This window comes from Salvia miltiorrhiza, chromosome 2, assembly GCF_028751815.1.
Source record: "Salvia miltiorrhiza cultivar Shanhuang (shh) chromosome 2, IMPLAD_Smil_shh, whole genome shotgun sequence".
NCBI lineage: Eukaryota > Viridiplantae > Streptophyta > Magnoliopsida > Lamiales > Lamiaceae > Salvia > Salvia miltiorrhiza.
The window spans coordinates 65,412,531-65,692,779 of NC_080388.1; the positions used below are offsets into that span (position 1 = coordinate 65,412,531).

At 36.0% G+C, this 280,249-nt stretch overlaps 37 protein-coding genes, 3 long non-coding RNA genes and 1 pseudogene across 62 annotated transcripts; 26 read left to right on the plus strand and 15 right to left on the minus strand.

The window, feature by feature from the left end:
- The first annotated feature begins 7,166 nt into the window (after positions 1-7,166).
- LOC131013044 (uncharacterized) lies at positions 7,167-8,536 on the plus strand. The gene has a single exon (XM_057941037.1). It carries the CDS (start codon positions 7,425-7,427, stop codon positions 8,376-8,378), a length of 954 nt encoding a protein of 317 aa, XP_057797020.1. The 5' UTR covers positions 7,167-7,424; the 3' UTR covers positions 8,379-8,536.
- A 3,235-nt stretch (positions 8,537-11,771) lies between these two features.
- On the plus strand, positions 11,772-18,169 carry LOC131013045 (potassium transporter 10-like). 4 transcript variants are annotated; one of them, XM_057941038.1, is made up of 8 exons: positions 11,772-12,485; positions 12,996-13,221; positions 13,430-13,675; positions 15,163-15,213; positions 15,621-15,881; positions 16,106-16,273; positions 16,558-16,812; positions 16,943-18,169. In XM_057941038.1, exons 1-8 carry the CDS (start codon positions 12,357-12,359, stop codon positions 17,983-17,985), a joined length of 2,379 nt encoding a protein of 792 aa, XP_057797021.1. In that variant the 5' UTR covers positions 11,772-12,356; the 3' UTR covers positions 17,986-18,169. The 4 variants fall into 4 exon arrangements, with proteins under 4 accessions (XP_057797021.1, XP_057797022.1, XP_057797025.1 ...); XM_057941039.1 differs by having other exon boundaries at positions 16,666-16,812; XM_057941042.1 differs by lacking the exons at positions 11,772-12,485; positions 12,996-13,221 and adding an exon at positions 14,897-14,960 and having other exon boundaries at positions 13,545-13,675.
- A 665-nt stretch (positions 18,170-18,834) lies between these two features.
- LOC131013046 (protein CHROMATIN REMODELING 4-like) lies at positions 18,835-31,067 on the plus strand. The gene is given in 12 exon segments (XM_057941043.1): positions 18,835-19,686; positions 20,280-20,513; positions 20,928-21,029; positions 21,113-21,874; positions 22,634-22,726; positions 22,871-24,814; positions 24,816-25,628; positions 25,737-25,894; positions 26,367-26,481; positions 26,683-26,765; positions 28,143-28,770; positions 28,847-31,067. Coding segments are annotated over 11 exon segments (6,825 nt in total). The 5' UTR covers positions 18,835-19,686; positions 20,280-20,297; the 3' UTR covers positions 30,758-31,067.
- A 15-nt stretch (positions 31,068-31,082) lies between these two features.
- Positions 31,083-32,969, plus strand: LOC131013048 (urease accessory protein D). 6 transcript variants are annotated; one of them, XM_057941047.1, is made up of 8 exons: positions 31,083-31,397; positions 31,470-31,535; positions 31,604-31,678; positions 31,797-31,841; positions 31,965-32,198; positions 32,255-32,349; positions 32,422-32,545; positions 32,623-32,969. In XM_057941047.1, exons 1-8 carry the CDS (start codon positions 31,299-31,301, stop codon positions 32,734-32,736), a joined length of 852 nt encoding a protein of 283 aa, XP_057797030.1. In that variant the 5' UTR covers positions 31,083-31,298; the 3' UTR covers positions 32,737-32,969. The 6 variants fall into 6 exon arrangements, with proteins under 6 accessions (XP_057797030.1, XP_057797031.1, XP_057797033.1 ...); XM_057941048.1 differs by having other exon boundaries at positions 32,267-32,349; XM_057941050.1 differs by lacking the exon at positions 31,965-32,198.
- A 120-nt stretch (positions 32,970-33,089) lies between these two features.
- On the minus strand, positions 33,090-37,432 carry LOC131013047 (phenylalanine--tRNA ligase, chloroplastic/mitochondrial). Its single transcript, XM_057941044.1, is given in 11 exon segments — positions 33,090-33,371; positions 33,466-33,579; positions 34,053-34,157; positions 34,278-34,322; positions 34,402-34,581; positions 34,852-34,928; positions 35,571-35,688; positions 35,764-35,922; positions 35,924-35,971; positions 36,738-36,928; positions 37,147-37,432. Coding segments are annotated over 11 exon segments (1,305 nt in total). The 5' UTR covers positions 37,364-37,432; the 3' UTR covers positions 33,090-33,320.
- A 4,523-nt stretch (positions 37,433-41,955) lies between these two features.
- On the plus strand, positions 41,956-48,047 carry LOC131013050 (copper-transporting ATPase RAN1-like). Its single transcript, XM_057941051.1, has 9 exons — positions 41,956-42,853; positions 43,789-44,403; positions 44,841-45,270; positions 45,411-45,736; positions 46,073-46,131; positions 46,248-46,590; positions 46,744-46,929; positions 47,008-47,265; positions 47,342-48,047. The coding sequence occupies exons 1-9, from the start codon at positions 42,581-42,583 to the stop codon at positions 47,819-47,821; spliced, it is 2,970 nt and encodes a 989-aa protein (XP_057797034.1). The 5' UTR covers positions 41,956-42,580; the 3' UTR covers positions 47,822-48,047.
- Positions 48,048-49,048: 1,001 nt separating this feature from the next.
- On the plus strand, positions 49,049-52,855 carry LOC131013057 (small RNA-binding protein 11, chloroplastic). Its single transcript, XM_057941060.1, has 4 exons — positions 49,049-49,228; positions 52,153-52,221; positions 52,299-52,405; positions 52,491-52,855. The coding sequence occupies exons 1-4, from the start codon at positions 49,111-49,113 to the stop codon at positions 52,617-52,619; spliced, it is 423 nt and encodes a 140-aa protein (XP_057797043.1). The 5' UTR covers positions 49,049-49,110; the 3' UTR covers positions 52,620-52,855.
- Positions 52,856-53,236: 381 nt separating this feature from the next.
- On the minus strand, positions 53,237-55,596 carry LOC131013052 (pentatricopeptide repeat-containing protein At4g20090). Its single transcript, XM_057941053.1, has one exon. It carries the CDS (start codon positions 55,270-55,272, stop codon positions 53,377-53,379), a length of 1,896 nt encoding a protein of 631 aa, XP_057797036.1. The 5' UTR covers positions 55,273-55,596; the 3' UTR covers positions 53,237-53,376.
- Positions 55,597-55,681: 85 nt separating this feature from the next.
- Positions 55,682-57,091, minus strand: LOC131013053 (peroxidase 7). The gene is made up of 2 exons (XM_057941055.1): positions 56,675-57,091; positions 55,682-56,600 (listed from the first exon to the last, which is right to left on the minus strand). Exons 1-2 carry the CDS (start codon positions 56,903-56,905, stop codon positions 55,866-55,868), a joined length of 966 nt encoding a protein of 321 aa, XP_057797038.1. The 5' UTR covers positions 56,906-57,091; the 3' UTR covers positions 55,682-55,865.
- Positions 57,092-58,761: 1,670 nt separating this feature from the next.
- LOC131013054 (uncharacterized) lies at positions 58,762-60,162 on the plus strand. The gene is made up of 5 exons (XM_057941056.1): positions 58,762-59,080; positions 59,154-59,354; positions 59,442-59,530; positions 59,599-59,663; positions 59,751-60,162. Exons 1-5 carry the CDS (start codon positions 58,843-58,845, stop codon positions 60,100-60,102), a joined length of 945 nt encoding a protein of 314 aa, XP_057797039.1. The 5' UTR covers positions 58,762-58,842; the 3' UTR covers positions 60,103-60,162.
- Positions 60,163-61,863: 1,701 nt separating this feature from the next.
- On the plus strand, positions 61,864-62,176 carry LOC131013058 (40S ribosomal protein S28). Its single transcript, XM_057941061.1, has one exon. It carries the CDS (start codon positions 61,864-61,866, stop codon positions 62,059-62,061), a length of 198 nt encoding a protein of 65 aa, XP_057797044.1. The 3' UTR covers positions 62,062-62,176.
- Positions 62,177-63,159: 983 nt separating this feature from the next.
- Positions 63,160-65,076, minus strand: LOC131013056 (plasma membrane-associated cation-binding protein 1). Its single transcript, XM_057941059.1, has 5 exons — positions 64,330-65,076; positions 64,144-64,251; positions 63,949-64,038; positions 63,750-63,834; positions 63,160-63,675 (listed from the first exon to the last, which is right to left on the minus strand). The coding sequence occupies exons 2-5, from the start codon at positions 64,249-64,251 to the stop codon at positions 63,392-63,394; spliced, it is 567 nt and encodes a 188-aa protein (XP_057797042.1). The 5' UTR covers positions 64,330-65,076; the 3' UTR covers positions 63,160-63,391.
- Positions 65,077-67,827: 2,751 nt separating this feature from the next.
- LOC131013061 (methylthioribose-1-phosphate isomerase) lies at positions 67,828-71,472 on the minus strand. Its single transcript, XM_057941063.1, is given in 12 exon segments — positions 67,828-68,098; positions 68,219-68,487; positions 68,574-68,712; positions 68,869-68,974; positions 69,165-69,262; positions 69,264-69,308; positions 69,491-69,590; positions 69,715-69,873; positions 70,518-70,573; positions 70,750-70,876; positions 71,274-71,355; positions 71,454-71,472. Coding segments are annotated over 10 exon segments (1,128 nt in total). The 5' UTR covers positions 70,834-70,876; positions 71,274-71,355; positions 71,454-71,472; the 3' UTR covers positions 67,828-68,026.
- Positions 71,473-72,177: 705 nt separating this feature from the next.
- On the minus strand, positions 72,178-81,420 carry LOC131013060 (cleavage and polyadenylation specificity factor subunit 3-II). The gene is made up of 14 exons (XM_057941062.1): positions 81,089-81,420; positions 80,578-80,664; positions 80,243-80,493; positions 80,001-80,118; positions 78,566-78,639; positions 77,735-77,871; positions 77,322-77,385; positions 76,777-76,842; positions 76,626-76,695; positions 76,245-76,349; positions 74,586-74,727; positions 74,372-74,471; positions 72,794-73,075; positions 72,178-72,756 (listed from the first exon to the last, which is right to left on the minus strand). Exons 2-14 carry the CDS (start codon positions 80,600-80,602, stop codon positions 72,343-72,345), a joined length of 1,848 nt encoding a protein of 615 aa, XP_057797045.1. The 5' UTR covers positions 80,603-80,664; positions 81,089-81,420; the 3' UTR covers positions 72,178-72,342.
- A 5,978-nt stretch (positions 81,421-87,398) lies between these two features.
- LOC131013055 (N-alpha-acetyltransferase MAK3) lies at positions 87,399-90,216 on the plus strand. Of its 2 annotated transcripts, none has more exons than XM_057941058.1 (5): positions 87,399-87,674; positions 88,757-88,942; positions 89,028-89,148; positions 89,432-89,487; positions 89,669-90,216. In XM_057941058.1, exons 2-5 carry the CDS (start codon positions 88,781-88,783, stop codon positions 89,900-89,902), a joined length of 573 nt encoding a protein of 190 aa, XP_057797041.1. In that variant the 5' UTR covers positions 87,399-87,674; positions 88,757-88,780; the 3' UTR covers positions 89,903-90,216. The 2 variants fall into 2 exon arrangements, with proteins under 2 accessions (XP_057797041.1, XP_057797040.1); XM_057941057.1 differs by having other exon boundaries at positions 87,401-87,647.
- A 628-nt stretch (positions 90,217-90,844) lies between these two features.
- LOC131013051 (probable cellulose synthase A catalytic subunit 3 [UDP-forming]) lies at positions 90,845-94,826 on the plus strand. The gene is made up of 11 exons (XM_057941052.1): positions 90,845-91,225; positions 91,296-91,350; positions 91,443-91,623; positions 91,699-91,965; positions 92,030-92,372; positions 92,448-92,585; positions 92,655-92,780; positions 92,874-93,065; positions 93,149-93,365; positions 93,448-93,638; positions 93,724-94,826. The coding sequence occupies exons 1-11, from the start codon at positions 90,845-90,847 to the stop codon at positions 94,603-94,605; spliced, it is 2,973 nt and encodes a 990-aa protein (XP_057797035.1). The 3' UTR covers positions 94,606-94,826.
- A 647-nt stretch (positions 94,827-95,473) lies between these two features.
- On the plus strand, positions 95,474-98,036 carry LOC131013062 (pollen receptor-like kinase 4). Its single transcript, XM_057941064.1, has 3 exons — positions 95,474-96,295; positions 96,364-97,723; positions 97,794-98,036. Exons 1-2 carry the CDS (start codon positions 95,626-95,628, stop codon positions 97,704-97,706), a joined length of 2,013 nt encoding a protein of 670 aa, XP_057797047.1. The 5' UTR covers positions 95,474-95,625; the 3' UTR covers positions 97,707-97,723; positions 97,794-98,036.
- Positions 98,037-100,303: 2,267 nt separating this feature from the next.
- LOC131013063 (uncharacterized) lies at positions 100,304-102,428 on the plus strand. 3 transcript variants are annotated; one of them, XR_009097573.1, is made up of 3 exons: positions 100,304-100,754; positions 101,506-101,593; positions 101,692-102,428. It is a non-coding gene; the product is annotated as an uncharacterized LOC131013063 (long non-coding RNA). The 3 variants fall into 3 exon arrangements; XR_009097571.1 differs by having other exon boundaries at positions 100,380-100,754; positions 101,151-101,593; XR_009097572.1 differs by having other exon boundaries at positions 100,385-100,754; positions 101,366-101,593.
- Positions 102,429-104,804: 2,376 nt separating this feature from the next.
- Positions 104,805-110,882, plus strand: LOC131013065 (V-type proton ATPase catalytic subunit A). Its single transcript, XM_057941066.1, has 20 exons — positions 104,805-104,998; positions 105,553-105,679; positions 105,932-105,987; positions 106,065-106,121; positions 106,245-106,356; positions 106,472-106,509; positions 106,601-106,702; positions 106,805-106,861; positions 106,969-107,040; positions 107,145-107,246; positions 107,366-107,428; positions 107,498-107,630; positions 108,477-108,583; positions 108,910-109,104; positions 109,184-109,270; positions 109,392-109,496; positions 110,100-110,197; positions 110,296-110,374; positions 110,482-110,570; positions 110,648-110,882. Exons 1-20 carry the CDS (start codon positions 104,921-104,923, stop codon positions 110,760-110,762), a joined length of 1,872 nt encoding a protein of 623 aa, XP_057797049.1. The 5' UTR covers positions 104,805-104,920; the 3' UTR covers positions 110,763-110,882.
- Positions 110,883-111,583: 701 nt separating this feature from the next.
- Positions 111,584-114,042, plus strand: LOC131013064 (exocyst complex component EXO70I-like; annotated as a pseudogene).
- A 352-nt stretch (positions 114,043-114,394) lies between these two features.
- LOC131013066 (glutamyl-tRNA reductase-binding protein, chloroplastic) lies at positions 114,395-116,836 on the minus strand. The gene is made up of 5 exons (XM_057941067.1): positions 116,187-116,836; positions 116,028-116,108; positions 115,580-115,684; positions 115,338-115,487; positions 114,395-114,784 (listed from the first exon to the last, which is right to left on the minus strand). Exons 1-5 carry the CDS (start codon positions 116,586-116,588, stop codon positions 114,533-114,535), a joined length of 990 nt encoding a protein of 329 aa, XP_057797050.1. The 5' UTR covers positions 116,589-116,836; the 3' UTR covers positions 114,395-114,532.
- A 4,210-nt stretch (positions 116,837-121,046) lies between these two features.
- On the plus strand, positions 121,047-127,272 carry LOC131013067 (ribonuclease E/G-like protein, chloroplastic). Its single transcript, XM_057941068.1, is given in 14 exon segments — positions 121,047-121,205; positions 121,471-121,698; positions 121,786-122,720; positions 122,722-122,805; positions 122,807-123,049; positions 123,142-123,459; positions 123,596-123,637; positions 123,853-123,977; positions 124,643-124,790; positions 125,157-125,229; positions 125,859-125,971; positions 126,347-126,466; positions 126,739-126,894; positions 127,000-127,272. Coding segments are annotated over 13 exon segments (2,724 nt in total). The 5' UTR covers positions 121,047-121,205; positions 121,471-121,514; the 3' UTR covers positions 127,183-127,272.
- Positions 127,171-129,563, minus strand: LOC131013068 (D-3-phosphoglycerate dehydrogenase 2, chloroplastic-like). The gene is made up of 4 exons (XM_057941069.1): positions 128,858-129,563; positions 128,414-128,790; positions 128,141-128,347; positions 127,171-128,061 (listed from the first exon to the last, which is right to left on the minus strand). The coding sequence occupies exons 1-4, from the start codon at positions 129,378-129,380 to the stop codon at positions 127,390-127,392; spliced, it is 1,779 nt and encodes a 592-aa protein (XP_057797052.1). The 5' UTR covers positions 129,381-129,563; the 3' UTR covers positions 127,171-127,389.
- A 639-nt stretch (positions 129,564-130,202) lies between these two features.
- On the minus strand, positions 130,203-132,424 carry LOC131013069 ((R)-mandelonitrile lyase-like). The gene is made up of 3 exons (XM_057941070.1): positions 132,145-132,424; positions 130,565-132,065; positions 130,203-130,473 (listed from the first exon to the last, which is right to left on the minus strand). The coding sequence occupies exons 1-3, from the start codon at positions 132,236-132,238 to the stop codon at positions 130,437-130,439; spliced, it is 1,632 nt and encodes a 543-aa protein (XP_057797053.1). The 5' UTR covers positions 132,239-132,424; the 3' UTR covers positions 130,203-130,436.
- Positions 132,425-134,456: 2,032 nt separating this feature from the next.
- Positions 134,457-136,258, plus strand: LOC131013071 (mitogen-activated protein kinase kinase 5-like). The gene has a single exon (XM_057941071.1). It carries the CDS (start codon positions 135,015-135,017, stop codon positions 136,074-136,076), a length of 1,062 nt encoding a protein of 353 aa, XP_057797054.1. The 5' UTR covers positions 134,457-135,014; the 3' UTR covers positions 136,077-136,258.
- Positions 136,259-142,884: 6,626 nt separating this feature from the next.
- Positions 142,885-146,392, plus strand: LOC131013072 (vacuolar cation/proton exchanger 2-like). 3 transcript variants are annotated; one of them, XM_057941073.1, is made up of 13 exons: positions 142,885-143,203; positions 143,506-143,555; positions 143,628-143,872; positions 143,969-144,036; positions 144,151-144,179; positions 144,578-144,771; positions 144,858-145,070; positions 145,145-145,267; positions 145,352-145,468; positions 145,543-145,596; positions 145,673-145,789; positions 145,880-145,988; positions 146,078-146,392. In XM_057941073.1, exons 3-13 carry the CDS (start codon positions 143,630-143,632, stop codon positions 146,086-146,088), a joined length of 1,278 nt encoding a protein of 425 aa, XP_057797056.1. In that variant the 5' UTR covers positions 142,885-143,203; positions 143,506-143,555; positions 143,628-143,629; the 3' UTR covers positions 146,089-146,392. The 3 variants fall into 3 exon arrangements, with proteins under 3 accessions (XP_057797056.1, XP_057797057.1, XP_057797055.1); XM_057941074.1 differs by lacking the exon at positions 142,885-143,203 and adding an exon at positions 143,239-143,330; XM_057941072.1 differs by lacking the exon at positions 142,885-143,203 and adding an exon at positions 143,267-143,361.
- Positions 146,393-149,443: 3,051 nt separating this feature from the next.
- On the plus strand, positions 149,444-153,258 carry LOC131013073 (tyrosine-sulfated glycopeptide receptor 1-like). Its single transcript, XM_057941076.1, has one exon. It carries the CDS (start codon positions 150,005-150,007, stop codon positions 153,149-153,151), a length of 3,147 nt encoding a protein of 1,048 aa, XP_057797059.1. The 5' UTR covers positions 149,444-150,004; the 3' UTR covers positions 153,152-153,258.
- Positions 153,259-155,505: 2,247 nt separating this feature from the next.
- On the plus strand, positions 155,506-159,585 carry LOC131013074 (uncharacterized protein C630.12). The gene is made up of 13 exons (XM_057941077.1): positions 155,506-155,915; positions 156,319-156,378; positions 156,481-156,659; positions 157,142-157,277; positions 157,380-157,476; positions 157,876-157,935; positions 158,018-158,118; positions 158,225-158,259; positions 158,356-158,413; positions 158,491-158,565; positions 158,642-158,799; positions 158,909-159,163; positions 159,243-159,585. The coding sequence occupies exons 1-13, from the start codon at positions 155,784-155,786 to the stop codon at positions 159,457-159,459; spliced, it is 1,563 nt and encodes a 520-aa protein (XP_057797060.1). The 5' UTR covers positions 155,506-155,783; the 3' UTR covers positions 159,460-159,585.
- A 9,804-nt stretch (positions 159,586-169,389) lies between these two features.
- Positions 169,390-172,172, minus strand: LOC131013075 (triacylglycerol lipase OBL1). Its single transcript, XM_057941078.1, has 5 exons — positions 171,549-172,172; positions 170,762-170,988; positions 170,652-170,685; positions 169,929-170,566; positions 169,390-169,860 (listed from the first exon to the last, which is right to left on the minus strand). Exons 1-5 carry the CDS (start codon positions 171,901-171,903, stop codon positions 169,594-169,596), a joined length of 1,521 nt encoding a protein of 506 aa, XP_057797061.1. The 5' UTR covers positions 171,904-172,172; the 3' UTR covers positions 169,390-169,593.
- A 289-nt stretch (positions 172,173-172,461) lies between these two features.
- On the minus strand, positions 172,462-177,356 carry LOC131013076 (26S proteasome regulatory subunit 7). Its single transcript, XM_057941079.1, has 10 exons — positions 177,052-177,356; positions 176,342-176,423; positions 176,061-176,152; positions 175,894-175,971; positions 175,613-175,674; positions 175,050-175,194; positions 173,715-173,933; positions 173,441-173,622; positions 173,027-173,202; positions 172,462-172,868 (listed from the first exon to the last, which is right to left on the minus strand). The coding sequence occupies exons 1-10, from the start codon at positions 177,136-177,138 to the stop codon at positions 172,711-172,713; spliced, it is 1,281 nt and encodes a 426-aa protein (XP_057797062.1). The 5' UTR covers positions 177,139-177,356; the 3' UTR covers positions 172,462-172,710.
- Positions 177,357-178,258: 902 nt separating this feature from the next.
- Positions 178,259-179,879, plus strand: LOC131013077 (RING-H2 finger protein ATL60-like). The gene has a single exon (XM_057941080.1). The coding sequence runs from the start codon at positions 178,814-178,816 to the stop codon at positions 179,462-179,464; it is 651 nt and encodes a 216-aa protein (XP_057797063.1). The 5' UTR covers positions 178,259-178,813; the 3' UTR covers positions 179,465-179,879.
- Positions 179,880-181,010: 1,131 nt separating this feature from the next.
- On the minus strand, positions 181,011-182,901 carry LOC131013078 (uncharacterized). Of its 2 annotated transcripts, none has more exons than XR_009097575.1 (4): positions 182,516-182,901; positions 181,548-181,616; positions 181,359-181,409; positions 181,011-181,258 (listed from the first exon to the last, which is right to left on the minus strand). It is a non-coding gene; the product is annotated as an uncharacterized LOC131013078 (long non-coding RNA). The 2 variants fall into 2 exon arrangements; XR_009097574.1 differs by having other exon boundaries at positions 181,359-181,466.
- Positions 182,902-191,393: 8,492 nt separating this feature from the next.
- On the plus strand, positions 191,394-194,467 carry LOC131013079 (pectinesterase 1-like). The gene is made up of 2 exons (XM_057941081.1): positions 191,394-192,625; positions 193,652-194,467. The coding sequence occupies exons 1-2, from the start codon at positions 191,605-191,607 to the stop codon at positions 194,329-194,331; spliced, it is 1,701 nt and encodes a 566-aa protein (XP_057797064.1). The 5' UTR covers positions 191,394-191,604; the 3' UTR covers positions 194,332-194,467.
- Positions 194,468-196,742: 2,275 nt separating this feature from the next.
- LOC131013080 (alanine aminotransferase 2, mitochondrial-like) lies at positions 196,743-201,032 on the plus strand. The gene is made up of 15 exons (XM_057941082.1): positions 196,743-197,177; positions 197,669-197,719; positions 197,810-197,860; positions 197,974-198,039; positions 198,126-198,187; positions 198,881-198,959; positions 199,053-199,157; positions 199,242-199,352; positions 199,473-199,610; positions 199,728-199,802; positions 199,911-200,031; positions 200,101-200,255; positions 200,333-200,407; positions 200,489-200,692; positions 200,770-201,032. The coding sequence occupies exons 1-15, from the start codon at positions 197,136-197,138 to the stop codon at positions 200,884-200,886; spliced, it is 1,452 nt and encodes a 483-aa protein (XP_057797065.1). The 5' UTR covers positions 196,743-197,135; the 3' UTR covers positions 200,887-201,032.
- Positions 201,033-201,264: 232 nt separating this feature from the next.
- On the minus strand, positions 201,265-204,670 carry LOC131013081 (proteasome subunit alpha type-5). The gene is made up of 10 exons (XM_057941083.1): positions 204,488-204,670; positions 204,372-204,416; positions 204,198-204,279; positions 204,015-204,095; positions 203,482-203,595; positions 203,301-203,402; positions 202,825-202,883; positions 201,892-201,994; positions 201,704-201,769; positions 201,265-201,597 (listed from the first exon to the last, which is right to left on the minus strand). Exons 2-10 carry the CDS (start codon positions 204,383-204,385, stop codon positions 201,505-201,507), a joined length of 714 nt encoding a protein of 237 aa, XP_057797066.1. The 5' UTR covers positions 204,386-204,416; positions 204,488-204,670; the 3' UTR covers positions 201,265-201,504.
- A 1,454-nt stretch (positions 204,671-206,124) lies between these two features.
- On the plus strand, positions 206,125-207,198 carry LOC131013083 (uncharacterized). 2 transcript variants are annotated; one of them, XM_057941088.1, is made up of 3 exons: positions 206,125-206,581; positions 206,697-206,821; positions 206,991-207,198. In XM_057941088.1, the coding sequence occupies exons 1-3, from the start codon at positions 206,423-206,425 to the stop codon at positions 207,070-207,072; spliced, it is 366 nt and encodes a 121-aa protein (XP_057797071.1). In that variant the 5' UTR covers positions 206,125-206,422; the 3' UTR covers positions 207,073-207,198. The 2 variants fall into 2 exon arrangements, with proteins under 2 accessions (XP_057797071.1, XP_057797070.1); XM_057941087.1 differs by having other exon boundaries at positions 206,128-206,581; positions 206,988-207,198.
- Positions 207,199-207,386: 188 nt separating this feature from the next.
- Positions 207,387-217,610, minus strand: LOC131013082 (1-phosphatidylinositol-3-phosphate 5-kinase FAB1B-like). Of its 3 annotated transcripts, XM_057941086.1 has the most exons (12): positions 216,151-217,610; positions 215,464-215,521; positions 214,778-215,325; positions 213,930-214,083; positions 213,438-213,782; positions 212,309-213,166; positions 211,872-212,203; positions 210,994-211,117; positions 210,731-210,901; positions 208,795-210,276; positions 208,206-208,472; positions 207,387-208,093 (listed from the first exon to the last, which is right to left on the minus strand). In XM_057941086.1, the coding sequence occupies exons 1-12, from the start codon at positions 216,735-216,737 to the stop codon at positions 207,764-207,766; spliced, it is 5,256 nt and encodes a 1,751-aa protein (XP_057797069.1). In that variant the 5' UTR covers positions 216,738-217,610; the 3' UTR covers positions 207,387-207,763. The 3 variants fall into 3 exon arrangements, with proteins under 3 accessions (XP_057797069.1, XP_057797068.1, XP_057797067.1); XM_057941085.1 differs by lacking the exon at positions 215,464-215,521 and having other exon boundaries at positions 214,778-215,419; XM_057941084.1 differs by having other exon boundaries at positions 214,778-215,521.
- An 8,139-nt stretch (positions 217,611-225,749) lies between these two features.
- On the plus strand, positions 225,750-227,137 carry LOC131013085 (protein LURP-one-related 11-like). Its single transcript, XM_057941090.1, has 3 exons — positions 225,750-226,315; positions 226,391-226,633; positions 226,754-227,137. Exons 1-3 carry the CDS (start codon positions 226,094-226,096, stop codon positions 226,886-226,888), a joined length of 600 nt encoding a protein of 199 aa, XP_057797073.1. The 5' UTR covers positions 225,750-226,093; the 3' UTR covers positions 226,889-227,137.
- Positions 227,138-232,326: 5,189 nt separating this feature from the next.
- On the plus strand, positions 232,327-234,684 carry LOC131013084 (uncharacterized). Its single transcript, XM_057941089.1, has 5 exons — positions 232,327-232,783; positions 233,379-233,531; positions 233,647-233,788; positions 233,934-234,175; positions 234,305-234,684. The coding sequence occupies exons 1-5, from the start codon at positions 232,454-232,456 to the stop codon at positions 234,509-234,511; spliced, it is 1,074 nt and encodes a 357-aa protein (XP_057797072.1). The 5' UTR covers positions 232,327-232,453; the 3' UTR covers positions 234,512-234,684.
- Positions 234,685-257,317: 22,633 nt separating this feature from the next.
- On the minus strand, positions 257,318-259,870 carry LOC131013086 (uncharacterized). 5 transcript variants are annotated; one of them, XR_009097577.1, is made up of 8 exons: positions 259,455-259,870; positions 259,269-259,359; positions 258,632-258,717; positions 258,348-258,415; positions 258,121-258,203; positions 257,912-257,979; positions 257,673-257,826; positions 257,318-257,573 (listed from the first exon to the last, which is right to left on the minus strand). It is a non-coding gene; the product is annotated as an uncharacterized LOC131013086 (long non-coding RNA). The 5 variants fall into 5 exon arrangements; XR_009097576.1 differs by having other exon boundaries at positions 258,348-258,435; positions 259,455-259,614; XR_009097580.1 differs by having other exon boundaries at positions 257,912-258,197.
- Positions 259,871-262,350: 2,480 nt separating this feature from the next.
- LOC131013088 (ethylene-responsive transcription factor RAP2-12-like) lies at positions 262,351-265,618 on the plus strand. 2 transcript variants are annotated; one of them, XR_009097581.1, is made up of 4 exons: positions 262,475-262,899; positions 264,042-264,947; positions 265,049-265,141; positions 265,387-265,618. XR_009097581.1 is itself a non-coding variant. In XM_057941091.1 (3 exons), the coding sequence occupies exons 1-2, from the start codon at positions 262,617-262,619 to the stop codon at positions 264,899-264,901; spliced, it is 1,143 nt and encodes a 380-aa protein (XP_057797074.1). In that variant the 5' UTR covers positions 262,351-262,616; the 3' UTR covers positions 264,902-264,947; positions 265,049-265,338. The 2 variants fall into 2 exon arrangements, 1 of the variants encoding a protein (XP_057797074.1); XM_057941091.1 differs by lacking the exon at positions 265,387-265,618 and having other exon boundaries at positions 262,351-262,899; positions 265,049-265,338.
- The last annotated feature ends 14,631 nt before the right edge of the window (positions 265,619-280,249 follow it).

Genomic DNA, 280,249 nt, shown 5'->3' on the forward strand with positions numbered 1-280,249 from the left:
TCTTTTAAAAAAAAATCAAAAACAATATATAAATGAAAACAAATATAGGATTATTTTGAAGGGAGTCTTTAAAATTAGTAATAATAAAAATAATTAACATAAATTTCGCAACTTTTGCTTTTATTTCGGTTTTTTTTTTAAAAAAAAAAACTTCTTCCAATTTTATTTTTTTGTTATTGTATTTCGTTTTTTTTTAAAAAAATCATCTTCAATATGTTATTTTTTTTAAAATATTCGAATAAAATATATAAATGAAAACAAATCTAGAATTATTTTGAAAGGAATCTCTAAATTAGTAAAAATAAAAAAAAATAACATAACATTCGCAAAATAAATTATATGTGGAAATAAATCTAGGATTATTTTAGGAGAATATCTAAATTACTGGAATCAAATATAGGATTAATCTTTGGAGAATGAAAATCTAGGATTATTTTAGTATAATCTCTAAATATGTGGAAACAAATTAATAAAACATAATTTTGGAAAAAAAAAAAAACAATTTACTCTTAACACAACTAAAATATTAATTTCAAAAAAAAATTCAAAAAAAAAATGTAATTTCGAAAAATAAATATTAATAATAATAAAAATATCTGGAAACAAATCTATGATTATTTTTAAGAGAATCCCTAAATATTTGGAAACAAATTAATAAAACATAATTTTAGGGAAAAAATAATAATTTACTCTTAAAACAACTAAAATATTAATTTCGGAAAAAAATAAATTTCAAAAAAAAAATCGAAAAATAAATAATAATAATAATAATAATAATAATAATAATAATAATAATATCTGGAAACAAATTAATAAAACATAATTTTGGAAAAAAAAAAATTTACTCTTAAAACAACTAAAATATTAATTTCGGAAAAAAATAAAATTCGAAAAAAATATTTAATTTCGAAAAATAAATAAATAATAATAATAAATCTGGAAACAAATTAATAAAACATAATTTTGGAAAAAAATAAAAATTTACTCTTAAAACAACTAAAATATTAATTTCGAAAAAAATATAAATTTTAAAAGTAGTTGAGAAATTTAAGGAAATAATATTTTAAAAGAAAAATAATAAAACGACAAAAAAAATAAAAAAAAAACAATTTAAAAATAAAATATATTTTTTGAAAAAAACAATGGCAAAAAAAAAACGAAATTTAGGTAAAATAAAAATGTAAATAAAATATATTTAGGAAAATATTAAAAGTAGTTGAGAAGTTTAAGGAAAGAATATTTTAAAAGAAAATAAAAAAACGATAAAAAAATAAAAAAAACAATTTAAAAATTAAAAATATTTTTCGAAAAAAATGGCAAAAAAAACGAAATTTACAGAAAATAAAAATGTAAATAAAATATATTTAGGAAAAGATTAAAAGTAGTTGAGAAATTTAAGGAAAGGATATTTTAGTAAAACCATAAATTAGCAAAAAACCGGCTCAATCAAAAAACCTTAAAAAAACCGATTTTTCATGCAGTGTCCGGACACTGCAGTGTCCGAAAATCACTACTCTTAATTATATTCCATATTGCGTAACTGTTACAATAAAGGGCGAAAAACCCTATTTATAAGGATATTAACTGTTGATTGTGCTCATAGTCCGCGTCAGAAATATCAAATATGTCTCTCGATTCCTTGAAGCTTGCAGATGAACTTCAGCGCATAAATATCTTATTTAACGAGCTCACATTTCGGCTTTTCAATCTCCGCTTCTTGTGCAACAATAAGAAGTTCCATAACTTCTTGCTTCTCTTCAATGGAGCCCGAAATCTCAACTGAAACTCTCTTCTTCCATTCCTTAAGTCTCACATCAGTTTCATTTGTTATTTTCTAAAAATTAAAATAAAATAAAACGTATGTAAAAACTAATCAAATATAATTTCAAAAATTAGCACCTGAAATATACAATAATTTACTTTGTTGCAGAAATATTCGGTAACATGCAACCGTCAGAATTCTAATGCCTTGACATACCACTTTTCAAAAGTGTAATGATAGCTTGATGGACTCCCTACGTCCACTAATTCAAGACCTTCTTTCTTTTTTGGGACGTCCACCAACTCAAGGCCTATCCATTTTTAGTAAGTTTTTATTTATATTTAATTGGTGGGTCCCAAAACAATACACTTTTTCTCCACTCAACTAATAAACAATATATTAACTAGAACGATCTCCCGTGCGATGCACGGCGAGTATCGAAATTAAACGACATCAATTACTCAATAAAATTTTGGATTTAAAAACGTAAATTTTCAACTTTGTATAAAGTGTAATGACAATTATAGTTATTAAATAATTAATAATCATTTGATAATGAAAATTAGCATTATATTTTATTATAATTATAAAGTATGATGCATCATAATAAATAAATAATTCACAAATATAAAAAAAATTAAAATTATATTTTTTAATATATATACTAATTTCATCTACAAAGTTAAATTAACATTAATACAAAAAAAATATTTTAAAAAAAGAGTTATAAAATGAACCAATATATACTCCTTCACCTCTATTACATTTAAACTATTATAATTAAAAAAATATATGTAAACACAAACACATGATATTTACTTATTTTTATCTAAAAATACAAAAAAAAAATTAATTAATATAATAGAAAAAAGTAAACATGTCATTAAAGAGAAAATTAACACTCATTAAAGTAGAGAGGAAAGAACAAAATACTAATATTTTAAAACTTTAAATTATCATAACTTATTCTAAATTAGTTTTTTTATCAAAAGATGAAAGATAAAAGATAAATTTTATAGTAAAGAGAGAGAGAGAGAGAGAGAGAGAGAAAATAATATAATAACAACAATTATTAAATTACAATAAAACAATTTCGATATAATATTAATAACAACAATAATAATAGTGCAAAAAAAGGAAGAGATAAAAATATAAAAGCATAGAGAAAAAGAAATAGGAGAGAGAGAAATAATTACCATAATTTTTTTAATTACAATAACTTATTTGTTTCAAATTCATATTTTATGATTTTTATACCAAATTAAAGATCTTGTCATTATCTTTAATTTAAGATACATATAGAATATCTTTCTATATATCAATTTTATTTTTTTTTTAAGAAAATCACTAAAGTATGAAAAAGAGAGTAGAAGAGAGAGAAATTGTATGAAAAAAATAGTGAAAAAAACGTGTGATAGAGAGAGGAGAGAGAAAATGTGAAAAAATGCATAGTGAAAGGAAAGAGAAAAATTGGCGGGAACAAAAACTGGTGTTTCATATATATATAGATTGTGGGTCCTTTTCTCCACTCAACTAATAAAAATACACTTTTTCTTAAAACCCATGTTTTACTACTTAGGTCCTGAATTAGTGGACGGAGGGAGTACTTGTTAGCGCATTCCATAAAAAAAAAGAAAGATAAATGGTACAAAGACACATGTTGCGCATCTAATAATGAGAGTGCTGGACATAAGAGTGCGGCATAGAACTTACCTAAACAATAATGCTACGTCCACCTTTTTTATTTTGATTCTAATCTAAGAGATTCTTTAAGTGCTTGTTTGATTAAAGTAGAGGAATAAAAAGAGAATAAAATCAAATAAAGAAGTGAAGTGGTAACTGTAAACACAAATTTTATTGTATTCAATTTAATGAAATACAAAAATGTGTACAAATCCAAAATATATGGATTGAGATGAATTTGTTGCGGGTTGCGAATCTCCACTTGATCATCTGATTATCCTCTTCAAATGTTACTTGAAATCTTTGGAGGGAAGTACGTCTTCTTGATCTCCTTGGATTTGACTTGATGACTTGAACTTGAATTTGAATTTGATATGTTTCTTGAAATCTTTGGAGGGAAGTTCGCCTTCTTGATCTCCTTGGATTTGATTTGATGACTTGAACTTGAATTTGTATTTGATGACGTCAATCCAGAGGGCTTCCACCTTATTTCTGAATTAAACGTTGACTTTGATGAATTTGATGAAGAACGTGTTGACTTCCTTGTAGAACGCCTTGAACCTTGAGCTTTGGGCTTTATAATGTTGATGCAGAGGGCCTACGCATTATTTCTGGATCGAGCGTTGGATTTGACTTGAGCTTTTGGGTTGCTTCCACGAAGAATGTCTTGATTGTTGGAGATGACTTCGTTGTAGTGAATTACTCCTAAATGATTTGTGTGTGTTTAGAACTGATATGAGGAGTGAGGACCCCTATTTATAGTTGTAGGAAGAGTCAAGCTTTGGGCCAGAGCCCACATGATTATGGGCTTAGGGCTGACGTGGCACAATCATATTGGCTCTTGAAGATTGATATATATCAATATTAGATTTGACTTGCTGCCAAAGAAATTGATCTCTATCTTTGAAATATGGTAAGATCTTTATTAATAATATATCATATTTAATCTTGGATTTCATAAGATTCCAAAATAAATAAAGATATAAAATTAATAAAATATTTTTATTTTTGTTAAATTTGTGTGCCTACAGTAACAATAATTATTTTTTTATTGAGTATTTGATTTAATAATAAAAATAAATCACTAATAAAAAAAAATCATTTTTTTGTCTTCCTTCTATTTTAAAAGACACCAAATTAAATGATTAAATTACCATCAAATAAAAATAATAATTAATTCATTATCCAAATCAAACAACAATCAACTTCCTAAAACACCCCATCCAACATGTGCTAAGGCTACCCGGTATAAGTTTAATTAATTTAAAGAGAAAGTCATCAAATATTCATGACCCGGTATGTCAGCCAACTCCAATGTCATGGTGTAGCTTTTTATCCCCCCTCTTGCCATGTGTCAAAGTCTAATTGATGTATTAAATTTTATTTAAATAAAATTGTATTATAATTTTTCTTTGTAAAAAAAATATTAAAACTATATTAAATTTTTTATTATTTCCAGCTCTATAAATAGAACCTAATTTCTGTATATTTTCACAAACAAATCAAATTTCTCTATTTCTTCCCAATTTATCATTTTGTTTAATTTTTTCTTCAAGTATTGTACTTTGATTTATTTAATTTCAGTTATATGTTTAATTATTGTAATCTTCATTTGTGATTAAGTTAAGTATAAATTATAATATATGACAATGTTTAATTATAATATGATTACAATTTTTTTTAAATATTTATTTTATTTTGTTAAATATAATAAATAAATATTTAATTTTAATTTTAACTTTATTTTAGATATTAAATAATTAAAAATAAAGTGAAAAGAAAAAATATGTATGTTGGGTTGGTGTCATCATTGGGAGTAAAAATTGTATATTAGGTTGTGGGTTGTGTTGTGTTGGTGGATGAGAGATAAATGAATATTTTATTAAAAAGTTGAGTAATGTTGAATTGGATAAGTGAGCTTTTTTTTTTTTTTTTTTTTTTCGTATTATGCGCATAAATAAAATAAATTTAATTGGTATAATGTGGTTGGGTGGCGACTGGCGAGTCTCAGTCATCAGCGACGCGTTACTACCAAGTATAGCAGCTAGCAGCTACTCCTCTCTCCGCCCGCCGCCATCGCCGTCGCCGCCGCAAATGCCACCCACGTCTATTCTCCTTCCCCCTCTCTTTAATCCTTAGGATCTACCGCTTCAGCTGCTGATTAGATTGATTTCCATCAGTTTTCCCCAATTTTCCGCTCATAGTTTGTGAGATCATACAGATCCGAATTCGGGTGCCATGGATCTGGCGGCGGAAGAACTTCAATTCTTGAGCATCACCGACATCCTCAAAGAATCAATCGCTATCCCCAAACAGTCGCCTAAAATCGTGGACAATCGTGAGTCGTAGGAGAGATTTGCGGGGCATCTTCGGCGGAGTGGATTTAGCGTTGTCCGGCAGAGAGGCGGCGGGAGGCGGCGGCGATCTGAGTTTCGGGCGGAGATTCATTTGCGGCGGATGGCGCAACCATTACTGTTGCGTCGCGATCGGAATTCAAACAGTAGAGGAATCGCCGATCTGGATTATTGATTTTCCAGATGCCGGAGGTCTCAGATTCTGTCCCGTTCCAGAATTTTACAAGCCGCGCTACAAATATGGGATTCGAACCAAAGAGAGTTTTGATTTTTCGATATAAATTGGATAACAAAGTTCATAGGAGTATATTTATTTTTATTAAACAAAAATCTGGATGAGTTTTGATTAAATTGGATACCATGCTCACATTTATTATTTTAAAAATATTTTTTATAAAAACAAAATTTGAATGATAAAATTTTTAAAAAGTATATACTCCCTCTGTCCCACGAATCTTGACACGTTTTCCTTTTTGGGCCGTCCCACGAATCTTGACACGTTTCCTTTTTTGGTAATAATTATTACCTTCTCTCACCTACTTTATCACCTTTATTATATTATCTCTCCTACTTTATCACTTTTATTACATTATCTCTCATACTTTATCAATTTTATACTACTACTTTATTAATTACACACTTAAAACACTAATCTACAACTCCTTAGTTCTCGTGCCGAACCCAAACGTGTCAAGACTCGCGGGACGGAGGGAGTACCATAACTTTGAATTTATCAACCTATTATTAGCTAATAAAAATAAAATTAAATGATAAAAAATAATTATATATCTTAGATTAATGGAATAAACCCTAGTTAATAATCACAAAATTAAATTAAAACATATAATGTTGAAATCGAAGAAAAAAATAAATAAAATTAAAAAAAAATACAAAATAAAACATAAAGTATGATACACTGAAACCATTATTTTTTCAAATGAGTTATTATAAATTTAGAAAGTATATATAAGTGGCTTAAAATGGGAAATAGATGAATTAGAATGTTGAAAATTTGAAAAAACGTTCTCAAACTTTTTTTTTTTTTTGACGCGAAAAAACGTCAATGTTTAAGGATTACACAAATTGTACAAATTATACGATTAAAACATTTAAAATTATTCAATTCGTCAAAATATGAGTGTAAAAAATAGATACACCGATGTTTAAGTTTGAGAATTAGTGAATAGTAATAAATATTTTTGTAAAACTGAATATTGATAGGTTTTTAAGTAATCGTGTAAGAATCTAACCGTGAATTTCTCCTTCGAAAATAAAGCCTTTTTTTTAATTAATATTTGTCATCCTTTTTTCTCGACGGTAATCTAGGAGATTCTTTAATTTTTTCTGCATTATGCGTATAAATAAAACAAAATTAGTTGGTATAATGTGGTTGAGTCGAGTTATCAGAGACGCGTTACTCCCAAGAATAGCAGCTGGCAGCTACTCCTCTCCGCCCGCCGCCGCCGCCGTTGCCGCCGCAAATGCCACCCACGTCTATTCTCCTTCCCCCTCTCTTTAATCCTTAGGATCTACCGCTTCAGCTGCTGATTAGATTGATTTCCATCAGTTTTCCCCAATTTTCCGCTCATAGTTTGTGAGATCATACAGATCCGAATTCGGGTGCCATGGATCTGGCGGCGGAAGAACTTCAATTCTTGAGCATCACCGACATCCTCAAAGAATCAATCGCTATCCCCAAACAGTCGCCTAAAACCTTCTACCTCGTTACCCTAACCTTGATTTTCCCCCTCTCATTCGCCATCTTAGCTCACTCTCTCTTCACTCACCCTATTCTCTCTCAGCTTCAGTCCGATCCCTCCGCCGCCTCCTCCGACTGGACGAAGCTACTAATTTTCCAGTTCTTCTACCTTATCTTCCTCTTCGCCTTCTCCCTCCTCTCCACCGCCGCTGTGGTCTTCACCGTCGCTTCTCTCTACACCTCCAAGCCCGTCTCCTTCTCCTCCACCATCTCCGCCATTCCCAGCGTTTTTAAGCGCCTATTCGTCACTTTTCTGTGGGTTTCTCTCACTATGGTAGTGTATAATATTGTCTTCTTGTTGTTTATTGGGCTTCTTCTTGTCGCCGTTGACATGCAGAATGTTTTACTGTTCTTGTTCTCCTTGGTGGTTGTGTTCTTGATGTTCTTGGTCGTCCACGTTTACATTAGCGCATTGTGGCATCTTGCTAGCGTAGTGTCTGTTGTCGAGCCTGTCTATGGTTTTGCTGCAATGAAGAAGAGCTACGAGTTATTGAAGGGGAAGAGTGGCATGGGTTTTATTCTTGTTTTCAGTTACCTTGCTATTTGTGGGGTGATCAGTATGCTCTTTGGGTCGGTTGTGGTTCATGGCGGGGAGGATTACGGGGTGATGACCCGGATTATGGTGGGTGGATTCCTCGTTGGTTTGTTGGTGATCGTGAATCTCATGGGGCTGTTGGTGCAGAGTGTGTTTTACTACGTTTGCAAGAGCTATCATCATCAGGGCATTGATAAGAGTGCGTTATACGATCATCTTGGCGGATATCTTGGGGAGTATGTGCCTCTCAAGAGCAGCATTCAGATGGAAGATTTGGACGCTTGACGCATTAGGGATGCGTTTGGAAATGGTAAATTTCTCTTATTCATTTTACCTGTTGTAATGTAGATGGGGAAAAATGTGTAAAGAAGTACTGTTGAGAACTGTGTGTCTGGACACATCTGCTGTGTTGGAATAAAGAACTGAGGTGGCCCTTGATCTTATTCATTGTTATTAGTTGCCTTGTTTTCAACTCCTTGATCCTTGACGTATTCTGTTTTGTGTATTTAGAGGTCAACTGCTAAGTGATAAAGCTATTAATCCACTATGCAAAATTTGCAACTTAGTATTGGACTATTGGGGTTTAGGCTAGTTATTAGTAATGAAGTTTGATTAGTTGCCTTAACTTTGGGGTTTTGTTACTGTTTTGTCTGACATTCAACAGAATTATTCTTGACATTGTGTTTGTTTGGTTGCAAATCTAGTAATAGCTATATGAGCAACTTGTCAATTATTAAAAGTGGTAGGAGAAAAAGAGGGGAAATAGAACAATATAGATCATATCATTGTTCTGCCTGGTCGGAGGCTTTTTGTGGGACACTACAGCCCGCACATGTTGAGGAAAGATTTTTAAGATGATTTACACATCAATGATGGAATTGAATGTGATTCCTGTAATTATATTTGTGACGTTTAACCTTTTTAGTGGCATAAATTAAAAGTTTCCAGTGTTTATATGTAACTAGTTTGCTTCTTTATTTACTTTGTCATTCAAAAGAGGAATTAAAGAACTCCATTTTGTCAACCCTTGCTGCGTTCTTAGGTGTTAGGAAAAAACTAAGGGGTTATTTTCTTTCATAGCAAAGTCAACTATTCTCATCCATCATGGGTAAGGATAAATCAAATGCAAAGTCTTCTGTGATTAACTTGACAAAATTAGCAATATACAACTGGTTTTGGTTCAACTGAAGACTACTGCCCCGTGGCTGCTGCTGCTGCTGATTTCCGTATTGAATAACTGTGTGTTTATGTTGTATTGAACAATCTACGTTGTATTCAATCCAAGTTGATATTTGATTTAGTAGATTGGCTTACTGATTGACTTGGTATAGATAGACTAATTGAAATATCCCTCTTCTTTCCCGAAACGATGAGTCCTCTAATGCAAGGGAAGTTGATCATCTGATTGGAAATTGTTTATGTTCTTTAAATGGTGAAGTGAATGCTTTGTAAAAGTTTATCATAGCTAGAACATATTATGTCGTTGGCTGATGCTCCATTACATATTTGTTGAAGGGATTCATTCTCTAAGGGAAATTATAAATTTTTGAAATGAAATTTGTGGGTCGTTTATAATTTTTGGCTGAGAGTTTTATGTGCATCCTGTGCTTTTGTGAAATTGCTTTTCTTTGGTGGATCTTGGTTGTAATGTATCATGGGATACAATATGAGTTTTGAATGTTGCTTGCATTGTGAAATACAGCTCTGTAAATTTGAATGCAACAAAATTTGTTTAGCCTCCTTCCCAACTATTATGTGTTACTTTTCGGGGGTGTTTATTTTGCATGATTGATAAAATGGATGATTGAGTATTTTTATCCTTAATAGTAGGATTACTTCAATCTCACCCTTTTGATGGGATAAAAATTAAGCAAAACTAGCTTGGAGGATAAAAATAATCAAAGGCCTTGAGATATTCTAAAATTGCAATCCATCAAAGTAAACAAGGGATTAACCTTATCCACCAAAGTAAACACTCCCTTCATATTTCATTATTGTCCGCTGCTACTTGCAACAAATATCATGTTACAGTTCTAATTGAATGATGGTGGGGACGAGGGCAAAAATGCGAGTTCTAAATGAATATCGTCGTTTGTGTAATAATACTGTAAAGTGGAAAATGAATTTATTACTGTTAAAAAAGAGTGGTCCTCAATCCATTTTTTTTCTTTCTGAAAATGTCGAAACAAAGTTTTTAGTGTGCATGTTCCTTCAGATAATAATTCAGGCTCTTTCAATTTTATATCGATTCTCAAATTTTCTATGATTTTAGAATCATCTAGTATTATTTATTTTGTATGTATATGGATTTGTATATTTGAAACTGGATATTGTGCCTAGTATTTTCAATCAAACCAGTTTTTTAATGTACGATGGGCATATTAATTTTATAATGCTTGACGTCTTTTGTCCAAAAATGGTACTCCAGTGTACTATTAAAATAGTTCTATAAAAGAGAAACAACAATGATATCAGACTGGTTTCAATAATAATAATAATAAAAAAACAATGATATCAGACTTTCTCTAAATAAAAAAGAATGATATCAGACCACCCATTTAGTACGTGACCTAGTAGCCGGGTGATAACGCAGAAAGAAATAAAATTTAAAGGTTAAATAAATAAATAAATCATTTCAGATGACAGATGGTATAAATAATTGAATTAGTATTTTTTTTAACAATTTAAGTTGGTCTCCTTTTTGCACAATCGCACCCATTTGGTATGCCATATTGGACAAGGTGTGATATATTTGATTCAGATATTTTTTTATTATAAGTTATATTAATATTATGTTTGGTAGAATGCATAAAAATATCTATAAAATATAATATATTATTTGATGCGATATATTAAAATTATACAAAGTTAATAATAATTATAATTAATTTGGTATATTATTTATTTTGTATGTATATGGATTTGTATATTTGAAACTGGATATTGTGCCTAGTAGTTTAATCAAACCAATTTTTAAATATACGAGGGGCATATTAATTTTATAATGGTTGACGCCGTTTGTCCAAAAATGTTAAATTATACTACTATTAAAATAGTTATATAAAAGAGAAACAACAATGATATCAGACTTTCTCTAAAAAGAACATAAAATCTCCTGTACGTCCGGGTGTACCCGTACCCTGACCCGAATTCTAATTCGAATCTGATTCAATTGAACTATCTTATATGAATGTCAAGTAAAATAAAATGGGTGGTCTGATATCATTCTTTGTTGAGGTGATATCCTATACACGCGGGTGTACCGTACATTCAGGTTGTGCCCGATCGAATTCTGACCTAATAATGTCACCTAGGTGATAACACAAATAAAATATAGAGGTTAAATAAATAAACAAACCATTTCAGATGACAGATCACATATGCTATATAATTGAATTATTTTTCTAATAATTTAAGCTGGTCCCCTTTTCGCACTCGCACCCGACCGTACGATTACTGTAAAAAAAGTGATATTGTTATTATAGTAGTATGTGTTTTCTGTCACTTTAAATTTTTAAGATGAATAAAAGATTAAGCACGAGATATTTGCCATAAATATTGCACGATGGGAGCATTGAATCGCCATTTCCCCAGAGGTTGGCTGATTTAATTAGTCGATAAGTGCAATTAGTATTATAATAATGTAAAAGTGGACAAACTGAACTTTCTGGTTTGCCGAGTGAGATTTTTGTCTTTACAAGTTAATAAAGTAGTAATTTCTAACAGCACTTTTAATATGAGTGTTGAGTATTGGCTGATTCATGCCGAAAATTGACTATTGATGAACTTGCTTTCCATACATAAATCCTTATTTCTTTCGGTAAATAAGTCGTTCATCAATGAGAAAACTGAAGACTCTCTCTCTCTCTCTTGATTCAATGATAGAGGAGGAAGACGACAGACATTAGAGAGAGAAAGCTCTGACTGATTTTTACTTGCGGCCCCATGAAAGCCTGTTCACTCCAAAAGGAGCGGTCTGTTACCCAGTACTTCCTTCTCTCTTGCTGCTTATCTTAATTCGGAATCAGGATTTTGAATTTTGCTCGCTCAATTCTCAGTTCACTCATCTTATGAAGTGGTGAAATGTATAGTTTTCTCGATTTTATTGTGGTTTGTGGCTACTATTGATCTGACCCCACAATGGAAACTAATTTCCAGCTGGTTCGATAAGCAAATTCACTTATTTAGTTGGTCTTTTGTTAAGGAGTTTGGGGGTTTGAAAACCGCATAGGAAAGTCCGAATTTTTAATAAGAGTGAAGAGGATGGAATCTGGAGTTGATTCTGATGGAGGCAATGAAACTACTAAGGGAAGTATGTGGGTTTTGGAGCAGAAGCTTGATCAGCCCATGGATGAGGAGGCTGGAAGGATTAAAAATATGTACAGAGAAAAGGTAAAAACCACAATTTTTTTTGCTTCTAGCTTAAACGAAACATGAAATTCTTCTCAAGGCACTTGGGGGATATTCACGAGCAAGCTGTAAATTTCCATTTTATCACCTTTTCTTTGGGATCTTGAATTGATCCCATCGTTTTCTTCTTTCCTTCTTTGTTCTTTTATACCGTTTTTGCCCTGCTCCTGCCGATGTGCTGCAGTCCCACATGTTTGGTTTGCTTCGGCCGATAGCAGCTCTTGACTTGACATCACGAAATTGATGGTTTTGTTCTTGCTCAGTAGGATAATTATGTTGTTTCTATTCTAGGATCAGTTTATGCTTAACAAGATGACTGGCTGCTAAGTGCTACTATATTGATGGCGTTCATTGGACAGTTTATTGTACAATATATGATCTTAGGCAGCTGCTTTCTTTGTATATGAAGTTATTAACAATTTGGTTTTGCGGACTGCATTGTTGTTGAGGATAATTTGTTAACCATTTGTTGATCAACTTTTGCTTAAACAGAAATTCTCGGCATTTTTGCTCCTAAGGCTTGCATTCCAGAGTCTGGGAGTGGTATATGGAGACTTGGGAACATCTCCCTTATATGTGTTCTATAACACTTTTCCTCGGGGAATTGAAGATCCGGAGGATGTTGTTGGTGCACTTTCATTGATTATTTATTCCCTTACGCTGATACCTCTGCTTAAATATGTGTTCATTGTCTGTAGAGCAAATGACAATGGTCAAGGTAAGCTTGTATTTTAGCTACCAGTTTTAGTGTCTTATTAATGATCTTGTTTCTAGTTGTTGGAATTCAACAATGCTAGAGCCACTGTTCTTCTGGAACTCTGTCTTATATCTAATAGCTTCACAAATATCTCAAAAAGTTACTTTGGGTGGGGGGGGGGGGGGTAATAGATTTCTAAGCATTTAATGTGTATCTTATCCTTTGATAGGAGGAACACTTGCTCTTTATTCTTTACTTTGTCGACATGCTAAAGTCAAAACAATTCCCAACCAACATCGGACTGACGAGGAGCTCACAACATATAGTCGAAGCACATTCCATGAGCATTCACTTGCTGCAAAAACCAAGAGATGGCTGGAAGCCCACACATTTAGAAGGAAAGCCCTTCTTATTTTAGTACTTGTTGGGAACTGCATGGTGATTGGAGACGGGATTCTCACCCCTGCTATTTCTGGTAAGCATGCATTTTTGTATCTGCACTTCTATTTTTTGTTTCCTATTTTTTTCAAGGGTATGTTTTTCAAACATGGTTGATCTGTATACTTTTGTGCAAATTAACAAACTGATGATGCGCTGTTACAGTTTTAAGGAGACATGCTTCTTAGTTTGCTTCCTCACCTCCTCCCCCCAGAATCGGGGTATATATTTTATGCTACAGACCTTTAAAATGTAACAATTAGAGAACTTGTTTTTGACTTGTCTCTGATAGAGTAAAGGTGGAGTGAACGAGAACTGAACGGATAATATTATAAACGACAGAAACTAAAGGAAACTCCTCACCGAGGCCTACAGGAATAACTGTCCCTAAAACAATACTATAATCCACATGATGACTCCAACTATGTTACACCTATTAAATAGGGAACAAGGAAACCCTGACCCTAAAAGCCCATGCAAACGTTACAGGCCTTTAGCCCAAATTTCCTGACAAGAAATACTAAGAATAAATAACTGACTCAATTAAAAAGAAAAAGAAAAGAAATACAGAAGTGCCACGGTCTATCAGTCTCCATCTCTTAGAGTCTTACATAGAGGTTCATCTATTACTTTGTACATAATAAAGCGAATGATAATTTATTCATCTATGCACGAAATTAAAATGATTTTGCCTGCCTAAGTATTACAAAATGTTCCATGAGGTAGTTGATGGTTTGATTGGTTACGGCACAATGGAGAACTTGCGACATGCTTTTCACCTCAACGGACTATGCTCATGGGCTAGCTTTTCATTCTTTTGGATGAAGTGGAGAAGAGAAAGGTGACCACAAGAGAAAGTACTGTTATATCAAACAACTTAACCATTATACTAGTAAACTCGAATCCATGTTACTGACAAATTCTTTATTAGATTAGCAAGTGTCCTGCATAGATTTGATCTTATAGTTATATGCACTGAAAATGAAGTCGGGGTTTAGAATTATATTAACTGAATTCCTTTACTCAAAGGAAAAGGTGTGAAGTATTCAATTTAACTCATATTTTAGGATGTTTAGCATCTAGGCATTTAATAAAGCAAGTTCATTCCTAGTTCATTTTGGATTCAATTTCAATCTGCCTAGAGACTAGAACAATTTGGAAACATCAGGGATCAAAACATTAACTCTCATGACATTGGTGAAAATTTAACATGGACATTCATGATTCTCACCTGTCTGTGAGCATCTCTTTTTTACAGTGGTTGGCTTCAAAGATGTTAATATTCTTTTTCACTGATGCACCAGACAATGGTCCTATACAAGGTATTGTAAGAGCTATCGGTGCCCACTTTTTCTTCAAGATACTACGTAGTGAAACTTCTACTTGCTTATCAAGGCATTTTGTAGAAACTATATAAAGAACGCTAGCAATCAATTCTCATAATAAAAATTGCATCTTTATTGGCACACAATAATTAATTACTTACATTTTATAAATACTCATTGAGTAAATTGAATGTTGCAGTTCTTTCAGCTTCTGGTGGAATCAAGGTGGATCATCCGAAGATGAGCAGTGGTATTTACTCTATACGGAAAATATACTCTCTATCTTAATTATATGGTACAGTTTAGTTTTGCAGAAAGATTAAGAACAACTTCAGAACAGCAAAAAGGGTAACTAATAAGCAATTTATTGTTTACCATATTCCAATAAGATGATGGTGTACTAGCGAACAGTGGACTATATAATTTGAACGAAGGGAGTTACTTTCTTTACAAAAATTAGTACATGTTTTTGATACACCCATTTCTTCTGGAGTAATATTTTTTGAAATAGTATGTGTTTATTGATACGCCATTTTCTTCTCCTTCTTTAAAAAAAAAAAAATTACTTTTATATTTACTTTCCTACTTACATAGTCATCAATCAGAGTCATGTTTATGGCCTTCAGTAGAAAATTGAGCTGATGTTTATTGGTGCAGATGTGGTTGTACTTGTTTCGGTAGTCATATTAGTTTGCTTGTTCAGCGTGCAACACTATGGCACGGATAAAGTTGGCTGGCTTTTTGCTCCAATTGTACTGCTGTGGTTTCTCATGATTGGCGGCATTGGCATCTTCAATATATATAAGTATGACAGCTCAGTTTTGAGAGCCTTTTCGCCTGTGTACATATATCGCTACTTAAGAAGTGGAAGGGGAGAAGGTTGGACATCCCTTGGGGGGATTATGCTAAGTATCACAGGTTTTCATCTTTTATCTCTTTCTGTCTCTGTATCACCCTCTCTTTCCTTGTCTCATGTGCACATGCATGCAGGCAGGCATGTGCATGAGCATACGCACGTGCAAATACACACACAGCCATTTACATTCATCTTATGTTTTCAAGCATTCCAGTCTTCACATACTGTGTGTTATATCTGGAAGTCAGATGTAGAAATTAAGTACTAAAACTATTAATTATTGCAGGGACAGAAGCACTTTTTGCTGATCTTGCCCATTTTCCAGTTTCTGCTATACAGATTGCTTTTACGGTAATTGTGTTTCCTTGCCTTCTACTAGCTTACTCTGGACAAGCAGCATACCTCATGGAAAACAAAGAACATGTGATGGATGCCTTTTATCGGTCTATTCCAGGTAGGACTGAAGTTGAATCTACTTCCATTTAAGATGAAATTTGGAGATATTTATTGCTTTAGAAGCTCCTTTGATTGTAAATAGTCTTCAAATTTTGATAGTTGACCGAACTACCTAGTGCTAAATTGAAGCAATCTGAGAGTACAATAGCATAGGTTTTGTTGACTTGAGATTTGCAAGGACATTGTTTTGGCATGATTGTGTTTCTGTTCAACTTTGATCTGAAACTTTGTAATTAGACATTGTTTTGCTTAATATCTCACTTTTTAAAATTCTGGGTGCAGAAAGAATATACTGGCCAATGTTTATTATTGCAACTTTAGCTGCTATTGTTGCTAGTCAAGCTTCCATATCTGCTACTTTTTCAATAATAAAACAGGCCCTTGCATTAGGATGTTTCCCAAGGGTCAAAGTTGTACATACATCAAAAAAGTTCCTCGGGCAGATTTATGTTCCTGACATGAATTGGATCCTAATGCTTCTTTGTATTGCTGTTACTGCTGGATTCAGAAACCAAAGTCAAATTGGCAATGCTTACGGTGAGTTTTTTCCAGAATGCTGATGCTTTAATTACGCTGTTAATTCAAATCCTACCCTCAATAAGTATCCATAAGATGTTATATCTTTTTCTAGTAGTAACTGAAACATTTACACGTAATGTGGCAACAGGTACGGCAGTTGTGATTGTTATGCTGGTGACCACTCTCCTGATGATCCTTATAATGTTACTAGTTTGGCACTGCCACTGGATGCTGGTTCTACTGTTCACATTCCTTTCTTTACTCGTGGAGTGTACATATTTCTCAGCAGTGCTTCTCAAGGTCAATCAAGGTGGTTGGGTACCGCTTGTGATAGCTTCTGCCTTTCTAGTTATCATGTACGTCTGGCACTATGGTACTGTTAAAAGATACGAGTTTGAGATGCATAGCAAGGTATCCATGGCTTGGATATTGGGGCTCGGTCCTAGCTTAGGATTGGTCCGCGTACCTGGAATCGGACTTGTGTACACTGAACTAGCCAGTGGTGTGCCTCATATCTTCTCACACTTCATCACGAACCTCCCAGCTATACACTCAGTGGTAGTATTTGTGTGTGTGAAGTACCTTCCAGTGTACACAGTCCCAGAAGAAGAAAGATTTCTTGTGAAACGTATCGGGCCGAAAAACTTCCACATGTTCCGCTGTGTCGCAAGATATGGCTACAAGGACCTTCACAAGAAAGACGAAAATTTTGAGAAGAAGCTCTTTGACAATCTGTTCATGTTTGTTCGGCTGGAGTCCATGATGGAAGGCTGCTCCGACTCTGATGACTACAGCTTGTACGGACAGCAGACGAAACAGTCGAGAGACTTCCTATTAAAAGAGGAGACGCGTGCATCCACATCAGACTGTGACCTTACATTCTCATCAGTCGAGTCTATCGTCCCTGCCAGGTCACAGACGCAGATAAGCAACACGATGAATTCATCAGGAGCAGAGAGCAGCCATACAGAAATGGATGAATTGGAGTTTTTGAGCAAGTGTAGGGATGCAGGGGTGGTTCATATTATGGGGAACACTGTGGTTAAAGCAAGAAGGGAGTCTAGGATATACAAGAAAATTGCTATTGATTATATATATGCTTTCCTTAGAAAGATTTGCAGGGAGAATAGTGTCATTTTCAATGTACCTCATGAAAGCCTTTTGAATGTTGGCCAGATTTTCTTTGTATAGATAGAAACTATTGTTCTAGCTTTGCTGAGCTAAGAATAACAAGAGATCGCCTACCTGTTATCGCTCCTATATTTCATTTCATTAGATCTCAATCAAATGGGGGGAATTATTGATGTACGAATTTATGAAAAAAAGTATCTTCTTAAGTTCCATTTGAACCTATAATTTGTTATTTATGTTCAAACGTAGTTGCTCAATTACCATCTTGATTTTTAATGTCGTTGTTAACCAAATTTGAATTTCAATACTGCTAAATCTCAAAGTGAAATTGGAGCCAACTTTAAGTGGGAAGAGAGAGGCAGAATAGAAAGAATGAAAGGAAAGTCCCAACAACTATTGAAATCACAAATGCTCTCGCCTCGCCATTGAGTTATCGAAATGACAAATATGGGAAAATATAGCTCTGCTCTCGCAATTGACTTGTTGGGGCTAACTAACGCTAACCACGTTTATATACAATTATTTAGGATAATAAGATTGTGCTAGTATGAAAGTTTATTTACATAAAAAAAATTCAAATTAAATAGGACACTCTGAAAAGAATACCAATAAGTCAAATAAAACAAAGGAATATGATTTTATTATCTTTTGTACATTTACCATGAATTCCATCCAAAAAACATATGTTTTGATTAAAATTTATGGAGTATTTTTCAACCGTAAAAGCACTTACTTTATCAACCAAAATAACCTTAAATAAAAACACTAATATAAATATATTTGTGAATAAAAAATATACTTATATTTCATTATCACAATCTTTTTGCTTGCCTCGTATATATGCCCGGGAAAATCTTTCCACAAAAGGCCTCCCATAAAATTTAATTACCAAAAGCTTCAAAATGATGATGAATTTCAATCTCAGACTTTATTAATAGCAATATTCCTTATACTCCCACGCAATCTAATCTGACTTTCTCTATTAATACGAACTGGCAAGTAGCAAGTGGTGATTATTCCACAAAATCGAAGCAAGATTCCTTTTTTTCGGGCAATTAAATCTAAGCAAAGATCAAACAATAATTGCAGAGTTGGGCGCTAAATCCAGAAGCGAAAAAAGGAAAAGAAAGGGATTTTGAGGTGGAGCGAATAAGGACGATGAGGATTAGCATTTAGCAGCAGTAATTATGATCAAGGACTGCGCCAGCACTTGATGGCGGCTATTATTGCAACGACGCATGTGTCGCTGCTTCTAGAGAGAGAGAGAGAGAAGGCGCGCAGTGCAGGTGAAGATTGAAGAATGCGTTTGAAGAAGAGAATGGAAGTGCGAGAGAGGGGAGAGAAATGAGGAAAGTTGAAGGGGAGAGAGCCACGTGTCGAGATGGGAGTGGAGGAGGGAATGGGGCTCGGTTCCCACAGCATTACATGATGCCAGTTTGTGTGTAACCCCCAAAGTCCTATGACCCCGGCGAATCCTTATTTGTATTCTAGTCTATTGCTAATGTTACTCTCACACAACACAAACTCTCTTTCTCTCTCTACATCTCCCTTTCTCTCTCTATCTATTTTTATTTCAATTGTCTGCCCCTCTTTCTCTCTCTCTCCTTATTCTCGTTTCTCTCGTAGTCATATACCCTAACCCCCCTTTTTTTGCTTCACTCCACCGCTCCCGCAATTCCCATCACTTCATATTCGTCAAGGGGTAGGAAAGATTTGGTTTTTATAAGTTTCTGGGAGTTTTTGATCCACGCCCGAGGTTTGGTGAGTGCTTATTTCTTTCTGGGATACTGTTGTTTTCGAGTATTTCAAGCGGGTCTTGCAATATCAGCTCAATATTGTTTGTTTTGCATTATATTAACAGGGGCCGCTGCTTTAGCTTTTGCATGTCATGCTTTTAGGCTTTAATTGATTTCTAGTTACGATCAATTTTAGTATGTAGGTGATTCTTATTAGATAATGGGGGATTTGGTTTCTGCATTTAGATTAAACTTCATTAGTGTGGGAGGATGAGGCAGTTTTAATCTTCCATATATCAAATGCATTATTGAATATGTGGATCCTGGACGTAGATTACCTCATATGTTGTTTATTTTCTTGAAGATTGAACAACTTAAAAGTCTTTTTGTAGGATTATTTGGAAATGATGTTGATAAGTTACGATGAATTTTAGGTTGCATGAAAAGTTTCATGCTTCAAAGTTCCCTATATGCTCCTATTCAACTGTTAGAAGCTTCTGTTTTTGAATGAACCACATGTGGTTGTAAAATTAGAAGGGCTAGTCGTGTTTCTACGTTTAAACTTGCCGAGCCAATGCTTTCTATAAATGACCAACAACTGTGTTATTCCCGCTGCAGTTCATAAATGTATTGGCAATGAAGGAAAATGGTTCAGAGAATAGTACCATGCTTAATAGAAACTGGGTGTTGAAACGGAAGCGTAGGAAGCTTCCATCCGGCACAGATAAGTCTCGTGACAGAGGGAAAATATTCAGACCTGTAAAATTTTCATCCACTACTAGATTAAAGAATGACAAGGAAGAGGATGATAATCTAGAGCAAACTTCTGGGAAGAAAAAAGGCAACGATGGGGTGAGTTGAATTTTCATTCCTTTTTATCTTCTTTATTCGCATTGTTTCCATAAGCAACCCCTCAAACCTGATGTGAAGTGAAGGAGATAAGAATGTACTTAATAGTTGCAAAAATCTTTTCTTGGAATAATTGAGTTTGCAAAATGTTTTACTCCAGGTGGTTTGTTATGCCTTCAAATATTTTTCTATTGAATCTTATCTCTTAGATATAAAGGAATTTTATTTTTTATTAAGTTCAATGAAAAACAAGAACTGTTTTACTACCTTTTTTGTATTAGTGTTTCTGAGATTTATCGCCGAGCTAAATCCGCACTACATGCAAATCATTATGATATTACCCCAACTTGGATAGTACTGTTGTATTACACTTCTGAGCTAGATGTCACATGGATCTTTGTTTTTATTATCATACAGTATTATTACGAGTGTGTGGTCTGCGAACTTGGTGGAAAGTTGCTATGTTGTGATAGCTGTCCCCGTACATATCATCTTGAGTGTTTAGATCCTGCTTTGAAGGTATGTTATCGAATGGCATGTTTCCCAATATTTTTAAACTTTTACTTCTTTATTTGCTTCATTTATTACTTTGAATCCTGTAGCGCATTCCGACCGGTAAGTGGGAATGCCCAACCTGCATTCAGCAACATTCTTGTGTGGAGAGCGTGAATCATCTGGATCCTGTTTCAAAACGAGCACGAACAAAAATCATTATTCGTAGGTCAAAGACTGAGGCTGAATCATCTGCAACTGACAAGGTAACCGAGACATTTGATGCTCCCATTCTTCGGAAGAAAAGGAATTCAGATAAAGGAAAATCTCCCGCATCTCGCCGTAGCCGAACAATTGAGAAGTTGGATTCTTCCTCCAATGACTTTTGCCATAACGATCAATTAAATCCAGTTCAAGATGGCTCTGTGGATGCTAGTTCATCTCATGATGTTAATGAAAAAGAGCAAGTTTCTCATGCACTTGTACAAGCACAGAACATGAAGGCTCCAGTTAAAGGATCATTGTCAAAGAAAAAGAAATCAAAAATGAATGTAGGATCCACTGATTTAAATCCTGAGGCATCTCCTGAAAAGTTTTCACCCGTAAGGGAACCTGTTCTTGCATTGGAAGCTGCTAGCCCAGCAACCAGAAAGAGAAAGCAAAAATCGTATTCCTACAATAATGAAAAGAGGCTTAAGACAAATAAGGGCAAATCTGGTTCTGAACCTTCTAAAAAAGGACTGCTCAAAGCCGGTGTTCGACGATCAGGCACTTCAAAATCTAAGGGAAAATTTAAGATAGCTGGTGAAGATGCTTCCTCAACTAAGCAGGATATTAGTTCAGCTACGGCTGGTGTTCGTCCGAAGGATGAGGTCTTTTGCTTTCTTTTATCATGATTTGCTTTCACTAAAAATCTAGATATGGCATCCTTAATTCTTCACCATATTTTATGCTGAAACCTCTAATTTTAGAATGAGTACAGAACCATACGAATGTTATTTGAAAACCTTCTTGTCGTACTGTGCTTGAAAAATAAACGAAAAGCATGGAACGTTGAGCTCTCTTCTCAATACTCTCATCAAGTATCTATGTTCAAATTAAAGGTCCACCTTAAATGTTGGGATAGTGGTGGATAATCCCACATTTTGGTCTCTCCGTATTATATCTCTTAAAATTATGTCAGATGCTTGAAAAGATACATATCAATTAGTTGTTAAAAAGGAAAAAAGTTATTCTGATTTGAGAAATGTTAGGTTATAAATAACATGGTTGTTTTAGTTTACCCTAAGGAGCAAGGTCGAAAGATAACAGTTAATCAATTTTTTCCTTAACAGTTAAATTTGGGTTGGGAAGTCCGACGATTAGCAGTAAGCATACTCAGGCGACATACTTGCACTGCATATAAGGGGATTGTTCACAAAATCCCTTTCGCTCTGCATTTTATCTAGCCGTCAGCTTGGTGTTGTTGCTGCAGTCAATGTGTCTCTAGATATTGTGATGCATCTTGTTGTCTTGGATGTAAACATTTTCCTTTGATTTTACCCACAAGTATTATTATAGAGATGTGCTGCATGCATTTAGGGGCGCTTCATCATGAATGATTAATATATAACATGATTCTTTCGATGCAGGACATTACTGAAGAAGCAGCTCATGATTCACTTGAATCACAAGATGCTTTAAAAGTCAATGTTGAACAAGAGACTGCTACTGGAGTACATCAGGTTTGAATTTCGTGGACAAGAGTCATGAGTATTGTAACAAAAGGAATTGATATTTCTCAAATGCCTGTTTTATACTTATCCTAGTCCAACTATAATACTAACTGACATTTTATCTCCAAATTTTCTTATATTTTATAATACCAGGTTGATCGTGTTATTGGTTGTCGAGTTCGTGGTGATTGCATTGGTTCTGGTTGTAATGTGGTGGTCAATGCCAGTGAATCTCCTTTAACAGATTCTTTGGTTGCAGAAGATGTGAATAAATCGGAAGAAAATTTCAGCTGCCAAAGGCCTTTGGACGGAGGAAACTTAGCTGAGGATCTTCAGGATGCTGCTAATTGTTCTGATGGAGGGAGGAAGACAGAAAATAGTCTGAATAAAGATAAGCTGCAAGTATACAAAAGGTCAGCAACCAAAGAATGTAAAGAAAAAGATTTCATGGATTCCATGAGCGGAGAAATTGAAGGTTCTGATTCCTTGGTATCGAAAAACAAAAGTCAAGATGACAATATATCATGCACCAATGTAGCAGAAACTTCCAAGAAGGTTCCAGAAGTTGAGAAAACTGATATAGTCTTAGACACCTGTCCAAGTAATGATGATAAGAACTGTCCAAATCCTGGGATTTCAAAGAATTGTCAAACTGATCCCTCTGATGATAATGGTAGCAAAAAAGAGGTTGGAAAGCACATGAGAAAGAACTATGCTCCGAAAAGGAAACTTGTAGAGTCTTGTTCAACCGTCTCATATGAGTTTTTGGTCAAGTGGGTCGGCAAATCTCATGTCCACGACACTTGGATTCCTGAGTCCGAACTGAAAGTTCTAGCTAAGCGGAAACTGGAGAATTACAAGGCAAAGTATGGAACAGCTATGATGAACCTATGCAAGGAACAATGGAAGACACCACAGAGAGTAATTGCTACTAGGTCCTCGGCAGATGGTGCAACTGAAGCATATGTAAAGTGGACATGTCTTCCTTATGATGAATGCACTTGGGAAAGAATGGATGAACCTGTTATTGCAAAGTCAAGTCACTTGATTGATTTGTTCTTCAGGTTTGAAAGGAAAACATTGGAGAATGATGCTACAAAGCTTGACTCTATGCGAAGGAAGGGTGATCTACAAATAAATGAGGTCACTAATCTCACAGAACAGCCTAAAGAGTTGGTTGGAGGTTCTTTATTTCCACATCAGCTGGAAGCATTGAATTGGCTGCGCAAAAGTTGGCATAAATCAAGGAATGTGATACTTGCTGATGAAATGGGACTTGGGAAGACTGTGTCGGCCTGTGCTTTCTTATCATCATTGTATTTTGAGTTTAAAGCTACACTTCCTTGCCTGGTCTTGGTTCCTTTGTCTACAATGCCCAACTGGATGTCGGAATTTGCGCTTTGGGCGCCTGAGCTCAATGTTGTGGAATATCATGGTAACACAAAGGCAAGAGCCATAATACGCCAATATGAATGGCATGCTCGTAATCCTGCTGGATCGAATGAGAAATCATCTGCGTTCAAATTCAATGTTCTTTTGACTACTTATGAAATGGTTCTTTGTGATTCCTCTTATCTACGTGGAGTTCCTTGGGAAGTTCTTGTGGTTGATGAGGGTCACCGGCTGAAAAATTCTAGCAGTAAGCTGTTTGGCTTGCTGAATACGTTTTCCTTCCAGCATCGGGTACTGTTGACTGGTACTCCGCTTCAGAACAACATCGGAGAGATGTACAATCTGCTGAACTTTTTGCAGCAGGATGCATTTCCCTCACTTGCTTTATTTGAGGAGAAATTCAATGATCTAACAACTGCAGAAAAGGTGGAGGAATTGAAGAAACTTGTTGCTCCACATATGCTTCGGAGACTGAAAAAGGATGCTATGCAGAATATTCCCCCCAAGATAGAACGAGTGGTTCCTGTTGAGTTGTCATCTATTCAGGCAGAATATTATCGCGCTATGCTTACAAAGAACTACCAGATATTACGTAACATAGGGAAAGGCGCTCCTCAGCAATCAATGCTGAATATTGTGATGCAGTTAAGGAAGGTATGCAATCATCCTTATCTCATGCCAGGCACTGAACCTGAATCCGGATCCAGTGGAATTTCTTCATGAAATGAGAATAAAAGCATCTGCTAAGCTGACTCTGCTGCATTCTATGCTTAAATTATTGCACAAAGAAGGCCACAGAGTTCTTATCTTTTCGCAGATGACAAAATTACTTGATATACTTGAGGACTATTTGACTATAGAATTTGGACCTAGGACATATGAGAGGGTTGACGGCTCTGTTTCCGTGACTGAACGACAAGCTGCAATAGCACGTTTTAACCAAGACAGAAGTCGATTTGTGTTCCTGTTATCAACACGATCTTGTGGCCTTGGCATCAACTTGGCAACTGCTGATACTGTCGTTATATATGATTCAGACTTCAATCCACATGCAGATATCCAGGCTATGAATCGAGCACATAGAATAGGACAGTCGAAAAGACTTCTTGTTTACAGGCTTGTTGTGCGTGCAAGTGTTGAAGAGCGTATCTTGCAGCTTGCAAAGAAAAAGCTGATGCTTGACCAACTCTTCGTCAACAAATCTGGATCGCAGAAGGAGGTGGAAGACATCCTAAAGTGGGGCACAGAAGAACTTTTTAGTGATTCACCTTCCATGGCTGGAAAAGATGGTGAAAACAATGGTAATAAAGATGAAGCACCTGCAGAGATAGAACCAAGTAGTAAGAGGAGAACTGGTGGCCTAGGGGATGTATACAAAGACAAATGTGCCGATGGCAGTAACAAGATTGTGTGGGATGAAAATGCCATTCTGAAACTGCTGGACCGCTCAAACCTTCAGTCTGGTTCACCAGATAATGCTGAATCGGGATTAGAGAATGACATGCTCGGTTCAGTGAAGGTGTAAACTAGCTTCACATTCATGAACCCTTTCACAGAATTCTTCCCTTAGTCATTTCTATCTGCACTAGCTGTCTTTTCCCTCACACTTTCTATTTCTTTTCTTCAGTCACTAGAATGGAATGATGAGCTTATAGAAGAACAAGCTGGAATGTTATCAGCCCCTCCGGCAGTCAATGACACAAGTGACCAGAGTTTTGAAAAGAAAGTTGATAATTTGGTCATCATTAATGAAGAAAATGAATGGGACAAGCTTCTGCGAGTTAGGTAAGGAATTCAATCTTGTAGTATGTTTTTATTATTTAGCAATATGGTATCCACTCCTGCTACGTCCTGTGTCACATCTAGTACTTTACTAACTTGTTTATCTATGAGAAAGATTCGTGACAGAAGGACCTTAAAAGGTATTCAAAGTTAGCGGAATCTTATTAATGTAAATTTTCATGATATAAAATCATTAAATTGGACTTGAACTCATTTTAGATGTCTTATTTCTAATTTGTATATTATTAACAGGAAGAAGGTAGGCAGTCATGACAATAACAAAAAAAAAATGCTTCCTGCAAATTAACCCCTCGCTTATTAATTTTTTAATACCTTAGCACTGCAGATACCCTCTAACCCCCCCCCCCCCCCCCAAAAAAAAAGGAAAAAAGAAAAAACAATATAAGTTGAATTAGTCAATCTGCGGGATTAGATCTTTCAGCCTGTTGTAGATAATTGCTTACCGGTTTTGTAGATGGGAGAAATATCAAAATGAGGAGGAAGCAGCTCTTGGTCGTGGGAAACGCCAAAGAAAAGCTGTTTCTTACAGGGAGGCATATGTAGCTCATACTAGTGAAGCACCAAATGAAGTATTACCCCTTTCTCTCTCTGTCTCTTTGCTGCTTGCTGAACTTACTTTTATGTCCAGTGAATGGGCATGCGTACCGTACTTTCTTTATACTACAGCAGCTTGGTAGCTTGAAATATATTTTACTAGTTATGAATAGGAGTGTTAAATCTGTTACATTTAGAATAGTCTCCTTAATAATTGTTATTCTATGGTATGATAGAGTGGAGCTGAAGAGGAACCAGAGCGTGAACCAGATCCTGAACGTGAGTACACGCCAGCAGGACGGGCTCTAAAAGAAAAATTGTGAGTAACATTGCTAAGAAGTCTGTCTTTGTTTCTTATTATTGTTTATCCTATTGTTCGTGTTTTTGATGCTTTCATTGCTTTCATTATGTTTAAATATTGGGGTTCTTGGTTAATGCAAATAAGTTGTCTCTGTTTCCAAAACTGTGTTTCTTTGAGGAATGGGAAATAAGATAAATTTGGCAAGGACTAGGATTCTATGATTTGAAAATTACCGTTGTGTCATAGTAAAAAAATAATCTCAGGATCTCGAACTGCTGGCATTTTATTACAGGACTATTATGCATGATAAGAAAGCATCACAATAGATATAAATATCTAATGATTTTGATCATTTAATTGAAACCTCTTCTGAAGACATCCTGTAGTATATTTTTTTAGTATAACTAGTGCTTAAGATTGAATTCTATAGAATTGAGCAAATTTATGCGGGAGTTATTTCTCAATTTAAAATATGTTATCCTGATACTAAAAAATAATCATCTCGTTAAGGAAATAATTCAATGAATATTATATATATATTGATAATTCAATGTTCAGAAAGGTTGTGTATCAATAACTACAAGATATAAAATAATACTCCCTCCGTCCCCCAAATAACTTCCTATATTTTCTTTTTGGGACGTCCCCCAAATAACTTCATATCCATTTTGGGACATTACCCCACCACTAATAATACTTTATTATTCTTACTTTTCAACCTTTTAGCATTTCCAATACTAATTATAACACCTTTTCACCACTTTCAATACTAATTATAATATTTTTTCTCCACTACCAATACACTTAATTACTTTTCCTTAAAACTTGTGCCGTCCCCTACTAGGAAGTTATTTGGGGGACGGAGGGAGTATAACATAATATTATACATCAAATGAGTTCCACTTAGTATTTGCAAATGAATGTTCCAAACAAGTTGCCTCATTTGCTATAAATGGAGTGGCACGAGACAACCTCTAAAAGGTAGACCACCATTTTGATGTCTCTGTTTGTGTATCAATATGAGTGCAAGCATAAGAACAAAAAAGGGTTAAGACCAGTATTGTTGTTAAACTAGTCTCCAATGATGATCATTAATTTGATACAAACGATGCAACATTCATGCACTCTCAGTAAATTAGTGAGTAATGGAAATTCAACTCTAATTTTCTGACAACATAACAGACTATAGTGCTTGTTTGACTACCTGTATGGCTGTATTTGCACATGCAGAGCACAGGAATTGCACAAGGTCGAATCTTGCTATTTGTGATTAATTTCCTCTATGAATTCAATTACAAAATTCTTTTCTGAACTATCTTGATAAAAATTTGCATTCTTATTTTGCTCAAGGTCAGTGGAAAATTGTATAAATCTGATACGTTCATTGTTCAACAGTGCCAAACTTCGTGCGAGACAAAAGGAAAGATTAGCCAGAAGGGATGTGACTGAATATTCAACTCCAGTTCAGAGACCAGATGGTCTAGTCTTAATTCCTAATGTTCACGAGGACAATCAAACTGCAACTCGGTGTGCTGAAGAAAAACCTACTGTTGATGTGGAAGACAATAATCATAATCAAGCAGTAGGACGCAACAGCACGACTGACTCAGCCTTGAAGTTGGGAAGGATGTCAAAGCAGAAATTTAATTTTCCTCTGGATCTTCCCGCGATGTCTGCTGGACGACATCTTCCAGAACTTCCCCGGAATTACGATCAGATGCAGGGCACTAGCTCTATAGATGCTATGCGCAACAACTTGCTGCCAGTTATAGGACTATGTGCGCCTAATGCTCCAAACAAAATGGAGATGCTGCACCGGAAAGTCCCAAGACCTTACCGACAATTCAAGCAAGGGATTGGACTAGATTTTCCCTTACCCGCTTCCTGTTCTGCCTCTGGCCCGTCAAATGAAATCAGTGGCAAAGGTAACGAGGCAGCTCCGTACATGTTGCCCGATCTTTTACCTGGAACTTCTCAGGTGCAGAGCAAGAGTGATGTGCCAAAATATCCACCCTTTACTCCAGTAAGTAACTATCTATACATCTGTTATGTTTAGGTTTATTTATTCAAATTTAATCAGAGTTGTGTTTTTTCTGCAGCATTCTTTGAATATCCTTAAAGGTAAAGGAACTATGGAGAACTTGGGGAATGCTGGCGGTACATTTTCTGATTTTCAAGAAAAGATGCTACTGCCCAAACTGCCTTTTGATGAGAAGTTGCTGCCTAGATATTCATTTCCGGGTGCAAACTTGATGAGTGCAGCTCCTGATTTGTTTCCAAGCTTATCATTGGGATCAAGAGTTGCAGAGCCGTCTGAAGCTGCCCATAATCTTCCCATGCTCCCATTGTTACCCAATCTCAAATTCCTACCAGATCCGTCGAAGTATAACCAACAAGAACAGGAGATGCCTCCAGCATTAGGCCCAAGTCAGATGCCACCTCCATTCTCGTCTTTTCCTGAAAACCATAGGAAGGTTCTAGAAAACATCATTATGAGAACTGGAGCTGGATCGAACAGCCTGCTGAAAAAGAAATCTAAGTCAGATATCTGGTCCGAGGATGAGCTTGATTATCTTTGGATAGGCGTTCGCAGGCATGGAAGGGGCAATTGGGAGGCTATGATACAGGATCCAAGGTTGAGGTTTTCCAAGTACAAAACAGCTGAGGATCTGGCAGCAAGGTGGGAAGAAGAACAACTGAAGATCCTGGATGGGCCAGGGCTTCCTGCCCCGAAGCCGCCTGTACCTCCCAAATCTTCTAATCCTCTGCTTTCTGGTATTTCGGATGCAATGATGGCACGGGCACTGCACGGAGCTTGCTCAGATGGAATGGTAGCACGGGCATTGCACGGTACAAAATTTAATGGGTCAATGAAGTTCCATTCACACCTTACAGACATGAGACTGGGCCTTGCTGGTCCGTCATCCGCTGCACCGCATTTAGAACCATCTGATGCACCTTTTGTGAATTGGCCTACTGATAAGTTCCCGGCTATGTTTCCCCGTGAATTTTTCGCAGGAAACATTGAAAGACCATTTGGTTCCTCTGGTGCACCTATGGAGTCACCATTTCTGCTAAACTCACTAGGCACTAGTTGCTTGGATTCTCTTGCATTGCAGCAAAGGCTGAAGCAAAGGGATGCAGCTGGTTTGGGCATAGTGCCTGGCCTTAATAATGCGGGAAGCACTGAGCTTGCGTGTTCTAATCCCATTCTTGATCATAACAACATTCAAAACCTTTCCAAGTCTAAAGGAAAGGAAGAGGCTGCTGGATATAGATCTCCGAAAGGGAAACTGCCTCATTGGCTTCGAGAAGCAGTGAATGCTCCTGGTAAATCACCAGAGCCTGAGTTGCCTCCTACTTTATCCGCTATAGCACAATCTGTTCGTGTGTTGTATGGTGATGGCTCATCCCAGATTCCTCCATTTCTTATCCCCGGACCACCTCCACCTAAACCTATAGATCCTTTGCACGGATTGAAGAAGAAGAAAAAGAAGAAGAAGAAGAAGTCAAACGGCCCTAGAGAAGACGTTGGCTCAACCTCTACAGCTCAAGTGACCCTGCAGGCGAAATCAGGGACTTCAGCTTCGGGTTGCCCCATGATTGAGGTTGGTCCGGGCATGCCTGGTCTCAACTTGGAAACGAGTCAGCCATCTTCATCTGCACCAATTCCTCCCAAGACTTGTTTTGCAGGACTGTCACCTTCTCCTGAAGTTGTTGAATTGGTTGCTACCTGTCCGGCTCCTGGCCCGCCTCCCAGCACACACACAGACAGCATGGAACCAGAGGTCGATGCTGTTAGTGAAGACGAATCAGATCCTCCAGTTGCAGATGTGGAAGAGAAAGCAAAAGAGGGTTCACCTGGTTTGGAAGAGCCTGCAGGAAGTGGAGATTTGAACAAAACACGTTCAGATGATTCACAATCACAGCCTGACGACGACAGGGAGGAGGAGGATGTATCTTCAGAAGGGACAATATCAGATCATCCTGATAGCTGTGATGAAGCCTAGATGGCCCCTTGTCTAGATACTAACATTGTATAATGGGCTCATTTTTGCAGTGCAGATTCTGATTTACTGTATTTATAGAGAAATTTGGTGGTATTTCATGTAGAGTTTTCTTGTTAGATAGAAAGAAATGTAGATCGGTGGCGTTATAGTATTATTATATCCAAAAATCGAGATTGCTTAGATTCTGGTCATCATTAATCTAGCTAGTGCACTTATATTTCTTCATAATTTGTTCCCGCCACCTCTGATTTGATACTAATGTAGATTACAGAATACGTGGGGAAAAAATGGTTAAATTGTTATTGTTTCATTTGAATCGTGTGCCTTTTGCTACACATTTTCTTTTGTTAAGTGCCACCTGCAAATTCTTGTTCTTGGGAGTATTCCTATGCCTATCCTAGCATGTTCTGTGCAATTGGCAGATAATATTAATCAAAACTTAAATAATTTAGATAATTTTTTAGTATAAAATCCTCAAACAAGGCTATATGTGCTGAGAGAGTCGTCTTTCTACTTTCATATTGAAGAGAGAGAGAAAAGGATGGAGAGAGGAAAGTTGATTGTGGAGAGGGTGGAAGGGAAGTCGACGCTAACTCGCTGCTTTTCCAAGTACCCCTTCAAATTTATCGTCCCCAAAAAGGTGGCTTTTTCAATTTTGTTTAGATTGAAAATCGTATCTCCATTTTCAAATATCGTATCATTCCAACACCAGGTGGGCTCCTCCCAAACCGATGCTGTCTGGATTTACACCATCACCTACGGCGGCGGCATCGTCTCTGTAATTTTCCTCTCTCTCTCTCTCTCTCTCTGAATCCAATCGATGATACCAAGCGGTAATGAATGTAGGGGGATTCAATTGCTTTTGATGTTACGGTGGCGGATGGCTGCAATGCAGTTTTGACCACTCAATCTTCTACAAAGGTGCAATCTTCTCTCTCGTTTCTTCGCTTCTTAATCTCTGATTTTCAACTTCCTAAAATATGACGATTCAGTGCGAGGCTTTTACATTTAAAACTAGAAATATTGTTATACGATGCAGGTTTACAAGTCTATTGAGTCGAAATGTTCTGAGCAAGTGCTGGAGGTAATGAGGAGGCTCACTTAATTTTACACTTACATTTTTGCCCCATATATGGTTCTTGCTTGTTCATCAATTAGCTATCACGAATTCAGCACTAGGTTTTGTTTAATGGTGACTATTCAGTAGGCCAGCATTGGGCAAGATGCGCTTTTGGTGGTGATTCCCGATCCAGTAACTTGCTTTTCCACTGCAAGATATTCTCAGACACAAAATTTCAAACTTGTAACTGATTCGAGCTTGCTTTTAGTAGACTGGATAACTAGCGGCCGCCATGAAAGAGGAGAAAAATGGGCCTTTTCTCACTACAAAAGCACTAATCGCATTCTCTTACAACCCACTCAACCTCTATTTCTTGACACGGTACTTACTCAAAACTTACCCACCTCAACTCAAATTTTGTTTCTTCAATTGCTCAGCTTTTGATGCAGATATTATTAGAACAAGGAAGTCATGGAAGTATTGCTGACCGCATGAACGATTACCAAGCAATAGCCATGATTGTGCTTTTGGGGTAAAAACCTCATCATCTATTATTTATCTTTGGATCTCTCATGGGTTAGCACTTATTTTTACATTTTATTAGGCCTAAGTTGAAGCATATTCAGAATCAAATCGAGGAAGATGTGAGGAAGATAATGTCTCAGCGGCCTTCAATTAGTTCCTCTAAACCAAATTTTATTGCTTCTTGCAGTAGGTTTGGTCCAAAGGTGCGTCTTCTGGCGCTTATATATATATATGTGATAAACGTGTTTCCTGAGTTTGACTTTTGGCGTTGACATGACAGGGGATGGGAGTCGTGATTCGTGTTGCATCCACGACGACTGAAGCCATCTATAACTTCCTGCAACATCAGTTGGCTACTATGGAAGAGCTGCTCGGAGCTCCGCCATACCGCTAGAATTCTGTGATCGATGAGTTCAGTTGGCTGTTGAAGCTCGTATTCTGTCGAGTTGGCAAATGCTCTAATATGGGGATGACATTTATGATTATGAGCTCTTATCTTCAAAGTTTTCATCAAGAAAATTGTGTCGAACTTTGAACATGCTTAATTTTTGTGTTTCATGAATACACGAGAATCATTCTTGTACATCATTAGCAAGATTTTGACTAAGTAGATGATTATGTTGTTGAGAGTGGTGCTTAACTGTTCCAATATCATTCAATTTTAAGCACCAACTTGCAACCAGTTGACCAAATTAGGCCCTAAAACATCTAACTTCAATCACCAAAGTCATGTACAACGCAAAAACCTTTACAAGAAACACTTGAATACTGCTCAAAATTAACCCTCAACCTGATAGTCTGCTGTAGAAGTTTCTCATAACATTAAAATCCTTTTGGTATATGATAGAATAGAGCAGTTTGTAGCACAAATGCTAGTTAACAGAGAAGCTATATGAAAACTTATTGCCTTGTATAGCTGGTTCTGTCAGCCCAAGCTAAATGAGGCATATACAAGTACCTTAAAACAAAACAAAATACTCATCTAAGAACAACTTTCAACTTGGTCTCCACTTGCTCCCGCACTTTCCACTGCATCACAATTTTCACACACAATCACAATTCATAAGTGACAACTGGTATGGAATAAGATTTTAAGCAATTGTATTACAAAATGTTATCATACCTGCAAATCGTTGATCTCCTCATCAGTAAGTGACCGTTCCATTGACCTATAGGCTATCCTGTAGCAATGACTCGTCATTCCTTTCTTGTTGGTGAAGTTGTCTATCAATTTCACCTGCCAAACATGGACGCTCAGTATCGCCTCACCAATATTGCTTCGGAGCATTTTAATTGCACTGGATTTTGCTTCTCAAGAAACCTAAAAGTACTCGACAGGATATAACAGATGGGCTTGTCAAAGGAAACATGGAGTTTACAACACTAACAAACACTAAATAAAGCAAATGTCAGACAGCATTTTCCCTTAGTGCCTTCATACGTAGGATTGTTTGATTAGGATCCATGCTAAGGTAGCAACTTCAACAACATCTCAACCTTTTAATTATAAAATTCTCCCCGAGTGTCGTATTTTCTGACAAAGTTAGCAGGATTTCTGAAACCGGTTGAAGCTGCATTAGGAATCATGATTACACAAGAAGTCGACCCCAATTACTTGTTGACAATCTCAAACATGAGATGTTGTTTTACAGTGTCTTGAATTAAAGTTCCTCTAATCAGGTCTTCGGATCAAAATAAAACTGAACATACCTCCTCAACGAGATCTCCAGCAATACCTCTAACAACTTCACAGAGGTTGTTTTCAGTAAATGAATCACTGATCCAGAAACTCATATCCTTATAACATGGGGGAAACTGCAAAATTCGTTAGCCAATATTAAGAGAGTTGTGTATCAGTTATAACCTTTTTAATCATTGTAATAAGCTATGTGAATGTAAATTGATAAATATTTTTCAGTAATGCCAAAGGCATACCTTTGAAAATGGCTTAAACTTAACACCAAGCTGGCCTTTGGAGAACTACAAAATAAGAAACAGAGCTTTTAAGTATTGAATATATGATGATAACCAAGCGAAAACTATTTAAAAGATTATATACTTGTGAAGTAAACCGCTCATCAGTAGTCCAGAAAAGGCGGATATCTGGAATATCAAATAAAACCATAGCTAAGCGCTCCAGTCCAAGCCCGAAAGCCCAAGCAACATTGTCAGTCCTTCCATTTCTCTGCAATATGTCTTGCTCCATCACTCCACAACCCAACACTTCCAGCCATTTTTCCTAAATACTTTAAACAAAATCAGTAGAAATTCATTATAACGAAACCTGAAGAATTGATTCATATCTATAACTACCAAAAAGCAAACAAGACAGCCCACAGGTCAAAATCTATAGTATATGTTTTACGGACAAGAAGTATAAATAATTTGTCTTATCAGTAACATCCCTCAAAAGGCTAAAAAAGTTTCCTAAACAGATGAAGAAACACAAAATGTATCCAGGGGTTATATTGTTTTTTTACCAATATTTTTAATACAGAGGAAAGAATACCTGAAAGTATATTTCCAGTTCAAACGAGGGATTGGTGAAGGGAAAATATGTGTCAATCCAGCGCATTTCCACACCGCCTGACAAAAATCTTCAAAATCAATAGCTGGGATTCATTAATCAAATGACTCAGCAAACCATCAGTGTTTCTAAATAAGTTTCAACTTTGTTAGCTGGTGCACCAAAAATCTATTCATCAGATATGAAGGAATATCACCAACAACACTTTGCATGTAACTCTGGATCTCTAACAGCTAAAGACAGTTAATGCATATGTCCATTCAGTTTATGTTTCACGTGCACATGACAACCAGATCCTTCACATACATTTCCTCTTCTGTCTGTAATTCCCTCTGCAATGGGGCTTTTTGATAGTTACTTTCGTTCTTTTTCTTTGGGGGGGGGGGGGGAGTGGGAACTATTTTGTGTGCAAGAAATCAACGTGGTTCTAAACACAAAAACAAACTCATGTGAGACCATCTCACAGGTAAAGAGATCCATGGTACTAATATATGGATCCAACACAATATTTAGTGGCATATTTGTAATTTATAGGTGTTTGATTGTGTTAGGATCTGAGTATGGGTACTGCGTACAGATCTTGACCCACCCAAACAGTCTTATACAAGACTCCCCAATTCTAAATATTTTGCATGATCAGACTAATGTGATATCTTTCCTTGAGAAATGAAGATGAGGGATTTATTTCAATCCAACTGTACCAAATAAATGGCGTGCCAAACCCTCGAGACATTTCTTAAGATCCTCAGCTGCAAATAGTGTGCCATCTTTACCAGATCCCTCCCAGTCAGCAGGATTAAAAACCCGTACACCTTCCATCTGAATGTTAAACACAAAAAGCACCTTCACTACTGTACCGGATGCCAGAGTCACAAATTATCCACAAATGCAAACCTGATGGAATACAGGGTAGTGGGTAGCGTCTATTGAATCTCTGCGGTAAACATCTCCTATGACAAGGAAATGAGTGTGCCCTTCCCTCAGTAACTCAGCTTGATGTGCACTTGTATGGCACCTCAAGACAGTTTGAGAATCAACGTAATATGTGTCATTGTAAGCTCCTGCTTACATGATCAGCAGGCACCAACACATCATCAAAGTTCTGCAAGCACACAATAGTACATCCTTTAGATGCATCAAACAGGATTGGTGAAGGGAAAAGTCTAATTGCATCACACAACTTTCTGCGGAAGGCTGAATACAAGAATACGAAAATCCATAGGATTCAAGATGGTGAATTATCTGCCAATCTAAGAGAATCCCGAGTTATTGTCTTGATGTAGAGAATTACTTTTACATTTTCTCAATTGTTTGCTAGAATCAGCACTTGGAGGTAAGGTCAGCTAGCTAAGGTTCATACTAACAAAAAAGATTAGGATCTTGTGTCTACATCCCAAGTGGGTGAATCATTAAATATTTAAGGGAACGCTTTGATTGTCAAATCTGGCAACTTGGATCCAGTTTCCCATCAAATCAGTCCACCTCGTTTGACTACTGATAGGCTGATCATCTTGATGCTGTATGTGAGAACTAATCATATTTTTCCAACAGTTACAAGGTGCATGAAGATTTAGGCCTAATATTTCAATTCAACCTCATAGTATTGCACTTGGAAATATTTATACTTTGACGGCTATTTTTTGTCATAACTGAGCATCAACATATAGGCATAAATTTTTAGTTGATCATATGGGGAAGCACATGGAACTATATCATAGGAAGCACCTCAAAACAAATTCTTTGTCAACCAAAGGAAGCTTGCTAAGAGCATTAAGCTCGATCTTTTTCGTAGTGGATGTGTACAGACACGGCAGTTAAAATAGAGAGAAAAAAAAACTTGAAATCTGTTAATTAAGAAACCAACCTACCGCTTTCACAGAGACTATAGGACATAAATTGTCGAACTTGGCAAATTTGTTGGGGTAGTTGGTGTCAAAATAATCGAAGATTGCATTCTTGAGTATGCCGAGGGGATGATTATTCCTCCTATGCAGCTGCAATCCAAGCTTTGAGAAAATGGAATCAGGAACATTGTTCGTCGGATCATCCTTCACAATTTCTGCACATTTACAAGTCTAATCATCACCCTTGAATAAAAACATTACAATGCTGAGATCTCTAATTCGCGTAGTCGGTAGGATACCGTAGAATTATCTTAATACTCTGCTACCAATAATCAATAACATCCTCCCTAGTCAATCATTGCAAGTATTCAAAATTGAAGCTGAGATTGCGTGTGCGTGTGAAAAAAAAGAAAATGTAAGGTGTGGAGTTTACCATCCCTGCAAATTGGCACGCCGCCGAGTTCGAGAAGCGTGGCGGAAACTGGTTGCCTCGACTTCTTATGCGCGTAAAGTGTATCGGAAGAAAAAGCGGAGGATGAGGTGGAGAAAGGCGAGAGGTGGAGGGAAAAAGCTAAGGTTCTGGTGCGTCGAAAAAGGATAGAATTCTTCAATAAGGTGGCGGAGTGAACCAATGAAAATGAAGACGCCATGGAAGCTGTGTCTGCTCCCAGTTAAGCTTTCTCACACAACAGTGGCTGTGGTGAAGGACTCGATTTGTTTGGATAAGCAAATCATTAGTGGGCCGTTTACTTTAAAATTGGGCCGGCACAATCTTATCCACTGGGGTTTAATATTATTTGGGCCGAGATATATCACGACTTCTACTTCTAGGGATTATTCATGGTAAATTTTTTGCTTAATAATACAAAATATATCTAAATTCAGAATTTTTACACGAATTCTATTATTAAACAATTATTACCTCAAAATAAAATTAAACAATTATAATGCCCCTTTTTATTACAATTACAACGTCCTTAAATTTTTCACTGATAAAATTACATTGTTTCATGTATAAAATGTTATTTAAGGGTATACATTTGACAAACTTTTCTACAAAATATTGGGAATCTTGTAATCAGAAAAAATATAGATAGGTTATAATCATAACTTACAATTTATTTATTTTTGAGGGGGTAAAAGTTACAATTTTGATTATTTTTTCCGACAACTAACATTAAATAATTTAGACATCTTTTTTTAATCGGATTATAAAATAGTGGTAGATAAATCAAGAAACAATATATATTCTTTTTTTTTTTAAGCATGTTGGCGATGATAAATGAATGAATATTGTACTCGTGTACTAGTCCATTCTTAAGTCCACTATTTCTATCTTTGCCTACATCATTCCATCTTTTTCTTTTTTACTTTGAGAAATGGAACAATAAGGTTTGAATTTTGGAACTCACTGTGTTAATATAGGAATTAGGAGGTCATCATTTAATACAGAAGGTCGTCATTATTTGGATATCTCCGACAAAACTCCCATCTTTTCGTAAGTTTATTATTTGTCTCCTCGGTTCATAAAAATGGGACACATTATCTAAATGTATATTTTAATAAAAATATAGTTACTGAAGGAAGGATCCCATCATTATATAAAATGAGTGATTGAGATTGAATTAAATGTAATTTTTTTATAAATAAAGTATATTTATAAGGATAAAAATAAAAATAATGTGTGGATCATGTACTAAAAGAGAAAATGCCCCATTTTTTCATGAACGGATAGAGTATTAATCTTTAGCTTATCTACGTTATTTCATCCCTTTCTAAGTTCCCTATTTCTCATCTTTACATACATTATTCATCTCTTTTAAGAGTTGGAAGGTGTTTGGCTGAGTTTATAAGTTCTTTAAACAACTTGTAAGCTGATTAGCAGCCTATAAGTTCATTCAAAGTGTTTGACAAAAATAAGTTCCTAAACATCTTATAAGCTCCCCCAAAAAAAGTTATTATGTTTTAACTTATTTTTTAATAATCTCATATGCAACAATAATTTTATAAATATTATTCAACAATAATTTGTTATTTTCATCATATACCATTTCAAGTTCATCTATTTTTATTTTTCTCTCTTTAACAAATATTTTCTCTCTCTATAAAAAAAATCTCTTTTTAATTTATAAGTTAAATTATCCTGACACTTTCACAACTTATAAGTTCTTGAGAAATTATATTTTACAAAAATTTAAAATATCTTATAAGTTGTTGGAGCTTATAAACTTTCTAAAATAAGTTTAGCTCAACACCCTCCAAGTCTATCAGTATTTCTCTTCTCTACCTACATTATTCCATCTTATCTTTTTTTTAATAAAGCTAGAAATATACCTTACTCTTAGGAAAAATAGAGAAACTTTGGATAAATGTGCATTTCTCCAGCAACAACGCAGTTAGGCCTAACAGTAGTATATGCATTATTGCTCCTCCTAGGCAAATATATTGGAAGGATTACAAAAGTATCTACGGCATTTTCTACCTTTTAACGAGTGGAAACCAAGTCATATTTCCAATGAAAAAGTAGTATTCTCCATTTAATTATTTTGAGTTGATTTAATTTCTTTTTTCCTATTTGTGGAAACTAATAGCAATGCTTGTAAATGTAATCAGGGATTCAGAAGTGATAGTAAAATTAGGTATTTGGATATCTTTCAAAATCACCTAATTATACTTGTCCCCACTCGATTGGGAATGAAATTGCACGGTCTTAATAGTATTACTCTCTTCATCTCAACTTTTGGTATCAATTGAAAAGTAACACGAATTTTAATAAAGTGGTTAGATGTGTTGTGAGTGAAATAGATGTCTCATATTTCATGTGAATGTTAAAATATTTGAAGTGAAATAAAGGTCTTACCTATTTTTATTAAAAATAAAAATGAATACCAAAATATAAGACGAACTGAAATGAAAATATGAATACTAAAAATTGGAACGAAGGGAATAATAATACATAAAATCTAACATTCAAATAACAACAAAAGTCGTTTACATCATTATATTTATATTCATATTTTTTTATATAATATGTATGTACTTTCGATTACTCGTCTCTCTTCGTCCTATCAAAATAGTCCTCTTTCATTTTTTATATAGATTAAGAAAATGTATTTAATGTTATTTATTGTATGGAATTATTATTTTATCCTTATTTATTATTTCACATTATTTCACAAACGTTAAATAAAGTTATTTTGATAATTTTATTTAAAGCAATTTGAATTAAGAAAGTGGACCGCATCTTATCTATACTAGTAGAAAAAGAGTCTAAGGCATCTTAAGACACAATTTATGAATTGCATATTTTACCCGTATTATATATTTTATTTTAAAATTATTTTACATATTATATATTTATAAGAATATATTAATTCATTAAATATTACACTAAATCTATGTGATATATTTCTATAGCTATTGATAAGGATCATAAATAAATATATTCATCCAATAAATTATCTAATAAAAATAATAAATTAATAATTTTTTTAAAATAATAAATTATCAAATAAAATAACATTAATTACACGTTGTACGCTCTTTCTGCTAGTATATTTAAAAATGGATAAAGAATTAATTTAATGAGATAAAAATCACGAAATTAATACTTGTTTTTACAAGTTGGAGGTAGTATTTGCATTAGAGCTTCTATCATTTATTCACACTCACACTCCATCTAAGTTCAAACATGTATTAATTTTTTCTCAAACAAGTTTCGTAAAAAATATACTAGCGGGAAAATGACATCTTTAAATGTATTTACAGCTTACACGCAACAACCGTGACGAAACAAAAAAGGTAAACATAGTAGTGACCTTTGATTAAAAAAACAAAGGTTATCCTCCCTCACTCCCATTAAATTTACAAATATCCCATTATTTTTGGGTATCGAAATAAAAAATGTGTAGAAAGTAGATAAAATATATTGATAAAAATTATTTAAATATTAAGTACTCCCTCCGTCCCACTAAAAGTGGCCACATTTCCATTTTGGTTTGTCCCACTAAAAGTGGCCACTTTCCTAAAATGGAAATGTTTAGTATTTAATTAAGTTTAATTAATTAATTTAATTTTAAGTTTTAAGTAAATTTAAACCCTAACACACACAAATCACACACAAACACACACACACTGAGCGCCTCCCTCTAACACACCCTCTCCCTCTCCTCTCTTCTTCTCCGGCGGACGGCCGCCGCCCCGCCCGCCCTCTCGTCTGCACTCTCCGGCTAACGGCGCCGCCGCTGCGCCACTGCCCTCTCTCTTCCTCACTCTTCTCCCTTGGTGGATCTGTGCGCTGTAGGGTCGAGACATTCGGAGGGATTCAGGCGAAATCGACGAGAACTTGCTCACGCTCTCACCTCTCTCTCTTCGAAGGTATGCACTCGTCGGCGGCACCCCTGCAACCTCCGGCGGCGGCGACGACCCTTTCCCCTCACCGCGTGATTTTGGGGGCTAGGGCTCCGATTGGCGATTTTGGGGGTTAGGGCTCCGGCGACGTCCCCTGCAATCTCTGATTTGGGTGTCTGATTTTGGGGGCTAGGGCTCCGGTTGGCGATTTTGGGGGTTAGGGCTCCGGCGACGTCCCCTGCAATCTCTGATTTGGGTGTCTGATTTTGGGGGCTAGGCCACTCCGTCCGTCCGGCTATGCCACTGCTCTGCTCCGGCTATGCCACTCCGTCCGTCCCCTCACCCCCCTCTCACTCTCCCTCGTCTCTGCTCTCTCCATTTGCCTCTCTGATGTATTGATTTTGCGGTTTGATGAATCTGGATTGGGTGTTGAATTTCTTGGAGAATTGGTTTTGAGTTTGAAGAATTTCTGGCTATGCGATTTGATGAATCTGGATTGGGTGTTGGATTTGCGGTTTGATAGAGGAGCATGGGGCCACCGTCGTCGGCGCGGCGCCGGCGATCGGCATCACCGTCGTCGGAACAGATGCAGTGAGAATGTGACCAAACTTAATTAGTCATTTGATTTTGGTGGACCACATTAATTAAAACATAAGCAATTCTTTTCTTAATCTCCGTGCCGAAAAGAACGTGGCCGCTTTTAGCGGGACGGAGGGAGTATATATATAGAGAAAATATATTTCCAAAAAATAAATGAAATATTTATAATGGAACATTCTCTTGTGGAAAGTGAGACATTTGTAACAAGAAGAATGATGTATTTGAAGTTGACACGTTAATATTGTTTTGCAAGAAAACACAGTCTCTCGTTGAAAGACATAAAAGATTGGACTCGGTCAATTGCATCTAAAATCCCATTTGTAAATGTGAAAAGGGTTTAATAATACGATCAAAAGCTTTAAACTTTATTAATGGAAAAGAATGAAAACAAATCCGAAATGGATTTCAAGTGCAAGATTTGGAAAATTGGGGATGGGGAACGTAAAGATTGGATCTTTTGGGTCAATGTGGACCAAAATCCCAGCTGCTCACCTTTTCTTTTTTCGGTTGTTGTCCACAACAAGAAGAAATTCACGATTGTATAAAATGTATCAAGATCGGCAGCTTCATATATTGGATTACCTCTTTGGCTCGTCTTCTTAGCCTGTAATGACTCCAATGGCTAATTATTAAGTGGGAATGGGTAAAAGAAAACCAAATTTGGTATATTTGTGACAAATGAATGCAGTAGTATTTGTTGATTCCATCGGCTAGCCTATTTGGTTTTGCTCACCGAGAGACTTTCTCTTTCCTCCACCGTTCTTGCTTACAAATTCGCTGTCTCTCTTCTTCTCCTCTGCCTCCCTCACTCACCAAAGATTCTTCCTTCTCCTCCTGCATATAAATTGATAAATAAATCTACATCTCGAGCTACTACTCTTTTGATATCTTTCTCAATCACCGTCGGTGGTCGGTGAATGGCGCCGAGGACGAGGGACCTGCAGCTGACCGCCGTTGCCGGAAAAAGCTCGGACGACGACGCCGGTGAGGAGGATAGGTTGTTGGGCGCCTACGACGATGAGGGTTCTGACAACTTGCGCAGAATTCAGGTGGGGGTGACTGGGATGACGTGTGCAGCCTGCTCGAATTCTGTGGAATCGGCGCTCAGGAGCCTCGATGGCGTCGTCACGGCCTCCGTCGCCTTGCTGCAGAACAAGGCTGACGTTTCATTTAATTCGTCCCTGCTCAAGGTCTCTTAAACTTTTTCAACTTTCTTGGAATTCAATTAGTCCTTTGTATGTGTACGCATGTGGTGTTATGTAGTATTTGCTATCATTTTACAATCGGTTCTGAGCTGAACTTTGTATGTGCTTCGGTGGAGGATTGATTTCTCCTGATTGTGCTGTTGTTTGTTGGGGTTATTTATTACAATTAAGCTTCCTCAGATATTGGTGTACTGGATCGTGGGTTTTGCTTAATTATTTTTGGTGTAATTAGGAGTGGGTGAGATAATCGAAATGTGGTTGTTTTCATGAGTAGGAATCCTGGGGCGGGGAGGGGGCTTCAACAATTGACCAGATATTCTGTTATTGCCGCTAATGAGAATGGTGTGGCCTTCATCTCAAAATAAAAGAAAAAGAAAAGAATAACGTGGCCTTATAATCTGAGAACTGAATTTGAACTTATAGTTGAGCAGTTAGCTTCTCTTGGTAGGAAAAAAACAAAGTAATTAATGACATTGGTTTACAGTTGAGAATTGTGTATCGTACCTTTTTTGGGATGCCGTTGATTGTTTTATCATCTGAGGTACTTGTTATAACATACTAGCTGTCAAAATATAAGGTGTTAGCACTCTAATTGGCTGATCCAAACTGCTCAAACTAATCTATTTTGAGATTGTAGTATTCAATATCTTCTTGACTCCCTGTCAATCTTGTCTGAAATGCCGAATTAATCTATAAGTTATAAGTACCTTTAGTGCTTTCGATAGTACATTCTTGTTCAAGTTCTTTTCTGATATTAACTAATGATTTTGTGCGTTTGATTTTTATTATGAGGTTCCATTTGAATTTTTTGCAGTTCATTATGGTCCTCTTTCCATTTTTAGTACTTGGTATGTTGGCCTTCCAAGTGCAAGCATCTTTACAGCTCTATTGGACCCTTTTAATCCTGTTTCTTGTCTCAGGATGAAGACATTATAAATGCAATCGAAGATGCTGGGTTTGATGCTGAAATTCTACCAGATCCAAGTGCAACTCGATCTAATCTACGACGGACCTTGATAGGTCAGTTTACCATAGGAGGAATGACATGTGCAGCTTGTGTAAATTCTGTGGAAGGGATTCTAAGGAACGTACCAGGTGTGAAAAAAGCTGTAGTTGCCTTGGCTACTTCTTTAGGTGAGGTTGAATACGACCCAGCTTTTATTAGCAAAGAAGATATAGTCAATGCAATAGAAGATGCTGGTTTTGAAGCTTCATTTGTACAGAGTAATGAGCAGGATAAACTTTTGCTTGGGATTTCTGGAATTGCAAGTGAAACTGATGTACAGTTGTTAAAAGAAATACTTTGCAACTTAAAGGGTGTGAGGCAATTTTCTATTGACCAAACAACACAAGATTTGGAGATTCATTTTGATCCGGAGCTTCTTGGTTCCAGAAAATTAGTTGATGAGATTGAAAGTGCCAGCTCTGGAAAATTAAAATTGTCTGTAAAGAACCCTTATGCTAGAATGGCTTCTAAGGATCTAGAAGAGTCATCAAACGTGTTTCGGCTGTTTACTGCTAGCTTTATTCTCAGCGTGAGCATTCTATAATACTTCTGTTTAAATTCTTTATGCCTGAGCGTACAGAATTAGTGTTATTTGGTGTTATCTTATTACATTATCTGAGGTCTTAATCCAGAATTATGTGGATGATATTTATCCATTACTTATGCAGAATGTCATTGTTGGCTCACTACTTGGAGATTGTTTGGCTGAGCTTATAAGCTCCTTAAAACAACTTATAAGCTCTCGAGAAGTGTTTTGCAAAAGAAGCTCCTAACTAGCTTATAAGCTGCGAAAATAAATATATTGTTGCTCACAACTTAGATAGAGGTTTATGGAACTTAATTGATTGTTAAATTTAAAACCACTTGGTTACACTCAGAAAAACTTAATGACCAGATAAGTTCTTAACTATCTGCACATTTTTTTAATTAAAAACATTTTTTTAACTCCTGTTCAACTTGCTCCAGGTTCCCCTTCTTTTCATGAGAGTCGTCTGTCCACGCATACCTTTATTGTATTCTTTACTACTAAGGCGCTGTGGTCCCTTCCAAATGGGTGATTGGCTGAAGTTGGTTTTGGTAACTGTTGTTCAATTTGTTATTGGCAAGCGTTTCTATGTTGCAGCCGGCAGAGCACTTAGAAATGGTTCAACAAACATGGATGTCCTGATTGCATTGGGAACTTCTGCTTCATACTTTTATTCCGTATATGCATTACTCTATGGTGCAATGACTGGGTTCTGGTCTCCAAGGTACTTTGAAACAAGTGCTATGCTGATAACTTTTGTACTTCTTGGAAAGTACTTGGAAAGCCTTGCCAAGGGGAAGACATCAGATGCTATTAGAAAGCTTGTGGAGCTCTCTCCTGCAACTGCTACATTGCTTATCAAAGACGCGGGTAGGTGTTTATTAGTTTGTTGTACGCAAAGTTTCTGTTGAATTTACTTATTTTCATTCACCAAAAAAAATGGGGAGCATGTCTGATGTTGGAATGCGTCCTATATCTGATGATGTGAATGGGGACTTCTAACATTGCAGGTAGAAACGTTGTTGGAGAAAGGGAAATTGATGCTTTATTGATTGAGCCTGGTGACCTTTTGAAGGTACTTCCAGGGACAAAGGTGCCTGCTGATGGTTCTGTAGTATGGGGTTCAAGTTATGTGAATGAGAGTATGGTCACTGGTGAATCTGCTCCGGTTCTGAAAGAGATCAATTCACCAGTTATCGGGGGTACTATCAACTTGCATGGATCGCTTCACATAGAGGCCAACAAAGTGGGATCTAATACAGTTTTAAGCCAAATTATATCTCTGGTTGAGGCGGCACAGATGTCTAAAGCTCCCATTCAGAAGTTCGCTGATTTTGTGAGTTATCTTTGTTGATTTATCATATTGTTGTTTGTATGCACTTTTCAGTTTATGAGCTAGCTGGTCTTGGACAGACAAATGAGCATGTTGAGATATAATCCTTCACTTCCTTCAGAAAGAATGAGAAAAAATCCACATGCTGTTACTAGTCTATTTAGTATTTATAGTTTACATGTAAATGTAAAGGGCCAATATGAAAGCAGTATAGAGAACTGGTAGTTGGATGATTACATTGGTACCTCCTGTACTTATCAAAATTTTAACTGATAACTTTTACCACTTGTCCTGACTTATAAATCATTTCCTCACATTGGGCATTGGTGTCTGATACAGATTGCAAGCATCTTTGTGCCGTCAGTAATAACTTTGGCACTATTAACATTACTAGGATGGTAAGATTAAATTTTCATAAATTTATGGGCAAACTTGTTCTCATATATTTTCTTGAGTAGTTAACAATTAGTGGTGTTGAAGTAAAATTTTATTTTTATTGGACATCCATGTGCAGGTATGTTGCTGGGGTTGTTGGAGCCTACCCTAAGGAGTGGCTGCCAGAGAATGGCAATTATTTTGTATTTTCCCTTATGTTTGCAATATCAGTTGTTGTAATTGCTTGCCCATGTGCACTTGGGTTGGCCACCCCAACTGCGATCATGGTTGCAACGGGAGTAGGAGCTAAAAATGGTGTGCTGATAAAAGGAGGAGATGCACTGGAGAGGGCGCAAAAGATCAAGTATGTCATATTTGATAAGACTGGAACATTAACCCAAGGGAAAGCCACAGTGACAACTGCAAAAGTTTTTTCAGGAATGGATCGTGGCGATTTCCTTACGTTAGTAGCTTCAGCTGAGGTAAAATACCCAGAGTTTCTATTTTACCTTCTTTAGTCAAGTAGCTTCTAGTGGAATTGGCTTTACATAAGAGAATTTGAGTTGAGCACTGACAACTCGAGATAAATAAATGTCCTTTCTGAAGCATCTTAATTTTCTTTTGTTTTGGCACAGTCTAGCAGCGAACACCCATTGGCCAAGGCTATACTTGAATATGCACGCCATTTCCATTTCTTCGATGACCTTCCGGATACAAAGAATGGTAACAACAAGTCTTTTGAATGGCTTCTTGATGTAACTGATTTCTCTGCTTTGCCTGGACATGGTGTGCAGTGCTTTATTGATGGAAAAAAGATTTTGGTGAGTTTCTTTATTCAGACTATGCACATCTTAGTTTGAGATAGAAGAATCTTGTCTAAGGTTGTATTCGTTGAAAAGGTTGGCAACCGGAAGCTGATGGCTGAGAATGGCATCACTGTTGCAGAGCACGTGGAGAAGTTTGTCGTGGACTTGGAAGAAAGTGCCAAGACGGGGATACTGGTGGCCTATGATAATGATCTAATTGGTGTTGTGGGGATAGCAGATCCACTAAAGAGGGAAGCTGCTGTGGTCATCGAGGGCCTCAAGAAAATGGATGTGGTTCCTGTCATGGTCACCGGTGATAACTGGAGAACTGCTCAAGCTGTGGCCAAAGAGGTTTTGTTATCCTTGTTGTTGGCATTTTCTGTACACGAAAACTCATTGACACAGTTATCTGTTTGTATGGTTTCAGGTGGGCATTACAGACGTGAGGGCAGAAGTGATGCCGGCTGGAAAAGCTGATGTTGTGCGGTCACTACAAAAAGGGGGGAGTTTGGTAGCAATGGTGGGTGATGGGATCAACGACTCTCCTGCTCTGGCGGCGGCAGATGTAGGCATGGCGATAGGAGCAGGGACGGACATTGCAATAGAGGCAGCTGATTATGTGCTGATGAGGAGCAGCTTGGAAGATGTGATAACAGCTATAGATCTTTCGAGGAAGACCTTGCAGCGAATCCGACTGAATTATGTGTTTGCGATGGCGTACAACATAGTTGCCATCCCAGTAGCAGCCGGGCTTCTGTATCCCTCTCTAAAAATCAAGTTGCCGCCGTGGGTAGCCGGAGCCTGCATGGCTTTATCATCTGTAAGTGTTGTGTGCTCATCTCTGCTGCTCAGGAGATACAGAAGACCCAGGCTTACAACCTTATTGGAGATCACTGTAGAGGACTAGTACTAGCTGTTTTTCAAAATATTGTCTTTGAGTGAGAGAGAGAGAGAGGCAGAGTTGCCAGTTTTATCGGGTGATTTTGATCTCCCTATTCTTGTGTATTATTATTAAACAGGTAAATGTAAATGAGATGCATTGTCTTGTTCTTGTAGGATATAATACGAGATCTTCAAAGGGTGTTTTAACTCCACATTTTAAAGATTATATATAGTTATGATTATGAAACCAAGTACTAATAGTTTGTGGAAATTATGTCTACTAATCTCGATGTTTGATCATGTTAATACCAAATTGCAGCAAAGCTGTCGATTAACCAAACCAAATTACGAAAAAGAGATACAGAGATGTTAAATAGGTCATGCTATAAAACATGGAAAATTCACAAGCTTATACTCAATTTAATTGGCCTACCCAAGTCCTAGCCTCTTTTTTTCGCTAAAAGAATTGAATTATAAATACTTTATTGCGTTTTGAACATTAAAAGCTCAAAATTAATTTAAATAGGAATAAAATTTACATTTTGTGTGGAAAAAAAATAAAACAAATTACATTTTGTGTGAATGTTATTTTTTATTTTAATTTTGTACTCCCTCCCTACGTCCAACGAATTTTGAATCACTTTTCATTTTCGGCCGTCCCACGAATCTTGAGTCATTTCTTATACTAGTACTCCCTCCGTCCACTAATTCAAGACCTAGGAGGCAAAACACGGGTTTTAAGAAAAAATATAATCCCTCCGTCCATGAAAAAGAGTCTCATTTGGGGTTCGGCTCGGGTTTTAAGAAAGTTGTTAAAGTATGTGTAAGTGAGATAAAGGTATAATTTGTAAGGGTATTATTAGTACAAAAAGGTAGAATAAAAGTACATTTTTAGTTAAAAAGTGGAATAAAAGTATAATTTATAGTTAAATGTAAGAGAAAATGTATGATGTGATGGTTCAAAAAGTTAAATGGGACTCTTTTTCATGGACAAAAAAAATGGGGTAAGTAGGACTCTTTTTCATGGACGGAGGGAGTACTTTTATTAGTTGAGTGGAGAAAGGGACCCACAAAGTATATTATTTATTAGTTGAGTGGAGAAAAAATGTATTGTTTATTGGGACCCACCAATTAAAGTATGAATAAAAACTTATTAAAAATAGATAGGTCTTGAGTTGGTGGACGGACCAAAAAGGAAAGTAGGCCTTGAATTAGTGGACGGAGGGAGAATAATGAAATGTTTAAAGTTTAACTCGATTCATTGCGGTAGTAAAGGTGCAAGTTGATTGTTGAGAAGCCGATCGTTTGCAGGAAATGGCTAACAGCGTTTCTTTTCTTGCTTATTCTTCTTCTACTCCTTTCACCAATAAATCCCCAAACTCAAAGATTAATTGTGAGATTTACCCTCTCGCCAGCAAAATTATCGTCAAAAGTAAGTCATTTCACTTCGCTATCCGTTTGATTTCATCATTCTCCACCTAATTTATCTCAATTCTTCTCTTCTCTTGCTCATAACATATTAAATATAGCCTTTTTTCTTCAGCTTCTATGTTTTACTTCAGTTCTACGCTATTTTTATTTGTGTATTTTGTCTTTCGTAGGAAACAATTTTGAAAGGATGTTTCTTGATAAACACAGAATTAGACGCTTTAAGTCTTTCTTCCATTTATTGTTACTAAGGATTTTATTTTAATTTTTTCAAATTGAGTTGATTACTAAATTAGAAGGCATTTTGGCTTGTCCAGCTTCATGTTGTAGTTGCAGGGAAGTGCCAAAAATGACAAGATTTGTTAACTTTTGCTTAATAATTAAACCTCGACATATCTAAATTCAGCTCACATTTTTCTCACCAAAAGGAAAAAATGAATAAATAATTTGAATCTACTTTGCCCTTTTTATCTGTCTTCTCATCGCTGTTTGCTAATACCAATGCCATTGAACAATGGGTTTCCGTTCTGATTGGAAGGGAGTGACAGTAATGACGGAAAGATATTTCATAATGGCTGAGATATATACTTGAGCAAGCTATTGAATTGGAGAAGTATGGACTTGAGCTGCAAAATGATTTTTGTTTTTTTGCTTAGGCTAGCATAGCTATTTTGCAGTTAATATAAACCTTGGTTCATGCTCGTGATTAGGATTATTGTAGTTTCTCATTTATCTCATGGATCTTAAATCGGAATAATCAACTCTCACCATATTTACAGATATGACATGTTGTGTGCATCAAACTGTAAGCTCTGTGCTTAAGTTCACTTAGAATTATAGGGAGACAATGGTTGCTAGTATTGAAGTTGCCACTTTGGCAACTTCGTGTGATTTCATGGCTGCTTGCCAGTCTTGTAAAATAAGCCATTGGAATCAAAATTCAGAGGGTTTAATATAACATTTCTATTAATCTAGCTTCTCTATCTTGGCTAGCTGGCATTAGAATGAGTTCATTTGGAGACTGTCTTATTTCTTATAAAATGTAGACAATACTTTCTCATTGATTTAATGGATGAGGCTTAGAATTAATTTCTTTGACACAAACTCTGTACAAGTGCAAAAGTTTTGAATCCATTATTGGGATTATAATGTTATGCCTAGACATTCCTTATCACATTGGAGAGCTTTCTCTTGGTATAGCTTTTATAAGGAAATTGTGGTGTTCATTGTACCAGCAATTTGAGGCTTCTTTTTTTCTTTTTACTGATCGACTTTTTACCAGAATACCAATAGTATACACAAGTTCTCGGCATACCCGAGTGAGTGATGCTATAGATCCTTTGAAATTCATTGAGTAGACAGGACAAGCAACAAGTAGTTGAAATTCATTGAGATGACTCGCTTGCATCGGTGGACTCGCCTTCGGTCGTAGATATGGGGTACTTTACGAACAAATCATCCCATTTGTTTTCTTGCTCTCTTGCTTCGGCTAATGTATGATCTTCGTTCGTCGAGCATGTATCCTATTTCACTAAAAGCTTGCTCGACGACTACAGTTGATGCCGGGACGGAAAAGATCTCTTTCGCCATAATTGCAAGGATGGGGTATTGTCCTTGCTTAATTGATCACCAATTTAACACGTCCACGTCATTTGGTCATGAATTAAGTAATTCCCCACCCTTTGGCTCCCTAAGGTATTCTTCTAGTTCGGAAAAAATGTGATTGACTACTACTATGACCTTTGTTTGCGAATTTTTTTTGAAGCATATGACCCGCTTGAGTACTAGTGTCAAATCCATAAGAGGAAGACTCACTACTCCTAACAGTTTGTTTACGACTAACATTTGCACCATATTTTGAAGTATATTCTTGAAAAAGATATTGTAACTCACAATAAAGACTAGTTTTGACTTCCAAAAAAATTGGCAAGTCTAAAGCTTCATAAGTAAGACCCTCGTAATATTTTATATCTATAAAAAATTGATAATAAATTTCTAAAAGATTGCACACACCTTCGTATTTGAAAGACGGATCTAAGCATTTTACAATTAAAAAAACATTAGGAATATATTTAAAATATTTTAACCATTTAATAACCATGAGTGCAACGGATTTTTGTAAATTTTCTTTAGTACTATAATGTGCTAATTGAGCCAAAATCATAGTACAATCAACAAGAACATATGAGCAAGTAATAAAGAGGATGGGGATATGATAATAGAAGAAGAATGAGTAGTAGAGAGATGAGAGTGGTGTGGGAAAGAGTAGTATAGAGAAGAATGCTTATAGAATAATGGTTGTAGTAGAACTAGAAAGTCTAGAATGCAGAGAAAGAGTAGTAGAGAGATGAGAGATTGGTGTGGGTGTGGGAAATGGCGAGGAATTGGGGGGTATTTATAGAAAGAAATGAGGGGGGAGTGATTACACCTTCGTATTTGAAATTCAAATTTAAATTTTGAATTATGGAATCAAGAGGCATGGGGTTGGGAAGCTTTTTCTGCAACATTGAATGAATGAGTCCAAGCACGCAAATCAAGGCGGTTCGGACGGTTCCAGGCGGTTCCAGACAGTTCCTGGTTCACGGTTCCATATGGTTCTAGGGGCGGTTCCCGGTTCCGAACCGGGAACCGCCGGTTTCAGTTTTTTGGAACCGGAACCGAACCGACTGAACACGGTTTCGGTTTCGGTTCTGGTTCTGAACCGTCTAACACGGTTCCGGTTCCAGAACCATCCCGGACGGTCCGGTTTCACGGTTCGGTTCCCGGTTCCGGTTTTTTTGGCCACCTCTAGTTAGGACTTTTTGTGCTTCTTATTCTTCTTCTATCCCCTTCCTATATGGTTTTCATTATTTTCCTTTTACTTGAGCAAAGTGAACTGTTCATATATTTCAAAAGACTATTGTGGTTATTAATTGTACTTGAATGCAGATCTACCCTTTTCGGCAAGTGAAAGTCGTCTGCTGAAGGAATTTTCAAAGTTTGGGCAGATAGCGGAAGGTAGATTTGTTAGAATTTGTTCTTCTACTTAGTTGTATATATTTTGTTTATGGTGTTTTATCTACGTCAACTGGCAGTAAAAATTATCAAGGATGAAGCTAGACAGAAGTCTAAAGGATTCGCATTCATCCAATACACTTCACAAGAAGCAGCATTACTAGCTCTAGAAAGCATGGATTATCAGGTTCCATGCCATACAGTTGATTTGGTTCATTGACAAAAAATAACTTATGAAGAGTCTATTTATTTATTCTTCCTTTTCTGGTCAGTTGTTTGACGAGAGACAACTATTCGTTGAACTTGCAAAACCCCGGAAAAGTGATTTTGGTGGATATCCAAGAACCTCAGGTCCCCCTCAAGAACAAAGCTTGGCAACTCTAGATGATGTTGATGAGTGACAGAGCTTGCTGTTTATCTACATTTCACAAGGATTTTGACCTCATTCTGCTTCAGAAATGTATGATTTGTTTGCGTTTAGTATAGGATTTGACTATATTCGCTGGGGTCGACAAAAATCAGTGTATATTAATTAGTATTATTGATCAATCATTTTTGGCCTCTTGCATTTTCCACTGTTGATATTTCATTGATTGATGATGATACAATACTTGGAGATGTCCTGATTTTGAAATTACTAACTTGTTCTGCAAGGGCAAAAGATGTTTAAAAGCTCTATAGTTATAGCATATAATCAAGTCAAGTTTGGTGTAGGTTCCAAAATATTGTACTTACCTTGTTGTAATGATGACATCACCCACAAATACAAGGCCAATCTCTGAGATATCATATGCATGTTGTTGGATTTGTAGTTTCTTTCTAAGTATTTTTGTTGTGAAAAAAGCAGTAAAAAACACTGCTTTGTTCAGTTTGTGTTTGGATGCGTTGTATATAAAAAGGTGGGTTTGATGTTGTAACTTGAGAGAACAAATCTATTCAAATATCAGACATGGTACAATGTTCTGAAAAAAATCAAACATCAAACAGAAATCAGGAAGATGGTTTCTGAGAAGTACCAGGAGAAAACATTCAGATTTCCAATTTTTACCAGGAAGGTAGTGCAATTAAGGAAGCCAAAGATCTGTACTTTACAAATGAAGCTGAAAACCATGTGGAACAATATTACAGAAGTATCAAAAATAAGTTGAGTTGGCAGGATCAGAAGAATAAGTCACCCCAACATTTGTTAATGACTGCTTCTGTTCTCTTTGGTTTACAGATCCCTCGAACTACCTTATCCCAAGTGGAGGCCATTGGCTGAAGAAAATTTTGAAGCATCACTTGTATAATGTTAGAAGCTCCAATTATTCTGTCACGTTTTTGTAGCCTTAGAGCTAGCTCATCTAGGAACTCTCTACCATCTAGTGGTGGATCAAGCTTTTCCCTCAAAGCTGTCAAGAAAGATTTGCATGTAACTGAATCAGGATCACAACCTTCATTTAACATGCAATTCAATATATCCATTGCATGGGAAATGCTGCCCTGTCTGCACAAGGCATTGATGATTATATTGTAGGTGATTACATCAGGTTTGGAGTTAGATGCTTTGTATAGCATCTCATTAAATAAGCTCAAACCCTGTTCTACTAAGCCAACATTGCAGAGACCATGAATCATTGAACTATAAGCGACAACATCAGGTGTGAGTCCTTTAGCCAGCACCTGCTTCCATACCACCAGAGCATTTTCCAACTTCCCATTCTTGCAGAAACCATGAATAAGCACGCTGTAACAAACCTCATTATCCACGTAACCCTTCTCAACCACCTCTTTCCATAGAAGAACTGCCTTATCACAGTCGCCGACCTGAAAGAAGCCCTTCATCAGGGAGCTGTATGTGTGTGCATTTGGCAAGCAGCCTGCATCAATCATTTGGGAGAAAAACTCTTCAGCTTCATGGGGCTTTCCATCTTGACACAGACCATCTATAACAGCACTATACACAACTGTATTTGGTTCGCATCCCTTCTCTATCATCTTTCTCCACAATTTTAGTGCCTCATCTGATTTCCCCTCTCTAAACAACCCACCAATAATTGCTGAATAAGCATACCCATTTGGTGCGTACCCCCTTTCCTCCATTCCCAGTAACATGTGCAAAGCATCAGCAGCTGGTCCCTTCTTAACAAGTCCATTTATTATGGTCCCATAAGTGATATCATTTGGCCTGAGTTTATTTGACAACATTCTGCTCAAAAGATTGACTGCCTTGTCTAGCTTTCCTTTGAGGCACAGACCGTGTATGAGCGTGTTGTAAGTAACTTCATTCGGAACACAGCCTTTGAGGAACATGTTGTCAATTAGCTTAGCCGCCCGGGCCAAGTCACCCTTCTTGCAAAGTCCATTGATTAACACGTTGAATGTAGGTGGAGTTGGGTCACACCCTTCTATTTGCATCTCATCCAACAAAGCCACAGCATCATCAATCCTATCCTCCTTACACAATCCATCCATGAGAGTGCAGTAAGTATACGTATCAGGCTTGCAATTGGAAGCAGGCATTTCCCTAAACACGTCAACTGCCCTACCAACCAATCCCAACCGACAAAGCGACTTGATGACTAAATTAAACGTTAAACCATTGGGAGAAATATGTTTTTTATTGCTAAGAACATAGTCATAGAATTGCAAAGCATCACGATACAAGCCCTGCTGAATAATGACATTGAGAAGAGAGTTAAAGGACTTAACAGTTGGCACGCAGCTGTACTCATCCGCCATTTTATCGAACACTTCAACGGCTTTACGATGGAGACGTGCTTTGCCGTAAGCCTTGAAGACTAGGATGAAAATCTTCTCGGAAAAGGCTCTGTTTTCGCGCTTCATCCGTTGAAAGATAATCTCCAAGGCCTTGAAATCACCGGAGTGAGCATGGTGTTGAATAAGGGAGTAGAAGGTGGAGTCACCCCGCGTGTAGGATCCCGACTTGTGCGTGTTGCTGAATATTGAGTCGGAAATTGGGTCATTCAAGGACTTGGCAGCAGAGCATAAACGATGAGTTTGGAATCGGCGTTTTGTTAAGAGCTTCCAAGTAAACAACTTTCCGACGGGCATTCCGACTATTGCCGCCGGATTCTGATCACCCACATTTATCAATTAGGTTTGGTTTCTAATTTCAACTGCAAATTTCAAAAGTTTTTCAAATAGTAAGATATAATGGGTCAAAAGTGCGAATACGGAAAAGATTGTGGCTATTTTGAATTTTTGATAATAGAAATTAGAATGTGAAACTCACAACTCAAATTAAACTAGTGTGCCGCAAATCGCATTCACTAAAAATAATTACTATAAATTTTAATTGAATATAATGAACTCTAATTATAAATAAAATCAAATTAATACAGAAGAAATTGAGAACGATGAAAAAATAGGAGAAAAAAAAACACAAAACACAATTGATAGTGGCATAACCAAAAAGTGGATAAAGGATTGCAAGTGACGAGATGAAAAATAATACAGTACATAATTGAAAGTTTTTAATCTCCATATTATATATATTAGGGAAGGAGTGGATTAACTCAAATTACATTACATTAAATGCAATGAATGATCGTGAAGGGAAGCGCAAAACATACAAGTGAAAATTGATCAAAGTTATGGCATATATAGATGGCAATGGGTAATAGTAAGTTGAATGAAAAATGTAGTTAGGCATTGACGCAGCTGCATTTGTGGCGAATCTCAGCATCTTGGTCGGCAGAATAATCGATGATGTTTCCAAGCTTAATCATGGAGGCCGCGAACTGATGGTGGAATACCTCTGGTTGTGAAGCCAAGGCAGACACGATGGAAGCTGTTCGGGAGTCAGAATAGAGCATTTGGTCGGTGGACAGCAACCCCATTTTCTTCTCCAAATTCTTGTAGTACTGAACGTCCAGCTTCTTAGGGGTGACGGCGTCGAGCTCCACGCTCTCCGACGCCCATCGGCATTTTCGCCTCAAGAAATTGAGGTACCTGGGGTCGATGGAGGGGTCGGCCTTGTAGTTGAAGAGCCTGTGCTGGACTGCCGCGCAGCCGCTCCTGCCGATGCTGTGCGCCCCCGAGAGCACCACCAGGTCCAGCACGTTCAGCCCCTTGGACTGGAACAGCTCCACCAACTCGGTTATCCTCTCGCGCCCCTTGGGGAGGGACTCCGCTTCCTCCGCCAGGGACACCCGCCCGTCCTTTCTCCCGTACGGGACCGACCAGAAGGGGCCCCCCACGGCCCCCGTGGCGTCCCTGGCGGCCGAGGCCAGGATGTCCGCGCACGACACCGTCTTGGGGCACTTCTTCTCCACCTCGGACTTGATGTCGTCGATCACTTGGAATCCCCTCAGAGACATGCTGGCCTTGGCCGTTCTTTCGCTTCCCTCGTGCTCTAGGAGAATCGAAGCATCGCATCCCTGCATACAGACATATATATTAGTATATATCAATATCGGATGAATGTGGATTGGAGAAGAGTGATGATGCTTACTCTAACGGCGCAGTCACGGTAGTGGAGGTTGATGAGAGCAGGGGCGAGAGTGGAGTCGTTTTTGAGCCAGAGTTTGAGTTTTTTGTGGACGATCTGTTCCAGCTGAGGGCAGCTCTCACGGTAGTACGACAAACTTAGATCCTCGTCGTACTCGTAGCCGCTGCCCTCAACTGCAACTACCGCCACCACCAGCAGCAATGCGTAGCAGCAGCTTCTGCTGATGGACTCCATTAATTTTCTCTTCTTTTTTGTTTGTTCTTATGGGATACGATCTTACACAAGATTTTAATATTTTGAGTTGGATTTTAGTGTTGCTAATATATATAGATCCATGTGGTGGCGAAAGAGTATATGAACGTGAGCGCACAAAACCAATAATATTGAGTAGGTGACGTGAACCTTGCTACATTCTTTTTGTTTCTGCTGAATTAACAATTAGCGACGTGCATACATATACTACAACCTACCATCCGCCTTTTGTCACCTCTACTATTTTGGCAACGGATTTAATCAAATATTTTGTGACTTTTATTTTTTAGTTCGAGTTTTTTCCATTACATTTTCATCCGTCTTATATTAAATCCGTCAATATTCATTGTATATAAATCTTTATAATTATAATGATTTTAACACTGGTGAATTCGCTATGGAACATGAGATATGTAACATAAAAAGTATAATTGGGTAAATAAAACATCTAAGAGCAACGAAGGAAGAGAATTTTATCAAAGACAAATAAGAAAAATAAACTATGAAATTCGCTATATATATATATATTTAAATTAGAATTACAAGAGGTATTCAAATATGCAGACGAGACTCAAAGGTGAAAAAATGGAAAAACTACATGGCATGCAAGTGAAATTAAACCCAAACATCTCACAAAAAGAATATCTTTGGGTGTGCATCATCTTTGCCACTTGAGCTGAGCATCATTGGCAAAAAAAAAACATTACTACTAAGTTGGGATATAAATATAATGGAAAAGAAAGAAGGAAGAAGAAAGAAAAGAAGAGTATTGCAAAAATTAAGCATCAAAGTGGGCCGGAACAATGAAAGATACTTGGTCCAATAATATAGGCTGACTTGAGGGCTAAAGATGTGTATTGGGCTTATCATAGAAGAAGAAAGAGTAAGGCCCAGATACCTGTGACCCTAGCCTACACCTAACCAAGAGATGAATATCGGTACACGTAATTTGCGACAAGGATAGATATTCTCCAAAGAGATAAGCTAGGAACGTATTAAAAGAAAAGAACATGAAAAAATGAAGTACTCCCTCCGTCCCACGAATCTTGACATGTTTTTCTTTTTGTGCCGTCCACGAGTCTTGACACGTTTCCTTTTTGGGTAATTATTACATTCTCTCTCCTACTTTATCACCTTTATTATATTCTATCTCCTACTTTATCACTTTTATTACCTTCTCTCTCATACTTTATCAATTTTATACTTTATTAATTACACACTTAAAACACTAATCTACAACTCCTTAATTCTCGTGCCGAACCCAAACGTGTCAAGACTCGCGGGACGGAGGGAGTATATGAAAAAGATAAGGGAATTGAAGATGAGAAAAGCTGAAACGAATCATTATGAATATCCATCCGGCCGCCCTTAAATTTCTATGGTTCATTAATTCAGCCTATCTATTCTCTACAAAATTGAAAGGATACATACACAAAGTTACTAGTTTAATTTAGTTAAGTTTGTCGTAATTAATTATTCTTGCTTCCATAATGTGGATTGGAGCTAGGGAACAAAAGAAGAGATAAAGAAGAATAAAGCGAAGAATCTTTTGATGTTAAGTTGAACAAATATAAAATACGCTATCCATGTCTAGCTATATATTTCATGCGTTGCATAAGCATAATTATTTTAAGAGAGAACCTCCAAGTTTTAATAAAAGTAATTGAATATATTGTGAATAAATAAATATATGATCATTAGTATTATTAAAAATAATTATAATATATTATATTGTGAGTATACATCGCTTAATCTCTCATGTCCTAATTAGAGTTTAGTAATATATAAAAGGAATTATCATTTATTAATTATATATGATATGAAGGGCCCAATATTCATGTGAGTGTATAAATAGGGGCCGGGTAAGGAATGAAATTGAGTGGGGAAATTAAAGAAAAAGCAGTGTCTGGAGAGTGGAGATGGTAATTGCAGTGAAGGCAATATATGTGTACCCAATAAAATCATGCGGTGGAATATCTGTTGCGGAGGCTCCCATCTCCTCCACTGGATTCCGGTGGGATCGGCAGTGGGTGGTGGTCAACTCCAAAGGCAGGGCTGTAACACAAAGAGTGGAACCAAAGCTAGCTCTCGTTCAAACCCAACTCCCACATGAAGCATTTTCACTCGATTGCCACCCAAGCAACCACTCTTTTTTAGGCATGATCTGTTTCTTTACAATTCGTCGCTGAAAATATGTACTCATAAAATATGTGTCCACTTGTTTTGGTAGAGATAAAGGCCCCAGGCATGGAAGTTCTGAAGGTTGCATTGGTGAAATCATCATCATCATCATCAAGTGGTAGTGGTGAAAAGGTGGATGGCATCTCAGTGTGGGAATGGAGTGGATCCGCAGTTGATGAAGGAGCTGCTGCTGCACAATGGTTCTCTAATTATCTTGGAAAACCCTCCCGCCTAGTGCGTTTTAACCATGGTACATACAACTAACTTCCAAATATTAACAACTAATCGTGCATATTAATCTAATTAGCTAGTATGAATTGATTGCATGATGCAGTAGTATCAGGAGTAAGGAAGGTGGAGGCTGATTACGCCCCTGGATACAATGTTATGTTTGCTGATATGTATCCTTTCCTCTTGCTGTCTCAGGTACGTACGTAATAATTCATGTGAAATTTAAAATTGAATCAATCGATGTATATGTGTTGTGTTTGCAGGGATCAATGGATGCGTTGAATGCTCGTCTCAAGGAACCTGTGGCTGTCAACCGCTTCAGACCCAAGTATATATATATGATCATACATATTCGTAATAGTGAATGAAATTGATGTCAGTATTTGACTAATTTAATTTGTGCATATATATGAAGTATCCTGGTGGATGGATGCGAACCGTTTTGTGAAGATTTGTGGACGGAGATGAGGATTAAGAATGCAACATTTAAGGGTGTGAAACTATGCTCGCGGTGCAAGGTGCCGACTGTCAATCAGGAAACAGGAACAGCCGGCGGCTCAGAGCCCACCGACACTCTGCTCAGCTTCCGTTCCGATAAAGCCCTGCGACCAAACAACAAACACCAAAAAGGGAAAGTCTATTTCGGACAGAACTTGGTCTGCACCGACTCACTTGCTACTCAACCAGGAAACGGAAAGACCGTCAAACTCGGAGACACCCTCATCGTCCTTAAAACGGTGCCATCCGCCGACGCCGCCGCTGCCTAATTGCACCCCCCCCATCCTATGTATGCTACTTACTTCCAATAAATACTACATTTACCTGTTTTTTGGGGGGTAATGTTTACCTATATTGCAAAATACATGCTTAATTTAACCTAAATCATTTTCCCTCCTTCTCATGATAAAGTATTATTTTTTTCATTTTCACTCGTCGACCATAATAAAGTATCACTTTTATTTTGGGATATGATCTTACACATTATCTACAACACATTACGACTTTTTTTCTAAAATGTAATGAGTTCCTTTTCCCTTCAATATATTATGTATTAAATATTTCTTAAAACTCGTGTGTAACAGAGAGAATATTAGATATAAAAATATAAAAGCATATAAATAAATTTAATTAAAGAGTAAAATTATCAATTAAAACTTTGTAAATAAATTAAACATAAAATAGTGCATGGTACTCCATGTTTGCTATTTTTATGTTACAATTTCATAATACTCAATATTAAATAATTAAAATATCATCGTGAAATTCTCATAAGTCTTGAAATATTCACAAATAAAATTTTTGATGTACGACGCATCGCAATGCACAAAAAGTACACTAATAATGTATACTTAAATTTATTGATAATGTGTGAATTGTACTTTATGTGAATATTGAATTATATTTGTTTGAATGTTTAAATTAATTTATAATAATGTAATTATTATTTGATTAATTCAAGTATAACATATATTTATCTTAAATCTTAAAAAAAAAAATCTATCCAATAGTGAGCAATCACTTTCCTGCTCAAATGTTATATTTGCTGTGCTACTATTTAATAATTCTAACTTTTTTATAATTGGACCCCGTTTCAACATGATAACTCGATGAGGATGAGATTTTGTCAATTTACTCTACCTCTAATAACAAAATATATTTTTATATGCAGATTAATTATATCACTTAACTTGTAATTTTGAAAAGATTATAATAAATCAATATTTAATAGAAATAAGTAATTTCTTATAAATTTTAAAGAATAAATGAAGGAGGGCAACAATGTCATAAGACTCATAACAGTGTGAAAAGCCCTCATTTAAACTGAATCTCCTACTAGGGTTCTTTTAGCCGCGATCATAGCCGTCGTTCCCCATCTCTATTCTCGGTTCCAGCCTTCCAGGTATGTACTGATTCAAGCTTTTTTCTTTTTGTCGCACTATTTCGAGTTTCTTTTTAATTAAATTTGCAGTTGATTTGGTTTTAGTTGGAATTTACATTGTTGATTATATGTTTGCCAGGTTTGGGGATTTTTTATTTTATTTTGATTGTTCATGTTGGCTCGTTACTGCTTGCTTTCTATGAGATTGTGAATTGCTTCTTGTGATAGTATCGCTGTCTTTGTGGTGGTAATGGAAGTTCAATATCAATTCAAATTTATTGAAAGATTGAAGCAGATAATCATTAGGAGAATTCTTTTTTGTCTCGTCATCTATTTAGCTTGCTTAATGTAATCAGAGTATCATGTAGAGTATTACTATTGTGTGGGATGTGAGTGTTTCGACTGCTGCATTTGGGAAGGATGAATTGTTGTCCCAAAATTAGTGATTAACTCTGTAATTTTGAAGGCTTGAAGTTTTGGTAGGAGTTTTGGGTATAGGCTAGCTTTAAAATTTCAACAGCCATTACTGAAATGTGACCTTGAATGCTAGTTGAAATCTGTTTGATAGCTCAAGTTTTTCAAGTGCTTGGTTATGAAAATCTCTAGATGTGTGATTAGTTGGTTTGTGTTGGCAGAAGAGAAGAGAAGAATGGAATCACAAATCAAGCACGCAGTCGTGGTGAAAGTAATTGGTCGGACAGGATCCCGGGGGCAGGTGACTCAGGTGAGAGTGAAATTCCTCGATGATCAGAACCGTTTCATTATGAGAAATGTGAAGGGACCTGTTAGGGAGGGTGATATTCTTACCCTCCTCGAATCTGAGAGAGAGGCCAGAAGGTTGCGCTGATCTCATCCATCTCTTTTGCTGTTTTGAAATGTAGTTGAGAATTTTGATTCACCACCACTTGCTGTTTTTGTTTCCTCACTTCACATTGCCAATATACTTTGAAATGCTTCTTCAACTTGACTTTTGATCATTAGCTTTTGGTTTTTCTTCAAAAATCGTTCAATAGTGTTTCTGGTGGAACATGGATATGTCGTTTCCTTTATCTTACTTGGATATGAAACCTTTTATGGGTTGATCTTTTGATGTTGTTCAAAACACGAATTACTCATGAAAAGATTGTCTAATTCAATCCCGACGGAATTTGTATTTAATTTAATATTCTAGAATAATCTGATTGTTGCATTCAAGCTCTGGGAATTTAGTATTCCTTTTGTTCTGTGGGTTTTTTATTTTGTACATAGCTCTCACATATTTATTACTCCATATTTTAAATTTCATTCACATTTAATATTTTAAAATAATTCAATCGATTAACACAGTAATTTCAATGGATCTATTTTTTCACTCATCTTTGTGATTTTGTCTTTTTCACTCAAATATATCTACGATCAAAGTATTAAAACTGTAGATTTCACGTGATGGATGGAGTAATATTCATCATCGTGCGTGTACACGTTATTGTTGCATTTGCTATCGAGTATTTAATCTTCAATTGTGTGGGCCCGACCCAAGCAACTGTACAGACGGCTAACCTTTAAATGGGCCCAAATTTGATTTTTAGATAAACTCCATGTTGTTTTCATCCTGACATCATACTCTACATATATGCATTGGGTGAAAATCTTACCTACTTTCTAATGTATGATTCCCAAAAAGCCCATTTCTTCCTTATTTCACAAACTTGTTAGAGGCCTGACAGGGAAATCTGTGTGTTTTACCTTTTTTGTCAGTTAAATTATGTGTTGTAATTTCAAATTTAACTTGTCTTTTCCCGACATGATTGAAACTCATTGTTATCATTACTAAACATCATTGTGATGTATTTGGATTCATCTATAAGAGAAGCAACTTTTACTCAACCATGAATAACACCAGAAGTATGCATCATCCAAATAGACATGAGTTGTCTATAATACAGAAATCAATTAAGACAGCGTGTGGTATCGAATTCGAAATGGTATGAAATTCAACAAAGTTTTCGTGTACATCCCAAACTGTAGATACAATCTCAAGCAAACAATAGTACATGCAATAAAAAAGAGGTTTGAAGACTAGCTAGTTTGACACTTAAATAAAGAATAACAAATCATCACATATACAAACATCATATATGGCAGTTGCCAGTTGGTACAACACACGACGACGATGACGACGGGCCTTCTTTTCCCGGTCAAGGCTTCGGCGGCTCAGCTGCTGCTGGTTCTTCTGCTTTGGGCGGCTCTTCAGCTTTCTCCTCGGCCGCCGCCTCCACTGCGATCTCCTTCTCTTTAACCTCAGCGCCGCTGGTCTCGGGTTGGGCCTCAGCCGGCGGCGGAGCAGCCTCCTCCTTCTTCTCCTCCTCCGTCGTCACTACGAACGTAGAGACCTTCTCGAAAACAAACAAAACCGGACCGGACACATATGCTGGTCCAACCTTGGTAGCTGCTTCGCTCACTGTTTTTGAACCGGGAAATTCTGGCCCAACCAACAACATATATCAACACATGATATGATATATAGCTAGAGCTGGAAAAGGTAGGGACGCATACCGATCTTAGCAAGCTCGTCGAGGAATTTCTGGACTGCTGCCGAGTGCTTCTTCACACCTGAATCCGTTGGTTCCTTGATTAAAGCCTATGTATATATTCAAACATGTTATATATAATTAGAGAGAGCAGGCCAGCTAAGTACATAGCTTTACTTGAATCAACCATGTATAAAAATCGATGAACATATATACACATATACCTTAATCTCAGTAGATGAAGCTTGATAGATTTCGGTAACTTTGGGCTCAAGATCGCTCTTTTTCTCTTCACACTCTTTCGAATATTGCTCCTGCTCAGTTCAGTAATACACACATATATATATATCAACACTAACACCTGCAACGAAATGAATATATTAACAGAAAATTAAAGAAGCTAGCATATATATATGTACCTTAGATTCATCGAAGGTCTTGCAAGCTTCGAGACCGGCTGCCTTTTTGGGGTTCTCGAAAACCTTCTTGATCTTGGGAAGAAGCTTGGATTTCCAGTAGTTCACCATCTGAAGTTGAAAAACACAGATATGAATAAGATGGATGAAATAGTTGGGTTGATTAAGAAATTAAGTGAGGAGAAAAACCTTGTTAATTGATCCGATGAGGGCGGAGCAGAAGATAAGGTGTGGGGAGTTGAGAAACAATAATGATGATGAGAATGAAAGGTGCAAGTATATATTAGTATAAGAAATGTGAAGTTATAATGCGTGTGAGCAAGAACAACACAAGCGCATATATATTTAAAAACCAAAACTAAAGAGGCAAATATTGATAGGGTCAGAAATGTCATGTTAATTATTGATGTATACTGTATGATTATACGGTGGTGATGATTGCGGGAGACTGGAATTAATTAATTAATAAATGAAAAAAGAAAATCAATCATGTTGAAGAGAGGAGAGGAAGCAACAGCAACAGCAGGGGCAGCTAGCTGGCAATGAAGCTCATCCAGAGGAGCCAATATGACACAGGGGTCCCATTTCCCATCTGTGAGAGAGGTCCTACTACATTATATAATATACATTCATACATCTCTCTATCTCATTAATTGAGTAGTATTTTGTTGTCCAACTCGAAATCTTATTCCAACCCAACAACATGCATGTATCATCATCATCATCTCAATTGTATGTATTGTTGATCATCTTGTTGTTAAACGTGGCCTCGCTGGTTTTTACTTGTCAACAACACATGCTATTCTATTCGGACAAACAACACTTCAATCACTTTCACTTATATTAACTGCCTCGCTGCAACCATTATAACTACTCTACCAACCTTCACACCATCAAATTCCCTTCTTCTCAAAACTCAACACTACACTACACATATACCCAAATTATCATTTAATTCCATGTCTTTTATATATTTTCACATTACGCATTCATTCAACTCCAATTTTGAGACTATCATATTCCCTTCAATTCAAATTTTCATTAAAGACACAATCTTAATCTATGATATATTATATATCTTCAAATTAAATATACAGTTTGAAATGAGCATCAGAAATACATGTGTTGCGATTGATGAGGGGTGGGGTATTGGAGCTACAAAGAAGCCAACACATTTTCACCTATATTAGCAACACACATCATTTTCTCTTTATTCCCGTACAACACACAAGAGATCCGAGTTTAATATAGTTTACTTTAATGAATGCATTTCGAGGAAACGCTCAATTACGTTGTTTGAAACATATTAGCTATACTATGGATAATAAAATTTTGAATTAGATTGATGAAAAATGTAAATGTTGATTAGTACGAAATATCGAGTTGAATTGAAATATTAAAATGGGAAAAAATGACGATATATAACAGAGTACTAGTGAGAAGCCAACATACTAATTGGTGCTATAAAAGATCCATCGTATCATCCACCTTGAATAATCTATTCCAAAATAATTCCAACAATGAATTCATCCATCAAACGTGCAAGTGTATGAGGTGACATGCATAAAATCACGACAATAAAAGATGCTGCACTTCTAAATTTAAATATATATATATAGGGGGAGAATCGTACAGTTTCCTTTTTCTTCAGTAGTATTGTAAAAATCATCCTGAACTATTGATTTTAATTAAATATGTGATGTAACAAGTGTCAACAGTGTGAGATGAATACCGAAAGCAAATGCAAACCGTTGCTTCGATATAAGGAATATCGGACGAACACAAATATTTGATTCTTACCGATAAGGAACGAAATAAATCTCAAACTTTATTAATATTCCACCACCAAGCCATATGTATTATGTATGGGCTGCTAATGAAATTCTAAATAAAATATCTAATCCTATTAGAAAACTGATGCAACACTATTAAATTGTAAATAAAATAAAACAAGTAACTTAAGGAATCTATACTAATAGAAAAAGAGTCTAAGGCATCCTAAGGCACAACTTGTGGATTGCCTATTACATATTTTATATTAAGGTTATTTTACATATTATATATTTATAAGAATATATTAATTCATTAGATATTACACTTAATCTATGTGATATATATCTATAGTTATTAATAAGGCTTATAGATAAATATATACATTCAATAAATTATCTAATAAAAGTTCATGAATTAATAGATTTTTTAAAATAATAAATTATAAAATAAAATAACATTAATTACACAGTACAACATACCTTCTTTTTGCTAGTAAGATTTAAAAAGACTAATAAATTAAATAAACAAATGAATCTTATCTCCATCAATACGTATAATAAAAGGATGCGTAGTTCGTTTGATAATTAATGAGTCAAACAACAATATAAAATGATAGAGTGAGAGCGAAAAATAATAGGTTGTAAAAATTAAAAATATAAGCGTACGTAATTTGTCGCAATCAATGGGTGATAAAGCTATTTGGCGTCTGAGTTTAGAATTCTCTCTTGATTTTGACCCCGAATTGAATCCAACTTTTAATTACCGGCATACGAAATCATCCAACTTTTATATCCTAATCCTAATCTCTTAATTAGCTACTATAATCTCTTAGAAATTTCATCATCGTAATTAATATGGAAAATACGTTTAGTTGAATCCATGTATATAGGCTAGATACATGGATAATATTGAATTAGTAGTGAGAATAATTAATATCTCCATCAATATCAAACCCTTTTTGTAATGTTATTTCAATACGATACCCTAAATCCAAAATAAAAAATTTGTTAGCAAAGATACTGATAGCGCCGTGATTGGCTAGTCGTGGTTTTTTATTTTAATAAAAATAAAGAAATCATACGAGATTTGGACTTTTCAACAAATTGGATTTGAAATTCAGTGGTGATACTTTCATAAGCTTATGGCGATCCAATTATAAACTTCGTGCTATCATGTCATTTGGGAATGAGACTTACTTCAATTAAACTTATTGAGCTTATTATTTAATAACTCAATTAATTAAACAAACTAACTATTCAAAGATCCAATTATAACATGGCTACAATGCTCAAAATCTCACCAAAATAAATTTCAAGAATCTAACAAAATAACGTGAATTGAAAGTCTATACCAAGCATAATTCCTGAATCGAATAAGGATATAATCTTTTTTTTTCTTTATAAACAATAGTATGCGGCAGGCGATGTATTTAGAATGAATTGTACGATTCGGAGGCAATAAAATTGAAATGAGGTATCGAAATAAAATTGTGCATACTTGCAAAGAATGTGAAAGCTGCGACTCTCATAAATAGATATTTGGAATAATACAACTAATACAAGTCTGTCAAATACAACTCCCACCATTAATTAATTATAGACACTAGTACAAGTTTCTCTGACATATATATAGACCAAACTACTTCACTCAATTTGGACTCATCTTGGATCGCATATACTTATTTTAGTTGTTGATACCTTACACATCACTTTTATATCTATATTCACAAAATAATGGAGTACTACATATTTTTTTCTTAGTCAATAGGTTACTAAATAAATTTGAATCATGTACTGTGTACAAACGATTTATGAGACATAAGAGGGAAAAAAAATGATGCTAACATAGTTTAAATGTGAACGATTTATTGCACATGATGTGTAGCAATATTAGAAGAGTCATTTGTTGAGCATCTTTGTCTATGAGAACCCATCAAGGCCCATTTCCACTTGATAATTAATTAGAGAAAACCAAACCATGAGCATTTATGAATGTACACTAACACATATAATAAGGATAGAGATGATCAAATGTTAACCCATTATTTTCAAGTAAGTTGGGAGAAGGACATGACTCCTTGAGCATCATCATACCTCATCTAATTCAACATTCCTTACTTGCTTGCCAATTCTTCTGTGAAGCTTTTGATGTTGAAAGAATCCCTCCCATCTTTTGTGATGACTCCCTGAAAGGAACAAGGAGCGGGATGGGGATGGGGGTTAGCACGGAGAGAGTCAAAATGTGTGTGTGTGTGAGAGAGAGAGGGGACTTATACAAAACATATTAGGAGGTAGTAGTTAAGCACCTTCTCTGTAATAATGCCGGTGATGACAGTAGCTGGTGTAACATCAAAGGCAGGATTCCATACAGAAATTCCAGAAGCAGCCACTTGTTCTCCCAGTCCTCCACGGGCATGAAGTAGTTCTTTTGCTGACCTTTCTTCTATAACAATTTCTTCCCCAGAAGAAATGGACAAATCCACGGAAGTCAGAGGAGCAGCCACATAAAAGGGAATGCCGTGATGCTTTGCTGACAGGGCAAGACTGTATGTTCCGATCTTATTGGCAGTATCACCTAGAAGTACTCAAGGAACTCAACTACTTTAATTATCTACATCATAATGAAACTATCAACAGAATTATATGCAGTTTTGAAGATACCATTAGCAGCTACACGATCAGCCCCAACCACCACAGCATTCACCTGCCCAGCTTTCATCAATGCTGCTGCTGCAGAATCAGCTACTAGAGTAGCAGGAATATTGTCATGTACCAACTCAAAAGCTGTCAGTCTTGACCCCTGAGGTTGTTTACGGAAAACATAAATCCCCAAGCTCCATTGCTTACTCTAAACCCATAATTCTATAAATTCTACTAGTTCCATCTTCTTCACAAACCATAATATGCAAGCATAATTTCTTGATCATGTCAAAGGACTAAAACTTAATTTGCTCACTTGATTAAAAGGCCGTGTTTCCGTGCAGTAGGCCATTCCCAAAACTCCTTTCTCATGAAGAGCACGGATCACGCCTAGAGCAGTTCCATATCCAGCTGTTGCTAGACTGTTTAATTAATAAAACAACTCTAGCTGGGTCAACTTTCACATGATCAGATCGCATTCTATACAATAGCCAGAAGCATGAAAAGCTAACTAATCAACCATTAAGAATTCTTTTCTGTTTGTTTAATTCACACTGATGACATTTGTTAGAAAGTATTGGGTACAAATCAGTATGGTGCTCAAGGAAGTACCTGCCTGTGTTGCAGTGAGTCAACACAGAAAGACTAGTAGAAGCTGCCTGCTGCTTTTGAATTAAACTAGCTCCATGGTGTCCGATTGACTTATTGGACTGCAACATCATCAACAAGCATTTTTTCAGCAGCTTCAATGTAAGTCTGTATAACATTAAATCAACTATTACTTTCACCTCTGCCAGCAAGCGACATGAAATACTGTCGGGTTTGGTCTGACTACCCTTTAAACTGGCTTCCGGTGCAGTTTTTCATACAGCCCACAAAGCTGAGGGCCATTGGGATAGGGAATAGCCTGTATCCATACCAAGTATATCAGTACACACCTGATAGACTGTCTGTACATCAGCAGCAGTAGCTGTAGCCTTGTGTACAACTTCCTTAAGTTTTGTTGCAGCATCTGAAAGATTCACAGCTGTAGGGACGGCTGCAAACCGAAACCAGGTCTTTCCTCAGTTCAAATTACATCTGGAGTACCTTCATAATCAAAATAATACGCGCACACACACACACACACACACACACATATATATATATAGTGAATAACCACCTTGATACAAGATAGTCCAATTTATTGCTGAGAAACGATGCTGCATCATTAGGAGTCCCACTAAATGCCCCTAAATTGGAAACTTCCACAGCCAAGGAGAGAGCAGCAGCTATGGCAATGGCTGGTGCACCACGCACAACCATGTCCTTTATGGCAACCCTGAAAAGACAAATGTAACAGGCAAAGAGATGATGATATATAGCTTATAATTCCACTGGCATACATTTTCATTCATATGATGCGAAGTAAGGCTCTCAATTATCAGGCGAATAAAAGACAGACATGACACTGTAATGCGACGCTTAAAACTGTGTGTAACTCTACATTAGGCAACAATCAAGGTAAATGAAAATGAAAGATGAAATTATTAATTTTCATGCTGAATTTGGTCGATACATCTGAAACTAGCATTGAGAAAAGAGGCCTAAATTCACAGAGAACTATCCCCTCTTAAAACTGCCAGCTGATTTAAACATTCCTACCATGTTCATATATACATAACATTCTCCAAGTTCCTAAGGAGCAGATGGAGAGTGGGAAAAGATCCCAAATTGCTAGATTATGGACATAATTATATTCTACATATGAAGTATTTCAAGCATAGAGATTCATATGACCAGAACATAACCGGACAATTAGGAAGAGTGCCGAAGCATCAATCTGCTTCTAATTAACAATAATATGTTGCTCCAGTCTTACTCCTAAATCCTAATTCATCCACACACCCTCAATAAGGACCAAAATTTAAGATCATGAGCCCCAAAGAAAAACAAAATAGTAGTTAATACGGGAGAATTGGTCACCATCCGTCTTTTGAATCTCTGACATCCAGATATATGGTCTCAAGTGGAAGCTTTCTCTGCAGAAATGGCGAAAAAAGAGTTACTAAAATGACACCATCCTACAAATGAAAATAAAACAAGAAAAATGAAGATAATAGTAGTAATCAAGCAAAGATTTTTCAACCACCAAAATACACAGTATATATAATTATCACGTTGAAGAAAAGCAATAACCTTTAAAAAAAAAGGGTACCTGATCAAGCAATTGAAGCGATCCCCGTTTGTAGCATATCGACTGTAGGGAATTCTGCTGTTCTATCCCAACCTCATCAGCCATTGCTAACTTGGTTTTCTGCTTCTTTCAGTTTAATCTTGATCTGCTACAATTATGAAGTGAAATCAGGGGCTTAATTAACTGATTGTAAAAGGATCACTAAAAAAAAAGCGTAATCGTTTGGAGAAGCAAAGGAGAATCTAAAATCAAATGCCGTGTTAATGGGAATACGATGCCAGTTAATGGGGATAAAACATGTTTGAGATTACTATTATTTAAAAAGGCGGCATGACCCATCCCTTTAGCTCTACCCAACTTGGAACTTCTAATGTTTCCATTTTAATTGTTAGTCTCAAAAGTTCAGTTCAAACTCTAGCTCACCCCAACTCAAAAAAGGAAAAGAAAAAGAAAAAGATAGATTGAAAGAAAAGAAGAAGAAAATTAGCCATGTTTGAGTTACGTAATGCCTGGTTCACGCTAAGATTAGAGCGGCGAGAGCTTACGTGGTGAGGCGTTGCCGAGGAGAGGTGGCGGCGGCGGTGCAGAGAGGAAATTGCTGTCAGTCTGGGTATATGGAAGCTTTCTCTGCAGAAAGGGTATTAACAGAATGAGGAACCTTTTTACAATTGAAAATATACTAAGAAAATACGATTTTACAATTAAAAATATGATTAATATCATACTATCTATAGTAAACTTTAAACAACTTTGATTTTGCACGCCAATTTTAAAATTTATATTAAAATTATTCAGCTATTATCTTATTTTTTTTAATTTTTCGGAACACAGTGATGAAGTAGCCATCTAAAATCCGACAATTGCAAAGATAGCATTATTAAAGAGACATAGAGAGCGTGTTTGTGGTGGAAGTGGCGTTAGAAGGAAAGAGAAAGCAGAGGGAGGAGAGGAAGGAGCTCGTGAGCTGCTACACCCAATTGGACCATGAGGAAGCCTTTGTTTGAAATTTAAGTTTCTGTTAAAGTTATTCCCATTTCAATAGCATACATTGATCTTCAAGGAAATGAATGTTCTGCTTGATTTGGAATTTTTAATCATTCAGGAGAGTTTATTTAAGTTATGAAGAAAAATATAAATTAGAATGACCATGCTATTTTTTTTTTTTTTTTTTTTTTTTGATCGGTCAAAGTCATGTTAGATGTTAGTAATTAGTTCCCCATCCACTCCAAGAACCACCTTATCTCTCCATTCACCAAATCCACCTTATATCTCCAATCTCCAATTCGCTCCCAAGAGGGATCGAACCCGGGTCACTTCACTTAAGTGAGGACCCGGTGGCCAGTGGGCTAAGCCCCCTGGTTTAGAATGACCATGCTATTGCTAGCACAAGGGGTAAATTTATTTGTAGGTTCTCAAAATTCACTATATTTGCCATCCACCCACCTCAAGTAATGTGCAAAATAGACTGATTGGAATAGCTTTAAACTGGTGGAAGTAGAACAATCTTTGAAGTAAAAGGTTACATCTATTTTTTCTTTTTTGTCATTGTATCACGAACATAGGAGCAGCTTTGAATAATGTTTACACTAGAAATCCACCAAAGTGTAGAAAGAATCAAGTGAAGTCCCTGCTCAACTTGACATTCTTTACTAGTGAAATAACTGTCCAAGCAAGCTCCTCGTCAGTCGCGGACCAGGTGCAGCAAAAATGTAGTGCATCCTCGTTGCTGCTGGGACATTCTTCCCTTGAGCACAGAGACACAACAAACGACCCAACTTGAATGCTCTTTTGGGAATCAAGCATAATACAATCAGGAAAATCTCGGGAAACTATTCCAAATAATAGCTGCAGCAAAGAGTTTTTTTGAGATATTGAAGGCGACCAATCTGAATCATATGCTGCCGAACAACAATGAGCAAACTTCACTTGATGATTTTCTACTCCTAACACGTCCCTCAATTCATTTTGACTAAAAACTCTAGGATTCTGCAGGGTTAATATCCCTTGAGCCACTCGGTCATCATAAACCTGCAACAGAGGATGAGCTATTGTTCTCTCGTCCGACCCAACATTGGTTTTCAAAAATTTGAAATTGGGGGACCAGGCAACTCTGCAGAAATGCATCAGACGCACCAGCTTCTATGTGATGTGTTGAAGGAATGAGCACAGTTTCATTATTTGCCGGATAACAACATTCAATTGCCAATTCAGACTGGATTTTTTCTCTAAGTGCACCCATCTTAGGCTTTTCTCCATGTACAAGGATCACATGCTTAGGCGAGAGAAACTTAATAAGGTCCATGATTCCCTTGGCATCGGTATGTGGACTAAAAGATAATTGATGAATCTGCAAAGAGGATTGGGGAAGGCCAAATATGAATAAAATCCAACTATAACATGCACTTAAACAGAAAAGGGGGCATTTTTGTGCACGGATAAATACAAACAGAGCTCTCAGTTAGCAGAATACTTCAAAGGTCTTCAAATTTACATAATTAAATATGTATATTTTCAAAAACATAAACAATAATTTTAAATACATATCTATATATGCTCGGATATAGCTTCCATGGCAACCACCTACTTAGATGGAGAATAGAGACCACATCATGTCCGTTGGATGAATCTGAATCAAGGGACCATAAAATTCCATGATATTAAATTAATTTGGTATGTTTATGAAATACTCCATTCCTTTTCTGATGTGATACCATTCGTCAATGAACGTAATAGCTGAACATTAGTATGTTCATTTATTTTCCTACGAACATATCGTTGTTCATTTGTTTTTTTACGCATATATCATCGAACATTAGTATGTTCATTCATTTTTCTACGAACATAGCAACGAACATTAGTACGTTCATTAGTATTTTCTATGTGAACATTAGTATGTTCGTTTGTTTTTCTACGAACATTAGTATGTTCATTAGTATTTTCTACGAACATGTGGGAGAGAGAGAGAGAGCGTGAGTTTGGAGAGAGGGACGGATCAGTGAGGGAGATATTTGAGCATAAATAAAAGATTTGATTAGTTGTAATTAGGGAAATAAATAAATATGGTAAAATTACAATAATTAATGGACGAATGATCACCGTTAGATTAAGCAAGATCAACGCACAAGATTTGGTCTTCATTCTCTATATAAGAAGTGGTTTCCATAGAACTTCACCCTATATATATATATATATATATATATATATATATATATATATACATTCAAATATTCATCATTTCACCAGTTCCAATTAATCTACCAATATTATATGGGATGATTGGCATTTAAATCATAGATTTCGACCCAATTTGCAATTTCAACCTAACTTTTAAAGTGTTGCAAACAAGTACCAAGCCTTTCAATATTATGCAATCAACAGTAGTCAAAATTTGCAAATTAGGTCAAAATTTGTAATTTAAATGACTATGATCTCATATAATATTAAACACTAGTCAGTTTATTGAACATGTTATATCCATAACAAAACCCACCACCAAATCCCAATACAAACACACACCCTAAATCTAAAACAAACACATGCTAAGGAATTGAGCAAAGTACAACAAAGTTGCAAGCGTTCATCTTTCTGGGCAATCAAAGAAGAAAAAAATAATACTACTATATCATAAGAGGAGGGTAAGAACCTGGCATCGCACATCGATTTTGACATCCTCATCAAGCTTAATTTGTGTCGGTATCTTGGCTGACATCAACTTGTGTCCTATAGTTCCAGCCAAACAATATCTGAAGGAAACACCGAGAGAATTGAGATAAAAGTTGCAAAAGAAAAAAGAAGTAGAAGTGCAAAATGATGGTTGTGAAAGACATCACTTAAGTTGGACAAGACTAAAATAATACCCTGGCAGCGTGACAAGATTCTCTTCGTATGGAGCCCACTGCTTGAAAACTTCAAGAGAGAAGCCCCCACTAATCATTCCAGGTGTAGCAAAAAGGACACAAGGTCCCGGAGCATTTATCAAGGAACGATCAAAACTGATGACTGCAACATTTCACAATTTAGTATAGATTCGGTAGGGTACTTTTTACATATCTATTTACACAGGTTAAGCAAGTTTCAGATAGCACCAACAGGTAAATAGATGATGTCAATATATTCAACATGTTTCATTTGAAAAATCTCAAGGATGTTTAAGTCGGACCTGTCAATGGGGGAAGATGATGTCAAGATCAGAAAACGAAATTTAATCACCAACAGGTAAATAGATAAAAATATTCAACATATTCATTTAGTATTCAGCACATGTAGGCAGGCTGTCAAACCATCCCAACCCTGATGCTTACATTTGAAGTTCTTAAACATATTGGAGCAGTGGCGTACCTGGGCCTACTGGCTGCACCTTCCCGACAACTCTAGCTTACATCCATCTTTCAATGTTGCCTAACTTATGGCTGTGGTTGGGGAGTGTTCTGTAGAAGCCGAATCGCTGAAGCAGTTATGGGTGATGGATCCAAAATTTATATGAGATGCTTGATCATTGGATATGGCTAAGAGAGGAGAGGATTCAGTAGTTGTTGGTGCAGCTGAGAGGCAAGGAAAAAGATGAAGCAACATGGGTTGATGAGGCTAAATTCGCAAGGCAATTTCCAGATTTCAGTCTTGCGGACAGAGGACAAGACTGTTAGGAAGGAGGGAGGAGTTGTTGCAGACAAGGTTTAATCGAGCGGAGAAAGGCAAACGCGTAACCGTGCCTGATGCTCGGGCAGTGTATTCTGTTCATTTCTTCATTTGCTAATTATTTTAGCTAATTATTATTGGGATTGAGCTGCAAGCTCCTTTTGTGGGATTTGCTAGCCTAGAGAATATAAGAGTTCTTTATCCTTTCGGGAAGACTAGTCTAGGATTTGTCTTTCTTGAATTCAGTGCACGGTACAGATGCGCTTGGCCTGTTCTGATTGTTCATTTGTTCTTGGTTCTTCCTAGAGGCAGTTCATTCAGTTATCATTAATTCAAATTCCTCCTATTTTTTGTTGCTCTCCTAATATATATCAGCTACAACTTCGACAGACTTACTAAATCAATCTTACCACCATCTTCTCATTACTCAACAATTCTTAAAACCAACATTAATTATACAATTTGAATCAAAGCAATATCAAGCTGTCATATCCCCATGAAAGAATTTTATAGCCACTTGATGTTGTCTCCTAAATGCTCCACCTAACAAAAGATTTACCAAACTCAAAGAATAGACAAGGCTAAGATGCTCAGTGATGAATAAGTGCAAATAAGAATGCAAGGCTGGATGTGCAGCGGACGATTATCAAATTGATCACAAAACATTAATGTTCTATATACTATTTGTTCTATAATTCAAAGCAAAATTGAAAACTATGAAGATGAAAAGACTTAAGTATTTACATCCACACACAAAAACCACACATTTACTGGCCAAAAAGTACCTTAGAAGGACAAGAATCATCAAATTGCATTCAGCGGACAAAAAAGGCAGCATATCACTTAAGGTCATTGTTGGAAAAAGGCAGCATATCACTTACCGTTTTTGAAGTCAAATGCATTGTGTCTAGCATGAGTATCCTTGACCTTTTGGCTGGTCCAACTGATGAGGATCTTATAATACAGATTTGCTTGTATGGTCAAACCTGAGAATTAATGTACTCAACAACCGACCAACTTAAGAACATAGATGACAAAACATGAAGCGTGCTGACTGTCAACTATATCCTAGCAAACAAAAGCTGATAAAGTGATAATGCATTGAGAGAAAATAATTAATACTAAAATAACATCAACATTCATACAAAGAGTCCTGCCAAATATCTACTAATTCTTGGCCCGTGCAAGAACCTTATTCCGAGCAAGCCACTGTCAATCCCATTACCAATTTTTCTGAAACGATAATGGGAAATAGGGTATACCTGCAGAGAAGTATATTGGCACCTTAAGATTTGTCCTCTCCCAATAATCATCTAATAACATACACAGTTCCTGAAAATAATGTTATCAGGAGTGCAAGAAAAATTAACTACATTAATAAATCCACAATTATGTACTGTGAATAGTAAAGACCTGAGCCCTCCCAAGAGCAAATGTAGGAATTAGAACCTTTCCTCCACTAGCAACACATTTGTGAACCTGCAAGAAAATCAATTACATGTGGATTTAAGCACATCTAAATACACACCTCAAATACAAATCCATCAGATTAGAAGCACGATTCAGGAGGAAAACACACAACATATATACACCTAGACAAACATCCACCCTGCATCAAACAACTCACATGTGTATCTAGTAACTAAATGCTTATTATTAGGGCTGAGGAGACTTATGGATATATGGATATTGCATAGCAGGCGTAAAAAGAGAGGTAAGTATTCCAATCAACAAGTACCATTCATAACTGTGACCATGAATTAATTGGATTTTATTATTTAGTACTTAGGACTTCGGAGTATAATTGCTTCTGTTCAGGTATAAGAACGAAAAACGCAGAATACCAAAACTAGTAACTTGCAATCTGTTTTGGGTGATGATAAAGGATACATAAGAAAAGGTATGAAAAGAACAAAGTATATCAGGTTAACAAAAGTCAACTGACTGAAGATTCATACTGCTTTTAGAAATTCCCTCTCTCGAACATATTTTGAATCACGGTATGTTGTTGCATAAGTTGACCTGTTCAAAGAAAAAAATGAGGACATCTTAACAACTGTACAAATAGATCAGCCAACTGTGGCTATGTATTCAGTGAAGCATGCAGCTGGAGTGCATAGCAAGAAGCAGAAAATGATATAAATCTGTAACTACTAATACGTCGCCCCCATTTACTTACATGCAGCCACTTTGAAGTTCATCTAATTATCTGCTCGAAAAAAAAATCCTCTAATTATGAATTTATCTTCTAAATCCAGCTCATTCGTTCAAGTTATAAAATTTCCTAGAACATGCAAATGTCATATGCAACCCTAGCCAAGTTAGGATTTCTAGTTAGTATAAATTCACTAAGGTATAGAGTTTCCCTTACTCGGTTATAACAAGGTCTAGCTGCAGTCGGTCAATTTGAGCTGCTCCAAGATGTCTATCAGGCACCATGTTATAGTCACCTGTATACACTAAAGCAGCATCACCCACTTTGGCATAAAACATTGCAGCCCCAAGAACCTGAGAAAGATGTGTTTTAATTCTAAGCAAATTGGACAATACCCAAAGAAAAATATAAATTTGATAGAAGAAGCACCTAATAGGCAGACACCAAAAGTTCCAGAATGCAATTTTGTTAAATATTGTAGAACTTTATATCAGAATTAAACATGATGGACTAGAAGTGTCTAGTAATGAAATACATATTCATACATTGAGTTGCACCTTTTACAGATAGAGACAGCCAAATAACCCCAAATGGGCCAAATCATGATATCGTTTTATATGACCTAGTTATTACTACTGCTATCAAGTTTCTTTCAATTGTGCAACCAAGCTATATCATAGTGAAACCAACATGTATGAAGTTTTTTGACGAAACATTTGATACTTCACGAACCTCAGAATATAATCAAATATCAATCACAACTCCATTTCCCATATCTTTTCTTTCTTTCAGCATTTATTCCACGAGTTGAATTAAAGTATGAATTGCTTCAAATTCAAATTTTAGTATCTAGTGAACAGAAATATTAGGGATTCTTTCCACATCAATATATTTCTTGAGTAAAAGGCAGCATATTCAAAATTACAATATGTTAAACCTAATACAGATATCTTAGAGGTCATTTGTAGAAGTAGGATCAGTTTTTGATGTGTTTTGTGTGTAAGAGCTATTAGTAACATGTGTGGAGCAAGGAATGGAAGCCCTTACATGCCCTGCATAGTAGGCTCGAATCTGGAGGTCTTTATCAACGTGAACAGTCTGTTTTAGATCCACTGCAGTCACTATTTCGCATAGACCGTAGCACATGTAAAGGAGAGCAATAAGATGACTAAACAATAATATATATATATATATATAGGAGAGAGTTCTATGGAGAAGCAAATATTTGCAAAGAAAAGAGAAACAATCTCAGCCATTAATCTTATTTAATCTAACGGCTGAGATTGATTCGCGCCATGTTCAACGGAAATTTGTGTTGAACATGAACAGCCATCGAACCCTCCAGCCCCCAAAAGTTCATGACATGTTCAACTGCTTCTCTATTTTTCTACTGATATGTTCATGACATGTTCAATGCTTCTCTATTCTCTACTTTTGTTTGCTTCTCCATAGAAACTAACCCTATATATATATATACGTGTGTGTGTGTGTGTGTGCTCATACAGTCAAACAGCACATGCCAGGAGTCAACTATAACAGTATCTGAAAAGGCAACCATTTAGTGTTCCCATTGCCCTGAGCTCCACCAGAGTGCCTCTAGAAAATAGTTGATGACTTGATGGGAATGACTGAGCAATAAAATATCATCAAGGAAGCACCAAGCAAAAAAGAAAATGCTTCGTAGCACTGTGAAGTGTGAAGAGAAGAAAGAGGAGAGAAAAGGTTCTATGGCATTGCAAACCAAATTGAGAGTCATCAAGAACAAGAAGACCTAAAAAAAAAAGTTTTAAGCATGCAGTTAGGCATTTTAATGATGTAGGTAGTATTTGACATGAATGTTCTTAATTGCCAAACATTTCTGCTCCACTTCTAATAATTATGCCCACAGAGCTAAAGTACGCCCTTTGATATTCAAGTTTCAAGTAAAACCATCATACAAAAACAAAACCTATTTCAAGTGATACAAGTAAAAAGCAAAACGAACAGCCAACATGTTGAAAGGAAGTATATTTTTCTCATTTATAGTGCGTTCATTTTTTCTCTAATTGTTTGGTAAGAATAGATAAATTAAACTAAACATTTAACACAAGAATTAGTTCTCTATACTCTGGCTACATGTCTCCCTTGAATTGATTAACCTTGCACAATGTAGTGTGAGAGTCTTTTGTTCCTGCTAGGTGTCTCTTCGGTGTGCTAGTAGTGTCATGTGCTAGCTAGCGGTAGAGTGTTTTTGATATGCATAGTTAGCAATTCATTGTGTATGAGGTTTTGGGAAGTTACTAAGCGACATAAGGTGGAGTCCTTAATGTGTACTTTGTAACTTTACTTCATAATAGTGGATTGGTTCCTTGGGTGCGGTCCCCCTAACTTTTACTCTATAGATGCTAAACTACAGCTTGCTTGCATAAACTTTGACTCTGAACAAGTATATAACATACAACGGAGGCAAAAAAAAAGGTAGAGTGGTTGATAAAAGTTGAACCTTTTTTCATACATTCTGCAATATGTTCACAACTAAATTGCTCTTCCTCTCCTCTTCTATCAACCATCACTTTTCGATAATCCTCGAGCATCAGTGGAGCTAAGGCCTTCGTTGGATACTATAGCAGCAAAAATTGTCCAGGACACTTAGACAATTTTAAAAAGTCAAAGGTAAAACTGAGGAAAAAGGGCCTGCTATAGGAAAAATAACATAAAGAGAAAATATGAACATGGGTATGGTACCGTCATGTAAATGGGGCCATTGTAGCCACAAACTTGAGTAAAATACGGAAGGGCTCCAATGTGGTCCAAGTGGAAGTGTGTGATGATCACACAAGAGAGTGCACTGGTAAAGTCGCCAGAATCTGAAATCAAAGAAAACTCTGGGTATCGCCGATGATCTGTGTAGCCCATGTGCATCCCACAATCAAACATTATTCTCTTGCCATTTATTGTCACAACCACACAGCTCTTCCCCACCTCTTGCCCCGCGCCTGCCCAATTAGATGCACAATTCATTCACTTTAGTTTCTAGGCAAGTTTTTGAAAGTGTTTCCCTAATCAATACAAATAGTTACCAAGCACAAGGCATTCGATAGCCATCCCTAGGCAGTTGATGGGTGTAACGACCCGTTCTTCCAAATTCCGTTTTATACTTTTAATCTCTGCAACGGAAGAAATTAAATAAAGCATCGCAATAAAATTCTTAACGGAATATATTATGATTGTTGCAATATACAGAGTGTTAAACACTTGACTAGTTCAGGCAGAAAAATGAAATTTCAGCCACCTTCGTAACTGATATTTTTTTTCTTTTGCAACAATAAAATTGGTTGCAGCCTAACATCAAAATTCCAAGGATTATAAATTGCAGCCTAACATCAAATTTCCGTAATTCCATACCAAAAAAAGAATTCGAAGATTTCACCATTTTGTCAAATTTCTGGAGCATTGAGAACAAACTCTTCCTAGTTCAGTAATCGGTAGTAACTAACATCTGAGCAATGAGCATTGCCCATTTGCGATTTGCGAAAGTAAATAGGCTAATAGCAGAGAAAATTGAAGACAAAGGAGAAAATATTCACATACCTTACCTTAATAGGCTAATAGCAGAGATTCTGAAGCGCCTGGGCTGAGGTAGGAAATGCGTCGCGTAGAAGGGCGGCGGACCGAGAGCGAGAGGCGCGGCGCAGGGGGGGCCTAGAGCTGGAAGGGCACGGAGCAGGGCGGCGGGCTGTTTAATTAAGCCTTTAAGGAGGTGGAGTAGGGCGCTGAGGCGGAGGCCGGATGGGGGCCGGGGAGCGTCACCGACGCTGCGTCGGCGAACTGAGCGAGTGCGATAGAGAGACACAGGGAGCAGAGAGATACGTTGGCGCGAAGAGTTAGAGAGGAGAGAGATAGATTATCGATAATAAATAAAATTAGTACTCCCTCCGTCCACCAAAAAACTGCCAGTTGGGGTTCGGCACGGAGACTAAGAAAACTGAAAAAGATGGTGTAAAAGACTAAAAGGGTAGTATTTATGTATGGTGATTACTTTTACTAATCTTTCACTAGCTATTTAATAATAATAATAATGATAATAATAATAATAATAACAATAATAATAATAACGATAATAATAATAATAACGATAATAATATTAATAATAATAATAATAATAACGATGATAATAATAATAATAATAAGGATAATAATAATAATAATAATAATAATAACAACGATAATAATAACGATAATAATAATAATAATAATAACAATAATAATAACAATAATAATAGAAATAATAACAATAACAATAATAAGAATAATAACAATAACAATAATAATAATAATAATGATAATAATAATAATAATAATAATAATAACGATGATAATAATAATAATAATAATAATAACAAGGGTAGCACATTTAATGGTAAAGGGTAGTAAAACTAAAAAAGAAGGGAGGGTATAAATGTCTAAAAAGCAGAATAGGAGTTTTTTTGGTGGACAGAAATTTAAGGGCAAGTAGGAGTTTTTTTGGTGGACGGAGGGAGTATATATTACTCTCTCCGTCCCAAACGAAATGGCCTATTTTTTTGCGGCACGGAGATTAAGAAATATGTATAAAGTAGATAAAGTGGGTTGGTGGAAATTATTTAAATATTAAGTATAGAGAGAGTGTATTGCCAAAAAAGGAAACAGGACATTTCGTTTGGAAGAGCCCAAAAAGAAAAACAGGACATTTCGTTTGGGATGGAGGGAGTATATATTTTTATTTTTATTTTTTGCGGTAAATCAGACAAGCCATGAAACTCAGGAAAAGTGAATCAAAAGAGACTAGTGTATTACCCGTCGAAATTCGACGGGTACATATTTTCTTGTAATTTATATATTTTATGTTATTCTTATGATAATTATATAAAATAATTTTTATGTAAATTATTTATATAATTAATTAAATTAAATTAAATTAGTAATACATTTTAAATTATATTAATCTTGACAACTTTTAGCAATTAAATTATTAATTTTGTTGAGATCATAAAAATACCCATTAGTTTTCATATGAAATTTTATAAAAAGTTGACGCATAAGAAAAAAAAAAAAAAAAAAAAAAAAGAGTAGAAATACATATAAATTTGACATTGGTATGATGGAGGATTGATTTGTTGCATTTGTTGTTACAAGATTTATTAATTTTGTTTAATTTTTTTTTATTTTGCTATTTGACCATAATTTTACATGGAGTTTGAAAATCATAATTGAATTGTGAGTATCATATAATTCTGAACTTCTAAAAGCATAATTAATTATGAAAATAATATCGCCTGATATTTAAAAGACCATAACTAATTTATCGAACATCGTATCATTTGGAGTTTTAAGACTAACCAAGTTGTGGGCATCATCTCGTCGCAAACTTGACAGATCAAATCTCTAACTTCTGGGCATCATATTGTCTAAAACTTGAAAGAGAATTATCTCGTCTAAAACTGGAATGACAGTGAATTTACACTAAAATTTTACCCATTCGTCGACTACAATCATTTCTATGCCTTCTTTGCCTGACATGTCCTTTTGAATCCACAAGCGTAGGATTCTGACAGTTACAGTTTTATTTCTCATTTTATCGTCGAGGGCACTCAAGCGTATACATCCATTAGTCGTCGACATGTGGACAGCTATAAAAAAAGTCATAAACCAATTAATATTCGATGAAATGCAATCTATCAACAAATTCATCAGCAACACAATAAAAAACAACTATAAATATTTCAATCACCAAATTCATCAGCAACACAATCTAACACAAAATGTATAACAAACACCAACACAATATAACAATGCCAAACAAATCAAGTTTTGTAAAATCTCACTTATATTCTTAGGCATTTTATCAAACAACTGGTATGATATACATATATCATATATGTTTAAATAAAAGGAAAGATTTACATTTACATCTATAGTATATTCATAGTATATATTACTACACGCTATAATACCCATCCGATCCTTCCCCCGGATACGGTTGCTATGTTGAATCTGCGATAGAAAAATGCCCTAAGTGCCCCTCTGCGTTTTCATTCAAAATCGATTGTAGATGGGTTTATATGTTCTGCCTTCCCGACGCCACCGGAGAAGCCGGAGGTGAGGAAGACAGTGGTTTTTTTAGCGGGAAATGGGAGAAATTTGGGGGGACTGAATTGTTGGCGACTGAGGAAGAATTTTTGCCAGAAATTGAGGAAGAAATTTTACCAGTAAACATGATTTTGATTCCATTTTTACAATGATTCCTTCTATTTAAAAGTGCATCAGTTAATTGCTAATTGGAAATTTGGGGATATGATGTTTTGTGATTTAAATACTGTGGCAATTTCCTAAATCTAATTGTGTTGAAGAAGCAATTATGATTGTGTCATGGTAGACTGAATTTTGAATTTTCTGGGGAGAGAGGAGTGTTCAGTGGAGAAGGAAGATGGGAGTTTGTTTTGGTGGGGTGGGGAGGGGGGAGGGAGGGGGTGAGAGAGTGGAGGGGGGGTTCGACAGGATTATGAGAGGGAAGGATGAGATAGTGGAGTTCGAAATTCATAGGATCTCGGGGATTGGGAGTTGGAGCTGAAATTCATACCGAGCACATGCCGTTCACGGCGCTACTGCTACGGTCGGCAGGCGATGGTGGAAGAGGAAAAGCAGAGCGAGTTAGGCGGAGTTCATGAATAGAAATGGGGGTAAATCTGTAATTCCCTATGTAATCTATCTATGAGTACTACCTACCAAACATGAAATTACGTTTGCTGCACAGCGTATCAAACACAAATCAATCTTAATTAAACTCCTTTTATCTACAAAAGGTATCCTAATTTAATCTATCAAGGCACATCCCTACCAATATACCAAACACGCACTTATATTCTTAGGCATTTCATGGGAATGGTTGTGAATTATCACCTATGAAAGATGTTACAAAAACAACTATAAATATTTCAATCACCAAATTCATCAGCAACACAATGCCTCACAAAATGTATAACAAACACCAACACAATATAACAATGCCAAACAAATCAAGTTTTGTAAAATCTCACTTATATTCTTAGGCATTTTATCAAACAACTGGTGAGCAATACCATATTATATATAACAAACACCAACACAATATAACAATGTCGGATCAAATCAAGTTTTGTAAAATCTCACTTATATTCTTAGGCATTTTATCAAACAACTGGTGAGCAATACCATATCATATATGTTTAAATAAAAGGAAAGATTTACATTTACATAACTTTAAATCATGGGAATGGTTGTTCCTAACCTCTGTTCTGGCTGTTCATAACCTCTATTCTGACAACGGGACAACGCACCTTATAACGGGACAAAAGAGATAGCTTGGAAGTTTGAACCTAAAGGTAACTTTTCGGTGAAGACGGCGTATCTTGCCGAACGGGGTTACTATGAGCAACATGATAGCCGAAGCGCGGTGGATACGAAAATGTAGAATAAGCTTGTGTGGAGTTTGTCTATCCCGCCGAAGGTCATAATTTTTCTTTGGAGAGCATTTTCTAATCTTCTCCCTTCAAATGCCAACCTTAGGGTTCATCATGTACCTACGGATGGGATCTGTAGCCTCTGCCATGATCGATGGGGGACAACCGAGCACTCACTTTTGTTCTGTCCGCTGCTGCGAGAACCGTGGAAGAGCTCAAGATTCTAGCCTCTCCTAGCCAACGCATATTACTTGAAGCTTTGGGACATTGTCTGGATGATTTTTCATGAGAATGACAAAGAGGATTATGAGATTTGGGCACTGATGCTCTGGAAATCATGGTCCTTCTTCTGCGACCGTGTGCATGGGGATGATACAGGTAAAGCTCTAACTTTTGAACCTGCTGTGGTCGCTCTGTGGGAGTCATACCAGGCGGCGAAACCCACCTTCACGTCGGAAATGTTGATGGGAGTTAAGATGGGTGAGAAGAAATGGAGGCAACCAAGGAATGGGCTCTTCCGGGTTGATGTTGATGCTTTGTTTGACAGCGCGGCCAACAAATGCAGAGTCGGCGTTATCATTCGCGACAGCAAAGGGGAGATCAAAGTGGCTGTATCCAAGCCGATGGTTCCTAGCTCGAATGTGATTTTTGCTGAACTTATGGCTGTTATCCAAGGGCTGGCTGTGAGCATTGAACATGACCTTCTTCCTATCGAGATTCATACAGACTCACTCTTGGCTGCGAGAGTTATGGCGAACCCTGATGAGGAAAAGTTTTTGCTGCCGGAAGACATGGTCGAGATGCTGCAGTGCTCCAGGGAATGCATCTTGGTGGGTGTTTACCATGTTTTTAGATCGGCTAATAGGGCCGCCCATTGTCTCGCGCAATTTTCGCGTTGTCTTAGCCAACCCAAGGTGTGGGAATGTGATTTTCCCGGGTGGTTAGATGCTATTGTAACCGATGATTATTCTTGAATGAAATCCTGGTTACTGTAAAAAAAAAAAAAAAGCAAAGAAGATAAACAAGAACTTCTAATGAGTCGTAAATGAAATAGTGGAGTGAAAAATACAAGACTGGGCAGAACATCTAAATCCTTGACAGCAGTTTTGAAGCTTCATTTGCTTGCGAAGAACAACAATTAATTATTCTTCCAAAAGTTTATAGCCAGCTTAAGGTCTTTATCACATTTTATATAGCAAAAACTGATCAAAATTTATGGCACATTGTTTGCACATCAATAGAATTGGAAAGATTACGGTACTATCAGTCTACATAATGTCATGAGAACTTAAAACCCACGGCTTACATTCTGTTACACAAAGCAAATTATTAAATTATTAATCATTGGCTAAACAGATATATAATAATGCTATATGGTTCGTCCTAACAAGAAAACATATTCCACATATATCCATTTAATCTCCAAGACATATAAAACACGACAAAGTATGCCCATTTAGATTATTGCACGAGCAATCAGAATCTCACCGAAAAGTATAAAAATATCAAATATTCCCTCCGTCCACCAATTCGTGTTTAGGGGGAGGGGCACAGATCTTAAGAAAAAATATTTTGTTTATTTGTTGAGTGGAGAAAGAGACACGACTTTTAAGAAAAAATAATTTATTTATTAAAAATGTAATTACTAAAAATGGGTAGGACATAAATTAGTGGACGAACTAAAAATGAAAATTTGAACCCGAATCAGTGGACGGAAGAAGTACTAATACTTATTCCATGGCGCGATCTAAGTTAGGATGGAATAGGTCGAGGTGGACCCGTAGAACCCCTATATTTACACCATGTGAACGGATCACATATGCACATAAACTTTTCGCAAAAACTTGCATGCGGCCGACCGCATGCTATGCGGTCCGTTTGAAAGTATACATTTCTTCACAATAATGTTTACTTTTATTCATAAGAACTTTTATTTTTAGTTATTTTCACTCATTAATACTTATATTCTTAATTATTTGGTCAAGTAATCATTGTCGTACAAAAAGTAATTGTTGTTACAATAAAATGTAATATTTCTAAAGTATTACATATATTCACGACATGTGCTACTTTTATTCATGAAAACTTGTACACTATTATATAAGTATACATTTATGCGAACAAATGCATATCTTACGCTACTAAAAGTAACCGGCCGCATACTATGTGGCCGGCCACATTCAAGACCAACCCAAACTTTTTTTACGTGTTGTTAGTTTTTAATTTTGTTTAATTCATTTCTCACTAAAAGGATAGTGAGAATAAAATAATCAGTTAGATATATTATAAATCATAAAAAAATATTATCAAAAAGAAGAATAAATCATAAAAAATAAACCCCTTAATAATTTATTTTAATTTTTTTTTCTTGAGGGATTTTTTTTAATAATTTTATTAGTAAAACAAAAACAAATTATTACTAATTAATTTCTCCCCATACCTTACCTTGCGGGAAGAAATTACAATTTCTGCGAAACGGGAAGAAGAAGCCACCGCCGCCTCCGCCCTCGTGCTACCACCGCCTTAGCCCTCAGCCGCCATTTCTGACTGGAACAGACGAAGCCTCAGGCTCCGCCTCACTGCAGCTGCAGTCGCGTCGCCCGTCGCCCCACCTCCACCATTTTTCGGCCCGCCTTCGGCCTCCGTTTCATCCTTCACTCTTCAGTCTTCAAGTAACAGCTCAAACCCTCAGATTTTATGTATGCTCGAATTTAACCCTTGTGTTTCAGGGCAGATTGTTAATTCTTATGCTAGAATCAAATGATTGTGGCTAATGTGTGAATGAATAGAACAGATTCGTATGCTCGATTCTTATATGTTTCTATGTGAAACTGTGACTGGAATAGTTGTTTTTTTAAAAGGAATAGTTTATTCTTATTGTGAGTTGTAATGTGGCATTCGATTTTTTTAAAAAAACAATCTCGCTGTTGATCGGTTTGGTTACGAATAGCGGTAACTGAAATTCTGGCGTTCGCATAATCTTACCAGATCCCTTTCGGTGAGATTCTGATTGCTCGTGCAATAATCTAAATAATTTATGTGGGCATACTTTGCCGTGTTTATATGTCTTGGTAAATGGAAGGATGAGTATATATGTGGAATATGTTTTCTTGTTAGGACGAACCATATAGCATAATATATCTGTTTAGCCAATGATTAATAATTTGCTTTGTGCAACGGAATGTAACCAGTGGGTTTTAAGTTCTCATGACATTATGTAGACTGATAGTACCGTAATCTTTCCAATTCTATTGATGTGCAAACAATGTGCCATAAATTTTGAACAGTTTTTGCTATATAAAATGTGATTAAGACCTCAAGCTGGCTATAAACTTTTGGAAGAATAATTGTTGATGGCACTTGTTCTTCGCAAGCAAATGAAGCTTCAAAATTGCTGTGAAGGATTTTAGATGTTCTGCTCAGTCTTGTATTTTTCACTCCACTATTTCATTTTGCCGATTCATTTACGCCTCGTTAGAAGTACTTGTTTATCTTCTTTGCTTTTTGTTGCTCTCTCTTTTGATTCACTTTTCCTGGGCCTTTTTAGTTTTATGGATTGGCTTCTTCTATTACTCTTCTCGATTGGTGGGTTGTGTTTCTTCTTTGTGGTTTGGTTGCTTGTCTGTTTCACCATGCCTTCTATAACTGTTACATAACATTCAACTCCTTTAACTTGATTGGTCTGCATGAAATAGGCATATTTAATTGATCTCATATGCAACTTCGTTGCAATTTCTTTTCTTTTTTTGTATTTAACTCAGCGTGCCCTCTTTGCATGTAGCCGACCGACAAGAGTGGTGCTTTTATGGCGGCCGAGTTTGATACGTCAGAGATAGAGTATGTGAGCTACAGCGGCGAGCATCACCTGCCGCTGATTATGAATCTGGTGGATCAGGAGCTGAGCGAACCATATTCCATCTTTACCTACAGATACTTCGTCTATCTCTGGCCCAATCTCTCTTTCCTCGTGAGCCTCCTTTATGCACCCTTTCTCTCTCTTTGAGAATTAGGATTTTCAATTGATTGGTTGATTGGGCTTGACCTAATGGCAGGCATTCCATGAAGGAAAATGCGTGGGCACGGTGGTATGCAAGATGGGAGATCATCGCCATACTTTCAGAGGATACATCGCCATGCTCGTTGTTCTCAACCCTTACAGAGGCCGAGGCATTGGTAGTTCCCCACATTACTAGCTCCATTTTATCTTTTTAGCCGCTAAAGTGTATGTAACCTAGTTAGTGAAATTCTAACTCTGCCATACAGCCTTCTTTTATCTTACCTTAAATTTGATTTAATATCTGTGCCGAATATAAGCTATTCTGATTCTTTTTAAATAAGCAACAAACTACTAGTATGCATCTGGGGTTGAATATACTCGTTCAAAAGCATGCTTATTTAAAAAAACTTTGTCCTGTACTCAAATAATTGAGATCTGTTTGCTTGCTTTCCTTGGCAGCAACTGAACTTGTTAGTAGATCAATTAAAGTGATGATGGAATCAGGTTGTGAGGAGGTATGTTAGTTTGATACTCTCTCCATTAGCACTGCCTTTGTTTTTCTCAAGGTTAGAAGCATAACAACTATCTCCTTTGAGACTCTTGTGACAGCTGTAACTGACAACAGAATCCAAAAATGCAATTTATCTGGCATAATTCTATGTATTTTTCTGAAATTTCTTTTTGCTTATTTCAAAGGTAACACTAGAAGCAGAAGTGACCAATAAAGGAGCACTAGCACTGTATGGTCGTCTGGGGTTTATTAGAGCCAAGAGGCTTTTCCGATACTACTTGAATGGTGTGGATGCTTTCCGGCTCAAGCTATTGTTTCCTCGACCGGAACCAAACTACTCTGACTCAATTAAGTCGATTGTAGATGAGGGTGTGGAGCATGGGGATGGGATCTCCCCTGAAGAAAGAAATATGCAGTAATACAGCAGGTATCGAGGTAGACTATTGAAGATGATCACTATATCATACCTCAAGATCCACATTTATCGATGTAGGGAGTTGTTCTGATATGGCTGCTGAGCTCGAGTGATGCAGCTTTTGTTGTAGTGATCTAGTTTCATTTCTTTGCAACTTTATTCTTTGTAAAGCTTGGTTATCTAACTTGGGATACAAACTTGAGAAAGTGCATCAAATAGAGGAATATGTTGTATTTTATGTTTGAGTGTATTTTTCTTACAGGAATTGATGCATGTATTTTCGAACTTGTTCTGTTTCAAGTTGAATTAATTATTGCATCTTTGGTATATGAAATGTATCAGAATTAATTAATTAAGTATACTATTTACTAAAATGTACAAGTATGCTAAAAAGTATTTGAAAGAATTGAACCGCCGACACATATATACATCTTGGAATCAATCTCGTTTTGCAGAGTTTAGCTTCCTCATATTTGTAATCGGATTAGAATAAGTGCGTTTGATATTTTTGAGTTGTTTTATTCAACTTCAAGGGTGTAGAAGTTGTTTTATGCAATGGGTAGTAGAGGCACGACGTGCTTGTACAATAGTTGGGTGTCTTTTCGTGTATCTTATCGTGTGTTCCATGAGAGCATAGCCACCCTAGCTCTCTCTCTCTATGCTTGTCAGCAATTTCAGCTTCCTCTTTCTTTCGCCTGCAAATCCAGTCATCCAAAGTATAAATCAAAAACAGTCTAAATTTATTGAATAGAGATAGGAAAATGATAAATATATAAATCCTAGGATCATAATATTAATAAACAATATAAATGAAAGTAGATTGATGTATTTGGTTGTTGAGACAAGACAAAAAAATATTTTAATTGGGCGGATGTTCCGGAGAAGTTGTTTTGGACATTAGAAATGGAGACGGAGGGAAGCAAACGCTTAATGTAACTGAGAAGTTATGGAGGCTGCTAGGGGTCTAGTGGTGGGTTCTCACAACAGGAACGAAGTTGTAGTCATTTGTAACCATGGAGAATTATGGGAGAAACCAATATGTGAGCAGTTAAAGGGGCAAGTGTGCAGCTTATGTGGAGATGAGGTTGGAGAGACAGAGGAGGGAGAGGTGTTTGTGGCGTGCAACGAGTGCGCATTCCCTATCTGCCGGGCGTGCTATGAGTATGAGCGCAGGGAAGGAGCCCAGCTCTGCCCTCAATGCAAAACCAGGTTCAAACGCCTCAAGGGCTCTGCTAGAGTAGCTGGTGATGACGATGAGGATGGCCTCGATGACCTTCACAATGAGTTCGCTTTCACAGACCAACAACCTCTGCTCACTCCCCAAATGGTAAGACCCATGCCCAACTTAATTTTCAGTATTCAACTTTTTTCATACGTATCAATGTTTGCATGTGTAGCCACATTTTGAGCATACTCCTCCTCCACTTCCATGGACTGATTCAAGCCTTGTAGGTACTGTTCCAGCTTGCTCCTCTGACCTCTCCACTTTGTTTAATACAATTCCTAGCTCAAGATTCTATTGATAAATTTCCTAGCTTCTGCAGCTGAAACTAAATCCCCTGATCCTTCAGAGGATTTGGCGGTTTATGGGAATGGTAGAATAGCATGGAAGAAGCGGTTGGAGAGATGGAAATCGAGGCAACTTCATTTACATAGAACCAATGACAAGGGTGAAAGCGATGATGGCATTGGCAGCAGTGCAAAAGGAGTTGCAGATTCACCCTTGTAAGATAGCTGCCGACAGCTCATCAATTAATTTCTAAGTTATCATCTGATATTTTTCTTAATCTATACAACCAGGAGGGATGAAGGCAGACTTCCGTTATCAAGAAAATTGCCAATTTCAGCGAGTCAACTTAATCCTTATAGGATGATTATCATCATCCGCTGTATAGTTCTTGGATTCTTCTTCCATTACCGGATCTTGCATCCCGTAAATGATGCTTATACAGTGTGGCTTGTATCGGTTATCTGTGAAATTTGGTTTGCGATTTCATGGATTCTTGATCAGTTCCCAAAATGGCTGCCGGTCAACCGGGAAACCTTCCTGGACAGATTGTCCTTAAGGTTGGTTTAACTCTCTCTCTCTCTCCCTCTCAAATGCACCATAGATAACTAACATTTAATCCAGGTATGAGAATTCAAAGGAAGGTGAAGGTTCGGAACTGCCATCAGTTGATATATTTGTGAATAGGGTGGAAGAAGCCCCATTAGAGACGGCTAACACAATATTATCAATACTAGCTGTGGACTATCCAGTTGAGAAGGTATCATGCTATATTTCTGATGATGGAGCTTCCATGCTCACTTTCCAAGTCTTGTCAGAAACATGCCACTTTGCTCGCAAATGGGTTCCTTTCTGCAAGAAATTTAACATTGAGCCAAGGGCTCCTCACTCTTATTTCTCCGAGAAGATGGACTATTTAAAGGACAAGGTCTTCCCTGAATTTATTAAGGAAAGACGATCTATCAAGGTATTTGATGGTTTTGTTTATCTAACTAAGTTGATCATGATCATCATAATAATTAATGTTTTGATGGATGTATAGAGGGAGTACGAGGAATTCAAAGTTGGGATAAATGCTTTAGTTTCTAAATCACAAAAGGTTCCTGATGAAGGCTGGAAAATGCAAGATGGGACACCATGGCCTGGAAATAATGCCCGAGATCATCCTGGAATGATCCAGGTTTGTTCTCCAGTTAATCTTACTTTAAATTAATTAATTGATTAACTTATTTTGTGAGATGTAGTTCAGGTATTCCTAGGCGAAATTGGTGGAGATGGCATCAAGGGAAATAATTTACCATGTTTAGTATATGTGTCTAGGGAGAGAAGGCCTGACTTTGATCACCACAAAAGGGCAGGTGCAATGAATGCACTGGTGAGTGTATATCTATGTATCAATGACAATGTACATTGATGTAGCTAGCTAGCATCTTATATGACACTACATAATTGACTAAACTGCATGCAGCTTCGCGTCTCAGGTGTTCTGAGGAATGCCCCATACATCTTGAATCTGGATTGCGGTCATTACATAAACAATAGCAAGGTTCTTAGAGAAGCAATGTGTTTCATGATGACTGGTAAAAGAGTTTGCTATGTGCAATTTCCTCAGATGCTTGATGGACATGATTATTCCAATAGAGACACTGTGTTTTTTAACGTACGTACCTACTGCTTTTTCTTTGTGTTGAACTGAGATGTAGAAATATGACTTACTGACCGTTTCAATGGATGAATATATAGATCAACATGAAAGGGCTGGACGGGATACAAGGGCCGACGTACATGGGGAGTGGATGCGTGTTTAGGAGATTTGCATTTTACGGTTCCAAGAGGCATGGGACTTGCAACTGCTGGCCTCACAACTGGTACTGTCACACTTGTCTTTCTCCAAGAAAGAAAAACAAGCTTCAAATTTCAACTACCAAGAGGCCTGCATTTGAAGATGGAACGATTCAAGGTTAGATTGAGAAAATTTTATCATCCCCATCCACTACGGTGTTGCTTTTGAAATCTGTGTACAAATTTTGCTTAATATGCAGTGCTTGAAAGTGAGAGATCAATGGAGCATAAACTAGAGAACAAATTTGGGCAGTCTCCAATATTCATTGCATCAACACTTGTTGAAGAGGGAGGAACTGTAGAAAGTGTAGGAAGCTCTACATCTTTATTGAGTGAAGCCATTCATGTGATTGGATGTGGATATGAAGAGAAGACAGATTGGGGAAAAGAGGTAGCATTTGGTTATGTTTTTTCATGTTCAGTTCAATTCAAATACTATTAACTAATTACACTTAAATTTTGTCATGCTGCATAAGGTTGGATGGATGTATGGTTCTAGTAGAGCAAAAGATATGTTGACAGGATATAAAATGCAGTGCCGCGGATGGCGATCCATCTATTGTGTTCCTCGGAGACAAGCATTCAAAGGTCCGGTAGTAAGCAGTGGTCTGCATCAAGCATTGTGTCATGCATTTGGTTCAGTTGAGATCTTTTTAAGTAGGCAGTGTCCACTATGGTATGGGTATGGAGGTGGTCTCAAATGGCTCCAGCGCTTCTCCTATATCAATGCGACGATATACCCATTCACATCAATTCCATTACTGGCTTACTGCACTCTACCTGCCGTGTGCTTACTCACCGAGAAATTCATAACTCCCGAGGTCGACAATGTTGGGAGTATGCTGTTTTTGTCACTGTTTATGTGTGTTTTTGCAACATGCATGTTGGAGATGAGGTGGAGTGGAGTTGGGTTTGGCGAGTGGTGGAGGAATGAGCAGTTTTGGATGATGGGAGGTGTTTCTTGCCACCTCTTTGGTGTGTTTCAGGGATTGTTGAAAGTTGTGGCGGGAATAGAAATAGAGACGATTGGTGTTGATATGGTGCTGCTGATTCCCCCAACTACGCTTTTAGTAGTAAACGTGATTGGAGTTGTTGGTGGAATTTCGGTTGCTTTTAGCAAGAGTTACGAGTCGTTGGGGCCTGTGTTGGGGCGATTGGTGTTTGCTTTGTGGGTGATAGCGCATCTTTATCCTTTCCTCAAGGGGCGTGGGCGTGAGCGTGGACGTGTCAGCACCATCGTTCTACTATGGTCCATACTAGTAGGCTCTATATTCTCCTTGCTTTGGGTACGAATTGACCCATTCATGCCCAACCCAGATGCCCCTTCGCTCCAAGAATGTGGTTTGGACTGCGTTTGAATCTTACATTGCCTTCACATCCAAATTTTACTTGGCTCAATTTTATTAGGAACTTAATCACTAGAGTCTATGGGACTTCTTTTTTTGTGCAACTAAGTTTGCAGGCATGAATTTTACCAAAATCTTCACTATGACTACCTTTGTTAATCTCTGCAAAAGTTACCTTAAAATTTATCTTCATCCAAAATAAATTAAACGGCACATCAAAGCCTTCTTCTATCTCTTTGCCTCAACAATTTCATCTGGCTTCGCGTTTCATTCACCTTCCTCTTTCATTCATCTACAAGATCCAGTCATCCAAAGAATAAATCAAAATCTAGTCTGAATTTATTAAATTAAAATAAGAAAATGATAAATAATAAATATGTCTAACTTCAACTGAATATTATTATGAGTTCTATTCAAGCGTCCTACCATATTCACATACTAATGGACTAATTAACTAAATAGTCAAATATATATCAAATATTTATATTTTTCATAACAGAAATATTTATCGAGAAGGATTCATTTTTTTGTAAAATAGGGAGCAAGTTTTCCTCTTTTAATTCTTAAAATAGGGAGTATTATAAATCAATTCTTGTAATATGTTTAGGTTATGATGAAATTAAATTTTTGAATTGTTTCAAACTTTTGTGATATGATGAACATATATTATGGTACAACAAAGCATTTGTTACTATTTTTTGAAAAAACCTATGAGTTTGAGCAATAGATAAATGAAAAAGAATAGTGCTTATAAGCAAAATTAGGTGTTGTCTAATTAGAGTAAAAAATAAGAATGGTGAGCCTACAGTATCTCCCGAAACCTCGTGTCTCAGTTGCCACATCCCACCTCAACTGTATTGGTACTGCCAGCGCTGCACTCTCTCTCTCTCTAACTTTTTTCGTTACGTAGAAGAATCAGATGAGACTCATACAGAAACGGAAACGCCAAATCCATGACCATGTCTTGTGCGGGTTGAAGTCGACCTTACTTTCAAAGAAGCAATTGCATTTGCATAGTCGAGATTATGAATAATGCGGAAGCAAACTGGTGCTGCAATGAACATAATAGTGGTGATGGTGATGGTGGTGGCGGTGGCCCCGCACGTGTTGGGGCAGCCGCAAGAAAACGCAGCGGAGACTCTCATGAAATTCAAAACTGCTCTAACCAATTCGGATCCAGCGCTAGCCAATTGGAATCCATCCAAGCCACCGTGTACGGGGAACACAGGCAATTGGGCCGGCGTACTGTGCTACAACGGCTACGTGTGGGGCCTACAGCTCGACAATATGAGGCTGCAGGGCCAGATTAACGTCGATTCCCTCGCCACCCTGCCTTACCTCCGCTCCCTCAGCTTCATCAACAACAACTTTCAAGGCTCCATGCCTGACTGGCGGAAGCTCCCCACGCTCAAGTCCTTGTATTTGTCGGGCAACCACTTCTCCGGCCAGATCCCCAATGATGCTTTTGACGGCATGGACTCCTTGAAGAGGGTCTATTTGTCCAACAACCAATTCAGTGGCCCCATCCCTGCGTCTCTCACATCGTCTAGGATGGTGGAGGTCGGCCTTGACAACAACCAGTTCTCCGGCGCCATACCCACTGTCGACTCACAAAATCTCCAGGTCTTCAATGTCTCCAACAATCAGCTGCAGGGTCCCGTCCCGCCATCTCTGCTCAGGATGGATCCATCATCCTTCACAGGTACGTACGTATGATTGCATTCCCTGGGCAATAGGCATGATGGCTATCCATATTATTGATTTGTGCAGGCAACAAAGCGTTGTGTGGGGGCCCTGAGGGGCCATCGTGCGATCCTCCCAAGCCCCCACCGGACTTGGAGCCGCTTCTTCATGCTCCGCCCAATGCCCACGCCCCTCCTGTGAGGCCTAACCATAAAAAATCATCATCCGCCTCTCCCGCAAAGATAGCTATAATCGTACTCAGCATCCTGCTGGCTTTGTTTCTCCTCCTACTGCTTCTTCTGCTTTGTCGGACGAGCCTCGATGATGAGGATGATGAAACGCCCAAGCAACAACAACAACAAAAGCAACAACAGGGGATGAGATCAGAAACGACATCCCCTTATAGCGAGAGGAGTCCTCTGCCGGCGGGGGCGGTGGCTGTAACAATAGGTACCTCCCCTATAACAATAGGTACATCCCCTCGTGAACTGGGCGGGAGAGGCGAGCAGCAACAACAACCAAGCAAGCTATCGTTCGTGAGAGACGACAGACAGAAGTTTGACCTGCAGGACCTAATGAGAGCATCAGCAGAAGTGCTGGGATCTGGAAACTTCGGGGCATCATACAAAGCAGTGTTGGTGGACGGGGAGGCGCTGGTGGTCAAGAGATTCAAGCAAATGAATAACATTGCCAAGGAAGATTTCCACGACCACATGAGGAGACTCGGCAGGCTCAAACACCCCAATTTGTTGCCCTTAGTAGCATACTTGTATCGCAAAGAAGAGAAGCTACTGGTTTTCGACTTTGTCCCAAACAACAGCTTGGGGAAGCACCTTCACGATGATGGAAAACGCCCCGAGGGATGGCCAAAGCCGCTTAACTGGTCGTGCCGGTTAAAAGTCATCAAAGGAGTAGTGAGGGGGCTGGCTTACCTCTACACCGAGCTGCCCAGCCTAAATGCCCCTCACGGCCACTTGAAATCATCCAACGTCATGCTAGATAGAAACTACAATGCCTTGCTCATGGACTACACCCTCGGCCCCATTGTCAACCCCAACAAGATCAGCCAAGCCCTCGTGGCATACAAATGCCCCGAATTTGCCCAAACCAGCCGAACTTCCAAGAAATCTGATGTATGGTGTTTGGGGATTTTGATACTGGAGACTCTGACAGGCAAGCCCGTAGACAAGTACCTCGGTCAGGGGAGCAAACAGTATGGTGTAGACTTAGCCAGATGGGTGAAAGGTATCGTTGAGGAGGCAAATGCGAAAGGTGCACGGGTGTTCGACAAGAACATGGAGTTCAGTGAACGGTCGCTACTGGAGATGGAGATGCTTTTGCAGATTGGAATAGCCTGCTGCCAAGAGGACCTGGACAAGAGGTTAGGTTTGGCGGAGGCACTTAGAAAAATTGAGCAACTGCAGGAGTAATTTAGTCACGACATCAGGTATCTATTCTGTCATCACAAATAAATAATATCAAGAGGATTCTTACTTGCAGATCAACCTTTTTGGTAGGATTGACTTCCAAAGGTGAATGAAGCTTCAGGCAACACCACAAAAGAATGGAGAATAAACAATATGTGGAAGATACATGATATCATTCGCCTCAAATCTTTCAAATATAGTTAATTTTAATGGCAAAAACATCAATTTAAATTGTTTTGTGTTTAGAAACAATAGGGGAACCTTCACCATCTTTATGTAGTGTCATTTCACAAGTAATATAAAAATTGCTTATCGATGTGCTTCATCTCTTCATCAAGTTAGATTAATCAATATGAGAAAACAATCTGCTTGGCAAGCGCATAAAAACAATAGTTACATTTGTTTTTAATTACCTAAAAATGTAATGGGAGTAAAGATTTTAATCACAAAAATGATACATGCGAGCACAACCAACAATCAATGAGGCTCATGACTGCTAGGATCATAACTGAAAGTCACCAGTTTTGTAACTTGCGGGTGCTCCAACCCCATAAAACATACTCCCTCCGTCCATGAAAGAACTTTCTAGGAGGGAGTGACACAAGTTTTAATAAAATGTTGTATAGTGTATTGAGAGTGGAGAAAAAGTTGTAAAGTGTATTGGGAATTGTGAAAAAGTATTAATAATTTATTGTGTTGTTTTAATTAATGTTATTTGAGTGGTGGGAATTGTCTTAAAAGGGGAGTATTTTTTAAGTGGTGGGGTATTGTCCCAAAATAGGAAAAAGTAGGAAGTTCTTTCGTGGACGTCCCGAAATAGAAAAATAGGAAGTTCTTTCGTGGACGGAGGGAGTAGTAAAAAAAAAAACTGGAACAATGAAACATAATGACAAAACAGTTTAAGAAGCAACATATATGTATAGCGATCTATACGAAGATTGAAATGGAGCCACATAACATATCTATTCAAAAACCCTTTTTCAAAGGATAATAAACACACAAAGCGAACCAAGAAAACCAACTTGAACTAAAAATTATCCAGAATTGTGCAGAGACAGTATAAGCATAATCCTGCAGCAAGAGAGCAGTCAACCCTCACCTCGTAAGTATTTAATAGCTTGAATTAAAAGCCGTATGGATTGTCATTGGCGTAATAAAAAATTATACTAGTATCTACTAATTTTATTCGTTATATTTATGCATGGATTCTTTTAGTACAAATTTTAATACCCCTTCCATCCCAATTAAGTTGATCAATTTTTTTCGACACGAAATTTAAAAAATTAGTTTTTTAAGTGTATTTGGCAATAAAGTGAATAAGTGATTAAATGTTTCTTTTCTTATATTTATTCCACATAAAGAAATTGATGATCAACTTAGTTGTGACTCGGGATGTCAATCGAGCCAACCCACTGTGTTTCGGGTTAGCCCTATTGAGTTTTGAGTTGATCGGCTGCGGGCTAATCGGATTGAGGAGTTTGTAGGGTTATAAATTTTCAACCCTAACCCTAAATGTTCGGGTTTCGGGCTAGCCCATCAGGTTAATCGGATTAAAGGCGTAAAAATAAAATAATCATTTGTATTTGTTATTCTTAATATGGTCTAATATACACATGCATAAAACATACATAGAAATCAAATATATAAATTATATAGCAAGCATGAAATGCAAAAATATACTATTGAAGAAAAAAAATCAAGGTTACATAACATATAAAATAAGTTGGTAACAATAAAATGTTCAACTTTGTTAAAGAAAAAATAATAAAATATCCAACAATAATTTGAACTCATATAATCAAAGCATCTCAAAAATACAGAAAAGTGAAGTGATGAGACTTTATAATATTTTGTCATTTTTTAATTTTTATATCTACATATTTTATGTTAAGTATTCGGGTTTCGGGCTAGCCCATCGGGTTAGTCGGACCGACCCTATCGGGTGCCGGGCAATTCGGTTACGGGCTAATCGGGTTGTAATTTTTATCGGGTTGAAAATTTTCAACCCTAACCCTCTCGGATTGCGGGTTAATCGGGCCAGCATACGGGTTTCGGGTTGGATTGACATCCCTAGTTGTGACGGCTCTCCACTCCCCCAAAAAAAAAATATTGATCAAGTTAGTGAGACGAAGAGAGTAAAAATTATTGAGAAAACGCTCGAGTATATTAACAGTGGATAAAGATCCCACAATAAGGATAAAATCATCAAATTATATATACGATAGTCTGTAAAAATAAAAAAACTACATAAATTTGGGATGTATCAAAAAGAAAAAAAAACTAGTACATTAATTTTTAAGGGGTGGAGGGAGTAATATTTGTTACAATACATTAATAGAAAACAACTTACAAAATATGTTTTTCAAAATAAATTTAGGTGTTAAGATTTTTATTCTCTCCTAAAACTAAGATTTTGCTTTAAACAAAAAAAAGTATAGATTTTGCTTTTATTCAATACTAATAAAAAAGAAAAGAAAGAAAATGAACTTGCATGATTCAATATTTGTAATCTATATATATATAAAAGTAAAATAAGCTCTATCCTACGTGGCGTAATAGAATCACTCCATTTTAATTTTCCTTAATTCTCATTCATTCTTATTTTTTCTAAATTTTTAATCAACAAATTTCTATATATCTAATTTCGAACCTATCATCAACAAATTTCTATATCTAATTTCTATTCACATCACTTATTTTATTTTAAAAAACACAAAATCTAACATTTCTCTACCCCAATTCGGCAATTCCCAAAACCTAAAATCAATTCCCCTTCTCCCATCTCTCACATCCGATTCTCCCCTCCCCCGCCGCCGCAATCTGCCCCACTGCGCCCCGCCCCTCCACCGCCACGATCTGCTTCGCTGGACCACCTTCAAACCTGAAACCCTAATCTAGCGCGCCTCCACAATCTGCACACACTTGCGCCCCTCTGAGGCGCGACCAGACCCCGTCGCACCACCTTCGGCCGCCGTCGCGTCGCCGCGCTGCGCCGTCGCGACCAGAGCAGTCCGCCAGTTGCGCGCTTGGAGCAGGGGATGATACAGTCAGGTAGGATTCTAATTGTTAGATTTAATTGTTGGATTTATTTCAATGGCAGTGGGTAACTAATGGGGGCTGATTTTCGATTTAATTGCTGGATTTTCGAAAGATGGGTGTTAATGGGTCAGCCCCTTTTATGCTGTTTCTCCTTGCCCTCTAGCTGTTTGACGAAATGTCTGAATGACGATTGTGTTGATGATGCCTATTGGGTTATTGTGTTAATTAATCTATCTTTTTCTGTACAAGTTCAATTTGGTGGCTGCTCTAAGCGTTAGTATAACTCGTGTTTGAAGTGGCGATGCAATTTTTTTGTTTCTCACATAAATTTTGGAGTGTGGATAGGTTTGATTTATTAGTCTGTTCTGAGTAATTAACATACTCAAGGAAGTTCCGTATTACTGTTAGGTTTATGCTGAGTTGGCTTCAAAGTATCGTGTTCAAGTTTTCAAGACTTTGAAGCTCAAAGTGGGGAAGAACTTGACATCTGATATTGAAGTTCTTAAAGCTATACGCACAATCCATTCTGATTGTTTGTTAATTTTGGAGTGTGGAGAGGTTTGATTTTATTAGTCTGTTCTGAGTAATTAACATAACTCAAGGAAGTTCCGTATTACTGTTAGGTTTATGCTGAGTTGGCTTCAAAGTATCGTGTTCAAGTTTTGCAAGACTTTGAAGCTCAAAGTGGGGAAGAACTTGACATCTGATATTGAAGTTCTTAAAGCTATACGCACAGTCCATTCTGATTGTTTGTTCATTTTAGATGCTAATAAAGGTTATATCTTTGAGGAAGCCATTCAAGTTCTCCAAAAATTTCACGGCAGAGGATCCAGTTCTTGGGGGTTATGAAGGTACTTTTTGCCATCTATCTGGTTTTTCACATTGTCTGTTGTGTTCTATATCTTTCAAGGCCCTTACTTATGCATAATGACTCTTTGAATTTCATCAGGTTAAAATTGCCTTGATTCTCCAGCACGGGTCTTAACTTAACGTCAGCAGACACTGTTGTGTTCTTGGAGTTACCCACGAACCCTGCTGATATTCAACAGGTGCCTTTGATACCCTATTAATCTTTTGATCAGGTGGAGTCTGCAATTGATAAAATTGGAGAAGTGGGGGTGAGTTTGTGGAATAGCGCAGACCAAGTGATTGGAGCTATTACGTCCCTTACGGGTGCAGTGAAGCCCGTCGTAGATGCAGTGTGGCCTATATTAAAGCAAGCTGGATAGCACATTCAATCTTTTGAAGATAAAATATTTTGTTGCTGATTCTTTTAGATGTGGGTTTGGGGATCATCGGGTTCCACTTGCATTCAAGCTTGATCTCTTAAAGAAACTATTGCAAGGTATGGCATGGCAGGGAAGCATATTTCTCATTCTTGGGTTGATTTCTCAAGGTACACAGTGCATTCTTTTGGGATTTGGTGTAATGAAAAATTTACATGCTATGTGACAGTACGGGGTGACAAGGCAATGCAAATCATTCAGAGTGGACTGAAGGTGAAGGTGTATGAACTGTTGAGAAGAAACTTTAGTGAAATTAGTTGTTTTGGCTTTTAGTATTCAGGAGCATATTGCTCTTAGAATTAATTAAATCTCACTTGCTCTCTTGCGAAAGTTGTTGCTTGATACATCTCGTGCTGCCAAATGTTTTTGAAATATAAATTGAATTATATGCTTGATAATAGCTCAATCTTCATAATGTTGGTAAGCTGACTTAATCATGAAAATGTCTTAATTTTGGTGTTTCACAATGTTTTAATTGATTATAATCTAATTTTTATTAATTTGTCTAATTTTTTCGAATATTTATTTCGTTAAGTTATATTAGGTGGATGGATGTCTTCTTTAATATACATTTTCGTTTTAGTTTGACATGTATGTAGACCTTTTTACTATAATAATTTGACATATCATGTTAACATTTTTTTAAAATGAAAAATCTCTACAATTTATTAATATATAGTATGAACTAATTCCTAAATTTTTTTTTTATAAATTATAACATAAAATAATTCCCGTCGAAATTCGACGGGTTACCAATAATAGAACCCGTAAAGTAAACTTGAAAACCATTTTAAATCATGTCCTGTTTTATTCTTTGATCTTGCACCAAGTTTAAACATGCAAATTTACCTGGAATTTACATGAATTATGGATTTATAATATATAAAAAATATATTTTTGATATATTGTATCACGTTTTTTAAAAAATTGACGTATTTACGTCCTCTTATCGTATCATTTGCGTATTACGTATTCGTCCCCATGCTTCATAGAATTATTCTATTATTCAACTAATATTTATCGTTATTTTCAAGCCTCGGCGGGTATCCGACGTATAGTGGGTGGCGGGAATTCCACGGGTAATATATATAAAATATATTTTTGATATATTGTATCACGTTTTTTGAAAAAATGATGTATTTACGTCCTCTTATCGTATCATTTCCGTATTACGTATTCGTCCCCATGCTTCATAGAATTATTCTATTATTCAACTAATATTTATTGTTATTTTCAAGCCTCGGCGGGTATCCGACGTGTAGTGGGTGGCGGGAATTCCACGGGTAGTGGGTGCCGGGAATCCAACGGGTAACGGGTGGCCGGTGGCGAGAATCCAACGGGTAACGGGTGGCGGGTATCCGACGGGTAGCGGATGACTGATACCCGACGGGTGTGGTGGGTATCCGCGGGTCGCGGGTATGGGTGACAAATAGTAGTGGGTGGCAAATAATTTTTATGTTAAGGATGAAAATTCTCTTTAATTTATTTTTTCATGTTAGTTTGATGTGTAATGTACATCTATATCATATTAATAGTTTTTTAGTGAATAAGCTCCATAATTTATATATTGATATTAAGAAATTATTTTTACATTTTTTTTATATAAATTATAGCACCAAATGATACCCGTCGAAATTCGACGGGTTATGAGTCCATCAGATTTCACTAAATTTCCAATTCGGTTTTAGAGAAGGCAATTTCATGTGAGTGTTTGTTTTGCTATGACAATAAATAAAAGCCAGGGACAATCTCTTTCAAATGTAGGATTATACCTACCGAAACCAGTTTTTAGTCATGGACAACTCTACGTGGCAATCTCAAGAGTCACTAGAAAAAGAGGTTTAAAGATTTTAGTATGTGATGAGAGTGGTCATACGCAAGACACAACAACTAATGTTGTGTATGATGAAATTTTCGATAGATTATGAGGTAATTGCAAATTTAATATTTTATTCAAACTTTACAAATTTTAAGTCATTAACGATATTATTTAAAATATTTTTTTTCTTATATTTTGCTAGGTTGATTTGATATGTGCGTGCTGCTTGTGCTTGGAGGGAAGAAAGGTACAATAAATCCCATCATATTTTTCATGTTCATAGATAAAATATGTTATATAAGGATGGTTGAGCCGGGTCGGTTTGGGGACGATGGTTAGGCCGGAGTTCTTGAAATTGACCTTCCCGCTCTTCTTTCCTTTCCTTTTTGTTTTCGTTTTAGACGAGTATTATTTTTTCCTTCTACGGTTTTTCCTACCGGGTTTTCCGTAAAAGGGTTTTAATGAGGCTCCGCCCTTAATCTGTTTCTTTTGTACTTTCAAGGGTTTCTTAGGTTTTTCTTTTCTTTTATACATAATCGCATTACAATAATGTGTTATATGAGGATGAATATATTTCGTCTTTTACTGTATCATGTTTCGGCTTCAGACTTCGGTATTTGCTTCTTCTTTTTTTGTTTTTTTTGGAGGAGGAGACAGAAGTTGATTTTTAAGCATCGAAAAATTCTAAAATCATCATAATCAGATTGGATTGGTGAAAGTGTCTAAAATTAGTTTCTGAGTTGAGAGAATTGTTTGACTAATTATTAGTAAAAATATATTTAGTTAACATCTTTTACTTTAAAACAAACTTATTTAATGCTTTATTTTAGTGAAAAAAATCATCAAATAAAAAATGTATTGAATAATTACAAATATTTATATATTTTCATTTATTCCCGTCGATTTTCGACGGGTTATTAAATATTAATACTAATACTAGTAGTAATAAATTAGTATCTCGAGTTAGAAGTGTGGAGCATCATACCAATCACTCCTCTCCCACAATTGTATATTAGGATCGGAAGGCCACCGCTTAGATTAGATCTTGCGACGCTGATTAATACGATCTCAGAATGCCGTCAGTCTACGGAGGTCCCTTGACAACCTTCGAGGATGCGGAGAAGGAGAGCGAGTTCGGATACGTTCGCAAGGTTCTTCCTCTTCTTAATCTGCTCCTATCTTCTTTCTCGGAATTTACATCTCTATGTCTAAATTCGCTCCTTGCTTGATTTGCTGCTACTATACTGCTGTATGTTTTTCTTAGATTTGTTTTATTCCCATTCGGGTTTTTTGAGGATTGGATCCTATACTTGTGCTGTATCGTATCATTGGTTGCCTCCCCGCCTCCTGTGTATCAATTGAGTATCATTCTTCAAGTCGTTTACATTGGTGCTTTGCATTGGGTTTTTACTTATTCTGGATTTTCTACTCAATTACCTTGGAAGAAGGAGCTTTGTTATCAGGCTCCACTTGAGGATTGGTTTGGGACGAGACAAATATTATTTCCACCATTCTCAACTGTTTTAAAGTCTTCTCCATCTAGGGTATATAATTTATACCTACAAAAGTGTGCTATACCTTGTCCTGAGAGCTGGCTACGATGTTTATGAGATGTAGTGCATCAAGAGAGTAGAATCAAAGGCAATAAATTTCTTAACGGGACCTGTCTCTGCATAGTATTACATATTATTTGTCTTCTCCTCAGGTATCTGGGCCAGTGGTGGTTGCGGATGGAATGGCTGGCGCTGCTATGTATGAACTAGTTCGGGTTGGACATGACAACCTTATTGGGGAAATTATTCGGCTTGAAGGAGATTCCGCCACAATTCAAGGTTAGTGTTTTATTAACCCTTTAAAAGCTCTTTCTGTTCGCCGAGGTCCCCAGAAAGCACTTAGTCTTTTCTTTGAACATTTAGCCTTTTCATACTCCACCTCTTAGGTAATCGAACCCCACAAATCGCATCAAACCAAACTCTTACAAGAGAGTCAGTTATATTTCACCAATTCTCTTGATTCATTTTTCTAAAAGCGCAGACTCGATGAGAGCTTGTGATGGATGCTTGAGTTATTTTGAACTTTTGCAGTATATGAGGAAACAGCTGGGCTGATGGTGAATGATCCTGTTCTTCGTACACACAAGGTTATCATTTTATACCATAGCTGGTTCTTCTATGGGTTAAATACTGTTCGTGCACTCACTTGCCAACACTTTTACAGCCTTTATCCGTCGAATTGGGTCCTGGAATCTTGGGAAATATCTTTGATGGTATTCAGGTTTGTAAATATATCCAGTTCTCAGGATTTGACAGCTTTGCCATCTAAAGATACATTTTTTTTTGCTTGAGTCCTGTTAGTTTTGCTAATATTGGCTCTTTTGTTTGCTGGTATATGACACAGAGGCCTCTGAGAACAATTGCGATAAAATCTGGCGATGTCTATATTCCTCGTGGGGTATCTGTTCCGGCACTTGACAAAGATATTCTGTGGGAGTTTCAACCAAAGAAAATAGGTCACTGAGAACTATCCCATTTGAGTTATTAGATGTTCATTTGAATGTGTTGTGTTTGTTGAAATTCTAATTCTACTCGTGGCATCCTTTTAGTTTAAATGATTTCCAATGGCAGGAGAGGGAGATCTTTTGACTGGTGGTGACTTATATGCAGTAAGTTTGACTTGAAAATTTTCTTGGTGTAACGCTATCGCTCAATTTGGGTGAAGTCTTAAGTTTATTTTTCACCTGATTATTTGTGCAGACTGTATTTGAGAATAGTTTAATGCAACATCATGTTGCACTTCCTCCTGATGCTATGGGGAAGATAACCTACGTTGCACCAGCTGGCCAATATTCATTGAAGGTTTGTCTCTTTGCAATGGGGTACCTGCTCATATCATGTTGTAAATCCCCCTATAATTTTTCTGATGGCAGAAATAATGTTGAGGCACATTAAATTTTGCAGGACACTGTCCTTGAGCTTGAATTTCAAGGGGTCAAAAAACAATTTACTATGCTGCAGGTATTAGCGCTCCCAATAATATATACTTTTGTATATGGATGGCTGGTTAAAATTAATTGAACAGGAAAATAATTAACCTCAATTTAATATTCCTCCCTTGTCTGCAGACTTGGCCCGTGCGTACACCTAGGCCTGTAGCTTCAAAGCTTGCTGCTGATACCCCCCTCTTGACTGGGCAGGTGACTATATATGAGAAATTGATGTTTCCCAACTTTTGTCTTATTTATCTAGATAATGCTACTATATGAGATGTTGCATAAGCTGATCACTTTGTTCTATTCAGCGTGTTCTTGATGCTCTATTCCCCTCCGTGCTTGGTGGTACTTGTGCAATTCCTGGTGCATTTGGTTGTGGAAAAACAGTCATTAGTCAGGCCCTTTCCAAGGTGAGCGTCAATTACTTGCATTAGCTTCTATAGTTGTTTGTAATTTTGTGTGCCAGTGATTGCTTTTTGTTGTTAAACTCCTAGGTCCTAATCCATTATCCCATTTCTATGACGTGCAGTATTCTAATTCGGATACTGTAGTTTATGTTGGTTGTGGGGAAAGAGGAAATGAGATGGCAGAGGTACGTGAATGTAATATGCTTTATGATAATTTCAATATTTTCAAAAGCTTCAACCTAGATGTCAAACAGGTGCTTATGGATTTCCCTCAATTGACAATGACCTTGCCCGATGGTCGGGAGGAATCTGTCATGAAGCGTACTACCCTTGTAGCTAACACCTCTAACATGCCAGTCGCTGCTCGTGAGGCTTCAATTTACACAGGTAAACTGGCCTTCTCATCTAGTATACATCCTTAATGTCTGTTTTTATTAGTAAATGAATGTATTTTTATTAGTACATGTATGTATGGTTTAGACTGAGCTACAGGAGACAGAGATAACCCAATGAGAACTGTAATTGAGAAGAGAACTACCCTGAAATAAATGTGGTCCACAAGCATAACTTACCTCAGCCGAATTGTTAATCTTAAACAAAACAATAATTAAAACACACCACCCTAATCCGATAAGCCAAATATGTATATCTACTACAGCCCATCCAAGAGCCTTATTACTTAAGCAATTAAAATAACAGAACTCATAAATAATAGCCTATACACAAACAGCCTGCTAAACCTTGTGCTGCTGTTGCTTGCACAGGCTATACACCTGAATAGGTGTGCCACTATCATACAGATAAGGAAGGCTGGATCGCAAATGGTTTTTCAGGATTTATTTAGAATTGTTTTTTCTAATGATGTAGAACTATGCATATTGTCCAATACTCAATTGGCTGAAATCTGATAAAAAAAAACCTAAATGCACAAGAACAGATTTGGAAAAAGAAAAAAGGAGGTAGTTAAAGAAGAAGAAAATATATCCAATCTTATATTACATTTCATTTCGTAAAATGGTATCCCTACAACTAAAATATAAGATTCTAACAATCATGAGTAAGCGACTCCTGGCACTGCTTTGAATTTGCTTCTTATTCTTCAGTCCCTGCTCCCTAGTATAGCACCAGGTCGTGTTCCTGTTGCTCTAGTACTCTGGCTGGCTAATCAATGCAAGTATTGTTTTACATTGTGTCTATGATCTTAATCCTTACACTAGATTATGAAATGTCCAGGAATTACAATTGCCGAGTATTTTAGAGATATGGGCTACAATGTCAGTATGATGGCAGATTCCACATCTAGATGGGCAGAGGCATTGCGTGAAATTTCTGGCAGACTGGTATGTATCCTAAGACTATCTTATGATTCTGGTGATTGGCATGCCATCTCTTTTCTTTTAGTGACCTTTGTTTCTTTCAAAATCTTTGTGATTCTACATTTGTGGACTATTAGTAACTCATCCGTGCTGGGCCTGCTGGCAAATCTGTATTCTAATTTAACACACAGTAGCCTTTAGGCCTTAGTGGTCCTTAATTTTATGATGAAAATGGAACACATCTTAAACTTAGTAGTGAAGAATTCAGGTATTTGTGATTATTAGGAAAATATAATGGGTATATACTTTTTGCTGTGTTGACAATGACAAGTGCCATATCTTCTTTTCAGGCTGAGATGCCTGCAGATAGTGGATATCCAGCTTATCTGGCAGCACGTTTGGCATCTTTCTATGAGCGTGCTGGTAAAGTTAAATGCCTTGGTGGACCTGAAAGAACTGGTAGTGTCACTATTGTTGGTGCTGTTTCTCCTCCAGGTGGAGATTTCTCTGATCCTGTCACATCCGCAACACTCAGTATTGTTCAGGTAAAATTTCATAAAATAAACAGTTTGTGTGCACATCTTTTATGCACCGTGCTATACTCTGCATTATTTCATGTTTCAGGTTTTCTGGGGTCTAGACAAAAAATTGGCCCAGAGGAAACATTTCCCTTCTGTAAACTGGCTTATATCTTACTCAAAGTATTCAGGGGTACGGTTTAATTCTCCAAATTTATGCTCATTTTAAGTTTAAAGAATGTGCAGATTTGTGCCTATGTTATGCTTACTTGAGTTGTTATTTCAGCATAACCCCAATATACTGCTTTTTTCAGGCACTGGAATCTTTTTATGAGAAATTCGACTCTGATTTTATCAACATCAGGACAAAAGCTCGTGAAGTGCTGCAGAGAGAGGATGATTTGAATGAAATTGTGCAGGTTTGTGCTGCTTTGCAATTTTGAGTATTATGACCATTTTAGAGAGGAGAGACAAAAGGTTGCTCGCTGGGAGTAAGTTATCTTCTATGTTGCTGATAGGGGCAATCAAATCATTATTAGCTAAATATCAGTATCCTAGACTGGACAGATCTTCTCTAGAACAGTGATGATAGAGAGATTTGAAAAGAGATCATTAACATGTGATTTGTGGAGGCAATGTACTCTCTGTAGTTCCCCGTGTTTCTCATTGTTAGGAACTTTCCTTAATCTGAGCGGTTGAGGTCAATGGAAACTCTGAGCATTTCAAAAGGTTGCAACCGCCCAAGAGTTGTTAGGAATAGTCCCTTTATGTTGTAAAGGATTCGGTCTTGTTGGATGTTTAACACACGTTCTGATTGAAAAGACTCGAGAATTAACGCCCAGGACAGGAAGACCTTCCTTTTTCAATCGTCACCCAGTCTGTTCCAAACTGTTTCAGATGTATGAAATTGATTCATCCTTGTATTACACATTAGATACCCGTACGAAATAGGTGGAACTATAGATTTAAGGAAACTACACTCCTTATTGCACAGTTGTGATTGGTTATTTTGATGGTTGCAGCTAGTCGGGAAGGATGCATTGGCTGAGACAGATAAAATTATCTTGGAAACAGCAAAGCTCTTGAGAGAGGACTATCTCGCCCAGAATGCATTTACTCCGTCAGTGCTTGTCAATATTTCTTTTGAGGTTATTACGCCTGTATGATTTTATGTTGCATAGATATTTAATTTTTTTTCCTCCATTGGCAACACAACAGATATGACAAATTTTGCCCATTCTACAAGTCTGTTTGGATGATGCGGAATATTATTCATTTCTATAATTTGGCTAATCAGGTAAAGTAGTCGCCAGAAGTTGTTTCCTTATTTGTTATTTTGTTGAGTATTCCCTTCCCCATATCGTATGGGGAGTATTTTTATGTTCAACATAATTGCATGTGCAGGCTGTAGAGCGAGGAGCTGGCATGGACGGGCAGAAGATAAGTTACACCCTTATCAAGCATCGTTTGGGAGATTTGTTTTACCGTTTAGTGTAAGTGGAGCTATGAACTTTGCGTTACATGTCCATGTAAAGTGAACCCTTGTAATCGTTAACCTGTGATGATGCAGTTCCCAGAAATTTGAGGATCCAGCAGAAGGGGAAGAAGCCTTGGTTGCGAAATTCCAAAAGCTTCATGATGATCTCACTGCAGGTTTCCGCAATCTTGAGGATGAAACCCGATGAATGCTCTGTCCATTCATAGATTGGTTCGTGTGATATATAGTCTAATATTTATGTTTTCTCCGATCATTTGTTATTCGTTAGTATTATTTTGGTTGGTAATAAAAGATGATTCCGTTCCAATTGCTTTGAAATGCTCTTGAAGAGATTGTGTAAGATAATGTGAAGCATTGATAACTAGAAAATGGTAGCTACATAATCTCATTCTCATAGAGAGACTTATTTTCGAGTAGAATCTTGGCGGGACAGCTTATGTTTGAGGTTGTTGGCGGCAGACTTGGCAGAATCTTGTACTGGCTGCTCTGCTTTTTTCCAAGCTCTTCACCACCGCATCTTTAACGTTGCCATTTGCCTCTTCATTTCCCGAGCTGCTTGCCCGGAAACTGAAACACAGTCAAACATGAGTTCACAATTCTCTATCCCTACACACCAATAAAACATTGCTTACTCTAAATTTGGAGGGAGAAACCAGGAATCCGAAGCAGTGGGCAGAGAGCACAAACGCTTGGCTGCGTCTATTATATTTGTTCCAACTTCAAAGTCGAATGAGAGGAGGAGGAGGAATAGGAATGTGGCGGAGGCCACCTTAAGCTTGCTAAGTTTATCCATACCGGAAACTTGCTTTGCTTTCATCACTTTACTTGGTTAGTTTCAGTATGTATTAATCACAACTTGATATCAATGATTGACACGTTTCATTATAATTGTGAGTCGGCGCCGCCTCCTTCCTAATATGTCGGCTAAATTTATCCTCCAAAATAAACTCTATCCCTTTCACCTAACCTAACAAGCTAAGCTTTGTGTGAGTATATTTGTTTGCGTAATCTGGGATGAAACTTGTAACAGATAATGGATCGATTTAGTAAATATGTGACGATTTGGCATGAATTCTGGGTGAGGGTTAAGTATGAGACGAGTGTAAGGCAGGTAAGAATTGTGGATTATAAATAATATCAAGTGCGTCAGCAATTGTAGGGTAGTTTGGCGGATCTTGCACTCGCATTTCTTACATTGTCAGTAAAGTTTGGTCGGAATCTGGTACTCTCATTTTCAGTTTGGTGAAGCTACATACATCTATCATCCTAGTCTATTGCAAGAAAAAGAAACCTTTAACATAGCTTCCACTCTTTAATGCCATGTCCCAATAATGACAATTCAAACTCCCTCTACCAACTGGTACAACTAATCTGGTTTAGTTTTGAACATGGAAGAATCTCATGGACTTGATAATCTCCTTGCTGCTAGAGAAATTCTCAAGAGCAGCATCGAGAAATCAAGGAATATAGCCATTGCAGTTGATCAAAGTGGCTCTAGATTGAACCAGATCAGCCACAACTTGGCGTCTCTGCAGGGGAATATCAAAAACATTGCTAGCAAATGTGCTGTTTATGGGATCAGAGGGCATGTTGATCGAGCCATCGGGCCAGCTGCAGGTGTGTTGAAGGTGCTGGATCTTGTGTACGAGCTGCAGGATTCGCTACAGGTTGATCCTCCTCGTGCTGCTGCTTTATCCACTCGCCTTACGAGCATCAGACGCCTCCAAGAGGCGCTGAAGCTTCTTGCTGATAACTGCAGATTGCTGATCCTGTGGCTCCAAGATGTGGTCTGCATCCTCAAAAGCAATGCAGCTTCTGCCGATGATTGGTATCTTGTCCGCATCTCCAAAGTTGTCAATATACTGATGGAACTGCAGTTATTCTGCCAAGATGGAGGAGTTTTATCTTCTGCATTTGACAGCCTCGAGATTGAATACAGGCGTCTCTTGACTCAAACCGATTTCTCACATCCAACATTTCCAGAACCTGCTATTCAAGAATTGCATGGCCATTGCTCAAGTATTGGCCGCTAACAATCGCCTACACAGATGCACGTCTATTTATGCACAAGTTCGGTCTGCAAAAGCCCGAGCTGCTTTACAAGGCCTGCATGTGGATTATCTGGGCATTAAGTTATCTGAAATGGACAGTGTTCAAAATGTGGAGACATACATTTACCAGTGGGATAAGCACATGGAGTTTGCTCTCAGGACTCTGCTCCTGAATGAGTACGTGCTCTGCAAGAAAGTTGGAGATGATGATGATGATGTGTGGATGAATTGCTTTGCCAAGATTGCAACTGAATGTGGATTCATTGATATCTTTGATTTTGGAAGCTCAGTTTGTAACTGCAAGAAAGAAGCAATGAAGCTCTTGAGTCTGCTCAAGATTTTCTCCACTCTGGACAAACTTCGATTGCTATTCAACCAGATGTTTAGTGGGAAGTTCTGTATAGAGATTCAAAACAAGACGAGAGCTCTTGTTAAGAAAGTTGTTGATGGGGCTAGTGAGATTTTCTGGGAGCTGTTGGCGCAAGTGGAGCTGCAAAGGGAGTCTGATCCACCACCAGATGGCAACGTTCCAAGGCTCGTTCGTTTCGTTACTGACTACTGCAACCAACTTCTTGAGGAGGAGAACAGCTCGATTCTCACTCGAGTTCTTGAGATATCTCAGGTGTGGAACCAAGCAAATTTTGAACAAGGGCTTCTCTCCAATGAAATTCACAGCACAATGAAAGCACTAGAGACCAACTTGGAGAGTTGGGCTCAGAGTTACAACGACACCGCCCTTTCCTACCTTTTCATGATGAATAACCACTGGTACCTGTGCAACAGCGCAAGAGGAAACAAGCTTGGAGAATTAATGGGGAAATCTTGGGTGTGGGCATACGAGGAATCCGTAGAGTACTATGCAGCATTGTACCTTAGAGAGAGTTGGGAAAAGCTCACGGTGCTTCTGCAGGAAGAGGGATTGACCTTCTTCCCTGGAGGCAGAGCCATCAATAGGGAACTGGTGAAGAAGAGGATCACCATATTCTGCGAGGCTTTTGATGAAATGTACAAGAAGCAATCTAAATGGATACTGTGTGACAAAGCCTTGAGATGGAAGACATGCCAGCTAATAGTTGAAGCTGTTGTGCCACCTTACAAGAGCTATCTGCAAAGATTCATGCCTGGATTGTTAGATCACGAGCTGAAATACACAGGTGAGAGCTTGGAGAATTTAATTGCCTTATTGTTCCAACCCAAGTTTGGCAAGTATGATGGCACCAAATGCACAGATCTGATAGGCATCAAGAATGCTGCTGCTATCAGCCACTTCTCCTCCACCCCTGCTGCCGCTTGATTGCATCATCAAATCACTACCTATGTAAAATTATAGTTTCCCACATATCCACTTCGATTACATCACATCTGGAGTTGTAACTTTATCTCTTTAGATACATATATACTTGTATTTCTGGTCAAGGTTTCTGCATGTTTTTAGCACTGTGCAATTTGATGTTTACACTTTTGATGCCACACACATAGGGTCCATCCCTAATTACATATTGCTTTCCCGTACACAATTACATCCCTAAACAAATAGTTTTGGATAGATCTAATTATAATAGGAAACCAAATCCTTAACCAACTAGGATAAAAACAAACAGACTAGATTTTCATTGTTTCATCTGGATTTATCTGGATTACAAGCACATAAACCACAACAACATAAGATGAGTTAGTTAGTGTCATTCACTGCACACTCGGTTTTCCTAGCTCATGGAGATTCTCTATTTGTGCATGTTTCTTAAATAAACAAGGACATTGAATAAGATGAGACAACAAAAACGCTTTATATTTATGCAATCAAAAACCCCTTAAACATTGATATTGCAAATGCTAACATGATCAACTCTTCAAATACTGGGTGGGAGCTACTTGTGGTCATGTTACATCCCAAAACAACACTTCTCTACACATCAGACGTTTGAACTGAATTTCCAATTTTCTTTGCGTGTTTCACCTTCTTGAACTCAAAAGCATGGAAATTCTTTTCCACTTCCCATGCAAGCTGAGACATACCGTTGAAAGAAGATTTTGCACCTTTCTCATCTCCCACTTCTCTTGGAAAAGGTATTCGGACCTCATATACATCCTTTTGCACTGATGTCACGCGCACATCAAACCCTAGTCGATCAACCCACGCCATCTTCGCATCTACTACCTAACACAAAACATAATATACTAAATCAATTTCTGCACACAAAATCAATTAAATTATTCTGTTGAAGAACCCTATCAGCTAGAAGAGGAGATACAAGTTTCTTAAAATCTTAAGCTACTTGCCAAGCACCTCACCATATTCCAAAACACCCATATCAGTAAGAGAGGTTCTTGTAACCAATCTACCCCCTTCAATTGATTGAAAGGGATTAAAAAAGACATCAAGTACAGAAAGCATACTGGGAACAAGTAACAAAAATAATATCAACAGACAACAAAATACAGGATCTCCAAAATCACAAGCCATTTGTCTATAGCTCATTCTGGATTCAAGCAGCTATTTTCAAGTTGCAAACTAAGCATACGTGCAAACCACTTGCACTTGTGTTAAATTCTCAATCCTCCAGCATATTTTTCAAGTAATCTCTGACGTCCACAAGGTTGATAAGTAACACAAATAAAACATGCAGAACTTCAGTGAGGCACACAACATCAACAAGTTTCAAAGAGGACTGCAATACAAAAGTAAAAGATAGCCAGCAATGATGGTGCACCTGGAAATCTAAGTCCACATAAATGTTGCAGAAGCGAAGAACATCTTCTCTATTGTTAGTATTAATCTCATCTACAATCTTCTCTGCAGAGTTCCGAAGTGGATCTGGTTCAGCCAATGCATATTCCGATGAACTTACCCAAATGCCATCCTACAGTTTTACATTATTATCCAGTCATCCCATGAAGCTATCCGCATTTTCTTGGAGATTAAATATTCTTCTGCATTGAATATAAGCCATACCTCACCATAATCTTCTATCTGAAGTACTCGTTCAACATCAATGACATAGAGGTAGCTTTCTTCCACTTCCTCATTAAACCGCTTCTTCCACGCTGAACAGAGTTTCTGTTAAACAAGGAATTCGGAAAACCAAATGAGAGTTCAAATTATATGAAAAGTCTTGGGTTGACACTCTGATACCAATGATTAATCCTTTTCTGTAAAAATTTGAACTCAATGGAGGATAAAAACGTTCTCCCCAAGCAAGGGCATAAAGCAGCAGAATTAAACAAAAAGATGTGATACTGATATCTAAAATTAAAACCATGAAGCTGTGGATTTTGGCAACAAATTAACACGTTTTAACTAAACGAAACTCCTAATTTTACTCTTACCACAAAAAATAATCAACATCCTCCAATAACTAGACATAAAATTTCAAGAAATGGGGAAATCCTACTCTCCGTACCCTCAAAGCAATCCCATCAGCGGGTTTATTGAGGTTGCCAACAATTGTGCACTGAGGCGTCCGCACTCCGCATTGCTCCAACTGGTACACATCAATTCAAACCAATGAAGAATAGTAGATTGATAATCAAGATTAAATCCTTGCGCAAAACCCACGAACCTGAACATGAAGACTGCACCTCCTGCTCCTATCAGCAGAAACGCCATCTCTCAAACACAAGATGGGAGTTCCATTGAAGTCGAGAGCAAAGCGAACGCCGAAGCCCAAAGGCGAGCCGTCGTCTACACTAAGAGTGGAAAGAGTGCCCACGCTCGATAATTCCAGAATGGTTCTTGTAACCTCAGCTGGGAAAGGCCTGCGATTGTGGTCGCTCAACTCCAATTGCGGTGGCTCTGAAACTAAGCTAGCGGCTGAGCATTTCAACGCAGATCTGTTGATTTTAATTGACTTGATAAAGGAGGGTGGTGCGGACAGCGAAATGCGAGGTTTGAGAAAATGAGCTGTGGGAAGAATGAGAATTGGGGGCGGGGAGGTCAGCAATTGGGCGTGAGGAGGAATCATATTAGTATTAGTGCTTGAATGAAGATGATGAGACTTTCTGCGACCTCCATAGATGACGATGATAACGGAAGCCGTGCCCGTGGGATCAAGACTCGTGTTTTAGTTTTTAACTAAAAGCGCTGTAACACCTATACGTTATGAATGAAGACATTAATGACAAGTGTTTTGAGAAAGACATGTGAATTCTAGTTAGATAGTATTGTCAGCAAATTAAGTTCACATGTCAGACTTGAAAGCCTTTCCATCTCTCCCCTTCATTTACTGATTCATGAATCAATAAAAAAAAGTTACAACGAGTGATAGTAGCCTTTTTGGATAACAAAACAAATTTTATAGCCATCATCATAATACAATATTGTAGTTATTTTATATTTTTTCCTTGAATAAAAGATAAAGATCAACTCGTGGATTAGAGAGACATGTACTTCAAAAATATGAAATTTATGAGACCACTATCTAAATTGATTTAATACAATGTGTTTTGGTATTCATGCTTAGAGTATTTACAGTGGTAAGCCTCTTTGAAAGCTTTAAGAGCACCTCTAGCAGGATACGAGTGCAAGGCTCGTGTCGCCCATGTCGCACTACTATTTTTTGATCTCGGTGCAAAGGCAATATAATACGGCGTACGCCTCGTTCTTTAGAAGAAAAAAAATAGAAGAAGAAAGAAAGAAGAAATGAGGTAGGTCAGCTCAATTTTTAGAGAAGAAAGAAACAAAATGAAAGAAGGAAGAAATGGAGCGGATATTTTAATTTATTTTTTGACTCTTTTAATTCATATTTTCTTTTAATTTCAAATTTTGATTTTAAAATTATAAACCTTTTCAATTCTTTTATTTTTTTACCTAATTTTTAATTATTATATTTTATTTTAATTAGTGTAATGTTGATATTTTTAATTTGAATGAAATGAAAATGAAATTGAAACAAAAAAATTAGAGCCTCAATTAAAACTTGGTTGTAGAATGGAGACTCTAAGGAGGTGATTGGTATGGTGGAATGGAGGTGGGAATGGAATGGTGATTCCTACCTCCATTCCATTCCTATGCTTGGTATAGTTTTATTTTAGGAATCACCATTCTTAAGGGAATCACCATTCCTTTACATATAGGAATCATCATTCCTTCCCTCTAACATGGTATTACCCATTCCATTCCATTTCTAATTCCACCTAAATTTAGGTTTTGACAAAATTACTCTTATATATTTTGCACCCTCATCCCCAACCCCACCCCAGCCCCCTCTCCCCCCCCAAAAAAAAATATATTTTTTTTCTCGCCACCCCACCCCCCCACCCCCCACCCCCAATTTTTTTTTTTCTCGCCTCCACCACACCCCACCCACCCCTCCCTCCCCTCCAATTTTTTTTTCTCCCCACCCCACCTGCCACCCCCCCACCCCCAACATTTCATTTTTTTTTCTCGCCACCCCCTCCCAACCCACCCAAAAAAAAATTTAACATTTTTTTTAGTTTTCTCGCCACACCCCACCCCCAAAAATTTTATTTTATTTTTTTAAAATTTTTCTCCCCCCACCCCCAATTTTTTATTTATTTATTTTACTCGCCACCCCCACCCCACCCCCACCCATCCTTCATGATGCAGAAATGCGACAAAGATACATGCCCCATTGGTATTGCAACTCAAGAAGATCCAATTTTTAGGAAATTTGGTATAAAATCATAATAAATTTCTAAATTTTAGTTTTTCCCACAATCTTTCATTCTTGTTTCAAAATTCATGATAAATCATTTTTTTTGGAATTTCCCACGATGACATATTTTGATAAAAAATTTAAATAACGTGGCAATACAATGTAATTACATGAAAATTATGTGACATGACAATCGAATTGCCCCCTGCGTTTTAACGGTGATTGATCCCATTAGAGCAGCGCTTGGGGCGGCCTTTAAAACGTGGAGGCATTTTGCTTTAGTTTTGAAACGTTGAGGTAGGTAAACAACGTCAACCCTGACATTAGGGTGTTAAAGGTGACAGGGGTGTCAACGTTGAGGGGGAAAGTGGTACTTAACCCTTAAATATGCCACATCATTTAAGTTCGGCGCCACGTCATTTAAAAAATTCGCCGAAAAATCACACTATGGAAAATTTCAAAAAAAGTGATTTATTATGTATTTTGAAACAAGAATGAAAGTTTGTGGGAAAAACCAAAATTTGAAAATTTATTAATGTTCTAAACCAAATTTACCTTAAAAAAATTGGGAGGTACGGGGGGAGGGGGGGAGGGGGAGGGAGGTTAGTGGGAGGTGGGTGGGGGTGGCGAGATTTTTTTTAGAAAATAAAAAAATAAATTGAGGGTGGGGGGGGGGGGAGGGAGGGGAGGGGAGGTGTGGGGGTGGTGAGTAAAATAAACAAAAATTTGGGGGACGGGGGTTGGGGGTGGGTGGGGGGTGGGGTTGTGGGTGGCAAGAAAAATTTAATTTTTTTTTTCGGGTGCATGTTTCTGTGTAGTAGTAATATGCATGGAAAATAAGTCAATTTTTTTTAAAAAAAATTGATTAATATTCTTTTTTTTTTCTTTTCGATTTTACCCCAGTGCATATTTTGGATTGTCCCTACAAATATAACACAAAATAGAGGTGGAAGAGAGATGCAAAATAATGCCAATTTGATAAATTATGATGTAAATGTTAATTTAGCAAAACAAAATAATTTCATTCCATTCCATTCCTAAAATTTATTTTTAGATACCAATCATAGGAATGGAATCAAACAAGGAATTACAATTCCATTCCTTTTGTATTCCTTGTGCATACCAAGCAAAGGAATCACCAAGGTTTGTCATTCCTTTCCTCCCTTCATTCCATTCCTACCTCCATTCCATTCCACCCTCATTCCATTCCATCATACCAATCACCTCCTAAGGGGATGGCTACTCCCTTAACCCATTTGGAGCTAGCTCTAGGGTTGGAGAATGGAGATGCTCTAAGGGATAGTCCCCGCTTAAGAGTCACCACTTCACAACAAGAGGATTTAAAATGGGTTCTAAAATTTCATTTTCATTTAATTTAAATTATTCTCTTCAATTTTAAAATCAAATATTTTATTAAATTTAAAATTTAAACATTACATTGATTAAAATAAACTACAGTAATAAAAAAAATATTACAATAATTTAAGTATGACTGGATCGGACCAAATCGAGCCCAAATATGCTCGATTAAATCTGAGTTGAGGTGATTGTGCATTTGACGATCACAAAGGAAGAATTGTCGAGCAAAATACTAAATACCATCGAAATTTCGGTGGAACTCCGATGCCTCGTTGATGCCCTCATCTTCCCATTCTATTGCGTATTTTTCTTCGTCTTCGATTATTAAATCGTGCAAAATAATGCATGCAATGTTGCAAATATGATATTATTCAAATATTTCTTCTTATAAAACTGAGCAGGTAGTGCAATAATAGCCCAACGAATTTGAAGAACATCAAAAGCTTGTGATATTTACCTTTACCTTTAAAAATATGGGCGGAAACAAGTTGTACTGTATGGTTATGATTTTATATACTATAAGGGTGTGTTTGCTTTGAAGTATAAGGGAGAGATAAGCTACATTTATCACCTTATACTTCGTTTGATTCAGGCATGTTGTATAATTTTTCGGGCAACCTCTTATCCTTGGAAAAATGGATAATTTTATACTCCCTCCGTCCACGAAATGAGTACCCATTTGTGGACGGCACGGGTTTTAAGAAATGTATGGAGTGTAGTGTGAATATTTTAAGGGTTCCACTTTTTGAGTGTATTAATTAAAGAGATGTGTGGGGTACACTTGCCAAAAAGGGAAATGGGTACTCATTTCGTGGACGGAGGGAGTACCTAAGAGAGGGTGGTACAATTTTATACCACTTTATAATAAGTGGATAAATATATTATCCTTCAAACCAAATAAGATACTCCCTCCGTCCACGAAATGAGTACCCATTTCCTTTTTGGCAAGTGTACCACACACATCTCTTTAATTTTTTTTTGATCAATTAAAAATCTATTAAAAAACTGGGGCGGTACCAGGAGTACCAAAAACATCATACAAGTGGTGCGTACTCGACATCTCTTTAATTAATACACTCAAAAAGTGAGACCCTTAAACTATTTATAGTACACTCCATACATTTCTTAAAACTCGTGCCGTCCACAAATGGGTACTCATTTCGTGGACGGAGGGAGTATAATAAATGTGATTCCCATTTTAAATGATAAATTTATACCTCATTATATTATCCCTCCAAATGGAGGGATAAAAAGCAAACACACCCTAGATATATATAGATGTATAGATTGTGTGTAAATTAGAGAAAGATTGTTAAGTTGTAGATGTATAGATTGTGTGTAAATTAGAGAAAAATTGTTAAGTTGTGGTTGATAATGCGGAAAATGGAAATAAGAGGGGGCAAAGTGGAATTATTGTAAAGTATAAACATTTTGTAAGAAAGTAGCATGTTGAATGTAGATAAACCCCAACGCGACACAAGAGAAGAGATTGAGGAGGAGGTCGAGGTGAGCTGCTGCGTAGCTCCTGCTCCCTCATGTTGTAAATTGGAAAACCGTCGCCCATTTTGCACGTCTGTCAATGGATTTTCGACCAACTTCTCATAGGTGAACGCCTCTCCTTCGCATTACTTCGTCCCAACCCCTTTAATAAATGCCTTTTCTGCCCAACTTGTATTTACCTTCACGAATCCATCCTTCTATCTATCTGATTGCAATAGATTGATTAGTTGGTCTTCTCTGTATTGATTGTTGACGAGAGAGGCTAGGACATTCTTGAACTGAAGAATATAAAGCTTTAAAATTTGTATGATACTTGTTATGTGTTCTTACTTGGTGAACGATTTAATGTAAATTGATTTTCATGGTGAAGGCACCTTGAAGTGAATAAAGTCTAAGTCTTTTGCAAACCAAGACATGTGGACATCTTCTGATGTCTTGTGGGGAACCAGAGTCCAATATTCTGTGCTGCCATATTCGCCAAGCCAACAATGTAGAAAATGTACGGGAAAGCTCAAACCTCGTAATAGGAGAAAACCGGTATTTCAGTCATGGTTTGGGAAGAGAACTCAACGGTTCCTCCTTCCTGCTTTATCAAGAGGTATTGCTTGTATTCCTTGTAGTCATTAGAGTAAGATTTTGCTCCAATTTGTTGCTGAACACTCAAATGTGTCCAGTGATTTCACAGATGATGACAAGATTGCAAGATGTTGTGGAAGTTACTACTTGGCGTCCAACTTATTCTTCAGTGATTGCCAAGTTTCGTGTTCTCGTATTCCAAGGAATTCACACATTACTGAAGCTTTCCCAATAAGAGACCAGGTTGTTGAGGAACCTTGGCTATTGCAGCCATCCTTTGGGGCTCACCATTTTGCTGATATATATACTTCAAGTGATATTGATAATGAAAGAGAGATATTGAACTGCTCCAATGGTAGTCTTCAGAAATCAGAAATGTTAAATCAATCTAGCCATGGTGAGGATTTCAACCATAAGTCTAAGTATAATATGAATGAGATGGATATCTCCGAACATTCTGATTCTTTGTTAACGAATGATATGGTTGAGGAGCCTTGGATTTTCGAATCTGCGTGCTCTAGAGTCAAGGAGGTTCCAGGTGTGCTCAGGAATGAGTTGGTTAAAGATGAAGTTACTCAAAGTGCACTCAGTGAACCGCATCATCCCACACCTGAGAACCTGCTGCACGAGGAAGAAAATAGTAAAATGACAAAGGAGGACTCTGTTTCCACTGTCATATTGATCAATTCTTCCATATGTACTGTTCAAAGGATTGCTGTATTAGAAAATAATAAACTAGTTGAACTATTGTTCGAGCCTGTAAAAAACAATGTGCTATGTGATAGTGTATATCTAGGAGTAGTGACAAAGCTAGTTCCTCATATGGGTGGTGCATTCGTAAATATTGGCAGCCTAAGACCATCTTTCATGGATATAAAGCCCTATAAGGGACCATTTGTATTTCCTTCATTCCATGGCCCTATGGAGGAGACAGAGGTAAAAGACTCCATATCTGATAAACCTGGAGAACAGGCCGATTTTCCTGAAAATGGAGCCTTATCTACTGAAGGTGAAGAGCCAGATGAGGAGGAGTACGACCAAAGCTGATGATGAATTCATCAGTGACGAGTTTGAGCATCATGGGAATCAGACTAATTTTGATGTTTTAGATGTCATAAAGGAAAATCTAAAGTGGTAGCATTGTTGAGCATGGAGTTGACGATGAGAAACACAAGTATGTAGAGCATCTAAATGGAGAGGCTGACCAGCTGCAGAGTAGAAGCCAACCCCAGGATGCCAGCGTTAAGATTAAAGAGAAAAAATGGGAACAAGTTAAAAAGGGCTCTATGATAATTGTACAAGTTGTTAAGGAAGGATTGGGTACAAAAGGCCCCACATTAACGGCTTATCCAAAGCTGCGAAGCAGATTCTGGGTACCTAATACTTGGTGACCTCAACTTCTATGCTTAATGCTCCAGGATCTATATTTTCGAGCAAGTTGCTATAATTGTCTTTAATGCTGCAGGTACTGATGACTCGCTGTAAAACAATAGGAATTTCGAAGAAAATTTCTGGTGTTGAGCGAACACGATTACGACTTATAGCAAAAACTTTGCAACCACCCGGATTCGGGCTCACTGTAAGGACCGTTGCTTCTGGCCATTCATTGGAGGAATTGCAGAGAGATTTTGAAGGACTCCTATCAACATGGAAAAGTATAGTTGATCATGCAAAATCTGCTGCTCTTGCTGCAGACGAAGGTGTTGAAGGAGCTGTTCCTGTTATGTTGCATAGGGCAATGGGGCAAACACTTTCAGTAGTTCAAGATTATTTTAATGAGAAGGTGACTGCATTAAATCTGTCTCTCTCGATCAAAGTTTCATCTCCTTTATTGAGTTTTATGGTTTGCCTTACTTTTTGATTGTGAATCAAAGTCATAAGTCAATGCATCTGATCTCTTTAACTCTTTGTTTCTTTAGGTGGAAAGCATGGTAGTTGATTCTCCACGAACTTACCATGAGGTATGACAGCTGGTAGCTATTTGCATCATCCTAGTTACCAACCTAGTTGTGCATCTGAGAGGATGAGTATATGAAACTTCACCGATTAATTAGCCATACCATCTGAAAGGATAATTTACATGTTCCGACAAGTTATTATCTATTAAACCAGAAAGAAACTAATATGCTTCCTTTTATTCTGAATACAAGTTGTTGACTTCTTTGATATGTATCAGGTCACCAACTATCTTCAGGAGATAGCTCCAGACCTTTGTGACAGAGTTGAGTTATACAGCAAAAGGATTCCCCTTTTTGATGAATACAATATTGAGGAAGAAATCAATAGCATTCTCACTAAAAGGTTAGTCTTGTTCCTTTATTTGTTTGCCTTTGTGTACTTTGAACATTATGCTTTTAGTCAGGTTTAATTTTGTAAAATTACAATTGCATACTCTTACCCTAAAAAAGTCACTGTAGTATCCTCTTTCTCTCTCAATCTAATGGGGTTTCAGCACCAACAAATGGTTGAAATGTATAGCAACAAGAATGAAGCTTAAATTTTTACTGGGAAAAAGAAAAACACCACCGAATGATTTAACTGGGTCACAGTCTTCAAGAATGTGAAAGTGATGAGTTTAGTTAACTTTACTACCATAGTGGACATGCCTCGTTTTGGTTCAAATCGTAAGTCTTGAAAAATCCACTCTGCTTTCTTTCTTTCATTTATTTTCCTGGAATGTATCTCTCCCAAGCGGCTAGAAAATTTTCTAGCCAATAAAGACAGAAAAGTGATACTCATTCCAAGGTTCGATTCTATACAACAAAAACATCTCTCATATAACTGAGGTTACATATCTAATGTGTTAAGAGTTCTGCTAGGATCATTCATATTCTTCAGTGCCATCTTTTCAATTGAACTCAGTCACATTCATAGTCACTCAACTTGGTCTCATATTCGTAGTTAACTAGTTATTAATTTGCAAGTAAATTTATTCCTGCCTGAGAAGAACCTCGTTTACTTTTCAGGGTTCCTCTGGATAATGGTGGTTATCTAGTGATTGAACAAACTGAAGCATTGGTATCTATTGATGTAAATGGGGGCCATTGTATGCTAGGTCAAGGAACGTCACAAGAGAAAGCTATTCTTGAAGTGAACCTTGCAGCAGCCAAACAGGTACATTCAGATTCAATTAAATTTGCTTTCCCTGTTTATGTTCTATTATGTAGTCTGTAAGCAAGACCCTCTAGTGTGTTATATTTAGGAAATATGAATTGATGAGATTTTTTGTAGAGCCATCTGGGTTTCTACATGTAGATATGTGCTTTGCATGCACATGCTTGGTTTAGAACATCTTCATTTGTAAAAAAATGTTTGTTTCTTATGCTAATTACTAATTATAAGCTATGCGAAATTCTGTTTGCTGTGTTATAAGTAACACACTGGAGTGATCTTGTACATTAAATTTTTATGGTTAACTATGCTTGGTAGTGCTGTATAAATGAACTTATAATTTATGTTGGATATGTTTCTGGATTTCAGATTGCCAGAGAATCAAGGCTCAGAGATATTGGTGGAATTATTGTTGTAGATTTCATTGATATGGTGGATGATTGTAAGTATTAGAGTTACTTTCCTAATTCACTGGCATGCAGTACATAATTGCTTTTCCATCATGCCCATTAGTGACAAATTTCTTTTAATATAAGAAGAGATAGCTACAAGTTATAATAATGAGAGAGATGACAGATAATTTGTGCAACTACTTGTTGCTTTAGTGCTCAAGTAGTGTTTCATTCTCATATTGTACTTTTAGTGTTTTTGTGTTTCCTCGTATAAAATTGTTTAAGGTTTATTTAGTAAGACTTAGGCATGAGGCTTGGTATTTGGCAGTTAATTTCATTTTAGTTCTTAGATACGGATGTAATTCATTTGGAAGATGGATATTAGCCCACCCCTTTCCTCATTTCTTCTCTTTTCTGGACATAATACTTTTATGACTAAACTCATCTATTCTGCTTCCTCCTTTCTCCAGCTCTAAGCCAATTCTTTACCAACACAATCCTCCATACTACCTTATTAATAAAGACTCGAGATGATTGTAAATGGAAGGCTCATGAAGTATATCTATTTGAGAAAATGTAACAACCTAGTAAGGAGGAGCAGATTTCTATTAGAATTGGAGAAGTCTAATGTATGCAATATCCTTTTCCTCTATTCTAACATTTTCCTTTGATGGTGCAGCAAATAAGAGGCTCGTTTATGAAGAAGTTAAGAAGGCTGTTGAGAGGGACAGATCAACCGTGAAAGTATCTGAACTGTCCAGGAATGGGCTTATGGAAATAACTCGAAAACGGGTATGTTCATATTATCAAGATTTATTGACAAATAGATAGATTTACATTCACCTGTTAGCATTTAGCAGAGAAGGGAATTAGACAGTTGTATGTGGTAGTAAATGTCATGCTTTTTAGATTTTCATAGAATTATGGGCTTCTCCCTCTCTATTTGTTTGCTTTTGAGCATGTTAAACTGAAGAAGGTGTTAGTCTTTGTGAAATACTCTGACAAGTTACAACTCCTTGGTGCCGGTATATAACGTTTTCCTATCCTTAATAAATTCTGACGTGAGACTCTTATAATATAAAACCATGAGAACCTGGAAAGTCCTGCATCTCTTATTGCACACACTTTATTAGCTGCTGATAGCTTTTCTATGGTGATGTTTGATAGGTTCGACCCAGTGTTACATTTATGATCAGTGAACCATGCACCTGCTGCCAGGCAACTGGCAGAGTGGAAGCTTTGGAGACATCATTTTCCAAAATTGAGCATGAAATATGTCGACTTTTGGTGAGTGGTTTTCCTTGGGAATTGAGAAAGTTAGTTGTGCAATAATTTGATATGCTAAAAATTACAATAGCTTATATTGGAGAATTTAATTTGTGCTTGTCCTTTCATCTTTGTTTGAAAGAGCATGGATTATTCCATTTTGACTCGGTAATTTTCTGCTGGATTATAGTTAACTACTTTTTTGTTGGCAACACAAGTAAAGTGCCCACTTCACATTTTGATATGTCTTATGTTTTCACCATGCTCTAATGGTTGTCTTTTCATTTGGTCAGTCAACAATGGACCAGAAAGCAGATGCCGAAAACCCCAAATCTTGGCCACGATTTATCCTGAGGGTGGATCGGCATATGTGTAACTATCTGACCTCAGGAAAGAGGACAAGACTTGCAGTTTTAAGTAGTTCTCTCAAAGTCTGGATTCTCCTAAAGGTATGCGTATGCGAGGCAACATTCATATCTGGCCAAACTGGAAAATTCTGTATTTGATTTATGTCGTGTGTTTTCTTTTAAAAAGTGAAATCCATGTGTCTGCAGGTGGCTAGAGGGTTCAACAGAGGGGCATTTGAGCTGAAACTTCTGACAGATGAAAACCCAGACAAGGGCCAACACGACGGTGCTGCAATCTCAGTATTGCGACCTAAAGAAGTTTTACCTAATTCTCCTTCCCGAAGGGTAACTCTTTTTCCCATCAAAAACTGGAAAACAGGTAGGAAATGACTGCGCTCTACCATATCTGGATGAATAGCAGTTTTGTACATGTATTTTTTTTTTGACCTTTTATCATCAATCTAGAACATATTTTCTTCAGCTTGTGCATGTGATTAGCAGGCAGTTTGAGGCTGTCACATCACACATATATATATATATATATATATATATATGGAAACCCTGGCCTTGATAATGAAAATGCAGCAACACAACCCTTCAAAGATGAAGGAAGACAAACTCATCAATTGCAGGCACCTCCCCTATTTTCTTGAGGGTAGCCTTATCAGGTTCTTCATCCACCCCAATTGCCATTATTGCCTTGCCCTTCTTACCACTTCTTCCAACACTCATGAAGCTCACATTCACGTTATGCTCTCCAAGAATGTTTCCCACTTGTCCGATCATCCCCGGCTGGTCTACTTGGCGACACAGTATGACATTCCCCTCCAAGCTCACGCCCACGCTGAATGCTCCCACTTGGGTCAAATGAGGCGCCCCGAGCTTCACTCTCCCTTGGATGCTGATCCTCCCGTAATCCAACAACGCGCTCTCAAATCTCGACTCGACACCACTTATCTCTACTTGGATGGAGTCCACAGGTTGGTCCAGTGAAGAGTTTGTAGCCACCTTTTCCTCAGTAATCCTGAGGTGTTTCTGCTTGGCTATGAAGTCTGCGTTTATGAGGTTAACATGGGCATCGGAGATAGGCTCGATGATGCCTTTTGTGATCATAGCTCGAAGAATCCTAGTGTCTAAGTTGTCTGGATCTCGAGCTGAACCATACACCACCTTCACTGATTGGATTCCACTTCCTCCCACAACCAACTGCACAGCGATTCTTCCCAGCTTCTCAGCTAGGGCAACATAAGGACCCAACTCAGACAGAACCTGATAACAAGCAAGAAATTAATACGAACCATGAAGATGAGAAAGAAAGCACAAGCGCGCTGCTAATGCTAATCTCGACCTCAGGAGATATGATGGGAGCATTGATGGCAGTAGCAGAAAGCTCCCCTCTTAATGCACCAACAACAGCCTCTGCTATCTCCACCGCGACTTGTTCCTGCGCTTCCTTTGTGCTAGCTCCAAGGTGAGGAGTGGCTATCACATTCTCGTGTTGCGCCAATCTGGCATCTCTGAAGGGAGGCTCCTCTGCGAACACATCAAGGGCCGCCTACCAACAAATTTCGATCACTTTGTGTGAACAAGGTCAAGGTAGGGTTGAGAAAGAGAGGTTTACCTGAGCAACAATTCCAGTATCAAGGGCTCTAAGCAAAGCATCTTCATCCACAACGCCGCCGCGAGCAACGTTTATGAGGCGCACTCCCTTGTTCATTTTGGCGAAGGCTTCGTCATTGAATAGTCGGTGAGTTGAAGGGGTAAGAGGCATATGCAGAGACACAAAATGTGCAGAGGAAAGAGCTTCATCAAAAGAGACCAAATCCACACCAATGCCACGCGCTGTATCAGCGGGAGCGTAAGGGTCGTGAGCAATAACATGCATTCCAAGTCCTTTAGCACGCCTTGCAACCTCACTTCCAACTCTACCGAATCCTATCACCGCCAGAGTCTTCCCCTCCACACAAACACCAAAATGCTTACTACGTTCCCATTTTCCTATAAATCACAATCTTCAATTAGGGTCTAATTGATTAACAGCTAGAAGACATATGTGTATACGTACCAGCTTTCATGGAGGCGTCGGCCTGCGCGACATTCCTTGCCATGGCAGTGAGCAGAGCAATCCCATGCTCGGCGGCGGCGATGGTATTGGCGGTGGGGGCATTGACCACCAAACAGCCAAACTCGGTAGCCGCCTGCCTGTCGACATTGTCGATGCCGACGCCGGCTCGGCCCACCACCTTCAACCTCCCTTTGGCGGCTTCAAAGAGGCGGCGCGTGACCTTGGTGCCGCTCCGAACAACCAGCGCGTCGAACTCCCCGATCCTGCCACACAATTCCTCCAAGGATTGGTTGTAGAGGCATTCCACGTGACCAAATTTACGGAGCAAATCGAGTCCCGCTTCTCCGAGCTTCTCGGAGACTAAGATGGAGCAGGAGGAGGGCTTCTGGGATTCTGAATTTCCTGACTTCAAAGCGGTGCGTCTCTTGTTATTGCTGGAGACGCTCACTTTCGGAATAATGGGATAAGATTGCTTCTTGTTGCTCAGATTACAACTGGCACACCAAATGGAGATTGCGCCCATTTTTGTGTAACTGAAGAAGAAGTAGATCAATCCATCATATGACGAAGATCATTTAATTTTAATACCCAGAAACTAGTATTTTGGCTTCTGTTGACTCAGTTCATTTACTTGTAACAGTAACTATAATAACGGAAAATCAACAAAGCCATTTTTCTTATTTTTTATTTTTATTTTGGGGGGACAAAGCCAGTTTCGTGTGGAGAGAGAGCGCGCGCTTTATAGCCTTATCTTGCCAAGTTGGAACTTAAAATATTACTTAGAAAATGGTGGTGGAAACAAAAAACAAAACCCCTTATTTCATCACGTGTTATGTTTTAGTATAACTTTTTGAAACGACATTATGTTATGATTTTTCAGAATTCAAATTTGAAAATATATATGCTTCATCTTCTAATATTACGTGCACCCAATTTAAAAGGAGTTATTGAAGACAAGGGGAAAAAAAAGGATAATGAAACTTAGACGGTAAATCATTTACAACATTGCTTAATATGTATGCAATTCCCCATAGGATATATTATGTCAAGGTTCAAATTCAAATAACAGCTAAAATAGGAAATCAATTAACAATTTTTTTAATTTGGAATACTAGGTGAATACGAATTCGATACGTATATATTGATGAAATATTAAATATAAAGAAATTTATATATGTTTAAAGTACAATATGTAAGTTATGTCATATGTGTTGAAAAAACAACGCACAATCATTAATTTGTTAAATATTCAAAAAGAAAAATTGCATGTCAACATGCAACACAATTGGGAAGGCGGCCAGAACTTGCTTTGAGCTAACAATGTGAAAACAAAGAACCATCATCATCATCATCAATATCACAAAAGCAGATAAGTGATTGAACTCATTCAATTTCCCATTATCAGTTTGATCTTGAATCAATGAAGCACAACAAAAACTATCTGTGCCGCTCATCCTACTCCTACATATGATGCTACTACTGCACATAAAAGCTGTTATGCTCAAACTGCATAACATAACAAAACAAAGACTCTTCTTTTAAGACTGCATTTGCAGCCACTCTATCTAACCAGCTTCCTTCATGTTCTCTCTCTAAGCAGCTTCAAGCCAAAATGCCTGCAACACAAGACAATCAAACACTATATATGCATGCAACCTCACATAATCAATATCGCATATATAAAGAGATTAGATTGGATTAGATTACCTTCCCATCATGAGAAGAGTAGCCTGAGGGTTGGTGCCAGGCGACAACTTAAAGGTGGAGCCATCGACAACTCTAAGCCCTCGAACGCCAACCACTCTGAGGTTTCTGTCCACCACCTTCCCCATGAGGCAGCCACCATGGTAGTGCCATATTGTGCTCACAGTCCGCCTGCAGAACTCCCCCATGTCCTCGTCGTTGAGCTGATCACGCGGCAGTGGTGTTCCCACATACCTAAACTCTCTTCCTCCGAACCACTGATGCGCCTTGAATTCATCCATGGAACGTGTGTTGAGCACATCAGCAATCCTTCTTGTGCCATTTATGCACAGCTCAAGATCAGTGGGGTTGCTGAAGTAGTTGAAACGAACAAGGGGGTTGGTCCTAACATCTGTGGATGCCAATCTCAGAGACCCTGCGGAGAGGGGGCCGACTATCTTCTCCATTAGAGTGGCAACCGTGACATAAGATGAGCTAGCAGGCCTAATGAAGATGGGTCTTGCAGGGGAAAGGAAGGGCACAATGTTGGATGCTGCTTCAAGATAAGCACCAGAATTGGTGATGCCAACAACTTGAATCAGAGAATGGTCCAAGGGCACCGGTGGCACAATCGAGATCCCATTTCTTGGGTTATCATACAAGAAGCGCCCCACGTAGGGCGAGTGCAGCGCCACCGGAATCCCCCACGATGCAAGATAAGGCCGCGGCCCAATGCCGCTCAGCAGCAACAGCTGAGGGCTGCCCAGGGCCCCTGCGCACACCAACACTTCACCATTGTCACGCACCATTGCGTGGTGAAAACCCCCATTTCGATCGCGGAAAATCACACCAATCGCACTCTGCTTCGCGGCAGTAGGTGCCAGCAGAATTCTCTCGACGCTAGCATGCACCGCCACCTTAAGGTTGCGGGGATTGGCGTAGCTGAGAAGGTCCGCCGCACTGTGCCTAGTGCCGGAGCTGTCGAAGGTGGAGCCGCCGATCTTGGTGCCGACGATGTGATCCAAACTGAAGCCGTGGTAGGGATCGATCCCGGCCTCCAACAACGCATCACGAACGGCAGACTGCCAAATCCTTAACTCCGGCCTAAACACGATCGCCTTTTCAACCCATTCGTACGATTGATTCACCATTCTAAGATCCCAATCGATCCCCGATTTGTTGTAAAAATCTGGATCGGCTCTGCTGTAGAAACCGGCGTTAATCGCACTACTTCCGCCAAGAACTCTGCCTCTGGCGTTGGGAACTCCATCTTCGGATGTGAAGGATTGAGCAGGGGAGTCGTGGGCATCAACTTCCATTAATGTTGTGAGGAAACCGTCGCGACTCATCAGATTTCGGAACCCAAATGGAACTCCCCCCCTCTCCAGAACAAGAACCCTAAACCCTTCCGACAGCGTCGCCGCCAGTGGGCAGCCGGCTGTGCCGCCGCCTACAATTATGTAGTCATAGTAATCTTCCGCCGGAAATTCAGTGGCGTTCGACACCAGCCCCAGATACGCCGGACCTGCAACACACAACACCAAAAACGAACAATCAGAAAAACTACAGAATTGATCGAATAAATGGAAGGTGGAGATGGTTACTTTGTTGAGAATGTGATAGGGGTAGAGAGATCAGAGCGGCGATTGCGAAGAGAATAAGAAATCGCGCCGGAAGTGTGAAGAATCTTTCCGGCATTGCTGCAGGCAAGCTTGGATTTTCTTGGTTTTGGGCGAGATTTCTTTGAGAGATGGAGAAAAGAGAGAATGATGGCTGTGGTTTGCGGTTAAGCTGAAGAAGTAGAGAGGGTTTTGGTGGGAAAATCAGTTAGAATAATGGTTATGTCAAACTGTGCTCCCTATTTCTATATGGCGCCACCCATCATCATAATTCAACTCTTAATTTCTATTTTTAAATAATTGCACTTCTAATCAAATAAATTAAGCAACTAAACACAAATTATGAAACCTGTGTGCTCCAAGCTTCCTAGTAGTTATTTAAAGGACTTGATTATTCCAACCTAGTCACTAATAAATTAGAGCGATAGTGAAGTTAGAATATACTCCCCTAAATTTGGGTCTTTAGCCAACAACTCCTTTTATAATCTAACTGCAACTTACCTAACTCCAATTATTTTTGTGAACTTCTTTTTTTTTTTCTTTATACAATGTTTAATGTCAAAAACTTTAGTGGATTATTATTTGAGAAATGGAAAATTTTCTTCTCAAGTCACTTTTAAGTAAATTCAAATACAATTTAAAATTCGAGATTTCACCTTCAATCTTTTATTGATTTGATATTGAGATTTGAGATATTGTTTTGCTTCAATTTACGTTGTCTCAAAAACTACTGTCCGGTGTATCTACAGTGTCCATTTCGAGCTTGAGGATTTAATTTGGAGGAAATCGTTGACGGACTTAAATTAAAAAAAAAGGTTATGAATCCTCATAATAATAATAAAAAAAATAGATGTAAGCACTTTGGATTTATAGGCAATTAAGCCATGATTAAATTGGCAATGACCACTGTCTTTTTTATTTTTACATGCTTCTATACTTATTATATGTGTAGGGTATGCACGATACATGACATGATATTTGCATAACAAAAACATTTTTATCTTATATATTTGGACTCACAGTCTTGTGCATTATGGATATTTAGATTTTAAATATTTCAGTCGCAAATTTATTTACTTCCCTAATTAGATCATATCAATGTCATGATACATATGAGCGCTACAAAATCTTGATTGTTAGTTGCCTTTGTTATTTGTAATCGTCTATCAGTAAGGGTAATTTGGAATTATGTGGAAACTTTATTCTTAATTATTTCGATAAAATTCTTTTTTTAAAAAAACAATTATTTCGATAAAATACATGAAAACTAAATATATTAATTTCAAATTTTATTCATTTAAAGTAATTTATTACCGCAAGACCCTTGATTAAAGTCACTTGGCCTGTTTTTGCATTCAAAATGAAAACATTTCCTGATGCGGTTTGATAATAGTGGAAAATGCTGTGAAGCATTTATTTCCTTTTCGTTTGAGCATAAATAGGCAGGGGGTGTATTTAAAATTATTTAGTGGTGTGCCGTATTTATTATCTCAATTTGTTTCATCAAATTTATTAATGGGAAAAGCTGTTTGGCCATATTATGGCTAGGTAAAAAATTATAAAATTCATGTATTTAATTTTTTATGTTTAAAATAAAAATGATACTTTAATTAGTTTTATTTTTTTACACATTGCAGCTATTTTTTTTATAACTTTTTAATTTTTTAAAAATATATATAAATTTTAAAAAATGCAAAAAAATAAAAAAATAATTACAATGTGTACTTTTTTTTAGGGAATTACAATGTGTACTACATATAAGACTAGCAACATTATATTCTTTATTTTAAACAAAATATTTAAATATATTGAGTTTAAATTGGTCACTCGTATAATGGCCAAATAACATCACTTTTTATTGATTCTAAAAAAACATCACTCTTTATTAATATATTGCATTTATATGAGTTCGATCTTTGAAAATGGGGAAAGTAAAACATAAAGTCCATTGAATTACTAAAATAAAAATAAAAAGTACAAAGTCTATTTCTTGGATAATGACAAATCCAATTTATGATCCATTAATTTGCTTTTTACCCATACACTAGATTATCTCAACGGACATCTTTAGTTTGTTTTGTTTTTATTAACACAAGTCGTCTAGCGTAAACACAATTGTCTTGGTATAATCTGAAAATGACTACATACTAGTAGAGTAGTAGTTATTACACAAGCAGATTTATCGAAATTCATATAAGATCTGAATAAAAGCCACTAGTTAAACTTGTAAAAATGTGTCCAAATTTTCCCTTGCGTTTAAAATTCGATTTACTCTGAATTTTGAGAAATGAAAAAGACAAACACATTCCATATAAGTTGAAACACAAAATAACAATAAATGTAGGGTGTGTGGATACATATGCATACACACAATTATTAGTGTTTGGGTGCATTTACAAATAATAGACGTTGATTCGATGTATTTAATTAGGTAAAATATTTACGAAACTTAAGCAGCAAAAGCAAATGATATATACTTATAGATATATAAAGTGTGTGTGTGTGTGTGTTTTGAGTTTGATATATCTCTTTCTGAAATCCAGATATCAAAGTCCTCTTCCTTCCCCTGTTTCTGTTTGGGAGCTCTCCTCCTTCCAAGAACCTTCTTCGGCCTTGGGCTTTTCTCCCTCCTCTCTCTCTCTCTCTCTCTTCCTCCATTGCTGAATATCCATGGACTTGTCGTCTTCTTTCCACACCAACCCCTATACTACTCTCTCAATTTCTCTCTCTACAGACCAATCCCAAAACCTCCATGATTGATTCCTAGATTTCCTACTATTATAACTGGAGCATCAATTCTACTCAACTTGTATTCAGCTGAATCAGCTTTCTTCTCTCTCTCTCCTTCATCAATCATGAGGCCCCTACAGCCGCCGCCGGCCGCCGGATCCGCCGTAAATCGCGCTAGCCGGCAACGGCGGCGCCCAGACCTAACCCTGCCCATGCCCCAGCGCGACACCTCCCTGGCCGTCCCTCTCCCTCTGCCGCCGAGCTCCGCCCCCTCCTCAGTCTCGTCCTATCTCCAATTAGAGTACTCGGAGCTGGAGCGCGTCAGCCGCATCGGGAGCGGCGCCGGCGGCACCGTCTACAAGGTCCTTCACCGCCCCACCGGAAAAATCTACGCCCTCAAAGTGATATACGGCAACCACGAGGACGCCGTGCGCAATCAGATGCGCCGCGAAATCCAGATTCTCCGCGACGTGGATAACCCTAACGTGGTCCGCTGCCACAACCTCATCGATCACAACGGCGAAATTCAAGTCCTCCTCGAGTACATGGACAAGGGATCGCTCGAGGGCACGCACATCCCCAACGAACCCTCGCTCTCCGATCTCGCCCGCCAGATTCTCTGCGGATTGTACTACCTCCACCGCCGCAAAATCGTCCATCGCGATATCAAGCCCTCCAATTTACTCATCAATTCGCGAGGGGTGGTAAAAATAGCCGATTTTGGCGTGTCCCGAATTCTGGCTCAGACCATGGACAACTGCAACTCGTCGGTGGGGACGATTGCGTATATGAGCCCCGAGAGAATCAACACCGATCTCAATCACGGGAGATACGATGGATACGCCGGGGATATTTGGAGTTTGGGAGTCAGCATTCTTGAATTCTACTTGGGAAAATTCCCATTCGCCGTGGGGAGGCAGGGAGATTGGGCTAGTCTAATGTGCGCCATTTGTATGTCGCAGCCCCCGGAGGCGCCGGCGACGGCCAGCCGGGAGTTCAGGGATTTCATTGCTTGCTGCCTGCAAAGGGATCCGGCAAAGCGGTGGACGGCAGCTCAGCTGTTGAGGCATCCGTTCATCGCGCAGTATGCATCTCCGCCGCCTGGAAGCAACGGCAGCGGGAATAATCAGGTTCATCATCAGTCTCATCTATTACCCCCGCCTCGCCCGCATTCTTCAATTCCTTAGTTTCTGCTCTACTCAATAAGTTAAGTACCTCTTAATTCTATAGAATTGTGCCTGGGTTTAGGGTTGTGGGAGAAATGGTGGATATTTTATTACTTAGCATCGAGCCTCATGATCAACCATCTTAAGTTGAACGATGTTGTTAAACCCTTGAAAGGAATGAAAATCTATTTTCAGAGTCCCAATTTCATCTTTACCTATTCTTGTTTGATTCATACTATTGAATTGATGAGTTGCATTGCATTGCATCAACACCTGTCTTTGTCTATGCCAAAGAAGAGATGATAAGCTTGTGTGCACATATTCTTTTTGCCTGTCATCGAATCCTTATCCTTTGAGATTAATCCAACTTGGATCGCATCTCTCTCTCGTTTTCTTTTGCTATATTTGTGTGATGTTGTAGTTGCTCCAATCCACTAAATCTACGACCTTAATGGCGACTATCTTGGTTGGTTGTTTTGGATTTTGGAAGATGGTGTGTGTACATACATCTACTTTGGGCAAAATCCTATTGCCTTTCCAACTTGTTACTTTACCCCAATAATGAAAAAAAACATTTTGCTATGCACAACATGTGACCATATGCTTCTTCACTGCCTCTCCATATCTACTTTTATCTTCATCATATAATACACTCAACTTGTTTCAATCCCGCATTACATAAATGCTTTTCTGATTATGATATAGTGTTGTTTGTTTGTTTGTAATAACATACATACACACACACAAAGAAAAAAGAAAGAAAGATGTAGTGTAGTTTTCTTGAAATGGAATGTGACTTGCTGCATCAGTTTGATGTGTGCTGTAATAATAATGGTTTTAAATGTTGATGTATTATTGTGTAGCCATAAGAAAAGTAATATATGTATGATTGTACTTGTACCATCTCTTGGGACATTGCAAGACCTGTCTAGTTTTTGCTTTTCGGATTCCGGATTTTCTGTCTCTTTTTTCTTTTTTTAGATTTGGATGAATATTTAACTTGTTCTTATATATTCCGTTAAATCTTTTTTACTTTAATGTTGATGCTCGCACTGTCGGTAGTAAGTAGTAACTGATGTAGTTTGAATTTAAACATTTTTTGCGACATTTGTGCATTTATCTGTACTTTTTCACCATGTTGTATGCACAAATTGTTGGAAAAAGGAAAGGCATCTTTTACCCACTTGCCACTACAAAGAAAATTGTACTATAATTTAAAATAAATTTACAAAAATGAAAACCTGAAAGTGTGTTAATCTTATACTCTTTTACCCGAAACATTGGATTACGTATTAAAATGAGTCAAAGTGTTCCTACATTGCATCTAAAGGAGTTGAGCTCTCTATGAGTATTTTGAATCTTGATTCTAGGAAAATTCAGACAATCTCTTTGCGGTAACACATTAAGTCAAGTTTGAATAAGTTCAATATCCGATTTATAAGTTGACTATCCGTTTGTTATTTGAGATTTTTTATGTTTTAGTTATAAGAAGATAATGAATATTTAAATATTAAATATGTCATTACTAAGATCGACTAGATTCAATAAAATTCACGAACCTTAATATTTTTATAAATTAAGCTAAATGGATTACACACTCCTACTTGGATTATATAAATTTTATTACTCATTAGCCTATGATAAGCTAAGCATACCTCTTCAAATTTACTCGACACTATCAATGTACAATATTTTCACTTTCAGTTTAATTAATACATATATGATGCAAATGCTAAACCTAAAGATATGGGATACGGTTTACACAGACGATGAATTCAAATAGTTCAAACTCAGTGTAGAAGGCAAAACTCATCATGTGCAAAACTGCAACATTGCTGCTTCTATCTTCTTCTCTTTTTAATATAAAAGGGATTTTATATAAGCCCAATGAGTATACAGGCCCAATCCTCTATTGCGAGAGAAAATATATTTAGACCCACGAAACGATGCCACATAATACATGTATATTTCAATTAGCATATGATATTTGAACAATGAAATTAGCACTTCCGACTAATCCACACGCTCTATAAGTTCAGACATGAGAAATTATTTATCAACGTCGACAAAGCATGGACACTGATGCCAAGTTGATTTGTGATATTGATATATACATACAAATTTCCAATTTTTCAGCCCAAAATTTCGACAATATTGAATTAACATAATTGATTCTAAAATTTAATCAACGCAAAGTTTACGGATTAAATGCTTCCATGTCTACGTAATTAAGATAAATCCTTCTAAATATCGATTCAATGAATAAATAATTAAAAAATGGAGAATTTAGAAATTAAGAATAGAAAATCTGGAAAATGACACATGCATGAAGGATCAATGATTCAACACTAGTGTGTAGTCCGTCGAAATTCGACGGGAAACTACTTTATATTATAATTTATTGTACATTATTTTTTATTATAGCATATAAAATGATTTTTATCAAAATTATTTTTAAATTTTAATTTTATTTGACCAAATTAAATTACTGGTACAGTTCAAACTATAATAATCTCAACAATTTTTTTTTAGGTATATGTTAATTTTTTTGTTGAGAATTAAAATAGATTGTCGTTTTATATAAATTTTTATTTGATGAAATTTCATAAAAAGTTGATATGAAGTTGGAGATTTTAGAAAAATAAGAAGAAAAAGGTTTAGGCATAATTGACATAGGATATAATGAAGGATTGACATATCATATTTTTTGTTAATTGTATATAGGAAAAATTTACTAATTTTATAGGAGTGTGTGTAATTTTTATAAAGTGATGGACAAAATTTAAGACCACATCTGGTGTCGTTTATCGTTTTATTTAGTTTTAATTTAGGTGTTAATGTTAAACTCATCAGTGTGTGATTTTTATAAAGTGATGGACAAATTTTAAGAACATCATTTCATCCGAACCTTATAAGACTTTTGAACATCATCTTGTATGTAACTTGAAATATCACATTTGACTTTTGTACGTCAAACTTCTAATCATTATCTTTTTTGAAGCTTATTATATGAAATTTGATTTAGAAGTATCATCTCATCCGCAACTTGAAAGATAAAACCTGACTTGTGAGCAGCATCCCATTCGGAGCTCGTAAAACTATAATTGACTTGTGAGCATCATTTCGTGTGGAGCTTGAAAGATCGTAACTGACTTATGAGGATCATCTCGTCTATAGTTTGATAGATCAGAGTTGAGTTCTAAGCATCACCTATTTGGAGCTTGAAAGATCGGGGCTGAGTGCTAAGCATTATCTCATTCGAAGCTTCAAAGGCCGTAATTAAGTTATGCGCATCATTTAGTTTGGAGCCTGACAAACCACTACTAATTTGTGAGCATCACATTGTTTTGAGCCAAAATACTCGTAGACCATAACTGACTTGTGAGCATCATCTCGTGTGGAGCTTAAAAGACTATAACTGACTTGTAAGCATCATCTCGTCCGTAGTTTGATAGATCGGAGTTGAGTTCTAAGCATCAATCATTTGAAGCTTGAAAGACCGCAGATGAGTGCTAAGCATTATCTCATTTGAAGCTTAAAGGACCAGAATTTAGTTATAAGCATAATCTCATTTGGAGTTTGGCAAACCACTTCTAACTTATGAGCATCATATTGTTTGGAAGCAAAATTGAGTTTTGAGTACATCTCTTGTGAAGCTTCATAGACCACCTATGACTTTTTAACATTATATCGCCTGGAGTTTGAAAGATCAAAAGTGAATTTTGAGAATCATCTTGTTTAGAGCTATAAAAAAAACATATACCTAGCGGAAATGCTTACAAATCAATTGGTCAATTTGTATTGTCATTAATTCAATACAAAAGATAATTTTACCACGTTGAATAAATAAAAAACTTATGCAGATTGCAGACATATCAAGATGAATTACTTTTATATATATTAAACCAAATTTTACTTTATTTTAATTTATTTATATAAGTATTAGTGTTTAGAAAATTATCTTATGTTTAATAGACAATTAGAATTTTTAGCTTTCTTAATGTTAGTACTGTGGCAAACTCGTCATTTTTTCAAAATTGAATTAGATAACTAATATTTAGAATTTTCACATTTACACCAAACTGAATTTCCCTTGAACCTACATCCAATAATTGAATTTTTCAATTCGATTATTGGTTAATCCAATTAAACCAAGTAACATACGTAGTTTTGAAAAAATCAATAATAACTAATTCGTATTGTAGTTGGTTGATTTTATTTATAAGAAATAACAAAAACTAAATTATTTGATCTTTTTTAAATATAATTATTTATTGGGGTCACCTTATAGCACCTTCCACTGGAGATGCTCTACGAAAAATGATTTGCTTTAAACAAACTAATATACTATGTTATATCCTAATAGAATGACAAAAAATGATGTGAGATTCAAACTGTATCATTTTATTTAGACATTTAATTTGTGAAGGCTAATTAAAAATTGATGTGTAATTTAGAATCTGATTAGAAGATTACAAAATATATTATTCAATTTAGATTTTTAATTTGTAAAGCTTTATGAAAAAAGATTTGGGATTCAAAATTTGCTTAATAAAAATTGCAAAAAATATATACTTTTGTTTAGGTTATGAACTGAAAAAGTGTCATAAAATCAATATGAGATTCAAATAACAACATTTTATTTGTATAAATTTGTTTGGTATAGATTGTACATTTGCTAAAATATCGTAAAGCTAAGTATTAAATTATAAAATATAAACAATATAAGAAAAATCAAATTTATTAATTCATTATTTTAATATATGGATTCACATTATTCAATAATTTTATTTGTAAAACTTTATGAAAAAAGATTTGGGGTTCATGAAGTGCTGCATGGTGAAACTTCATTTTCGTATTATATACATATATAAGATATATTGTGCGCTTTTTTTGCTGCAGAAGTAAAAATCGATTTATTCAATCTAATTGTTTTTAATTGACTAATTATAGCACATAATCCACAAAATATGTTATATATTGGACTAAATTTAATTATAATCACAATATATAATTATGCGACTCGGATTGCGATTATAATCAATAGATGGTGATTAGGCAATTGTGGAATGGAACCCCAACGATAAGGTGTGATATTGTGTAAACATTTGACTTTTATATGATAAATTTGGAAAAATAATTATTGACATTAAACGTTAAGTGCCATGAAATGAAGGATTTAGAAAATTTGAAATATGAGCATTTTAGAGTGCCACCTAGAAAAGAGAATTATTATAGTGACTTCAATACATAATCCTATATATAATAGATAGATAGATAGATGGTGCCTCAATTGTGTAATCTATATCTATATATGAAAACACAGTTTGTGGTAATTTTGTAATAAAATCATCAATTGAAGGCCATGATAGAAATTAATAAAAATGGGAGAGGAGAGATAATATAACTAAATCCCACTATAGCCTAAATATAAGGATTAAGGAATAACCGAAAAAAGAGGGAGGAAAGAGAAAGGGGGAGAGAGGAGGAAGAATAAAAAGAAAATGTTTATAATTTATTTTTAATTATTTTTATCATAATTTTTAATTTAAAATGTATATTGAATATTGTTTTATGAATAAAAAAATATGTAATATAAAGATCATAACTTCCAAAAGAATGTTGTTTCACTCTTTATTTATTTATTAACAATAGTCAAATTTGCTTCATAAATTTTTTCAATATAAATCTTAATTAAAGCTTATGACAAAATATCTACTTTGAGAAAAAGATAATCGAAAATAGATTTGGAACAATTGATGATTATTTAAAGTTTCAGAGTAAATATTTTTTTAATCTCAATTTTCCTCTCTCATTAATGTTAAATATATACTATATTATTTTTTCTTTTATTTCTTTTTATAATAATTTTATTTTGAAATTTTAAATAATTATAACTTAATCGTTCATAATTTATTTTAAATTATTTTTACACCAAATTAGAGATTTTGTCATTGTATTTAATTTAAGATGTATATTGAATATTTTTTTATGAAAAGAAAAATATAGTATAATATAATTTTTTATATATATAGAACCAAATAAGATCATCTCCCAACAAAATATTATTTCACCATTAATAAGTTTTAAAGTAAATTTTTCTCTCTTCCTCTTCCATAAATGTTGAACATTGTGTTATTTATTTATTTAGTTTTTATATTAATTTTATTGTATTTTCTATATTTTGTTATATATCTATATATATAATACTCCCCCTGTCCCTCAAAATTTTGCCCTAAGAGAAGCGGCATGAGTTTTAAATGATTGTAATTATAAAATTGATGGTGAAACCATATGCAAAAATAGAAAGTAAAGATATTGTGGCAAACTTTTGAGGGGCACCTCAAAAAGAAAATTATGGCAAACTTTTCAGGGACGAAGAGAGTGGTTTTTAACGAAACTAAAGAGAAGGAAATCATTTTGATTTAATTTAGATATCTTTAATGTAAAAATGTCTGCTTAAAAGTTCAATTTGTATTAATTCTAAAATAAATTTGTAGATAAATAATTAATTGTCTGTATACGAATTTTAATATTTACTTATATACACATATTCTTTTTATTTTGTTTTTCTCAATTATATTATGTACAAATATAGATTTTCTTATATTTTATAACTATTTAACATTTATATTTATTTATTTATTTAAATATATCGTTTAATTTTAATACTCGCCGTGCATCGCACGGGTGAGCGTGTACTAGTTATACGTAGAATTGATAGATAAGAAGAATGACAGCCACAATTGAGTTTGTGCTATCCGATTACCTCATCCATACGGACCATACCTACATGATACATATAACAAGTGGGAGTGGGAGTGGCAATGGGATTTATAATAATAAATAAATAAGTGATGAGAAAATCTAGTGTAATCTTACTCAAAATATTTCATAATTACCCAATAATTGACATGCAATTGCAATATGGTATTGTCATGTGTGGCCACTGGCGCCATATATGCTCCATATTTTCCACTATCATCAAATATTTCAACCCAGTTTTGAACATACATCAACACAACTAGAAAGCTTACACCACTCTGGCTCTCTCTTTGTCTTCTTTCTCTCCCTTGAAGTGGAGTATTCACCTGAAACTGATGTTACTAAAGAATAGATTAACTTTTGTCTACTGAGAAAAAAAAAAGGCAAGAACTCAACTTCAGCAGCAACATTATTTATTTGCACCTTCAGATTGGTCTACTTAGAGAATATTGATCTGGGCTTGTGTTATTCTGTTGCTTGTGCACTGACAATTAGCACCTAACAGTTTAGGTTTAGTTCACATGCTCAGTGATTGTAGGCAGTGAGGCATTTAACACTTCTTGATTCTGCTTATATGTTCAAATCTACGTTGCTCTTTCTTTACCACAATCTTCTTGTTTGTTTTGTGTTTTCCTCCAAACTTTTGTCTTGAAGATGTGTAATAAAAAATTATCTTTCCTTGCAGTGTTTGATTTGCAGCCGCGTGCTTCACTTTCACGTGCTACATATATTGAGGTATGTGAATTTACACGCTAGCTTAGTCTTTGCATTGATCCAATCTAATGAAGTATTGGTTTTTGTTTTAAGAGATGGGATCCATAGAAGAAAAGTTAGGCTTTGAAGTTGAAGAGCATATCCCACTCAGTTCATCCGAGTCCATGAATAAAGTGCAGGCTTTGAATTGTGAAACACCGCGTTTCTTGCAATTTTCCGGTTTAAGTGGAGTTAGCATTTTGAGGAGTATATACACTGTTTTGATTCAACCCAAGATCAATGCTCTGCTACCCTTTGGTCCCCTGGCAATATTGCTGCACCATTTTACCAGTAAACAAGTAAGAATTGCATAAGGAAATATATAAGTTAGTGATCTGCTAATACTGAGTTTTGATTTTTTAGTGTCTTGGTTTGATCTTGATTCTGAATTCCAGGGATGGGTCTTCTTTTTCAGCTTAGTTGGTATAACTCCTTTAGCTGAGCGACTTGGTTATGCAACCGAGTAAGTTTCTGCTCCACGAAAGAGACGAACCCCTCCCCCTCCTCATTTTTTTTTCCTCCTCTCCCCATGAAGCAACAAATAAAGTCACATTGATTGGACTCAATTGTGTTGTAGGCAACTTGCATTTTATACCGGACCAACAGGTAGGTTTTCCTTATTATTCTCCTTTCACTTTGAAGCTAGTTATTCACTGTGCTCTTTTTGAGGTGATCAAGGAAAGGTAGTGGAACCAAATCATCACTGAGAAGAATATATATAGAAAAACTGAAGCAATATACATTTGGTTAGAAATGTACGAGGCAGGAAATTAATTCTGATGCTATTTGAAGATGTCTAGTGTTGTATCTAACCATCATCATGTCTCTTTTATTGTCAATTCACTCTACAAAACCATAATATTTTCCCAAATCTCTGTTTGAAAGCCTCATTCTTTGTATTTGTTTCTCCTCCAATATTATTTCATCACTCAATATATATAGTTCTCCATAAAACACTTGTAAGCTTAAACATACGGCTCACCTTTTTGTTGTTAAATCTGAAGTTGGGGGCCTTCTAAATGCTACATTTGGCAATGCTACTGAGATGATAATTTCTATGTATGCATTGAAGAGTGGGATGCTGAGGGTTGTTAAGCAATCTTTGTTGGGCTCTATCTTGTCGAACATGCTTCTGGTCCTTGGATGCTCCTTCTTCTGTGGTGGGATTGTTCATCAAAAACTCCAAAAGTTCAATAAGGTGCTGCAACATTTTATTGTGTCACCAATAACAAATGATTGACAAATTAGGAGTGAGAAAAACTAATGCGCGACAAATGTTTTCAGGCCACGGCCCTCGTGAACTCAGGGTTGTTACTGATGGCTGTTATGGGTTTACTGTTCCCCGCGTTGCTGCACTTCACACATACAGAAATACACCAGGGCAAGTCGGAGATTGCTCTTTCACGGTTTAGCAGCTGTGTAATGCTGGTTGCTTATGGATGCTATATTTTCTTTCAGCTCAAGAGTCAAAGTAATCTATATACTTCTCTTGGTGAGGTAATGATATTTCCCTCTGTTGATTTGTTTTTATGAAATTTAAGTAGGTAATATTCTTACCGTGTTATTGGTAGGAAGCGGAGAATGATGAGGAAGATGATGCCCCAGAGATTTCATATTGTGAATCAATAGTGTGGCTAGCTGTTTTGACTTTGTGGATATCTGTTTTATCTGGATATCTTGTTGATACAATACAGGTATGATATCTCATTCTTTGTCTATAAGAAAGTGTATAGCTTTGATTACACCAACAATAAGCTTGTTTGTCTGAATCTTTTCAGGGTGCATCTGATTCCATGAATATACCCATCGTATTTATTAGCGTTGTTTTGCTTCCGATTGTGGGGAATGCTACCGAACATGCTAGTGCTATCATGTTTGCCATGAAGGACAAACTTGTGAGTGTTTGTACAAATCTTGAAAGAAATCCATTTTGTGATTGTTTCTGTTCAATTAAGTGTTGCTATCACAGGATATTACCATTGGAGTTGCAATTGGATCATCTACTCAGATATCTATGTTTGTGGTAAGGCCCTTTTGCATTTATACTATTGGATCAAAATCACAATTCTTATAAAATTGATTGTGGTGTGCATGGGCAGATCCCATTCTGTGTAATATTCGGTTGGATCTTGGGAAAGCCTATGGATTTGAATTTTCAAGTGTTTGAAACTGCTACACTGTTTATGACAGTGTTGGTAGTAGCATTTATGCTTCAGGTTAGGTTTGTGGCATATCACTTCATCTCTCTATACACTTGGTTTGTGTGGGTGTATCTTATTAATGTTGGTGTGGTGAGATTGATGCAGGAAGGCCAATCAAACTATTTTAAAGGGTTGATGCTTATTCTGTGTTATGTCATTGTTGCTGCTAGTTTCTTTGTGCATGTTGATGTTGATGTTGCTGATGCATCAAATGGTGAGTCCAAACCTTATGACTCCAATATTTACACCTCAAAACTTGTGTTGACACTTTTAGTGAAAATAACCATATTCTACACATATTAGGTGATGGTTGAACATCCTCAGCAAGCCTCAGCAGCTATGTTAATAGTATGTCATTGTGGTTGAAGATGATTCTTGAATTTGGGGCAATGAAATTGAGTCAGCATTGTATGATATAAATTCTTGCTTATTGCAAGGTAGGTGCTTCTCAAAAATCTGCATTTGTGAATATTGGTATTTAAGATGCTGCCAAAATGCTGCTATTATTATCACGAGGATTATTCAAATAAATGATGTCATGCTTTTGGCCGGAAACCCTTGTACACTAACATTATTTCACTTTTATTCCCTAATATTAAAATGCTCTAGTTGCATCTATTTTGTATCTGTAGTTGACTGTAATTACTTAATTACTTTGGTATAATGAATAGTCTTTTTTAAAAGGGGTATAATAATTCATGAAATTCCTAATATTTTTTAGACCGATTATTCCCGTGTAGAGTACGGGTTTTCCCAAAACTTCTCATAAGACCATACGATAGAAAATAGATTAGTCCTACGTCGTATTATTATATTTAATTTGTTATTTTTAGTTATATAATTGGTGATGCCCACTAAAACTTTGGCGTGATTTTTTTTTTAAATATTTGAATTAAAAATCCACAAAAAGTATATCTCCATTTCCACATTATTTTTTTTATGAAATTTTCATCAAATACAAATTTATATGAAAAGAGGTATTTCTATTCTCCCACTTAGTAAGGGAACTAAGTTCATGCCTTAAATATTCAACAAATTTTCACTCATTTTATGGATTAAAAATAATGAATTAACTCAATTAAAATGTTGCTTTCGACATTAAAAAATGGTTCACATTCACTTTTATGATTCTACTCAAAAGCACATAATCGAAAAAGCTGATAATCAATACTCAAAAAAGATCGAATGATCCTATCACTTCAAGATCCCGATAGATAAATACTCCATTTGTTTACGATATCGTTTTTACTTTTGTCATTTTGGTATGTCTATAATACCATTTATAGTAGTAGGATCCATAAACTCCACTCACAACAATAGTGGGATTCAAATTCCACTCAGAACAATATCAACTACAATCAACTATTGTTGATCACTTTCTTAAAACTCATGTCGTCCACAAAATGAAAATGATATCGTGGATGAAGGGAGTATAAATTGTAGAGTATATTCATCGAATTTGCAATCAAATATTCCCTCCATCCCGCGAAACTTGAGTTGTTTCTTTTGTGCACAAGATTTAAGAAAGTAGTATTTTAATATGTTAAATATGGTAGGTGAAAAAGTGAAAAACTGAAAAAGTGAATAAAGGAAAAAAAAATTATCATATAAAAAAACGTAATAAATTTCGTGGAACGACCTAAAAAGAAATACGACTCATGTTTCATAAAATGGAAGGAATAGGAGTAATATTTTGTCTTAACTCCAAGATGCTTATATAAACAAATATTGCACTTACACCATTGTAAAAGACATCATTCCGTTCCTTCATATTTAATAACAATGTTCTTCCACTCCATTATCTACAACAATAAAATAAAAATAAAAATAAAATAATACAATTAAAATACAAATTACACAATTAATGTCCCACGAATCCTATTCAACAATGACTAACAAATCATGAAGCTGATACATTGCATTAAAATGTTGAAGTAACATGCATTAATCTTGAAACAAATTATAAGCAAAATATTATAACCAAAATTCGCATAATACAAATTAAAACAAACATGCGTAAAATAAATATTATACACAATATTTCAAGAGCATTACCACGGCACAAATACAAAAACATTATAATAAAAACATGAATAGCATCTCACAGAATTCACAAAATCACGTCTATTTCTTGCCAATCACAAGAGCATAAGTTTATTTTTGAAGCGCAATTATATTAACAAATCAGCCTCGGCTATAGGGTGCTAGACGTTAAGTCGAAGGGGCTAATTGCACGAAATTAAGGATTTCAGGGATTTAGTTGAACCAGCCTCGGCTATAGGGTGCTAGACGTGATAAGAGTCTCTATGTTAGAGTGTATTTGATACTTAACCCTTCAATTTAATAGGCACGTAATCTAAAATACGTGCATAATTCACTAATATAAATATTAAAAAAAAAAAATAGATGCAAGCGTATACTTTAAGAATACAATTTAATAAGTACATAATTCAAATTACTACGAGCATAATTCAATTTAATAGGCACCTAATATAAAATAGGAGCATAATTCACTAATATACTGGTACATATATAAAAGAATATACTTCCTCCGTCAGCCAAAATTATGTAAAATTGCTTGGGCACGAGATTTAATAAAATTGGTGATGATTTTGATGTAGTGGAGAAAGGGTTCCACCACTTTATGAGATGTGTGGTTGAGATTGAATTTTGAGTGGGTTTTTTGTAAATAAAGAGTGTTAGTAAGGATACAATATTAAAGAGGATGGTGGGACCATTGCCATAAAAGGAAAGTGACATAATCTTGGCGGACGCCAAATATAGTAATTTTTACATAATCTTGGCGGACGGAGGGAGTAATAATTTATAATTTTTAATAAATTCTATTAAAAGAAGATGAATTGGATCTCAAAAATACTCCCTCCGTCCCATAAAGCATGACACACTTTTTTTCGACACGGGAATTAAGAAATTTGTATTTTGTGTGTTAAGTGTGGTAGATGAAAAAGTGAAAATGTGAATAAAGGATAATTTTTTTGCCATTTTTAGAAACGTGTCATGCTTCGTGGGACAGACCAAAAAGAAAACTGTGTCATGCTTTGTGGGATGGAGGGAGTACTGTAATAATATATTAATTCATTAAATATAATTTTATCTTTCATCGCTACATTAATTAAAAATCTATCTTCAATTTTATATTAATCATGAAAAGAATATATAAAAATAAATTATATTAATTAATATTATCGTGAAATTTATTATAATTATTCAACTCTAACAATTTATTAATATAAAGTTCATAAATTGTGTGCAATACATATATTTTCTACTAGTACTTATAAAAATAATACTATGATTTTAGTTTTCTTTCCACTTTTTAACTAAAAATATACTTTTATTCTACTTTTTTGTACTAATAATACCCCTGCAAATTATACATTTATTTCATTTACACCTACTTTAACAATTTTCTTAAAACCCGAGCCGAACCCCAAATGAGACTCTTTTTCATGGACGGAGGGAGTATAAAATAATTAAAAATTAAGATGTAAAGTAATTTTTCATCAAATTTTGGGCGATTACGCGCTATTAAATTAATGGTAGAATTGACAAACGCGCAATTGACTCAGTCTGTTACTTTGATTTATTTTCTAATAAATAGTGTGTGGAAAAGAAGAAAAATAGTCAAGAGTCCACCAGCATGTAGGAAATTAATACTACTTTAATTAGTTTATATTCTTCTCCAGGTAACTTGCGCTAACAAGCAAGATTAAATACATTTGTTTGATGGAATTAAACATTATCAATGTGGACAAATTTTTTCAATAAAAGACAGAAAATGTGAGTCGCTCATCTTCAGATATACTCCACAACACAGCCCATTGTTTCTGCATCTCCTAAAAAGGAAAATAATTCTAGGTTAATACGTAACCTCTATTCAAGCAGCCGCCACTGTACAAATTCTAGCAGAATTATGCTTCCAGTTCCAGCCAGCCAAGATTTCTTCTTCAGAATGATGACACATACACACACTGATAGTCCATGCATGTTCCAAAAGTAATTAAACACTTTTTTTTTGTTTGTTTGTTTAGACCTCAAGTTTATAATATTGCTTCATGTCTATGTCATCAGCTCTCTTCCTCTTCTTCTTTGTCCCCCCCTCTCTCTCTCTCTCATAAACTCTGATCAAAAAGTGAAGATCGCGTCCTACTTATGTGAGAGAGAGAGAGAGAGTTGTAATAGTGATCAAAGATAACAATTGAAGCAGCCATGCACTTGAATTCCCACTTAGCCATACTTGTAGCAGCAATATCATATTTTGCAGGCACATCTGATGGGTCCTGCAATGAAGTCGACCGCCATTCTTTATCATCATTCAACCTCAGCATCAGCGCTGCGCCTCCCTTGAACTGGTCTCTCTCTGCAGATTGCTGCACTTGGGAAGGTGTCTCTTGCGACAATTCAAGCAGAGTTACCAGTCTATGGCTCCCATCAAGAGGCCTAGTTGGTAACATGTCGCCTTGGCTCATGAATCTCACCACTCTCAATCTCTCTCACAACACCCTCTCCGGCCCCCTCCCGGATGGATTCTTCACCTCCTCCTTCATCGTCATCGATTTGAGCATCAATCGTCTCTCCGGTGCGCTCTCACCGTCAAATAATCTGCCTCCTACCATCCAGAGCTTCAACCTGTCCTGCAATTCCTTTCACGGCACAATCCCGTCTTCATTTCTCGAGACAGCATCAAAGCTGCAAGCTTTTGATGTCAGCAATAACAGCTTCTCCGGATCAGTTCCTTCCTCCATCTGCAGCTATTCGCCCTCACTGGAGCGCCTTGATTTCTCCAACAATGATTTCTCAGACCAGATTCCTGCAGGTTTTGGAGAGTGCTCAAAGCTGCAGAGCCTAAGAGCAGGCTTCAACAACTTGTCTGGACAGATCCCACATGATATCTACAGTTTGTCGACGTTGCAACAGCTCTACCTACCTGGAAACAAGCTCTCTGGAGTGATGAATCAAAGTATAGCCAGCCTCATCAACCTCAAAATCCTCAATTTGTATGGCAATGAACTCACAGGCGCGATCCCTCAAGACATCGGGAGGCTGTCCAACTTGGAACACCTGCATCTCCACATAAACCATCTCACTGGAACCATCCCAACATCTCTTACAAACTGCACCAGCCTCATCACTCTGTATCTGAGGGTCAACTCTCTAGAAGGTGAACTTTCCTCTTTCGATTTCTCAAGATTTGTGCACCTCAAATCAGTTGATCTAGGCAACAATCTGTTCAGAGGAAGTTTGCCTGCAAGCCTCTTCAGCTGCAAGAAGCTGACAGCAATTCGGTTGGCTTCTAACAACCTCAGTGGACAGATTCTTCCCACCATACTGTCACTGCCATCCTTGTCTTTCCTCTCTCTCTCCAACAACAGCCTAACCAACATCACAGCTGCCCTTGGAATCTTAACAGGTTGCAAGAATCTCACCACATTAACACTCTCAACGAATTTTCACAACGAAAGACTGCCTAGTGATGGTGATGAGAGCTTGGTTGGCCTCGAGGGGCTTCATAATCTCCGAGTTCTCGCCCTTGGTGCCTGCGGATTCACCGGCTCTTTTCCACTCTGGCTGTCCAAGCTACCCAAGCTTGAGGTTGTAGACTTATCCTTCAATTTTCTTACAGGAACAATTCCGGGTTTCATTGGAAGTTTCAAGGAACTTTTCTACTTAGATTTGTCAAATAACCAGCTATCAGGAGTCTTCCCTATTGAACTCACAACAATGCAGAGGCTAGCAATTCAGCAGAGCTCTCATCAAATTGATAGCAGCTATTTAGAGCTGCCTGTCTTTGTCACTCCTGACAATGTTTCCAGCTATCAATACAATCAACTCTCAAGCTTACCAACAGCTATATACTTAGGAAATAATAGCATCAACGGCACCATCCCTTATGCGATTGGTCAGCTTAAGTTCATCAAAGCCCTTGATCTCACCGGCAATCATTTCTCCGGTGAAATCCCTGATGCACTCTCTAAACTCACCAACTTGGAGAAACTAGACCTCTCAAGAAACAATTTCTCCGGCCAAATCCCATCATCACTCCAAAATCTCAATTTCCTCTCCTCTTTCAGTGTTGCAGACAATAATCTTGAAGGTCCAATCCCCACAGGAGGGCAGTTTGACACTTTCCCCGTCTCAAGCTTCCAAGGAAATCCAGAGCTGTGCGGCCGTATCTTGCAGCGTTCTTGCTCAGCCGCCCCGACCAACATTTCGCCTCTGGCAAGAGGGAGGAGAAGGAAGAAGAGAGTCATGGTACTAATACTTGTGATCTGTTCATCCATCTTCACCATGTCTCTACTTTTATATTTCTTCTTGGAGAAGAGGTGGAGAAGGCTAGATCAGAAACCCGGGCTTGAGACAAGTGGCCTCGACATTGATCCTGAAGATGAAAGCACCACAAGAAGCCTAGTCACGTTGTTTCCAAACAACGACAAGATACATACTCTGTCCATGGCTGAAATCTTGCAAGCCACACACGATTTCAGCCAATCCAACATCATCGGGTGCGGAGGTTTCGGATTAGTATACAAAGCCGTTCTTGAAAATGGGACTAAACTTGCGATCAAGAAGTTCTCAGGGGACATGTGTGTGGTGGAGAGAGAATTCAAAGCAGAGGTGGAAGTTCTCTCCACAGCCCAACACCGGAATCTTGTATCTCTAAAAGGCTACTGCATGCACGACGGAGACAGATTGCTCATATATTCCTTGATGGAGAATGGCAGCCTAGACTACTGGCTGCACGAGAAGCCCGGCGGCGGCGCCCAGCTCAGCTGGCCAGCGCGCCTCAGAATCGCGGCGGGCGTGGCCAGCGGCGTCGCGTACATGCACGAGACATGCGAGCCGCACATAGTGCACCGTGACCTCAAATCCAGCAACATTCTTCTGGATCACAACCTGGAGGCCCACGTGGCGGATTTCGGGCTGGCTAGGCTGATTCTGCCGCACCGGACGCACGTCACGACGGAGCTGGTGGGGACGCTGGGGTACATTCCGCCCGAGTACGGGCAGTCGTGGGTGGCGACGTTGAGAGGAGATGTGTACAGTTTCGGGGTGGTGATGGTGGAGCTGGTGACGGGGAAGAGGCCTTTTATGGTGTTGAATCCCAAGGGGGAGAGAGAGTTGGTGAAGTGGGTGATGCAGATGAGGAGAGAGGGGAAGCTGGAGGAGGTGTTTGATCCGGCCATTAGAGACAAAGGCTTTCAAGGAGAGATGGTGAGAGTTGTTGAGATCGCCTCTTTGTGTCTCAATCAGAATCCATTGGAGAGGCCCACCATGATTCAAGTTGTTGATTGGCTCAAGGATGTCGGGCGAAGCAGAGGTTCACGCTCCGGATCCGACCATTATATTGCTTGTTGAAGATGATCAGTCTCTGCATTTTTTTATCCAGTTTTCTTTCTTTTTTTAGTGTTAGGACTCAAACCAACTAAACTACTTTGTTTCAATGTTTAGTAATTTCTTTCCTATTTTCTTAAGAATTTTGTGTCTGATGGATAAACTGAAGAATAGTTAAAATATTTAATTATAAAGAGCATATCTTAATTGAAAGATAAAAAATCTCATGTAGTTTTGTTGTGTGTGGTTATAAGTTATAACTTAGAAGGGTGCTCCTAGTGATCAGTAGTTGCTTTTTCCACCTTTTATTTTTTTTTGATAAGCTAGGTTTATACTATTGGAGATGTGATGAGTTGGCCAAATTGTAGAAGCTACTTCCCAAATTAGAAAATCAACTTCTAAGGCTACATCCAATACTTGGAATCAGTTTCACCTTTCAAACCTCCACTAACATCATTTAATTCTAAATATTATTGCAATTGAATTCGTTATTTTGACCGGCGTGAAAATGAAATGAATAAGAAAGGAAAAAGAATGTTGTAATATACCGTTGTAAAATGGGATAAGAATTATTTTATTGTGCATTTATGAAATTTGATTCTCATTTTTTTACAATAATTTTAGTTTTTATTATGTTAATTCAATCCTATATATATACATATGTATATATTACACAATTGTCCTTAAATTTAAATATAAAAGAAAAATATAATAGTCCTTTTTAATAAATTATTATATTTACGAATTAACCACTTTGTATATTACACTGAGAGGTGTCAAACGGGTCGGGTCGGGCCAGCCCGGCCCAGACCCACTGGGCTTTCAATTTTACCGGGTCGGGTCAGGCCAGCCCGAAATCAGATCGGGCTGCCAAATGCTAGGCCCAGCCCATGTCGGGCCATCGGACGGTCGGGCTAAACCCGCCCATTTTATATTTTTTATTTATCTCTTTCTTAAAATCTTATTATTAAAATGCATACATTACTTTTTGTATTATCATCCGTTGACTTTTTAGCTACAAAAGTGCATAACTTGAACTCTATGCATAAAATCACTCCACACTTAACTAGGCTCACAAGTCACGTTCAAGTAAATAGATGTGCCGAACATGCACTTCAATATTGCAATATTCAGTGTGCCAGAAAAAGGGGGCAAGAAAGCTCACATGAAGAAATTAATTTTAGAATTAGGTTCAGACGTGTAGTTACTTTTTAGATTTTATTTTATAATTTGATTTTTAAAATATAGTATAATTTAAATTTTAATTAATTAATTTCGGGGGGCTAAAAAGCCCGAAAATTCCAGGCTTTTTAGCCCGAAAGCCCGATCAGCCCAGCGGGCTTTTTAGGCCCGATTTTTAATGGGCCTTAACTTTTAGAGCCCAGCCCAGTCCTAAACTCGGACGGGCCAGGTCGATTTTGACAGTTCTAAATTTACACATTGTCTTTAAATTTAAATACAAAATGAAAATATAATAGACAAATTAATTTGTCCAACGAAGTTCTATAAATATATAAGTCGGAATGACTCACGGCATTTGCGACTTCTGACTTATCACTACAGTCGAAGTAAGTTGAGCTAGAATGGGACAACACTAAAAAAGCAATTTGAAATCTTAATAAAAAAAATTACTATAATTAATCAAGAGCTTGAATGATTTATCAATTTAAGCATTTATTATTTGAGCATTCTTAACTGGTTATATGCTTGTAAATAGAATGTCATAAATAAAATAAACAAAAACGGTACTAAACTAATTATACCAAAATAAATAGGGTAAATTCTATTTTTTCCAACAATCTATTTTTAACATTTAGGGGATTTTATTTGTATGATTGATAAGATGCATGATTGAATATTTTTATCCTCAATAATAGGATTTCTCCAAGCAAGCAAAATTAGGTTAAATAATAGAAATAATCAAGGGCAATGAGATATCCTAAACTTTCAATCCATTAAAGTAAACGTAAAATGTCCCCTTAGGATGTGCTCTATTTGATTGATAAATTAATCATAAAAAAAATAAGGGATAACAAAAATTTCTTCATTTAAATGTCTTTTTTCTTTTTTCTCATCTTTTATAAAAGAGAATATTATCATTTCTCATTCCTTAATTCCACTTCAAGAAATAATAATATTATCCCTTTGTTTTTTGTGTGATAATATTACCACTCCAGTAAAAAAGAAGAATGAGAAATGATGAAATTCTATTTTATAAAAAATAAGAAAAATAAAAAAGGAGATTTTTTTTTCATGATAAATTTATGGACCAATAACAAACTCTTACAAGTTAGAACAGCCTACTTTCTATCTAAAGCTTAATTACTAAATGAGTAGTAAATATTACTTCCAAAATACAATAGTTGAAGTCCTATATTCGTAATTACATTGTTTCCCAAAAAATAGTATTGACTTTTACTCGGTGGAAATTCAGATAGTCTCTTCTTTTAGAATTCCAAATAAAGTGATCATTATTTATTGTGATAAAATATGTGCAAATTCCAAGAAAATAAAGAATTTGGGCTTAGAGGAGACGACAAAGAGGTGAAGTGATTAAGGTAAGCTGCAATTAATCTACACTTTCCCACAACAACATGAGCTGAGGATATAACGAACTCTGAGATTAGGAAGAAATTGACCTCATCGAACAAAGAGGATGAAACTAACTGTGTTTCTGAGCTTGTTTTGGGCACTGAATTTACTGTATGGAGAGTGGTTTGCATATTTGTTGCCTTCGCATTGGACATGTTCTTGGCCTCATCTTCAACGCCCTTCAAATTCGTCACCGGTAAATCCCATTTCAATCTTTACTTCCTTTCTTTATATTTTGACTTTTAAATTCATGGATCAGTATATATACATGTCGATTTAATTTTAATTGTTTATGTAGCTCTGTCTATAATGTTGGTTTCTTTGTGGATTGAGCTGTAGATCTTGTATTCTGATGGAGCACTTTAATTTCCTTATTTGATTTGAACTAGTTATCACCTCTTCTTCCTCCCCACCAAACAAAATAAAGGAAGAATCAGAATTGTTTTCCCTATTTGTAGTCATAGTTGGGAATACTTTTGACAGTATAGGCTCTAATTCTGTTTGGTGTAGTGGTAGAATAATGCATTTGTGTTATGTGCTTATCAAGCATAAAAATCCAAAAAAATGTCTTCTGACTGAGCTATCTCTGAAAATCTCAGCTGAATGGAGTTGATTATTCTAGTGATTATGTGAAAATTGCTGTTGTTGCAGACCCTCAGGTAAACCCTTCATGGGAAAAAGGATTGTCTTTATCTTGGCATTGTTTCTGTTCCCTGCACTCGACTAAGTCCGAGTGTGTTTGACCATTTTTTTGTTGATAGCTCATGGATAAAACCTCCCTTCCTCTTTCTCCGAAATCACTTGCTCTGGAGGTTGTGCAGTTCTATACAGATTTATACATGCGCAGGGCGTTCCTCTCGTCTGTATTGCCCTTCAATCCGGATGTCATTCTGTTTTTGGGTGATTATTTTGATGGGAGCAGCAGTTTGTCTGATGAAGAGTAAGTTTGGTATCTTAAAATATCGAAACATTAATGTTATTATTATCCACTTGGAGATTCTTAAAGTGTTGATGTATAAGCTTCCATTAGTAAAGCTCCAGACAAACACATCAGATTTCACATTGGTCTTATTATGTAAATGTATGGCACCCCTGGTTAGAACCTGTGTTTTTATCTAGTTTCACTCTTGTTCTGTATCCACTTTGCTTGGTTTATGTACAGTCCTCGACAATTATGTATCTTTTCGTTAGGTGTCTCTACATTGTATGAAAGATTTTCCAAATATGATACTGAAGGGTGTGACTGTGTATAAGATTTTAGAAATAAGAGACGTAAACAACCTGAACCCTCTTTTCTTGTGTGATGGCTGGTGCTGCTTATCCCATTAGCTTTTGAACTATTAGGATGAATCATCTCATTTCTAGCTACTTTTTATCCTAACTCCTGTCCGAATGCGGTGTTTTGATTTGTTTTACCATTAGATGGCAGGAATCCTTAGGCCGTTTCAGGCATATTTTCAACCTGAATATGATTCAGAAAGCCTCAAACATAAAAATATACTACCTTTCCGGAAACCATGATATTGGGTACTCAGCTTTGTACTACCAAAAGCCAGAGGTACATCACTTTCTACTCCTCAAAAGTTGTCCCTGTAGAACTGTTGTCTATTTATGGCACTTGGTCTTTGATCCTGTATACCGTATCTTCTATGTTACTCAGATCATCAAACGCTACGAGAGTGAATTTGGTGCTAGGAACTTTAAAGTTACACTTGGAAACGTGGATTTCATTGCCATCGACGCGCAGACTTTGGATGGTAAAGGCTAATGTCTTTGATTCTGTATTCTTGGTTGTAGTTCACTTTGCCACTGCTTTGATCAGTTATTAGCTACAGCTTTCTGAGATCTGAAGTATATTCTAGCAAAATAATACTAATGTCGTCCTTCTTTTTAAATTTTGAGTTGATTTTTTATTGATGTTAACCTTTCTTGAGAATACAAATCTAGGCCCCAAAGTACTTGGAAAATAGGCTTATTTCTTTCACCTAGGCACAGAAGCTTCCAATTAATTCATGAAATGCAAAGTTCTGGAGGATTTCATTGGTTGCATTAGTCATAACTTGCCAATGTTTTCCATAAAAGAGAAAGAAATCCTTCTCTATTGACTGGCTTTAACATTTGCTTCTCTGTATTTATTTATCCTTCTCTTTCTGCAGGTCATCCACAAGGTAACTTCGCATCGGATACCTGGGACTTCATAAAAAATGCGTCTAAAGGTAATAGAAACCCAGTTCAAGTTATAGACATCATTTATGTTCAGGGAATATGCCCCACTTGACATTCTTTGAATTTTTGTAGATATATCTTCTACTCCAAGGGTTTTGTTGACTCACATCCCTTTATATCGGTCAGACTGGACTCCTTGTGGCCCCCACCGATCTTCCGCCATCATCAATCAAGTAAACATGTTAAGATTCTATCATGCATTTGTTTTCATGTATTGCTTGATTCCAATGTCATACAGATTCACATCCTAACTGTCTAATATGTGTGTGCATTATCCAGCGAGTTCACCGTGACGATCATGATCAAGAGATTATGTAAGCTACTTTAACTCTTCGTATACTGGATGCATTTGGGTTCCATTTTTACCCTGGATGCTAAAGTAATTATCCCGATTATTTTGTGTGGTGCAGGTATCAGAATTATATCACTGAAAAATCAACAAATTCCCTACTGGATCTAATCAGACCTGTATGTGTTACATTTCTTCATCAATGCACGCTGAAACAATACCGGAAACGGGTGGGAACTAATTTGTGCTTCTGCAGGCACTAGTCCTCACTGGCCATGATCATGATCAATGCACTGTTTCCCATATGTATAACAATGGTCACGCGACAGAGGTAAACTCCATTTTTTCTTGCCTTCATATAATCAATTCTGGGACCATGTTTGCATTTGATTCATGAAATTATGCAGCATACTGTAGGAACTGTAAGCTGGCAACAAGGAAACTTGTATCCTTCTTTTATGCTACTATCTGCCAAGAATTCGTCAGATTCGGATGGAATCACGACAGAAGACTCTGTTTTGACTAATCTCTGCTTTCTCCCCATGCAAACTCACATCTACATATGGTTCTATTCTCTTCTCAGTTCATTTATTTCGAATTGTTGGTGTTGTAGTATACTAACTCTATCTAATATTTCTTTTTCTGAAATTTAATTAATTTGATGGATGTCTCAGGTATTTATCTCTCTTTGCAATGACCCTTGTTGTTATCCTCCTTTGGCCAGCGAACGAAGTCCATATATCACGAAAGCTCGGTAATCTCATGGTTGCTATCAGAGATGTGTTTAAAAGCTTTAGAAGTGTTGTGAAAGAGAAAAACGAAGACGAAAATGTCGAGTATGAGGAGATATGGGATGCAGAAGGGTCAATGCACCTCATCAAGAAAACCAAAAAGGTGTTAGTCTTGAATGAGAGCAGCTCGATCGAGAGGTAAAATCTGACCTTGCATTGGATACATGAGATTCAGTTTCTTCCTTTCTTGTGCAGTAACTGAACTGCTAATCTGTAGGGGAAATGCTGTGATGCGATCAAAAGCTCGTAAACAGGATGCAGAGGCGACGAGTGAGGACGTGAGTATACATATCGGTACAGGTAGAACGAACAGATCGAAAGCCAAGATGATAATCTGGAGATTGTTGCGGGCGCTACGAGCTCTGATGATCATTGCTGCCTTTAATGTTCCTTTATACGTGCTGCTCGTGTTCAAAGATTGGATCGATAAATGATTTCAAACTCCTCCATTTTGATTTTGAGGCTATCGAAATGGTGTATTTGACCTCTGTTGTCACATAACATCACGTTTCTGTATTGAATTCCAGAAAATTATCCAAGTAAATTCGAGACTTTTCATAGGTCCAATCTGTTAAAACAAGAGTGAAGCCGGTTCGGTTCCTTTGTTGCATTTTCACATCATATGTTGTGTTTCACTTCTTCAATAATAGCGTGATATAATAAAATAACACGAAAGCATAATAAGAAATGTTATTTCAAAGTGACACCATTTAACAGAAAGCTCCTTTATTCCATAAATAAATTCAACATACATGTAAAGCTTCATACAGAAGTAGAACATACATATAAAAACATCTCCCTCGACTTTATTAATTCCCTAAACCTGCAATTCTGTAAATTGCATTATTTTTTAGCACACTTCTAAGTTAAGGAGGGAAAATTATTACACAAAATAGATAAGTACTAGTATTACATGTAGAGAGAACCCTTTATTACCTCAAATTATCCAGTCCTCAGCCTCCAACAATTCCAAGAAAAATCACATCATTTCTTCATCACGCATGAATAGCTCTCAATTTCGATCTCTGTCATAGCCCTCCACACATATATATAATTCTCTCCCTCAATTTGCCAACAAAAAACCCAATGGAATCTCACCATCTAGGTTAAAAAACATGAAAAAAGGAGTGGCATTTCTAGAGAGAGGCATATATATTGGAGAAGCTAGGACAAAAGAAGCAATTGCAGAAAAGCCTTCCACACCGATCATGCAGTTTCTGGCTCTTAAAAGTTTCTTGGAATTGTGATCATGCGAGAGGCTAATATATATTATAAACATAAAAGGGAAAATTAATTATATAGATATATGTATAGGGGGAAATGGAAGGTTGGTTATATATCATCTCCTTGAATATACCAGCAGAGAAGCATAGTGGCGCAGCGGCGGAGGATATAGATGCGAGCTCGTTGTTCTTTAACTAAAGAAGAGCATTTTCGTGTGAACCCATTGCTGCTCTTTTTCGATGTACTGTAGTTGTTCTTCACTTTACCCATTTTTGTTTTTTGTTTTTTTTTTTCTCGAGTCCCTTGATGAGAAAGGGGAAAATGGAAGGTTGGGTAAAAAGCTCACAAATGAATGGAGCTGGACCCTAATTAAAAAAAATGGAGTTACTGAGTTTGAAATATACATATAGACATAGGGTGGGAGGTGGAGTTGAATTTGAGGGGGTGAACATGGTCCAGTTTCTGGGATCTCTTGCATGGGAAAACGAAGCAATAAATTACTGCAACTAGAGAGAGAGAGAGAGAGAGAGAGAGAGAGAGAGAGAGAGAGGTGAATTGGGATTGAAGAATAAGGTGTAATTTAAGTGCAAACGGGATTAGAAAATTAAGGGGTAAAGGGAAATGAAACATGGAGGATTAATGCTTAATAATCTCAACATTAATTGTTAATATAGAATTAATGGAAAACAAGTAGCGTGTCGGATTTGCTGCACATAGTAATTGCGTATGAGGCTGCTCGGTCGGAAATCGGAATCCTTGGTCATTGGTTTTGCAAACACGGATTCACTCACTTTAATTTAAGGGAGAAAGACATATGTAACCAAAAGCATATAGTTTAAGACTTATATAGCCACCACTTTTAAACCATGACTTTGGGGGTCAAAATGCTAGTAAAAGACTATGCTACCCTTACTAAATAGTGAATAAAAATATAACAAAATTGAAATAGAAAATTTGTTTGACTTTAAGATTGAAAATTAAAAAAAAAAAACAGAAAATTCCGCAGCATAATTATATCTGATCGTTCGGTTAATAAAATCTGTGAATTTACGGCAACATATTAGGAAATTATACTTAAAATAAATAAAATCGAAACACTAATTTTCTCATTTATTATTCTTCTAAATTGGGGAAGGGGTTTGGGATCATATCATCATCTCTTACTTTTTGCTAAAACTTCATTTAACTTTTACTTGAATTTGGTTTTACACGAATTTTATAAATCGTTACTAAAATAACAAGTTTTTATTTTCAACAAAATAAACACATTAAAAAAATTAACAATTAAAAAATTCTAAATTCGATGATTTCTGTCAACGATACCCTAGTTTTCTCAAACAAATTTCATGTTAAAAAGAAGCATGCCCGATTCACTTATTAGTAAGCGGAATTTTTTTGAACATATTCTTTTTGTTATACATTGATAAGGAAAACGATTATATTAACAGTTTTGTTAAATTAGTATCCGCACACACAATGTGGAATGCACGAGAAATATTTTTATATTTCTATATTTATATATAATTATAATACTAATTTAATTATCATATTTATAATATAATAAAAAAATAATTCTAACTGAATATATTTAAATTGAATATTAAAAAATAAAAAACTAAAGAAAAATTCATGTTAATAAAAATTGATATTATAAAAGGAAAAAAAAAGTTAAAAATAAAAAATAAATTGAAAAACATATTTATTCAAAAAAAGATGAGAGATAATTTTTTTTAAATTTTAATATTTAAATAAATATAAATTTTACATTTTAAATCAAATATTTGCATAAAATAAGCTTTAATTTGATATGCATATTAACTATTTTATAATTAGTCGAATTTCAAAAGATTTAGAAATAAATAAAATAAAAAAGATAAAAATAAAAAGAAAAAGTATAATTTATAAATAAACCTTAAATTTTATTGTAATTACAAAATTACTATTCAATTTTAAAATCAATTTGAAATATTGGCCTTTTAATATAGTATAAATATGTTGAAAGCTTGACTAATTTTGGTGAAAGCTTGACTAATTTTGATTCAGGAATATTCAATTAAAATTAATTTTTTATAATAATTGAATTAGTATTAATTTTATATAAATATAAAAATTAAAAATATTTTTTCGTGAAATTCACGGGATGCAAATGCTAGTTATATGTAAATTAAGTAAAATTCAGTAACACGTTAGACATTACACACTCAAACGGGACATCTTTTAGTAATTGATATGCGTATAAGTGAAATTAATTATTCAAAATAAATGTTTAAACATTAGAGTCGATTTAAATGAGTTAATAGTGTTCATATCCATTACTCACTCAAACATATTGGGGATATATTACATGTAAGTTAAGTGTACTAAGAGCATACGTTAGTGTACATATAACAGCATCGTAGTAATTGAGACGTGTTTGATTAAAAACAAGTATTCGATTTGATGTGTTAACCCTTGAATTTAACATAGGAGATTAAAAATCCAAATTTCCGATGCCCGAAGTCCTTCAAATCTGGAAAATAGTAAGAGTTCTACGGTGCACAATGACAGTGCACAACTACGTACACAGTGAATCGGGGAATACACAGTCAACCACAAACGGGGCATGTTTTAGTAATTCATATGCAATTAAGTGAAATTAAGTATGCAATTTCAATTAATAGACATTATATTCAATAAAAATGAGTCAATAGTGTCCAATTCCATTACCCCCTCAAACACATTGGACATATATCGCATGAGAGTTAAGTATACTAAGAGTACGTGTTAGAGTGCATACAATAGCATCGTAGTAATTGAGACGTGTTTGATTAAAAACAAGTATTCGATTTGATGTGTTAACCCTTGAATTTAACACAGGAGATTAAAAATCCAAATTTTCGATGCCCGAAGTCCTTCAAATCGGAAAAGTAGTAAGAGTTCTACGGTGCACAATGACAATGCACAACCACGTACACAGTGAATCGGGGAATACACAGTCAACCACAAACGAGACATGTTTTAGTAATTCATATGCAATTAAGTGAAATTAAGTATGCAATTTCAATTAATAGACATTATATTAAATAAAAATGAGTCAATAGTGTTCAATTCCATTACCCCCTCAAACACATTGGACATATATCGCATGTGAGTTAAGTATACTAAGAGTACGTGTTAGAGTGCATACAATAGCATCGTAGTAATTGAGACGTGTTTGATTAAAAACAAGTATTCGATTTGATGTGTTAACCCTTGAATTTAACATAGGAGATTAAAAATCCAAATTTTCGATGCCCCATGTCCTTCAAATCGGGAAAATAGCAAGAGTTCTACGGTGCACGATGACAGTGCACAACTACGTACACAGTTTAACAACTACGTACACAGTCGGCCACAAACGGGGCATGTTTCAGTAATTCCTATGCAATTAAGTGAAATTAAGTATGCAATTTCAATTAATAGGCATTATATTCAATAAAAATGAGTCAATAGTGTTCAATTCCATTACCCCCTCAAACATATTGGACATATATCGCATGAGAGTTAAGTATACTAAGAGTACGTGTTAGAGTACATATGATAGCATCGTAGTAATTGATACGTGTTTGATAAAAAACAAGTATTCCATTTGATGTGTTAACCCTTGAATTTGACATAGGAGATTAAAAATCCAAATTTTCGATGCCCCATGTCCTTCAAATCGGGAAAATAGCAAGAGTTCTACGGTGCACGATGACAGTGCACAACTACGTACATAGTCGGCCACAAACGGGGTATGTTTTAGTAATTCCTATGCAATTAAGTGAAATTAAGTATGTAATTTCAATTAATAGGCATTATATTCAATAAAAATGAGTCAATAGTGTTCAATTCCATTACCCCCTCAAACATATTGGACATATATCGCATGAGAGTTAAGTATACTAAGAGTACGTGTTAGAGTACATATGATAACATCGTAGTAATTGATACGTGTTTGATAAAAAATAAGTATTCCATTTGATGTGTTAACCCTTGAATTTGACATAGGAGATTAAAAATCCAAATTTCTGATGCCTCATGTCCTTCAAATCGGGAAAATAGCAAGAGTTCTACGGTGCACGATGACAGTGCACAACTACGTACACAGTTTAACAACTACGTACACAGTCGGCCACAAACGGGGCATGTTTTAGTAATTCCTATGCAATTAAGTGAAATTAAGTATGCAATTTCAATTAATAGGCATTATATTCAATAAAAATGAGTCAATAGTGTTCAATTTCATTACCCCCTCAAACATATTGGACATATATCGCATGAGAGTTAAGTATACTAAGAGTACGTGTTAGAGTACATATGATAGCATCGTAGTAATTGATACGTGTTTGATAAAAAATAAGTATTCCATTTGATGTGTTAACCCTTGAATTTGACATAGGAGATTAAAAATCCAAATTTCTGATGCCCCATGTCCTTCAAATCGGGACAATAGCAAGAGTTCTACGGTGCACGATGACAGTGCACAACTACGTACACAGTTTAACAACTACGTACACAGTCGATCACAAACGGGGCATGTTTTAGTAATTCCTATGCAATTAAGTGAAATTAAGTATGCAATTTCAATTAATAGGCATTATATTCAATAAAAACGAGTCAATAGTGTTCAATTTCCATTACCCCCTCAAACATATTGGACATATATCGCATGAGAGTTAAGTATACTAAGAGTACGTGTTAGAGTACATATGATAGCATCGTAGTAATTGATACGTGTTTGATAAAAAACAAGTATTCCATTTGATGTGTTAACCCTTGAATTTGACATAGGAGATTAAAAATCCAAATTTTCGATGCCCCATGTCCTTCAAATCGGAAAAATAGCAAGAGTTCTACGGTGCACGATGACAGTGCACAACTACGTACACAGTCGGCCACAAACGGGGTATGTTTTAGTAATTCCTATGCAATTAAGTGAAATTAAGTATGTAATTTCAATTAATATGCATTATATTCAATAAAAATGAGTCAATAGTGTTCAATTCCATTACCCCCTCAAACATATTGGACATATATTGCATGAGAGTTAAGTATACTAAGAGTACATATGATAGCATCGTAGTAATTGATACGTGTTTGATAAAAAACAAGTTTCTAATAATAAATAACAAATTCAAATAATTAATAACAATGCACAACATTTTTTTTATTGTGGATGCAACTGTGTTTCTAACTGTGTAGTTAAGAACAGTTGAGCTCCCAACTGTGTAGCTAAGAACACATTCATAGCTCCCAAACTGTGTCCTCAAAATCAACCATTTATTTTATATTTTTCACACTCAATGTGGTCTTAGACGTGAATAAACTAAATTTTTTCATTACAAAACAACAAATCATGAATTTGATATCAATATATTTTAAACTGTGTCATTTACAAATACAACTGTGTTCTGCAAAATTACTGTTCACCGCTCACTAAAATCGAAAAATAAGACATACAATTGATACATTTGCCATGAATTGAACATACATACCTAAATACAATCAGAATGCCCAAAGAATTTCGTCCGACCCAAGTGTTTTCAAATAACAAAATCGCTATTTTTTGGGGAAAATTTTCGTGGGTTTCCACCAAAAAAGAAAAGAATGAGGAAGAAGAACACAAATCCATTTTTCATCCATTTCTTCACCAACCTACCTTACATTAGCATTTATTATCACATTAATTTAGTTGTACAAACCATCTTAACCTACGAAAATCAAAGATACGATGAAGAATAAGATCGGCAGTTTCATTAATGGAAGCCATGGAAAGAGTAATGGAAGCCATGGAAAGAGAGAGAGAGAAGATGAAGAGGGGTGGGTGAGGAGTAACTTTTGCTGAGTTGGCAGTTGGAGGTGGGTGAGGAGTAAATTCAATTTTTCTTTATTTTTATTTAGCAATTAGTAAGGGTGAGATTGTCTTTTCATTCCATTTTGACCCCCAAAGTCATTTTTTAAAAGTGGTGGCTACCAAAGTCATAAACTATATGCTTTTGGCTACAAGTGTCTATTGTCACTTAATTTAATAGTATTGTTCACGAATGTTAATTTAAATTTGTTATAACAAAATATCATACATATTACATATATGTGAAGATTTGTAGTATATGTTAATTTTACATTTACATTCAGTCCTTAATACCTACACTTGCAAATTCACTAACTGCATCGCTTCCGAAATTAATTAACCATCTAATATTTTATTTAATTTTTGTTCATCGGTATTTATATTGCATATCGATACTTCGTTTTCTTCAAGGATTATTATATGCATAGACGGTACATATATATTCATTAGTACACATCAAGAGTACTACTGTTAATTCAAAAAAAAAAATCTCATCCCTCGTATTTATACATATTTTTCATTTTTGGTACATTTTCAAATTTATGCACACCCTAATTTTGAACACTATCCAAGTATCCATACATAATTTTTACAATCTTACCTTTACAAATTACACTATTTATCCACAATTTACTTAACAATAAACTTCACATGGGACCATTTTTTCACTATCAATACTTTAATCAAATTTTCATTAAAATCAGTGCCGGAAGATCCTATGCAAATTTATGGGCGCGGAAGGAGTATATTCTAGAATTATGCACATATTCATTTTAATTATGCAATAACTGGAATTCACAATCTTTGAAGAATCTGACTACTTGATGACAAAATCTATAGCTTAAGAATATTATGGTTAATGTTCAATGTTCATATTTGTTTCTGAATTTTTAACGTAGGAGCTAAGAAATGAAATTGAAATGGTGATTTGCACAATCTGTCAAGTTTGATACTTTGGCATGTGAAGTGTGATTTGGTCTTTATCTAAGACAACCTCAAATCCCTATTTGATTCACTTGTTCTAATCTCTTGTAAATTAATCCATCCCGAAGTAGATCTCAATTAAGAAAATAGAACAGCATAGCTGTGATGCTAATAATAAACATTTGGTTTTTAAATGAGTTTTAAGGGGTTTTATGTAATTAAGGGGCCGTTTACTTTGGAGGTTTAGTTTTGATAGATAAAAATAGTAAGACTAATCTCTTGTTTATTTTGATGGATTGGAACTTTGGAATATCTCAAAGCCCTTGATTATTTTTAGGGTTATTAGCGCCTAAATACATCAACTTTGGGGGCAGTTTGATTTTGCACATGAACTTTAAAAGGTGTAAAAAAATACATGAACTTTAATATTGTAGCAATTTTATCACAAATTCAATTATTAGATATTTGAACTCCATAAAAATTTTACGATTTACGAGTTTAAAGATATCTTATACGATATCTTTTAGAGATGTTCTATACGATGTAACAAATTCAATTTTTGCTCAAATTAAAGATGGCGTGGCAAGCCCAAATATCGACGTGTATTCATCGGACGTTTGAAAAATGACATCGTATAGGACATCTCTAAAAGATATCGTATAAAACATCTCTAAACCCGTAATTCGTAAGATTTTTATAGAGTTTGAATATCTAATATTTGAATTTGTGATAAAATTGCAACAACATTAAAGTTCATGTATTTTTTTACACCTTTCAAAGTTCATGTGCAAAACCAAACTACCCCTAAAGTTGGTGTATTTAAGAGCCAATAACCCTTATTTTTATCATTTAAGCTAGTTTTGTTTGATTCTCATCTCATTGAAATGGTGAAATTGGAATAATCTTATTCTTAAGAATAAAAATACTCAATCATGCATCTTATCAATCATGCAAAATAAACGTCCTTTCAAGTAGATGATTAGTGGTTTGTGTTAATATTAACAATGATTTCATTCACTAACTAATTAATTAAGGAGGTGTTTCAATGACTGCCGCCTTTTTAGTTAAGCTACTAATTAGGATGAATTAATTGTTGACAATATAGTATATCATAGTACTTTATTGTTCGAGTTCTTTCCTTGGCCTAATCCATTTGGGATTAAATGGATTAAGGCGAAAAGCAAAATATAAGAGGTTTAATTTATATATTAGTCATATTGAAGCTCGAAGGTGCAGCGTGTGACTATGCGCGCATTGGATTAATTTAGTGGCAGTATCTGCTGATGATTTCAATTAATTAGTAGAATTTCTTGAAAATGTTAGTCGGAATCGTGTCCGAATAAATTAACAAATGTCGGTGTGTGTAAGCATATACTGTATTTAAAATATTAGTCGGATGCATTGCTTTCTCTAGTGAAATACCAAATGGTAAGGATATCCCCAAAAAATTTGGAAATGGCTATTTAGGTAGGTGCCCATCATTAAAAGTAACGAAGAAACACACGTTAAGTAATTGCATAAGTTCAATGAATGGATTAATTGGAACAGATCCTACTTTCCTACAACATTCCTCCCCTTAAATTACAATGTTTTCCTCTCAAACTATCTTCTATATCATCGTAACTTACCGATCTTATACATAATTAATAGTAATTCTTTTTGGTTTCAAAAAAAAAATATAGTAATTCTTTTCTATCGAAAAAACGCAATAAAATAAATACGTAAATACTATATATTACAAATATTTTTATTCTTGAGGCGTGATTTAATAATAGACTTGAAAATAAAGTTGGTTTATAAATTGTGTTAGTGTTTAGGGAGTAAAACATAATTACGATTCCTCAAAGCAAAAGCGCAAAACAAAAGGAAGTAAGAAAAAAAGAAGCGCACACAAATTTTGTGGGATGTTGATAGTATTTTTTTCCTTTACTTTGTCCTTTGAGTAATTAACATTGTAGTATTAGTATGTATTTTGTTGGTTAAAATTGTGTAAAATACTTCTCAAAAAAAAAAAAAAATTGTGTAAAATATTTGTTTTCTACATGGACTCTCTAAATTTACCATATACTAACATTTAACACACGAAAATACACTTTCCAACACAATACTACTAATAACCAAGCAATAGTTTCTAGTCTCTACTACAAGTATCTCAAAAAAAGTCTACTCTATTAAATACTCCCTTCCTCCCTCCCGCGAATCTTGAGTCAATTCTCACGGGAATTAAAAAAATATTAGTATTTAATGTGTTAAGTGTGGTAGGTGAAAAAGTGAAAAGGTGAATAAAGATCATTGTTTTTGCCATATAAGAAAATGACTCAAGATTCGTGGGACGATCGAAAAAAGGAAAGTGACTCAAAATTCGTGGAACGGAAGGAGTATATATTATGTAAGCTAAATTAACAATAAAGAATTCTAGATTGTGAATTGGAAAATATGTTTCCTGACTCTTGCCTTTGTACAAAAGGTATTCTCAAAATCTGGCAACATTGTACACTTTATGTGCAGCATGACATGACTAATTGGATGTCTGAAACCCCAAGTTTGTCTCAAACAGTTTATTTCAATCTCAAGATTCATGTGCAAGAACATCAACTTGAGATGTTCGTCTTCCTATCCTAACAGAGTTGACATAATCTAGAGGATTATGAGCAGAGATACCAGGTATTGCAAGTCCAGCCAAGCGCAGCACAAACGATTCCCACGACTCTCGGTAATCTGGGCCGTACGCGCACTCCATTAACAAACTCCTCATCAGTTCCCACACTGCATTTGCATATTCTGGGATCAAGTACACCACTCCAAAGTAGTTTCTATTTGGCTCTTCAACTACCTTCTGCAACCAAATCATATATGATGTGAAAACAAAGTTGATACATAGATATATAAATGAGTAGAGCTTACCTTCTGAATATAGAGGCTGTTGTAGTATAAGCATATGCCAAAATGCTTGTACAAGAAGGTTTTGTTGTCATAAGGCAGCCTCGGAATGAGATCATTGCAGTAAACTACCCTGAGGTACCTTGCTTCCAGATGCGCCTCCACGTATCTTCCTAGCTCTCGGTTGCCAACCCTAGGCTGTCCGAAGGTGTAGACGCCTAATAGGCGTTGCAGCACCTCCTCCTCCTCCTGCACCACTAGCACGGTTGGGAACAATATGGCCAACGCCCCTCCTAGACTGTGCCCCGTCACGACAAACTTTGCATTCTTGTGCTGTTGGAGCAGCTCCTTGAGCTTACGCCTCACAACATAGTATGCTGTCGTCTCTCCCATGTCAGAATCAGACACCATGGCATCACTTTTGGCTTGCAAATGCATCTGGAATGTGGAGGTCTTAACCCTGTTGCCTAAGCCTAGGGCCTCTAGAAATCCCATATGCACCTTTCCCAGGTTTGGGATCTCATACCACGAGTAGTCGAAGTCGGTGATCCAATCATCAGCATCGAATGGCTCCGTGCCCCTAAAGCTAATCACTATCAAATTTGCATCCTCTGCTTCATCACACATTATGAAAACTTGTGTATCCAACTCTTTCTGATATTCTGAACACCAAAGCAAAGTATGAGAGTAGGCCAAAATTAACCATAAACTTGAACAAAACTAAGAGTAGGTGAATGTTATTCTCACCATTCCAGCAGTTGTAAAATCCCACAAAATGCATCTGCATTGAGGGGAAAAAAGAATTAATGTTCATTCAGCACCAACAACGAGCTTAATATTGTGCAAGGGCATCTAACCTTCCAATGGAGTTGTACAACATTTCTAACAACCTCAGCATTTTCATATGCCAATTTGGAACTCATCATACACAGGTCCATCAAAGCTCGATCACCCATCTCCACTTGCCAACTTCTTTTCTCAAAATCGTCGTCTTTCTTCATCCGCAACAGTTCTACTCGTCCATCTAAATGTCCAATTGCGCTTATGAATGTTTCTGAGCCCCTTTTTGGCATTTCCACGTTACCTAATTGCCAGAGATTAGACTAATACTCATTGTGATTGATTTGAATTGAAGCAGACTGTGATTGCTCAATATCTCGTGAAGTTCTTCCTAATGTGCTAAACTCACCAAAACACAAATGCACCAACATACAACTACTGTCCCAAAAGATTACTTGCAAAAGAAAAGTGTGTGGTAACAGATGGAGATATTTCTATCACTTTTCATGCTGATTCAATCACTAGATCATCAGATTCTCGAAATTTAAACTTCCGACAACTGCAAAAGTTCACATTAATCAAATGCAGCTAAACATAAATGCACCAAAGAATTCCAAACATGGAAACTAATATTAGAACAACCTTAATCAAGATTAAACAACAAAGCAGAACAGGAGCTGACATTCTAACTCAAGACATTTTTAACTATGAAATCCCTATTTCACCTACTATTCTACTAAGCTACATCCATGAGCACAAAGAGACCATCTTGGCATAGTACAAGAAAATCCCGCATATAGTAACACATCACTATCATTAAAAATTCTAGAGAGGGAGAGAGAGTTAAGTAGAGAGTGATGATACCTTGAAGGATTCTGAACATCAATCCAAGAAAGTTGCCATTGAGAGACAGAAGATTAAGAATGAACTCCACAACATAGCCACTCCACTGCATGGGCTTACCAACTACCTTAATTAATTTCCTCACCAAAATGGACACAACTATCACCCACCTGTGATCAGGTGTCACCTCCCCACCACCACCACCGCCATCATCATCCCCCAAAAGCTTTTCTTGTAAGGACCCACAAGTTTCAAGAAACTTAGCCCCACTTCCTCCGTCATTAAACACCAAGAACTTGAACAAATCCAAAACCCCTCCATTCTCATCACTCACAATCAAGAAATTGTTTGATGTCTCAGAACCCACGCTAGCCATTCACACTTGCGTTTTCTACAATTTCAAGAATGTGAGAAAGAAAGCGGCTTGTGATGGATTTATGCAATCTATTTATGTGGATTTTATAACGGCAGAAAGTTATTGGGAAATGTCCGCATGTATATCTGGGGCAATAAATTTAAGCTGCGGTTGGAAAGTAGATTTCAATAGCAATTTGGATTACATGCGTCGTATTTTCTTTACTGCTGCGCCATCTGTCGCCATACATACACGTCATCGGGTTATAGAGGAGCAATCTCGTGAGAGGTGGCAAGTTTTCATGACCTTTTTAGTCCAGACAGTGAGTGGAATTGCAAAGAATCATGTCGAATGCATTACTAGTTTGTTAGTACACGTTTATTACTAAATTTGCATGTCTCCTTGAAATTAAGAATCCAAATACATACAGTATCTTCCAATGTTTAGACACCACATAGAGATCTTTCAAAATTGTCAAGAGCAAAAGGACGTTAATATGAATTTATTGCTGTAATTAATTTTCAGGTGGATTTATGTGATGTTGAAGTTAAGTGCACGTTTCATATTGACCCTATCGAATTTAATGAGTTCACAACTTCATTACCCAACAATACAAGCAAAAAATCACCAATGAAAAAGACAAGCAGCCTTATACATTGTCATATTCCTCGGATTCATACCAAATTCGAATTTTACCTTTTCATCAAATATCGCAAATACATTCTCTAGAAAACAATGAGGTTTTCTTGGATAATTTAGGGCTGGAATTAACGTTACAACATCCATAGTGCATGGATATGGATACAAGAAGGAATAGAAGAGCAATCATCAATTATAAACCATATACTTGGGAGTTGCACTGAATTTCTGATACCCTTTGATCACTTTATTCACAGCATCTAGGAAATCTTTCTCTGTCACTGTCTTCCTCCTTGCTCGAATCGAGAACATTCCCGCCTCGGTGCACACGCTTCTAATGTCAGCTCCTGCAAGGACGATACATTACATGAAAATACAGAGCTTTGTGAAACTTTAACTACGTAAATCAACGATGTACTGTGCCTAAATATCTTGATTTGAGAATGGATAAAAAGCCAACTACTAAATGTAACACTTGATTAACTAAAAAGAAATAAAGGATTACCTGTAGAATTCGGGCAAAGCCTTGCAAGAAGTTCAAACCGAATATCTCTCTCACAATTCATTGTTCGTGTGTGGATCTTGAATATCTGTGTCCTACTCTCCAGATCAGGCAACCCAAACTCCACTTTTCGATCGAGCCTTCCAGGGCGTAGAAGTGCTGGGTCAAGAGTATCGGGTCTGCATATACAGCAAAAATGATAATTATGGTACGTGCAACCAGAGTGTTTCTGTATTAAATTTGCCCTTACTAATTTTCTCACCGAGGCAATAAGCATTATAAGCGTTTAAACAGTCTGCAGCTTCTCTATGAAGTTTATCATTTCGAAGTTGCATTATGAAATTGAAAAAACACTCAAATGCAAACAAATCACTGAAACTCCTAGTATGCCATGATAATGGAGATATCAAACTTAACCTGTTTGTTGCCATTAGAACTTTTATGTTTCCACGAGCATCAAATCCATCGAGCTGATTCACAATTTCAAGCATGGTGCGCTGGACCTCATTGTCACCACCAACACCATCATCAAACCGTGCACCTCCAATAGCATCCACTTCATCAAAAAACACAATGCATGCCTTTTTCGAGCGAGCCATCTGCCTCGGGGATTAAGGATTCATTAATCAACTTATAGAGTAATACTGGAGGACATGTACAAACTATTAACAAAATATGATGAGAACCAGACCTGGAATAGTTCACGAACCATTCGAGCTCCCTCACCGACATACTTCTGAACAAGCTCACTTCCAATTACTCGAATAAAACATGCATCTGTTCTGTTTGCCACAGCTCTGGCTAATAGGGTTTTACCAGTCCCAGGAGGACCATAGCACAGTACACCCTTGGGAGGATCAATACCTAGCTTCACAAATTTTTCAGGATGAAGCATGGGAAGCTCAACAACCTAACAAAAATTGAAGAAGACTTAATATAGGATCACTTTAACAATTAAGGGCATGTTTGATTTCCTAGTTTAGTCCTAGATAGACTATTAATCTAGGCTAATGTTGTTGATTGGTATCTTTTTTTAAAAACTTACCAGCCCTACACTAAATCAAGGCCCGGCCTTTTTCTCCTGTAGCCTTTAGGCAAATTAATCTCTCCAATCCCATCCGATTATTTATCTTAGAATGAACAGTAGTAATTAATAAATCAAACTTTCTCACTTTTGCCCTCATTTTCGAGATCTACAATTCCCCTTTCCTTTTTTTTTTTCTTCTGAAGCAACGATTTCTCATTCCTTCTTCGTGTGGAGTGCAAAGCCATTGATAATCGTTTGTTGATTGGATTCGCAAATTGTTGCACCCCTCTCGCGATTCAAATACGATTCAAGGTTGTGTATTTCTCGCCGAGGAATACTTGTCGTCGGGACGCGTCCAAGCTTCGATTCTAGAGTTTTTTTTTCCACCCCTAATTTAGATTCAAGGCTAATTTATGTGTCCACTTTGGTTTTCTTGTTAATGGGGTGTGTGTGTGGTGGAAGATGGAGAAATTGAGAGGCGAGATTAGCAGGGATGGTGCGACTTTGAAAGAACTTGAACAATTTCGCCGCAGGTTATGGGGTCAGCCGAGCCATAGCTTGAGTTGAGGAAGATGGAGAAATTGAGAAATCACAAAACCCTAGCGCCCAAAAGTGGATCTGCGTGAATCTGTTCTTATTTGATAAAATGGAAAGATGATTTGCGTGAATCTGTTCTTATTTAATAAAATGGAAAGATGATTTGATAAGTGGTAGGCACTCTTGTAATTTTTTTATTTTATTAAGGTCATTTTTGTAAAATTGTATATTAGTCTTCAAGTTAAACAAGAAAACCAAACTTTGCGGGATTGTTATCTATGTTTTTAATATTTCATATCAATCACCTAAAATATAATACTAATCTACTAGAGCCATACTAATTATCTCAAGTTTAATTAACTAAAGTTAATTTGAGATGGAAACCAAACTAGCCCTAAGGAAAAGATAGCAGCAACAAACTTCTACTAGAGGCATAACTAGATATATTAATATTTGACTCACCTCTCGCATCTTCTCAATCTGCTCCTTACATCCACCGACATCATTATAGGTTACATCTGGCTTTTCCTCAACTGTCATCATAGTAACACTTGGATCAATTTTTGGAGGCAAGGGAATCTGAATTTGGTACTTATTCCGATCAACACTGCAGTAAACAAGACAGAGTCAAAGTGCACATTATATAGTTTGCCAAATGCAACAGCACAGCCACAGTGACTCTTTCAATCTTCTAAAGCTGCTTCTCAAGAATTCATCCTTCTCTCACAGGTTAATAAAGAAAATTAAAAGATTTAAAGAATTCATAAGGCAACTACAAAACTAACAACAGCAAAAATATGCCCACAAAAAAAATTAAGCAAATATTTGCAAGTTCCTCCGTAAATCAATTGCCCTTGATGGATTCAAACACATTCATACTTTAACAGACTACAAAATGTTTCAGAGGTTAACCAGATACAACATTCACTTTATGACCAAGTACAATAACACTCAAAATCCTTAAGCCCATGCAGCATACTTAAATACTCCATTCCCAAAGATAAACCAAGACTGGAAAAGCTTACCCAACTCTCATGCCTTCTTCAATGTCAGTAGGTGACACTTTATCACCTAATCCAACAACAAACTGCACAAGTAAATAGCATGGACATTAGACCAAATAAAATGGAGGGAGAGCAAGAACAAAATTAATTCTCAACATTCTTGACCACACTGTGTCTAGTGAAAATAGAGGCCAAGTTAGTGGAGGAAAATCAGCCTGCCTCCCTTTTATATTTCTTCCTATTTAAGCCATACAAGAAACACATCTAGGAAATCTTTCCAAGCAAAGGGCAAACAAGCGTACCTTTGCAATTTGCTTGACATTGATAATATACTTTGCATCTTCAGTGTTTGGATTGATTATCTTTGTACAGCGAGCAACCTAATCATAACAAACAATTATAGCCTACATATATACATACAAAGGAAAGGAATTAAATAACTTTACGAACCATTCAAGAAAAACTCTACCTGCAGAGGTTGTTCCTCCTGCATCATTTGCTTATCAGACACAAGATCCCATTGGCTGGGAGCAGCTAAACCAGTGTCAGATTCCTTGATACCTAACATGAGAAGAGAATGAAAGAGATAACTATCAAGGCACAAAGAAGCACTGTTATTTACAGTAGCATCTATTCAACTAACTGCTAGTTAGGAGGCATAGTAGACAGCCATATCAGTGGAACGTCAATAAACATCCACACAGACATATATCAAAATTAATAATAAAAGTTAAGGAGCAAGAAATAAACCGCATAGGTCATTAATCTTCTTTGCCATTTCCTTAATTTCCTTCTCAGCTTTCTTTATACTTGTAGAATAAGGTCCCAGGCCCTGGTCATATCATGTGCGAAACTTAAGTGTAAGCAAAAACTCGACGGCATTTAAATTTCTAAGAACGTCCAATTATATCAAAGTGAAAGAACTATCATTGGTAAATGGTAAAACTCATGCTCCTAAACTGGAAGACAAGTAATGCAATGATCAAGTTCTATGGTAGCAACCACTTTATTATCAGCTACAGATAAATTCAAAAGACCCAAACTTCTTGAACCAAAGACCAAAGTTTCAGATGTTATAAGCTATTTCAAGCCTATGGAATTCAAATAAAAAAATAAAACTAAAATCACCTAAGTTCCATATCCGTATCCATATTAGCAAAATCCCAGCCATCATCCTCCAGAAATAATAAAGTCAACCGAACATATTATCATATGAGGAAAATAACAAAACCCCACATTCACAACCCAGTTCCCAAAAGCATAAAACTTAAAATAAATAGAAAACACGCGAAGGCAGCTCCTAGTCAATCTTGAAAGCCCAAGATCTCAATTCAGAATCAGTGAAAACAAAAGGCGCCAAGAAACGAACTGAAATTTTCAGCTCACAAAGCATAATAAGTCCTAAAAGAACTAAAATCTCATTAAAAACAACAGCTTGAAATAAATAATTAGTAGAGTACATAGGTCTTGAGGAGAGCAATATCGTCCTCATCGAGCGGCTTAGGATTCTTCTCGTCCTTGATCTCATCCTCAGGTTCCGGTGCCATTTGCGAAGTTTTGGGATTTGATTATTAGTTCAGTGAAATTCGGTTTTAGTAACAATGTCGAAAGGCTTTCTTGAACAAGAAGTAGAGGTAGAGATAAACGGGCGATGGCGGTTGTCACGTGCCTTGCGCGTGACCTGGTTTGGGCTTTCAAAATATGGGCCGACATTTACAGGCTTTTTAATTGTCACAATAAGTCATTGATACTTCATTGTTCGGATAGTATTTCCAATATAAATGGGCCAAATGGCCTTTTTCTAAAACGAAAGTAAGTTTTATGGGATTGGAATAGTGATTTAGGGGTCGAATACGGTCACGTCATGTACCTAAAGAAACAAAGTCAAGCATATTCACAAATTCTTTTGTATAATTGTTCGTATATTACGGACTGTTAGCATATTAGTAAGCATTTTATAAGAGTATCTAATAGATTATATCTTATTAGACTTAAGTTATAAATACAATTATGTATTTTATTTGATAATTAAGTTCTACAAAACTCTGACACTGTACTTTTACATCACCGTTGGGTTTAAAAATAAAATACTACTCCCTCCGTCCACCAATTCAAGGCCTACTTATCTTTTTGGTCCGTCCACAAAAATAAGGTCTACCTATTTTTGGTAAGTTTTTATTCATTATTTAATCAAAAAAGTCAAAGATTCTTTACAAAAAAGTGGGACCCTTTCTCAACTCAACTAATAAAAATACACTTTTTCTTAAAAAGTGGGACCCTTTCTCCACTCAACTAATAAAAATACATTTTTTTTTCTTAAAACCCGTGTTTTTTCATATAGGCCTTTAATTGGTGGACGGAGGGAGTAGTATAATATTTCCTCTGTCTCATTAGATTTGTCCCATTTTTTTTAGACAAGATTATTAAGGAGAGTATAATTAATGTAGTAAAAGTGTATAAACATGTGAAATTATTGTTGTGTAAAATCGTTATCAAATATAGAAATATAACAAGATCAATTGGACAATTCAAAAAAAAAAAAAGACAAGATCAATGGACGGAGGAAGTAATAGATTTGAGTCGGTGTTAAACTGATAATGGCATAATTATATTCCCCTCAGCCCATCAGAAACATAACGTGTAACAAACCATAAAATCCATTCCTACAATCAAAATCAAAATCAAAATAAAAGTCAAAAAGTAGTTGCTACCCTCCAAAACTCAAGCCATAATACTAGTCAATACAACGACTTGATGAACTACAATCCAAGTTAATTTTGATCCCTCCGCCGTCTTCCGCCCAACGCCGCCGTCTCAGTTTTCACTTTCCCCGTGAAACCGTTGACCGCTCCTTCTTGCTACATTGCATCTCCCCATTTTAAGGTCGTTTTCTCACTTCCCACATAGACCACAATCTCATGTTTAACCCATTATTTTCTTTTCCTAGAGATCCTGACTTCTGTTCGGTATCTGAAATCAATCTTCAGACGTTGCCCATTTTTCAATGTTATAATATAACTGTCAATTCTTTCTAGGGATTTGCAGATTTTCTTGGAGCTATTTTTCATTGAATTTCAAGAATCACTGAATCTTGACTGATCTCTTGTATGCTCACTCACCATTATAAAACTTTATCCTTTTTCTCCTCCTCCTTCTTCTTCAAGAAATCCCATTTTGATTTCTGTTGATCTAAGCAGAAACATTCAATCTTGTTGAGAAAAAATGGGAGACTCTTCATCAAGAAAAGCAGGTGATCATGTAGTTGAGCTGGCAGGGAAAGTAATGGTGGTGGGAATCATCCTCCTCTTCTTCGTTGTAATCTTTTTCATCTGCCTCCACCTCTACTTCAAATGGTTCTATCTCCACCGTCAGCAAACCACCACCGCCATCAGGCGGCGCCGTCGCCGCCTCGATTTCGCGGCTGGACACCAAGAAATAACAGCCATTCCCACCTCCCGCGTTGGCCTAGAACCCTCCGTTCTCAAATCCATACCTGTGGTAGAATTCGATCCTAAGGAATTCAAAGATGGATTGGAATGCGCTGTGTGTCTGTGCGAAGTTTGCGAGGGCGAGAAGGCAAGAATTCTGCCCAAATGCAGCCATGGATTTCATGTGGAATGCATTGATATGTGGTTCGAATCTCATGCTACTTGCCCTCTCTGCAGAAACTCCGTTTCGGATGAGAAGCCATCAGATTCTGATGATCAAGATCGTGCATCATCAGACGGTCCAAATCTGCCCACAAATGTGCTGTTTTGGGGTGATGACACTCGAGTTAATGCATTTGGTGCTTGTGTGGAGGAGGATCATCTAGCTCAGCCGTCCACATCAGCGGCGGCTGGAATGGTGGTGATTGATGTTCCACTCCAGTGAAGAAACTCATCGTTGAGCATCAATGGGAAAAGGGCTGAAAGTCCAACAAAATGGTATGGGACAAAGTTGATCATTGCTTCAATATTGAAGTATTAATTTGTTGTTGCATTGCTAGCAAGGGGGACTGATTGCAAGTTTGAAGTCATCAAAATGCATTATTTGAGGCCTATTTCATTTCCGAGACGAATCAGATCGTTTGAATTTAGCTATGTCACGGATTAAATTGGTCTGCAAAAATGAAGCTTGTGAGTTTTGTTGAGCTGGCATAATCCAAGAATTATAGGTGGCCAGTTTAATTTTGTTCTGTTTCTATATGTTGAGAATGTCAACATATATACGTTTTTTTTTTTTAGGCGAGTCAACATATATACTGAATACGTGTATTTTCGTTTACTAAGTTTAAAAGAACTTTTTTTGAAGAATACGTGTATTTAATATATGAAACACTGGATGTAATGTTTTCGTTGGTTGTTTTGTACCGGTTCAAATTTCTGGCTATAAAGATATTATATATAATTGGGTTGTGTGGGTCCCGATTCGCTTTTCCCTGGCCCATTTTCTATGCATCCAGCCCAACTGTTGTGTGCTCGAAATTGGGATAGGAAATCTTAATTTGTGTGTTTGTTTGGGCTATAAAATCCCTTTCGTTTGTCCTATTCTGTATGTTTTCGGCCTAATTATTGTATTGTCATTTTCATCTTGCCATTATGAGTATATTAACTTTATCAGAAAGAAAAAAATAAAAATAAAAATCGAAGTTGGGTCGAGTGGTTCAAGTTTTTAATTTTCCATATGATTAGGGACCCGTGTATTTGCTATTTGGGCTCACTCTTCTTGAATTTAAACGTTGAAGCCAAAATTTGGGCTTATGCTCTCGATCAACTAGCACTAAAATTATATCTATTGGGCTAAAAAACTGTCAATAAAGTCTATAAAGTCATTTACTTTTGAGAATTAGTCAGATAGTGTAGAAAGCCTTAAAATAAGTGATTGCAAGGATTGAAGGATGAGGGCTCACTACTACAAATTCTCTCATACTCTACAGTTTAAAACTGTAGAATATGAGCATTTCGCACTGTAGAGAATAAGTATGTAGAGAAAGACCCCCTCTTTTCTCTACGGTTGTAAAACCGTAGTCTATAGCTATCATGGACTACGGTTTTGCACGCACATAATCTACAGTTGTCAACCGTAGTGTATTGTGCTCAATAGACTACAGTGTCTAACCGTAGTTAATTCATAGCCAAGTGTAGTGTATGTCATTTTTTTTCTACGGTTTTAATGAATATTTGTAGTCTATGTCTATAAAATACTACAATTTCATTATTTTACACTACGCTTTAAAACTGTAGTCCTTATGAAATATAGACTACGATTTACGCCGTAGTTATTATTTAATTGACAGTAGTCAATGAGTATAAATCACTACAGTCTAGAATAATAGACTACAATTAAACCGTAGTTTATACATACTACTACAGTTTTATAACCATAGTTGCATATTGTAGTTCACACCTGTTTTAACATCCGAGAATCCAAAATGAAATTAAAATAAAATAAATTCCATTGCACATAATTAAAATATTTCATCCAATAATCTTGTAGCAAGTATTCATACAATGTCAAACCCAAAATTAACCACAAAGTACAAAGTATGAAGTGTCATCAATACAATTATGTCGATTCAAAAAGTATATCACACTAAAATGAAAATATATCATACTATATGTTTTCCATCAACAGGCTTGCACACTCAACACGAACTTCATCAATATCCTTTCGATCATAAGTATCCTGTATATATTCACAATTAAAAATTTAAATATTAATACAATTTTATACATACGAAAAAAAAATAACTTAAATTTGAGTAACTAAAAGATAAATTTCTTACAAGTAAACGTAGATAGCTGGAACCACTCTCTATAGTCTTTTCGATAATGTCCTTCATGAATCGCAATATAAAAAATTCACATTGTTTCAAATCCAATTGTGATGGACACTACGTCAAAATATGAAGTATTACCAAAATCATCCCAACCATATTGAAAAAAATACAACAATATATAATGAAAAACATTACCTTCGTAATTTCTCAAGTTGGTTGTTTCTTGCCTCTTTTTTGTAATTTTGCTTGAACATGAAAATCGCCCTTCAAAATATATTAACATATATTAATTCTCCACATAATAGAATCTATATGTAACTACAATGCTATGAAATCTTACGTGTTCACAATAGTCTTCCAAGTATTATATATCACATATACAATGATCTAGAGGATCAAAAAGATAAATTATCTCTTTGTGAGGATCCACCACGGTAAGAATCCAATGCGCCTTATATATAATAAAAATTATATATTAGACAAATTTAGAAAAGAATAATAATGATGAGTATCTTCCTACTGTATGTGCCTTACATCTTCCTACTGCATGTTGCTTCCTAATTATTATTTTTATTTTATTTTTGAAGAATACATATCTTAATTCAATGTTGCGGAAATCATATCAAATTAGTAATTGATGAATTCAATGTTTTTTTATGGAAATTTAATTAATTCAATGTTTTATTTCATACCTAATAGTTGGAGTGGGACCAATGTTCCTCATCATATTATCGATCAATGATTGATTATATGCACAAGTACTCACCTGACCTCACTACTTGGACTACATGATCTTATTTATTTTTAAACTTTCGTGCATCATATGCTTCAACTATTCATGCTTTCATATTTCGACGGATAGCTGCTTTAGTTTGTATATATACATATGTATTGATAATTCTTTAGCTTTAATATAATGAATTATACGATTTCATAGCCTGAATCTGATTTGGAAGCAACTTATGAATAAGATACGAACTCAAATCACTTTCATGGACAGATTATCAATGCGCATAAGGATGAAACTCAACCAATTACACAAAACAAGGATGTGAATTCCAGTAGAAACTTGTGCAATAAAAATAGCAAGTAGCATGTATATCCAAAAGCAGTTAAACATAAAAAAAGTTGGGAGGGATTAGGTTTGACATTGACAAACTAACCTGCACTAAACGGACATCAAAGTGGGCCTCTTGTGCGTGAGAACTGGAACCGTGGTTGTGCCGAGCAGGAGGTAGCTGTGGCTGTGCCGAACAAGCGGGGACGGCACGAAACGACACGGTCATGGCGGAGTACAGACGGGGCGTGGTGCCAGTGGCACGGTGACGGGAGAGAGACGGGGTTTTAAGGGAGAGATGACAGATTTGAGGGAATAGACGGAGAGAGATAAAGTTTGAGGGAGAAGGCCGCGATTTTCTGTAGACAGACGACGGTTGACGGAGATGGCGGTGCACACACGGCGGTTGACACAGGGGGCGGCTGACCACGCGGATGAGTACAGACTTTGAAGAGGTGGGGGGAGAGGGTAGGGTTAGAGTGGTTACGTACATCGTGGGAGGGAATGTTTAAATTAAATGCCAAAATATTTTTTACTTTTTATTCATTTAAATGATCAATCATTGTTTACAATTTAAAATAAAAATATTAATCATTTTCATTTTCTTAAAATATTAAGGTTTTTTGGTTTGTTTTTTTTAAAGTAAAATAGTCTTATATTTATTTATTAAATGCTAAATTAAAAAAATTCTTTCATTTTAGCTCAAAAAAAAATTCTTTCATTTATGGATATTTCAATTAATAATATTAGTAAAAAAATATATAATATTAATAATTTTTTTAAGTTCTTTATCTTCTCTGCAATGCACATGACACTCGAAGAAAAAGAAAAGAAAAAAAAGTGGCAAACTTGTGTTCAAATTGCATAGAGATTTGAGACAGCATGGAAGACGCTGAATTAATGTCTTTTTCTTACCTAATACTGAGCTCATTATTTATTAATTTCATCTTAGTCAACAAGAGACTGCTTTTTAGGACTTTAGAGAATCTTTTTTTTTTTGAATTAACTTTAGAGAATCATTTAATTTGACATTAATTTATATGGCTCAAGAATGCAAGCCTAACACCAAAAAGGCTTCACCCTCATTAATTTGTAATATATATGATATCCTCTTGTCGTATATTGAATATTTTGAGTCTCGTCGAAGAAATTTAAGATACAAGTCTTTGTTTTTATTTGGTTCTTCAATAAAACTCATGTTATGATAAATGTCTCATTCGATTATCACATGATTGCCTTGTCTTTTAGGAGAGTGCATCCATCTTATGAAATCTTTTCCTCGGCCGCAAAATAAATTAACACCAAAGTAGAGATGCGGCAAGAAAAAGTAAGAGAAACACCAGCTTGATTAGCAAGAAATTAATCAAAAAGTAGTGCATAATCACGTGGGGAATCACATGACCACACTGAAACTCCTAAACCTAATTATAATATTGGTGGTGTCATCTCAGTGAAAGAAACATCACATGATCTCCCACTTTACATAGGATTCCATTCCAACAATATCTCCTCCCATTCCCAACACACTTACATATATATATCTCACAGTTTTGCAAACTAAGCTAATTAAGGCCCTAATCATATCACATGTACTTGAGCTATGAAGTCCCATTTCATGGCTGCCCTCGCACTTACTTTGCTTCTCTCTCTACATTTTCATGTGAGGGAAGCAGAAGCAAGCAGGCCACTTGTTGCTCACCCAACATCATCTTCGCAAACTCTCAAAAACTTGAGAGAGAAGGAGAAGAGACATTACAAGAAGATGAAGTCCAGCTCTAGAAGGGTGCCTCCGAGCCGCTCGAATCCAACGCAGAATTAGTACATTCCCTAGTCCTTCAGAAATTGAACCATTTTTCTCAAAAATATGTTTCTTTCTTCTTAGATTATGTGTTCTGTTCATGATCAACAGTTGATAGCTTCTTATGTTTTTTTTTAGGTTATATATATAGTACGTAATGAGCTCCTAGGATATAGGATCTTGTTGCAGCTTTTAGATCATAGATTTTTATTTTTATTTTTTTGTAATATACTGGTCACATTTTGTTGTTTAGTGGTAATTCATTGTTTAAGCTATTATTTTCCTCACATGATGATATGTCGGAGTTTATCCGCAATCACTATTTATGAGTTTTTCTCATTACACAAAAAAAGGGGGCCGGAATTAATTTGATTCAAAGTTTCCTCAACATTGGCAAAAAGAAAAATAACAACAAAAACTGCGCTCTACGAAATGAATGAACCAAAAAGAAACATGCACTAGTGTCAGGGGCGGATCCAGAAATTTTGTTGGGGGGGCTGAACTTGCCCCCCGGAAATTTTTTTTGGGATATAATATATAGTAATTAATAAATAATTGTTTTTTTGTCATTAGATCAACAACAATAATAAAAACCTACAATAGTTTCATTCATTACCATGTCTATTACATTACAAATAATCTATGAATAGACACTTGGCGAACCCGAGCTAGTAATTGTGGAAATAATAAATAATCACCTGGCCCAAAGTTGATCAATGTTGAATTGGGAGAAATTATTTCTCGGATCAAGACACGCCATGCATCTAAGCAAATTAGTGCTAAGCTTCGGAAAACCGAGTGTTTAGCTCTTGTATTGTTAGATCAACAACCTAAAATATTAATAGAGTATTTAGTTTATTATTAGTGCTAGCTTTCAGTCTGTCCCGTTTGTATTTCTTAACAGAGTATTTAGTTTATTATTATTTTTAATTTCTATATTTAAAAAAAAATTCAAAATTTGGGGGGGGCTCTAGCCCCCCCTAGCCCCCCTGGATCCGCCACTGACTAGTGTAACACATGAGCATCACAATATATACTATGAGAGGAGTGGGATCTACTCATGTACAGGATTCCACTCCTATATATTACTGGCTTGTGCAAATTACATGCAACTTAATTAAGTAGAGAATTGAGAAACATTGAACATGTCATTAGAAGCGGTTAAAAATACCAATAATTTTGTTGAACGTTTGGGAGTTTGGGGTTTCGAACCATGTATAAGTTCAACACAATTCCCGTTGAACGTTAAACGAACGAACGCTGACCGTTAGATTAGATAAGATCAACGGCTGAGATTGTTTCTCCTTTCTTTGCAAATATTTACTTCTCCATTGAACTTTTTCTCATATATATATATATATATATATATATATATACATTTTTAAATCGTGTAAGTGATTTATAACCTATATATAAGCTCAATCTCAATAATAGCTACATCCAGTCGAGTTTCAAATCTTCTTATATCTATACTATAATATTAAAAATGGAGTTTTCAATTTAAAATTGATTTCAAATCAATTTCAAAATTGAGTGGCAATTTTGTAGTTAGAATAAAATTGAAGGTTTATTTATAAGTTGTATATCTTTTTTTTCCCTTTTCTTTAACTTCTTAATTAATATTTTTCTATTTTATTTCTTTTTTAAAATTGTGAAATTCGACTAATTATAAAATATTTGATATGTATATCAAATTAAAGATCACGACAAGAGCTATAATTTGATATATGTTATGTAAATATTGGATTTAAAATATTAAAATTAGATTTGTTTAAAGATTATAAAACTTAAGAAAATTATCTCTCCTCTTTCCTCTTTTTTTTAAATATTTTTTTTCAATTATCTTTTAACTTATACTATTGTTTTCTTTTTTCAAAATATCATTTTTTATTAATATGAATTATTCTTTATTATTTTTATATTAAACTAAAATATATTTATCTTAAATTATAGTATTTTTAATTATATTTAGAATTTTTATATAATAATAAAACGATAATCAATTTTATATATAATAAAATATAAAAATATTTTTCTGTGTGTAGTGCAAATGCTAGTAGTATTTAAACATGGACGCCTAAAATCTTAATTCTAATTAATCTTGCTTGTCTGTCGAAACTACTCATATAAAAAAGAAAGGCATATGATTTAATTCACGACTCCCCCCTTCCTATATATTCCGATCAAAGAGAACATTTCGGGTCGCTGTTGTTGGGTTCAAATCTTGTGGCCAAACCCACTAATTGTTCTTTTTCTTTTTCTCTTTGATTTATTTATTTTCCTTCAATTTTTACAAATTATTTGTCCTTCTGAAATTGTAAAATTTTCAGAATCTCAAAACGAAGATTTCGTGTTTACCAATTCAAAAAGGGTCGTCGTTGACTCGATTTGTCGCCTTGTCGGGTTCAAGTATCAAAATCTGATTCGTATTAGTTAATTGGGCCATGCGGCATAATAAAAAGTGAGTATCTAGTCCAAATGGACCAGTTCTCCCTAGGCCGGTCCATGGGACCCATTGGGCCCAATTTCACAAGTTATATCTTAATCTTAATAGAAGAAGAATAAGAAAGACAAATTTTTGTTAGGACGAAGAAATTCGAAATATTTATTAAATTTGCGCTCATATTAAGCACTTGTATAATTTCTAATGTTCTGTTATAGAGTATGAGTTCTAGTGTTCCTATTAATTAACAACCTCTAAAATTTTGTTAACCATAATATCGATGGTGTTGGTTACAAAAATAAAAGAGTATTTTTCAGTTGCATCGTTCTAAAAGGAGTTTTATTGTGTAATAATATGCATAATATATTATAGGGTCACTCTTAAATTATAACCCAAATTTTTATCACACATTGATTTATTTATTCGAACTTAAACATGTTACAGATATAGCATATACTATTTATTTTTGTTATTCACTTAATAGTCAAAATCAAAATTTTCGATCAACGACTTAATTAAGCTAATGAGTTTTTAAGAAACAGGCATAAAACAAAAAAATATTTCAAAACTAATGATATGCATATGCATATATACAACTATAAAAATAACATGTAATGCTTTTGAAAAATATTGAAAAATCAACAAAAACTCTTTTAAATTGTTTGAAAATATGACTCAAACTCTCAAGTGAACAATGAATATGAGTGTAAATAATATTTTAAAAATCGAGTTAAAAATTACTACTCCCTCCGTCCCCAAAATAAGTTCCTCTTTGGGGACGGCACGGACTTTAAGGAAAATGGTAAAGTGTATTGATAGTGGAGAAAAATATATTATAATTAGTATTGGGAGTGGTGAAAAGGTGAAAAAGTGTTATTATTGAGAGTGGTGAAAAAGTGAAAAGTAAGAATAAATAAAGTATTATTAGTGGTGGGGTAGTTGTCCAAAAATAGAAAGAAAGAAAGAGGAACTTATTTGGGGGACGTCCCAAAATGGAAAAAGATGAACTTATTTCAGGGACGGAGGGAGTATAAAATTACTATTGGCGAATCAAATTCGCCAATGGTGAATGGCGAGTTGCGGTCTGAGTGGATTTGCGAGATAAGTAACGAGATGAAGAGGTGGAAATCGAATGGGTTGAACTCAGGGTTTGACTTGGAAATAGCTAGGGAACCATTATTGATCATCTTAAAAGAAGAAAAAAAAATTCGGGATGTGACTTGGATGGGTCGAACTCCCCAAGGAGGGTGGTGATGTTGAGGTCGCAGTAGACTTGGATTTTGTTGGAATTGACAATTTTCGATAGTCGAAAGAATCTTGAGGCTAGGTCTTCGAAGGTCTCTGTCACGTGTCACGCTTTTACTACGCCATATACACATATTATGTTGTTCAAATTTGAATTTATAACACTATTATAAGGGGTGAGTCTATATTATTTACTTCATATATATATATATATATATATATAGGAATTGGTTCAATTGAGATTTATATATATTTTGAGATTTTGAGATAAATGAACATATAAGTACATTTTGATGAACTTGTCAATTAATTTGTATGAACGCGCGTTGGTCTAGGGTTCAAACCCTACAAGTGGCGTGTTTTTTAAATAAATTAAATAGATTCATATGTTCATCAGTTATATTGGTTATGTTCAAAGAATTTATTGATATGTTCATTTATCTCAAAATCTCAAAATATTTAAAATCTCAATATAAGCTAACCCTATATATATATATATATATACATATATATATATAATGTAAGATGCCTAGATACAAGATGCATATAAGTCGATAGGGAGTGAAAAGAAAAAAATAGGAGAAAGAGATGAGATTGGGCAATGTGGATGTCTCTTGACGCGTTTGTATTTGGGTTCCATGAAACAATAATTGTTTATCTTATCTCTCTATCGATTGTTTGTTAAGCTACAGCTTGGAATTGGGGATTATCTATTTGTCATTTGAATTGAATGTGCTGCCCACTAATCACTGTGATAGCTACTGAAGTATAACTGTGGACGACTTGGTCAAACCCTTACCATTTCAAAAGCCCTGCAACTTACATTAGCGCGTCTTAGAATTTAATTTTGGGAGAGGTCGTATCCCAAAAAACAAAAATAAAATGAAGATATTGCGTATAATATATTTTGTTCAATTTGCTTTTCATTTGTATATGAGTCGAACGTGCTTCCAATCCATCAATTAATTGTGAAATCATGTATCCCTAATCATCTTTGGAAGAGCGTGGGTGCTATGTTCTTGAAAATCATAGAAGATTTTTCTTAAATGGGTTTCTATTTAATATTATTAATATACATAAAGAACATTAAATAATATTATTAACTAAAACAACCCGGATCTGATTGGATCGAAATATTTCAAACTAAGGGGGGTGTATTCGTTGTGGATTTTAATAGATTTCTATGGATTTTAAAAGTCTGGGTGTATTCGTTCCAGACTTTTAAAAGTCTGCAGAAATCTGGGTGTATTCGTTTAAGACTTTTAAAAGTCCATATAAATCTGGGTGTATTCGTTTCAGACTTTTTAAAATCCATACAAATCTAGGTGTATTCGTTATTCCATTGACTTAAAATCTGGAATGACTTTCATGGATTTCATCCAAAAAATACACACGACGAAATCCGGCCAAGAACCACGAGAATTGAAATCCATGAAATTTTAAGCGAGCGCTGAGTTCCAGCGCCCGCGGCTTGAGAGAGTCCAGCATATGCTGGAATCCAACATATGCTGGATTCCAGCATATGCTGGATTCGAGCGAGTCTGAATTCTCTGCCTCTCTCTCTCTACGCGCTCCGTGTCTCTCGCCACGCCGTTGCCGCCGCCGCCGCCGCAGGCCCACAGTCCCCCAGCGCAGTGTGAGCGCCGCACCATCTCTCCTCTCCCCGACTCCTCCGGGACCGCCCCGGCGCACCCCTCACCTCTCAGTTGCTGTGCCGTTTTGGTGCCCAATGCATTGCTCAACACTGGGTTTCCATGATGCCTTTTTGGTTTCCAGTGCTCGCTGGATTCCCAGCGGTCGCTGGGTTTCCAGCGGTGCTGGGACTCAGCGGGCGTTGGCATCATGGATTTCAATTCCAGAATTATCCCCTAAATTCTTCGAAAATCAGTGAAAATCGGGGTGAAATCCAACCACGAATTCTTTGAAAGTCGTCTGGAATCTATGTGAATTCCATGGAATTTAAATTCCATAGACTTTTTAAAGTCTGTGGAAATCCACAACGAATACACCCCCCTAAGTCTTTTAGATCGGTAAAAGAATAAGGGAATAAAGCCCAAACATCTAATGATCTAAAATTGCAATCTTAATATAATGTATAGAAATTTAAAAGTAAAACAGACACCCACGTACATCAAAGTGTTTCCTACATTATTATATTCTAGTCTTGTAGTATCTTGTTACTATTTAATAAGGTTAATAGTCTATAAATACATCAAGCATACATATATAAATTTTACTAGTTTTAATTTCCTTTGGCAAAAAATAAATGAGCCTTTAATATATTGAAATTCTATCTGAATTAAACTTTTTGATCACACAATGAAAAATTTAATTACATGAAAATTTAGAAGTCGGAACTCCCTTTAAATCATCATACCATAATTGATTCTCTTCGCCACATAATAGTTCTATAGCAAATAGATTTGTTTGATAGAATTGACGAACTGATAAATTATAGTCAAGAGATTAGTTTTGGCATGTAGATCAAATAGAGTTTTGATTTCTAAATTGCCAAGTAGTTAATTTTTAACCTTTACGTAGTATTAAGTGCGATTAAAATTCTAATTCAGGATAAACTTCAAAAAAATAAAAATTTATGTATTCTTTTACCAGGAAAATAAGAATAATTAAAAATAAAAATTTGAATAAATTTCATGTATTTAGATGGAATTAATTCTATTTAATATTTCAATTTATAATCATATAACATACTATATCTTATATCTAAAAAATATTTAACACCGGCTACTTATTTAGTTACAGATATCTGATCCATAATCGTATCTTGATCAATATTTATAAATAAATAAATCTTATATCATACTTCATTCGTCTCATAAAAACATGAACATTTATAAGTGGCAGGAGTTTTAAGAAATGTTAGAGAAAAGTGTGTGTATATATATATTGTGACTTGTGAGTGAAAAATGGGTCCCACTTTATGAAAAATAAAAGGATTGTGGTGGAATAGTGTATCAAAATAGAAATGTTCATGTTTTTGTGAGACGCCCCAAAATGACAAAATATTCATGTTTTTGTGAGACGGAGCTAGGGAGCATTATATTTATAGTTTTAAAATATCCATACACTTATCGTGTCGAGAAAACAATTTCCGACCAAAAGTCCTGATGATGAGATCCAGTGTCCCACAATTTTGTGTGTATCATTATGTTTCACAATTATATCCATTATTTTAATAATAGTTTTTATAAAAATAAAAATTATTATAATGTTATGAATTGTATTTAATTTTTATTTCAAAAAATTAAAATTTTAAAACTTATATACCATAACTTTGAATTTAATTATCAACCTATTATTAACTAATAAAAGTTAAATTGAATAATAAAAAATAATTATACATCCTAATGAGATGGAATAAATCCGAATAAACCATAGTTAATAATCACAAAATTAAATTAAAACACAGAGAATTAAAATTAGAGAATAAATATGTAAAAAAATAATAAAAATTGAAAGTGAGACACAAAATAAAACATAAAATACACACGATCTCAATCATCGTTGCATTAAATTGCATAATATACTGACTAACAAATGGAATTCACCCTATACCATGTAGTATATACTTCTATAAATAGATGTTAAAGCAAAACCAACACAAAAAAGAAAAGCCTCCCAAAATCTGAGACAACTAAAAACCTCTTATTCCTCAATCTGTAATAACTCCGGCATATCGTAGCCGGCGATGGATTCCGTCAACTCCTTCAAAGGCTACGGCAAGGTAGACGAGCTCGAAGAAGCCGCATTCAGAAGAAAATCGCGAAAACGTGCAATCATCCTCTCCATTTCGCTACTTCTACTAGTCCTTCTCATAATCGGAATCGTAGCCGGAACTTTGGCTCACAAAAATAGCAAGAAAGATTCCGGCGACGTCGCGGCGGCTCAGGTGGCGGCCGTCAAGTCCATCTGCGGCGTCACTCAGTTTAAGGAGTCATGCATCGCGAGTTTGGAGTCCTCAAACTCAACAAATCCGGCAAAAATCTTCGAGGTTTCGTTAATGGTGGTGATGGATTCTCTGAAGAAAATCGCTAATTTTCCCAGCCTTTACGCCAACAGGACGGAGAACAAGCTGGAGAAAGAAGCCCTAAACGTCTGCGGCGCGGTGCTAAACGACGCCGTCGAGTCGCTCAACGACACGATCTCCGCCGTGCACGGCGGCGGGAAGCTGGCCTCCCGCATCGACGACCTGCGGACGTGGCTGAGCGCCACCGCCACGGACCAGGAGACGTGCCTCGACGCGCTGGAGGAGGCGAACGCCACCATCACCGACGAAATCAGGCTGCTGATGAAGAACTCGACGGAGTTCGCGAGCAACAGCTTGGCCATCGCCACGAAGATCGTTGCCGTGATTGGGGATTTTAAGATTCCGGTTAGGAGGCGGCTGCTGGGGGAGTCGGGATTCCCGGAGTGGGTGAGGGCGGGGGACAGGCGGCTGCTGCAGGAGATCCGGCCGACGCCGAACGTGACGGTGGCGGCGGACGGCAGCGGGGATGTGAAGAGCGTGGCGGAGGCGGTGGCTCGGGTGCCGAAGAAGAGCGCGGCGAGGTTTGTGATATACGTGAAGGCCGGAGAATACGTGGAGCATATCGACATGGACAAATCTTGCTGGAATGTCATGATTTACGGCGACGGCAAAGGCGTCACCATTATTTCCGGCAGCAGGAATTTCGTCGACGGAACTCCGACTTTCTCCACGGCGACGTTTGGTAAGTTTATTAATGCAAATTTACTTCACCACGTGTTCGACTTAATAACACATCCGTGCATTAATTAAAATACGAAATGAAAGCTCTTGCATGTGAACTGGAATCCACTTTGAAACAAAATACGAAATGAAATATACATAATTACATGTATTAATAAATGTGAAGTGAAAATTGTTGAGTTTCTCAGAAATGAAAATGTAGGATATGCCTCCACCACAAGTAGACAACATAGTGATGATCAAAGTCCCATGTGATTTCTTGCACAAATGTTCTCCAGGCACCTAAATGTTTTTTCCAAAATCAGTAGTTTTAGTCCCACCATGTGCATCATTTTAGCACTCACCGTTTTAGGCACGGCTTCCATTTTTTGTTTTATTTAAGGTTAATAGGAGTATACAACTACAACAATATCGTTTTCACCAATAAAAAAGTCGCAGTAATTATAATGTTAAAAATTTGGGAAAGTAATTGGAAAAATGTTAAAAATGGCGTAATTGTAATACTTACATTTTAAAAGTTATGTGAAATTTGCAGTGAACATTGTACTTATTGATTCATGCTATACGTACGGTCATTAATATTATCGTCTAATAAATTGCTTTATAGTAGTTGATATTTTTTCTTCTCTTTTTTGAAAGGAGAATCAATAATAGTTTGCATTTTTCCTATAGCTAGTAGAGAAGCGTCTTACAATCCAAGCTACACTTTAGTAGTTGATCTTGTGGAACGTTATGACATTGTTGCCCATATATTATTATAACGTTGGAATAGGAAAAACTTTTACTTCACAAATATTCCATACATTGTTGCATTTGATGTCTAGCTGAGTTAATTAATGTTGTTAACAAATAGCCCAAGTGGGGTGCCAGAATAATAAAGACATGTTGGTTACTAGTTAGGCATTGAATAATTCCAGTCAATAGAATAAGATGTGACAATACATATATAGGTGCAGGAGTGATATTCTATCGTTATCACATCATAAATATATACATGACATCGAGTGTCTAATTACCGAATCCGCAGCAATCGCCGGAAAAGGATTCATTGCTCGGGACATGACGTTCAAGAACACGGCCGGGGCTGAGAAGCACCAGGCCGTGGCCTTCCGGTCGGGGTCGGACGAGTCGGTCTACTACCGGTGCTCGTTCGACGCCTTCCAAGACACCCTCTACGCACACTCCAACCGCCAATTCTACCGCGACTGCGACGTCACGGGCACCATCGACTTCATCTTCGGCAACGCCGGGGTGGTGTTCCAAGGCTGCAACATTCAGCCTAGGCAGCCCATGCCCAATCAGTTTGTCACAATCACTGCCCAGGGGAAGAAGGATCCGAATCAGAACACTGGGATTTCCATCCAACGCTCTACGATTAGCCCACTGGGCACCCTCACAGCCCAAACGTATCTGGGCCGTCCCTGGAAAGATTTCTCAACTACAGTTATAATGGAAACTAGCATTGCTGCTGGATTCTTGAATCCCAAGGGCTGGATTTCGTGGGTTGCAGATGTGGATCCACCCGCCTCCATTTTCTACGGAGAGTATCACAATACGGGTTTGGGTTCGGATACGGCCAATCGGGTCACGTGGGCTGGATATAAGCCCGCGATGACCCCGGCCGAGGCCTCCAAATATAATGTGGAGTCCTTGATTCAAGGACCATCTTGGTTGCCTGCAACGAATGTGGCCTTTCAATCAACTTAGCTGCTCGATTTACACGTGTCAAATAGACCTTAATTTTTCATATACATACATGTCCTTTGAAATACTACTATATTAATTTTCTTTGTAAAACTCCACATTCTTCCTTCTTTTTTTCAAATTTATTATTTGTGGTTCATTTTTTCTCTTCTTTTTTGTTGTTTACAATTGGGCCATATATTTGGTAGTTACGCGCTTGTGAATCTTTTTTTTTTTTTTTTTTTTTCATATTGCGGTTTAATTGTACCTTCAGCATATTCTACTTTTTTTTTTTTAATATTAGTTTTAAAGCAGATAGCGACACTTGTTTTCTATTGATGAAACACCACACTTATTTTTTTTTGAGAATGAAACACCACACTTGTTATTGACAAATTAAAATGAAAAAAAAAAAAACTTATTTTTATAGACGAACGAAGTACTATATTTTTGTAAGATGGCTCTGGCTTATATTCACTTTCAATTTAAGTTGCTTTTTTTTTTTAACAACATTTTCTACATTGTTGAGTAGGGTTTTTATCCTCAATAGCAAATATATGAGAAATTATGCTAAAATAGACTTGAGGTGTATTCATTTTACGAAAAAATAAGTAAGAACACCAGAATTATAACAAAAATTCAAATGCTCAACATTTCCCTATAGTAAAATTGAGAGAACTTACATTTGCAAAAGAAATAAAACACTACTTATAGAGAATACAATGTGAAGGGTGGAATGGTAGTTTCTCTTCTATGTTCGGAGGGGTAATTTTGTCGTTTCAGCTCTGTGCTCTTTTAATTCGGATCGGAGGGTATTCTCGTCTTTTCTGATCTTCACGTGTTCAGTGTGAACAGGTGACATGATGGCACATCATTGTTGATGAAGATCTTCTCTTAACGGTTATTTTATTAGTATATCTATGAAGTATGAATCGCCAAATATCACGTGTTAAAACCACAACAAACTGATTTGTCGTTTTGTGTACTGTTCAGATTTGCTATTTATATATTTGAGTAGAGATTTCATCTTTCTGCTCTGCTATCTTTATCTCTGAATCTCATCTTTGATAGATTAAGATCTACGTGATCTTTATTCTCCGTTCATCCCACTTTGTTCTCGATTTAGTTCTGAGCTCTTTATCAAGCAGATCTGAAATCCCTTGATGCCAAATATCATCTTCATCATACATTTAATTAATCACCTTAAACTAATTTTTGTTTTTTTACCCGTATCCTATCCTATGTGCTTTAAAAATTGCAGTGCTAGATGATGTAGTTTATTTCCATCGCCATAATATTACGATTGTGTTAACTATTATGAATGCGCATAAACTAGCTATAGAGGTTAAAAGATCCAAATTTTCACTATAATAATGGGGTTGGTATATACTAATCACCGGATTTATATATATTGTGTATTATAGACATTGAGAATTGAGATTAATTAATTGACGCCAGAGCCACATATTTGATAAAAAGAAATTTTCTTAACAATAAGCAGCCCGATTCAACTTTTGATCCCATAGCCCTTCATAGGTCCATCAGACATATTTGAAAAAAGAAAAAATTCTTAATAAGCAGCCTGATTCTTGATGCAGGTTGTAACTTCTAAATTGACTTGAAATATATTTGTAGTATTATAATTCATAATATATCATGCCCACTTTAAGGGTGGATTCCGTTCATTCATGAATAGCGTACAATTTATTATGAAGCTAGTAATTAAATAATATTCATATAAAAGTATAAAACCCAATTTAATTAAAACCTAAATAAGCACGCTAAATGAGTCTCTAACCGTGAGCTCAACAAAATCACATGCATGAACTTTTACATATTTTGAAATTTACATTTTTTTTCAGAAGTGACAATAGTGTCATTAGAATCAGCACTTTATAAATTGTTTAAAAAATCACACTCTCAAAATTTTCACGTCACATGTTCAGCAGATACTAATCAAATAAAAAATAGAGAGGTCTTGTAGGTAACACCGTCTTCAATTATACGTACAAGTTCAAGTGATCACAAAAATCACAAGATTTTAAATTTGCTACGGATTAATTAAAAAATGTCATCATCTGACAAAATGGAAAATATGTGAAAATTTATACATTACCGTTAATTCGAAATAATCTATAATATTTCACCGTCCCAATTATATATGACAATTTTTCTTTTTCGGATGTCCTAAGACTATCTACACTCATCTAACTCATCTCTGTAAATTAAAAAATTATTTATATAATTTTCTTTTTTGATGATTTTTTTAATCTTTATATATGTTAAATAATCTGTCTAATTGGGATGGGGGTAGCATGTAATTATTCGTATTTTCGTTTATGTGCATGAGAGGAGCATGTTAGTCACGTGCGAAATGAGATATGTAACATGGGCATTGGGCATCATAATATTGATATGAGTGTGGAGGTGTCCGTTTTCAAGAAATGGCTTCCATTCCGAATTTATTCTAGAATACTATGTCAGTTGTTTGGACAACAAGTTAGACGAATACATCTCGATTTTTGTGCCGCTGCCCCTTTTACCTTTTTTTTTTTTTTTTTCTTGGTATTTTGAAGGATCCTTCTACTTTTTCTTAAACCCACAAATTTGACCAGAAAAATTTCACCCTCACATCGTCACATTTCACAACCGATTCTCTATAAAACAGGCAATTTTATTCATTCCTTTTCCCACTGATTTGATTCGCATGTTTTAGACCACACCTCAAACGTGTCGCAGCATCTCACTTGTTGTCCAAAAATCTCGTCTTTTGTCTTCAGCTCCGTGTTTCTTCACTGCCTCTCTCAATCCTCTTCTCATTGGCTGCCATGGCTTCCACTCCTGTTACTGTTGACACAATCAATCCCAAGGTAAGATTTCTACACCCTTTTTCAGTATTTCATTTGAGGTTTTTATTTGCCATTTTTGTTGATTCATGATCTGGGTCATTGTGAGTTGTATGAGGTGCTTGTCCATGGCGCTTGAATATTTTGTCACTTACAAATTATGCAAAACCGAAACCAAAATCTTAAATACACATATCCACTACTCAACGCAGATAATAAAATGAATCGATTCTTTAATGGTTTCACCTCTGTCTCAACTTTTGGGTTTTCATTTGTTTTCTTGAATTTAGTGGTGTTGAGTTGCCTGATGATTGGGAGGGGCCAGAGAGTGGCGATTTCATCACTCTGTTTTCTGTATATTCTATCAAGATCGATTTTTTATTTCTTTAAAACACTTTTTCTGCTGACAAGTAATCATTTTTATTTAGTTCAAGAGCTTACCTTTATGCACTTAATGCTTTTATTTCTTTACTGCTTTATGGATTTTCCTTTTAACAATCCAAAATCTTCTCAAGGTCTTGGAGTGTGAGTATGCAGTTCGTGGAGAAATCGTGATTCTTGCACAGGTAATATATCGTATCATTTTACAATTTCTAAGGTTATATATATGGCTTCTGTGCTTTGTTGTGTTAAGACTTACATGCTTCCTAAAACAGAAATTGCAAGAAGATCTCAAGAACAACCCCAAATCTCATCCTTTCGATGAGGTACTGATTTCTTATGTAGACTTTCCATTTGCTATATATAATACTCCATTGTTAACTAGTATTTTTGTAAAGAGAATGTTTTAGGTAAGCTTATACTCTACTTATCTTTGTAGATACTCTACTGCAATATTGGAAATCCTCAATCCCTTGGCCAGAAGCCAATCACTTTTTTCCGTGAGGTGAGGATGATGCATCGCCATGTGAGATATCAGTAGATGTTCGATGTTTATGATTATTCTGAACATCTCGAGTTCTGATTTTCCAGGTCCTTGCTTTATGTGACCATCCTGCTCTCTTGGATAAATCTGAAACACAGAGTTTATTTAGGTATTGAAATTATGTTCTAATGAATTTGGTATTTGGTTGAAGTTCATATTGTTACTATTCCAAAAAATTCTGTAATTAAGAAGAGTGTCGATTTTCTGTTTGCCACCTAGTTAGACTTCACGTTCTTGCTACTCCAAATGTATGCTATAGTTCTGGAGAATGTGATGGTAATCGAGGTTTCACTTGTGTATCTTGGATTAATTACAGTAATGTGAGAAAAATGTATTCTGGATATGTTTAAAGCAATCCCAATAAAAGCCGGAGGATGGACAGAATGATCTTGGACTTAAAGAGTGACACTATTGTGTAGCGATAAGCTAGGCAATGAATGAGGTAACAAAAAATGCTCGTGTAAAGAAGAAATTGGATCAAGTGGTCTCCATTTTAAAGTTGAATGTTGCTCTAAATAAGCTAAAGTTTGTTGGAGAGTCATCAGTGTGCATCACGATTGCGTGAAATTAGTTCTGATTTGAAAATGACAGTGATATTTGGTGATATATGTGATGTCACCATTAACCATATTGTTTTTCTTCCTTCATGTGATATATGTGAGGTCACTGTTAACCATATTGTTTTTCTTCCTTCATGGCTAGTGAAAAGTGCTAAACATGTGCTCCTTTGCCATGTGGATACATTTTCTGGCGTTTCTTTTTAATGAATCCGTCTTCTGCTCTCTCCTTGTTGATTTTGTAGTGCTGATTCCATAAAACGAGCATCTCAGATTTTAAGTCAAATTCCTGGAAAAGCAACTGGTGCATATAGTCACAGCCAGGTAACATTAAGCTCTTGCTAGAATCATTATTCTTGATAGTATCTTGAGACTGTTAGCAGATAAATCGAACATTTCCTGTAACTACATGATTAGGGTGTCAAAGGATTACGCGATACAATTGCTGCTGGAATTGAAGCTCGTGATGGATTCCCAGCTGATCCGAATGATATTTTCTTGACTGATGGTGCAAGCCCCGCGGTACAGATAAAACTATGTCTTCCCTAGTCTTTACGCTTGAGATACAGTAAAACTGTTAAATAAAATTTGCCATTTTCTTTTTAGGTTCACATGATGATGCAGTTACTGGTACGGTCAGAAAAAGATGGCATTCTCTGTCCCATTCCTCAGTACCCTCTTTATTCTGCTTCAATCGCCCTCCATGGAGGCACTCTCGTACGTATTACCTCTTATTAGCACTTATCTCTTCTTTAATTAGCTTCTGACTTTGTAACCATCTTTCTCAAGCTAACAGAATAAAGTTCTCAGACGAATTTAACTAACAATGTTCCATAGGTCCCCTATTATCTCGATGAAGCAACAGGATGGGGGTTGGAAATCTCAGAGCTTAAGAAACAGCTCGAAACAGCCAAATCTAAGGGCATCTGTGTCCGGGCATTGGTGGTTATAAATCCTGGCAATCCCACCGGGCAGGTAAACTTATATAAGATGACAACTTTTCATCTCTCTACTGATTTATTATGCTTCTTGAAACTCTGATAGTGTCTCTCTAGTTACAAAAAAATTGATTCGTCAACCCTTTGTCTAAAGGTTCTGGCTGAAAACAACCAACAGCAAATTGTGGATTTCTGTAAGAAGGAAGGACTTGTTCTTCTGGCAGACGAGGTGATTAAAGTCTCATTCCTGTGAAGAAATATAGTGCCACGTTTAGGTTTAGTTAGTAGTTTTAGGGTTTCTAGATGGCGTTAATACTAAGAGGATCGATGATTGCAGGTATACCAGGAAAATGTTTATGTCCCAGACAAGAAGTTCTACTCTTTTAAGAAAGTTGCCCGGTCGATGGGTTATGGGGAGAAAGATATTACCTTGGTCTCCTTCCAGTCTGTCTCCAAAGGTATAATTTTAAGATTCTTATGCATGTTGTAGGATCATATATGATTTGGTTTCTTCACTCCTCCCTCAGGCTATTACGGAGAATGCGGAAAACGTGGGGGTTACATGGAGATCACCGGTTTTAGCCCCGAGGTTAGGGAGCAGATATACAAACTGGCATCAGTCAACCTTTGTTCCAACATATCCGGACAAATTCTTGCAAGTCTTGTAATGAGCCCACCAAAGGTGAGATACTGTTTCTTGTTTCACTTGCTAGAAAGCCAAACCGTGCTCTTGTCTCATTTTGTAATCAATCTGTTTAGGCTGGAGACAAATGCTACGAGTCTTATTCAGCAGAGAAAAATGCAATCCTATTCTCCTTGGCTAAGCGTGCTCAGGTAAGCCACCTTAACTCTAGTTATAAAATGCGGTTAATTTCCTCTTTGAGATTTGAATCACCGATTCTTTGCAATGCGCAGCAACTGGAACATGCCTTAAATAGCTTAGAAGGAGTGAGCTGCAACAGAGCAGAAGGAGCCATGTATCTGTTTCCACGTATAGACTTACCAAAGAAGGCGGTAGAAGCCGCAAAAGCTGCTAAGACGGCCCCTGATACGTTCTATGCTCGTCGTCTCCTTAATGCCACGGGGATAGTAGTTGTTCCTGGTTCTGGCTTCGGACAGGTACTGTAATCTTCCAACTTGATCGCTATCGCTGCTTGTGTCTACAAAACAGCTTACGACGTCTTTTGTTTGTGTAGGCGCCCGGGACGTTGCATTTTAGGTGTACAATACTACCACAAGAGGACAGGATTCCGGCCATCATAACTCGCCTCACTGACTTCCATCAAGCATTCATCAACGAATTCCGTGATTGATCCAATGCATACAGTGCAGTGCACACCCCCCCCCCCCCCCCCCTTTTGTAATAATAATAAACCAACTTGATGAAATAAATTTGTTGCTTCAATTGTTTGAGCAACACTTTTTCTACTCATAAATTATGAAGGATATTTCCCTTTTTTGTCGAGGTGTGGGTCTGTTTTCACATGTCATATTTAGAGTTCTATTATTGTAAGAAAGTTTTGATGATCCCCATTTATACAGGTTAAAAACGTTAAGATTGAATTTCAAAGATTGGTATGTAGTAATTGATAAAATGGATAGAATATATCACAAATGATTTGGCATTTTGTAGCCATTATTTTTTAAAAATACTCACACACCCAATTCAATAAATAAATATAAGTACAACCTACGTAATATGCAATTTTTCATTATAGCAAAACAAAAATTTAACACTTATGAGCTTTTGTCAAAGTTTATAATCTCCAAGTGGACAAAACCTCAAAAAGGATGGAGCTGATTTAAAATTCAAACAGAATGTTGGGTGTCCATATAAGGTGACGCATTTAAAAAAGTAATACAACAATCCTGTGATGGGAACATAGATCACTGCTAAAAACGATCACAAGATAGACTGCTACACTTCTCTTTCATAGACGATTGATAACCGCTTCGACCTCAGAAGGAGAGTAAAGATGATATGTTGGTGATACCTTCGCAATATCCACATTGTTGGGTGTAACCTGATATTCGGTGAGAATGAGAGTTCGTGTATCAAAGATACAGCCGAGTTACATACTTATGGAATAATTCATTATATAAAAACTAAGTTCCATAGTATACCCATACCTTTTCCTCCATAACCTGCTTAAGAATAGAAAGTGCAATGGTCTCAGCTTCTTTGAGAGTTAGATCCTGTATGCACATACACAAATAGAGATGTCAATTTAAACAAAAATGTTATACAATTACAGGGATAGGAATAATATCACAGTTATAAGGACATTGTTCCGAAATAAATATTCAAGTAGAGATACCTTGTTATACTGCTCTTGCAAAGAGCTGTCAGCTCCTTCGGAACCAGATCCTATGGCTTTTGCATTACATTGCCAGAATGTCCCGGATGGATCCGTATAGTATCTATACCAGTTTCAAATCTCTATTAGTGTTGATTGTCACCATTGTTTATTAGGGGAAAATTGACAATTCTCGAAAACCAAGTGAAATTGTAAGAACTATTAACTATATCATCTAAGTAACAGCTACACTTGGAAAGATTATATATTTGTTCCGATGATTTGATTCTAGAATTACGCTAGTCAGTATGTGCAATAATAATAGTCTGTTTATTTCACAGTATGCTACTCAATCAAACATGCCTCTAGGATTTTGAAAACTGAATGGTCACATCGACGTCAGAAGCAGTAGGCTGCATAAGATGCCGGTGTTGCCTAGAATAGTAGGAGTTATCAAATATGTTGGCAATATGCAACCCGGATTCTACCAAAACAAATTCAGGGCTGGTTATAGTTAATCAGGACCACCAGGCATCCATAGTGAGCAAAACAAGTTGTGTTTAAATATTGAAACTCCACAGAGAATGCCAGGAATAACAGAAAATGTATACTGGAGGTGATATAAGTATCTAAGTATCTTCCCCACGATCACATCTATCACAATTTCAAATTGAATACTTCTAAAGTTTTAATGGGCACAATCATTTTCTAAGTTCATAAGTACCGCAATCAGAAATTTGGCCACCATTTGGCTTTAGCAATTTTACATGCAGACAACACCTAATTACTACTGATACTTACTGTCTAAGCATTGAGAAAGCTCCAAGGTTGTAAAATGACAGAAATTCATTACAAAATTAAGTTGGTATCACATCCAAGGTGGCTGGCCAAGTAAGGAATACATGAGAAGTAACAGTAAGATATCTTTCTTCAGATTTGAGAAGAAACACTTACAAGCAAGGACCATTCTCATCGTGACCAGCAATTAGTAGAGACACACCAAAAGGTCTTGACTGCATAAAATAAAAGGCTCCAAAATTAGAATAAAAGCTAAACTGTTTTCAAATTTAGCTTGGCCATGAGCACAATATCAAGTGGCGATGAACTATTCCACAGAATAATGTTGTAGAACATCTTGGCCATCAGTATCAATCTTATACAACTCATATATGGTGTTTGCTCCACTAAGAGAACCAATATGTGCATCTTCCAGAACAAGTGTTCAGCAGAAAATTTAAACATACTACATGCTTTGCAGGGAGTTCAAGATACATTATAGCAAGAGAGTAACTAGGCATTCAGATACAAGCCTTTTCATGTCTCAAAGAGATGGCTATCTGTCTGCGCACGCGCGTGTGTGTGTGTGCATGATCTTGAAGTAACTGGTACGTTACACATGAACATTAGCTTGAAATCACAATGATAAGTACCATAGATTCTTCGTCCCCCTCGCCAAATCGCAAAGCAAGATCACAAAGTGCTTGGGTCGTAGACTCAACTGTCATCGGCTCACCATAAGAGAACCTATGATTCTAGAAGATGCAATGCGCCAATCAGTAATCACACTAATAACACAACGAAGTCTATTATCATAAGGAATGATAAAAGCACCTGAGTTTCAACTCGTGCGTGTTCAACTAGTGTTCGTGCATCAGCAATCAAGCCACTCATGGCACATCCAATATGCTCATCAATTTCCATGATTTTCTCCACACTGCTAGGCTCCTGCATGTTGTCATATTCATTTAAAACATGCAACAAGTTTCTAGTTAGCATTGATAGGAACCTTTATATAACAGTAACATGTTTTTCAGTTTCTATCATGAACCCTAAAGAGAAGTCCTAAAGAAAGGGAAAATGGCTAACGCTAGAGGCTACAGCACAAGTATCACAAATTTCCACCATTACACGGAGTCAGATAAAACTTGCCATTGGAAATTAAGAGCCGAAGGAGTTACACTAACGGTTATGGTAATGCAATGCAACCTAATCACAACCTATAAAGTAATAGAACAATAAATAAGTACAAAACGAGCTCAAAAACAACTAAGATTCCACTACACCAAAATTGGGTATAAATTCATCCGCTCAAATTAAAACTAACCCATAACTGGAAACAACCAAACAATGGATAATATACACACCAGAAGCGGTGAAGTAATGCGCTTCTCCACAGCAAGAACCACTCCCTCCTTAGTCTTAAGACCAATTGCAGTTGATCCCAGCTAAAACAAACAAACAAAAAAAACTATTAATTCAGAAACAGAACCCCAAAAACGTATGAATAAACAAAATCACCATAATTATAATGAGCTGAAAAAAACAACCTTAATAGCCTCAATAGCATATTCAACTTGAAACAATCGGCCTTCAGGAGAAAAAGTGTTCACTCCTCTATCATATTCAGTCCTTTAACAAATTCAAACAATAAAATAAATCACCATTGCTATAAAATAAAAATGAAGAACAAACAGAAGAAACCCAAAATGCAATTTTTCTACCTCGTGAGAAACATTTTCGACCCGAAAAACAGAGCTGCAAACTATCTGCACAGAGATGAAACTACTAATTATATTCGATGGTTATAAAAAACTAAGTGGATCTGCACCCGACTCACCTTAATTTCAAGGAAGATGAATAACTACGAATTTGTTTCTGGTGTTTGATGTTTTGAGACGGAGTGCTTCTTCTTGTGGAGCAAGGCAGCTTCAAAGAAAACGAAATGGGTTCTCGGGTCGGGTGACCCTGACTCAAACGGGTTTGGACTTTGATGTTCGCCTACAGCTCATCAATTAAGGCCCAAACGGAAGTAGCCCAATCAGAGTTTATAACTTTAAGCCATCCAAATGAAAATGTTTAGGAGTTTGTGTGTTTGTCCTTTTCTCTTTTATTTATTTTCTAATTTATTTATATGATATTTTTTTTTTGAGTTGATATTCAAAAAAAATACTCTCTTCGTCCCTGAAATAAATTTATCTTTTTCTTTTTTGGGACGTCCCCCAAATAAGTTCCTCTTTCTTTCTTTCTATTTTTGGACAACTACTCCACCACTAAAAATACTTTATTTATTCTTATTTTTCATTTTTTCACCACTCTCAATACTAGTATAATACTTTTTCACATTTTCACCACTCTCAATACTAATTACTATAACACATTTTTCTCCGTTATTAATACATTTTATCATTTTTTCTTAAAATTCGTGCCGTCCAAAGATAAAATTATTTCAGGGACGGATGGAGTAATAATTATATTTACTATTGTATTTAACTATATGTATTTTATGTTCAAATAATTATATATATATAGTACTCCCTCCGTCCCACTGTAAGTGAGACCTTTTTTTTGGGCACGGGAATTAAGAAAGGTGTATTTTGTGTGTAGGTGAAAAGGTGTTTAAAGGGAAAAACTTTTACCCAAAAATGAAAGAGTCTCACTTACAGTGAAAAGCCCAAAATAAAAAGAGTCTCAAATACAGTGGGACGGATGGAGTACTATAATTTTATTTTGTGGGAAGATATCTGACAGATACTAGCTACTAGCTAGCTAACTACTTTATGCTTTTGTCTGTACAATCTACTTTATTAATTAAGCTTTAGAATATTTGAATGGATATATTACTAACTCAAGGCTGCGTCTATTTTGATGGAAAAATTTATCTATAGAAAATGGATATAGAAAAATTCATAGACATATTATGGGGGTGAGTATTTTTATATATATACACAAAGGAATATTAATTTATAATTTTCTTTTTTAAATTATACATGAATATCTAAATTATTTGATTTGCACTAAAATTTTATTTGATTTCATCTTCCGCAACTATATTAAAAATATATATATTAAGGTGACTTGGAATGTTTGAATCGTGATGCGGACAATTCAACGCTGAGATACGACAACATCGTTTTTTGTTAGAGAAAAATAATCCAAAATCAAAATATAAAAGTGAATGAACAAATTTTACAAATTCAGAAAGTCAAATCCGTCTTTTAGATTTGAGAATTTCATAAAGTCAATTTCGTTATTCAGAAAGCTGAATTCAGAATATAAAAAATGGGCCAAAAATTAAACGATGAAGATTTGTTTTTATAGCAAGAAAGTTCATGAATTGAATTGTGAGCAAAGACTATCTCACGGTCAAGTTAAGAGTTGAATATATTAACTTTAATGTGTGACTTGTGGATTGTTAACCACTTAATGCTCCAAACCAACAATAAATCTACTAATTAATTAATTTTGCCTCATTGCGAAAGGAGGAAAATTATAGACCAAGAGCAATAATAGAATCAAACAAAAAATCATTGCAGATGGAAAATCATTACCATCATCAACAGGTAGAAGATAAGCCGAAAAGGAGCCCACCAAACCATGTTTTCTTCTCTTTGTGTAACCTCATTAATCAATACATACTGTAATGTCTATGACTCTAGTCCCTTAAAAAGACAAAAAAACCCAACTCCAATCCCATATAAAGTAAGGTTGATAGATGTAATAAACCCCACCCATTCTTGATCGATCTCTGTAATTTTCTTAGAAATTGGGATCAATGGCTGCAAGATTGTCTCTTTGTTCATCTCCCATGGCTGCTCCATTCATGGGGGGAATCCGGTCGTTGCGATTACGGGTCGGATGTCTAACAAGTAGTAAACTTGTGATGATGTGTTCCAAGAATCATACTCACACCAGATCATCTACCAAGAACAAGGTAACTAAATGTATATATCCTTGGTTTTGTAGTGATGTTCATCAAAAGCATATTCATACATCTTCTTCTTCTTCTTTTTCTTTTTTTTTAAATACTTTCTATAAATGTGAAGCAGATTTTCGAAGATCGGTCGGCTGGTATTGTTTGCTACAGAGATGAGAATGGAGAGATAACATGTGAAGGGTACGATGAGGGCCCTCGTTTTCATAAGAAGTCATCAAGACTTGATCATAATACAAGGTAAGTTTACCAATAATAGAAACATTAATGAATAATGACTTATTTAGAACATAATGTTGACATGTGTCGAGGACTATTTAACGGCCCTACTTTAGCTCGTCTTTATTATGAACTGTGACTAAGTATATAATATATAGTGGTGACTAAGTATATAATTTTGTGACAGCAGAGATGTTGAGATAATTGAACTCCTTCAAAGATGTTGGCTGCGAGTGGCTGAAGAGAGTCATCAAGACAAAGGGGGGAACTGATTCTGACAGTAACTGCTTCAAGAAATTATGTTTTCAATTAGTGGATGGATTATGTATATTGATATAATACTAAGAATCATTCCCACTTACATAATTATGGAGTATTATATATGGTTTTGTTTTTTATGATCAGTTGTGGAAAGGGTTCAGATCAAATGCCCAATCATAAAACACACATTATAATTGTTGTTCCATTCAAATTCTCTAATACTGGAAAACTAAATGACTAGAAATGATTAGATGAAATAATAATGATAATAACAATCATCATCTGTCATTGAGTTTGATCCCAACTCAGAAGAAGAATCAAAGTATAATGGAACCTCGCTTTATACAAAGAAAGAATGGCACTTACATTGTCAATTGAATATACACTTGAGTTCAAAATACATACACAAAAAATTAAAAAAATTGGAGAACTATAAGAGAAGAACATGTTTACAAGAAAATACCTTTTTTGAGGAGATCATCAAATATGTAGATCTCCAGAGGAGTCTTGATTTCAAGGACTCCCTAATTTTGCTATACTTTTTTCTTTCCTAACAAATAATCACGGATTCTAACACTATAAGAGAAGCCAAACTGGATTCCAGATGAACACGAAGACTGACAAACAAGCATATACATAAATAGGGAAACCTGAGACACGGATCGAGTCTTGAGTAGTTCGTGGTAATGATGAACCGAGGTTTTACCCAGCAGGGGTCGTGGTTTGTGAATGGTTGTCTTCAGATAAGTCAGTGTGTGGCTTAGCGGGGACGGATGCAGGAGGCGACCATTGGTCAGGGACCATTAAGAAGTAGGTAGTCATAGCTTTTCTGAATCTCCTCTTGTATTGCTTTGGAGATATCACGGTTGGTGAGGCGTTTTTGGGGCCTCCAAGAATGCCCGATGCCTTCACCCAAGTCTCGAGATGCTTGTCCCACGTGTACTGTCTCATGAAGTCGATGATACCAAGAACAAGCTCGTTCTTCTCTTCATCCACCCCAACCAGTAGTGAGTAATCCATAACATCTACAGACTGCATTTCCATTAATATAATCAAATTAGGAGGCGAAAGGAAAGGAGATAGATACTATGTGTACAATGCCAGGATCTAAATTCATCAAGAGAAAAAGTATGCACAAACTTACAGCAAGAAAAGCAGTATCATTCCAGACTGCTCTTTCCAATATTCTCTTGGCTTTGTTTCCAACAAATATTGGAGAAGTGGGCATTGCTTCAATCAAGTTCTGATCCAATAAAACCTTGTTGCTCCCAGAAGTATCGGGATTATACCGTGACCTGGAGGACCCTTTAAGATCATAAAGTCGAGACAGATTTCTCCCGAAAAGGAGGTTCTCCATAACAAGAAAGTCCATTTTTGATTCCTTCCCTCCTTTCTCTAGTCTGGATCCAACCTTTTCAAAAGAAAACCCGAAAATCATCAATGGTGTTTTATGCCAACACAACTAATAGAAAATCTCTTGTCTCATTATGAGATTTCATATCCATTATTAGTTAGAAAAATCCAATAAAGAACACTGACAATATCAGATTTCAAAACAGAACCTTTTACTCGACGCATAATCGTGTGTGTAAGCTTTCATGTGTAATATGAAAACCTTAATACATCTGTGTGATAATGTATACTGTGAGTTAGGGAGGGAGGGAGAGAGAGAGAGAGAGAGAGTCTAGGTTATGATGTCAGAGATGATGGCAAACTTAGTTGCTTAGACATACCTGATAGATTCCAAGAATCTTAGCAAGGCACGTTGGACTTCCAGAGGCAATTGATTCAGAGAGATATTTAAAATATCCAGGTGCAAATTTAATGAACGATTCCAGCTCTGTCTTAGTCACTTGCTTAATGATGAATCGATCATCCAAAGTCTTTGCAAAAAAGACATTGCTCTTACCACCTTGAGCACCCCACTTCTTACAACGGCTAAGAGATCTAATGAAATCAACTTCAGATGGACAACACATCCTCCTCAAGGCGTCAAAACGCTTTGCAAAGTAACAAGTGACAGTGTATTTTACCTGTCCAAGGGGTCCATCAACCTCGAAAGACACCCTGGCATGTGACGCTTTCGTGTGTAAGAGAGGATCCAAGGGAAAGGGCAAGGAACTTCGAGAAGTTGTGAGGGATAGAAATGTCTCATCGCTTGGGCCAAAACTTTTTGAAGATTCCAACATCATTTCATGGAAAGAGTGAGACTGGGGGAGATTCAGAGAGTCGAGGGACTGCGTAGGAAGCAGAGAGTCAACACCGTCCCTTTGTCTCTCTGCCTCATTAGATAGTTGATGAGCATAATCATCTGAAAGCAGAACATAAGATATTATACTGGTAGGTTCGTCATCATACAATGGAACAACAATGTCATTAACTCCAACAGGCAGGAGCAACCTGGCCCCACTTTGGAGCTCAGATCCCAGATATGATGAAATGTACACAGGAGCATAATCACTTAGTGTATCCAGTTTATGCGAACTCCCCGGGATCAATGATCTATAGAAACTCATAAATGGCATCCCCAACCAGCTTACAGTTTCCTCTGTATTATTAGAATTTTTGGAAAATTCAGTGGATGGCAGATCCTCTCCATGGTTTTCTTGGTCCAGCTTTTCTGAAAGTTCCGCAGTGGGTGACTTATCATCATCAGATAAATTATTGTTCTTGGTGATCCCGAAACCTAGATTATTTTCGCCAGTCCATGCTGCATCCAGAGACTCTGTCAAACTAAAGGGAACTTGCCCATCAGACAGGGATCTCCGAAGACAACGATCAGATTGCACAATATTAGATTCATCTCTGGTTTTCGTTCCAGCAAAATCACTGACAAAAAATGAAGTAGTTCTTTGATGGAGTGCCAAAACATGATGATTTCCTTGTTGATCACTTAGACCATGCCTGTGACGGACTTTCGCAGTTTTTGAATTTGCAGAGACAGAACCAGAACCACCTATGGCTTTGCCTGTTTTAACTGGGACTGCTACCTCCAAAAGATTCTCATTAACAGCATGTTTCTGAACAGTTTCTGGATTCCTAACCTCCACATCATCTTGTAGCGTCTTGTTATCTAAACTATCTGCATATATCAGGCGGTGGTCCCAAACATAACACTGAAATACAAGTTGCCTTCGGAGTCGATTGATCTCAAGAATGTCAATGGCTAGTTGTCCTTTCTTTGGTTCCTTGTTCACAATATTCCGAAGATACCCCTGCATGGTTACAAGCATCTCTCAGCACCCACAGTACCCAATGTAGTCCGACAAAGAAAGATAAAAAGAACTCGCTGCTCCTTCTATTCAGTCTATCTACAAATACACATAGCATAACTTCCCCCTAGACATCCCATAAAAAGAACACTAAAGGCATATGGAAGTAGATGTCGGAAAATAAATTATATCCCTGACCCCTCTCTAGTCGAAAAGGCAAGAGTTGGTGCAATGCATCCATCTCACTCACTGGAAACTTATGATGCACAAGCAGAGGATTAAATGGTTCTATTTTACCAAAACAGTAAGCAAAGTGTGACTATGTAGGAAGATTAATCAAGTTTACCTTTTTCCTCCACAGATAATTCATATCAGTTATATATAGAAGCATAAACAAGATTTACACTTAAAACTCGGTGTGGATAATATGAAAGGACACTTCAAAATGACACCAGACCTCGAATTCAATTTTTTCTTCATGCAATGTCACTTCAAGATCTGCTAGGTGATGTGCTGATTGAGGAACATTTATGCCATTACTGAGCATACTTGAGCAAGATTTTCCTTCTACCAGATGACGCAGAGCATTAAGCACTTCGGAGAACAAAAGCTCGGCCTGAGAAGCCACCTGTTATATAAGGTAGAGAGATGAAGAAGGTTCTAAGATTGATATCACCGATGAATGAAAAGAAATACAGGAAACAAGCAAGCTGGTTTCACCTCATTCACTTCTCTCTGTATCCACTCCTGACTTTCATAATTGAACTCAAGCTTTGAAGGTGGCAAGTATACTGAGTGAACATCAATTGATGCATAACGAAAGCAAGCAACCATGTTACCAAATCTGCACGTAACATAACATCATAAAGCATGCAAAATACGCAGCAAGCATTAAAAAGTTCAAATGCAGTTTGCTATTGTTATTTAGTCTTCATGGATGGCCAAGAAAAGCAACCCATCTATCGAGCACATCTTTGAGATTTAGAAGAAAGGTAAAAAAGCCACAGAAGCAATAACATTGCTCATTCGAGCAAATCTTATTAGCCTAATTGATCTCAAAGATCCCAAATTTTACTATGATGTTACAACGACATAAACTGAATATGGTGAAAGTTAAAAAAAGACTATAAGGTGTTTGGCTGAGCTTATAAGCTCTTCAGGATAGCTTATAAGTTGTTTAGGATCTTATAAGCTCATTCAAAGTGTTTGGCAAAATAAGCTCCTAAACAGCTTATAAGCTCTAAAAATAAGCTTCAAGAGCTTATAAGCTCCCCAAAAAATGAGTTCCTCTATCCCAACTTATTTTTTTATAATCTTATATGCAACAATCATTTTATAATATTTTTCAACTATAACTTGTTATTTTCATCATTATATCATTTCACGTTCATTTCTTTCAATTTTCTCTCTGTAAAAAAAAATTCTCTCTCTAGCTCATAAGCTCAATTATCCAAACACTTTGACAACTTATAAGCTCTTAAGAAAATACATCTAATAAGCTCTTGAAACATCTTATAAGATGTTGGAGCTTATAAGCTTAGCCAAACACCCTCTATATGTATTCATGATCCTTAAGATGAATATAACAGATATCATACCCATAGAACCGAAGACAATCTCTATGTAAAGAATGCCCACAACTTGCCACTCTGCTAGCAGCAGCATGATTTGAAAAGCTAAGCTCCAAAAACTTTCCAAAGGACAGTCCCCAGGCAGCATCAGACATTACAACTCTTCGAGTTGCAGGAGGGAAGCCATTAGCTCTGGGGCACTTCAGGCAGCGGTGCCACATCCAAATCTTTCCATCCTTCTCACCAGGTAAAAGAATTTCAGCCAGTTTCTTAACTGAGATTGTAAGGGTACCTTGTCGATGAGTATAGCATTGAACATGGGCTTCTGCAGGCATCTCACATGAGCGGCAACTATAATTCTGCCACAAAGTTAGGTACTCAGTAAGAGTCAACCCTAAGAGCATATCTAGGAATGCGTACAATAGCAACGTTTCTCTATTACCAATTCAAGAAGAGCAAGATACCTGATCAAACAAATGATCTCGTAGGAAACGACCCAAAGGCTTGTCAAAGTTCCCGTAGTATTTGATTCGGAAAAGATGGGATCTTTCACAGACAGTTCCCTTCCACACACATCGTGATGATAACGAAACCAAGATACTCTGATGGTCTGAAGGAGTAGGTTGGAAGTCTTCATTTAGTGTAGGTTGTTCCTCAAGAATTTGTTCTCCATTAACTTCAAAAGATGGTGGAAGTGAAACACTCCTGTTATGGTTATGGTCATTGTTAAAGAGATCGCCTTGCAAGATTTTGACGTCTGAATCCCCAAAATCACTACTGATATGGCAATCTCCGGTAGCAGTTAATCTCTCTGCATCTAAAATATTTGCTTCGGGAGACCAAAAGAACTCTTCGAAGCCTGTTTCTTCTGATCCATGCCAAGGTGAGTGGTCATTCAATGAGTGCTGAAAGCCTTCGGTAGAAAATGATGGCGGGTCAGTGTAGTGAGAGCTCATAATAGCAGAAAGGTCAGGCGTCTTTGCATATTCATTTACAGGAGTGGATGGAGTCGAAAGTTTAATGAGTTCTGAACTAGGCACACTGACCGACCTAAGTGGTTCATCAACAGTTTGAGGCCCAGGAGTTTTCTCATTCTCTGGGACCGTAAAACCAGGTATAGTAGAGATGGACCTGTCAATCTTTGAAGGCTTATCTGGAAGTGCCACAGTGATTGGAGCATTTACAGGAAGTTCTGGCAGAGAGGCACCTTCATCAGCTAGAAAAGATGTCTCCAAGGCCAGGTGATAAGCCGCAAAAATTCCATATTGCACAACATGCTTCACTTTCTTCAAGTCATCACCATTGGCACCTCGTAGGAGTATCTAGAGGAATAAATGAGATATATTAAATTTTCATTGGACGTAGAAACAGATTTTAAAGTTCCCAATGTAATCATGGAGACATATTAAATTTTTCATCGAGAAAAGTTAGACAATAATACTGACTTTCAGAAAATGCACCATAAGTTTATATAGGAAATTTAAACGAGAAAAGTTAGAACAGCATTTGCCACTATAATTTCTAAAACATTTAGCCATGCAATACCAATGTCGAATATAATGCTATCCAATTTATTGGTAGTGACAAACTCACCGTGAAGCCTAGTGGTTTTGGACAACCTTCAAAATACATCAGTGTCTTTACCAGCTTTTTTCCAGCCTGACAAGAAGAGCCATGCTCTTCCACAAACTTCTCAACATGGAATCTGTCACAATATCCTAATTTTGGGGATGTCAGATGATCAATTGAAGGAACTATCTGGCTGCCAGTGCACCGGGCTATGCGCTCCAATAGCGGTTTTTTAATATTCAAAACGAGTGATATATTTTTTGCAAGAAGGTACTCCTGTGCATATCGTGAAACAGATTTTTCCACCAGAAGAATGTTGGGATGGTGTGCCTCTATTTTTGCAACAGCCATCTTAAGATGATCCATTTCCTGGGTTATATAAGAGTACAAAGCTCAAGACTCACAGGTTCATGTGAAACAACATAAACTAAGTACATATTAATATTATATTACCAATTACCAATAAACCAAAATTTCCTACACCGATAAACAATAGAAAATATCTATAGACTCAACCTGTTGCAATAGAGTATCGAAGCTTGAAAGAGCATTAGAAACCCGATGGTATTCAAGAGCCCCTCCAAGGATCAGCATACGAGGTTTCTCGATTTTTGATGTCATCCTACGATGAGCCACGTTTTTCTTGCAGACAACTCCTTTCACCACCATACTTTTCCAGAAGAAAAGTAATCATAAGAAAAAATAAAAGGTTCCATAAGAAACAAAAGTAGATAGATTTAGTGTAGCTTGAGTTATAACTTTGATGGAGAATGGACCCAAAAAATCATTCTTTATAAGCAACTTGTGGCCTTTCAGCTCATAAAGTAGTTGCCTTTATGCTTGAGATATTAGTCAGTAAAGATTACAGGAGTCTTTGCAAAGACCTAATAAGCCAAAAGTTATGTTTTATCTTGCACGATGCCAAATCTTACTTCAAAAATTATAACAAGGGAGGCTTTAGGATATGATATTTCATACTTTTAAAATGTTAGTTATGGAAATCTTGAATTAAAATAATCAAATTTAAAGGATTTGACGAAAATATGACTTTTCTCTTCGAGATTAAGTTGGGTTTCCTTCTTAAGAAATGTACACCTTCAGACTTCATGCCAGCTCTAAACAGTCTATAAGTTGCTTCAGAGATCCTACAACCTTATCCAAGGACCCTCTAAGTTGGTTCTGAGTAGTATTATTTAGAAATTCATTAACATTCTTTGTATTTTCTTTCCACAACCCAATGCATCATTAATGTGACTATCATCTCTTTTGAACTATTTATTTGGTAATCAATCACACTCTCAATGAAGAATTTTACCAAAACTACTACTTTACTGTAGAAAGGAGAGCAAATATGTGATTATTACCTCTCACTTCGACACCCAGAAGCCAAACATTTTACTTTAACATAGCCTCCTGGGTCCATTTGCCCACTTTTGCTCATATCTGGCTTTAATAATGTAGCAGCCTCCCATGACAATGAAGTGATTATTTCTAACCAACTCTCTTCATCATTTTCATCCCCTGAAGGAATATTCTCAACCTGCAAGAGCTGAGCCACTAAAGCCCGAAAATGACCATCAACTACACTCTTCATGACTTTTTTCTGCTCCTCATTAGTTTTGTCTTTCTCTCTGTTCTCCTCACTCTGGAAGCTGTTTGAGTTGCTCGAGTATCCCCACTCTCCACTAGCAGCAGCATCGTCGTCATCGTCATCATCCTCAAATAGAAGTGCTTCCCTTTCATCTTCTTCGTCTTCTGGTTCAGGAGGGAGCCAGAGCACTCCATTGTTTTCAAAATCCACAGGTTCAAGATCCACATCTTCAGCCACGTACAAAGAAGAAGGTGCCTCGCATTCATCACTAATATCATTTTCAATGGTTTTTCCCAGAACTTGTTGGGCTTCTTCAGAAGCCTGGAAATTAAAACTACTCTGTGTTGGATAGTTTTCCATGCTTCTTGAATTGACAGTATCTCCATCAGGATGAGCTTTGCATGAATCATAGTTGCTGTCAATGTCATCAAACTGAACATTACAAAAGTAGTCATTAACCTGTGAATAGTTACTTGCTAAGTGAGACGCTCCAAATTCTGCATCTTCATCATCACTTCTGTATAAGAAAGATGTGGATCATAATTTTAGACAATAACGAAAACATATATAGGTAAACCAGCATGGCAGTAGTTTTACAGCTTTGTGGACCATCAATTACCCACTCAAGAGTAAGGCTGACACATAAAACTCCCACATAATATCAAGAGTAACAAATATCATCCCACCACAACTTCAAATATCCAGATATAGCAGATAAACTAAGTGATAATTAGTCTCATGATTTGAGCAGAAAAAATACAACACCAAGTTCTTCATATGATGCATAGTTATTCCCGTATTATAGGAACCGATGTTGATCTAACTCATGGCTAACTTGATGAATGTTTTGAAACGAATTGATTCCATAAGGGATCGGAGGACTATGTAAAGATTGAGATATCGAGTTAAGAACATAGAAAAAAAAATGTTCTAAAAGCTGCAATGAAATAAGTAAACGAGATTATCTATTTCAATTAAAAAATATTGTTTTAATATCACATAGATTCTAAGGATCACAACCAATGTCCAAACTGAACCTAGTAAAATGCTCATTATCAAGATCCAAAGGCACAATTTAGTAACACAATGTTTATTATTTCAATAACTGGTAGAGAGTTCAAGAAGCCAAAAGTGAGAAGCAGAAACCTGCATGGTAAACAATTTAGTTGGTCTTGGGATAGATTCTGCTCTCCTATGCCCACATCACGATCATTATTCATTGCTGCTGCAGTACTTTGTCTTTCAATAGATGCTCCTGCTATTGATGGGCTGCGACCAACAGACTTTGGTAGTGATACAAATGTCATGCTACTGCTGTCACAGTTGCTGGACATGGTGCTGATGAAACTGGTAGCTGATGGAGAAGAACTGCTGTGTTCCAGCTCAGCAACCTGGTTCCCATTTTCAACAGGCGCCGTCAATCCCTGTTCCCATAGCTTGAAACAATAGTTGCACACCCTAATCTTATCCCAATCCTCTGGTGGAAGCTTTGGTTCACTGGACAACGTAGGAATGCAGTTTAAAGTACACTTAGAACAGAAAATTCTACCACAGAGTCGACAATGGTGCCTACGGTTGAACAAGGTGAACTGCGTATCACACTCGTAACATACCCTGCAACTCTCATCAGGCATCCAAAAATCCCTCGAAACATGTGCAGGCTCAGACCGCCAAGGGATCCAAGACTTTACCAAACCTACTATATCAGGGAATGTCCTATTTGGAGAATCCATCTACTAAATAACTCACCTTTCCCTCTCATTGTGATATTCTCATTTCCTCCAACTTTTGTATCCTTCTATATCCCCTGCCACTCACAAAATATGATAAAAGAGTATCCTGGAAAATTATCCACTCACTAATGCCAACCAAAATAACCCCATCAAGAGCTTTTGACACTGATTGGCAGCCACCTAGATTTTTTACCAACTATATCAAACCCCTCTATATTCAAACTAGAGAAACTGCAGCAACTTTTCATTCATTCTCCATTCTCCAATACACGCACACAGAAGGAAAGAGAAAAATTCCAGAATCGAGTATCTAAACACCGCTTCCTTCAAAATTCCAGAATTGATTGTCCAACCACGACTTCCTTGATCTACGATATACATGAATACGTACACAAACCCTAATACAAAAGACTCTCAAACCCGAGCCTCTGAATTCCAAAATTACGACACTGAACCAGTGAAGAATTTCAAATGACAACACAGAATTTTAAAATTCGATATTTCTTTCCTCCTCCAAAAAAGCAGGGAATGAAACGGAGCCAAATCAAACCTTGATGCATGCAATCCTCGAAGCACAATAACGAAATTCTTCAACATAACAAACAATTCACTCCCGACGCTGCATATTCAATACATTCCTCAAATTGAAGAAAATCACAGCAACAATTTCCCCAGTTTTGTCGATAACTTCTCCCTCATCAAATCGATCAAACAAAAAGACGCTAAAATAAGCATTGAATTGAAAGAAATCACGCACATGTAAGCCCAAAATTCCATAATTTTGAATGCAACATTTCGAATTGAAAGAAAAGGACTGTCTTTAAATGTGTGCTGGCTGTACTTGGAATTTAATCAAATACAACAGAGAATGAAATTCAAGAAAATAAAAGAAACTAAAATAAGGAGTCAACCTATAAGGTAGTCACACGTGTTCTAGGCAGGGGTTTCTTGGGAATTTTTTAACTAGATTGTTAAAAGTCAACTCATGTCTTCTTTTAATTGATTATTTTGGATTTGGATTTGGATTTGGATTTTACTGAATTTTATTTGACAAAATAAATCTATATCATTCCACTAAAAAGTTGAAAATGCCATTTTAATAATTCAATCTCTCATTCCAAGTAAATATCCGTTACATATTGATTAATTTGCAATTCATACATGCAACTATAATCATTCGTCATAAAATTTTGTTTTGATTTTAAGGGCATTCACGTCGCAGCTCGTTGGACGGGTACGAGTTGGGCTCCAAGCTGAAGCTGGCATGAGGCTTAAGCGCGCGAGCAGAGCACGAAAGAAGAAAGAGAAAATATGTGTCTCACAAGCTTTAATTTAAAAATAATTTTTAGTTCCCAATGACTAATTTACAAAAAAAAATTGTTGCCTGCCAACGGTAATCTTTTTTTTTTTTTCTTTTTTTCTAATTTTCTCGTATGAATACCTCATTCATCCTCATTCATTTTACACTAACAATTCAATTATTTCTCTCTTCATTTATTCTTTTTTTTTCCATATTTTTATATCACTTTTCATCTCTGAAAAATGGATCATCATGGAACAATTGGTGGAGCAACCAAGCGCAAGCGCCGTCACCAGGGATCCCAAATTCTTCTCCCGGCATCATTTTCTCAAGAATTTAGCCTTCACCCCGGCGAATCTTGAACAAACCTCAATTTGTTCAAGATGATGAAGTGGCTGATATTCCTCCCCTTCCGAAGACGATCAAATAACGTGACGACTACACTTCGGTGGAGACCGAGCTTATTTACTCACTGTAGGCCGAGGCAACGTTCAACGCCGTCAAGGGAGCCAATCAAATGGTCATCATGTATTAGGGGGAAATTGCAAAGAAATACAATGATCAACGGTCTCCCAACACTTTTACACACGACAACAAGCAAATCAAGTTACACTTCCAACATGTGCAAAAGGACGTCAAGCCATCTACAAAAAATGCCTAGCAAATTGGGAGAGGCATGAGTGATGACCAAATCACTCAACAAGCTCAAGAAATTCATCCAACCGAACATGTGCAGGGCCGGCCCTGAGGGCGGGCGGGCATGGGCGACGGCCCAGGGCCCCAAAAAATTGAGGGCCCAATTTTTTAATATATCTCATTAATTATAGGCTTTATGTATACTGAAAAGTATTAGATAACATAATTTATTGTCAAAAATTCAAAGTTCAATTTAAAATCAATTTCAAATTATTTTGATGATAATTTTGTAACATAATTTTGAGGGCCCAAAATTTTAAATATATTTCATTAATTATAGACTTTATATATACTAAAAAAAATATTAGGCAATATAACTTATTGTCAAATTTATATTATACTATTAAAACTTCAAAGTTCAAATCGAAATATAAAATTATGCTGACAATGCCAGTTACTGACTTACTGTTCTAAAATGAGCTTCTTAAATTTAAAATTGTTGAAAACGTATTTGAGATCGTCAATGTCCCTAGAGAGATTGAATGATTTGACAATATTTATATACATATATAAAAGCTCAATCACTTTCAAAAATAGTAAGTTAGTTTTCCTACCAAAAATCACCTTACTATTTTTAAAAATAATTTTTTCTTTCTATTTTTTTTTATCAATCTACTCTAGATAATATTCATACAAAAACGTACTAAAAATTTAATAAATGTAAATCATATTAGAAATTCTATTTTTAAGTTATATAAAATAGAAATTTGTATATATAAATCACCTTACTATTTTTAAGTTATATGTAAATCACCTTAATAAATGTAAATCATATTAGAAATTTGTATATAAAATTATTTATCTACAAATTTATATTTTAAGCTAAAGAGTTCTAAAATGAAAAAAATATAAGTTTAATCTTAGTAACTGACTAAATTGTTATAATAAAACATTTAAATATAAAAATAATACTACTATATAGTAAAAATATAAAAAAAAAGAATAAAATAAACAAATTTTAAAATGTTATGATTCTTGATCAGGACAAATTTTAAATTTCATCTTTGCTAGGTTGTATTTGTTAATTTTATCAAAATACAAATTTTAAAATTAAACTATATATTCATTAAATAATATATATATATATATATATGCTATTAGTACTGTGTATATTTCAGTAGAAATTTTGTATAAGTTATTTTAATATAATGTGTATACATCATATCATCTTTAATTTTGTCATGTATGAACGAAATTAAAATTCAGGGCAAATTTCAGAATGAGCTAAAGTTTATGTATTTATATTGTAATTTTATATAGTTGAAAAAAATAGCAAAATTAACTAATAGTTTGTGAATTTATAGTCAATTAACGCCTCAAAAAAATATTTATTATGAAATGCAAATAAGTAAAAAGTAATTAAAAGTTCCAAAAATCCTTTCAAAATTAATAGAAAATTTGAAAGAAAAATATCTAGATATTTGGGTGGAAATTTTTTTAATAGATAATAATAATCGTTAGTTAAAAAGGTTTTGTCAAGATCTTGATCATTCATTTTATATCCTCCAATTATAAGATGGTTTTATCTTCATTTTAATGCTATTATCTTTATTAGAGCTATTTTATATAATTATATAAGTAACTTATAGAATTTTATTTTCTAAATATAATATTCTAAAAAATATAATTAAGAGATTAAGAGATTTTAGATAACATGCAACTAAAAATGCTAGATGAAGTCATTTTTTATAAGTAATGGAAAATTTTATTTTTCATTATATTGAGGGCCCATTTTTATGATTTCGCCCAGGGCCTCATTTTTCTCAGGACCGACCCTGAACATGTGGGTCAATTCAAATACCTGATGCTTAGCATAATCTCTACGAATCTTCACCAGCAACTACGTCCATTCTTCAAAGCGTTCAAAGAATTCCTTTCTTCCGAGGGGGGTACATGACGACATCATCCGATCCGAGCATCATGGTTAGGCCTATAGGCCAAAAGGCGATAAAGCGCGACAAGGGAAAATGTTATTCCTGATCTAGAAAGAAGATTCATCATTGCTATTCCTAATGAGATATTGTATAGAGCTAAAGCTCATGCACTAGAGCTGCTAAGAGGTACAATAAAATCCCATTACAATAACTTGAGGAACTACATAGCAGAGCTACTTAGAGTAAATCGAGAAGAAAGGTTTGAGCTACTAGTTGGGGAGAGATCTGTTTTTAAGGGATTATATGTTGGTTTTAGTGTACTGAAAAAAGGATTTTTAGAGGGATGCATGCCAATAATCGGTTTAGATGGCTGTTTTCAAGGCCGGTCCGAATAAAAATGAGGCCCTGAGCGAAATTATAAAAATGGGCCCCTAATATGTTATCTTTTTCAATATATTGAAAAGAAAAAATGTTCATTACTTATAAAAAAAGTGACTTCGTCTAGTATTTTTACTTGCAAAATCATCCACAACATCGTTCAAATCTATGTTATCTAAAATCTCTTTTTCTATACATAATATTGTCAAACCATTCAATCTCTCTTGGGACGCTTTCAACAATTTTAAGTTTTGGTGAATTTTTTTTTCGGGAGTTCCAAAATGGTTTCCTACCTTCATAATTTGCAAATTGCAATGTGAATTTTATTATTATTATTATTATTATTATTATTATTATTATTATTATTATTATTATTATTATTATTATTATTATTATTATTATTATTATTATTATTTTTTGCTTGGACAATTAGGACGATAATCAAGAAATAAATTGATATAAGAGAATGATTGTGTGATGAGGACAAATATATGTCTCCCTTGAAGACCAAAAGATTAATGGCGCTGTTAACAGCCCTGCAACCCTGATTTCTTGGGATTTGGCGTTATTTTGAAGACTATTACGTGATCGGTAAAGACGGGGATTATCACGAAGATAGGGATGAACATGAATAACTATAGCTCAATTAGAAGTATAAAAGAAGTCCTATTCCTACTAAAATATTCTTACTATTTTAGTCTATAAAAACATGTAAAGTCTCATTGTAAAGATCATCATTAAACATCACTCATATCGCTTACTTACGCACATGAAATTCCCAAAATCAATACAAGGCTTCCAAAGTTTTATCCCATATTTGAGTCTTTACTGTTTTCCGTTAGAGCTATTATTTTTATGCACAACAACTGGCGTCGTCTGTGGGAACGGATGGTATTCCTTATATTTATATAATTATATTCATGATTCAACAGTAAGAAAATTAAATTGAAGAGACTACATTTTCTCATTCTTATTTTTTGAGAAACTGGCCAAAAGTTTGGAGAAGATGAAGAGTTTTTTTTTTTTTTTTTTTTTCAAGAAATACGTTGAAGGAGATGAGATCTTATCTGCTAAGATGTTAATGATTTAATGGTATTTGACAATACATTATGTTGGATTCAAAATCAATAAACCAAATATTTTTTAGTATACATAAAGCCTATAACTAATGGGATATATTAACAAATTTGGGCCCTCAAATTTTTAGGGCCCCGCCCTCAGGCCAACCCTGACTGTTTTTTGAAAATGCATCTTGGTGGACAATTGCTTTGTGCAATTGGACAGTTTCTTTATAGCTCTGTCCTTGCTCACGATCAACAATTTTAGATAACTAAACTCTACTTATTATAAAATTATTTTTATAATTTCTAATAAAAATTATAAAATAAAACACCTTTCATCAAAATTCAATAAATTACTAGCTATAATTTATAATACCAACAATTAAAGAATGTGATATTCAATAAACTTAATATACAACAACAACGTTGATATAAGAAAAATAATACGCACATTACGGTCATGTTAGTATCAGACACACCATTGCTTGAATCCGATAACTTATCCAACATCGGCGAGCCGGTTTCACTCACATCCATCGTGAGGAGAATCGATCGACTGACTTTATGGCGAGTAGGGGGCACCAGACCCAGGCTTTGACCACATTTGATCAATTTTTTATCCCACAATACTTTCTTGCTTTCGTTAGGATGGACCAACTTAATTATGTTAACTTTAGATTTTCGATTTCATGATGATAGTTAGTCCATTTAGGTTTGTTTATTGGCTGATGATGTTTCCTTTGTTGTCTAGATGTAGTAATTTTTAGCTATATTTATGTATGTTGTCAGTTCGTTTGATTTTTCTTTTTATTGATTTCTTTGAGCGATGTCACTTTTGGGCATCTTCGTATAAGTGATATTGATTGATATTTTATTTATAGATTGGAGGTTTGCCTAATCCTCACCCGTCGAGTGTTTACAAGAAAAAGAAAAAAGAAGAAGACAAACACAACCCACGCTATTCCTATTAGTTACAATTACAAAGGGGAGAGAAGGCACTTGAATAAAGTTGAAATATATACGTGTATTATTCAATGAAGACAACCTTTGATTAATGTGGGAGTCAATTTCTAAAGTAAATTGTTTTCAACAAAACCAAGGGCGTTTGCCTCTTAAACTTGCTTCATAAACGCCCTTTAAACTGTAGATTAAGTCGTAAAAAATGGGGCCTAGTTGACATGATGTGCTTTGACGTGTATGATACCAATTCCAAACATGTATGACAAAGAGAACAATTGGAATTTGTAAATTTGCCTTTTAATATCAAGTTCCAAAACTTGATCTACTCAAAAAAATTGAAAAAAATGCAATATCGTACAATTATAAGGCCAATCCAACTTGTAAAAGGCGCTTAAACTATGAAAAAGCGAACCATAAACTTCCAACATGAAGAATATCATCTTCATTCCTTGTCCAAAACCACTTGATCCAACTACATTAAAGAATTCTCTAATCTCAACCAACCCCAAAGACTAGTGTTCAGTTATATGATATTTTTTCTCCATTAGCTAAGTTACTATATCCCATTTTTGGCGTTCAATTCGTTTGCCATTTCAAATTTTTAGTCTGTTTTTCATCATTTTTTCAAATTTAATTTTTGTAATTGTTAATCAAGATTGGACACACACACATACATATATAGGGAGAAGATCAAATGAGAATGGACAAATGTGGTAAGAATAGAGAATGATTGCATAAGTCAAGATATATGTATATATATATATATATATATATATATATATATATATATATATATATGTTGCATAAGCTGCTTGTAATGACTGCATAATGAAATTCAATTAATTAGATAAAATTTTCGCTCCCTTCAAGATTCGAACCCAGGTAAAAATTTTGTGCAGTATTATATTGCAGCTTATGCAACACTATATACTGATTTATTCAATCATTCTCATTTCTCACAAAAGATAGGAGTATAACTCATCCATATGTGTGTGTGTGGGTATATATATATATATATATAGGGTGTGGTTCTAGAGAGAACTACATTATTTGTGAGAACAGGAGAACCATCAAATCTAATGCATCCACTGTAAAAATTAATGCATTCGCTGTTAAAATTAATGCACTAATTTTTTTTTAAAAAAATGCTCCCTTCAGGATTCGAACCCAGGATCTGCATTCATCCAACAAGATGATGCATCCACCGTAGATCTTGATGATCGAATGGCTGAAAATGGTTCTCCGGTCTTCTTTTATTTATGGTTCTTTCTTGAACCTCTCCCTATATATATATATATATATATATATATATATATATATATATATATATATATATATATAGGGGTGGGCTATCGTGAGAGCACATCTTAAAATAAGAAATAAGAGCAATTTTTAATGTATGAATTTTATATAGAACACGTATGAATTCGCTGTATAAAGGTATGAATTGTGAAAAATAAATTTTTGCTACCTTTGGGATTCGAACTCAGGACCATAAATCCATCCAACAGGATTACGAATCAACTGTAGATCTTGATTATCTAAGGGCTGAAAATGATTCTTATTTATCTTAAGAAATGCTCTTATTTTAGCCCTTCCCTATATACATTTCCTATATATATATATATATATATATATATATATATATATATATATAGGAAATGGACCATGTAATACTAATTTTAGACCACACATTTTGTCTATGCGGCGCACCAATAACACAACACGTGGCAGAAGTCCTCCAAGATAAAATACAATCAAGGGTAAAATGGGAATATGAATATTAAAAAAATAAAAATAATTTAATATCCAAAAAAATTTCGATGCATATAATTAAACATGAAAATGCATATATATATAAACACAAATATGTACTCCCTCCGCCCCGCTCTAAATGTCCCCTTACTTTTGGGCACGAAAATTAAGAAATGAGTATAAAGTAGATAAAGTGGGTATAAAGTATATAAAGTGGGTGGTGGAAATTGTTTAAATATTAAGTATAGAAAGAGAGTGTATTGCCAAAAAAAGTATGAGACATTTGGAGTGGGACGGAGGGAGTATAATATTACACATAAAAATGCATTGCACTAGGCGATCGATCATGTAGCTCTCGTTGATGCCCCCTCCCCCATTTGAATTATTCATATAATTGAACATAAATATGCATATAAACACAAGAATGCATAACTTTTCACACAAAATGCATATATATAAAAATGAATTAATATGCATAACTTTGCACACAAAATAAGCATGATGTTGCCACAATGCAATGCATTTTTTTGTTCAATTATATACATTAAAAAAATATATTTTTTTTAATTTTTAATATTCAAAATTTTTATTCTCATTTTACCCTTGCATGTATTTTGTTTTGAAAGCCCTCTGTCACGTGTCGCATTCTCACTGCGCCACATGTACAAAATATGTGGTCCAAGTTTAGTACATTACATACTATCTAAGGACACGGTACTACCGAAACCCAACCATATATATATAATTATTTTTAGCATTTAATTTCAATTTTTAAAATAATAATAAATTATTAGGGTTGATTATTTCATAATTGTGGTATATATTTGTTTAAGCTTCAATTTCCAATAATAAATTTAATGGTAGGAGTCGTAGGACACGGGTGGGACACAAGACATTGGAACAAATGATCGAACCATCCAAATTAATTAACAGCCGCCTACTAGCTAGGGGCTGCATCCATATATATATACATTTCATAGAAAACACCAAACACACTTTGGAAAGTTGTGGTCATTTAGTTGAAATCTATGACAATCCAATGTAAATAAATTCACATTTGTCCAAACAAAAGTGCAGCCCATAGAGAGCTACAATGCTGAGTTAGGACAAAAGGGTGATGTAGCTCTATCCACTTGATGCTTCTTTTTAATTGTGTGTGTTTTATATTTACAAAATGTACATATACAAAGCCAAAAATGTTCACATGTTCATCATCATCAATCACTATGCAAACAAGATCCTAAAAGGGTCATTGAGTTTTTGCAGTTCCAAAATCAAGAAATAAGTAGTAATAAAGTTTCAAGATTGCTACAAATTAAATATTTATTTCAGATGGCAAAGGTGCATCCTCAGCTCGTTGCTTCCTGCACTTCATCAAAGCAAGAAGTGTTCACTCTTTGGATGAAGTCTCTCATCATGAGCAGCAACGGTTGTGCTGTTTTCGATTCCAACGGTCGTATCGTATTTCGTGTCGACAACTATAGCCACAGATGCACCACTCAAATCTGCATCATGGATGTCACAGGCCAAGTCTTATTTACCATAGTTAAAAAGGTAGGAGTAATTTTTTTTCATAAAAGAAATGGTTAATTTGTTTCATTAATTGATGATCATATATTTTTGTACCAGAAATTCTCCCTCTTTGCAACATGGGAGGGATACAGATCAACAACGAGCTCAAAATCCAGCAAGGTGTTTAAGGTTCGAAAACTCATGGGAATCACTAGGATTCTGGGATGTTTTAGAGGTTACTCAATTTGCAAAGCTTTGATCAAACTAGATGAAGACTTTCTATGTGAATACAAAATGGAGAATCAAAGTTCTAAGCAATCTTGCAGAATAGTTGATGCTTTTGGTGGGCTTGTTGCAGAGGTGAGCTAGATCCGATGTTTTTTACATGAAATTTTAATTTGTATGATTTAATTTCTTGGGATTTTGATCAAATTAATATATATAGTTTATAATTAATTATTTTTCTTTATATACATATAGGTAAAAAGAAAGATAACAACAAGTGGAGTTGTTCTTGGAGAAGATGTGTTGACAATGGTTGTTGAGCCTCATATTGATCACTCTCTCATTATGGGATTGGTGGTTGTTTTTGGTCTCATGCATCATAAGTTGTGAAGCTCTTGTGATTAAAAAAAGAAAAAGAAAAAAAAAAACCAAGATTGTTTTTCTAGCTCGGGCATATGATCGATCGCCTTGCATCACTTGTACAAATCGCGATTCAATGTGTTCGGATTTGCCAAACGAAGGAGGAGAAGATTAAAATCAGAGCAGAACATCGAATGAAGATTATTTGCATGTATAAGTTTTGAAATATGTAATTTAACCATAATTAAGATAAATGATCATATATGGTTAATTATGCAAGTGTACGCAATTCATAGAATGAAAGTGTTGCTTGTTTCAATTACAAAGAAGATTGGTTAGAGGTTGGTGAAATGAGGGTTGAAATTAAACTGTATAATAATTAACTTAATAAGATTAATTGTTGTCTCAGTAAAATTAAATGATAAATCACTGAATACATATAGTAAAAATCAAAATACTTGTAAAACGTTGAGCCCAAAGTTTTGCAAATGTAGGGCAAATTTTCAAAAATTGAGCATAAGTAGGACAAATTGAGCCCGAAAAATCAATTTGTCCTGCAATTGCAAGCCCAAAAAATTTTGTCCTACATTTGCAAAATGACCAAAGTTACGGTCCTAAAAAACGAGAGAGAAGATAGGATTTTTAAAACATTTTAATCTTTAAATAAATATAATTTTTACAATTCAAATCAAATATTTACATAAAATATGTCAAATTGAAGCTCTTATTGTGATCTTTAATTTGATATGCATATTACATATTTTATAATTAGTCGAATTTTATAATTTTAGAAAGAAATAAAATAAAATAATTAAAAGATTAAAAAAAATTAAAAAATATAGTTTATAAATAAACCTTGAATTTTATTATAACTCCAAATTTCCCACTCAAATTGAAATCTTGTCTTTTTAAGGGTTATTTTATTTCCTTTTTTCTTCCCCTATATTTTATTTTCTTGCGTGGCAAAAAATTTAATATCTTGCCACTCCAAAATTGCCACTCAAAATATTTAATATGCATATCAAATTAAAGATCACAATAAGAGCTTTAATTTGATATATCTTATGTAAATATTTGATTTGAAATGTAAAAGTTATATTTATTTAAAGATTAAATTTTTATGTCTTTAAATGTCTCCTTTCTTTTACCACATTTTACACCAAAGAGAAATTCATCATTTTTCCTTCCTTATTCGTCATTCTCCATTCTCTAAATATATATCATTCATCCAACAAGATGATGCATCCACCGTAGATCTTGATGATCGAATGACTGAAAATGGTTCTCTGTTATTCTTATATATATATATATATATATATATATATATAATTACATAAAAAGATTTATCATGTTTATTTGTATAAATCTAAATAAATATAGTAGCTATACAATTTTCTTAATCAAAATTTTGATTTAAATTCATATGTCTAAAATATAAGGAGATTAAATTGAGAATTTAGATAAACAAGAATGGAAAAAGTTACGGGAATGTGATTTAGGATAAAAGATTGAATTATATTTTCATATTATTTCTAAATAAAAGAGAGAGCTCAAATGACTAATTGGATAATGTATATGATACGATAATATAATAACTTATACACAAACTATCTTGAATAAGTGAACAAATTACGGTTAATGCAATAATTTATTCATAAAATTATTAAAATATAAGATGAAATTAAGAAAACATAAATTAAATTTTAGAAAGGAAAGAACAAAAATGTAGCAATACGAAATAAAAATACGCATGAATTAAGAATTAAAAAATAAAGAAAAGAATGGTTAAGTAGCAAATTAATTAACCACCCCTAACATTAATATGAAAAATTAAATAAGTTCTTAATTAACATTTATAAATTGAGACAAATAGACTCTAAGATAGTAAGATAGATGGAGGGACTTATTTCCTCAATTTGTGTACGTTGGAGATCTAATTGCCTAAAACATTATATTAGGGCCTGCTTACGTTTTGTTGTAAACTAGTATGACCATTCGTGCGATGCACGACAAACATCGAAATCAACCACATGTTTTAAATAAAAAAAATATAAATATTAGATAAATTATAATTAAATACAAAATATATTTTAAAAATAAATTAAAGATAAACCTCATCAATTACAAATTTTAACTTTGCATAATGTGTAATGATAATCATAGTTATTAAATAATTTCAATTTTTTTTATAATAAAAATTAACATTACACATTATTATTATAGAATATTACACGACATATTAAATGAATAAATATTCTCATGGCCTAACATCACTAAAAACAAATTATAAAATTTTAGCGAAGAGAGAGAAAATAAAATATCTTAAAATTTTCATAACTTATTCATTTTAAATTCATTTTTTATGTTTTTTTTACCATATTAAAAAACTTGTCACAAAATTAAATTTAAGATGCATATTGAATATTTTTTTTCATAAATAAAATTTTGTGAAGTTTAGAAAGTAATTAAAATTATAAAAAAAAGAGAAAATATTGAAAAATTTGGTGGAAGAAGAGAGAGAAAAAATAGAGGGAAAAAATGGAGGACAAAACTCCTCTTTTATATATTATAGATATTAGAGGCACGTATGATACTTAACACTTTTTTTTTTCGACAACTAACCCATTTAAAGAAGCATCCGTTATTTATTGCGATTTTCACCAATTTATCTAGGGGTGGTAAAACGGTTTCGGTTATTCGGTTATAACCGTAACCGAACCGGAATACCGATTAATCGGTTAACCGATAACCGGTTTTGACCGGTTCGGTGCGGTTATCGGTTATTAGATTTTAGAAAAACCGGTTATTCGGTTTAACCGGTAACCGACCGGTTAAAACCGAATTAACCGGTTTAGCCATAAACCCATATTAATTAAATACTATACTATTTTATTGTAGGGCTGGGTTTTCAACTTTTCTGAAGCAATCGGATGAAATATGAATATTAATGATATATCGATGAATATTAATAAGTGAAATTCATAAGATAGAATTGGATATTAATTAATGATCGAACAGAAGCACCATTGAAATATGAATATAAGGTTTAAATTTTATTGAAACCTTATTTGTATCTTAATCAGTATCAATCTTTTAAATATTACACTAAAAGGAAACAGTTAGAATGTATGGAAAAGGAAACACACTACTGGTGATTTGGTATATGATGGAAAAGGAAATAGTTATAATGTATCATCGAGGGTGGAAACACAAGAAATGCATGAACTCGATCCCTTTCAGTAATTATGCCCAATGCCCAGTTTAAATCGGTTAATTTGGTTAACCGATTAACCGGCCCGGTTAACCGGACTGGTTAATCGGTTAACCGGACCCAAAATCGGTTCGGTTTTCGGTTAGTAATTTTAAGGTTAATCGGTTCCGGTTAACCGGAAAATCGGTTCGGTTATAACCGAACTGAACCGATTACCACCCCTAAATTTATCTACTGAAAATTCAAATTAGTTTGTTCTCTTTACTAAGAATTTTAGACAACATATTAATTCAATTTTTTATTAAAATTCGTGTTATTTTTTAAAAAAATTATTTTTTATAGACAGATGAAATATTTATTTTAATTATACAATTAGCGAAAATGATTAAATATAAATGACAACTTACATGAAATGCACTCATTTTATAATTGATATCTCACCTGTATATAAGACCGGATCCATTAGATTTCTAGAAGAGAGATTATAACTTTTTCAGAAATAATTAGCTAGTGGTTGTGAATGATTTGATTTTTTTCGAAACATTTGATAATGTCAAAACACACATTCGAATTTGATGCACTACGATGAATTTAATAACTCCTATGCGAAGACTTTTTTTTTTTAGAACCACATGCAAAGATGATTATTAATTAGCATGTTAGGAGAAGTACGTAATAACATCTAGATCATTTGAGACCTCTATATATATATATTTGAAGAGACATCAAAACTAATAAACATACAAATTAATCAAAAATATTATAATTGATCATAAAAATGTTTACTCTTAGCATGCTTGTCTCTTGTACTACACCTGCTGCTGCTCCACCCTCACAACAAGAAGCTCATCAAATCCGACGCTCTGGAAACTACAAGCCTTCCCTTTGGGATTTCAATTATATCTCAACACACCGTATAAGGTATCATTAATCGTTGCTATATACATACTTAAAATGTAAACTGATGCAATACATATATAGGAGGTGAGACACTTGAATAGGCAAGCAGAGTTGATTGAGCAAGTGAGGATGTTGCTCAAGGATAAAATAGAGCCTATTCAACAGTTGGAGTTGATTCATGACTTTAAATATATGGAACTGTCTTATTTTTTTCAAGATGAAATTATGCAGATGTTAGGTTCTATACATGATGAGCACACATGTTTCCACAATAATAGTTTGTATTTCACAGCTCTTGGTGCTAACTAAACTTGCTGACATAATTTTTATTTATTTATTTCTTTGAGCATTAAATCTATATCCAATCTTTATGTGTCTCCACTCTAAACTACATCATGCTTTGCCAACGCCGCCGACCATTAATAATTTATTCAATTGCATAGGAATTAATTTGGTCTAAACATATATATGGTGCATTTTATATCTATCTTTATTTCCCCATCCAATCTAATGTTGATAAATTTCGTTAAGGGATTGCTTCTCGAAGCTCTTCATGTCCATACCACATTTGGAATCCCACTTTTAAGCTATAAACTAGTATCGTAATGTAATGCATATAATGAATAATATACTATATTTTTTTATATATCTAAAGTTAATTATCAGATTCAAAAATAATAACGAAAGATAAATTTATAATAGATTATACTAAATACTATATTTAAAAATATTACATCATAAGTTGTTTATAATCAACGATAATTCAATCAATTCGATTATTTGTAACTAAGTGGTATTTCTTCATTTGTAAATGTGGGTTATCAGGTCATGAATCCAAATTCATTCATCCTCCAATTAAATAAAAAAATAATAATGATTTAATCAAGCACATAAATAATTTTATTAATCTAATTCAATCATTTTTTTTTAATTTGTTACAACCAAAGAAAGAAAAAAATCCACTCACACTTTTCTAGGGTGAATACCTATTGGGTGGAGGAGAAACGTCTTACCAACAGACTGCGCTTCATCGTCAAAAAACGTTTTGAAAAAAATTAAAAAGTTGCGCCACAAGGAACTCAAACCCAAGAGTCAAGACCTTTGGCCTTATGCATTAAACCCTTAACGTCTAATTCAATCATATTATTGAACAATCAACTAATTAATATGAATACTATATTTCATCAATCATAATTATTAAAAATAAAAAAATGGATAATATAATTGATATAAATGGTAAAATAGTGATTAATCAAGATATTATCTTGCCAATAAATTGTACTTAATATTTTAAAAATAATATATTTTAAATTTAAATAAAATCCATATCACGGGGAATACTAGTTCTCATTAAAACCCTAGTACTAATATTTTTTTACAATTTAACCTAAAAATAAGTAATAGACGTGGCAGAGATTTAGCCTCCTTTTATCCTCGACCAAAACCAGCTGCACTGAAACGACGCCGTACCGAGCTCCTCCGCCATGGCAACCGAGAATCCTGACCATAACATCTCCCTTTACTACCAGACACGCGCCGCCCATCACGGCGTCGTGACGAGCGACTGGCTGGATCAGGCGAAAGCTGCCGCCGGCGGCCACCCCGACGACGCCGTCGCGAAGAATTCGACTGCTGCCGAGGATGTCGGCGAGGTGTTCAGCGTGGTGGATGAGTTCAATAATTGGCGGAAACTTCCGGAGTTGGCGGAGGCTGTTGCCGCAATTAGGTCGTTGGCTTCGGTTATTCGATCGAGTGAGGCTACTACCATGATGGAGCTCGAAATTGAGCTCAAGAAAGCCGCTGATTCACTGAAAGTAGGTGTTTTATGATTTAGTTTTTAGCTATTGTTCGTTGCAAATTGGTACAAATAATAAGAGTTCAAATTTCGAATTGGAAGTCTCTCTTTTACCTGATTCAGTGCTAGAGTTCCTAAATGCTGTTTAGTTGAGTACTTTGCTGAATTTCAAACTGCATAAATAATACGTAGTTGGGGAGTTGAAGGTGTCAGAAATTCTCGGAAATGCGTGTATTTCTCTGAATTGAGTGTGCTGACATTGAAATCTTTCAACAAATGAAGTTAGAATGAAAAGCTGGGATTTGTTAGCAAAGAAAGTCTTTAGAAGGCAGAAATTAGTGTAAAGGCAGAAATTAGTGTAAAAGCAGTGTAACAGCTGGGAGTATTTTGTTTTACTAGGAAAAAAGTTGAGTTATTTGTATAGAAAGAAGTGCTCATTACAAAAAATGTTGAGTTATTTGTATAGAAAGAAGTGCTCATTACATATTTCCTTGTTGTGTTTTGACTATGCTAAATATCGATAATCTAGGTGAATGAAATCAACAATGACTTCACTGAAGAATGAAGGTAACTAGATGATCTAATATTATGGATACTTACATTTTCTGATGCAGGCATGGGACACTACTTCTATCTCTCTCACAGCTGGTTGTGATCTGTTCATGCGGTATGTGACAAGAACATCTGCTTTGGAATATGATAACTTCGACTCTGCAAAATCTAGACTTCTAGAACGAGCTGAGAAGTTTGGGGAGATATCTTCTAATGTAATGGGCTTGATGACTTTTGATCTATCTTGTGGTTCCCATCCTTCATTTTATTTCATCTTTTACCATTAACATTAAGTAAACTGTAAATGAAACTGGTTTTTTCATATGCCAGGCTCGGAAAAGAATTGCAATGCTTGGTCAGGATTTCATTTTTGATGGTTGTACCATTTTGGTGCATGGATTCTCACGTGTTGTGCTGGAGGTTTTGACAGCAGCTGCTCAAAATAAAAAACTATTTCGAGTATTCTGCACCGGTTTATACCTTCTTTTCCTATGGTAGCAATATGAATATATGAGATGCCACTAGTTATACATATCTGTACAACAGAGAAGCTTAAATTCTTGCATTCACTTTTTCAGTCAGCACATTTTTAACATTAGATGTTTATGAAATCCCAGAGGGGAGGCCAGACAGGACGGGGCTAAGGTTGTCCAATGAGCTCGCTAAGCTTGATGTTCCGGTCAAGCTGTTGATAGACTCCGCTGTCGCATACAGCATGGATGAAGTAGACATGGTGCTCGTTGGAGCGGATGGGGTGGTTGAGAGCGGAGGCATAATAAACATGATGGGCACATACCAAATCGCTTTGGTTGCTATAAGTAGGAACAAACCAGTTTATGTTGCTGCTGAAAGTTACAAGGTAATAATATAAGATGATCAATCATCCCTCCCTTCTTATTTCAGTTCCTTATTACACTCACAAAGTTAGATAATCATCTCAGAATATTGTTTTCTATAAAAAGTTACACCGCCATTTTTCTTCTCACAGTTTGCTCGTCTCTACCCGTTGGATCAAAAAGACATGGTGCCCGCCTTACGGCCTATAGATTTTGGGGTTCCGATTCCATCCAAGGTTGAGGTTGAGACATCAGCTCGGGACTATACGCCACCACAGTATCTTACCTTGCTGTTCACTGATCTAGGCGTTCTAACGCCATCTGTGGTCAGCGATGAGCTCATCCAACTCTACTTGTAACAAGGTTAGGTCTAATTTTTCCGCCATTGATGTACTGATTACATGATTAAACATTTGACTTATTAGGCACTGTCCACTTGATATTCTCTTAACTTGCGTTATTCGGTAAGGGTGCGTTTATTTCGGTTGTAAAATTTTCATTAGAAAATAATGGATGAAAAAATATGAGAAAATATGTTTACTAGAAATGAAACAATGAGAAAATTTTCACACCATATCCAAAGAATATTATCAAACATTGGAGAGAACATGAGCTGTTCGAAAAAATATTCTACCCTACCCGGAGAAAATTTTCTATCATAATATATATATGAAAATGGTAGGAAAAGGGTGAAAATATATATGTCGCCTTCTTTTCCATCAAAGTAAAACGCACCCTAAAACACATTATTTTCATCTGTCTAGATCAGATTTTTGGATAATATGATTGTTTCTTATCTTTAAGATATTTGTAGAATGTTGAAATATCTATTCCTAGAGTTGGATATTATTTGAAAATGACAAACCTGCTTCTGCTACCACATGAAATAGATATCTTCATTGCGATTGATTATAAATTAAATGTCATTATAACACGTTTCTTGATGTTGCTTCCGTGGTTGTGGTTCTATATGTGGTTCATATAAGTTTTTGTTTTATTTTAGGGATAATTGTCAAATAATGCGCCAATGTTGATCTAATTTTATAATTTCAGCACAATTTTTGTAACTTTTCGACAATGTCGTTATCTTTCAATTTGGTGCAAAATTAATACTCCCATATTTTTTCTGTCATCGGATAATTGGCGTGGCTGGCCAAATTTCACATTTGACACAAACGTGGACATCATATCATGTCCACCTCAATTAGTGAGGCATATCATGTTACGAAAATTTTGGAATGTTAATCTTACAATAAATTTAGAAGGAAACACATCAGTGCAACGTTTCAGATGTCGTTTTAAAGTTTAAAATGAGTCAAAGTTTGCATATTATTCAGCAATTAATCCTTTGTTTTATCAATATCATTAGATCAGAACCGATCACCTACTCACCGTGGGCATGCATAACGTGCCCACCATGATGTGGCAATTGTAATTATAGTAAGATAATTTTAATTAGAGTAAGATTTATTAGTTATCTTTCCTAATTAAAATTGCCACATCAATGGTGGGCACGTTATGCTTGCCCACGGTGGGTAGGTGATCGGTTCTGATCATTAGATTGTGTACACGTACTTTATAAGTAACATTGTGTAAATTTTGTAGAGGTTTAACATCATGCTACTTGTATATAATTATAAAATTTAAATGTGGCAAAATATGAAATGTTATTAGAAATGAAAACGAGAGATGAGATGGAATTTTTTCTTCCTTTTTTTCATATTTTTTTCCACCTAAATACCATGTTCCTCCTAGTTCGTGCAATCTATTCGTTTACTCTTAAAAATTATTTTTGAATCCTTTCAAATAATAAATAAATTATTCTTGAACGTAAGAATCATGCTCGCTTTCAAAATTTTGAAATTAATTTATTTTTATTCTTTCAAAAATAAAAAAAAGAAAAAAACACTTCAATTTTTCATAGAAGACATGCCCAATTTCATAAACTTTTACTTACATTAATCCTAAAATATTACTCCATTTGTCCCCCAAATATCTTTCTAGGAGGATGACACGAATTTCAATAAAAGTTAGTTGTATATTTGATGTGTGGATAATGGATCCCATAAAAAGCGAAGATTGTAAAGGTAATAGTTAGTGAAATTATTTTCAAAAATAGGTTAATAAGATTTTTGGGGGACGAATCAAAATGAAAAAAAAAAAAAAAAAAAAAAAAAAGAAGAAGAAGAAGAAGAAGAAGATGATATTTAAAGGATAGACCAATAATTTCAATTATTTGAATTTGAATATAATGTACATGTAAATTTCAATTTGAATGATCTTGACCTTAACTTTTAAGGGACGAAGGAGTGTAATATATGCATTACAATATTTAAATTTAAATGATCTTGACCTTAATTGTTGATACAAAATGTATCTCTATTGTGATACATTTCCTTACAAGAATATAAAAATTGATGAAGAAGTGCGTATATGTATAAGAAAATACAATAAAAAAACAAATAAACAAATTTATAAAAGAGTGAATATTTAATTGATATAAGAGAAAGTAAAAGGAATAAATTTACTGAAGCATTGTCCTAAATTTTGACAAAATAAAAGGTGCGAAAGAAAAGTAGATGAGAAACAAAAAATAAAGAAAATATCAGGAAGTGAAGAAACGGACTCTTACTAAAGTAGATTTATTTTTTTTTTTTTTCAATAATTTGAAACAGTGCCATTCTTGGCACAGCAACCTTTGCTGTGTTTACAATACACAGTGGAGGATCCCATCTCCATGAAAACGACGCGGAATGATTTTGTCAACAAGTGGGACTCACAACAATTACCACCTAAAAAAATAAAATTAAAAAGCAGGTCGGAAATACTATTAAATTATTAATTCTTGAAAATTTGGACGCGACGAGACGAGGCGACCACATGTATATTTAGACCACATGTTTCTCGTTTGGGCACAATCCAATATAGTTTGCCAACGTTGTGTAATGGTAAAGACATGTTATATTTAACGGGTTAATATTATATTTGTAGTTTTTCATATAATTAAAAAGCTGTAGCACAAATAGCATTTTGCAAATTTTGTACTAAAGTTTGTAATCTAATCTGTAATAGACATTGTACTCGCGTTAACGATACAAAGAAATAGAAATGTTTAAAGCTAACTTTAACCACATCTCCGGACTCCAACTTAATATGTAGCAACAAATCACTCAATATTTTTTCTCTTTACGATTATTTCTTCTCTTTATATTTTGGTTTGATTAATTTAAAATCAAGGAACCAATCCAAATCTATCATTTGTGCTGTCTCCAAAAAAAGAGAGATTTTTTTTTTTCATTACAACACAACACACCGTTTCTATCTGCATTTCCAATGTATAATAACTAAAAGGGTTAATAGTATTTCATATCCCGAACTTTCTGTGTTTTCCACAAAATATTCGGAACTTTCATTTTCTCCTAAAAAACTCTGAACTTTCAGTTTTTTCTATAAAATGTCCCACTATACAAAATTCGGTAACAAAAAAAATGATAAAAATTCTCGAACTCTCATTGTTTACCAACAATAGTGGATCCTAATATAATTTTACAACAATGGCGGTACCCAAAATATTTCTTTCGACGAGATAATTCATCTTTTTGAAACCGAATTTTGTATAGTGGGACATTTTATGGGAAGAACTGAAAGTTTAGGGTTTTTTAGGAGAAAATAAAACTCGGGACATTTTGTGGAAAACGCCGAAAGTTCAGAACATAAAACACTATTAACCCTAACTAAAGAAGCAAAAGTACGAGTTAGAATAAATATAGGTTTAATAGAGCAAAAACATGCAAATTATTGATTCTTGTCAATATTTTTTAGATTAAATTATATCCGTAAATGAAGTCTATAACCAGTTCGAAAACATGTAGGAGTGAGGCCATCTGTAAAAGTAGATACAAAATGAACAAACTTAGTTTAAAATAAATGAGTCGATTAATAAATTAGAAGTTGTAGACATATTAATCCAAAAATTGATACGCGCCAGATCACAATTCATAAAGTAAATATAACTGGAAGGCATAGCTCTGGCCTTTACAGATATATCAAAAGGAGAAAATAATACTGTAGCATTAAAAAATTAATTGATGAAGTAGTAAAATATTGGGGAACACAACTTCCACGTTTCCTTTTTGTTAAGAACTCGCATGACTTTGGCACAGTGAAATATGAAAACGCGCCTAAACAATTGCTCTCTCTCTCTCTCACACCCACACACGCACACTTGATCTTTTACCATTTCTTGTTTTAGTTTTGAAATAATTAATTGTAGGATAAGAAAGTGTAGGGACAATTGCATTATAGTAATATTTGTTGGGTTACTTCTCCTATGTGAACTCTAATATTATATTATAAGAGAAAACTAGGATTTGTAAATTATACTTAGTAATTAGGACTTTATTCGATTTGGAATTTGGGCTCATCGTGCAAGAATATATTAAGAAATATTAGCCGTGAATTGTGGTACTTTCAATTTTTGTTTCCGACTCGTGTCTTAATATAATGTTAAGGTTTTTTTTTTTTTTTTTTTTCAAACCAGGGGGCTTAGCCCACTGGCCACCGGGTCCTCACTTAAGTAAAGTGACCCGGGTTCGATCGCGAATTGGAGATTGGAGATATAAGGTGGATTTGGTGAATGGAGAGATAAGGTGGTTCTTGGAGTGAATGAGGAACTTATTACTAACATCTAACATGACTTTGCCCGATCAAAAAAAAAATATAATTTTTTTCAAGTTAATTTCTTGTGTCTTAATATAATTTAAAAGTATTCATTAGAATTTATTGTATTTTAGGTAAATAATTACTCTTTATATTCGATTACCATTTTTTTTATAAAAATGGGATCTAAGTTCCAATTTTTATTAAATTAATATTGATTATAGTTCATAATAAAAATTTATTTTTATAATAATTTATATCTATAATATATTAAAAAAGTCAAGTTTCAATTGAAAATTAATTCTAAATTGATTTCAAATTTAATAGAAATTTTGTAATTATAAGAAAATTGGAGTATTTGTAAATCTTATTTTTCTATTTATTGCTTTTCTAAAATTGTGAAACTCGGCTAATTATTAAAAATTTGATATACATGTCAAATTAAAGATCATGACAAAAGTTTAATTTGATATATTTTATATAAATATTGAATTTAAATGTTAAGGTTATATTTATTTAAAAATTAAATATTAATAAAATTCTCTCTCGTTTCTCCTCTTTTTTTGAGTAAATATACTTTTAAATTCTTTTTTAATTTATTTATTTTATATTTTCATAATATCAATTTTTAGTATCTTGATTTTTTTTATTTTCTATATTTAGTTAAAATAATACTAATATTTATAATTTTTTAAATGATAATTAAGTTGGTTTTAATTTTATAAATATGAAAAAATATATAAAATATTTCCCGTGCATTGCACGAGCGCAAATGCTAGTTATATTAAAAAACCAAGATTTCAATTTGAAATCAAATTCAAATTGATTTCAGCCCAAATATATTCCGTTAAAATTATTTTTTTATTATATTTATAAATATGATAATTGAGTTTGTATCAGTTTAATATAAACATAGAAATATTAAAAATATTTCACGTGAATTGCATGAATTACAAATGCTAGTAGTTATTAAAATAGTAAATTTAATAGTGAGATATCGGTGTGATGCAAAATATTATGGGACATAGGATTTGAAGCAAATCGAAATATTGATTTTAGTTTACAAACCAAGCTTGCTTTTACGTAGAACATTAGTTTCTATATAAATCAGTTGTGCCCTCGCACCATGCGCGGAACTGCATATTGAATATTTTATTTTAATTAAAAACTCTTTTAACTATGGAATTTACGTCGTTAATTGACGCCTCATTTTCATAAAAATTTGGTCATCGAATTAACGACAAAAATTCTCATTGTTAATTAAATTATTATTTTAGAAAATTATTCTAGCATCATTTTAGTTCAAATTCAAAATCATTTTAGTTAGTTTAATATCATTTTAGTTATTTACATATGCAGTATCACTTTTAGCAGCAAATTCAAAACCTCAAAAAGTTCACTTGCAAATCAAAATTAACACGCAAATTTCACATGATTAATTCATACAAGACTACTAAAAATCATACGTATATTTCAGCTGAAGCAATGCTGCAAAAAACCATGAAGCCTACCATCATCTTTTAAGAGACAATTAAACACAAGAAAATTATCCAGATTATTAACATACACATAATATACAATTCAACATCTTTTAAGAGACAATTAAAATTCAAAAAAAGTAAAATCAAAACACATACATATACGTGAAGGTAGATGGCGATGTCTAGTTGTTGAAGTGGAGAAGGAGGGTGTTGCTGCTATCGTAGTTGGGAATGTAGGACCCAAAGTAGCTGATGTTAGCTGCATTGTTGCTTCTAGAGTTTAGTATTGATTTTGGCCGAGGGGAGATGTGAGTGATTTTTTTTGAGAATTAACGATAAATTTGATGATCAGTATATATTTTAAGGGCTCATACATATTTATAAAATGAATGCATAGGAATTGTGAAAGAATTTTTGAAAAAGATAAACATTAATTGATTAGGTATATATGATTACTAAAAAAAATATTTGTTGTATGTTTTTGCATGTACGTGGTGCTTATTAATCTTTTAAAAAACGAGTTTTTTTAATATAAATAAATGAACAGTTCTTATTCATTTTTTTTAATTGCCTTTCGGAGTTACATCCACGTGAATTAGTATAACAGTTTTCTATGAAATAATTCTCGTATTAAATTAGGAAATAATTGTGGGACAAGAAAAGGTGCATAATTATACGCTACCAATAAACCACGTGCTGTAAATTCATACAAACGTTTGTTTTCTAGTGTCTCTTTTCACTCTCTCTCTCTCTAATCCCATTATATAATCCAGCTCCCCTCCACCTCACATTCTTCATCTCTCTCTTTCTCTTTCTCTACAACACTGCACACAGTCACTCACTGTAGAGAAACCCAAAAAACAACAACTCTAAAAATGTTTTCAGAGATCTGGAGCAAGAAAAGGCTGTCAATCGATCATAGCTCATGCAAAAACTCTGAAGGCCTCCGAATTCTTACAAAGATGGCAATCTCGAATTCAAACGTTGTTGTCAAACCCATTTTCCTGCTCAAATCCACATCCCCTGATTCCGATGATCATTACTCCTATGATTGCTACCTCAAATTCTGCAATCTCTGCATAAAACCCTTAAATTTCGATAAAGAAATTTTCATGTATAAGGGTGATTTGGGGTTTTGCAGTGTAGAGTGCCGAGATAGGCAAATTTACATGGATGAGACTAAAGAAATGGAGGCCAACACACAGAGAATACTCTCCAATTTTCGACAGCGCCGGCCCGCTGGAGGAGGCGCCGCCCGCTGCGAGACCACCAAACTCTTAGAGGACTACCGCCGCCGCCACCACCCTTTCTCACCGCAAAGAGAAAGAGTTGTTTTCTCGTATAGTTGAAAAAAATTCAGTTATTTTTTTTTTCTTCTCATATGTAATTTAAATATTTAATATAGATTTGTGCTTCACAACACTCAACAGCGTGTTTGATAAAAAAAGAAAAGTTCAATTCTTTTTTTTTTTCCCCTTTCATTTTAGATTTAGTGGAAATTTTATAATATTAATCTAGATAGAATTTTTAAAACTTGTAATTACTTTAATTTACACAAATTCGTGTTTCATAATATATTGTTTGGGGGTTAATTAATTGGCTAATGAATATCGTTTTCTTAACTCTATAAATATGAAAATTCTTTAAACAAATTGGTTGCATATATTAATGTAATTAACAATAGCGTTAATATTAATTAATAATTGAGTTCATCATTATTAATGATGATATAAATGAAGTTTTGAAAAGATCATTGGAAAAAATAATTAAACAAGCAAACTTCATAATATGCTCATGTATTATATTTATCTTTTGATGATGAATTGAATTAATATTAAAGTTAATCAAAGAGTTAAATAGAGGTATATTAGTCAATGAGTTAAAAAAATACTTCCTCCGTCTACAAAAAATTTATCACATTGTATATGACACAAGTTTTAATAAAATATGAGTAGAATAAGTATTTCACTTTAAATGTGAGTTAAATTATTTGAGTCTTATTACTATAAATGGAAATAACAAATTTTTTGTGGACAAATTAAAAAAAAAAAAAACTTTAGTAATTTTTTATGACCGGATGGAATACTATTTTATAAAAATCAACTTATACCGTCATAAGCCACTCAAATTTAGTGAATATTTGAAGTGTTGTGTGGATCTGATTCCACTGATAATAAATAAGCTGAAAGATATTCCTAAATTTGGTAAGGAAAAATCAAAAAGCTTAAACAGTAAAATATTTGATTCTATATGTTTCACTTACAATCTTGCCGAACCGATTCACTGAGTCTAATTTACAAGACCAACCTAATTAAAGTTTAAAATCCTTTTTGACTTCATTTCATTTGTCTTAGTCGAAAATGTTAAATATCTGTTTTTTTTAGTGGTCCTATAACTTTAAAGACACCCACAAATTTCACTTTCTAAAGGACAATTATTTTGGATATTGCATATCCCTTTGTGTGCGTGAGAGAGAGAGTGTGATATTTCACATATTTCAGCACTTCTCTAAAGGCTATATTTTGAGATACTTCGCAGACCATTTTATTAAAATTGTGCATTAAGCACCTCATGTAATTAAAAAAAAAATTGTGCATTAAGCATTTCAATGTTTATGATCTCTCTTTAATTTCTCTAACATAATTCTTTATACTATTTTTGTAATAAACTTGGTATTGGATCTAATTGGATTGATAATCTTTCATACTAAATTATTTCCCATATTTGTTTGAAATCAGCTAGTTGTTTATTTCGAAATCCAAACATTATTATTTAGATCGACTATCATTCATCTTAATTAACCAGAAGAAAAGAAGGCAAAATTTATGGAAGAGCAATACAAATGCCGTAAACTAAACCCTCTTATCATTCATCTTCACGCAGTGGCAGTGGGATACTAAAATAATCTATCATTTTTATAGACTAGCTATTCCACTATCTATCCATGATATTATTATCTTGATAAAAAGTGATAACGACATTCATATAGTACTATGATTTAGATGGTTGATTTTCAGTCGACTTTTGGATGAAGGTGTGGGCTCTGTCTACTTTAGTAGGCTCCCATTTTGTTATTGGGCTTGGCCCAATTGAAGCTAACATTTTCCGACTTCATTATTCTCGTCAATAGGGCTCCATTGTTTACACTTATACAATTACTTTTATTTATTTGTTTGTTACTTAGAAGAGAACCATTTTAGTTTAATAAATGTAGTGAAAATTACATTATTTTAAGGTCAAAGTTTTTGGTCAAGTTTATAATTTAAATATACTTTTAATTTTGATATGCACATAATGACTCAATATTTTCAGTTTGGAAAAATACGTATGTTAAATAAAACAGAAAGTAAAAGTAAATTACAAATTAATTTCTTAAGTATACCCAAGGGGTAAAATAGTCACAACAGCAAAAGTTGAGGGTGGACTCAAATGACTTGGTGAGAATTATTAACTTCCTAAAAAAAACGAGAGGTAAGAGGCCTTGAATAATTTCATGATTTGTTTTTATTTTGCACGATCGTGGGTAGATCGCATAAGCATAAGCAAGGAATGGCCAAGCTTATACTTATCATCTACTTTCTCCGTTTGAACTTTTAGTATCTATTTAAAAGTGACATAAATGTTAATAAAGTGGTTGAGTGTGTTGTAAGTGGAATAAGAATCTCACAATTTATGTGAGTGTTAAAATAATTAAAGTGAAGTAATTAAAAATTGGGACAAAGGAAATACAATTTTAAAAAAATTGCCTCTTTCATGCGAGGCACCCTACTTGGATTGGGCCTAGGGCACACACGCCCCCATTTTACCACCTATGTCTATTGGTACTGAAAAAAGTATGCCATTTTATATGTTAAATTTAACATAATGCATTTTTTGAATACTTACATGTTAAATTTGAAAGCAAGTTGTAAATCTGAAAATTTACCCAAAACTTTGGGAGTAAAAATGTAATTTTTCAATAAATGCATCATTTGTGTTTATTTATATACATATTTACATTTAAAATAACGTATCTATATTCTTGAATCAACCATCTCCATACTCCATATGTGCGTCTATTGAAGGCAACATTTATTGATACTGTATATTGTATATTGTATTATGTATATTGTATGTGTCTTTTTAATTGGGCTATTCATAATGTAGCAAGTACACAAATTAAAAATAAAAACTATGATCGTCGAGGGCTACTAATATTATTCACACAGTTGATAAGTTTTATGTGGTGCTCCTAATTTTGACCTTTGTTTTTTTTTTTTTTTAATGTAAGATGAAACATTTAATTATTAACAAATTTTCCTGTCAGACCGTATATGAGACGGGTCGAATTGGAGCGAATTGGAGCTAAGGCGCGGATTTGAGCAAGGGTTGAGGCTGGCGCGAGTCACGGGTTTGGACCGAATAATTTAAAGTAATTATTACTGTGATGAAAAATTATAATCGGCATGAATAAAAGTAATGCTTTTGAAACATTACATTTTTTTATATCAATAATTACTTTTTATTACAATAATAATTACTTGACCAAAATAAATACACTACCGTTGCGCCCTTCACTCCGCGTCCATGTCTTTGGCTGCTCTGCCAGCCAGGACTAGTTGAAAAATATGAATTATTTGAATTGATTATTATTGTGATGAAAAGTAATAATCGACGTGAACAAAAAGTAATGTTTTTAAAATATTACCTTTCTTTATATCAATAATTACTTTTTTATAACAATAATTATTTTTATGACCCGCCCTAGCTCCGACCCAACCCGTCTTTTCCATATATTTTGAGGCCAACTCCAAACTATCGTTTGATACCTAAGCATATAGTAAAATACAGATCTTAATAAATGTCTTTTCATAGTTCAACTCTTCTTAATGATGATTTAATCTAGTGCTAGTAAGATAGATCTTTATAATTTCTTCGTTAAGTTGTTACTTTTCTAAAATAGATTCAATTTTATATAAAATAAAATATACATATAGAGAGAGTGCAGGGCACACGCCAAAACTTCCCATGATTGCATACTACAATAGCCTTTCAAGGATTTTAGAAAATTAATCAAACGTCTCTAATAATTACTTCATCTATCACCAAATAACTTTTTAAGAAGGGACACAAATTTTAAAATAAATATATAAACATATAAAATATAAGAATAAATGAAGTATTTAGAATGATGAAAAAAAAAGAATAAATAGTGGAGGAGTATATTCCAATAAAAGGTATAAAAATGGAATAAAAAAGAAAATTAAAAAATTAATTGAGAGACAAATAGAGTATATATTTTGCAAACGATTATTCAATTTACTCTTCAACTAGTTCGTTGGAATTTCCCTACTTCATTCACACCTCAAACCTCTCATGCCTAGAAAACTACTGTACATAAGCAGCATTTATCTAGTGCACACTTCAAATGACGACGCTTTCAACTCATTGGCAAAAGAAGAAGTGTTTGGGAGTTGCTTTAATTGCAAGACATCATTTACTATACTGCATAGTCTGCAAGGACAAAATTCTTTTTTTTAGATATAAGATACATATTATATCAATAAATTATATATTGCATTAATAAATTAAGAACAATTATATTATTACAAATTAGAACAAATATCTAAACAAATAATAACTTAATATCCAAACAAAATACAACTCACACACCATCAATGAGACTTGAACCAATGACCTCTTGAAATCGATAGTCTTTGTTGCATCAGCTTTGCCTCTAGGGTTAGGCCTCATTGTTAAAATTACCATCTTTTGAGATTGGAGCCATATATAGAGTTTGGAGGGAGCTAAAGTCGAAGAGAATCAACTTCGATTAAGTCAAAATTAACATTTTTGAGGAAAATTAAATTGTACAATTATTAACAACAACAACAACAACAACAACAAACTATTTGGAATCCCCAAGCTTCAGCCATGTATTGATCGATATTGATGGAGAGTGCTAAGTAGTCATAACGTATTCTCGAATTTGGAAAATGCACATATTTTCAAAAATCAACTACAAAATTCATATCCTTTCATTTTTTGTCTCAAATTTGTCTGATGATCGATTTTTATCTACGTGGATGTCGGAAATTGACACGAAGGTGGCCAGAAATGACACGGTGGCTTCCCGAAATGACACTTGGACTCTAAAATGACATGTGTATAAAAAATGACACATGGAAATAATAGTAAAAAAAAAGAAAAAAAAAAACCCTACCCCCAATCGTCTTCCCCCATGCTCAAACCATAATTTCCCCTCCCCCATGCCGCCGCTGAAACCAGCCACAACCCTTCCCGGGAACGCAGTCGCAACTAGCCGCACAAAATGTCGTCGTCGCCCCATCCCCCTCCCAACTGGCTGCATCAACTCCATGGCCACCCCTCCCTTACATTTGGAATTCGGATTCAACAAAATCCACACCAGATTCAAAATCCCAAATTCGAGAGAGTCAGAGACATAAATGGAGGCCAAGGCACGATGACTTCGCTCTTAAAACGAGACGCAAGGTTAGATCAAAGTCACGACGGTGTCCAAATCCAAATCCTCCGACTCTATCTCATCGACAAGCAACCTAACAAAGCTCCAAATCGACTTCACCTCCTGCCGAAGTAGCGCGACGAAATGGCTCGGCCTCAGCGTGACGAGACTCTACACCTGAGCTTCCGCGACGAGCAGCGCCTTTGCCGGTGAGGGCGGTAGGGCGGCGACGGCGGCAGGGGGAATTAGGGTTTGGGGTGGGGAAATGGAGAAGACGATGGCGTAGGGGGGAGGGGGTTTTTTTTTATAAATATTTTTCAAGTGTCACGTTTTTAGACAAGTGTCATTTTAGAGTCCAAGTGCCATTTCCGGTGGCCATCGTGTCATTTTTGGCCGCCTCCGTGTCAATTTCCGATGTCCACGTAGATAAAAATCGATCACCGAACAAATTTGAAACGAAAATGAAATATTCTGGATTTTATAGTTGATTTTTGAAAATAGGTGCAATTTCCAAATTCCAAAAAATGTTAAGAATTTACATGCAATTAGCCTAAAATAATTAGTATTTATACAGTGATATTTATATTTTTAGTTAAATATATAGTTTTAATTCTCTTTTTTTCCTTAAATGAATCATAGAGATTCACAATATTTTCTAATTTAGGTTTGATGATATTTTATATTGCTTTTTATTATTTTTTATTGCATGAGTGAATTTGAATTTTGAATTATCCATAATGAACGATCATAAAGAAAATATTAAAATTTGACTTTTGATGTAAATTTTTTTAGAATCATCTTGCAATTTACTTTCCATGTTTATTGTACTTTATAAATTATGTTACAAATTGTTTGTTTTAGTTTCTTTATTATCAATAATATTTTTTAATTATAAGTTGGTTTTAATTATGTGAATTATTAGATATATGCATATACGCGCTTAAATATCAATATAATACGAAGTCATTTTGGTATGTGCGCGCTAAAATATTTAAACACACAGTAAATCAAAATTAAAAATGAGGTGGCAAGTTGGAGTTGGTGAGCCATAATATACCCAAAAAGTGTCCTATGTTTCCGAGTCATCCCACATTATACAATGTCGACATTTTAGGGATTGTAAGCTATGATGAAGAAGACTATATATATCGTAGTAGTAAAATTGTTATTGTTGCATGCTACAGCTGTACATACATTAGCTAAAATGGGAGCCCATGCTGATATGGGATGGGCCAACGGGCCCACACACAGCCCACTTATTGCCAAAACACTCCTGCGGTAAACTTTGGTGTAGAATTACGATTTAGGGCCCGAAACTGAAATGTCATGGCCTTCTCGTGCACATCGTTGTCGTCTTTTTCTATGCTTTACTAATTTTAGTATATTCGTGGGCTCCACACGCTCCGTCGATGACGGATTCTGATACACGCACTCACCCAACCTTCTCTATCTGCATCATTCTTTTAATCAACATATTAGATCGGATCTAGTTCGCAATAAAAATAAATTCATAACGAACCATTATGCTTTATTTTGCTATTACTCTCGACAAAAAAATAAAAAAATAAAAAAAATTGTCGATTATATTTAGTAAAATGTATTTCTAATATAGTGTACAATTTATTATTCCATGCATCTTGTCTTACTTGATCTAATTTTTTCTTGATCTAATGTTTTCTTCAAAATTATTTAAAAATAAATATTTATTTTGTAAAATTATTACGACCCATTTGTTTAAGATTTATGTGTAATCGTAGCGATCTAATTGTGTGATTATCTACTCCATCCGTTTACAAAAAGTAATTTATTTTTGTCATTTTGGGTTGTCCACAAAAATTAATTACTTTTCAATTGTGGAAACTATATATCATATGGTGAATCTTATTCTCTACTCACAATATAATTAATTATCATTATAAATAATACTCCTATTTTCTAAGGGACTCTTTCTCCATTCACAATACAATAATTATTTTTATTAAAACTCGTGTCGTCCCTTGCTACGATTATTTTTTGTGGACGAGGGGAGTATTATTTTTTGTCAAAAATTAATAGATCAAATCGAATTGAACGGTCTAAAAAAACACAAGTCAAGTGAGATGAGACAAAATGAATATTTTAAAAGTATATTAAAATTATATGAAAAGTCAATTTTTAAAATATATTTATAATTTTAAATCTAATTAATGTGCATAAAATTAGTTATTCTTATAATAAATTAATACTCTATATTATGGTATGTAGTCAGTACCTCTTGTGAGGTTGGCCCATTTCTCATTCCCTTCTCCCTTTTCTTTTTCTTTTTGGGTCTGGGCCAACTTCAGGGCCCAGAACCGAGCCCAATCTCTCATCCCAGCCCATTCCCCAAACCCTAGCCCACTCACCACTCAGATATACCCCTCCGCGTCCCCACTCTCTCTCTCATTTCCCACCTGCGCCGCTCCATCTCTAACCCTAAATCCTCTCTCTCTCTGACTCCTCGTTTCCTCCCCTCTTCCACCGCCCTCCTACCTTGATTTCTCCAGCGCCTTCAATGGTGCCTCATCCCACCGTTGTTTTTCCCTTCCTTTATATCTTTGATGCTTTCTCATGCCGGGAATACGGATTATCAAGGACTGAAAGGCTCTGCTATTCCTTTGTGAGTAACTCCTTGATAATACGGGATTCCCTGACGTGGGTGGAGGTATCACCGGGTTTTCCTGACCATCGGAGCCCTGTTTGGTGGTTACCTGAGAAGATCTGAGTTGCCGGAGTTCTGACCTTGGCTCCTGCTGTTGGTGGCTCTGTTGAGATCTGTGAAGCTGCTCCATCGTCCATACCTCGCCGTTGATCATTCAGCTGCCGGAAGGGTTACTGAGTTTAAGGGGGAAAATCTGAGCCCATGTGTCCCGAGGACACCTTTTCCCTCGACTGAAACCCTTCTCTGATTTCTTATCTCTTTTCTCTTTCATTTGTTCCTTTTACTCCTTTTCTCTTTACTTGTGCAGATCTGGAGTACAGGTAATCAAAGGCAGAGTTGGAGCTGAAGATTGCATATCTGGAACGGAAGAGTGAAGACCTAAAGAAGAAGAAGAAGTGCCTGAGCACGAAGTGAGACGGACCGGAGGTTCGGGAAACAAGAGGAGTAATCCCGGCAAGGCGAAGATACCCAACAGTGGTATCAGAGCCACGGGGACCTTGCCGGGGCTCCCCCCGAACACATCCCTCTCACCCCGCCGCCCTTTGGCTGCGCCGACTCGCTCCCGACGAGCAAGGGTTGAGGTAGGTCCGGCTCTTCCTCCTGAAGAGTCCGGCTCTGGTAAAGCGGCTGTAACCTTAGCTCCTAGTTTTAGGCTTGGTCAAGGTGCTGCTTTTATTTTTTTTTGGTATCTTGCGATCCTGCTCTCTTGTTTGCTTCCGCTTGTTGTTTTTCTCTGCCTGTGTTCTTGTGTTATCTCCTGTAACCTCAAGAGCATTCAAAAGCTCACCGTTGGTCCAAGCTTACGGTCCAGTCCGTCTGAATTCACTTTAAAGTGTCTTCTCGTGCGTGGTAGCCTGGATAGCTTGACTGATACGAGGCTTACAGTAGAACACTTGTAACTTCTGCTGTGCTCTCTGTTTTCTCTCTGTATTCTTGTTCTCTTAAAGGTTGAATACCTTGAAAACTCTCTTGGATTGAGAGTTTCTGGACTCTGTTAAGTCCTGTTGGAACTTTTGGAGGGACCAGTGTGAATCCTTGCTCCACAGATCAATCTGTGCTGAGATCTGGGCTCTTCCCTGCTCCTGAACTCCATTTGTTTCCTCTTTAAGGTCCTGGTGACCTTTGCTGTGGAATCTCTTGCTCTGTGCTTGTGTGATCTCCTTTGCTTTCATCTGCATCAACATGAATAACATGCATGTAGTGCCATTTAATGGCAGGGACGATTTTCAGGATTGGAAAATCAAAATTGAGTGCATTCTGGTTAAAGAAAAGGTAAAAAAGGCCATAACCACAAAAATTGATGAGGCTGTTACTGATGTTAAATTACAAGAAATGAATGATAGTGCTAGGGCCACTATCTTGTTAAACTTGTGCAGTTCTGTGGTCAGAAAAGTGTCTCATCATGCTTGTGCAAAAGATTTGTGGGATGATTTAAATGCTATATATGCTGCTTCTTCTGAAGTGTCAACATGGTCTTTGCAAAACCAATTCATGTCTTTTCAAATGGATCCCTCTAAGGATGTAGATACCAACATGGAAAATTTTAATAAACTTTTGCATGACCTGAAACTTGCTGGAGATGATTCTATAGAAAAATATGCCCCCCAAATTCTTTTAAACTCTATATCTGAGCCCTTTTCTGAAGTAAAGTCAGCCCTGAAATATGGTGGTTCAAAAGTCACCTGTGAGATGATCACCAATGGCCTTAAGTCTAAGGAGAGTGAACTAAATTTGGTTAAGTCAAAACCTCTGCATGGTGAAATCCTTTATGTGAATAAGAACCAACCCCAGAACTTCAATAGGGGTCAGAACCTTGATAGGTCTAAGGATATGAGACCTTATAATCAAAATTCTGAGTATAGAGGTCAAAACCAGAACCAAAACTCTGATCAAAAGCCTAGGAAGGTCTGCTGGAACTGTGGAAAACCAGGTCATTTCATTAACAGATGTAAACTCCCTAAGCAGAAAAAGCAACCTACTCCTGAAGAGCCTGGTCAGAATGCCAATAATGTGTTTGAGGATGATTGTGTTTACATGATGCATGACCATGATTTTCAGTTTATCAGTTACTCAAATGCTATTTCAAAAACTATGAGTTCCAGTGAATGGCTCATTGATTCTGGCTGTACTTTTCATGTCACTCCCCATGAGCATATGTTTCTTAACCTACAACCTGTCAAGTTTGGTCATGTTGCATTAGCTGATGGTCAGAGTTGTGAAATTGTTGGAAAGGGTGATGTATGTTTGAGATTTGAAAATGGAAAATGTCTCACTTTGACTAATGTCAGATATGTTCCCAACTTAAAGTTCAGTTTGTTATCTGTGTCACAAATTGCTGATAATAGGGTAACTGGATCTGTTGATCATCTGAGTTTTCAATTCAAGCAAGATTCTGAGCATGTTTTTTCTGCACTTAGAAAGGGAAATTTGTATGCTGTGCATGCTGAATCTGTGCCTTTACAAGTTGCTAATATGGTTCATGATGATAAGTCTGCACTTTGGCATGCTAGACTAGGTCATTTAAGCAATAAGGGCATGGATATCCTGAAAAAGGCTGGTGTTTTTGGAAATGACAAGATATCAGACATCCCATTTTGTGAACCTTGCATTCTAGGAAAACATCACAAGTCTGCATTCCCTATTTCTGTTCCCTATCCTAGAAAGCATGTAAGCACTGAAATCCTTGAGTATCTGCATGCTGATGTCTGGGGCCCTGCAAAGGTGCCCACTCATGGTGGCAATGTGTATTTCTTGTCTGTGATTGATGATTTTTCTAGGAAAACTTGGGTGTTTCTTATGAAAAACAAATCTGATGTGTTTGATAAATTGTCTAAATGGGCTGTTCAGATTCAAAACCAAACCAGAAAAAGCATCAAATGCATTAGAACTGACAATGGTCTTGAGTTTTGTAATCATTCCATGGATAAATGGTGTTCTGAGTTAGGCATCATTAGGCATAAGTCAGTTCCATACACTCCACAACAAAATGGAGTGGTTGAGAGAATGAATAGAACTCTCCTTGAGAGAGTTAGGAGCCTCCTTGTTGCATCTGGTCTTTCAAAACATTTCTGGGGTGAAGCTCTTATGACTGCAGTCTATCTGATCAATAGATCCCCATCTGTGCCTTTGCTTGGAAAGCTTCCTGAGTCTGTGTTTTGGGATAAACCTGTATGCATGAAAAACTTGAGAGTCTTTGGTTGTGCTGCTTATGTGCATCAAAGTGTTGATAAACTGGAACCAAGGGCAAAGAAGTGTATTTTCTTAGGTTACCCTGAAGGAGTTAAGGGATATAGATTATGGGATAGGTCTGTGCCTGGGTTTAAAACATGTGTCAGCAGAGATGTCTCTTTTAATGAACTAAGTTTTCCTTGTTTATTGAATTCCTCACAATCTGCTGCTCCAAGTGAGGTGGAGAACATAAATGCTTATGATGCTGCTAGATATGAGTTTATGTTTACTCCTGTGATTCCTGTTGAGGTGGAACCCGAGCCAAATCCTGATCCTACTCCTCCCCTTGATCCTGCAATTCCTGAACCTATTGTGAATGAACATGATGTGCAAGAGCCTGCTCAAAATGATGTGACTGTGAATGATAATTTGAATGAATATCAACTTACTAGAGATAGAGAAAGGAGGCATGTTAGGCAGCCTGCTAGGTTTGATGATTACAACATGTCCATGTATGCCTTTAATGTGTTTAACAATGTGGATCAGACTGAACCATGTTCTTATTCTGAAGCTGTTAACTCTGATGAATCTGCTAAGTGGTTAACTGCTATGGAATCTGAAATGAACTCTCTGCATAATAACAATACATGGATTCTGGTTCCTAAACCTGCTGACTGCTCCATTATTGAATGCAAATGGTTGTTTAAAATTAAAAATGAGGTGGAAAATGTCAGGTATAAGGCTAGACTTGTTGCCAAAGGTTTTACACAGAAAGAGGGCATTGATTACAATGAAATATTTGCTCCTGTTGTGAAATTTACTACTGTGTGCATCATGCTTGCTCTCTGTGCTCATTTTAATTGGGAACTGAAACAAATGGATGTTACAACTGCTTTCTTGCATGGTGAGCTGGAAAATGATATATATATGAAGCAGCCAGAGGGTTTTGTTGATAAAAACTTTCCTGATCATGTTTGCCTACTCAAAAAGTCTTTATATGGTCTAAAGCAGTCACCTAGGCAATGGAACTTAAAATTTGATCAATGCATGAAAAGCATGAATTTTGTTAGGAGCAGCTTTGATCATTGCTTGTATCACTTGGGTGGTAAGTCTCCTGTATTCTTGCTTTTGTATGTTGATGATATGCTTATTCTTGGTCCATGCTTGAAAACTATACAACATGTTCAAAAGTGCCTTTGTGAAATGTTTGACATGGAAGATTTAGGTGATGCCAAGAAGATTTTAGGCATGAGCATAGAAAGAGATAGGGAGAACTGCACCCTTTTGCTGCATCAATCTGAGTATGTGATTCAAGTCTTGCATAAGTTCAACATGTTTGATTGTAATCCTGTCAATGTGCCTCTTGGATCCCATTTTGAGCTTAGTAAGAAGCAATGTCCCACCTCTGACACTGACCTTGAAGAAATGAGAACCATTCCATATGCTAATGCTATAGGATCTGTTATGTACTTGATGATTAGCACTAGACCTGATATTGCTTATGCTGTCTCATGCCTAAGTAGATACATGTCAAATCCTGGTCTCCCTCACTGGGAAGCTGTGAAATGGCTCTTTAGATACCTTAAGTCAACTATGAAACATGGTCTGCTTTTCTCTAAGTCTAAAAATGGTGTGAAATGTGTGGGTTATGTGGATTCCAATTTTGCTAATGATAGAGATAGTAGGAAGTCTTCCACCTCATATGTGTTCACTTTGTGTGATGCTTGTATTAGTTGGAAATCCCAGTTACAAGGCATTGTGGCCATCTCTACTACTGAATCTGAATATATAGCTGCTACTGAAGCTGTGAAAGAAGCAATATGGTTGAATGGTGTGCTTTCTGAGTTAAACTTTGTTGATGACAAACCTGTGCTCTTTTCTGATAGTCAGTCTGCTATACAACTGTGCAAAAATCCTGTCTTTCATGATAGAACTAAACATATTGATGTCAAGTATCATTTCATCAGAGATGTTGTAGAAAGAGGTGATGTCATTCTAAACAAGATCCCCTCTCAGTTCAATCCTGCAGATATGGGCACCAAGTGCCTACCAGTTGCAAAGCTGGAATCTTGCAAAAGGACTTTGAACATTGGGCCTGGATGATCCCTCTGTGTTTTTGTGACAAGTTCAGCCTTTGTGGCTGCTTGTTTTCTGCTCTTTCTGTTGTTGTTTGCTGCATGTGTTGAGTCTGTTCCTCTGCTTTGTCCTGTGTTTGCCTGCTCTGCATTTTTTCTCTTACTCTATGTGTCTGGTTTGTTGAGAGTCCTGTTTGTTCTCTTGTCTCTGTGTCTTGTTCTTTTCTTTTCCCTTGTGTTCCTTGTGTGGATCTTTTGTGTGTGCATGCTGTGTCTTCAATGATAACCCTTTGGGTTTGAGAAATTGGTGATTACCCTGGGTTGGTCTCTGTGGTTTGAGATTGAGTTAAATATGCTTAATATTTCTCTCACCCTCTCTTGTCTTGACTTTGTGGCAGATAAGAGTAAAAATTGGGCTATGATGATAACTCCAACTCAATTGATGGCCCTTCCCTGGTGACAGAATGATCAATGTGCCAAAGGTGGATATGTGAGGTTGGCCCATTTCTCATTCCCTTCTCCCTTTTCTTTTTCTTTTTGGGTCTGGGCCAACTTCAGGGCCCAGAACCGAGCCCAATCTCTCATCCCAGCCCATTCCCCAAACCCTAGCCCACTCACCACTCAGATATACCCCTCCGCGTCCCCACTCTCTCTCTCATTTCCCACCTGCGCCGCTCCATCTCTAACCCTAAATCCTCTCTCTCTCTGACTCCTCGTTTCCTCCCCTCTTCCACCGCCCTCCTACCTTGATTTCTCCAGCGCCTTCAATGGTGCCTCATCCCACCGTTGTTTTTCCCTTCCTTTATATCTCTGATGCTTTCTCATGCCGGGAATACAGATTATCAAGGACTGAAAGGCTCTGCTATTCCTTTGTGAGTAACTCCTTGATAATACGGGATTCCCTGACGTGGTGGAGGTATCACCGGGTTTTCCTGACCATCGGAGCCCTGTTTGGTGGTTACCTGAGAAGATCTGAGTTGCCGGAGTTCTGACCTTGGCTCCTGCTGTTGGTGGCTCTGTTGAGATCTGTGAAGCTGCTCCATCGTCCATACCTCGCCGTTGATCATTCAGCTGCCGGAAGGGTTACTGAGTTTAAGGGGGAAAATCTGAGCCCCTGTGTCCCGAGGACACCTTTTCCCTCGACTGAAACCCTTCTCTGATTTCTTATCTCTTTTCTCTTTCATTTGTTCCTTTTACTCCTTTTCTCTTTACTTGTGCAGATCTGGAGTACAGGTAATCAAAGGCAGAGTTGGAGCTGAAGATTGCATATCTGGAACGGAAGAGTGAAGACCTAAAGAAGAAGAAGTGCCTGAGCACGAAGTGAGACGGACCGGAGGTTCGGGAAACAAGAGGAGTAATCCCGGCAAGGCGAAGATACCCAACACCTCTGTTGAGAGGTCGTATATAACAAAACATGTATAATATAGATTAAAGCTTCGATTTGCTTGTGTTTTGATGTAAATAAGATTTTATGATGTCACAAGACTCACAACGTAATAACCCGATATAAATACGTACGAAATTATTGAATTAGTATCAACTTATATCTGGTTTGTGCAGTTATCGAATCAATTCAATAAAAATAGGAGAATTTTGTGTCAGGGTTCAAGTAGGATATGATTAGATACAAAAAGCTTGTTTATTTATATTTATAGGATTGGGTTTCGATACTACCGTATTCGTAGATAGATAGTACGTGGTGCCTAATCCACATCATACATTTTGTACATGTGACACATGTCAAATGAGCTTTCAAAGCCTTTCAAGGTAAAATCTACACATGGATAAAAATTGAAATATAATTTTTGGATATTAAAAAAATTGAAAATATATACTCCTCCGTCCTCGTAAAATGCATAAAAGTTTCACACAAAAATGTTGTTTTTTATATATATTGTATATTCTTTTTAGGTTTTATGGGAAAACATGTTTTCATGTATAAAATTTCATACAAAAATGCATATCAGTACACACAAATGCATTAAATTAGACAAAAAAAAAATGTAATTGCACTTTTTGAAAAATATGACATTTTTTGTACAATTTAATATATTTTTGTATGAAATTTTATGCCATTTTGTGTGAAAAAATAGACATGTTATATACATGTAAAACATGTCTATTTTTTCTTATTTATTCGCGTTCGAGTCGTATTTGAATTCGGATTATTCATGTCATGTTAGTCTTCAAATCGTCTATATCCTTCACTACAAAAAATTAATTTTTTACCGACGGAAATTTCCGTCGGTAAATACATAATTTCCCTCGGTAAAATAGATTACCGAGAGATCACCGATTAAACGCGGCCGTAGTTAATTTCAATGTCGGTAAAAATATTACCGAGGGAAATTTCACTCGGTAAATTTACCGAGTATTTTACCGAGGAGACTCCCCTCGCTAAATATACGTCGGGTATAGGTGTCGGCTTAGGTTTTGATTTTACCGAGGGAAAAATCCCTCGGTAATCACTCGGTAAAAATGTCTTAAGACACCGAGGATATTGTCTCTCGGTAATTGTTGGAGATTTTATAAAAAAAAATGGAGGATTCTTTCCTCTATAATTCCTCGGTAATTCCTGTTTTTTTTATGAATTTCTAATATTTTTTACGTGCAAGGGTAATTGCTGTGATTGCCCAACATTTCCAAAAAGTGAAAATTGTGAATAGATAATTTAGACTTAAAATCATATGATGTCACAACCTAATGTGCAAGAGATAACAAAAATGCGATATGAATTCCATTAAAAAAAACAACCACAATTGAGAAATAGGGGCTTCACAAAGTCGTCGTTCACTCGTTATAATCGTGTCGTTCCCAGCAGCAACATTCAAAGCATTTAACCTTTCAATCAACTTGGCCTTCCTCTCCTCATAACTCAACTTCTTAAGGTTGTATCTGAAATGGTGAAATTCCAATTTGTACTCAATATATTTGTAAAATCTATCTGAATTCTTGCAAGCATATTCTATAAAGATTAAACAATTTATGGCATACCTCTTGTGTTCTCAGCCTTGTTTTGAAGAGGAGTAGCTCTAATGACAGCATGGACCTTCTTGTACCTCTCCTCAATGTTATCTGCCTCAATTCCCCTCTTAATGTATTCACTAAAGTGAGTCTGATACTTGTGGGGCTCATCTTCCATCAAAATCTGCAAAATTAATTATGAAAATGTCACAAATCAAGATTTACTTTCATGTAATTAAGAAGCAACATGGCCGCCATAGATGGTGCACCTCAGCATCAAGTTGTTTCCAGCACTATGGGGATGATCCAGCATCAAGTAGAGTTAGTTGAGAATATTCTACATGGAATGCACTGTTATTCAGTTATTAATAAGATGAAATTAATACATCTAGAACATTGCAATGTTCTAATTAAGCAGCAAGATAAACAAATCACTATAATTAAAACCAGAATACAATCTAACAAGAGTGCACCAAACCGGTTGTGGTCTTCAACAGACCAACACCAAGGTGTTGTCAACTGGTTCAACAGAGTAGTCCTCCGATCTCCAGTGGCCTACAACTACAAATAACTCTGATCACTCACTCTCAACATCCAGATTTTCAATAACTGATGTATAAACTAACAAACACTACAGGCCAGCAATAGGATTACACAAACTACACTGTCAGGAACATACGACAAAGAGGTTAAATGATAGATTACCTCAACATTTCCTTCATACTCCTCATCCAATTCAACCTTCTTTAATACACCACGCCCCAAAACTAAATCTACATGACAATGATGTAGTCTATTATAAAAAAAATAGTCAGAATTTGATGGCTAGCATTTTACATGACCAAATTCTAATATTTAGATGGCAAAGTAAACCTACATTCCATCTAGTTTGTATCTCGTTATGGGTGCTTAACAGTTAACAAATGAACAAACAAGCTAGCAATTATATGAAAACGATAAAAGAAAATGAGATGCAGACAACATATTACCTTTCAAGTTATAGAAGAAGGAGAAGGGTAATTTCTTTTACTCCACCTAATGTGCAATTTGTTCTTTTAGTTTCTATAAATAATTCCTGCAATCATAGCACTTTAAATTACTAGTAACTAGTAATTGTGCAATTTAAAATCCAAGTTACCAAAATCTGAGGCAATAACAATCTTGTTTAACAGCAAATCAAACAAAAACCAAAGGACATAAAGATTGAAATTTCAGCTGAAGTTATGAATAGCACTGGATACTACTGCTTCAAGCAATTAAACTTCAATTTCACAACTACTTCCACCAAAATATATCAATCAAGAATATAAAATATCACCATTTTCAAGTAGGCAATTAGGGTAAGGGAACAGAACAGAAACAAAAAATCAAAAATTCGGTAAGGGAACAGAGCAGAATACAAAGATAAATAGAGAACAATACAATAATCATAGTCAAAATCCAAAATGAGGAAAAGATACGAGTAATTCTCAGAGCAAATCCACCGCCGATGAAGAGAGAAAATTGTGAAGCTTGAAAATTGTTTTTTGCATAAATGATTCGAAATGAATTAAAGCATTTCTTGTTGAGAAGCGAAATTCAAGTCCAGTGATTCAACAACAAAAACTATGATAAATTAAAACTAACCTCAATCAAACTCCATCCTCGATCTCGAAGCAGAGCAGCTCTGGAATTAACTTCGAAAAACTAAGGCTAGCAGCAACAGCGGCGGCAGAAGCTGACATAATTGAAATGTACAATTACACACACGCAAACACACACACGCAAACACACACACACACACATAGAGAGAGAGAAAGAGAGAATGCTTACGGAGGTGGATGTGGGGGTGGTGGACGGCAGCGGCAGCGGCGACGGCGAGAGAGGAGGTGAGGAAGATTAGGGCAGGGAGGGGAAATGTTATGAGGAGGAAAGCGAGACGGTATCATTTTAGTTTTAATTTACCAAGGGATAGTACTCTGTATAACTGAAAATCATTTACCGAGGACTCAGTTCTCTCGGTACAAAATACTACTAATAATTTATAATTAAATTTAATCTAAATATAATTAAAACTAACATTTACCGAGGGAATTCTCCTCTCGGTAAATATTGACCTCGGTAATCACTCGGTAAAATGTTGGTATAATTGAAACTAGAAAATTCCTAGGAAAACTCTCGCTAATTACTCGATAATTACCGAGGGAAAAAAATCCGTCGGAAATTCCTCGGTAAAAAATTATTTTTTTGTAGTGCTTATAGATAGTCTGGATTTAAGCTTGATCTTAATAGTTCGAATCATTATTTAATTAATACGACAATCATGCATGCACAATTTGCAATCATACTATCCATCATCAGCTACAATTTTTAGCTCAAAATGTCGAGAAGGCAAATTTATTGCAATTCGATTTGACGACCGATACTTTTAAACAACATCTAGCTTGCACAAAATGCAGATAATGTGATGATTTTATAAGAACTAAATTAATTTATTTATTTTGTGTTTGGTAGGGAGTTAAGCCTCCATGTCCCTTTATCGTAAAATCTCAATTTATGTATTGTGGGGGGAAAAATAATGTACGTGATTACTAAGTACTTAATAAACTTCCTGAATTGCATGGATATATATATATATATTTTGTTTCTCGTGTAAAACTGTAAATTGATACATCAAGAGTACATCGCACGTTCCTTTGAATATATTTAGTCAAAAAAGTCTAGATGATAATCGATGTAGACCTTTTCCAATAAAAAACATTAAATGAGTGGGAGGTTTAGCTAACTCAATAATGTAAGAATTCAGATAATGTGGACGACTTGAGCATATCTTTCATTGAGCTTCGTTTTCTAGTATTACTCAAACTTGTTGAATTTTCATCCTCATTTTTGGTATTTGAAATATCATTTACCATGCATGATATATTCGTTGATTTACCATCTATATAGTCACAAAAAGTTCCCACTTTTAATAGTACCCAATAATGAATGTATAATTATATACCATGATATGTCGTATAATATTACTCCTACATATTAATACTAACAAACATTTAAATGGAGTCGATTAATTAATAATACTCCATCCGTCATGTATGTTTTTTATTATGGTCATCCCATAATAAATATGCTATTTTTATATTCATATACATACTTATATATTTTTAACCTTGTTCAACATCAATATTTTAAAAAATAAAATCTCAAAAAATAATTTATTAATAATTTGATAAATTAATTTTAATGGATTCATTTCTCCATTATACTAAATCATTTATGAAACTAGTACCGTCCAAACCACATTATATTTTTGGAAGGCTAATGGAATATTATTTATATTTTAAATTTGTAAGATTTGTGTATAGTATCTAATTGTTTCTAAATAGAGTTAGGACAATAATCCGATAGTTTGAAATTTCCAGTGCTATCCGTTGAGCTTGGACGGATCTCAACATCAAAGTATAGAAAACATAACAACACATGAATTTTACGTGGTTTGATTGTAAAAGTTTATGTCTACGAGGTCGTAGATTATTCACTATATGAGGAGATGTTACAAGTACAAGATTTTTGTGTTGAATAATGAATCCTCCTCTAAATTTAATTACCAATGAAAGCCTATTTATAAGTATAAAAGTAGACCTAGCACTTAGGCCCATTAATCAAGATAATTGGGCCCAAACCTTGTTACAATATGTTTTCTATGAAATGTCATCAGCTCTCAAGCTTCCAGGTTGCATCCTCTTCTCGCAAAAGGAGACTTGAATTCCCGATGTCACGTGACGATCCACCCCTTTCTATGTCTTTATTGGCGATGTCAGCTGTCAGGTCAACTCACGAATGATTAACTTCCATACGCGTTATTAGCCATGTGATAGTCAATGCTAAACGCAAAATATTTAAAATAACAGTAATACTACTAATAATAATATTAATAGGAAAAAAAATTAGCTATGTTTTCGTACAATACGTAATGAGATTCAGTGTACCACATTTTATGTCTCACTTTGTGTCCCACTTTTAATTTTGTTTAGTTTCTTATATATATTTTCTTCAATTTCAACTTTATATGTTTTAGTTTAATTTTGTAATTATTAAATAGGTTTATTCCATCACTCTAGGGTATATAATTATTTTTAATCATATAATTTCATTGTTATTAGCTAATAATAGGTTGATAAATTTAAAGTCACGGTATATACTTTTTAAAAAATAATAATTTTTTGAAATAAAAATTAAATATAATTCATAGTATTATAATAAATTTTATTTTTATAAAAAATATTTTTAAATTAATAGATATAAGCATGAGACACAGACACAGTGACACACGTAAGATTGTGGAACACTGAATCTCATCATGTACAATACTGGCATGTGTTTACTCCTCATCATTAATTAACTGAAATCCAAATCATACCATATTTTTTAAAGATTGATGGAGTATTCATGTACTATTATTTATATTTTAAATTGGTAATATGTGTGGATAATATCTAGTTGTCTCTAAATAGAGCTAGGACAATAATCCGACATCTTGAAATTTCTAATATGTTATCTAACTGGAATTCAAGAAAATGTTATCTAACTGAAAAATGTTAGTTTTTCAACAATAAAATGCATAAGAAAGATGTCGATAACCTACTCCTATAATTTGACAATCGATAATAAAATAATGTGACATAGATTGTTAGGTCTACATTAGGCGAAAAAGATAAATAAAAAAAGTAGTGAAAATTGTGCAATTTCATGCAAATGCAATTTCGAACAAAATCAAGGGTATTATAGTCCAATCAAGCCTCCCAAATCTCAATTACACCCATTCTACAGGGGTATAACCGTAAAATCAGGAAAAAGCCGCCTCGCTCTTATCACCCTCTGCGTATAAAAATGCAGAAGCACTTCTTACAACATCTCAATAAAATCTCGATTTTTTAGGAAAACGATTTCCATTTTCATAGCAATCACTGTAAAAATTGCAGGCGATTTCTCGAAATGTGCGGAGGAGCTATAATCTCCGAAATCACGCCGCCGACGAGCCTATCGTCGCGCCGCCTCACCGCCGACTTGCTATGGGGCAGCGGCGCCGCCGCTCTGAGGAAGAAGAAGAATAATTGTAACTATTACTCAAAGCCGCTCAGATCTAGGCCTATCTCTGACTTCGATGATGACTTCGAAGCCGATTTTCAGGATTTTGAGGATTACTCCGATGAGGAGGAGGAGCTCGATTTGAAGAAGCCGTTCGCGTTCTCTGCTCCGAAGAATATCGGTGTTAAAGGTAATCTTCATTATCTGTCTATCATAAATTTTAATTATGTTAACTTGTTGGTTCTTTTTTTTTTCTTTTCTTTGTCTTTTTTTAAAATGGATTTTGACTTGTGATTCTACTTTTATGTTGATACATTTAGAATTAGTAGTGAATGATTTGTCGCAGTAGTTCTGTTTGCCCTTCCTAATTGGTGGTGATGATGATGCTATTTCCTAGATGTTTCTTATTTAATGTTCGCACGAAAATTAAATTGTAATCATGTGGAGCTAAAACAATTAATTATCGCATATAGTTTATGTCCAAAGTAAAAACATTCAAGGTTAGATTTTTTAATGAAAAGGTTATTTCGATGTTGGTTTCTGGAATAGTAACTCATGTATTCATTTACGAAGATCGAATATGTTTTACGGTGAAGTTTCTGTGCTATGATTTTCTTCTATGGTTTCTGTGCTATGTGACCGACTGTAGAGGGTTTATATTAATAAAATGAAACAACAATCGATGTCAACATTATGATCTTATCTCTTCCTCAATTTTTGCTTGGGATAACTGGTTTTGATTTGTGTAAGAAATAAAATTTCTGTTTTCCACGGATCCACACTAATATTGGGAATTTTAAATATAGTCATCTTCTATCAACAGCTATGCCTTTAAAGTAAGTAGTGTTTGGAGCAATCTGATTTACTTTTCTTGGTTTTGATTAGGGTTATTGGGCTATTAATACACAAACTTTTAGCCAATTCATGAATTGTACACGAACATTAATTTTTGTGTGACAATACATAAACTTTCAATTTGTCTTTGATTTTATCACGAAACTGAAATCCCCAAAATTTTCGTAATTTTTCAAAGAGAGTGGTGAGTAAATTTTTGTTTAAACTTTTTTGAAGTCATGGATTTTTAGCTTGATTGAGTTTGAAATGGATTTAAATTTGGACATTTTAGTTTTGTGGTAAATCAAAACAAATTGAAAGTTTATGTATTGTCATACAAAAATTAAAGTTCATGTACAATTCATGAGTTGTCTAACAATATCTCGATTTTAAGCACTTATTATTACCTTGAAAACAAAGACGAACATAAAAATGGCTGGTCTTGCAAATCTGTGCCCTGTGTCTTGGAGCTTATTGTTTGTTTGCTGTTTTCTGAAGCTCATAAATCTCTTGACCCTGCTGAATCTGATGAGGATGCTGAGAAGTCCTCAAAAAGAAAGAGAAAGAATCAGTACAGAGGGATCCGACAACGTCCATGGGGTAAATGGGCTGCTGAGATCCGTGATCCAAGAAAAGGGGTTCGAGTTTGGCTTGGTACTTTCAATACTGCTGAGGAAGCTGCAAGAGCTTATGATATCGAAGCTCGGAGGATCAGAGGCAATAAGGCTAAGGTGAATTTCCCAGAAGATGTTCCAGTCTCTGCAGCTTCAAAGCGCACACTTAAGGTGAGCTCACGGAAAGTGTCTTCAAATGAGAACTCAGAATCCGGTCAGTATAATCTGGACCAAAACATGAGCTTCACCAGCATGCTCAGCAACAACTACTACGATTCATTGAGCCTCATGGAGGAGAAGCCGCAGATGAAGCAGTATGGATATGGTGATGTGGGACTAAAACCACTTACACCCTCAGATGGCTCCAGTGTTTACTTCAGTTCCGATCAAGGAAGCAACTCCTTTGGCTGCTCAGATTTTATTTGGAGCGACAACTGTGTAAAGAATCCAGAAGTGTCATCCGTCCTGACCACTGTTGTTGAAAATGATGATCAACCTCTGGATTCTGATATTCCTCGCCCAGCAAAGAAAGTAAAACCGAGCCCTGAGAATATGGTGGTCCCTGACAGCTCTGATCTTTCAGAGTTCGATTCCCAGATGAAGCTGTTTCAGATGCCGTATCTTGAGAGCAACTGGGATGCTTCCATAGATGCCCTGCTCAGTGGGGGTGTGAATCAGGATGGTGGTAGTGCATTGGATCTATGGTCTTTCGATGATATTGCAGCCATGGGTGGTGTCTATTGAGACCGCATCCGACTCTCTTGCTTTTTGTCTGTAAATAAGGCTGCATGTTAGTGCCTTTTCGCTTCACTTCCAACTCTTATATTATCTTCACTCGATCAGAAATACAAGCTGATGATTCGATTTATCCTTGTTGGCCTCATCTGGTAGGTGTGTTCGTTGCTGGGTGATGGAGGACGGCGAACAGTGAAAGCGTGCTCAAGCCATCGGTGCTGTTTTAGCAAGGCTCTCATCCTAACCGAGGTGTACATAGTAACTTTAATTTTAGCCTGCGTTTTGTGTTTCTGTGACTTGGTACTGAGAGATTAATTCCGAATTTTAGTCGATGTTGGTGTCTGGATCAATACCTTGTGCTGTTTGATTATACTACTAATCTCTATGGCTATTTCAGCTTTTGTGTATTTGTAATTTGCTTTGGTAACATGTTGACTTGACATTAATGGTTTGTGATTCATGTACACTTATTTCTGAGTTGCGACTGCGAGTAGATCTCGTTTGAGATATCAGCCCAAGACGATTATGATCTTGTCGGAAGAAAGTGTGTATGGTGACTGGCCGGTCTCGCCTCAGACCTAAAACCTATCAGGCTTCGGAGTTCAGACGAGTATAATGATATTTGGTTCGTTAATGTATTATGAGTGGAAGCATCAAACTATTTAACTTGATTCACTAACTGTAAAATTCGATGGTGCATGTGCAAAGTGAAATATGTTCTCTTTCTATTGGGCTTCATTATGTTTTATTTTCATGGCCCCATAGGTAAATCTGGCCCATTATGGTCTTACGTATTGTCAACAATTAATCGAAAGGAGGAAGCAAACTATATAAATGCCTAAAGTCTTGTTCTCATTTAAATGCCGAAAAGAGGGGTGACGAGGAATTATTATTGGTCATTTATTACAAAAAGAAAAAGAAAGGGAAAAAATATTATCTTCCCTTTCGAATTAAAGAAAAACAAAAGAAACTAAAAATCTTATCTTCCGTTTTGAATAATTTATTTTAAAAAAAATCATTTTTCCTTTTCGACAACCGACAAAATATACCTAACCCAATAACATTATCTTACAGTATGGCAATATCGACGCAATGTAATAATGGTGTGCGTGTGTTTAGCTCATAAAATTAAAATGGGAAATGAATAACAACAAGAGTAATGCTAAACAGCCACATTGTGACAATCCACAATTTACCTAAATAAAAAATAATTTAATTTATTTAACTTATTTTTTAAAATAAAAATAAGATTTAGTTATTTTATCATATTCTCTACATTGTAATTATTTTTTTTGTAATTTTTTTATTTTTATTAAAAAATAAATTAAAAAAATGCAAAAAAAAGTACAATTTAGAGAATATAGTAAAATAACTAAATTCTATTTTTAACCAGGGGGCTTAGCCCACTGGCCACCAGGTCCTCACTTAAGTGAAGTGACCCGGGTTCAATCCCTCTTGGGAGATGACTTTGCCCGATCAAAAAAAAAACTAAATTCTATTTTTATTAAAAAATAAATTAAATAAATCAAGATTTTCCTTATCATACTAGTGTGTGGGTGATTACAATTTGACTTTGCCCGATCAAAAAAAAAAAAAACTAAATTCTATTTTTATTAAAAAATAAATTAAATAAATCAAGATTTTCCTTATCATACTAGTGTGTGGTGATTACAATTTGGCAGCATAGATTTATTGTAACAAGAATACAAAATTGTTGACATTATTGCTACAAGCCAATTAATTACTTTCTCCACTTTTTTGTGATTCGGAAATTGTTGGAATTTGGGTGCATGTGATTTCGAACACACTCCAAATCTTCTGCAGATAATGCAGCATTGGGTCATCCATTCATTTCAATTCGTACACTAACAATCAACACTCACAGTCACATTTTGTATTGCTATCAAATTTTTATGAAATTTCTTCTATTTTAGTGACAACCATCAATTTACTACTCCCTCCGTCCCTGAAATAAGTTCAGCTTTTTCCTTTTTGGGACGTCCCCCAAATAAGTTCATCTTTCTTTCTTTCCATTTTTGGACAACTACCCCACCACTAATAATACTTTATTTATTCTTACTTTTCACTTTTTCACCACTCTCAATACTAATTATAATACTTTTTCATCTTTTCACCACTCTCAATACTAATTATAACATATTTTTCTTCACTATCAATACACTTTACCATTTTTTCTTAAAACCCGTGCCGTCCCCAAAGAGGAACTTATTTTGGGGACGGAAAGAGTATATTTTATTGACCCCAAATTCAGGTTGCTACGGATTACGATCTCCCTAAGATTCTCAAATATCTTGTAAGATGAGCTAATATTCAAGTTAAGGTTTTTCTAGACGCATAAATCACTTTCCTGCACAAATTAGAAAAAACATCGATGCACCCTTAGATTTTATGAGAAACATTAGTATCAATTTGAAAGTCTATTTTCCAATGATAAGGAGAAATTGGAGATGTCACACAATGGATTATCTTAAATGAGAAACTAGGACTTCTGACCCGAAAAAGCATTTGAAACTTTTACTAATTACTTGTATACTATATACTCAGGTAGGGATGTCAATGGGTGGGTTTTACCCGGACCAGAACCAGAACCGTTCATTACCCGTTGAGCTATAAGCAATGGTTCTGGTTCTGGTTCTAGACCCGACCCATTTAGACCCTAAACCTGACGGGTCCAGATCTGACCCGACCCGTTTGTTATGGGTCTGGTCCGACCCGACCTGTTTTGCCGCTAACCCACCACCACCCACTCCACCCACCCCTCCAATTTTTTTTTTTTTTTTTTTAAATTTTTCCTCCCCAATCCCACCCCAGCCCCGCCACCCCCACCCACCCCCCTCCAAATTTTTTTTTTTAATTTTTTAAAAAAAATTTCCTCCCCAATTCCACCCCACCCCAGCCCCGCCACCCCCACCCACCCCACCCACCCCTCCAAATTTTTTTTTTAATTTTTTTTTTAAATTTTCCTCCCCAATCCCACCCCAGCCCCGCCACCCCCACCCAACCCCCACCCCCCCCCCCCTCCAAAAAATTTTTTTTTTTAAATTTTTTTAAAAAAAATTTCCTCCCCAATTCCCCCCACCCCAGCCCCGCCACCCCCACCCACCCCACCCACCCCCCACCCCCCCCCTCCAAATTTTTTTTTTTAATTTTTTAAAAATTTTTCCTCCCCAAACCCACCCCAGCCCCGCCACTCCCACCCACCCCACCCAAAATTTTTTTAATTTTTTTAAAATTTAAAAAAAATAAAAAAAAAATAAATTGGGGGTGGGTGAGGGTGGCGGGGCTGGGGTGGAATTGGGGAGGAATTTTTTTTTTTTTAAATTAAAAAAAAAATTTGGGGTGGGGGGTGGGTGGGGGTGGCGGGGCTGGGGTGGAATTGGGGAGGAATTTTTTTTAAAAAAAAATAAAAAAAAAAATTTGGAGGGGGGGGGGTGGGGGTGGGTGGGGGGTGGCGGGGCTGGGGTGGAATTGGGGAGGAAAAATTTTTAAAAAAATTTAAAAAAAAAAAATTTGGAGGGGGGGGGGGGTGGGGGGTGGCGGGGCTGGGGTGGAATTGGGGAGGAAAATTTTTTTTAAAAATTAAAAAAAAAAAAAAATTGGAGTGGGGGGGGGGGGTGGGGGTGGCGGGACTGGGGTGGAATTGGGGAGGAAAATTTTTAAAAAAATTAAAAAAAAAAAATTTTTTTTTGGAGGTGGGGGGTGGGTGGGAGTGGGGGTGGGGGTGGCTGGGTCTTGGTCATGAGTCCATGGGCTTTTTTAAGTTTGGTAATGGGTATTATTGGGTCTATGGGTCTTATAATACCCATGGGTAATTAACCTACCCACACCCATTAATTTTTCACTTAATGGTCTGGTCCGGTGTGGATCCATTAAGCAATGGGTCGGTTCTGGTTCCGGAACCGTAACAATTTTAATGGTTCTGGTCCGGGTAAAACCCACCCATTGACATCCCTATACTCAGGAGTGTGCTAGAGTATAAACACTTATTAACATAGTATAAAATACGAACTAGCTAAAATGTAAGAATTCTATGTGGAACACGTATGAATTCGCTGTGTAACTGTATGAATTGTGAAAAATAATTTTTTTGCTATACCTATGAGATTCGAATTCGGGACCATGAATTCATTCAACAAGGTGATGAATCAATCGTAGATTTTGATGATCTAAGGGTTGAAAATGATTCCTATTTTTTATTTTAAAATGTGTTTTTATTTTAGCTCACCCCTACTTATATATATATAAATAAATGTATTGCATACAAGTGAATGTTCTGGAGTAGGTCTCAATCTACACATCAATAACATGTGTGGAGCAAAATAGCATCTGCAGATGGATTTGTAAAATAGACATGGTTGAAGAAAAAGGCCAAACAGTAGCTTCTAGTTCGGCTGCAACTTGCCAACTTATCAATATGTTGCATCAGAACTAGCTAGCTATTTCTCATTAATTGGGATACTTCTAGCTCTTGCCACTACCAATTCACAAGAAGATTTAGTACTATTTTTGGACGTGATAAAGTAAAGTACTTTATATATTTTTACTAGGTTTTATTGGACTCAAACTTGATTAAAAATTATCTGACGGGAAGTTTTTTATGGCCAATATTTAAATTTGGGATCAGTTTAAAACTACCCAAATTGAATTATGAGCTCGTACTACCACAACTTCATGTTGCACTCCAAACCCACGAAGTTTGTTTTCCGAAGATTAAAAGGTATGACAATTTTATTAAATAATTGGTAATTAAAAATATGATTGGTTTTAGAATCGAGTATATTTGATTTGAGGTGCAATTTGGTAAAATTGTGAGGAGTTTCCTTCATATGTAGATAAGCAAGTTGTTTATTGACGTCTTGGTTACTACAAGTCTACCAAAACGTGTTTCCTTTTCTATGTAAGCAACTTGCTTCCTTCAAATTATTAAGCCACCACCTTTCTTGCCTACCATTTATTGTGTCTATTGAGTATTACAGGAACGATTTGTTTTTTTTTTGAGAAAAAAGGAATGATTTGTTAATCTTATATCGTTATGCAGTATTCTCTCACCTAACATTTTTAGTTTTAGGATTACGTGTGCATAACGTTAATTGAACTAATTTATTGACCAGAGTTATGAATTAACTCTGAAATAAACTTCAAAATTAACGATATGAATTAAACTCAAACACAACTCTAAAATTTTCATATATCGAATGACCTTAGCAGCAAATAGAACAAAAATTCATTCCTTTCATGTTGGCAACAATAGTAGCAAAGTCCAAGATTCGGAATTGACCTCAACGTCGACATCTCAGCTTGATATTTGTTAATTGGAACGAAGAAATTTTATCTTTTTAAAAGAAACGACGACGTTGAGATGATGTGTCCATGGTGTCGTTTTTTATTTGAACGTATGCTTTATCCACATCAATTCAAGTTCAATTTGGGTGAGAATCGAGTTAGTGTTAAAATTACTACAATTGATAAATTGGTACATTTTTTTATATTTTTAAAATTCTTGTTAAAAATCAAAATTAGTTTAGAATTGGTGTATTTAAGCACCAATGACCCTGAATTTACATAATTTTCAAATTTTTCCGATTAGTCACTATTTCGTCGAGTATTACTATACCAGGGAGACATTCCGTTCAGTTTTTAGATATAGAAAAATATAATGGTATAAAATAAAGTTAAATGATAACAATCTCGAATTGCTTTCAATTAATCAATAATTGCAGCTAAGAAAGCAATGTGCAAGTATGCATTGTTTTCGTATGTAGGGCCCTTTTTCTATAAATGTTTCCTAAAAATTCTAAATTTCATTTAATATCATTTTACAGTTCTTTTGAGATTCAACGAATCTCAAAAGATATTTATTGAACTCTTTGCTTATTATAAAGGGCAAATGGTTTTTAATACCCACTTTTATAATACATCTATCAAATCTATCCACCTATATAAAACATCTATGAAAAATACTCACTTTATTGTGAAATATCATTCCTACCCCTATACTTAATCTCTCTTAATACATCATTTTATATAATGATCCTGCGCTTCTCAAAATGGTATCAGAGCGGGTTTTTATAGAGGAGTTATATTATTTTTAATTTATTTTATAATTAACCTATGTGGGAGGAGACTCCACTGAAAATTATGGATCCAGACGAGTGTCCGAGATGTGTACCATACAGGAATTCTCTCCAACATTTGGAGAGCGAAACCACCCGTCTACTAGACGGGCTCAACTGGAACAATCGAGCCCTCGTTACCAACTTACGACGAGGAGAAGATGTTGAGATTATTCGTGATATTATCACGAGTATCCAATTCTACCATGAGAACCTCATGGGACTCGCCGCAACCAGAACGGCGATTGAACGGACCAGAGACGAGGCCCATCTGTCACACGATTGATGGAACCAAAAAACAAGGCGGGAGTAGCTTATCCAAGCTATCACAAGATCGAGCCAGACTCTTCCGAGAATGTCAACCTACGGGAGATTCAAAAGACGGTGGAGTATTACGGCAACAAGCTGTATGAGCTACCGATGGAGATGAGCAAAATATCACTCAAACAAGAGGAAATACTAACCCTCTTGCGTGATATCCAGAAAAGAATGGAGGAGATCGAAAGGCGAAAACCATGTTCCGGAAAAATTCGGAATCAATGGTCCAAAGACCCAACGCATCTATCTCTATTTGATGCAACACCCAAGGAGTTGCAGCCGGAGGACATAATCCGAATCATGAAAGGCAAATATCATGAATAGCCTTGACAGAATCGGATTAGAAGATCTACAAGAGTTAGCAGAATCTTTTGCTAACCTCAATATGGTTGATCTAAAGATGAACCAAGAAGATGAGGTTCCCAAAACCGAGCCTCAAGAAGGAGAATCGTCAAGGAAGGGGTCAGCTCAAGATAATGCAGACTAGTTCCAACGAACCAGACGACGAAGGCCTCAGATGCAGGATACTCCTGTAGGAAAGGTCACACTAGAACCAATCCATCCATATGGATTGATTCTCAACCTCGACGAAGCCAGTTTCAAAGAATTGGAGGGTCTCATCGACGAATGGGCTTCATCATTAAAAGTCGTGATTGCCACAATTGATTACGACAAAAAGAATTTGCCAGAGTCTTCGAAGCTAGCTTGGCAGGCATGGCAAAACAATTCTGGGAGAAATTGGAAGTCATGACAAGGGAGGAGTTGTTTAGTAGCACGTCAATGTATGACATTATTAAAGAGACTACTAAACAGATTAAAATCCATTTCTTGGGAATGAGTTTTTTCGAAGGATCTGCAGAGGAGAAGCGTAAGAAATATCAACAGGCACTTTACAATCTAAGATTGATGGTGCTAGAGCCAAAAGCTCTTGATGAATTTCTGCGCCTATACACCCTATATGTCCATATGGGGGCGGTTGAAGATCAGAAGGCCATGGACCTTTTCTTCCCAAAGTTTCCAAGTCCATGGAGGGAGATGCTCATCAATGAGTATGTTTCACCAGGAGGATATCCACTTGATAGCGCTTCAAGAAGGATGTCTTATGTCCACAAGAAGCTGTCCGAATGGTGCCAGAAGGCGGCGGACCTGAGGAATCTCAAGAGATTGAGGAGACTCAACAAGAAATCACCATTGATGTGCGACAATATTGATCTTCCAACAGAGATTGGTGCTGAGTTGCTGTATCAAAGGAGGAACCGAAAGAAACATAGGTATCAGCCCTATGAAAGAAAGTCCAGAAGAAATTCTTGGAAGCCAAGAACTATGTGGACCAGACAGAAGGCACGCTCCTACAAATCAGGCCAACGGAGCGGACCATCAAGAAACATATTCTCAAATCAAAAGAGAATCCCAGCGAGAAAAACTTTCAGGCGTACCCAGGCCAAAGCAAATGAAAGTTTCAAAGATTGTAACTGCTGGACGTGCGGAGCAAAGGGACATATCTCTACCAATTGCCCCGACAACGAGAAAAGAGGGATAAAGAAATTCGAATCCACACAGGATATCGAAGATGCTCTCTATTACCAGAAATTGATACCCGTGTATCAGTTTGAAGATATATCCTCTGATGAGAGCATATATGAGCAAGAAGAAGTCTTCAGTTCTGAAGATTCGGAGATGACCGATGGATCAACCGGAGACGAGTCAGACTAAAGAGGAACACGAGGTCCACCACATCCAGAAGGAGGATCAGAATGGATTTACTAGCCATTTTCTGATTCCACAGGAAGAAGTGGTGAAGAAGCTCGTGAAGAAACTCAATAGGGAAACTGGAGAGGTACAAACATACCAAGGGTTTTCCAATGGAAGATTGAATCGAGTTTTAAATAGCTTGATTCCATCCAAGAGGAAGCATCATGTCTATTTTGGTGTCACAAACCGAGAAATGGCGCTTCCAATTGAGATTACAAGTAATCAGGTGGGAGATCCAGCTGGTTCCTGCCGAAGATATTATGCAGGATCTTAAGAAAATGAAGCCAGAAGTCGCAAGTACGATGAAATGGATTCATATTGGAGCAATTCAGTTGGTAATCAAGTCATCCCTCTCCCCAGGGACAGACCAACCAATTGATGTCGCACTTTGCGACAAAAGGATCAGAGATACTAGAGCATCAGTTCTGGGAGCCTTTTCGGGCAATCTCTATGCCAAGAGGATTATAACCGAGTTCTACCCACAAATCACTTATAATCTGCAAGATTCATCCTTCAGCCGAGCCCTGACCCTCTATCAGGACTACAAAAAGAAGGAGCTTATGACGGGAGGAAATAGGCCATATTCACTGACTTATCAAGTCTCGTATGCCTTATCAAATTCCCATCACACAGAGTTATTTCTGGGAAAAGAATTTATTGAAATTCCAGAAATATTCAAGGAGGTAGCCAAGGCAGTCAATCCAAACCGAGTGGAGATTCCTCAGATCGGAGAAATCGACATCGATATTGGAGACAAGCAGGTGCTCAACCATACCCAGAGTCTCAGATTGGGAGCACCAAGGCTATCATTCCAAGGAAATAGGCTAACTTCAGGGCCTATAACAAGGAGTTTCTCTCAGTCTTATGAGAGAAGGGCGATCCAGGAAACACCAGTTCCGGACATGAGAATCAAGCTCAAATGTCCCGAAGGATGGAGACAAGTTTCCACAAGATTTGATACAACAAGCAGGGAAAACAAGTTTCCTTGTAGTTCGTTGTATTATTTGGCAAATCCAGGAGATAACCGATACATCGGAACTCTGGAAGTTGGAGGCTTCGAAATCCAGACCGAAGGCCAAGCCGGACAAGAGGCGGATGTCCTGATTTTAGGACGAGACTTCCTTGACAAATGTAAACCATGGTCATGGAAATCAGGAGGAATGGAGATTACAATTGGACGTCAAAGAGTGATGATCCAATGACAAGTCCATTCTCGATATACATCTCTATAGGGATGTTATACGAGAAATACAAAGCAGAATATTTTGCTGCTTATGTGGATTCAGGAGCAAGAATATGTACAGCAAAACGAGGAGTCTTTCCAGCAGAAGTGGAAGAAGATCTACCTCGAATTGCAGGAAGGGATTTCTCAAAAAAGATATTGCTTCTATCAAAAGGAGTAAAACAAACGGAAATATTGATCGGCGGAGCAGGTCAGACACCTTGGTACAAGGTCAAGACTCCACCAATTTATTTCCATGATACCGGAGCAGATATATTATTCGGAAATAATTTTATGCAAAGTTTCAAGAGGTACATACAAGACAATGAAGCCAGGAGGCTAGTGTTCACAACCAATTGTGACCACAAGATCATTGTGCAAAGGCTCAATGGAGCTTTTCATCGCTCAATGCCAATCAAATTCCGCAGCAAGCGTGGTGATGATGGCAGACTCCGGAGACCCCAAATGAAGGATCAAAGGAGATTCGGAGAGGTTTTGCTCAAATGCAGAACTGAGGGATTCCCAGATCTCTCCGAGGAAGAAACTCAAATCCTTAAAGTATCCCTCATATCACATAAAGATATCAAGGAAGAAGAACAGGTGTCCATTGCTGACGTCAAAAGGAGAATCCAGAAGTGTTACCACGAGGATCCTTTGGCATGGTGGGACAAGAACCAGCTCAGAGCAACCTTGAAAGTTAAAACTGGAAAGGAGCATGAGTTCGTAAGGTTCAGACCCATCCTGATGAACCCTCGAGATCAACAGGATATGATGAGTATAATCAAGGAACACCTTGATTTAAAGCTGATCGAAGAAGGAAGATCACCCTACAGCAGTCCTGGATTTCTGGTGAGAAATCATGGGGAGATCAAGCGAGGAAAGCCAAGATTAGTCATTAATTATAAAGGGATTAATGACATTCTTGAGTTTGACGGATACTTCATCCCAAGTAGAGAACACCTCATCAACTGCATCAGAAGTGCAAGGGTATTCTCAAAGTTCGATTGCAAATCGGGTTTCTACCAGATTCGCATGGAGGAAGGGAGTAAGAAGTTCACAGCCTTCTCAACTCCACAAGGACATTATGTCTGGAATGTCATGCCAATGGGGTTAGCCAACGCGCCTCAGATATTCCAAAGGAAAATGGATAATCTCTTCAAAGATTATTCTTCGTTTATGTTTGTTTATATTGATGACATTCTTATTGCATCAAAAAACATTCATGAACATGTCAGGCATCTGGAGATCTTTGCGGATGTTTGTCAACAAGAAGGACTAGTGCTGTCTGAAAAGAAGGCAGTCATTGCTACCCAAAAGATGGAGTTTCTGGGGATCGAGATCGATGAATCTGGGATAATTCTACAAGATCATATTGTGGAAAAAGTCCAGGGATTCCCGGAAGATCTCAAGGAGAAGAAGCAGCTCCAAAGTTTTCTCGGGGTTGTCAATTTTGCAGGGATGTTTATCAAAAACCTTGCAGAACACAGAAAGGTCTTCAGTCCACTACTGAAGAAAGATGTTCCATTTATATGGAAGGAGGAACATCGAGAGGGTATGAAGAAGTTGAAAGAGATTTGCAAAAATCTCCCGAAACTTTCAATACCACAAGACAAGGATGACTTAGTCCTCTACACTGACGCGAGTGATTTCTGGTGGGCAGTTGTACTCGCCAAGATCACTCCTTTTGGAGAAGAACCTTGCAGATATTGTAGTGGCCTTTTCTCCGACGACGAAGCTGTGCGATGGCACATCAACGAGAAGGAATTCTTTGCAGTGCGAAAGACGTTTAAAAAATGGCCGTTTTTCTTACTGGCTAAAAAATTCGTTTTGAAAGTAGATAACACTAATGTTAAAGCTTTCTTAACAAAAAAGATAGAATCTAAACCTGAAAAGGCTAGATTGCTTAGATGGTAAACATAATGCCAATATTATGATTATGATATTGTCATCCTGAAATCTGATCAAAATGTTCTTGCAGATTTCCTTACAAGGGATGGAGCTCCCTGAGGTGGAGGCCATCGAGGCAAAACAGGCGCAGCTCTTTGAAAGTTTAGAGTTGCTACAACAAGAATGGCAAAAGTGTGTTCTACACACTAAACAAGCAGGAAAGATACAAGCAGCTGATGAAGCTCAAGTATCTAACCAAATCGATGCATGCTTCATGAAGATGTTCAATCTTCAAGAAGTGATCAACAAGCCGCTCTTGCGCGTTATCCGAGATAATCGGATTAAAGCAATGCTTTCCGTACAGGGCGGATTACCTGTAGCAGGGGATTCAAGTACCCCTAGCACAAGTCCTGAGGTGATGGTTTCACAACCGGACCCTCGAGGAAAAGATGTTGTTAAGGGATCACACCCTGACTCAACATGTCAACCCTCCACCTCTGGGGTAAAAGAGGAAGAGATCAATCTTAGGCCCATGACAGGCCAAGTTAAGGTTGATACTGACTTTATTGAAATTTCTCCTTCTTGGCAGATGTACCAGGACAGGTGGGAGAAACTTCTCACAAGAAAGGGCATTAATCCGGAAAATTGCCGGGTTGATGTTGCAGGAAAATATCCAAGGGTTTGGACGACTCCAGGAGCCAATCCGAACGACGTCAAGGAATGGTATGAGTTTGGGGCTTTTGCCTCAGTTTATACCACCGCTCCAGCCTTCACCGAGATCAAGGGTCTACCCAAATGGATCCAGAAAACGGTGTTTGATACATGGGAGAACAACGAGTCCCTCAAAAGGGGAGATGTTCTGGAATTGTATTGTTTCAGTGCAGCGCCAGAGCCAGTGGGAAAAGGAATCCGTGAAGCTTTCCACTTCATCAAGCTTCGGAGACCTGATACGGGAGCCCTTAACCGGATCAAAGTTCCCGACTTCCAGGCCGCAATCGTCTCAACATTCACGGATGACCAAATCTCCACTAGACGAGCATGGGGTCTATGGGTCTGTCTCACAGAGATGGACAAAATGAAGTCCAGATTCAAGTTCTACCAAAGCTCGGATCTGGGAACGTTCCTAGTTAATACCATGACAGGAACAACGACTCCTTTTGCCGAACAATCCTTCGAGAATAAACAGCAAATGTTGTGGGAAAACAAGATAGCGGGGAGCAAGGAGACTCGTCGCAAGTTTTGCAATATGGCTCATCTGGGCCATTGGATCGAGAAAGTCTGCGATCAATGCTCATCGCAGAAGGAGCCGGAATTCGGCAAAGGATTCTTTCCAAAGCCGGACAAAAGGAGGTTCCGGTCTGATGAACATGATAAGCATCAGACTCCAAAGGGAAGAACACCTCGGGTACCAAAAAGTAAGGTGGCCGACAAAGCAAAGTGAATCATGTGATTCACAGCAAGGATCGCACCCACAAAAGAAACGACAAAAGTGGGTGGAATGACAAAAGGACCGCTCACCAAACGCTCCAGGACAAACGTGAGTGGAAGGAAAAGCAGCCGGCCCCTACCAGCATTATCACAAAACGATAAAGCAAGGGTCCAGCACCATGTGATGACACTAACAAATGTTGGCAATCAAGGCCGACATAAAAAAGGTGGATGTCATATTCAAGAAAGCTGGCCACAAAGATGGAATCCGAGGCCACCAACCAAGCAATTATAGAGGGGATCAAACCTCTATATAAACCCAAGCTCTGGAGAGAAGAAGGGGACCGGGGAAAATCACAACACATTTTCACACACCACTTCCTCTCTCTAGAAAAATTATCTTTGTATTTTTAATTTTAGTTTTCAAAGTTTTTCAGTTTTAGTTTTAGTTCTTTTTAATTTTATGTACACAAGTATTAGCTACTATGAGTAGCTAAACAAGTTAGTCTCCTCCCTTGGGGAGTATTTTATGAAATAAATTAATTATTACTCCCTCCGTCCGCCAAAAGTATTCCACAATTACTATATTTGGCGTCCGCAAAAAGTATTCCACTTTTCTTTTTAAGCCATGGTCCCACCATCCATCTTTATATTTTATCCTTACAAACACTCTTTATTTACAAAAAACCTACCCCAAATTCAATCTCAACCACACATCTCATAAAGTGGTGGGACCCTTTCTCCACTACATCAATATCATCACACATTTTATTAAACTCCGTGCCCGGCCAAAGTGGAATACTTTTGGCGGACGGAGGGGGTATATAATTCCTCTATAAACGCTTAGTTTTTGTCCAACTATTTCGGTTGAGTAAAAATATTTTCTTTATTTTTCCAACAAAGTATTAAGTCGACACTTAGTGAAGGAGAAGGGTTGCAACCATCTCTTGCGAGTGTGTGGTTGGTGCGTGCCGGGTGGGCAGACGAGCCGTAAAACGCAACAAGACCGACTCCTGAAGAAGACCAGTCGACAAAGGTATAATGTTGGTTTAAATTTAAGATTTATTTTGAAGTGTTACGGAAGCATGTTGGGCCTGATTAATTGTTAGACTGTTAAAAACAAAATGATTTGTTAAGAGAGCTTGAATGGTATATCGGCTGGAAACTTTCCTCGTGCCCGATAGATTACTTTGTGATCTGGGTCTGGACTGTGAGACAACGCCACGTACCTTTAAGCAAAAACAGTTTGATAAAATTTTGTTCAAAATTGTATTATGATGGATTTTAGAGGATTTGTTAAAGGGTAGTTTTGGCATTAATGATAAGTTGGATACGGTTGATTTATGTTTTGTGAAAGTGGGTATTTTTGATAGATAAGTTATGAAGGTGGGTATTTTAAATTTTGACCCTATTATAAATGAGTTAACTTGTCAGTATAATTTAGCAAAAACCTACTTTAACTTTGATTTTAATAGTTCTTTATACAATATTTTTATTTCAATATGAAGCATATAATTTTTTTCTTTGATGATCCTATAATGTTATACGTGTAAAATAAAATAAAAATTAATTATAACATCCCAAACTATAATTATATTTCTAAATCTATCATTATGGACGGTCTTAGGAAAGAGCTAAGCCTTCATCTCTCACCAAGCAACTTTTATTTCATTTCTTACTCGTAAAATTATCAAATTATTAATACGTATTTTATATGAATTTATGTGCAAAAATCACTATCATCAAACTATGAATTCTTAAATTATAAATTATATATACGCTCATAAGTATCATATGTTGCTCTTCAATTTCATATATAATCTTTGGATTATAGCATATGTGGTCCACTTTACTTATTGTACCAACCAATATTAAGATTTTTTTTTTTACAATTACAAAACATTCTTAATAACTATAAACTAAAATAAGCAATCCGCACGCAGATGAAATCTCTACACCACATAAAGGTGAAAAAATTATCCGCACATAGACAAGACCACTATCTATACTAATAGAAAAAGAGTCTAAGGCAGTGTAAGACACAGCTTATGAATCGCCTATTTTACCCTTGTTATATATTTATTATTATATTTATAAAATATTAATCTATTTTGATATATATTTATTTGTCACCCAAATCTATAAAGAATACTTATTTTGCATTAGAAAAGAGTCTTATGCACAACATGTACATATTTTATTTTAAGGTTATATTACATATTATATATTTATAAGAATATATTAATTTATTAGATATTACACTAATGTATTCGTTGTGGATTTCCACAGACTTTAAAAAGTCCATGGAATTTAAATTCCATGGAATTCACTTAGATTCCATACGACTTTCAAAGAATTCGTGGTTGGATTTCACCCCGATTTTCACTGATTTTCGAAGACTTTACGGGATAATTTTGGAATTGAATTCCATGAAACCAACGCCCGCGGAGTCCCAGCACCGCTGGAAACCCAGTGACCGCTGAGTTCCAGCGAGCGCTGGAAACCCAGCGACCGCTGGGTTCCAGCGAGCGCTGGGAATAAGTGGAATAAGTGGGTTCCAGCGAGTGCTGAGTTCCGGCGCTCACTGGCTTCTTGGCCGCGGGCGCTGGAACTCAG

Excerpts from the sequence above, each read along its gene's own strand:
- LOC131013045 (XM_057941038.1), top strand. The coding sequence starts at position 12,357 with ATGGAATCTGGAGTTGATTCTGATGGAGGCAATGAAACTACTAAGGGA. Across the intron at positions 12,486-12,995 it reads AAAATATGTACAGAGAAAAG|AAATTCTCGGCATTTTTGCT; the intron begins GTAAAAACCACA and ends TTGCTTAAACAG. Across the intron at positions 15,214-15,620 it reads TCATCCGAAGATGAGCAGTG|ATGTGGTTGTACTTGTTTCG; the intron begins GTATTTACTCTA and ends TTATTGGTGCAG.
- LOC131013077 (XM_057941080.1), top strand. The coding sequence starts at position 178,814 with ATGGGAGACTCTTCATCAAGAAAAGCAGGTGATCATGTAGTTGAGCTG.
- LOC131013088 (XM_057941091.1), top strand. The coding sequence starts at position 262,617 with ATGTGCGGAGGAGCTATAATCTCCGAAATCACGCCGCCGACGAGCCTA. Across the intron at positions 262,900-264,041 it reads GAAGAATATCGGTGTTAAAG|CTCATAAATCTCTTGACCCT; the intron begins GTAATCTTCATT and ends TGTTTTCTGAAG.
- LOC131013072 (XM_057941073.1), top strand. The coding sequence starts at position 143,630 with ATGGGATCCATAGAAGAAAAGTTAGGCTTTGAAGTTGAAGAGCATATC. Across the intron at positions 144,037-144,150 it reads CGACTTGGTTATGCAACCGA|GCAACTTGCATTTTATACCG; the intron begins GTAAGTTTCTGC and ends ATTGTGTTGTAG. Across the intron at positions 145,469-145,542 it reads TTGCCATGAAGGACAAACTT|GATATTACCATTGGAGTTGC; the intron begins GTGAGTGTTTGT and ends TTGCTATCACAG.
- LOC131013085 (XM_057941090.1), top strand. The coding sequence starts at position 226,094 with ATGGCAAAGGTGCATCCTCAGCTCGTTGCTTCCTGCACTTCATCAAAG. Across the intron at positions 226,316-226,390 it reads TATTTACCATAGTTAAAAAG|AAATTCTCCCTCTTTGCAAC; the intron begins GTAGGAGTAATT and ends TTTTTGTACCAG. Across the intron at positions 226,634-226,753 it reads TTGGTGGGCTTGTTGCAGAG|GTAAAAAGAAAGATAACAAC; the intron begins GTGAGCTAGATC and ends ATATACATATAG.
- LOC131013056 (XM_057941059.1), bottom strand. The coding sequence starts at position 64,251 with ATGGTGAACTACTGGAAATCCAAGCTTCTTCCCAAGATCAAGAAGGTT. Across the intron at positions 64,039-64,143 it reads AGACCTTCGATGAATCTAAG|GAGCAATATTCGAAAGAGTG; the intron begins GTACATATATAT and ends TGAACTGAGCAG. Across the intron at positions 63,676-63,749 it reads CGACGAGCTTGCTAAGATCG|AATTTCCCGGTTCAAAAACA; the intron begins GTATGCGTCCCT and ends TGGTTGGGCCAG.
- LOC131013044 (XM_057941037.1), top strand. The coding sequence starts at position 7,425 with ATGGATCTGGCGGCGGAAGAACTTCAATTCTTGAGCATCACCGACATC.
- LOC131013076 (XM_057941079.1), bottom strand. The coding sequence starts at position 177,138 with ATGGCACCGGAACCTGAGGATGAGATCAAGGACGAGAAGAATCCTAAG. Across the intron at positions 176,153-176,341 it reads GAAGATTAATGACCTATGCG|GTATCAAGGAATCTGACACT; the intron begins GTTTATTTCTTG and ends TTCTCATGTTAG. Across the intron at positions 173,203-173,440 it reads GTTCTAATGGCAACAAACAG|ACCCGATACTCTTGACCCAG; the intron begins GTTAAGTTTGAT and ends CTGTATATGCAG.
- LOC131013075 (XM_057941078.1), bottom strand. The coding sequence starts at position 171,903 with ATGGCTAGCGTGGGTTCTGAGACATCAAACAATTTCTTGATTGTGAGT. Across the intron at positions 170,989-171,548 it reads GATGTTCAGAATCCTTCAAG|GTAACGTGGAAATGCCAAAA; the intron begins GTATCATCACTC and ends TCTGGCAATTAG. Across the intron at positions 169,861-169,928 it reads ACAGCCTCTATATTCAGAAG|AAGGTAGTTGAAGAGCCAAA; the intron begins GTAAGCTCTACT and ends ATTTGGTTGCAG.
- LOC131013062 (XM_057941064.1), top strand. The coding sequence starts at position 95,626 with ATGCGGAAGCAAACTGGTGCTGCAATGAACATAATAGTGGTGATGGTG. Across the intron at positions 96,296-96,363 it reads GGATCCATCATCCTTCACAG|GCAACAAAGCGTTGTGTGGG; the intron begins GTACGTACGTAT and ends TGATTTGTGCAG.
- LOC131013053 (XM_057941055.1), bottom strand. The coding sequence starts at position 56,905 with ATGGAGTCCATCAGCAGAAGCTGCTGCTACGCATTGCTGCTGGTGGTG. Across the intron at positions 56,601-56,674 it reads ACCGTGACTGCGCCGTTAGA|GGATGCGATGCTTCGATTCT; the intron begins GTAAGCATCATC and ends GTCTGTATGCAG.
- LOC131013084 (XM_057941089.1), top strand. The coding sequence starts at position 232,454 with ATGGCAACCGAGAATCCTGACCATAACATCTCCCTTTACTACCAGACA. Across the intron at positions 232,784-233,378 it reads AAGCCGCTGATTCACTGAAA|GCATGGGACACTACTTCTAT; the intron begins GTAGGTGTTTTA and ends TTTCTGATGCAG. Across the intron at positions 233,789-233,933 it reads ATTTCGAGTATTCTGCACCG|AGGGGAGGCCAGACAGGACG; the intron begins GTTTATACCTTC and ends ATGAAATCCCAG.
- LOC131013074 (XM_057941077.1), top strand. The coding sequence starts at position 155,784 with ATGAAACTAACTGTGTTTCTGAGCTTGTTTTGGGCACTGAATTTACTG. Across the intron at positions 156,379-156,480 it reads CTGTTGTTGCAGACCCTCAG|CTCATGGATAAAACCTCCCT; the intron begins GTAAACCCTTCA and ends TTTTGTTGATAG. Across the intron at positions 159,164-159,242 it reads GAGAGCAGCTCGATCGAGAG|GGGAAATGCTGTGATGCGAT; the intron begins GTAAAATCTGAC and ends GCTAATCTGTAG.
- LOC131013052 (XM_057941053.1), bottom strand. The coding sequence starts at position 55,272 with ATGCCCGTCGGAAAGTTGTTTACTTGGAAGCTCTTAACAAAACGCCGA.
- LOC131013065 (XM_057941066.1), top strand. The coding sequence starts at position 104,921 with ATGCCGTCAGTCTACGGAGGTCCCTTGACAACCTTCGAGGATGCGGAG. Across the intron at positions 104,999-105,552 it reads AGTTCGGATACGTTCGCAAG|GTATCTGGGCCAGTGGTGGT; the intron begins GTTCTTCCTCTT and ends TCTTCTCCTCAG. Across the intron at positions 105,680-105,931 it reads AGATTCCGCCACAATTCAAG|TATATGAGGAAACAGCTGGG; the intron begins GTTAGTGTTTTA and ends GAACTTTTGCAG.
- LOC131013082 (XM_057941084.1), bottom strand. The coding sequence starts at position 216,737 with ATGGATTCTCCAAATAGGACATTCCCTGATATAGTAGGTTTGGTAAAG. Across the intron at positions 215,522-216,150 it reads CTAAATTGTTTACCATGCAG|AAGTGATGATGAAGATGCAG; the intron begins GTTTCTGCTTCT and ends TTTCTTATACAG. Across the intron at positions 214,084-214,777 it reads TCTGGGTGTCGAAGTGAGAG|TATGGTGGTGAAAGGAGTTG; the intron begins GTAATAATCACA and ends CTTCTGGAAAAG.
- LOC131013060 (XM_057941062.1), bottom strand. The coding sequence starts at position 80,602 with ATGGCTATCGAATGCCTTGTGCTTG. Across the intron at positions 80,119-80,242 it reads ATGGCCCCATTTACATGACG|TATCCAACGAAGGCCTTAGC; the intron begins GTACCATACCCA and ends TTGCTGCTATAG. Across the intron at positions 77,386-77,734 it reads CTAGACCTTGTTATAACCGA|GTCAACTTATGCAACAACAT; the intron begins GTAAGGGAAACT and ends TTCTTTGAACAG.
- LOC131013051 (XM_057941052.1), top strand. The coding sequence starts at position 90,845 with ATGGAGGCTGCTAGGGGTCTAGTGGTGGGTTCTCACAACAGGAACGAA. Across the intron at positions 92,586-92,654 it reads ATCATCCTGGAATGATCCAG|GTATTCCTAGGCGAAATTGG; the intron begins GTTTGTTCTCCA and ends GATGTAGTTCAG. Across the intron at positions 93,366-93,447 it reads TGAAGATGGAACGATTCAAG|TGCTTGAAAGTGAGAGATCA; the intron begins GTTAGATTGAGA and ends CTTAATATGCAG.
- LOC131013083 (XM_057941087.1), top strand. The coding sequence starts at position 206,423 with ATGGCTGCAAGATTGTCTCTTTGTTCATCTCCCATGGCTGCTCCATTC. Across the intron at positions 206,582-206,696 it reads GATCATCTACCAAGAACAAG|ATTTTCGAAGATCGGTCGGC; the intron begins GTAACTAAATGT and ends AATGTGAAGCAG. Across the intron at positions 206,822-206,987 it reads AGACTTGATCATAATACAAG|CAGAGATGTTGAGATAATTG; the intron begins GTAAGTTTACCA and ends ATTTTGTGACAG.
- LOC131013066 (XM_057941067.1), bottom strand. The coding sequence starts at position 116,588 with ATGATTCCTCCTCACGCCCAATTGCTGACCTCCCCGCCCCCAATTCTC. Across the intron at positions 115,685-116,027 it reads CTGATGGGATTGCTTTGAGG|AAACTCTGTTCAGCGTGGAA; the intron begins GTACGGAGAGTA and ends CTTGTTTAACAG. Across the intron at positions 114,785-115,337 it reads ATGTGGACTTAGATTTCCAG|GTAGTAGATGCGAAGATGGC; the intron begins GTGCACCATCAT and ends GTTTTGTGTTAG.
- LOC131013079 (XM_057941081.1), top strand. The coding sequence starts at position 191,605 with ATGGATTCCGTCAACTCCTTCAAAGGCTACGGCAAGGTAGACGAGCTC. Across the intron at positions 192,626-193,651 it reads TTTCTCCACGGCGACGTTTG|CAATCGCCGGAAAAGGATTC; the intron begins GTAAGTTTATTA and ends CCGAATCCGCAG.
- LOC131013055 (XM_057941058.1), top strand. The coding sequence starts at position 88,781 with ATGGCGGCCGAGTTTGATACGTCAGAGATAGAGTATGTGAGCTACAGC. Across the intron at positions 89,149-89,431 it reads TTACAGAGGCCGAGGCATTG|CAACTGAACTTGTTAGTAGA; the intron begins GTAGTTCCCCAC and ends TTTCCTTGGCAG. Across the intron at positions 89,488-89,668 it reads TGGAATCAGGTTGTGAGGAG|GTAACACTAGAAGCAGAAGT; the intron begins GTATGTTAGTTT and ends CTTATTTCAAAG.
- LOC131013068 (XM_057941069.1), bottom strand. The coding sequence starts at position 129,380 with ATGGGCGCAATCTCCATTTGGTGTGCCAGTTGTAATCTGAGCAACAAG. Across the intron at positions 128,791-128,857 it reads CGACGCCTCCATGAAAGCTG|GAAAATGGGAACGTAGTAAG; the intron begins GTACGTATACAC and ends TGTGATTTATAG. Across the intron at positions 128,348-128,413 it reads ATACTGGAATTGTTGCTCAG|GCGGCCCTTGATGTGTTCGC; the intron begins GTAAACCTCTCT and ends ATTTGTTGGTAG.
- LOC131013071 (XM_057941071.1), top strand. The coding sequence starts at position 135,015 with ATGAGGCCCCTACAGCCGCCGCCGGCCGCCGGATCCGCCGTAAATCGC.
- LOC131013054 (XM_057941056.1), top strand. The coding sequence starts at position 58,843 with ATGGTAATTGCAGTGAAGGCAATATATGTGTACCCAATAAAATCATGC. Across the intron at positions 59,081-59,153 it reads AAGCAACCACTCTTTTTTAG|AGATAAAGGCCCCAGGCATG; the intron begins GCATGATCTGTT and ends TTGTTTTGGTAG. Across the intron at positions 59,531-59,598 it reads CTTTCCTCTTGCTGTCTCAG|GGATCAATGGATGCGTTGAA; the intron begins GTACGTACGTAA and ends TTGTGTTTGCAG.
- LOC131013050 (XM_057941051.1), top strand. The coding sequence starts at position 42,581 with ATGGCGCCGAGGACGAGGGACCTGCAGCTGACCGCCGTTGCCGGAAAA. Across the intron at positions 46,132-46,247 it reads CTATTAACATTACTAGGATG|GTATGTTGCTGGGGTTGTTG; the intron begins GTAAGATTAAAT and ends ATCCATGTGCAG. Across the intron at positions 46,591-46,743 it reads CGTTAGTAGCTTCAGCTGAG|TCTAGCAGCGAACACCCATT; the intron begins GTAAAATACCCA and ends GTTTTGGCACAG.
- LOC131013081 (XM_057941083.1), bottom strand. Across the intron at positions 201,770-201,891 it reads TGCAAGAGCAGTATAACAAG|GATCTAACTCTCAAAGAAGC; the intron begins GTATCTCTACTT and ends ATGTGCATACAG. Across the intron at positions 201,598-201,703 it reads AGCAGGTTATGGAGGAAAAG|GTTACACCCAACAATGTGGA; the intron begins GTATGGGTATAC and ends ACCGAATATCAG.
- LOC131013073 (XM_057941076.1), top strand. The coding sequence starts at position 150,005 with ATGCACTTGAATTCCCACTTAGCCATACTTGTAGCAGCAATATCATAT.
- LOC131013069 (XM_057941070.1), bottom strand. The coding sequence starts at position 132,238 with ATGCCGGAAAGATTCTTCACACTTCCGGCGCGATTTCTTATTCTCTTC. Across the intron at positions 132,066-132,144 it reads CCTATCACATTCTCAACAAA|GTCCGGCGTATCTGGGGCTG; the intron begins GTAACCATCTCC and ends TGTGTGTTGCAG. Across the intron at positions 130,474-130,564 it reads ACTCTTCTCATGATGGGAAG|GCATTTTGGCTTGAAGCTGC; the intron begins GTAATCTAATCC and ends CTTGTGTTGCAG.
- LOC131013080 (XM_057941082.1), top strand. The coding sequence starts at position 197,136 with ATGGCTTCCACTCCTGTTACTGTTGACACAATCAATCCCAAG. Across the intron at positions 197,178-197,668 it reads TTGACACAATCAATCCCAAG|GTCTTGGAGTGTGAGTATGC; the intron begins GTAAGATTTCTA and ends AATCTTCTCAAG. Across the intron at positions 197,861-197,973 it reads AATCTCATCCTTTCGATGAG|ATACTCTACTGCAATATTGG; the intron begins GTACTGATTTCT and ends TTATCTTTGTAG.
- LOC131013058 (XM_057941061.1), top strand. The coding sequence starts at position 61,864 with ATGGAATCACAAATCAAGCACGCAGTCGTGGTGAAAGTAATTGGTCGG.
- LOC131013048 (XM_057941045.1), top strand. The coding sequence starts at position 31,299 with ATGGAGAGAGGAAAGTTGATTGTGGAGAGGGTGGAAGGGAAGTCGACG. Across the intron at positions 31,679-31,796 it reads CCACTCAATCTTCTACAAAG|GTTTACAAGTCTATTGAGTC; the intron begins GTGCAATCTTCT and ends TATACGATGCAG. Across the intron at positions 32,546-32,622 it reads GCAGTAGGTTTGGTCCAAAG|GGGATGGGAGTCGTGATTCG; the intron begins GTGCGTCTTCTG and ends TTGACATGACAG.
- LOC131013057 (XM_057941060.1), top strand. The coding sequence starts at position 49,111 with ATGGCTAACAGCGTTTCTTTTCTTGCTTATTCTTCTTCTACTCCTTTC. Across the intron at positions 49,229-52,152 it reads CAGCAAAATTATCGTCAAAA|ATCTACCCTTTTCGGCAAGT; the intron begins GTAAGTCATTTC and ends ACTTGAATGCAG. Across the intron at positions 52,222-52,298 it reads GTTTGGGCAGATAGCGGAAG|TAAAAATTATCAAGGATGAA; the intron begins GTAGATTTGTTA and ends GTCAACTGGCAG.